At 40.4% G+C, this 280,251-nt stretch overlaps 2 protein-coding genes across 6 annotated transcripts; one reads left to right on the plus strand and one right to left on the minus strand.

Moving 5' to 3' along the window:
• Positions 1 to 49,023: 49,023 nt before the first annotated feature.
• LOC126199317 (zinc finger RNA-binding protein) lies at positions 49,024 to 89,972 on the minus strand. 3 transcript variants are annotated; one of them, XM_049936158.1, is made up of 19 exons: positions 89,842 to 89,972; positions 77,696 to 77,853; positions 72,058 to 72,219; positions 70,789 to 70,962; positions 70,194 to 70,477; positions 63,134 to 63,307; positions 62,736 to 62,955; positions 62,211 to 62,342; positions 61,592 to 61,820; positions 60,992 to 61,160; positions 60,452 to 60,662; positions 57,992 to 58,172; positions 57,529 to 57,721; positions 53,967 to 54,123; positions 53,022 to 53,131; positions 52,019 to 52,114; positions 51,671 to 51,880; positions 50,074 to 50,215; positions 49,024 to 49,773 (listed from the first exon to the last, which is right to left on the minus strand). In XM_049936158.1, exons 1-19 carry the CDS (start codon positions 89,889 to 89,891, stop codon positions 49,685 to 49,687), a joined length of 3,141 nt encoding a protein of 1,046 aa, XP_049792115.1. In that variant the 5' UTR covers positions 89,892 to 89,972; the 3' UTR covers positions 49,024 to 49,684. The 3 variants fall into 3 exon arrangements, 2 of the variants coding, with proteins under 2 accessions (XP_049792115.1, XP_049792116.1); XM_049936159.1 differs by having other exon boundaries at positions 60,992 to 61,145; positions 89,842 to 89,923; XR_007540151.1 differs by lacking the exons at positions 49,024 to 49,773; positions 50,074 to 50,215; positions 53,022 to 53,131 and having other exon boundaries at positions 51,838 to 51,880; positions 89,842 to 89,923.
• A 441-nt stretch (positions 89,973 to 90,413) lies between these two features.
• Positions 90,414 to 243,517, plus strand: LOC126198548 (AP-5 complex subunit beta-1-like). Of its 3 annotated transcripts, XM_049934969.1 has the most exons (18): positions 90,414 to 90,723; positions 90,795 to 90,917; positions 91,003 to 91,098; positions 105,010 to 105,153; positions 112,406 to 112,536; positions 112,657 to 112,756; positions 142,344 to 142,526; positions 151,858 to 152,128; positions 164,102 to 164,252; positions 175,356 to 175,599; positions 183,251 to 183,386; positions 183,494 to 183,600; positions 198,900 to 199,068; positions 211,018 to 211,134; positions 216,049 to 216,208; positions 216,290 to 216,384; positions 240,975 to 241,145; positions 243,169 to 243,517. In XM_049934969.1, the coding sequence occupies exons 1-18, from the start codon at positions 90,622 to 90,624 to the stop codon at positions 243,327 to 243,329; spliced, it is 2,661 nt and encodes an 886-aa protein (XP_049790926.1). In that variant the 5' UTR covers positions 90,414 to 90,621; the 3' UTR covers positions 243,330 to 243,517. The 3 variants fall into 3 exon arrangements, 2 of the variants coding, with proteins under 2 accessions (XP_049790926.1, XP_049790927.1); XR_007540085.1 differs by lacking the exon at positions 243,169 to 243,517 and having other exon boundaries at positions 216,295 to 216,384; positions 240,975 to 241,110; XM_049934970.1 differs by lacking the exons at positions 216,049 to 216,208; positions 216,290 to 216,384.
• Positions 243,518 to 280,251: the final 36,734 nt, after the last annotated feature.

A 280,251-nucleotide genomic window follows, 5' to 3' on the forward strand; every position in this document is an offset into this window, starting at 1 on the left:
GGCTCCCCACCTCATCGCATACGTCAACATGGGGTCCTCCCCACGGTGGGCGGAAGCCTTATCACACGACCGTTCGCCGATTTGCGGGGGAGGAATGTGGTGTCACCGCCAGACACCACACTTGCTAGGTGGTAGCTTAAATCGGCCGCGGTCCATTAGTACATGTCGGACCCGCGTGTCGCCACTGTCAGGATCGCAGATCGAGCGCCACCACACGGCAGGTCTCGAGAGACGTACTAGCACTCGCCCCAGTTGTACGACGACGTGGCTAGCGACTACACTGACGAAGCCTTTCTCTCATTTGCCGAGAGACAGTTAGAATAGCCTTCAGCTAAGTTAATGGCTACGACCTAGCAAGGCGCCATTAACCATTTGTAACGTTGCATGTACCTCAAGATAGAGTCTCACTTGTATCATCCAGAATGCTGTATACCAAAGGACAATATAAAAGTTAAGTGTTCTAGTAGCTATGTTCTTTTCTTTATCACATTCATTACGAATCCTGTTCCAGACTTAACGCCAGAGGGCGTGAGTTGACGCATGCCCTTTCGGCTACTTCACTGTTGACTGGCTGCCTTAACAGTCCACTACAATAACAGCATCTCAGTTCTCCAAAAAATATTTAATCACGTTTATAATACGGGTACATGTCCTGACAAATGGCTGACGTCACATTTCATCCCTTTGCCCAAGAAAAACAATGCAAGAAAATGCGGAGACTACAGACTAATTAGCCTGATAAGCCATACCCTAAAGATATTTCTCAAGACCATGCAATATAGAATCACGGCCAAGTGTCAAAGGGATGTGGGATGTTCACAGTTTGGGGTGTAGGTACGAGGGAAGCATTGTTCGCGATTCAGGTATTTGTTCAAAAGTGCTACGATCAGAGGAAGAACGTAATGCTGTGCTTCATAGACTATGAAAAAGTGTTTGACAGGGTGCAACACCATAAACTTGTACAAATTTTGAGAAGATTGGACATAGACGGAAGATATATTCGATGTACAGGAAATCTGTACTGGAATGAAACTGTTGAGTTGAGAACTGGCGGCCAATTGACAGAAGCACAAAAAATCTGTGCAGGAGTTAGACAAGGCTGTATACTCTCACCACTCCTCTTTAACCTGTACTCAGAACATGTATTCCAGGAGGCGCTTGAAGATTGCCAGATAGGTATAACAGTAAATGGGGTATGGATTAACAACATAAGATACGTAGATGACAGAGTCTTAATTGCACATAACATGAACGATCTGCAAGCTCTTCTGTCTACAGTAGGAGAACACAGCAGGAATATGGGTCTCAGTATCAGCATCAAAAAGACCACATTTATGATAGTCACAGCAATTCATGTGAGCATCAAAATCGAGAATTAATGCATAACAATCAACCCATTGACAGAGTGAATAGATTTAACAACTTGGGGTCGTGGCTGTGCGAAAATTGGTCATCGGACATGGAAATCAGATGTAGAATAGAAAAGGCCCGCAGTGCATTCATGAAATTTAACAAAGTGATCGCTTTCACTGACTTTGATCTGAACCTCTGGGTTAGGTTTATGAAGAGCTGTGTGTTATCCGCGCTTTTGTATAGCGTGGAAAGTTGAACATTGAAAATGAACACTGTGAGCAAGTTGGAAGCATTCGAGATCAGTTTATATCGAAGAATACTTAAAATTCCATGGGCAGCAATAAAAAGCAAATGAAGAGATCTCGAGATCAGTAAAAAGATAACGTGAACTGCTAACCACAATCAAACGTAAGAAAACAGCTTACTTAGGCCATGTGAAACGAAATGAAAGGTATCACCTTCTTAAACTGATAACCGAGGGGAAGACTGAAGGCAAAAGAGGAATTGGCGGGAGAAAAATGACATGGCTCCGCAACATCAGACAGTGGACAGGAATAAGAAAGACTGGCGACTTGATCCATGCTGGAAGAAATAGAGAAGACTGGGCAAATGTGGTCGCAAACATCCATTAGTGGATATGCAGCAGAAGAAGAAGAAGAATAAAAGTAAATTGGGTGTGGATTAACAACATAAGATACGAAGATGACACAGTGTCAAAAAGTTTGTTGCGAGAGCTGCAAGCAAAGGACTTCAAGTCTTCTATAAATTACTTACGAATGGAAGAGAGTGCATTTCAGTATTTGCTCAGTAAAGTGGCTCATAGTACAAAGCAGAATACTCAATATATTGCTATATGTGCAGAAGACAGAGTCACAATAACACCGTGATTTCTTGCTATGGGAGAGAGCTACTCTAGCTTACTTTACAGTGATTGAATACCACAATGCACATTAACCAAAATAATTCCAGAAACCTGAGAAGTGACTTATAAAGGACTGAAGATAAATAAATGTTTAGTGCTCTATATGGGTATTGAGAGCTATTTTTATTGTTGAATAACTTAATTAATGGAATTAGTGTTCCAACAACTACAAAATTAATAAAAAGTACGAAACAGATGAAGCACTTTTTAAATTGTGGCATCCAAAGTAAAACAATAGACAGACTAGAATGGAGAACTAAGAAAAAAAATTATTGTATAGTGTGTCATCCTCTATTCTGGCTTGCCAAAAAGCTGCCTGGATGTTTCCAGATGTAGAGTGGATGGCTGTAGCTGTAATTGCGAATTTGAAGTTGTCCGCATCATATCCCACGTGGCCATCATAAGCAATGTTATTATGCAATAAGCAATAAGCAATGTTATTATGAATAGTCGAAGGACCACAGCAACTAAACTTTACAACTATGTTTACAAACAAACTACAGACGTCAAATATCTGAAGGGATGCCAGCGCTCCAAGCGGTTACATTCCATATTGCAGTGAACAAGAGACGAATGGGGAGGCCCTAGATTTGATCATATTTCTTTGACGAAAGGCGAGATTTGACAGTGTTCCCTATTACACTGTCAGATTTCTTTGACATAAATATTTGCGATATCAACTTTGACAAAGAAATTTGCTAGTGTAATACTGGCCTAAGCAGGCTCAAATGGATGTAGCTTGCAGTAGTTTTACAGAGGGGATGAGGTTGTACAGGGTAGACTAGCATGGACATCTGCATCAAGCCAATCGTTGGACTGAAGACAACAACAAGAACAACAATATGCCAACAAACGCACCAAAGCATTTTCTGAATTTTCACTACTGTGTTAACGTAATGTACTATGCAAATAATGCTTATTTTCAAGTTAGAATAGGGTGACCATAAGTCACATATTTCACACGATCATTCCTTATTTAGCTTAAGTGTCCCATTGTCCTGATAAAATACCCTCAAGGAGAATGTTGTCCCACTTTTCAATAACTGTCCCATATATTTTGAAATATTTTGTTTTTCAAGTAATGTGTAGCATAACCAAATGAAGAACAAATATGGTCACACCCAAAGGATAAAGAAAATAGCCTGGTGTAGGGTAGCAATATACGTTCTGGAACATAAGATTCTGTCCCAGAACATACACTGCTACACTACTCACTGTTTGATTAAACCAAACTGATCGAGGTCTATCATTTTGAAGTTCCTTGTAGCTCACGATGTCTGCTGCAAGACGTTTGTGCTAGACGTACTTGGCACTAAAGCTCCTACACAAAGAGTGTTCTCTACCACAAATGTTTTAGGGACTGATGAAAAAATGGGTTTAGAGTGAAAACTGTTAAGGAAATCACTGGAACTGATACCCTTTTTTGTATTTATTTTTTAAATAAAGTCTTGTTTGAAAATATGAAACTTGTGAGTGACAAACATTCTTCTTCAAAATATATAACAAAGTTTTTGAGAAACTACCTACGGCGAAACTTCCAGGCAAATTAAGAGTGAAAAATAATTCACCTCTGTAAATAACTATCTTTTCTGCCCTAGTTAAAGTCCTCTTTACATTAAACTGACATAATGGGCGATCAAAAAGTTTCAGCTCGAAGGCCATACAGTCAGATCAGTGCACTAATCAAGCAAGCCACCGACGCACCAGGTTGAAGAAAGCCATTTGGTAAAACTCCGTGTCCTGCTGTGTGAAGAAGTCCGGAACTTCCTGCTGCACATCCCCATCCGACAGGAATATGATCAGGACTATTGGGCAGGTGCTCGACTGTCTGCCAATTGAGTAGGCATAACTTCTGAATTATGGCGTTTGCAATATGGGGACATGCGTAATCACGAAGCAGCAGCAGCCATTTCATGGTGGTCATTTATGGACAGGCATCCTGTGTCATACACATTCTCCATTCTCTGGTGGTTGCCTACTGGCATTTGAAGGGCTTATTGCAATAGTGGTACAAGTCCATCTGTGTTCATTCTGAGATACAGAGTCCTAAAGTTGAATGAGCGCTGAAAAATCTGCAGTTGAGATACCAGAAATATTCCAGTATATACACTTTAGGACTCTGTATCTCAGAATGAACAAAAATGGACTTGTAGGTACCACTATCGAAATAACCCTTCATTTGTCAAGGAAAGGAAAGAAAGGAAAGAATAACAGCACATTGGTCCTCTTTTGACGTATTTGGTAATAACGTCGCCAAAGTTCACGTTTCCGCATTTACGTCACTCACCTGGGAAAGACACGAATACCACACTGATACCTTGCCTACATGTCGATGCTTATATACCCGCATCGGAGTTACACTACGTTGCATATACGCTGCAGCAACGGCCTCATGCGGTAACATTTTTATGATAATGATATTATTTGCTTGTGTCAACAATAAAACAAAAAAATATATCCTCGATTAGTAAGGTAAGATGTTTTGATGTTTTTTGTGCGAGTTTTAAAAAAAGGTGCAGTAAAACTCCAGTCATTTGATCTCCAGCTATCTGGATCTCCAAGTTATCCGGATCGCTTCGAGGAAAAATAAATTTGTACAGTACTAAAATTGTTGATTTTCCTTCTTATAGTTATAACAGTATGCAGTACACTGTACGTTTCTTTACAGTTTTAAAATCAACCCTTAGCCAATGTATTAGAAGACATAGTCTTCAGTGAACAATGAGTACAGTAGGCGCATTGTTGCGTTTGTGGTGCCCGTCATGCATTCAGCCTACTTCAGTCCGTGCCATGACCTTAACGTATACATCGTCGCTATAAGTTCTGTCTTCCGGGTCTTCTGTGCGTGTGTTTTAATGTTCTGTGCCACATATGTCTTCCAAAAGGAAATGAGTTGTCTTATCGTTGGCAGACAAACAATTACACAAGGGCGTCAGTGGTAAGCAATTATGTAAGATGTTTAGCGTGGGAACATCAACAGTTTCAACCAAAAATAGGAAGTCCTTCATTTTAAAGTTGGTGTGAGAGCGTAGAGAAAAGCGATGAAAAAACAAAGAACGTGAAAAAGCCTTACTCAAGAGGTTTTGGCAGCTTCTAGCACTGAGAGACTCACTTCTGCACTTGGATTGCTTGCGAAAAAGCAAAGCTTTTAGCCAAGACAATCGACGATTTGTCTTCATTTAAAGCGAACAATGGCTGGCTACAAATGGCAAGGCGAGGCAGATGCACAAAAGTGGTAAATAATTTTATAGAAAAACACAAAATTAAAGCAGAATCTTATGAGCCTGAATTTTAATACAACTTAAATGAGACAGGTCATATTTAGGGTGACCAGATGCAATTGTTTAGAAAGGAGGACAAACAGCTTCAAAAAGGAGGACAAAGGAAGAAAAAATAGGCCACATCAAACGGGTCAACTGCAGATGAGGATACCACCCGTCAGCCTTGGACAAGTCACGTGACTGCCGGGAATTACCGGTAAAACTAGCAGTTAATTGTTACTGGTGGTCAGGTGGTGATTCCCAGAGCAATATTTTTTTTATTTTAAATTAAAAACATTGATTGTGGTGACAGTGTGGCATCAATTGTTTTTATACTGTATTTACGCGTAGTTTTAAGATTTAATAAAGAGGGCCGCCTAAACGCCACTCCTGACTGGCAACTTTCATGTGACTTGTCCAAAGCTGACGGGTGGTATCCTCATTTGCAGTATTCCTCATCAAATATACGTTCAATTTTAATAAATGAGTTTATTATTTATAGACATAACATACATACATTCCTTAACCAATATTGATACTTCTCGGAGGAACCAATTTTTTGCAGGAGTTTAGACTTACTTAACAGATATTTGTAAAATGACACACATGAAAATTCTTTTAAATTATATTGGACCATCAACAGATCTTTCACTGATTCAAGGTTTAATCTATTCTTCTCACCAGTCCACTGTGTGGTACTTAGAGAAAATATTCTTTCAGCATTAGCATTATGCCCTGAAATACGGAAAAAGTTTTCAGCAAGTTTCAGCAACTCTGAGTGGCAGTCAACTGACTTACTGTCACAAAAAAACTTTGCCCATTTTTTACTACAAGATAAAGCCCTAAATTCTGGAACATCATTATTCCTTTTTAGAAATTGCCTGAAATTGCAGAACTGATCAAAACATTTTGCATCTTCGATTTCAAAGGCTTTACATTTCTCCTGAAAATACACAAGGCTTTTCTCAAAATCACTGTAGCAAAAATCATTTTTAAGTGACATCCATCTAAAACATGAGAAGTCCTCAAACATACAGAGCCACCGTTTCAAATATTCATGGTATGATTGATAACGTAAAATTGCTTCCTCCATAAAAAGTTCGACTTCTTTCTCGAAGCCTTCCTCTGCTACAGTTTTCAGGATCTGCTTGACCTTAAGGCAAATGAATTTTGTACTTAATAGGTCTTCAAACACCTTACATACTGACTCTAAAATTTCAATGGCATCAACCACAGAGTTGTCCTCCTCTTCTAATTCTAGAATACTTGTAGGCCTACTGAACAGACACCAATGAATGCAAATACCATAAGTAAGCTTCACTCAACCTGTTCTCAAAAAATTGAAACAAAACCTTTGGTGGTTTGCTTTCAGAGAGAAAGTAAGCTTTAAGGGCAGCATACATTTCCAGTACTCTTTCAATGGCTGGAAAAAGAGACAGCGACCTAGTCTTCACATGAGACAAGACTTGTTTGTAATTAACTTCTACGAATTCACGGAAAGATCGCAACTGTTCTGTTCTAACTGCATAAATAGAAAACTAATTACGTATTTTTACAATAATACACTCTAAATTAATAGAAAGGCAATCAGCTCCATGCCGAATTGTATTGTGTAAAATGTGAGCTGGACATCCCACTCCAGTTAAATGCTCATTTTTCAGAGATATCTTTAATCTGTTGTATACATTATTGCCTTCCTTGCGGTTAATACCACCAAAGTTTGTGTTTGCATTATCACCAGTAAATGACATACACTTATTAACAATACCCAAATGCTGTAAAGTTTCTGTAATGTACTCTGCAACTGTCTCAGATGTTTCATTTGGAGTAGATTTTAGCTCGATTACTTCTGTTTTTAAACCACCCTGTTTGTAGTAAAAATATTGTATAACAGTCGGAAAAAACATTTTTATATTGCCATGGTTACTTCCATCAGTAGAGACACCAAAACAAGATATGCCTCTCAAATCTTCCATTGTTACAGTCAAGACATGCGGAGCAATCACATTATTTACAATACGTTGAGTTTTTGTTCTGGCTGAGAAAATCTTTTTAGCAACATCCGAGTCAAAATAAATTGCTTCGTTTAATTTTGGCGTACAACCCATTGATCTGTAGCCAAAATGGTGCCTAACATCATGGAATGCTAATGCTCCTTCTCCAGCAAGAACTCTGTGGCTTATAGCAGAAGTAGATTGTTGTTGCTGAAATAATGTCTCTATCCTAGACATTGAACTGGAAGCTTGAAGGTTTTTTTTATGCTTCTGAGTGGCAATGTGATTTTCATGATCTTTGCCACCTGTGCAAGAAATTTAACATTTCAGTGACAAAGCAACATGCATTTTGTTTCATAGCGTTCATGCAGCCAATAAGGTTGCGTGTTTCTGCCGTGAATTAAAACTAGTTGTTAATTTTTACTGATGTTCAGGTGGTGGTTAACTGAGCAATATAAAAAAATTAAAAACATTAATTGTGGTTACAGTGTGGCGTCAATTGTTTTGTTATGTCAACAACACGGAATTGTTTACAAAGCGGAAAACGTAAGACCATTCACCCCCCTTCATTCGAGGCACCACTACCAACATCTACAATTCAAGCAGCAGCTGACGACATGTAAACTGCACTTTAACCTTCCGAATACAAATAAATTGAATGACTAAGGAACAAAACCATGACAGTTAATCTGTCGAGTTATTTCTTACCTTTATTGGCCACTGAGACGTACGTTCCAGCTCCACATATCTTACATACCGCTTCAAATTCATTTCTCCCTTTCTTGAAAGCCGGATATTTGCAGGAAAGGACTTCAGAAAATGTACACTTTCGTTTAGGCATAGCCAAATATTTTACCTAACTCACTCGGTTAAAAATTACACTCACAAATCACACGTGCACTACAGGAAGCCAAGCCAATAAAAAGCGAAGATACGAAACGAAAATTTTAAATAATCGATATTTGCAAACGCTTATAGGTCGAACAACGATAGCATCGACGATCCTGGTGCCACTTACTAACACCGCCTTCGTGCGTGTTTATCACGAAGGCTGTGCCAATAGTTAAAGTATTTAAGAAAAGAGCAATAGAACGGGAGGAATTGTAAATTTAACTGTTTTACGCCCAACTTTGCGAAAAAGCCGGACACTGTAAAAATGCGCCCGGAACCCGGACAAACAGCTAAAGAGGAGGACACGTCGGAAGTAATCCGGACGCCTGGTCAGCCTAGTCATATTTGGAAGGCTTTGCCCGAAACAAGTTTAGCTTCGAAAAGGGAAACTAGTGCTCGTGGCTATAAGGTCAGTAAAAACCGTGTTATCCTGTTGAAATGTGCTAACTGTACAGGAAACCACAAAATATTCTTTCTGTATACAGGAAAGTCGAAAACACCTCGGGCTTTAAAAAGTATCAAAAATCAACTGCTACTTCGTTTTGTCAATGATATGGTTCAATTTTCATACCTTAAGTAAAAAAAAGTTACCAAAAGGCCATAAAACAGAAGTTGATGTTAATCCCAGACAATGTACCCACCCACCCTACAGAAAGCCTTCTTGATAGAGCAGAGGGACGGTTCAAAACACTCTTTCTGGCACAAAATGTAAAGAACTTGCTGAAGACAATGGACCAAACGGTTATTGAAACTGTGAAGTGAAGTCACAGAAGACAACTGTTGAAGAAGCTTTTGAAAGGAGATCGAAATAAAGAGGGCACTGTGGCTCACCTCCGAAAATTGAATTTAAAAGACTGCTGTTTCATGATGGAATCTGTTGAAGGCATCCACGTTAAAAAGAACTTGGAATAAATTCAAAGACATTTCAACCAAAGATGAGGCACAGAAAGGTGAAGAAGAAAAGAAGCAGTATGAAAGGGACGACGAAGAAATAAAAGTGGCAGAAGGCGAAATATCACTGGAGGACATAAGAAAGATACTTTTGAAAACTCGTTCTGTTTAGAGCGCAGAGGATGCAGGTGAGTGGCTTGCTTGTGAGTCTTCGCACCCTGGACACCAAATTCTCAATGACGATGAAATCATTCAAAGTGTGAGAGAAGAAACTGATGGCTAGGTGGTTAACATCATCGCTGAACCAGATGTAGGGCCATCAGCTGTGAGGCATTTGCGTGCCTTGACACTGTGAGAATATGGATATAGTGGCAGACTGAATGTGGTCGAAGGCAGCTGCTCATAGTCAAACGAATGCACGAAAAGGATTGAAGAAGCAAAACAACTGACTCTGATCAATATGTTCAAGAACTGACACTGTCTATAAGGACAGTACTGCACAAAATCCAAGCAACATCGTTTTGTAGTCATTAAATTACACTACTGGCCATTAAAATTGCAACATCAAGAAGAAATGCAGATGATAAACGGGTATTCATTGGACAAATATATTATACTAAAAATGACATGTGATTACATTTTCACGCAATTTGAGTGCATAGATCCTGAGAAATCAGTACCCAGAGCAAACACCTCTGGCCGTAATAACGGCCTTGATACGCCTGGGCACTCAGTTAAACACAGCTTGGATGGCGTGTACAGGTACAGACAGCTGCCCATGCAGCTTCAACACGATACAACAGTTCATCAAGAGTAGTGACTGGCGTATTGTGACGAGCCAGTTGCTCGGCTGGAGAATGTGCTGGCCACGGCAGCAGTCGAACATTTTCTGTATCCAGAAAGGTCCGTACAGGACCTGCAACATGCGATCGTGCATTATCCTGCTGAAATGTAGGGTTTCGCAGGGGTCGAATGAGGGGTAGAGCCAGGGGTCGTAACACATCTTAAATGTAACGTCCACCGTTCAAAGTGCCGACAATGCGAGCAAGAGGTGACCGAGACGTGTAACCAATGGCACCCCATACCATCACGCCGGGTGATACCCCAGTATGGCGACGACGAATACACGCTTCCATTATGCGTACACCGCGATGTCGCCAAACACGGATGCGACCATCATGATGCTGTAAACAGAACCTGGATTCATCCGAAAAAATGACGTTTTGCCATTCGTGCACTCAGGTTTCGTCGTTGAGTACACCATCGCAGGCGTTCCTGTCTGTGATGCTGCGTCAAGGTAACCGTAGCCATGGTCTCCGAGCTGATACTCCATGCTGCTGCAAACGTCGTCGAACTGTTCGTGCAGATGGTTGTTGTCTTGCAAACGTCCCCATCTGTTGACTCAGGTATCGAGACGTGGCTGCACGATCCGTTACAGCCATGCGGATAAGATGCCTGTCATCTCGACTGCTGTGATACGAGGCCGTTGGGATCCAGCACGGCGTTCCGTATTACCCTCCTGAGCCCACCGATTCCATATTCTGCTAAAAGTCATTGGATCTTGACCAACCCTAGCAGCAATGTCGCGATACGATAAAACGCAATCGCGATAGGCTACAATCTGACCTTTATCAAAGTCGGAAACGTGATGGCACGCATTTCTCCTCCTTACACGAGGCATCACAACAACGTTTCACCAGGCAATACCGGTCAACTGCTGTTTGTGTGTGAGAAATCGGTTGGAAACTTTCCTCATGTCAGCACGTTGTAGGTGTCGCCACCGGCGCCAACCTTGTGTGAATGCTCTGAAAGCTAATCATTTGCATAACACAACATTTTCTTCCTGTCGGTTAAATTTCGCGTCTGTAGCATGTCATCTTCGTGGTGTTGCAATTTTAATGGCCAGTAGTGTGATATTGCAGTAGTATTTATACACAAATATATCTTTTTTTAAAGAAATGACCTGTTTCATAATTTATCCAATTATCCAGATATTTAATTATCCTGATTGGGTCTGGTCCCAAGTCATCCGGATAATTGTACTATGATCTACCAGTGTGTGGTTGTAGTATAAAGTAAATAGTTTAACAAAAATCTGCTATACAGATTTAGTGTTAATGAAAGTTTCCACAAAATGTTGATGCATTTCAACTTCTAATTTCTGTCGCACATTCTGATTTTGGAAATCTGGTTCCCTAAGTTAAACTTAAGTTAGATTCACTCGTGATTGACTGCCTAATAATGTCCTACGTTATTAGAAGGTCGACACTTATAGCGCAATAAAGATATTCACTTACTACGCTGTCCATTTGTTCACCGACATGTTTCAGGTGTGGAACATCACCTGCCGCATATATTTCAGAGTATGGTTATTAAAACTTGATGCCTGAGCGTGTGCAATAAAGTAACCCAAATGCAAAGCGAATCAAGCACAAGAGCCTACACAAAAATAACAAAGTAAGGGAAACGCTTGAACGAGTACAGGCTGAATGTGTTGGAGCATGTTAGCTTTGTGCTAGAGCTGTGACACGTAGCGAATTTGATGCGTACAACTGGTGACTTGGTTTTCGTTATATCTGCTTCTGTCAGCAGTCACCGAATGAATTATTTAGTACCGAGGGCACTGAATCGGACCACAAAGACGATCGAAACAAACAGATACATATTCTGCTTCGAGCTATGCATAACACTCTATGGGTAAGCAGTGAATTTACACGAAAGGTCTGACAAGAAGTGAATCTGTTAGCGTATCAAGGATAACTGGCTGTCCAAATAAAGCACCTGGTCTCCGGTCTCATACTTAGCAAAGCTGTCCGAAGTGCCGCTGCTAACCGGAATGTTCCGGTTTAGGTGATCCCGCTATGTTCACTTACGTCGAGACAAACTAGTTCTTTGACAAAATTGCAGAGATACTAGTTAATGGTACTTGAGAAGTTTATGCAATAAATGTTGATCCGAGCGGCCGAAGGGAACTGTTTACAAACACGAAGCATGCTTGTAAGAAATATTTCATAGGAGCATCGTCAAGAAGAGCTCACTTATCAATAGTTTCGTTATATCTGCATCTATACCCCGAAAGCCATTTTATGGTGTATGGCAAAGTGTTCCTTGTGTACTTACACCATGTCGTATACAGCCGCGGGAAGAACTATTATATTGATAAACCTCTGCGTGAGCCCAGAACTCCCTGACCTTACCTTAACGGCCATTTCGTGATGTACGTGTGGGAGAAGGTAAATATAGATTGACTGTTCTAGGCACTTTATTGTCGCAGTTGAATTATAAGAAGTGCAGTTGCTAAAATTTCGTGGTATAGGGCTATAGAAATCACTTTCATTTATCTGTATTCAACGTTGGCCATATCGCTCACAGCGAGACTGCATCTTTTACCACCGAAAGTTTCACCATCGAAGTTACTGTCACGTGAAATAAATTTACGTTACCTTACTTGATTATTGTCCTTTCCAGTACCCCCGTTTATGTTACACACAGAAATTTGAAACTACACTTGTGTACTAACGGTACGTACGATGTCATTTTATTCTTACTCCAATGTGTATAGCATCTGCAATAAACATTCGTACTAGCGATAAAATATGGAAATCTACGGTTCGTTTGCGTTTTTCTGCCTCGAGAAGAGAAAATTAGTAATTAATTATAAAAAGCCTCATTAGTTCACGGCGTGGTTAAAATTTTTGCACTCATTCTCGCTTCCCTCATTATGATTCTCTAAAGTTTTCTTTACCCTTCATCTATGTTCGGAATGTCATTGTCTTTACATCGTTTTCTCTGCTTCTGGGAATAATCTTGAATATTTGCTTTTGTACTTGTTTCTCGTCGAATGGACGATGTAACTGTACATTAAATAAATGATCCGTCCGCTATGATGCGTACCTGGTAATTCAAACAACATATCAAGATAAATGGTTCAAATGGCTCTGAGCACTATGGGACTTAACGTTGAGGTCATCAGCCCCCTAGAACTTAGAACTACTTAAACCTAACTAACCTAAGGACATCACTCGAGGCAGGATTCGAACCTGCGTCCGTAGCGGTCGCGCGGTTACAGACAGTAGCGCCTAGCACCGCTCGGCCGCCCCGGCCGGCCATGTCAAGATAGCTTTGTCTCATACTAATTATTAAAATGATGTAGTCAACATGTTCAAACTACTATTTCGCTAATTTATTTCTACAGAAACGTACATCAAAATCTCATCTAGGTCTAACACAAAACTGGTCTAAAACTGACGTAATACAGAGGGGTCCAAAAAATAAAAAAAATGTATCCACTGTTTAAAAGTCCACAACTGGCAAACTAATTGACGAAGTTGTCTCATCCTTGGTAGTGTAATAGTTTGTAGTTCCGGCAATCGTCACACAAGCGTTGTATTGCGTCGTTTTGTTTTGTCAGATGACAGTCGCCAGATATTCAGTGTTTTGTTCTTAGTTGCACCTAGTTACTCGAGTAAACATGGCTGGCGCAAGATTTAGATTTGATGAAAGGAAGTCAGTTTTGAAGTGATATTTTAAGTACGAAAAATTCGAGCCAATTTTGACGCCGAAGGCTGTGTTAACGATGTACACAGACAACGATCTGGACGACCTGTAACACTAACAAGTTTAGCTAACTCCCGTCGTGTGTTACAGCAATTCACTCGCTCACCACAGAAGTATGTGAGACAGTGTGCCCGTGAAATTGGAGTGAGTCGCTCAAGTGTTCGGCGAATTTTGAAGACAGCAAAGGGAAGTGCTACCTCCCACGATTACTACACGCAATGAACGAGGACGACCCAGATCGTAGAATGGAGTACGGCGAGTGGTTTACTAACATGGTGCGCAACGATGAAGAGTTTGCAGAGATGATTGTGTCGTCTGATGAGCCGTGACGCCATCTTGTTGGAACCAGACATACCCGATATCAGTTTCTTCAAATTCGGGAAGAAAAAACTCCTCAACCTTCTAGAATAACGCCCAGAAGTGACGATAACTTCCCTTTCGTTCTATTCGAAGAACCACGGGCCAATAATGCCAATCTTGTATAATGCAAACCAAACAGCCACACGTTCTGTATGCAGAGGATACTCACAAAGTTCTCAGAAGTTCGTGCCACTCCAATATCGTATGTTTTGTTTACTCACGCATCGAGGCAAATGAAAATCTACCTCATCGCTGAAGAACACAAGGCCGTCATGAGGCATGTTTTCGATAAAGGCTTCATAAGCACTCTTTCGTGAAACGAAATTGCATGGATTAAGTGTGTGCACCACTGACCGTTTTTGTGGATGAGATTCACCAAGAATTCGTCTCACAGTGAGACCAGAAATCGCAAGAGCAGCTGAATGTTCGTGCGCAGATCGCTTGGGGGAATTCAAATTCGTCAGCCTTGCTTCCTCGACGTTTTCTGCTGTCCTTGTGGTTCTTCAAGGTCCTGGTTTCCTTTTCTGCAAACTACCGGTACTATATCTATAAACGTGTTCATCACAAAAAAAAAAACGATTTTCGATCAGGAACAAGACCCGCAGGCGCGATATTAAACTGTTCCCTGAATGTATGCTGACTTCGATGACCGAACAGGCACTAGAAAAGTACAGGTAAGTCTTCTCCAAGGCGAACGCACTCTCTCGTCTACTGGATGATTGCTACTAAAGTAACGTTGACAAAAGACGTCAGGTGCTGCTCTGAGTTCAACTCCACACACTATTGAGTAATGAATGGTAGCTGTGTGGCGTATGTTTCAAATAAGCAAGTTTCTGTCGCATACCCTGCATAACATGCAACAGTTACAAGATCTTTCCACGTATTGTTTAACTTGAACATAATTAAAAATTGGAATTTATGAGCATTCATAGGACTGGTTGAACATTTTAACTTCACAAATCATGACAACATTTTTGATATAATTTATATTTTGAAAAATCTTTTTTCATATTGTAATTTCTCTAGGTACACGTTGATAATAATATCTTAATAATTTTTGTTAATTACTTCATAACTACACCATGGTATTTGGTCCTATGATAAAGTTGATGTTTTTACATTGAGGTGTATCATTACTTCAACTTTTATTTTGTATATTATTCCCACAAAGGACGCTTTCGGTACGTGTTTACATTTGGTATAACAAATTTTTGGTTTATACTACAATATTTCTATAAAGTTATCAGAATTGTATACTATTGACTTTATTTCTTTGTAAGGCAATTAGCTCTCACATATACAGTAACCAAAGCACAATTTAATTGAAACTTCTGCTTGTATATAACTTCAAGTAAGCCTCACGTGATAGTATTGCTATCTCCAATATGTATAGAATCATATATTGTGTTTTATAGTGCCTTGTTCTGCTCATTACACACCCGCAAAGTATTGCACATAAGAATTATAGATGAGACTTTGGTATTACATGCATGCACCACGAAAGGAAGTTTGTTGTACAAAGTAACTGTAGCATCCGTTTATGTTTGTAAAATAAAGTAGTGAAAAATTCTAATCTTCTGTTTCCATTACATAGATATTTTATACAAAGTACAGTTTTAACACACACACACATATGTACATATACATACAGGGTGTTTCAAAAATGACCGGTAATTTGAAACGGTAATAAAAACTAAACGAGCAGCGATAGAAATACACCGTTTGTTGCAATATGCTTGGGACAACAGTACATTTTCAGGCAGACAAACTTTCGAAATTACAGTAGTTACAATTGTCAACAACAGATGGCGCTGCGGTCTGGGAAACTCTATAGTACGATATTTTCCACATATCCACCATGCGTAGCAATAATATGGCGTAGTCTCTGAATGAAATTACCCGAAACCTTTGACAACGTGTCTGGCGGAATGGCTTCACATGCAGATGAGATGTACTGCTTCAGCTGTTCAATTGTTTCTGGATTCTGGCGGTACACCTGGTCTTTCAAGTGTCCCCACAGAAAGAAGTCACAGGGGGTCATGTCTGGCGAATAGGGAGGCCAATCCACGCCGCCTCCTGTATGTTTCGGATAGCCCAAAGCAATCACACGATCATCGAAATATTCATTCAGGAAATTAAAGACGTCGGCCGTGCGATGTGGCCGGGCACCATCTTGCATAAACCACGAGGTGTTCGCAGTGTCGTCTAAGGCAGTTTGTACCGCCACAAATTCACGAAGAATGTCCAGATAGCGTGATGCAGTAATCGTTTCGCATCTGAAAAATGGGCCAATGATTCCTTTGGAAGGAATGGCGGCCCAGACCAGTACTTTTTGCGGATGCAGGGACGATGGGACTGCAACATGGGGCTTTTCGGTTCCCCATATGCGCCAGTTCTGTTTATTGACGAAGCCGTCCAGGTAAAAATAAGCTTCGTCAGTAAACCAAATGCTGCCCACATGCATATCGCCGTCATCAATCCTGTGCACTATATCGTTAGCGAATGTCTCTCGTGCAGCAATGGTAGCGGCGCTGAGGGGTTACTGCGTTTGAATTTTGTATGGATAGAGGTGTAAACTCTGGCGCATGAGACGATACGTGGACGTTGGCGTCATTTGGACCGCAGCTGCAACACGGCGAACGGAAACCCGAGGCCGCTGTTGGATCACCTGCTGCACTAGCTGCGTGTTGCCCTCTGTGGTTGCCGTACGCGGTCGCCCTACCTTTCCAGCACGTTCATCCGTCACGTTCCCAGTCTGTTGAAATTTTTCAAACAGATCCTTTATTGTATCGCTTTTCGGTCCTTTGGTTACATTAAACCTCCGTTGAAAACTTCATCTTTTTGCAACAACACTGTGTTCTAGGCGGTGGAATTCCAACATCATAAAAATCCTCTGTTCTAAGGAATAAACCATGTTGTCCACAGCACACTTGCACGTTGTGAACAGCACACGCTTACAGCAGAAAGACGATGTACAGAATGGCGCACCCACAGACTGCGTTGTCTTCTATATCTTTCACATCACTTGCAGCGCCATCTGTTGTTGAAAATTGTAACTACTGTAATTTCGAAAGTTTGTCCGCCTGAAAATGTACTGTTGTCCCAAGCATATTGCAACAAACGGTGTATTTCTATCGCTGCTCGTTTAGTTTTTATTGCCGTTTCAAATATACCGGTCATTTTTGAAACACCCTGTATATACACAGGGTGGTCCATTGATAGTGGCCGGGCAAAATATCTCACGAAATAAGCAACAAACGAAAAAAAAATCGGTATTGAGGATGCTACATCAACATCGATTGCACCAGTACCATATTTCTATGCACCAGGAATTGCATGGCGACGACTTTCAATGTCGTGTGCAGTTCTGCCACTGGGCACCAAAGAAATTACGGGACGAAGATAGATTTTCTGCACGCGTTCTATTTAGCGACGAAGCGTCATTCACCAACAGCGGTAACGCAAACCGGCATAATATGCACTATTGGGCAACAGAAAATCCACGATGGCTGCGACAAGTGGAGCATCAGCGACCTTGGCGGGTTAATGTATGGTGCGGCATTATGGGAGGAAGGATAATTGGTCCCCATTTTGTCGATGACAATCTAAATGGTGCAATGTATGCTGATTTCCTACGTAATGTTCTACCGATGTTACTACAATATGTTTCACTGCATGACAGAACGGCGGTATACTTCCAACATGGTGGATGTCCGACACATAGCTCACGTGCGGTTGAAGCGGGGTTGAATAGCATATTTCATGACAGGTGGATTGGCCGTCGAAGCACCATACCAGGGCCCGCACGTTCACCGGATCTGACGTCCCCGGATTTCTTTCTGTGGGGAAAGTTGAAGGATATTTGCTATCATGATCCACCGACAGCTCCTGACAACATGCGTCAGCGCATTGTCAATGCATGTGCGAACATTACGGAAGGCGAACTACTCAGAGGAATGTCGTTACACATATTGCCAAATGCAATGAGGTTGACGGACATCATTTTGAGCATTTATTGCATTGATGTGGTATTTAAAGTTAATCACGCTGTAACAGCATGCGTTCTCAGAAATGATAAGTTCACAAAGGTGCATGTATGACATTGGAACAACCGAAATAAAATGTTCAAACGTACCTACGTTCTGTATTTTAATTTAAAAAACCTGCCTGTTACCATCTGTTCGTCTAAAATTGTGAGCCATGTGTTTGTGACTATTACAGCGTCATCTATCACAAAGCGAAAAAAGTGGTCCAACGAAAACATTCATATTTCTTTACATACTACACGAATACGTAATAAAAAATGGGGGTTCCTATTTTAAAAAAACGTAGTTGTTATCCGTTTGACCTATGGCAACGCTATCTAGCGGGCCAACCATAGCGCCATCTGGTTTCCCCCTTCAAGCGTGACAAGTTTCGTTCTTTGTAGTTTTTTCGTTTGACGCTTATTTCGTGAGATATTTGGCCCGGTCACCATTCACTGCCCCACTTCTCCTTCATGTTTTGTGTTTCTCTGAAGTAATACACAGTTTCCATTACCGACAGTTCAGTCTGATCACAACTACAGAAAATTATGTATAACCACAAACTTAAATCATCCAAATGCATGACTAGGTTTTGCAGTTTCTAAAATTACTCAGTTAGAAGTTAAATGCATCAAGTAGTTGTATTATTAAATGGTACAAGGGTCATTCATATGGGTTTCAGTTAGTAGAACTTATTTGTATATACTGGTTCCTAGTAACTACCCTACTGGCCATTAAAATTGCTACACCACGAAGATGACATGCTACAGACGCAAAATTTAACCGACAGGAAGAAGATGCTGTGATATGCAAATGATTAGCTTTTCAGAGCATTCACACAAGGTTGGCGCCGGTGGCGACACCTACAACGTGCTGACATGAGGAAAGTTTCCAACCGATTTCTCACACACAAACAGCAGTTGACCGGCGTTGCCTGGTGAAACGTTGTTGTGATGTCTCGTGCAAGAAGGAGAAATGCGTACCATCACGTTTCCGACTTTGATAAAGGTCGGATTGTAGCCTACCGCGATTGCGGTTTATCGTATCGCGACATTGTTGCTCGCGTTGATCGAGATCCAATGACTGTTAGCAGAATATGGAATCGGTGGGCTCAGGAGGGTAATAGGAACGCCGTTCTGGATCCCAACGGCCTCGTATCACTAACAGTCGAGATGACAGGCATCTTATCCGCATGGTTGTAACGGATCGTGCAGCCACGTCTCCATCCCTGAGTCAACAGATGGGGACGTTTGCAAGACAACAACCATCTGCACGAACAGTTCGACGACGTTTGCAGCAGCATGGACTATCAGCTCGGAGACCGTGGCTGCAGTTACCCTTGACGCTGCATCACAGACAGGAACGCCTGCGATGGTGTATTCAACGACGAACCTGAGTGCACCAATGGCAATACGTCATTTTTTCGGACGAATCCAGGTTGTGTTTACAGCATCATGATGGTCGCATCCGTGTTTGGCGACATCGCGGTGAACGAACATTGGAAGCGTGTATTCGTCATCGCCATACTGGGGTATCACCCGGCGTGATGGTATGGGGTGCCATTGGTTACATGTCTCGGTCACCTCGCATTGACTGCACTTTGAACAGTGGACGTTACATTTCAGATCTGTTACGACCCGTGGCTCTACCCTTCATGCTATCCCTGGATAATCCTACATTTCAGTTGGATAATGCACTACCGGATGTAGCAGGTCCTGTACGGGCCTTTCTGGATAAAGAAAATGTTCGACTGCTGCCCTGGCCAGCGTATTCTCCAGATCTCTCACCAATTGAAAACGTCTGGTCAATGGTGGCCGAGCAACTGGCTTGTCACAATACCCCAGTCAGTACTCTTGATGAACTGTGGTATAGTGTTGAATTTGCATGCGCAGCTGTACCTGTACACGCCATCCAAGCTCTGTTTGACTCAATGCTCAGGCTTATCAAGGCCGTCATTACGGCCAGAGGTGTTTGTTCTGGGTACTGATTTCTCAGGATCTATGCACCCAAATTGCTTGAAAATGTAATCACATGTCAGTCCTTGTACAATATATGTCTCCAATGAATACCCATTTACCATCTGCTTTTCTTTTCGGTGTAGCAATTTTAATGGCCAGTAGTGTAGTATGTCTTGCTCCATTGTTGAGGATTCCTGTAGTGTATGTGGATCCAAGGTTGACAAGATGATATGCTAATCAAATGTATTACTTAGTTGAATGGACTTGCTCAACAATAGTCATTTTTCAATGAATAAAAGATGTGGGGTGCTATTGTCCTTTGTGGTATTGAATGCAATACGTTTTTACTGTTATGAACTGTTATTGTGGAAGGTCATAAATCCAATGAAACACCAGTGTGTAATTACAAATTCTTTTACATGTACAACAGCAGTGATGTATATAATTCAGTTGATAACATCACATTAGATTCACTATCTATAGATAATACTGGCTGTCACCCTTTGATAACAATTTCCTCCCATAATTTCCTGTGTAATTAGAAACTTATGATACAAACCGTCTTATGCAACAGCAAAATATGTACACATGTCTATTTCATATAAGTAGTTATATCAGTTTTGTTTCACTGAGTATTTACTTATGTAAGAATTGTTTTCACAATTGTATAACTCTATGGCAATGATGATATATCTGCTTCTTGCAGCTTTATGAATATTATGGAACTGTTGGACATTAGTAAAAGATATGTCGCTTTTCTTTATTATGAGTATATTGGAATGGAAACAGCTGGTGAGTATTAACAAGAGAACTTTGTACTTTTTTCTTACATGTATATAGTGATTGGTGATAACTAACAACATTAACACATTATCTTGGTTATACTTTGATGTATTATGTATTCATTTCAAGATGAACATTTCATTTCAAAATGGACATTTTATTTCAAGTTGGACATTTCAGTTTCCATAAAGTAAGTTTAACAATAATCATCGATACATTTTAGCAGGATTTTACAATCATTTAGTCAATGTAGTTTACAGGATAAGTGTGGTATTATTTTTTCTAACAGTACTGGTATCTCATTATTTGTATAAAGACAGGAACAGCTGGAAAGGCCAGAAATAACAATTGCAGACATCCCTTCCAAACAGATCATCCATATTTGCTATATCATCACATATAAAATAGATTCATTCCTATGCTGTAACAAAGAACTTTATCACACTATCTGTAATCTGCTCTGGCAACACAATTTCCAAATGTCACTATCTGGACTTTTTCTTCTAAATAATACTCCCTTGTAAACTTCATAATGTTTTTCCAACTTTACTTTTGCTTTCTTTCCCAAATAATTTTTCAGAAAATTTTAATTTTCATCATGGTTTTGGATTCTCCTTATCATAATAATATCCTCCTAATTTCTTTTTCATTTTTAATTTCTTTCATGTACATAATTCTGATATCCCTCTCTACTTGATTCCTACACTCTTCACCTTCACCCCAACTGGTAAGGTAGGTAATACATCTGCAACAGGATTATCCTTCTCTAATATGTGTTTTATCAAATAGTGAAATTGTTCCAAGACAAGTGTCCATCTAGTAATTCTACTGTGATACAACTTGCAAATAAAGGCTTCTGATCATAATATACAACGGTTCTATGTCCATGTAAATAATTTCTAAACTTGGTGAAAGCCCAATGTACTGCCAATAACTCTTTTTCAATAATAACAAAACTATTTTCGTGGTTCTGTAGTGCTCTGCTTGCAAATGCTTTAGAATGATGCTCTGTTCTACTATCTATTGCTTTCTCTTGAAATAACTGATTTTTCACTCAGTATTGCTACAAGGGGCACTCCAAAAGAAATGCACACAATTTTTTTTAAATCTATCTTTTATTCTACATGTTTGAAAGTTTTACAGTGTGTAGATACATCCTTTAGGAACAATATTTTCATTTCTCCACATAATTTCCATCCCTCTCAACTGGCTTATGCTATCTAGGGACAAGCGCCTGTATACCTGCACGGTAAAATTCTGGACCAACCTGTGGAGCCACTGTTTGGCAGCGTGCACGAGGGGGGTCATCATCTTCAAACCTTGTAAGGCGTGTGTTTCGGTGTTGTCCATCCAAGTTTGTGAGACACCGTCAACTTCCTGGGAACCTACCTAGCACAAACCTTTTTTAATGCCAACACTTTCAGTACTCTGCAAACACTTCCTTCCCCTATCCCAACGTAGCGTGACAATTCATTCTCTGTGATGCGTCTGTCAGCAGTCACCAGTTCGTTAACTCTCTGCACATTGTCTGGAGTGTGTGCAGTACGAGGCCAGCCGCTGCGAGGACAATCCTCAATATTGCCGTGCCCGCTTTCATCACATAACCTACTTACCCACCGACTAACTGTACCGCGATCGACAGCAGTATCTCCATACACCTTTTTCAACCTCTTGTGGATGTTTCCCACTGTCTAGTTTCCACAGCACAGGAATTCTATGACAGCACGTTGCTTCTGACGAGCGTCAAGTGTAGCAGCCATTTTGAAGACATGCTGTGACGGCGCCACTCATGGGAACAGGTTGAACTAAGTTTGAAAACAAGTGGGAAGGATGTATCTATACACTGTAAAACTTTCACTCATGCAGAATGAAAACTGTATTTTTACAAAAATAGTGTGCTGTAAGGTAAAATGGTAATGTCAAACCTAGTCTGTGCAAAACTTTGCTAACACGTAACTATCTCTTTATTTCATCAAAAGCTTGCTGATACCTATTACACCATACCCATACTACAATTATGAGCCAAAGCATTATAACCACCTGTTTAATAGCTTGTTTGTCTGTCTTTGGAACGAAATACATCACTGATTCTGCATATCAGTGATCCGACAGTTTGTTGGTAGGTTTGTGAAGGTATGAGGTATTAGCTATTTATGCGTAGGTCATGTAATTAGCGTAAATAACTAGCCCCTGATTTGCGTACACGGTGATGGCACCCGACAGCAACCCAGATGGGTTCCACAGAATTTGCATCAGGCGAATTTGGTCGCTGAGACATCGACGTGAGTTTGAAACACCTATTTCAGAACTATTTTGTGTCTGTATCGATATTTCTATGTCAATTTGTAGTGTTGCTTATGTTGAATGTTGTATCTGTATGGAAATTCTTTGACAATGTATACATATTTCAGTTAGGTGAACTTTTTGAACCATATTGTTTAAACTGTGTTTGTGAATTTAAATAACTACTAGAATAATTGTCATATAATGTACTGTAAATGACTTGGTCGATAGTTATGGTATGTAGAGTTGAATGTAAAAGATGTGGGGATGTCCCACAAGTATGGTAGTAGCCTGGCGGAGTGGATAACATGTGGTTGGTGTGTAAGTGGCATCTTGTCCTTTGTGATGGGTAAGGAGTCATGGCTGAGCAGCTCTGTGGTTCACATCTCACTAGCAGTAGCGAATCATTGTGGCTGATATTCTTGGAGTTCTGAGGCCAGAAGAGCTTAAGAGCAGTATTTATGGACCTCGGATGTTGCATTTTGTGATAGTATTATCACTGAGAGATAATAGGGACGTCGATAAGGTGACATGGCCCGAAAATAAGGAGGAGGTAAATAAAAAAACTCCTCACAACAGTCGTGTGCAGCCAATAAAAATGTCGTTATGGATAGAAGTCTGCTGGTGGACTAAATCCCCAGCATTAATGGTGAAATAACCTCTGTCAACGATTCGCAAAGAGTACTAACTGCTCCGAAAGGCGAGAATTTAAAGATAATGAAAATTTATAAATTGTGTATGTGTTCTTGATGACCATTAAGACTGTACGAAGTATGAAATACCTTTGGATGTTATTAGAGCTTATGAGGATAATAGTTCATCAGAAGAAAACTGCGAGCCTGAATTAACGTCTGACATGAAATCAGAAAACGAACTTAGCGCCCATTTTAGAAAAGCTTTCATATTAGATCCAGAAAGCGAAGTAAAATGGTCGGACTCAGATGACTACTCGGATGACGAAAATTTCGGTATACCTGAAACCAATGAAGGTGCAACTAACTTCAATGTTTTACCAACCAATGACAGCGTTTCCAAAGAAAATCCTGACGTCATTACTGAACAAAGAAGGAAAGAACCACCTGATGATATGGTACCATTTCAACGAAGAGTTCAAGTAATTACAAACCTTGAAATCCAGAAACCGAAGAAGCCACCTGATATAGGTGATTTACAGGAGAAGGACATGACCAAGATCTATTGTGGAAGGAACAAAATAATGACAATAATTTAACAACCAGGCAGACCATAATCCCGATTGACATTTATAATGTCAAAATACAGTTACTTCTGGATACTGGCTCTCAGATAGGGCAATTTTTCGATCATTTTTCGAATACATCTGTGATAAACCTGGACTGGTCTTAATGTCGGTTAGTGGTGAAAATATCATAGGCACCACAGGTAAATCTAGGAAGCCAATAAAGACCAAGTATTGGCTAACATCAGTATCAAAGGCCAGGAGTTTGAACACGATTTCTTGGCAGTAGAAGACTTAAATACTGAAATGATCCTAGGCATAGATTGGTTGGAAAAAGAAAAAAAGTAATAATCTGTTGCAGTTAGGAAATGGTTAAGATTAACCATGAATCCAAAATTGTGGAAGTGAAATTTGAAGAGAATGATAGCGTGTCAGGCAAGGGAACTGAATCTTCGATCAAGGACACGATGGTTTGACAAATGTTAACGAAATGTACCATATTAAGAAGGTGATAAATGACAATGACAGGCAGGGGTATGATTTCAAGGAAATTGTGGGAAACTTAATAGGCATAACCTCAGACCCAAAAAGGAATTGCCAGCCGGAGTGGCCGAGGGTTCTAGGCGCTACAGTCTGGAACCGCGGACCGCTACGGTCGCAGATTCGAATCCTGCCTCGGGCATGGATGTATGTGATGTCCTTAGGTTAGTTAGGTTTAAGTAGTTCTACGTTCTAGGGGACTGATGACCTCAGAAGTTAAGTCCTATAATGCTCAGAGCCATTTGAACCATTTGAACCAAAAAGGAATTGATTAATATCTTAGAAAGCAACAGTAGAGCATTTTTGGATAAACCTGGACTGGTTCGAAATTTTGAATACTATATTGAAACTTTGGATCATGATCCATTCTTTGTCAGACCGTATTCGGTACAATTATGTAAGAAACGGGATGTAGAAAATGAAAGAGATAAGATGGTAAGGAGTGACAGGACGTAGTAATAGCGAATATGACAGTCCACATTGTAAACAAGAACGGTGGGGAAGTACATGTGGTCATTGATTCATGAACTCTAAACAAAATTATAAAAAGAGAAGTACGCAGGTCTGAAAATCTGAGGTATTTAACCAACCTTGACGTGAACACTGGCTCTTGGCAAATCCCGTTAAGCCCAGATTCCTGTAAATATACAGCAGTTCTGTTTGCAGGGAAATGTTGTCAATACAGAGTACTTACATTTGGACTGAAAACCTCTGTGGCAATCTTTATTAGCGCTCTGGACTTTGTATCAGTGCAGAAGTTGAGTTTCAAGTTAACTATTTACATAGATGATTTATTAATCTCCACTGAAAACTGGCAAGAACACTGTGAACTGATGCAGAAGGTTCTTATTGCTCTCCAGGCATGAACTTAAAATTAAAGCAGTGTTATTTTGTTAAAACAGAAATTAAATTCTTGGGCCATATAATTAGTACTACCAGGATTAGTATGGACCCAGAAAAGTTAAGTGACATAGAAAAATGCCCCCCACCAGAAAATAGAAAACAGTTGAAAGCCTTTCTAGGTTTGTGTGGATTTTACAGAAAAGTTGTTTAGGGGCAAGCCTTCAATAGTGCACACTTGAACAGCCTTCTAAAAAGGAATAGTGCTTTTGTGTGGACAGATGAATGTCAGTAGGATTTTGAATCTTTAAAGAATGAAGTTTTACATAATAATGTTTTACATCACCCAATAATGTCAGACCATTTCCATCTGAATACTGACAGTAGTGCCTATGGGATTGGTATTGAAATTTTCCAAGAGGTAAACGGTACAGGAGACTTAGAATAGGATGTTGATGAAATACAAAAGGAACTGTATCATATCAGAGAAGGAGGCCTTGGCCATAATATGGGGACTAAAGAAATTTAGAAATTATTTGTGTGGTCATAAGGTCATCAAACACTGACCACATAGCTTTAACATTCCTTCAAGATTGTCGCCTTCTAAATGGCAGGCTAACCTGGTGGGCTTTTACCTCTAACAATTTAATTACGAAATCTGCCATGTAAAGTGTACAGAAAATTACATGGCAGATGCATTGTTCCAGTTACCAAATGGTACTTATGAGGTACCCAAGGAATGCAAAGAAGATAGAACTTTCCAAATTAATTACATGAAGGAAGTTTCAGGCAAAAAGAAAGTTGAACAGATTTGCAAAAACATGAGGTACCACCGAAATCTGGATGTAACTTGGAGATCTGTGAAAGCAAATTTTTCTAGTCTACAATATCCCCAGATTAAGAAGCATTATAAAATTTTTAAAAGTATCTTGTATAGGAAGAAAGTCTTGGTACTGAAGAATGGAGCGTGTGTTGACCAATCCATTTGATACAGACCTCATAGATTATTTTCATCTAGCATTGGGCCATTGTGGGCCTAAGGAGCGTCTAGATAAACTGGCTAGTGTTATAGTGATTACCAATAGTGCGAGTAGAAAGGTAACTGCAGTATTAGCTCTCGTGACATCTGCCAGAGAGCTAAGGCAACCAATAGAATTAATCAAAGCCCAATGCAGAACATGTTACCCGAAGATACCATGGATTTACTCTCTGTGGATCTGTGTGGCTCGCTTCCCCAAAACTTCTGGTAATTGCACATTTATTTTAGTGATTTTGGAAGCATTTTCTAAATTTATAAAATTGTATCCCCTGAAAAAGGTGACAGCAAAGTCAGCATTCAATAGGATGATTGAGTATTCTAGAACCATTGGAAGACCCAAAGCAGTAATGGACCCCAATTCAGTTCCAAAAATTGGAAAGATGGTATGGAGCAGAATGATGCTGAAGTTAAATCTATTTCGGCCTACCATCTGACCAGCGACCCTGTTGAACTGTATACAAGGGAAATAGGGAGGTTATGTAGGGCCTGTTGCCACCATAACCATCGAGCATGGGGCAGATTTGTATCCGAATTTGAGAGTGTAATGATTACCTTGCCTCATGAATCTACTGGGTTCACACCTGAGGAAATCCTTCTCAATAATAAGAGCAAATGTTTAATTGAGGAAAAACTAGATTTCCCACCATGTACAGATTTGTAATTAGCCCAGAAGAAAGAATTAGTAAAAGAAAAAATACAGTGGAAAGCAGAAGCGAGATCTAAGAGGCACAATAGGAACCTGAAGTCTTCCAGGCTCAAGAACAGTGACTACATTCTTTTGAAGACCCATGAAAAATAAAGTGAACTTAATGATGAAATTTCAAAATTTAATTATGTATGTAATGGGCCATTCATAATGCAACAATTCCTACTATTTAATCTATCCAAAGTCCAGGAAGCCACTTGGTGTCTGTAACATAGTGGATCTCAAACTACATGTCCCTAGAAATGAGTAAACTAAATATATTCAGAAATGATACCAGATTAAAAATGTATATTATGCTGTAAAAGAAATACACCTATCTTATGAAGCTGCTGTACTGTATTTAACTGTAATTTATGTCTTTATAAACATGTTGCTGCCAAAATAAAACTGTTGATATTTTCTTATGAGTTTCAGATACTAAAAATTGTTATAAAATATGTGAAGCCCTACACTGAAATGGCTGAAGCCAAATATTGCCAGACTGAAAAGAAATGTGGAAAGCCTTAAATACAGGGTGGGCTGCACAAAAGACTTACCAAAGTGGGGCAAGAAAATACGTCTGAAATAGACTGCCAAAATCCGAAGTGGGCAGTCAGGTGTCTAATTTATAGTGTGTTCGGTGTTGAAATGCCAGCTACTACTGCAGGCAGCAAAATTATTTGATTATTATCCTGGTTAGTGTTGTATGTGTTCTGCTTCAAATAAGTTCAGTGAGAAATGAATATTAGGTTCAATTTAAACATGCCTGTATTCTTATGTAAATATCAAAGAGTGGACTGCTATTATTAGAAGCAGCATTGAAAGTTTCTTGGTTAGTAACTTCAAAATTATGCTGTAGGATGTATTAAATGTACGGTATTAAAATTTCTTGTGATATTTTTAGGTTTATACTTGTATATATCTACATACATTTTTGAACACTCACAATATACTACTCAATATTCTTGGCCATACAGAAAAATTTTGATTACTACTCAACTTACTGCTTCTCAAAATGAGAGTTAATGAAGACAGGTGTACAGGATTGAAACTATGTTTTGGTAATGATTTGCAACAGATGTTCTTGGCGTCGGAACTATATTTTTACATGGCCAAAAACCATGTCATAATAGTAGTATCACCAAATGCAGCATCCGACACGGCATAACTCTCTTACACCCGTGATTATACCAATTCACAAACCTGGACAGGTATCCTATCCTAGTGAATTTAATTCCGAGTGTCCTAATTCATTATGGAAAAAGTTATTTGGCGGCTGTTAAAATAGTTGTGATTGCTTTCTAATGTGTGGAGTTATAGTGTTTAAAGGCTTTATAGTTTGAGATACACTCCACTTCCAGTGCATTTTTAAATCAATCTGCAGTCATTTTCTTCAATAATTTTCCCTACTTAAAAAGCTGCTTGATAACAGTACAAGAATAATAATACTGATCTGAAGTGAAAAAGATTGTTAATTGTTGCATTTATGTACTTTAATCATAATTACAATGTTTCGTCAGTGTTCATTTCATGAGAAAGTGTTTTAACTTGAATTTAATGTTGTGCTGGCATTTGCACTGCCAACTGTATTTCGAGTGGGTTAAAAGACTGCTTATCAAAGCAAATATGTTATTTATAGAGTTATAGTGTGTTGTGCTTTACTTAATTAATAATTATTGATGAGAATACTTACCATTTCTCATACATACTTGTAAAACATGAGCATGGTTCCTCAAACCATGAAAGTTTAAGGACCCTCATGTGCTAGGGTAGTTAGTTAATGAAGCAAAGCAAAGGCTCTTTCAAAGCCAGTGTAGTTAGATTTGCGTTCTGTTTAATTGCTTAGAACTGAGCTTAAGAAAGAAATATTTACTGTGTTAGCTATTCAGCTACAAACTGGTTAATGCACAGGCATAGAAACCCTGTACTAACTAATGATGTTATATAGTATAATCATTAACAGACCCCCTGATTTAAATCAGAATCATTTCATGCTCTTCCCTGTTTATTATTGCTATTTGTTTCATGTTTGTTGGTTTTATGAACTGCTGCTTCTAGTTTATTTAAGGTATGTGTCGTTGAGAGGCATATATTACTGTTTGCTATCTCATTGGCCATTTGTTTGTCTGAATTCCAAGTTAGTAGTTCATTTATCTGCAGGATTAGGTTACTGTGCGAACAGGCATAAAGAAAGAGTGTCAAGGGTGGCTAGGTTAACCGTAGCATTGCCTTCTGATTTACTATATTGCTTGACACAGGAATGCCTAATTAAGCTGGCAACCGATATTAATACATAGTATTAGAACTTAGTTTTGTGCTAGGAGAACGCCTGTTCCTGAACCACCTGTTTACTGTTGGTTATACTTTGTTGGAGCGTTTCGGAACTGAATCCCAGTCTGATTGTTCTGTTCCCATTAGGTTATCCCACAGTGACAACTTTCTCAAAAATTCTTCGCAGAGTCTTAACGTTAGCATCGATTTCCGTTTAAGGTGGTCGGTGTTATCGATACAAGTTCAGTATAATGCGTCTCAAACCACTGTAACACGGTCCAGTCTCTGAGACATGGACAGTTGCACTGCTGAAAGGTAACATCGCTGTTGTGGAAGTCATCAAGCATGAAGGGATGGAGCTGATTTGCATCAGTCAGCGTGTCTTTGATTATTACCACAGGTTCCATGCCAGCGCAGGAGAATGTCTCCCATATCCTAATACTGGTCCCACCAGCCTGTGTCCATGGCGCGCTGCACCTTTCGAGCCGCTGTTCATCTCGATGACGGCGTTTGTGGAGACGATTGGCGACCTAGTGTAGCAAATATGTGATTCACCCGAAGAGCTGACACGCTGCCATTGATTGACGGTCAAATCCCGCTGGTCCTGTGCCCACTGCAATCGTAATTGACGGTGTCATTGGGTCAACATGTGAGCACATAACTCCACGTTCAACAACGTACGATAAGCACTTGTACATGCACCAGCATTGTGATCTTTTGGCAGAGATGCCACAGACCACCATTTATCATTCTTTACCGAGCAGACAAGCCTCCGAACCGCAAGTCCTGTGAAGAGTCGTGGACGTCCAACCATTTAGCAGTTAGTGGTAGTTTCAATATCCTTCAGCCTCTTTCCACAGATTTTGCGGTTATCGAGATACACGATCGCAGACCCTCCGTAACAATAATCTTCCCTTTGTCAAAGTCACTTATCTCACCTGATTTCCCCATTTGTAGCCCCATATCTTCGCTAGAGCGATCCCCCATCCATATCTGCTCCACTTACATACACCTGTTACCACTTCATGTGCCCGCAACACCACCACACAGCATCTAACGTAGAGGTGGACAGTGGTGATAATGTTTGGCTTTTTAGTGGACACTCTTCTTTGAAAGATTATTCAGATAACGAGCATGTAATGTGTGAGTCCTTACTTATTTTCTAAAACCATTAACCAACCCAAAGAATGATTTTACTTCTGTTTTTAACTTAGGAGCAGCAAATTTTCCTATGGCTAAGATCTTATCTATGGTTCAAATGGCTCTGAGTACTATGGGACTCAACTGCTGAGGTCATTAGTCCCCTAGAACTTAGAACTAGTTAAACCTAACTAACCTAAGGACATCACAAACATCCATGCCCGAGGCAGGATTCGAACCTGCGACCGTAGCGGTCTTGCGGTTCCAGACTGCAGCGCCTTTAACCGCACGGCCACTTCGGCCGGCGATCTTATCTATGTCAAGCAAAATTCCATCATCAGTAATGTTGTGGGAAAGAAAATTCAATTGTTTCCTAGTAAATTTACACTTTTTCAACTTCAAGGATATACCCACTTCCCTTAACTCGCTCCATACTTCTCTTAATAATTTCGAATGCCCTACCCAGCTTTTACCTGTGGTTAAAATACAAACATAAATAATAAATTTTGCTAGTAATTCGTTTACTAGAAAAAAAATCAAAGTCTGGTATAAACTTTGCAACGGAAAGTCTTAACCTATGGTACAACACATCGTTGATAAGAACTGCAACCATATAGAACAGGAGCATATTTTCCAGAATTGGATTCGAGTTGATAGCTGATGGGAACCTGAGGTAACGTCAAGACTAGTTATGTAACTTACATAATCATGTAACTCAATAACTTGTCTATATTTTGTTTAAGTGTCTCAGATCCAAACAAATCTTACCCCTCCATTTTTTTACATATACCAGTGAATAGGTATCCCATGAAGCTTAATAAAAAATGGTTCATGTGGTCATAAGTCTGAACTGCTACTTCTTCACTCTCTCAAGTTTCTCACTAAACGCATCACAGTACTCCTACAAAAATTTCCTGAAACCTTTTTTTGACTCTGGGTAAGTTTGTCAGCACCTTCTACTTTGGTTTCAACTAAACTATAACAATCTTTTCCATCTTCCCTCTAATTGAAACAAATCTCACTTTTTCCGAGTATTCTGTAACAACCATACACCGTATCCCCTGACTTGATTAGCACTATTTATGCTATTTACAATAATCAGTATTGTTTGAGAAGAAATTCCACTTTTTGGTTCAGTAAAGCAAACTCAAAGCCTTACAGTAGGATGATCCCTAATTTACCTGATAGTTGTCACTATTGTCATATCTGTTGTGGTTAAATGATCTGTTATTTCCTTCCCTATAATCTATACCTATTTTTGTAAATTCTGCTCTTACTTTTATTCCTGTCATTCCACTATAGTTTCCTTCTGTCACCTGCTTCCTGCTAGTTATTCCTATAATTCCCTCCTTCTCTCCTTCCATAAATATCTGTATTATTGTGGTATTGATTCCACGCCCATGCTGATTTGCACCATGTTCATTCTGATTTTAACACCTATTATTCTTAATACCTATTATTTCTCTCTAACGCCTTGTCTAGTTTACCTACATGTTTCAAAGACTGTTCGGTAGAATCACCTGGTCCATAAACCAAATCCTAATGCGGTTTTCCTGGTAATGTCCTTTTCAATGCATCTGTTTGTGTAAGCTCATCAAATGGTTTATTTAAGTGGATTAATTGACACAGCTGCTTAAAAAAAAACCTCTGTCATACTACCATTCCCTTCTCTATAACATGGTCGATTTAAGACTTCACTTTTGGTGCTACCTTGTTCAGATAATTACCAGAATTTATTCAAACCGCTTTTTTTCAAAATCACAATAAGGCATGTCTGTATTATTACACTTGTTAGCTTAAGAGTGTGCTTCCAGATACAAAAACTTTTCTATAAACTTTTTTTATAAGCAAATGGGTCATAGCAGTGACAAAACTTATCATGACATCTACATCTACATCTACATCTACATCTACATCCATACTCCGCAAGCCACCTGACGGCGTGTGGTGGAGGGTACCTTGAGTACCTCTATCGGTTCTCCCTTCTATTCCAGTCCCGTATTGTTTGTGGAAAGAAGGGTTGTCGGTATGCTCTGTGTGGGCTCTAATCTCTCTGATTTTATCCTCATGGTCTCTTCGCGAGATATACGTAGGAGGTAGCAATATACTGCTTGACTCTTCGGTGAAGGTATGTTCTCGAAACTTTAACAGAAGACCGTACCGAGGTACTGAGCGTCTCTCCTGCAGAGTCTTCCACTGGAGTTTATCTATCATCTCCGTAACGCTTTCGCGATTACTAAATGATCTTGTAACGAAGCGCGCTGCTCTCCGTTGGATCTTCTCTATCTCTTCTCTCAACCCTATCTGGCACGGATCCCACACTGCTGAGCAGTATTCAAGCAGTGGGCGAACAAGCGTACCGTAACCTACTTCCTTTGTTTTCGGATTGCGTTTCCTTAGGATTCTTCCAATGAATCTCAGTCTGGCATCTGCTTTACCGACGATCAACTTTATATGATCATTCCATTTTAAATCACTCCTAATGCCTACTCCCAGATAATTTATGGAATTAACTGCTTCCAGTTGCTGACCTGCTATTTTGTAGCTAAATGATAAGGGATCTTTCTTTCTATGCATTCGCAGCCCATGACACTTGTCTACATTGAGACTCAATTGCCATTCCCTGCACAATGCGTCAATTCGCTGCAGATCCTCCTCCATTTCAGTACAATTTTCCATTGTTACAACCTCTCGATATACCACAGCATCATCCGCAAAAAGCCTCAGTGAACTTCCGATGTCATCTACAAGGTCATTTATGTATATTGTGAATAGCAACGGCCTACGACACTCCCATGCGGCACACCTGAAATCACTGCTACTTCAGAAGCCTCCTCTCCATTGAGAATGACATGCTGCGTTCTGTTATCTAGGAACTCTTCAATCCAGTCACACAATTGGTCCGACAGTTCATATGCTCTCACTTTGTTCATTAAACGACTGTGGGGAACTGTATCGAACGCCTGCGGAAGTCAAGAAACACGGCATCTACCTGTGAACCCGTGTCTATGGCCCTCTGAGTCTCGTGGACGAATAGCGCGAGCTGGGTTTCACACGAGCGTCTTTTTCGAAACCCATGCTGATTCCTACAGAGTAGATTTCTAGTCTCCAGAAAAGTCATTATACTCGAACATAATACGTGTTCCAGAATTCTACAAGTGATCGACGTTAGAGATATATTGTAGGTCTATAGTTCTCCACATTTGTTCGACGTCCCTTCTTGAAAACGGGTATGACCTGTGCCCTTTGGAACGCTACGCTCTTCTAGAGACCTACGGTACACCGCTGCCAGAGGGGGGGCCAGTTCATTCGCGTACTCTGTGTAAAATCGAACTGGTATCCCATCAGGTCCAGCGGCCTTTCCTCTTTTGAGCGGTTTTAATTGTTTCTCTATCCCTCTGTCGTCTATTTCGATATCTACCGTTTTGTCATCTGTGCAACAATCTAGAGAAGGAACTACAGTGCAGTCTTCCTCTGTGAAACAGCTTTGGAAAAATAGATTTATTATTTCGGCCTTTAGTCTGTCATTCTCTGTTTCAGTACCATTTTGGTCACAGAGTGTCTGGACGTTTTATTTTGGTCCACCTACCGCTTTGACATAAGACCAAAATTTCTTAGTATTTTCTGCCAAGTCAGTACATAGAACTTTACTTTCGAATTCATTGAACGCCTCTCGCATAGCCCTCCTCACACTACATTTCGCTTCGCGTAATTTTTGTTTGTCTGCAAGGCTTTGGCTATGTTTGTTTGCTGTGAAGTTCCCTTTGCTTCCGCAGCAGTTTTCTAACTCGGTTGTTGTACCACGGTAGCTCTTTTCCATCTCTTACGATCTTGCTTGGCACATACTCATCTAACGCATATTGTACGATGGGTTTGAACTTTGTCCACTATACCGAGCGAGGTGGCGCAGTGGTTAGCATACTGGACTCGCATTCGGAAGGACGACGGTTCAATCCCGCGTCCGACCATCCTGATTTAGGTTTTCCGTGATTTCCCTAAATCGCTCCAGGCAAATGCCAGGATGGTTCCTTTGAAAGGGCACGGCCGACTTCCTTCCCCATCCTTCCCTAACCCTCTGAGACCGATAACCTCGCTGTTTGGTCTCTTCCCCCAAACAACCAACCAACCAACTTTGTCCACTGATTCTCAACACTAACTGTACTTGAGACAAAACCTTTGTGTTGAGCCGTCAGGTACTCTGTAATCTGCTTTTTGTCACTTTTGCTAAACAGAAAAATCTTCCTACTTTTTTTAATATTTCTATTTACAGCTAAAATCATCGATGCAGTAACCGCTTTGCACAATGTTGCAGAAAATCAATTGGATGACGTTTCTTATTGCCCCCCCCCCCCCAGTTACTATTGAAACTTCAGAAGCAAATTTTCTACTAATTCAGCTAGTTTTCTACGAACATTACCTCCACAGATAGTTACAACTTTCAACATCTCTACAGCTTTACTGTTAATTATGTTTTACTTTCAAAATTATTGTTTTTATATTCCACGTTTTGTTAATTTTGACACATTTTGGATCTTAATGCATGACTCTCTCCTAGTATCATCGGTCGGCTAAGATCGTGACTACATAATCTGTACATTAGGTGTGTGGCATACCTATTGGATGGTATCTCTTTTTGATAGCTCTGTTTGCATATGCGATCAGTGTTTTGCTAGATTCCCATAGAACTGGTTGTAACAATCGTTTGAAGACCCAGAAAATTACAACTAGTTATGTTGTATAACCATTATCTGGATGGTAAAACGAATTCACAAGCAACGACTGAATTGTTGCATCGGCAACATCTGAGCCTTTCCTGTATTATATGACTGTGGCATAGTCAAGCACCTATTGTCTATAACTATGTTTGCGTAGGGCTCCCAAAACCGGATTTCGTAACCTGATTTCACAATGCCGTTTCTGGTTGGTCGTGTAAACATTCCAAAATCGATGCTAGGAATAAGTTTGTAGCCGCGTATTTGGCATTTCCACAACCTATTTTCGCTCCCACGTAAATGCACAACCATTTTTGAGACGTGCTTCGATTGATAAGTAACAGCTTGTTTTCAAAATATTCGGCTTATATGAACAGGATGACTTATTGTACTGTGAAGAAGAAGCAGAAATACAAGACTGAGCATGAAACTGGCTACCTCTAATACTTTAGTGAAGAGAAACAGCGATTGTGCTAGCTAAAACAGGAACTGGAACAACTATTCTCAAGACGCCATATACAGGGTGGTCCATTGATAGTGACTGGGCCAAATATCTCACGAAATAAGCATCAAACGAAAAAATTATATGGAACGAAACTCGTCTAGCTTGAAGGGGAAAACCGGATGGCGCTATGGTTGGCCCGCTAGATGGCGCTGCCACATGTCAAACGGATATCAACTGCGTTTTTTTTTTTTTTTTTAAATAGGAACCTCCATTTTTGTTACACATTCGTGTAGTACGTAAGAAATATGAATGATTTAGTTGGACCACTTTTTTCGCTTTGTGATAGATGGCGCTATCATAGTCACAAACGTATAAGTACATGGTGTCACGTTACATTCCGACAGTGCGGACGGTATTTGCTTCGTGATACATTACCCGTGTTAAAATGGACCGTTTGCCAATTGCGGAAAAGGTCGATATCGTGTTGATGTATTGTTATCAAAATGCCCAACGGGTGTGTGCTATGTATGCTGCTCAGTATCCTGGACGAGTGTCCGGATCGTTCGCCGGATAGTGACGTTATTTAAGAAAACAGGAAGTGTTCAGCCACATGAGAAACGTCACCCACGACCTGCAACAAATGATGATGCCCAAGTAGGTGTTTTAGCTGCTGTCGCGGCTAATCCGCACTTCAGAAACAGACAAACTGCGCGAGAATCGGGAATCTCAAAATCGTCGGTGTTGAGAATGCTACATCAACATCGATTGCACCTGTACCATATTTCTATGCACCAGGAATTGCATGGCGACGACTTTGAACGTCGTGTACAGTTCTGCCACTGGGCACAAGAGAAATTACGGGATGATTCAGCGACCTTGGCGAGTTAATGCATGGTGCGGCATTATGGTAGGAAGGATAATTGGCCTCCCATTTTATCAATGGCAATCTAAATGGTGCAATGTATGCTGATTTCCTACGTAATTTTCTACCGATGTTACTACAAGATGTTTCACTACATGACAGAATGGCGATGTACTTCCAACATGATGGATGTCGGGCACATAGCTCACGTGCGGTTGAAGCGATACTGAATAGCATATTTCATGACAGGTGGATTGCTCGTCGAAGCACCATACCAGGGCCCGCACGTTCACTGGATCTGACGTCTCCGGATTTCTTTCTGTGGGGAAAGTTGAAGGATATTTGCTATCGTGATCCACCGACAGCGCCTGACAACATGCGTCAGCGCATTGTCAATGCATGTGCGAACATTACGGAAGGCGAACTACTCGCTATTGAGAGGAATGTCGTTACACTTATTGCCAAATGCATTGAGGTTGACGGACATCATTTTGAGCATTTATTGCATTATGTGGTATTTACAGTTAATCACGCTGTAACAGCATGCGTTCTCAGAAATGATAAGTTCACAAAGGTACATGTATCACATTGGAACAACCAAAATAAAATGTTCAAACGTACCTACGTTCTGTATTTTAATTTAAAAAACCTACCTGCTACCAACTGTTAGTTTAAAATTGTGAGTCATATGTTTGTAACTACACTGCTGGCCACCGTAAATGCAACACCAAGAAAGACAAGAAGAGGTAGCACAACAAAATTTATTTTGTAGATAACATGTTGACCAAGTATCAAATGATTACGTTTACAGACGTCTGTCACATGTGGTTCCTGCCAGAATCAGTAGCCAGAGTACCCGCCATTGTTGGAGATCACCGCTGCCACACGTCTCGGCATTGAGTCAAAGAGACGTTGGATGTGCTCCTGGGGTACAGCAGTCCAAGCATCTTCCACACGTTGCCGAAGATCATCTGGTGTGGCAGCTGGGGATGTAATCTGGGTCACTCGTTGAGCAACCATGGACCACATGTTTTCTATCGGCGAAAGATCCGGAGAGCGAGCCGGCCAGGGAAGCAATTCAATCTGGTTATTGACGAAGAACCTTTGGACAATGCGTGCCACGTGTGGTCGAGCATTATCCTGTTGAAATATGGCTGTGGCCGAGCCCTGAAGGTAAGGAAGGACAACTGGCTCCAGCACCTCGGATATGTAGCGCCGGCTATTTAAAGTACCGGCAATGCGTACTAGAGGCGTGCGAGAGTAATATCCAATACCGCCCCATACCATAACACCCGGTGCAAGACCAGTGTGGCGGAGCATAATGCAGCTGTCCAGCATCCTCTCTGCACGGTGTCTCCACACTCCAATCCGACCATCGTGGTGCTGCAGACAGAAGCGTGCCTCGTCAGTAAAGACAACGTCATTCCATTCTGCCGTCCACATCCGTCTGTCATCACACCATTGGCGACGGAGACGTCTGTGGTTCTGCGTCAGTGGTAGACGAAGCAATGGACGTCTTGCGGACAGACCACTCTGCTGTAAACGGCATCGAATGGTACGCGCAGACACTGGATTATGCGTTACAGACGCAATTTGCTGTGCTACGGTTCGGGATGTCACTGAGCGATCCGTCACTGCCATGCGCACAATTTGCCTATCAGCACGTGCAGTGGTGCACCGAGGTGAATGCGATCGCCCACGTCGGTCCGTCGTACCCTCCTGCATCCAACGGTCACATATCCGCATTACAGTTGTTTGGTTTCATCCAACACGACTAGCGATTTCTCTGTATGATAATCCACAATCTCGGTAAGCCACTATCCTTCCTCTGTCGAACTCGGATACTTGATCAAACGATGTTCGCTGTTGTCTACGAGGCATAACTGATCGTCTTGTGAAACAACCACAAGGTAAACACACGTGCCGAACGTACACTCGTCGAAATCGCCAAGCCTTAAATGGCGCTATGAGGTGGCGCCACAGGCGCGCGTGATGTGCGTCTGCGCTGAAACTCTAATCAGTTGCATATCTCATCGCTGCAAACTCATGGTGTAAATTTCACTTGATTCGGGTGCTTCCTTCAGGGTGTTGCATTTACGGTGGCCAGCAGTGTATTACAGCGCCATCCATCACAAAGCGAAAAAAGTGGTCCAACTAAAACATTCATATTTCTTCACGTACTACACAAATGTCTAATAATAAATGTGGGTTCCTATTTTTAAAAAACGCAGTTGATATCCGTTTCACCTATGGCAGCGCCATCTAGCAGGCCAGCCATAGCGCCATCTGGTTTCCCCCTCAAGCGAGACAAGTTTCGTTCTTTGTATTTTTTCGTTTGACACTTATTTCGTGAGATATTTGGCCCGGTCACGATCAGTGGACCACCCTGTATTATTGGGTTAGTAAATCCACTTTAAACACTACAGTAAAAACTAAGATTCCGAAATTCAGTTTTCATTTTTCAGAGGATGTGATGCATGTCAATGTGTTGTATGTTTACATGGTGTTCCCATAACCGGATTTCGTAAACCGATTTCCCATTACCACTTCTGACTAGTCATGTAAACACTCCAAATAGATTCTGGAAAATCGGTTCCAGCTGCTTGTTTTTCACTTTCATAATCCACTTCACTACCATATAAATGCTCAACCATTTTTAAATGTGCTTCGGCTGTCAGGTTACGCCTTGTTATTAAAAATTTTCAACTAACAGGGACAGAGTTACTTTTTTCTCAGTGAATGGGGAGAGGAAATACCAGACTGGGCCTGTAGCTACCTACTTATAATACAGGATGTTTCAAAAACGACTCTACAATTTAGAAAATTCATATGAATTAATACATAGTACCTACAGAGGTGAGTGTAGAGTCAATTTCTAGGGAAATACAACAAGTTTTGTCTCACGTAGTTTGCTAGTGCCGAATCGCACTGTAAGGAGCGCTAGCGGCAGTTACGTTAAAGATGGCTGCCTTCACTGGACTTGAGTGTGCTAGCTGTTTGTTTCGGTTTGAAGAATCGAAGTCAGCGATAACAGTTCTGCATAATTTCTGTCCCAAGTACGCTAAAGATCGTCCTAGTAGGCTTACAATCTATGAGTGGCATAAATGTTTTGTAGTAACAGGGTGCTTAGTAAGACATGGCACTGCTTTCCAGGTCAATGGATTGGCCGTGATGAGCCAATTGCATGGCCCCTGTAACGTCATAGATGAAGGGTCGACCTGCGACAGCAATCGCACAACTTGCGTGCGGGCCACTAGACGCTAAGAGTGCATTGCGATCGCAGGCGCGCGTGTTGCGTACGCGCCGCGAGGTGCCGCCACGAGCGCAACCGTGTATAAGTGCCGACGGAGTTCGGCCAGTTCTCATTTTGTTGGCATCTCATTCTTGCCTATTCTCTTATTTGCTTAGTTGTTTAGCTTTTATTCGTTTATGGCTCATGTTATTGTGCTCTCTTTCAGCCATTCTGATTGTTTTGATTTACTCCCAATTTAGAAGTGCTCATTTTGGCATTTCACTTTTGCATATTTCTCATTTTGTTAATAATATGCTCCTTAGCTTTTTACAGTTAAATTGATTAACATAGTCTCATGTACTGTTTGTTGATTTCAGCCTGTCCATATTCTGATGTTCTTTAAATACTGTAATAATTATCGGAAGCATTTCTTCCTTTAAACTAGTGTAAGGTATTCCCGATGTAGAATTTGTTCTGTGACACAGGTGTAAGGTTTTGAATATAAATTACATACGAAACTGCGCTTTAAAAGGAATTTATTTTTTTAGTTTGTACTACATCAGACAACAATTTTGTGATATGAGGAAGAAATATGAGGGGCAAACCCATGGAAATAGTCTCAAGTGCTCCCCCTTTAAAATAAAAATTTGTATGACACTGAAAGACATGACACTGTAGGCAGCGAAAATCTATATGTCACACCCCCATGTTCCACAGAGCTGACACCACTCGTTTTTTGAGTTCATCAAGAATATCGTGTTTGTACCTCCTGTGCTGGTTTCTCTACCTGAAATTAGAGCAAGAATTTACGCTGCCACTGAACAAGTTACACCTGCAATGTTACACGAGTTTGGGAAGAAATTTACTTCTGATGGAATGTGTTCAGGACAACCACCAGAAGCCATGTACAACATCTTTAGTTTAAGGTAAAAAAAAAAACTTTATGTGTTTCCCTACAAAATAACACTACACGCAGCTCTATGTCTTCTTTCAATAAATTTATATTAATTTTTGAAGTTGTAAAGTCCTTTTTGAAACACTCTGTATTTAATTGAAGAGAAATAGTTATTGTGCTGACTAAATCAGAAACTGAAACAGCTGTCTTCCAGATGCCAAATTTGACTGTGCTAATAAATTCGTTTCAGGTCTTAACATTTGGCTTTCGTTTCTCAGAAGATATGGTCCCCAGGGGCTCAGCATTTGCTGAGTAAGGGCTTGGTGACCCCGGAGTTCCTGAGCTGGGGACTGGTAAGCGCTACCAGCCCTCCGTCACCATAAGCTCTGGCCATGCTTCAGCAACCAGTGTGGCGCGGCGGTGCAACGTTGTGTGTCTTGGCTTGACTGCCAGGATCGCGAGGATGGAATAAACCTCTATAAAAAAAAAAAAAAACCTTAATTTCTAGGTGTGCTGCGCGCTGATGAGATGCATGGCTGCTGAGGTGAAACAGTCATGAGCAGGCAACCTCTGAAGAACCTGCCGCACCTCAGTTATATAACGTCTACCTAGGCACACGGGGCTCTGTCTAGGTGGTCTAGCTGCTCGTGGGACCGAGATGGATCTTTCGAAATCTTCTTTGTCTCCTCTCAGCACCAAGGGTGGGCCGCTGGTGCGTACCAACACCCAATCCAACAAGAGGGCACGTGTAGCCAGTCCTACTGACTCAGGAGCGAGATCTCAGGGTATCATGACTAGTAACAAAACACATGCTGACGGTCAGAATTTGTTTTCAATCGTTAAAAGGAACGAGGGCACCTGTCTACATTCAAAAAGGACTCAAGGGCATTGCTGGCAGTTTGAAATTTATTAAGCGATTACGTAATGGGACGCTGTTGGTGGAAACCACTAGTTCCCAACAAGCTAAGGATCTACAGAGCACACAATCCCTTGGGGAATATGCCGTTGAAATTGAGCTGCACACCACCTTGAATTACAGCAAAGGTGTTGTGACGTGCAGGGATCTGGTGGACATTCCCAAAGAGGAATTGAAAGATGAGTGGGCTCCAGCAGGAATAGTTGATGTGCAAAATATCATGAAGAGGGTGGATGGGGTTCTTGTTAAGTCCAACTCCTTTATCCTAATGTTTAATGGCATGAAACTCCCTGAGCATATTAAGGCGTTTCCTTCAATTTAGTGTGCGGCTTTATGCACCCAACCCACTGCAATGTTTCAAATGCCAGCACTTTAGGCATATTCCTCTTGGGTGTCGTGGAGAAGCTACTTGTGGCAAGTGCGGTCAGGCAGCCCATGACAGTGTCCATTGTTAAATTGCTCTGGACCTCACCCCTTATGGAGTCGGGACTGCAGCGTGTATCTGGATACTGAAGATACAGGAGCTTAAAACTATAAAGGTCAACACCGGTGGAATGGGGCAGAAGACAGTCTGACGATGTCAACATCGACCTCTCTGACATCGCAGTCGATTTTTCTTTAGAGGCTATTGAGCTTGATGCTGGATTGGGGGAACCATCTCGCTCCAAACCTGAGCCTCCGTCCACTGTGGGCCCCCCTCACCGTCAGATAGTCAGGATGAAAGCACTACATCCCTGATAGATGGCTCCCATTATACAGTGGAACATGAATGGATTCAGTACGCACATGGAGGGATTGTTAACTCCTAGCACAGCAACGCCTCTGTGCTTGTGTTTGCAGGAAACACATTTCAAAGCATCTGATGCCCCTGCACTATGGGGCCATACCCTATATCGCAATGACTAGGGAAAGAGCCAAAGGAGGGGTTGCTGTGTTTGTCAATAATGTGCACAACTCCTCTGCTCTTCCCCTGGATACCAACCTCCAAGAAGGTGCACTTTAAATTTCTGCATGTCAGCGGCTTACAGTTTGTTCTCTTTATTTACCTCCACTGGATGCAGTAGACTCTGAGGCTCTCACATATCTTATAACGCAACTCCCCCAACCATTTCCCCTCCTGGGAGACTTCAATGCCCACCATGTCTTGTGAGGCTCAACGTCTACTTGCCATCAGGGCCTGGTTTTGGAGAGCCTCCTGATATCTCGAGAGCTGTGCCTCCTAAACGCTGGTACTCAAGCTCGTTTCTGTGGTGCTACTGGGTCATTCTCAGCCATTGACCTATCTCTCTGCTCTCCAGCCCTCACCGACTCTTTTCACTGGGAGGTCACTGACGACCTTCATTCCAGCGACCGCTTCCTGATCTGCCTTCAGCTACTTGATGGTGTGTTGCTGGAACTGAAGCCACCAACGTGGATGATTGGCAGGGCTAACTGGACGCTATTCGGCCAGTTGGCTGTGTTTGAAAACCGTGACAGTGTCCAGGAATGAGTGATCACATCACGCATGTGAACCATCACGCTGCTGATCTACCCATACCAACGTCTTCCGGCCCTCTTCAGAGACGACCTGTCCCTTAATGGACAGAAGAGTGCCATTTAGCCATCTGGGACAGGTGTGCGGCCCTTCGACGGTTTAAACGCCGCCCGACAGCGGACAATCTCTCAACCTTTCGAATCGCGAGAGCCAAGGCTCGCCGTGTCAAAAAGCGGTCATGGCACGAGTTCCTCTTCCCTCAGCTTTTATTCTGCTGTTCAATGAATCAGACCTGGCCTATCTAACGTATGTTAGAAATTTTATACACTGTCCAGCAGCATTTGTAAGAAACATTGTCATAGTACTTGTGTGAAAATTCAAGATGCGTTAATCACTTGCGGCAAAAAAATTTTATAGGTATTTTCAATTTGGGTTTTACGCAGTGTGATGTGACTGCTTTGCTTTAAAGGATGTTATATGACAACTTTTTTGTTAGTTTTATGGGGATCTCATATTATGGAGACCACCTTAACATTACAACACTGTTCTGGATTCTGTGTTTGGTTATTTAATGACAGTTAAGGAATGCTACTTTACAAATTGCAATATCCCTACCTTCAGTTCTCTACCTGTACAAAAACGCAGGTGCGAGACTTCTTTGCCTGCAATCCTGGGAGGCTTGCACTAAATGTGCAAACAGTGGGACGTCTGGTTTGAAATATCAACAATTATGAAAAGGATAGATTGCTACTCACCACTGCACAAATGCCCGTCCAAAATTTCGGTCAAAAATCAACCAAATCTTCGGCTTGGCCAAAACCAGCTTTCGTGAACTTACGTATGAAGTCGCGTCGCGTTCGGAATGGATTCAGTGGACGGTAGTGTTTGACCTCAGTTGGCAGGACGCCACTTAATAATTACGACATTTTCTTCACGCGTAAAAAGGCATAATTGTCAATCACAATATAATGTAATAGTATCTGATAGTGATGTTCTTGTATTGATTTAATAAGAATTTAACTTAATATTGTACTTAAGGAATGGAAGATAATTTTGTTGCGCTTCAAGATTTTTATTAACGAGTTTGCTTGAAAGCTGGAGGTTTTTTCTTTTTTTTTAATAGCCAACATCAGTTTAGAAAACACTGGTCATGTGGTACACAGCTCTTCTGGTTCGAAATTTACACTATCATACTGTTAGTTGGAACTGTATATAGTTTAGTTCACTAAACAGAGCGACAGTACAGAATCTGATTGCAGACTGCGAGTGGTTAAGTGCCACCACTGACATATGGCCCAACGCAAGCAGAACATGCTCATTCCTCAGCTTTACAGGCCATTTCCTCATTGAGCACCAAAATTTGGAAGTTCTGCTGGGTGCAACTGTGTTGCAAAATGTTCACACTAATCAATACGTCAAACAGAGATGGTTAATGAATGGAATGTACGCGGTGAATGAAATGTGAGCGGCAAGATTTTTCTAATATTACGTGGCAGTCCACCATATATGATCTATGCAATGTCTGTGGGTCTTATGTCACATACGCTGCAGCTGTTGCTAAAACATTCCTTGTTATCGAATGAACAAACCAAAGCCATAATAAAAAGGTGCAGAAAAATCGCGGGCAACTTCCAGCACAGTGGGCAAATTCCAGAAAACCAAGACTGTCAGAATCAGCGTGGAATGCAAAAACGTGCTTTGATACAAGATAGTGATGCGAGATGGAACAGCAGGTACTCGAGCTTGCACAGTATTTGGAACAAAAAACGACAGAAAACTTGTATAGTGTTGAACATAGTGGAATTAATCACACTTTGCCATTCTGAGTATGTTATGAAGCAGACGTCCTGAAATTGGACTTGGATGAAGGCACATTGGACTTACCTCCCAGCGAAGCATGTACACTAAGCCAAAAGAATTTATGGCCACCACCAAAGGATGCCATCTGATGCGGTTAACAGAAGCAGACAGATACAGGAGATGGATCACCCGAGAGAAGACATTGGCCACAAATGGGGAGATCCATTGAGATAACGGACTTTGACAAAGGGCAGATTATTATTACACAGAGCCCCTGAAAACGGCAGAGCTGGTCGAATGTTCACAAGCTACTGTCATGGGTATCTGCAGAGTGAGGAGCCACTAGGTGCTAAATGGTTGGACATCCGCGACTCTTCACATCACTTGAGGCTTGGAGGCTTGTCTCCTTGGCAAAATAGGGTAGATTGAGATCAGTGACATCTACGTAAAGAGCATAATGCTGGTACAAGAACAAATGTTTCAGAGCACACTGTTCATTGTACATTGCTATACATGGAGCTCTGCAGCAGACCACCACTACATGTTATGTTGATCTGACATCGTCAATTACGATTGCAGTGGGCACGTGACCACGGGGATTCGACCGCCGATCAACAGAAATGTGACTGCTCTTTGGGTGAATTGCATTTCTGCTGTACTTGGTTGATGGTAGTCTTCACAGACACTGTCATCAAGATGAACAGCGGCTCAAAATGTGCAAGCACACCATGGACGCAGTCTGGTGGGAGCACTATCAGGCTATGGGAGACATTCTCCTGCACTTGCATGGGACCCACAGTAGTAATCGAAGACACGCAGACAGATGCAAATCACCTGCATCCCCTGATTGATGTCGTATCCTACAGCGATGTCATCTTTCAGCAGTACAACTGTTTTGGAGCCATAACGGTGCTAGTGGCTTGAGGACCATTATAGTGAACTCACATTGTATCGGCGACTAAATTCGCCTTACGTAAATCCTATGGAACTTCTCTGGTACCCCATCAGACGCCATCACCGCATGCGCAAATCAGGGGCCTATTATTTAATTACATAACCTGTGCATTGACATCTAGTGCCACATACCGCCACAAAACCTACCAACAAACTGTCAGATCCCCTATACTCAGAATCAGTGACATATTTTGTTCCAATGATGAACAATCAATATATTAAGCATGTGGTCATAATGTTTAGGCTCATCAGCATATTTCTGTAATAATACCTCTGTTTTCCTTGATGAACTGCAAATAGAAATTTTGATGTGAAAATGAAGATGAGACAATGGCAAATAGGAGAAAACACTCCATGAATCTTTCAAACAAGGAATTATTCTACGTTAAACGACATTACTCGACCAAAGGTTTAAATCCAAATATCTCACCTCCGACAACGTGGATATTGCAATGCCCAAAATAATTGGATTCCTGAATGGGCATAACAGTGTACTGGTAGAGTCAAATGAGCCTTCAACTTCTGCAGAACAGTCAGTCTGTAATCAATACTAAGCTAGAATAGTCTATGGGATTCACACTACGATGTGTCTGATCAGATGCAGACACGGCATTGCAGGATCAAACTTCAGGTGTCCAGCAGACCACACAGTGCTACCTTTCACAATCACTGTCACAACACAGTGCTGACAGATACTCATCCCACTCTAAGAAAAGCAGTCCAAGTACCTTTCCTTGTGAAAAGCTGGTTGTCAAATTTAGGCAATTGTCACAATAATTTCCTTAATGAGAATGTGGAAAACTTTTCTTAGCTTACAGTATAAGACATTCTAGTTAAAATTATTACGAACATGTCAAATACAAGATCTCAGTGGCTGTTGAATTAAGGAAAGAATATAGTTATACGAGACTATCAAGTATTATAAAGCAATAACAGAACAAACATTTAAAAATCTTGAGAACACCATTTAATTGCCATAAGTAATGAGATATTTAAAAGATTTATATAAATTCCAGTTCAATCTACATTAGGTTCACAAAATAAAGTGATTACCTAACATATCGAGGACTTATTTTACCTTAATAGGATAATCTATTGCAAAGTTAGGAAAAACCGATGATTTGTGGTACAATGTACATTTAGCAAAATTTTAACTACGCATCTTTCGGTTTTGGCCAAAACTAGAAGAGCAGCTGAATATTTGGTTACTGTTTCTGCCGGAACAAAGATGCGGAATGCAAGACCAGAGAAGGCGGTGAAAAAACATTCGCCAGTGAAATGGGGGATTGGACTGCACCAGGAGTGAGGTCTGAGAAAGAATTACTGCAACTATCCATCCTCATCGACAGTTGTGGTAATTCTTTCAGATGTCACTCCTGGGGCGGCACAGTCCAATTCCGCAAACCATTGGCTGACGTTTCCTCATTGCCTTCTCTGGTCTTGCGTTCTGCCATCTTCATTCCGACACGTGTAGTTATGCCGGAGCAGAAATAGTAACCAATTATTCAGCTGCTCTTCTAGTTTATGCCAGAAGCTTTGGCCGCAAATTATGTTTTGGTTGCACATCAGACACCGTAAAGACTGTCAGACACTAACCGTTCAGTCAAAGCTTTCTGCAGAAAAAGAAAAACACATTCACACAACTAGGCACGACTGCTATCTCCAACCACTTTAACCACATTAGTCTGGCCAGAGCCTGTAGTCACATCTGCCCACTTCTAAAAGTGCCAAGTTTTTCTTTCTTTTCTGAAGAAGGCTTTGTAACCATTTTTTGTGGTGCATCTGCAACTCTTGTCTTTATGGTAAGTAGCAACCTATCACTTTACACAATTGATGTTCCACTGAATATAGTGACTACTAATCAGTCCGTCAAGTTGAGCATAGAAAACCTATGAATCGTGCACTTGTCCAGCTTTCATAGAAATAAGGGACTAGTCTGCCTTAAGAGCAAGATTTTCCAATGGACATTTCCTTGGGTCTGTAGGGCTCTTGCTGAAAAATTCTGCCCCAAAACAGATGTGGCGACAAAAAGCTGGTATTAGCCCAGAAAGTAGTTTTTTTTTCCATTGACATTCAGCATTATTCATATCAAACAGCACAGATTTTCAGAATTATACATATTCATGTGGTTACTGAACAAAAAGCTGTGAATACAGACATCCCCAAGTTGCTTATATTTTTGCACATCGAAGGAATGATTTTCTGGCACAAGTATGCAGCTAATGGAAAACAATCCAGCTAAATGACACATACCTCCTCTGTATTCAATGTTAACACTTTGTGAATGTATCAAATACACCAATCAGACCAGTAATTTCACAATTGGATTATTTTTTATTTCAGTTTTAAATATAAGCTACTACATTTTGCAAAACTGTCACATTTGTAAGAATCACTGTTAGAACGCATCTCATATTCTCAGTACCGCAAAATATTAGCATATATAGTAATTATCTCTTTTTAAAGATAAGGAACCAAAGAGTTGTCAGTGGAAGACTGAGATAACAACTTTGTCTGCAACAATTGTCAAGGGTGAAGCCCTAGATACCAACAGAAGCATGATGAGCACTGAACCACCACCAACCACAACTCAGACGGACTTTGTGCAAAAAAAAAAATTTTAAAAATGCTTGCACCATTGTCTTGCAGGGGAAGCAAATACTTTTCAAGCTTCAATTGAAAATATTTGTTTCACCAACTTTCCTTTAAATGTAGTCATAAAATAATAGAATACTTGTTGCAATTCCGTTAATAAATACCTTTTTTATTACCAAACAATTCAACAAGGGTCGCAAGACAGTGGCTTACTTACTCAGGTCTGCAAAGAGTTAGAACAACACATTTTACTGTTTCATTACTTTATTTCACTAATGTGAAACATCCAAAAATAAACACACACTTAAAGACACAAAGAAACATATGGTACAAGTATCACCAACAGACACACATCTCTGCAAGGTTATAATACAATGTTAACCCTGGGAGACACAAGCATCAAGAAAATAAAATACTGCGAGGGAAAGTTTTTCACTGCTCTTTGTGGAGTAAGAGAATATTCTACTCAGAGGGAATGGCAAACATTTAATCTAACATTTTAATACTCAACAATAACTGATCACCTATGACAGTTCACTGTGTTAACATTGATGAACACACTCCACAAACATATAAACAGAAAATTTCTGTCCCTTTTCATGTCTACTTTGTAGTGAAAAGCTGACAATTTGGACAGGCCTTCTACAATAATGCAGCTGATGGTTCTTCTTACAGCCGTTTTAAATACTTTTAGTGTACACATGCTGGAGACAAAAAACATCTTACGGTGCTGAGAATTGCAAAACATGATGGTGATCATCGCTAACAACTGTACAAAAACAAAATAAATTGCAACAAAATTGATGGGTTCACTTCTGAACCTCTGTTTTCACGACGACATCCATCTTCATGTCACCTTCCGCACCCTCTTCTTTCTTGTCCTTCTTCCCATCCCCGGCTGAAGATAGAGAACACCAAATTTTATACAGCTGAGCATCAGTATAAAAATACTTTCAGATTTAACTGAAGTTTGAGTAAACTACATATGTTAAAAGCTACCTAGAGAAAGCAAGTTTGGAAGATTGTAGTAACAAGTTCCTTAGTAGTTTATTTTGTCCACACAATTAAGTCTTGTATCAATATGCAAATTTATTTCATGTATTTGACGTCATTCCCTCCCCTGATGGACATCATGACAAATACAAATGAAGTTTTTCTTACAACTAACTGAAAGAATAGCAACAGATATCACATTCACCTTCAGAACCATTGCCTTCTCCACTGCTATCATCACGCCTTCTTTTGCGGTTGAATCTACCTCTTGTAAATTTAGGTGGAGGCAGTGGATCCATTCCCAGAACTTTGTGGATTTGCCGGAAAGCAATCAGGCGCAATGCGTGCTGAAACAAACGTCACAATTTTATCCACATTTAACAAGTAGAGCAGTTACTACTTCAACTTCTCACTAATGGCTGGCTTCAGTACTTTCAGAGTGCTATTACCCATAACTACCTCTGATATCAGGTTAATCAGAGGCAAAAATCCCTGTCCTTTACCATTACGAACACCCAAGTCGTTGAGACGAAGTCAAAAACTTGTTATACCAGCCATACAAACAAAGAAAGCAATTGGAATGGTCAGCAGAACCTGACTTACCTATTTTTGCCAAAATCCACAACTATTTTTTTCTTTATAAATGATTCTACATATAAATTTAAAAGGCTGTCACACTATATGTCAGAAGACTAACACTTAGTGCTTTGAAAACAACTGTTAAAGTGGTTATTGGTGAGCTTCTTGACAAGTTTTTTTCCCCCCAAACAGTTTTGTTTTCTTCTATTGGCTACTTACAGCAAATGATCGTTTCTGTTGAGAAGCAGCAGCATTTACCCTGCCTCTGGTTTTAAGTGTGTACAGTCTTTTCCCCCATCTAATTCAACAATTAAACAGTATACGGAATTTTATTTTGACCTTTTGTGGCCATTTGTACCCATGCGACTCATAGTTCACAACTCTACAGATAGGACCAACAAGGTACTTGGCTCAAACCAGACATAATTCACTCATTAGGGGAAGTCTCTGGGCATGGTCAAAGCATGTTTACAGATTCTGTTTTCTGGGTTGCTAGAGTGCAGAGGAATAGTGTAATCCGGTGGGCAGCTGCAAGTGTGAACTAGAATGAAGCAGCCAGCTGTGAGAAGAGTGGTGGAAGCAAGCAAACCCTGCCCCCTTCTTGCCACCTATCACAGGGAGCTGGCCTACACCAGGGTTCTGTGAAAGCAGAACTGACGTGGTCACAGGGATTGCTGATCCATTCTGGCATTGCAAGGATTATAATTGAACTCTGTCATTGCCTCTCCACTCATTTCAAAATGATAAACGGAAACCACAAGCATCACAAAGCACTCAGAACAGGTTATTGCGTCATTGCTCGCTGAGGTTGGCAGTTTCAAACAAAGTAGTTCTGGCCCAACTTCTGTCAGTATTCTGATGCAACCGTAGTTCAAAATCTGCTATCTAAAACCACCAAGTTAAAGTGTGTGAATGGGAGCAGGAAAAAACACTTTTGAGGTTAAGGTTTCTTTATCATAAAAATGACAGAACCCCCGACTGATTCCAACATTGCATCACACAAAGTGTGTCTTACCAAACGACTCTACTGCCCACAGTTTACAAGGCACCAGAGCATCAGGTGCACCAATATGTCATTACATTTGTGCAACCTTTATTTTCCTAACACATCAAACTAATAAATTCTCAATAATAAGAAATTGCCTGTACAGAACACATACAATAATTTCTGCTTATTAGGAATTACGTAAAAATTCTGCTCTCAAATTACTCAAAGTACCAACCTGCGCAGATGCTGTAATGTCTTCTCTTTGCTGTGGCAACATATTTCCTGCTGCATCAGAGGGATCTTTCTCACAAGGGTCCATCAGCCCAGGACCACCCGGAAGCAGAATACCGGATGCCAAAGCCTCCATAATACGACGTAGTGCATCTCCAGGACTTAGTGGTTGTCCTGCTGAACTTATCACCTTTTCAACTAACAATTCCATTGCCTGTCAAATGAAAGTGAGGCACTTATTCATTTCAAATGACGATTAGGAAACAAAGTTCATCATGCATGGTTATGAGTTATAAATGCCGCATAAAAATACACAAATCTCAGCTTCAAGTAACACTATAAAAATTATTACCCAGCTATGTAGGGGCGCCCACGTAGGGACCCTTTGGCACAGATCACGAAGAATGCGAATAACCATAACACAACTTTGTAAACCAGTTGCCCTAGCCTGTAAAACAAATTTGGTATTAGGTGTAGTGAATACAAAGAGGAACTATAACTAATGGTACCTAAGGTTCGTCCTAACAACATGAAATTTAAACATCAAATGTGCATGCTAGTAAACATATTAATCAAATTACTGACATTTCAATGTGTTTCAAAGATCTAGTGCAATAAAAAAATCCCTATTGAAAGTTTTACTCCCAATTGTAACTGACAAGGTATCTAACATGCACACAATAAACAAGCATGGACGAACTGTTGTTTTACTCATAAGAAATAACCCTGAACCCCTAGAGGCAATGCCCTGGGAACAAAGAGTGAAGCCGAATGATTATTGTGGTCTATCTTTTGCTAACTTTCCAGCCTCATGTATTTTTTCCCCATTGTTCGGAATTACAAAAGAACCCCAATATTAAACATACTGGCCTTTGGCACTTAAAGAAAAACATATTTTTTAAATTACGTCTAGTTTACAATATGGATGAGACTTGTGAAAGTAATATTGCTAATAAAGCAAAATTCTACAATGCAAATTACCCAAATATTAGAAACTACAAAGTATACGTCTGAAATCTGCTTCAGTGTTAATCTCCCACAGTTACATTAAAAATGAATTGCTTTTAGAGCAGAGAAAGAGTAGTAGCTGAAGTGCAGTACGCTCTTCCTACAGACCACCATAAATTTCATGAACTGCTTTGTTCCCACCCACCCAATAAGCAAAATGTGCAACACATACACATCATATCAATTTAACAAAATTTATATTTAGTAATTCAACTGGCATGCAAAAAAGACCATACTGCAATCCTGCCACTACAGAAAGCAGCAGCAAAACTACTTGACAGACACAAGGCTGAAAAGTATATTGTCCTTAAGATTTTTGACTTTAAAAAGGAAGAATTCCTTCAAACCTGGAACCACTTGGCATGCCTCAAAGCTGCCAGGGCATCCAAACATTTCTGCTTGTCGAGCACGTCTGGTGGATCCTTCATCACCTGGGCCTGACTCACAGACACCGAGTCTGGGGTTGGGGGAAGAAACAAAGTCGATCAGACAACATTACAAAGGGTGTTTGACCATTGCAGTACTGGTGCTCACACACTGCCAAAAACAGTTTCAAGTCACAGGTACAGGTCACATTTTACACACAATTTAATTACAATATATAACATCTTTAACAACTTATATTAATATACAGAATTTACAGTTAAATGTTTTCATTAAAATCAATGCAAGAAAGTTTTACACAAGATAGTATAAGAAGGAATTTTCAGACTAATTCAAGCAAAACTAACAATGTACAGGCTTAATCACGAGCTAATGTTTACAACATATCTGACTTAACAAAATGTGAAATGTCAAAGAGGAATTAAAAATGCTTTGGTGACCATAACCTAGTGGCTATGAAAATGCTTTTTGTATGCATGGTCAAAAATCCTTCCAGTATGCCTCGACTTTCTAAGATCCCCTCCTCCGTGGCTGTTAAGTCGATGGGACACCTAGAAATCTTAGTATTAACACACAGGCTCATGAAAAGAACAAATATCAGAAAAATGATAAAATCTTGATTAAAAGTTATTACTATTTAGTTTCTTGATATGAAAGATATTTAAAAAATTACAGCATGAATGTAAAACAGATTAAACATTGCTTTATCCTTTTCTTGGCCTGGCAGGTGCTAGCCTGCAATTCACCTCCCTTGAACTGGCAGTTGTTCTGTTCAGGCTAGCACAAAATTAACTTTAAATATTTCTCCAGGGGCCACAATCAACTGCCTGACATGGCTCTCTTAGTTAAGTTGTCAAAATTGGCCCCTGGTGTGAGCTGTTACTTTACACATTCCACTGAAGTCTTACCACCACTCGTTTCTGGAGGACACAGTAACTGTTCACGCATAACAGGAGAAGTTAGCGTGATAGTAACAGTGATGTGTGGTTCTGTTACACCCATCACAACTATGGCAGCTTCTTCAACTTTCCGTTGTATCTTATAAGTATCCTCTGGGGACACCACCTGTGAATCAGAAGGTTCATACAGAAAATATTTACACAGAGTTTTCCAAATTAAACAATTCTAATGGATATGTGGGAAAATAAAGTATCAACTACAGGTAATTTCACATTAAGCAACACACACATGCCACTGCTATGGTACAATGATGACCTAGCCCCTTCTGGACAGACATAAGGCAGACAATGCAAGGAAGATACCAGAAGACACCAGAAGATTGGCAAAGACAAATGACGATTTCACTAATGATGTAACTCTTTATGTCAGATATTGATACACAGGGTGGCGCACGAAATGTGTTACCAATTTTTTCTTTCACAATTTACGATACACATTAGTTATCCCGCTGGGATCTCTACAGCAGCACCAGCAGAGTTTGGAAAAACAAATGAGTTACGAAATGAAGTGTAATTCACGATACTGCCACTATGAGACTAGTAAGCAGCAATGGCTGACAATGGAAGACTGACGACACAGCAACGATCGGCAATTGTATTACTTTTTCATGAAACGAAAAGCCTTGTTGCGACTAGGAGGCGTTTTCGACAACAGTTTAACACACGATAGGTCCCTTGCCAGAAGACCATCCACAGGTTGTACGATAAATTTGTACAGGAAGGAACAGTATTGGAAGCGAAGCGACCTCGGCCTAAGCCTGTTTGTTCGCCAGAGAATATTTAAAGGGTACGAGTTGCTGTACAGAAAAGTCCCGGGAAATCGTGTAGAAAGGCAGCAGTGCGACTGGGAATATCCAGACGCTCTGTTCAACGCATTCTTAAAAGTGACCCCATATGTACCCATACAAGATCTGTGCACAGAAGCTCACTGAAGAACACAAGCAGCAGAGACTACTGTTTGCTCAGTGGGCGGAGGATAAGGAAGAAACTCTCAACAGCGTTTGGTTTTCAGATGAGGCGCATTTTCATTTAGACGGTGTGGTTAACAAACAAAATCTACACTTTTGGGCCACTGAAAACCCACAAGTGCTTCATGAACGACAACATTGTGCTCCGAGGATTACAGCATGGGCAGCAATTTCCAGTCACGGACTTATTGGACCCTTTTTCTTTGAAGGAACTGAACAGCAAGCGTTATTTGAGCATGCTTCACAATAGCTTCATTCCACAGCTTCTTGCTACTGCCTTCAACACGCAGTTGTTCATGCAAGATGGAGCAAGGCCACATACTGCAAACACTGTGTTGGAGTTTTTACACGAGTATTTCGACATGCGGGATCATTTCACTCAGGTTTCCAGGTCTCTTCAATGACGGACAAAATTGCCCCCCCCCCCCCAATAGTCCAAATGGCTCTGAGCACTATGGGACTCAACTGCTGTGGTCATAAGGCCCCTAGAACTTAGAACTACTTAAACCTAACTAACCTAAGGACATCACACACATCCATGCCCGAGGCAGGATTCGAACCTGCGACCGTAGCAGTCGCACGGTTCCAGACTGCGCGCCTAGAACCGCGAGACCACCGCGGCCGGCCCCAATAGTCCAGACTGCAATCCATGTGACTTTCTTTGGGGGTACCTAAAGGAAAAAATTTTCCAGAAACGTCCACAGATTTAATGGAGCTCAGAAGACCTATTCTTCAAGCTTGCAGTGAATTACGGAAGATATGTGCCGTAGGGTAATCACTAACTTCAGTGTTCGTTTGAAGGAAGTTAGGAAACGAAATGGTGGACACATTGAGCATGTGCTGAGTTAACAACAAATTTCCATGGACGGCTCTTCACTGTAGTATATGTTCCTTTCAGATTGTATTGACAAAGTTTATATTCACAAACAAAATGGTAACCCATTTCGTGCGCTACCCTATAGACTGTAAGAAGTTTTACAGTTTCAGCATCTGGAGCACAGTATTGTATGGGAACATTTATGAAATGTTAAGCTTATTAAAAATAATAGACTATGTAACAAATTATGACCCATACTAGAAGAAAAATGTTACTAGGAAAGAATACCACCAAGGAACAGTTAACGTGGTTACTGAAAGCAGCTAAACAGAGTCGAGTAATAAAGTGAGATAAAAATTATAATACACAACCAGGTAACAGAGGATGCTGAGATGTATTAGCTACAGCAATTAAAATAGTAACACAAGAGCTGTTAGACCAACTGAGATTGGCAATTCACAATAAAAGAAATTTGCAGCAAGAAGCACTCTTAGATCAGGACTGATACCTCAAGCTTTCACCATAAACTGGAAGTACTGTTGGGCAAAAAATTGCAGAAAGTAGCATTCTACATCTACATACATACTCCACAATCCAGCATATGGTGCATGGCAGAGGGTACCTCGTATCACAACTAGCATCATCCCTCCCTGTTCCACTCCCAAACAGAACGAGGGAAAAATGACTGCCTATATGCCTCTGTACGAGCCCAAATCTCTCTTATCTTTGTGGTCTTTATCTAGAAATTGCCACATTCAGATGGAACAACTGTGCAATCATTAACAATGCCTTTCACAAAATAATTCTTGAGTCAACTGGGAACATGCTTTAATACCACTGTTATTACTTGCTAGTAATCAGTTCTATGATCTCTTTTTCAACTACTGCAGCCCATCTAATATAATCAGCTGCACCAATCCAAATAAATATACAAAATGGTGGAAGTACTAATGCTACATCTAGCTGTAAAAATAAACATTATTTTGAAAAACTAGAAGTGCTGTTCTCTTATAAAAAATAGTCTAGACAGCATAAGAAAATATGACAGCTTTTACCACAGTTGCCAGCTTTCAAATGCTGCAGCTGAAAACAGTAGCTGTCTACAGATCTGTGAAAACACTAAAACACATAGCCATAGAGACTTTTACAAAATCTTATTATTTGTTGAGGTACGCCCACAAAATTGCCACGATCAGCCGACTGCAACTGTTTGGGATCAACTTATGCCAATTCAACTGTAGTCAGCTGACATTTCAGACATTTTAGCACTGTTAATTGTGTGAAGAATGAACAAAAAATATAACAAGCGATTTTTTTTTGAAATCAAAAGCAATTTGGCAGTTCCATGTGGACCAGGATCCAAGATTATCAGATGCCAAGACAAGGAAGAGTGGAGCTTGTGACCCCAAGGGTCTGGGCATGATAGTACACACACTGTCTACTGCTCATTTTGTTACAAGCACACCAATTTATTTGTGTCTACCTACCTATCCAAGGAGGCTAACAGAAGTAAACTTCCTACAGACCACAGAGAACATTCCCTAATGTCTAATTAACAATCCTTTAATTTGATGTAACGAAGCTCAATGTTCTAAATATATGGAATGGGTTTACCCAAAGATTCAAACATTATGTTTTTCTCTTTGACTACTGCCCACAAAATGAGAGAAAAATGTACACTGGTTGCTAACAATATGAAACAAACATTTCACATATCTCAACAAACCTTTAGTTGCTTGGGGAGACACTCAGCAACTTTGTTTAGAAGAGTGCGTGTTGGCTTTTCCCCACAAAGGACAACTAGATTTACTGCTGTATCACCATGCAACAAAAGTCCTTTTGCAAGTACACCTACTCTCATAACACCTTTCAAAACCCTTGGAACTTGGCTGTCATCTTTATCTCTGTGAAATGAGAATCTGGAATGAAAGAACAATTGTAATTATGGTAAACACCTGAACATCATCATACATAACCTTAAATACATTCATGACAAAATTTCAATCAATAGCATTTGGAATCAACTTTAAAACTCAATAGAGCACATTTCGTAGCAAAAAGAAACATTCCATTTGATTGTACATCCTTGGCAATGAGCACGCTTTGAATTCCACATGCAAAATAGCTGTAATTCTGCATTCCTTTGAAAATGCAGAAGTGCACTACTACAAATTAGCCCCAATACTCACAGATTTCCATCTCTACCATCTTCCTTCTTTGAATCCTCTTTAATATTTGGTTCGGTCTTTATCTGAATTGGTGTGGATGGTTGACTTATAGGCTTTGTACCAGTAGGGACAGATGCAGGTGAAGCTACTGGTTTGGCAGTAGCAGTCGCCTGAACAGTTTGTTTTGTAGCAGGTGTGGTTCCTGAAAATGAGTGCATTTATTAGTAAACTTAAATTTGCACTGTTTATCTGGATAGTTCTCACTTTGGGATGAAAGGGAAGAATTTTAACGATCAAAGTTTTCAGTTTTACTGGCACAGATGGGAAAGTGGGGTGTAGTTTGCATGAGGAAATACACAGTGAAAAGAGGCAAATTATTCACAAACTAAAGACAATGAAATCACTTGACAAGAGATTCAATAAAATTGAAACAGTATTTCATGGTAAACAGAAAAATTCCCACAATTAAAAAGAATGGAAACAGAACCGTCAAAAAAAGGCTACTACTTTGGATGCTGTATACTTGGAATGACAAGGAAAATATTTGCAGCCAGAATTTAGCAACGTACCATAAGTTTAAGTCATTTGCCTAATACCAAAACAGGACTACGGAGAAAGTACCTGTGACATCTTTATGCTGAAACGTAGCTTTACCACAACCATCAAAAATTACTAAATCAGATTCACCGTTTATTAACACCTCGACTACTTAGTCAGCAAAGACACCCCTTACTTCACAGAACACCATTGATAAATGGCACATTTCTTACGTCTGATAATCCTGTAACACATACAATGCATGACAATACAGAGGCTGTCTCTGGGACTTGCCATTATTGCACCACCTCCACACTATTACAATATAAAGCAAAAATGCTATATTAAAACGTGACACCAGAAATGTGCTCGACATGTGCATATCAAAATGTTTAATTACAATGTACATGGAGATGAAAATTACACAATTGAAACAGCTGGAAGCAAAGGAGTGTGAAAAGTAAATATCTGGGGGTATGTGCACTATGTTGTTGTGGAAGAACCATTATTTAATGGCTGTACAGGTTAATTACTGCTTCCAGGAGTTTATGAAAACTATCAAGAACTTTTTTTTATCTTTGGATGGACACAGGCACAAATGCACGTATATCTCTCTGGTTGGTTTTGTAAATTGTTGTAATCATGGGATTTGGCGAATTAGAATTTAACATATTAGAAGCTGTTTTTGCATTCAAAACATTAAAACAGAAGGATGGTTGGTTGGTTTAAAGGTGGGAGAAGGGACCAAACAATGAGGTCATCAGTCCCGTGTTCCTAATAAAACAATGCCACAAGTGTGAGAATAAAACAGACGAAACATATAACACAAAACGGAAAGAAAGGAAAAGCCACAAGAACAAAGGACTGCGAAGGCAACGAACACTAAAAGGAATGAAAGATGACAAGAAAACAACAGAGAGACGTTAGAAACAGAAGAGAGTAAAACGTGAAAGCAAATTACAGTGGCTGGCCAACCACGAAAATAAAAAGGGAAACACATTAAAACCTCCATCCAAAAAGCACTACGGTGGAGGACACACAGGGACACAGGACAGGCGCTAAAACCTACATAGAAGTATAAAACCCACTCTCACGGATAGAATGCAAGACTAAAGCTGCTGTGGAGGCATTGTCGTCCAACACCAAAGGTAGGGTGCTGGGAAAGTTAAAATTCTGCCGCAGAGCGGCTAAAAGTGGGCAGTCCAGCAAGAGGTTGACAACTGTTATTCGGGAGAAACAGCGACACCGAGGTGAGTCCTCGCGACGAAGTAGGTAACCATGCGTTAGCCATGTATGGCCAATGCAGAGCCGGCAGAGGACAACTGATTCCCTGCGAGAGGCCTGCATGGAAGCCTTCCACACATTCATGGTTTCCTTAATGACACACAGATTGTTGTGTGTGCTGTTATGCCCTTCAGTCTCCCAAAGCTGGAAAACCTTGCAGTGTAAGACAGAACGCACATCAGCTTCAGAGATGTGTTATCTCCAGAAGCAGTTTCCGCGTTGCCTTATTTGATCAGCCTGTCGGCAAGTTCGTTGCTGGGGATTCCGACGTGTCCCGGAGTCCACACAAACACCACAGTATGGCGGGACTGTTCCAGGGCATAGATGGACTCCTGAATGGCCGCTACCAGAGGGTGGCGAGGGTGAAGCCTACGTGACCATCAGTCATTGAGCCGTCAGTATAAACCACTTCAGAACCCCCGAACACGTCAAGAATCGAGAGGAAGTGACAGCAGAGAGCGGCGGGGTCCTGCTTGGTAAACATTTCACTAAATATTTTTGCAACCTAATTTGTAGCATTGCAATACAACAAAGAAATTTATTGTGTGTACCCAACAGTGTGTGACACTATGGTTAATGTAACTAAGGAAATAATCATAAGCATAGAAGATATGCTAAACAATTTACAATAATAAAAGTAAATGGAAACTAAGGTCATACCTGAGGCTATAACAGGATTCTTCGCTTTTGCTGCAGCTATAGCTTGATCTGCAAGTTGGTCCGATACAAATTTTAGAGCCTTTTCCGTGTGAGAGACAATCCTTTGGACAGCTTGCAGTTCATCTTCTTTAGGATAGATTTCAGCATGGCGAGCTATCACATGGCGATCGTCACTAGAGTCTGGCCGCCGCACTGGTGGCTGAGGGAAAAACTGTCGACATAAAATTAATTACTGACAACACAAGGTAATTCATTAAATTTAAGCATTTTACCACAAATCTTAAAACATTCCACTATAGTAATTTATTATTAGAAATTCTTGCAGTACCAGTCAGAATGAGTAACTTTGACGATGTATTGAACTACAATATTTATTAATGTAGCTATTCAGCTATAATATTTCCCTAAATTTTTTCGTTACTACTATAAACAGTTTTTCTCCTATATGCTGATAGATCACTTGACATTTGTATTCAATTATTTTATCCCTGTTTTCTCAACCAATAAAACAAAGTAATTCTCTATAGACTAATAAATTACCATTAGTGGTGGTACACCAGGTCCAAATGGGCGTGGTGGTGGAGGAAGAGCACGAGGATCACGACCATATCGCCTGTACCATTCAAAATATTCCACCTCCTCTTCATATCGGCGACGTTCCTCCCAATACATACGTTCTTCTTCCTCCATCATCCTGTATGGTATATTCCTATTTATTATTGCAGAAATGAAATTGCAAATATATTATAAAAAGTTACAATGCTTATGTCTTACTACAGAACAAATACTTAAAAATAAGAGATTGTTATGATGACTGATCAGTTATAAAATGGGAACAAAATGTTCTTCACCCATCTGTCAAAGCGAGCTAGGTATATCATCATTGCAGTCATATCTTTGAATTCTGTTAACTTCGAACGACATTGTATGAATAGAATCTAAGTATTTTTTACGAGGCTAATAAGGCTTAATCCTATGAATCACTACATAAGAAAAGGAAATGACCCCATGCCGACTTTATATATCATTTGCTCATACCCACACATACTATCCCCCCCCCCTCCCCCCAATAAGCACACTACCCAATATAATAATGACTACTTGCAAAACCATAAACAGATACCAATCCATATGTCTTACCTTTCCTCATCCCGTCTTCGCCAATATTCAGCACGCAACTGTTGACGACGCAGTTTCTCTTCTTGTAATTTACGCTGTCGTAGGGATGGTTTTACATCCACGACTAGTTCAGGGTTTACTTTCTTCTTATACTGAAGACGATGACGTCTACCTTTCATATGCATTTCTTTTGCGTTTGGGTCATTAAAACGGCATTCACACAACTTGCAGTTAAAACTGATAACTTTTCCTGTAAATTAAAGAAAAATAAAATTAAGACAACTTCTTCTGTAGAGGATTCTAATGCTGCATATAATGAGAATTTTATATGATACGACTGATCAGGTATTTAATGGGAACACTGAGTGTTCTTCATCCATCTGTCAAAGCGAGCTAGGTATATCATCATTCCAGCCGTATTATATTTTCATAGCATTTTGGATGGGAGAGGACTAGGTCACACAGCCTACCAGTAAAACTTTTTCCAAGTAAATCACAAGTTTAATAACAAATGGCAAATCCGTTAAATTTCAACTCTATGCTCACTACCACACAGTATAAATGAACTGCAAAGCTGATAAGAACACTGATTTTACCAAACAGGAAAACAACGTGTTCTGATGTAAATTTAAAATATTACCTTCATCATTTTTTATCTCTTCTATATAGTCCTGACCAACAGGTTGCACATCTTTATCATTCAGTGTTACATCTTCAGATACTGTAGTTTCTTCTTTAGTATCACATTTTATTTCTGTGTTAGCCGATGTCCCTGTATAAACACAATTCATATGTAAAGTAAGTGACATCAGAATATTAAAAAAATGACACTGATATTAAAAAAGTAAGTGACATTATGATATTAAAATCTGGTTCTCAAAACAAGGACTGCTCAGAAAAGAAATAGGGAACATTTCATATTCTTCATCCTTCAGTCAAAGCGAGCTAGGTATGTCATCACTGCAGCCTTATTAAAAAGTTCTAATCATAACAGAAAACTGAACAAACAAATATAAAATGTAATTAGTTCCTTGATATACACTGAAAAATTCAGTTACTCTAACAGACTTTTGTATTATCACACCAAAATTCAAAATACTTTCAATTTCACCTGCTATTTTAACCCGAGATAACACTATTTCAAAGTTAATATTTTTGTACATACCAGAAGCAAAATTGATCTTAGGTGCAGCTGTGGTTGGTTTCTTGGCAGCTGCATTTGCCACAGTTACTTTTGCAGTAGTAGTCGTACCAGGAGTAGCTTTTGTTGACGTAGTAGATGTTGTGATGGCAGAACTTGCTGTTGTTTTTGTTGTTGTACCACCTACTACTACAGGATCAGTTGATGGAATGGGTTTGCCAAGTTTCGTGTGCAATTTTACAACCTGCAACATAATTGAACAACATAACCCAAATTACTTACAGTACATGAAAATGATTACACAACTTACTGACATACTTATCAGACCAACTCAGAAGGAAGTCAGTGACAACTATTCAATAGTATGTATTGCATTTTCCTCTCTTTTTGGTAAGAAAGTGAATACACATGATAGACATTACCTTTTGATGTTTGGCACCTCGTATATGGGCAGCATATGCATCAAAACCAGTGCATGTGACATCACAAAGCTCACAACGGAGTGCATTGCCACCTCGAGCTACAGGGGCTGAACCAGCTGTAAGTGCAGATTCTTTCTTCTTGTGTTTCTGGCCATCTAAATGTTCACGGTATGTCTGAAAATTTAGTTTCCCTTCTACATTTGTAGGTCACACATTTTTTACTGAAAGACACTATAACAATTATGTTCACGCATAAACGCAAACCACAATCATTTAATTTCAAACAAAATAAAAACAGGAATAACAATATACATTGTAAATATACAGCAGCCAATTGTTATGATACAACCCAACTGGGACAGTATGGTCTCCCATTAAGTCATTCCGTGGAGAATACCAATGCATTAGAAACTGCAGATATTGAGACATTTTGTTCAATGTGAATACTTCATAAAAATATGTAAATCATAATAATAGATAACTTATGCAGGTTGCAAAACAAACTACCTTTGGTACATCACAAAATATTCCTAATCAACTTAAAACATTGAAAGGTATAATATGACATTTCCACAAATGATGAATTCAGTTTTTAGCATCTTTCCATTGTTCTGTGCTTTTTTTTCGCATTTATTCTACTGCTGGCAATAGTATACTGCAATTTAATTCATCTTTTTTTCATAATTTTACGAAATATACTTGTTTACCTCCTTTTTAGAATAATAATAATAACAACAGCTGTTCTTACAATTACGAAGGTCACTGTATTGCATTTTGCTTTGATCAGCAATCACTGCACCAAATGATATATACATTGTTGAGAATATTGCAACACTGGCAGATGCTGCATAACTTTTTAGTTGTTTTTTGACTGTTGCTGTTTTTGCTGGCAACTAGCATTTTCAAATTTTAATTATGCTTATTCTGGAGCATTTAAGTATTTTACCAGAAAGTGACTATCAGATTCAGGTGCAGGCATTGATTAAGATAGCAGAACTTAGAAAATTAGCATCAGTAAATGTCTCCCCATCTCAATTTTTCCACAACAGCCCCAGTAGTCAACTGTTGCAACAGTGAAAATCGCAGCTAGAGACGGAACAGAATGGAATGTCACTACCTCTCCATCACCTGTAAGGAGGTCTGCTTAGAACAGGCCTGGCCAAACAGCACTCCACAAGCACTCTTGCTACCCTCCGTCCTATTGCTCTGAATGCAGATGTGAGAGAGACAGGGGTGAGGAGGAGGAGGAGGAGGAGGAGGAGGAGGAGGAGGAGGAAAATACATGGTCTAGCTGGACACCACTGGAGTATTCACCTAGTTTGCTTACAAAACTGCTTGCGATAAATGAGATTTTCATTGCGTGTTAGGAATACTATGGTGTCCCACATCGTTCCATGCCAAATGGTAATTACCTATTTTTCATATAATTTGAAAGGCCATGCAAAGCACTTAAGAATATATCGCACTATTATAAGCTGGAAAAACACTCATTGGATTATTATTACAACTCAGCCAGGAAGACAGTATGATGCACTTGTCTTTTGACTAACAGTGAATGTTGGCCGAACTGAATGAGGCCATTATGGAAGAACTGGGTCACTGGTAGATAGATGGGTGACAAAATCTTGTAGCTGATGTAACCAATTATTTGAATTCACTATTAAAATGCAAGGGGAGAATCATTCAGTAACAGATATTGTAGACAAATTGACGCTATCAAACAAAAGTCCTATGGAAATAGCTTCTTGTTAATGACTTTGAATGTTTCCTGTACTTCATGAGTGAGACATTCCAAAAATTCAGGTTCCAATTTTTTTTTTGTCAGCTCATTCTCTCTTTCTGTTGCTAATTTATCTCATTACTTAAAACTTGAGGTGATAGACATACACAGCACAACAGCCTGCTTGTTCAACCCAGGAAGTTATTACAAAACTTCTATAAATACTGCCCCAAAAGCAATATCCTTGACTGCACAGACAAGCCGCTAAGTTATTTTATTTTGTACGCTGCATATGTGCAAATGCTTTCCCCCCCTTGTGTTATGAAATTTATGAAGCCACACCAACATTCATGTTTCACAGATTTTAATAGACCTAACTCCATGCATGACTATATCACGAGCCATACGACCAGATGTATTACATATTCTAATATCAAAATATTCTGTTTATTAACACGTGCTGCAGCTACCACCTCTTGGAAGTGGTTGCACTGTGTTGCAAACACGACTTCCTAATTACCCCCCCCCCCCCAATACACGCAGCACTTTGTGTATAACCACCTCACAGAGTGTGAGTGCAAATGTTGGCCAGGCCTAGCTTAGAACATCCTGAAAAACCAGATGACTTATCAGCCCCTACTTCTTTTTGGGGAATCAATGCTGTTCATCAGCAAATCACACAAAATCAAATGGTTGCGATGAACTTGGAGAATCCGCTGCCTTTATCAGATTCCTCCACTTTAATGAGAAGTCTTTTTAAACTCAGTGCATCCCTCTTGACAAGTTAGATAGTATATATGAAATACTGAACTAGTTTGTACAACACTGCCCCCCCCCCCCCCCCGTGATAATATTACAACATTTCACAGCAAATTTTATTCAGATGAACTGTTTCATTACAGGCTGACTGAAACAGCTTTATTTTCTACATACAAATACCGACAATGACCCCAATTTTCAGTTACTGATAATGCACATCATCCAGTGAGTCCCAACTTGGAAAGATAATGCCCATAAGAGCATGTTTGCAAAGTAAAACAATGCACGAACACTGACGCACTGGTGTACTCAATGCTCTGATGCCATCTTTAAAGTGTGCGCAATTGAACTGTGTGCGTAAGACACACACAGCGCATAATGCAACACAGCACTAAGACTGGAGACCTTGCATCTTTCAAAAGCTTGTATAATGTGGAAACTTAATGTGGCTGTTTTAAGTGGTGGGTGTTTTGAACTGTGGTTGCATTTAATACTGCTGGAGATTGGCCCTGAGCTAGCTCTTTAGTAACAGTCTTGCCCAAACAACTGTTTGTGTTCTGCATTTTAAAATGTCCATATCCTCTCATTTCTGGTATGAAGTATCAACTGCTTCTGTATATTGATTCTTGTTCATTACGAGGCATTTGTTGCTTATAATCAAATCCTTGTCTATATATGAGGCAAAGATTCTGGCCAAACTTTACTAGTCAACACTTTCATCTTCTCAATATGAGAAATGTCAACTGGCTGTAAACACTTAAATATTTTTCTCAAATGAATTTTGCAGAAACTGAAATTGTCATCAGCAAAGCATTGTGGTATGGAGGAAGGGGGGGGAAAAATCTGGGTCTCTTCTGTCAAGCTAAGTTCTAATCTAAGCTTTATTTACTACCACTGGCGTAAGCTTTTAGCATGATAAAAATATGAACGCTTATGACAATTAGGTCCAGTCACAAAACTTTGTAAAAGTGAGCTAATTACAAGAATAAAACTGGAGAGGAACTGAGTTTTAAATAAATCCCTTCAACAATGGTGTAAAAATACGCCGTCAGTGTCTTAATGCTGTAAAATAAATTTCAGTAATTCATTAACAAAATTTTTTGAAAGACATTTCACCCATAAGTAGGCACAGGTTTGAAACCAGCTTCTTAGGCTCAAAGAATACTCTTTCTAGATATAGCAGGCTAAAAAAACTGAATGCACAGTTGAAATAATGCCTTCAAAATAACCAAAATTTGGCACCACAATAGGGATTGGATTCTTTGGGGAAGAAGACCAGACACTGAGGTCATCAGTCACATCGGATTAGGGAACGACAGGGAAGGAAGTCGGCCGTGCCCTTTCAAAGGAACCATCCCGGCATTTGCCTGCAGCGATTTAGGGATATCACAGAAAACCTAAATCAGGATGGCCGGACGCAGGACTGAACCGTTGTGCCTCCGAATGCGAGTCGACGGTTCAATCCCGCGTCCGGCACCACAATATTTTATTCTATTTTGCAAATGTTGTGCCAAAAGTGATGGACCATGGAGCATGTCCAGAAACGTCACTGAACGACATTACAGAGCGTTGAAGTTATAGGTGCAGCACCTGTGGCCATACCACCCCTTTGGCAGCAAATGTGACTGTATGCCGACAGACCATAGGTGGAACATCTGGCAATGTTTTTTATTATCCAGTTATTCCAATTTATTGCCATGATCACCAGTAGAGACTACGGAGCCAGCTGCTGCATGGACAGGCCTTGTGTCTCCTATGAATGGGATGCTTCCTTGGCTTGGTGGATTACAATTTAAGGTACTTCTGTCCTATATATTGAAAAACTTAGGGGTTTTAGAGAGTTCCAGCAGAAAAACTGCAAAATGATATCACTGCCTGAAACCATAATCCATGAAGGCAATGGAACATCGTGTTCATTGGACAAGTCCTTTCTATGCACTAGCTAGCTTATCTTCTCCATTGGCAATCGTGGTAATCAGTTGTTCAACTGAATAACAAACAGTAAAACATTCTGCTTATCGTCTGTCAGAATGTAAGTCACATCTGATGGCATTGAATTTTGCTTGAGACATGAGGATCAGAAATTTATCTTCACTGATGATAGGTGAAGAAACAAAATTTGTGCCATGACCAGGTCTTTTAAGGCAGGTCGGCTGCTTATTATTTATTAGGCAGATGTGCTAGCCATTAGGCCACTGTAGTGATAAAGCTAGCACAACTGGATGGACAACCCTTGTCCAGTGCCGTCCTTAACACACACTTCAATTCACACTTTCAGTCCATTTTCCTCTTCTTGGGCTGAAGGTGTGAACTGAAGTTTGTGTTAAGGAGGGCACTGGACTATAGTAGTCCATGCAGCTGAGTCAGCTATAATCCTACAATGGCAAAATGTCCAGCACATCATCTAGTAAGGAGGAGGCCCAGGTTCAGGTCCCGGCCCCAGGACAAATATTAATTCATTTCTTCAGCTTCAATCATTATCCAAGAAAAACTCACATTTACTGCCAAAGGGGGTGGCCTAGTGGCAGACACTGGAGCCTGTAACTTCAATGCCCTGTAGTGTCATTGGAGGACATTTCCAGAAAAGTTCCTACCCTCAGTTTGTTCCACCATCTAAAATACCTCAAAGTTTGTCCCAACATTTCGGGGACATCCTATATATTCTGATAGAGAACGGAGGCAATTGTAAAAAAAGCAGACAACAATAGGACTGTGTGTTAGTAAACTAATTCTTGAATGAAACCACCCACAAAATTATTATTTATGGCTGATTAAAGATGGGCTCCCCATATCACACACTGCATTTTCTAACAATTTCGTAGTCAGGGCAGCTGCTGCTAGATGTATTTACAAATGTAATCGCTAATATATTCTTATCCAGAAGAAGATATTGTATTCAGAAATGATTAGGTGGGTATCACTGGGCATTTCACAACAACACTTAACGTAAAAAATTACTGAAACTGCATTGCATGTACATCAAACAGGGAAGAAACGAGTTAATTACAAGAGTTTTGCACGTTCTTTGGAGAAGCAAATCATCAATTACTGAAAAAATGTCAACAGAGGTTATATTGATACCAGGCCAAATAAAAAACTATAAATGCAGTAAATGAAATTTGTGAACTATACACAATGAAACACAAATGTGCTAACGGAAGAATGAATATGCACATTAACATGTAAGTATAATTCTGTACAGCAGTGTATGTGCTGCAATACCAAGTTTCCAACTTTTGTGAAGAGACCATTTAAGCAGTGGAAGACATTTTGTTACCCCTGCAATGGAATAGATAAAATTAAAACACCAGAAAGATCAAAATGTTTGCACAAGGCAATGTTGTTTACTATAAAAAGAAATAACAGGGGTGGACCTAGATGAATGTGTGTGGAGGCAGACTGTTTGAATAGCATGAAGAAATTATGCTGAGCTGCCAAACAACAGGAATGAGGTACTTCAACCAACATTTGGATGAGAGCAAAACATGCAGCCAAAAAAAGACAAATATAAATGCTTCTTTGTACAAATTACAGCAGGCAATTTTCTACATTCATTTTAAAACTTATTTCTGCAACTAAATGAAATAACAAAATTGCATTTCAAATGTCACTAAAATCATTGTGATGTGACCAAATAATTTTCTGAAACTTGACACAGTTACTTCACTAGGTGAAGGCAAAAAGCATATACGAGAAAGTTAATTGCTGAATGATTTCATGGTGGTTTAAAGAACACAGCAGCAGGACTTTTTCCACATATACCTTTAGCTCAATGTTTTTATTATGTTAATGATTAACAAATGCCACCACAGCTGTATTATTACACTTTGTTGTGTTATGAGTAGTTTCATTTAAGATCTTCTGGTTGCAAGTTGTGCTAAGCTAAGTCATGACAGATTGTTGTGTGGAATGTAAGAGTAAATTCAAAAATACTGATCATAAACATTCTGCTGACCACCTGGTGGAATGTTTATGATCGGTGTTTTTGCATTCTGTCTAGATCATTTCATATGACAACCAGGCCATCTGTATCATTGTTTTAGTACAAAGGTAGTTAACCTGGTCAAATCATCATTACCATGGAACCAGTGAATTGTTTGAAAAGTCTATTAACAGAGATACAAAAGTGAGCAGTAGATAAAAAGGGTTTACTACCCCTGCTTCAGCAAAACTCTGCAACCTGAAGCTTTTCAACAAAGAAACTGGCCTAAAGACAATGTATGCGTAAAATACAGCTAAGGTGGTTTTTGTTAATATCAGTGTGAACTGTGGTGCTCAACATGACCAAGATTGTTTTTAGTACATTTCAGATTTAGTCATACCATTACCTTACAAATTAAACTTTAAATTAGTTCAATGAAAATTACAAGTATATTAGTATTTCAATGAACTAATGTTATATTACATTTTTCATTTCAGCCACCAAAGCCACTGGCAAATTTTATTAAACCCCAAACTTATACAAACGTATTTAGAATAAAAAGAAAAAAATGAATAAATGTGGTAAGGCAGTGTTTACTCAAATACGTTTAGTTTTAACTGAATGTAGTGACAAAAGGAGCAACCCCTTCTGCAACTCACCTGTGGACCAGCACAGCTGATCTTACAGACATCACAATAATGCAGCTGCTGGGGCTTTGGTGGCTGCTTGAGCTTCATTGTCTTGACACCTCCAGGCACTGGCTTCTTATAACCCTGCCAGGTGCCTGCAGGTTTTGCAACACCTGTATTTGTGGCTACTGCTGCTGTGGCACCTGTTGCAGTGCCTGCAGCTGCCGAACCTGTTTGTGCTTGCTGAGCTACATACATAGTAGCAGCACTGTACAGGGCAGCATCATAACCAGAGTATGTTGTGTTGCCAGTTGCTGAAAGTTATACCAAAAATACGTTTACATATATATATCTACTTTATCATCCAAAGTGAACAACATCTGAATGTTATCAATGCTACTCAAAAACTTAATGTGTGTCATTATAGCTAATAAGGTTCTAAAGTAGTCAACTAGCAACACTTTTAATATTAAATAAAATTAAAAAATGTGGGCTCACAGTAATGAGAACTGAAGACTGAAAACATTATGCAGTCTATAAATCAAAGTCTACACCACGTAACTCTGATGCCTGGTGAATATACAAAGTATAACAGAAGTATAAGTTCCATCGAGACAGTTCTTACCCTTTGTGGTGTTTGTTGTCTGTGCAGCAGCTGCTGTGTAACCTGAAGTGTAACTAGCACCCTGGGTGCCTTGTGTGGTATAAGCAGTACTGTAGGATGCTGCCTTAGGTGTTGTCTGAGTCACCTGCCTTGTTGTTGCTGTGTAGGTGCTCGTGCTGAAAGCTGGCTTCGATGCTGCAAAAATTGGAATCAGCTCTATTTAAACACACATTATCAGAAAGGTTTAGGACCAGGTTTAAACAACTGATGAAATCAATGACTGCAATTAATCAGAATGCAACAATACATTTTTGGGACCTCACCAATACACAGTTAGGAAGGTACCTCAATTAAGGTACAGATGATCAGTTATTCATTCTCACCTGTTCTTGCACTTTTACATTTCCAAACTTATCCAAAATTTTGAAAGTTTGTAATTTTTAACATAAAGATGAACTAAACATTCAATTTAATTCAGTAAATTGTTACACCTCAAAATTTATAACAATGGCCCTAAGATATTTAACAGTTAGAGGACCAAATCCAATTTTGGAAAATACTGTTCAATCTCAATTTTATCACTGGATGGACTACATCTGATAGTAATGGATAGCTTTTCCAGCTGTATTACTGCTTTGCTTTTATCACTTGCCATAAATGGGGTGCGCGATTTATACGGTACCAAGCAATTAGAATCCAACCTCTTACAAGGAATTATGCCTATTTGTTAGTGTGGAGCAGATTACCTAGTTTTCACGTAGTAGCAGATACAGAAAAGAAAGATTATGACCCAAATGATATATGGCACTTAAAAGTGCATTGGTGGAAATGTGCTTTTACACTTTATCCACCTATATTTACATCCTCAATACATCATTTTGCATCAAATATAAGTATTACTCTAACTACTGAATTAAGTGATTCTGTCACTCCTTATTCAACACTTTTTGCTGTAATATCTAAAATGGTAAGATCAATTCAAAGTAGCTGTACAGCAACATTAATATCCAGTAAGTAGTCTTGGGAGCATAAAATAACCCCCCCCCCACACCAATTTTGTCAAATTCGCTTGGTCTTCTACGTCTCATAGCCGCCACTACAATTCTGTTTTCCACAAACTACTTCACCTTGTTCTTATTCAGTCGAAGATCGTCAACTACATCAAGAACTTTTTTCGACCCCAACAGTCTTCATTTTCCCATTAGTTTTCTGAAAAATTCTTGATGACAGAAACTTGTCAAAATAATTTTACACAACAGCTACTAATCATAAAATGTTTATTGTTCTTACCCTGATAGTGTGTATCCGTAGTAGAATAGGTGGCAGCTGCTGCTGCGGCAGCTGCAGCAGGTTGCTGATAGTAGGTCTTAGTGCTGTCATATGCTGTCTGTGCTGTGCGTCCATATCCATAATCATATGTAGTGGCAGTTGCTGGAGTACCAGCCCCAACAGCTGTAACGTGCAACAAATTTGTTAAGATTTCATTTAAAACATGAACCATTTAAAACACGAAATAAGAGAATGACAATAATAAACTCAAGAAAGAGCCCTTACCCACCACAAAGTGGTACATGCTGGACAGGGATGAGAAAATAATGTATGTACAGTTTAAGAAACTCGCATATTTTGAAACCGATGACTGCTGGCCACAATATTACTTTAATTTACCTGTATGAACAAGAATTACTCTACAAAATTGACACATATTTCAATGATTTACAGCGAGCTCCCGAGTATCTGAGAACACAGAATGGCGTCTGCAGAGATAAAATCACAGATAACTGAAAATGCACGTTTTTACTGGAAACTGCATTTAACTGCAACTGAATCAATTTTAAAAGTCCGTTAAGACACTTGACAATTCCATTTTTTGTGACAAAATGAAAATTGAAGGATAGATATGTCACTATGTGTGGAAAACTCATATATAATGACCATGTGGAGATTGTGAATATTTCCTTTGGTTTTCGAACTGCGTAACTGTGTTTCACTACTATTTGTGTTATCGGCATCATTGGTAACAAGAATTTCAGATATCACATTTTTTTTTTTTTTGCATAATGCTTTTCCAGTTGTTTTAAGCCTGTGCAAGCATATATTCTTCATAATATAGCAATGTTAGTATCAAAAAGAAAAAGAGTATTAGAAACACACATGTATATAAGTGTTGTAACATAATAAAAATGAACTATATATGTATGCAGTAATAACAAAGAATTACATCCACAAAGTTTTAATGTTTGTTGCAAGTAATCTTTCTACTTTATCTCTTATTTACTAACTAAAGATAAATGGTCTAACTGTAAATAACTTACTCCAAGCTTTTTGGTTATAATGTTGGAAATGGTGAAGATAACCACCCAATACACAATGTAATTATTTGTCCTTGTGCAGACGGATTGTACTGCCAAGCTGAACGACACGAAAGATGAAATTCATAGGATTAAAATTCTACAAAGAATGAACAAGCTCATTTAACGTATCAGCCCTGCTGCCATGCAAAAGAAGGCATAATCAAGAAAAATCCTGTAATTCTCATTAATACTACAAGAACCAGAAATAGAAAGCAACAATAAAGAAAGCATTTTGTATCTTACATGGGGTTAGTACAGATCAAGTGTTGTATCTTACATGGGGTTAGTACAGATCAAGTAATCTACTGCATTAAGGACAACTTCCTATAGATAAAAAGAGGTTTAGGGAGGCCCTTACGTGCAATTACAGGGCACACTGAAGCAATAAAAGTCAACATTTCACCTTTTCCTGTTAAAGAATCACACTAGTTCGAAAGGGTACGAACAAATCACACACATCCGTCCACATCAAACCCACCAACAAGCAAGAGTACCTCCATTTTGACAGCTGCCACCCATTCCATATCAAACGGTCACTTCCCTACAGCTTAGGTCTTCGTGGTAAACGAATCTGCTCCGTCCTGAACCATTACACAAATAACCTAAAAACAGCTTTCGCATCCCGCAATTACCCTCCCGACCTGGTACAGAAGCAATTAGCTATAGCCACTTCCTCATCCCCTCAAACCCAGAACCTCTCACAGAAGAACCCCAAAAATGCCCCACTTGTGACAGGATACTTTCCGGGACTGGATCAGTCTCTGAATGTGGCTCTCCAGCAGGGATACGACTTCCTCAAATCCTGCACTGAAATGAGATCCATCCTTCATGAAATCCTCCCCAATCCACCAAGAGTGTCTCTCCGCCATCCACCCAACCTTCGTAACCTCTTGGTTCATCCCTATGAAATCCCCAAACCACCTTCCCTACCCTCTGGCTCCTACCCTTGTAACCGTCCCCGCTGTAAGACCTGTCCCATGTACCCTCCCCAGTCCTGTAACCCGGAAGTAGTACACGATCAAAGGCAGAGCCACATGTGAAAGCACCCACGTGATTTACCAACTGACATGCCTACACTGTGAAGCGTTCTATGTGGGAACGACCAGCAACAAACTGTCCATTCGCATTAACGGACACAGGTAGACAGTGTTTGTTGGTAATGAGGGTTACCCTGTGGCTAAACATGCCTTGGTGCACGGCCAGCACATCTTGGCAAAGTGTTACACCGTCCGGGTTGTCTGAATACTTCCCACTGACACCAACCTATCAGAACTCCTGAGATGGGAACTTGCCCTTCAATATATTCTCTCCTCCCGTTACCCACCAGGCCTCAACCTCCGCTAATTTCAAGTTGCCGCCACTCGTACCTCACCTGTCATTCAACATCTTTGCCTCTGTACATCCGCCTCGACTGACATCTCTGCCCAACCTCTTTGCATTTACATATGTCTGCCTGTGTGTGTGTGTGTGTGTGTGTGTGTGTGTGTATACCTGTCCGTTTTTCCCCCTAAGGTAAGTCTTTCCACTCCCAGGATTGGAATGACTCCTTACCCTCTCCCCTAAAACCCACATCCTTTCGCCTTTCCCTCTTTCCTGATGAAGCAACCTTGGGTTGCGAAAGCTCGAAATTTGTGTATGTGTTTGTGTGTTTTTTATTGTCTCCTATCAACATACCAAGTTTTCGTTTTGTAAGTTACAGCATCTTTGTTTTTAGATATAACTGTACGTTAAATCATTTATGATATTTAATAATTTTTTCATAATGCGGGGCCAGTCAAAATACATTTCTTTGAAGTCAGTACCGCCATTAGATTTGTTTATTTACAGTGTTACATTTACACTTACACAAGCATGATTTTGGATTCAAAGTGCCGTAATCAAGTGCTTTAAGTGTTATAAATTGTCTAAGATGGCATACTGTCATATTAAAATACACTACTAGACACAATGTCTAGGAGTTGATAATTCTGGCAGGGCCTACTGCTTTTTTTCATTACTGAATACACCATCTTGACTCAAGATGAAAGGCTCTGCCAGGAATATATATAGAATATCGTCTCTTAGACAATGTGTCTAATAGTGTAATTTAATACAACAGTATGCCATCTTAGGCAATTTGTAACACTTAAAACATTTGATAATGGCACTTTGAAGCCAAAATCATCATTATGTAAGTGTAAATGTAACACTGTAAACAAACAACTGTCTAATGGTGGTACTGACTTTAAAGACATGTATGATATGTTTAAGGAGAAATATCTGGAATTTTAAGCTGTGAAGTACAATTTCTACTAAAAATAAGCAATGAAAACTTGTGTGTTCGTTCTGGTAGGCCCAAAGTTGACGTTTGTTCCACTGGTGGATACGTGTTAGGATAAAAGTTGGCTGACAACGTAAAGGAGCCAGTTTGGGCGGGTGGTGGTTGTGGGGGGGGGGGGGGGGGGAGGAGGAGGAGGATATACCTTAGGAGATCAAAAAAATTTTACAGTCAACTTCAGCACATATCAAATGTGCTAAATAGGAACGCGGATACACTAGGGATAAGCACAGATTATATGTAATACCACAAGAAGTCTTCCTTATATCTTCAGTTGAAAGATGTTAATTTACCTGACACCTTATTAGCACATGCAATTGTCCGTTACTTCGAGGAGGAACAAAAAATATAAACACACAGTCAATTATTCACTGTAGAAGCCTCAGTATTACTGAGGTCTCATGGTAGCTAGGAGAAGACAAGAAATAATTTGTTCTTCATTGTTATGTATGCTTTCATATAGTATCAACACCAACATTAAACAAAATTTATCAAGGGAACTGACCCAAAAGAAATCTTGAATCATATTCTTTTAAGTGAACTGGAAATTATCTAACTGTATCTACTAGGGAAATATCTAGGCAAAGAAACAGACATGAAATCAGCTTTAGTATTTACGCCTCTCCACAATCAATCCAAAGACACTGTAAATTCTCACTTGGGCATTCCACCAATCAAGTTATTGGAGAATTCACATATCACTGGAAATATTCTGCTTATCTAGGGTTTTACTAAGGGACCGGTGAACTTACTATGTGTCAGTTATGCTTGGGTAGAATGAATCTAAACTCTGCAATGGAGTTAGAACTGTTCCAACTGACTAATTTATTCCATGCAAAGTTTATCTATCAAACACAAATCCATCAAAAATCTCAGACAGCAGAACTTTTCCAATTTTAGTGTGTAAGGTATCCCTTCAAAAATTTATCTGCAAATATTCTTCCTACCTCTGTGCACTTTCACTATTGTTTCACAAATGCATGTGCAAATGGTTGAACTTGTTGGCCAAATTGTTCGACAAAATTTCTCTGAAAACCAGTCTTTGCTTGCCAACACAAGAAGTTGACAAATTCATTTTTAACAGGGAGCTGCAGAATCAGAAATGGCCAAGGCAAGTTATTTCAGTATGTTCTGAAAACTAATCATGCAGTTTCATAGATTCATTTCATGAACCTCTTGCAATAAAACAGCTGGCCGCGGTGGTCTCGCGGTTCTAGGCGCGCAGTCCGGAACCGTGCGACTACTACGGTCGCAGGTTCGAATCCTGCCTCGGGCATGGATGTGTGTGATGTCCTTAGGTTAGTTAGGTTTAAGTAGTTCTAAGTTCTAGGGGACTGATGACCACAGCAGTTGAGTCCCATAGTGCTCAGAGCCATTTGAACCATTTTTTTGCAATAAAACAAATGGACCCTTTTTGGAAATGTATTCAGGAAAATACATAAATTACAAAGTTGAATGATTAACTGCTGTCTTATGTAAAAAGCGTAGTAGCCCTCATGAGTGCAGATGCAAATCATATCGTTGGGTTACAATGATTTAGGAATCTAATGTCACACGAACTATGGCACATTAATCCACAGTGGAAACTAAAACTAGGTATTACAGCATGATAGCTCCACAATGTGATGACAGTTCTCAAACAATACATACGACATTTCTCTGACGTTTTATTTGAGATCCTAGCAGGAGCTAGTGATGATTTGGCAATTAAAATTTCATTTTCTGAGCAGTAGTCAAGAAGTTAACCACCACATACATAAAAACTGGTTTGCAAATATTTGGAGATTCGGAACAATAATCTTGACAAAATGAAACAATAAGCCTCAAAAAGATTTATAGCAGGGAGGGAAGGGAGGAACAAATCTCTTCAAAGTTCCTGTGAAAACTCGACAATTTGGGCAGGCACAATAGAAATAATTTGATTTCCATTTATTATTAAAATTCTTATTATAATGTGTGTAATATATAAGTATGTTGTATCTACACCCTTAATTAGTTCTGCAACATTGGCAGAGCAAATAGTGTAGAGTGAGGAAACATTTGCTTTAGCACAGGCTACCAGCCATAATGTATACTGATAATTACACAAGGCCGTTTACTGTGCTACTGGGTAAATACTTAATGTAAAGAGATAAAACAATCTGTACATGCCAACAGTAAGCAGTGCCACAACTACTCAGTCACGGACGAGATCTTTAGCTTTGCCTGAAATACATACAATATTCCAAAATGAATACACAATACAATATTTCCCCACCTGCATAGGTCCCAGCTGTCGTGTGAGTGGCAGCTGTTTGATACGCTGTCTCATAGCCTGTGCCAGCTCTCTGCGCTGTGTATGTCGCTGCTGTTGCTGCAGTTGGAGTCACAGCATATCCCGTCTGTCCAGTCTGGTAAGCTGCAGCACCTGTCGCTCTGATAATAGAAACAATGATCAAATTATGCAGAGGAGTGCACACACATTAGGAATAATTTACTGTGTTAGTGTATTTATGATGCTGCTGTTGACAGTGCAAGCTGCTTTATCTCCAAGCAACAATAAACCTACATCCCTCTGAATCTGCTTACTGCATTCATCTCTGCCTCCCTCAATGATTTCTACCCCACACACTTCCCTCCAGTACTTAATTGGTGATCCCTTGATGTCTCAGAATGCGTCCTGCCAACTGATCCCCTCTTTTTGTCAGGCCGTACCAAAAATTTCTCTTCTCCCCAATTCTGTTCAGTACCTCCCCATACACGTTCCACCCATCTAATCTTCAACATTCTTCTGTAGCACCACATTTCTAAAGCTTCTATTCTCTTCTTGTCCAAACTATTTATCGCCCATGTTTCACTTCCATACATGACTACACTGCATACAAATACTTTCAGAAAGGACTTCCTGACACTTAAATCTATACTCGAAGTTAACAAATTTCTCAGAAATGTTTTTTTCTTGCCATTGCCTGCCTGCATTTTATATCCTCCCTACTTCAACCATCACAAAACTCATTCACTACTTTAAGTGCCTCATTTCCTAATTCTAATTCCCTTAGCCCCACCTGATTTGATTCAACTATTCCATTATCCTCCTTTTGCTTTTGTTGATGATCATCTTATGACCTTCTTTCAAGATACTGTTCATTCTATTCAACTGCTCTTCCAAGTCCTTTGCTGCCTGTGCCAAAAATGCTAGGCCATCAGCAAACCTCTAAGTTTTTATATCTTCTCCCAGGATTTTAATTCATAATCCAAATTTTTCTTTTGTTTCCTTTATTGCTTGCTCAATATACAGATTGAATAACATTGGGGATAGGCTACAACCCTGCCTCACTCCCTTTTCAACCACTGCTTCCCTTTTGTGCCCCTTGACTCTTAACTGTCCTCTGGTTTCTGTGCATACAATGTGTCACAGTTCATTTAAAATTAATTAATTAATCATATTTTTGAGAACCGAAGTTTCTTCCAATGTGGGTGGTTTTTAGCTGTTGTTATATTATAGCTTATGATATAAAGACAATAAGGACAGTTAAAAATACCCATATGTGACGAAACTTTGGTTCTCACAAATACATTTATTTTTAATGAACTGCGACAGACGTTGTGGATAAAAGGCACACTTACAGTGTTCACAGCTGTACGTTGTGAGATGGGAACTGAATACAAGGAATCTTGACTCAGTTGTGAGTAGCCAACCACAGTACTCTTTCATAATTTCCTATGGTATGTTAATAAAGTTATGTGATATTTTAATCTCGGGCTACACTACACATCAATCTAGTAGAGCTATCTTATTTTCATATAGACATTTCTTTGGGTTTGACGTATCAAAAGCAAACTATGACATTCCAGCCTGATCTAGGCCTTGGGCTTCACTACAGGTCAGCTTGTCAGAACATAAAAGTTTGTTTTCAGTTACCAAGTAAAACAAAATAATCTGTTACCAACCTTAAAATTCGTAACAACCGGATCAGTAAAAATTATTCTGACACTCTCCATACTGAAAACAGATGTAAACTACTTGCATGTTCCACCAAACAAATAATTACATTTGGCAATTCTCACTGGCCCACTGTCTACAACATTCAATGAATTTCCAACATTGATGTACAACGCAATAGCTGCTGACACCATCAGAGGAGGTTCATCCGAGCACTTGTCAGCAGGCTCATGCACATGCACAGAGCTGAATTCGGGTATGAGCAGTGTGTTCTCCCACTTCTGGTTACTTGAAGCGTGGCTGTTTACTGTATGAGCCGTAGCAGCAAATAGCCAGATGCTACCCAGAAAAGATTTTTGGCGCACCCAAGCCGAGTTATAGTGGGGGGTCATCCTCCACATGAAGCGTGTACGTGTTTCGTGGTATTGCCGGTCTCTCTCCATTTACATCTCCCATGTCAAATGAAAACAAAACAGATTTCTGTGGCCAGAAGCCATCAAGTGAATTATTATGTATTCTCATAAATCATGGAAGACTAAAGTAAGTTATCAGTTTCAATTTTCTGATTTTATATTATTTCCAAGTTATTAGAGATCTACCATTAATGTCTTAATGAAGCTATTTCTGTCAGTTTTGTGAGAAATTCACTTCTGTTAATCTTTTTCACTGAGTGAGTCAGTTTATTTGAAACAAAAGAGTTTCATTCCACACTATTAGCTACTTTCAACTTCGTTCAATTTCAAGTGCAAATTTTCATTGTCTGGGATGAATGAAATTATACCATAATAAAGAACCAAACATGAGAAACCAGTACTGGTCCTCCAAGAAAACTGGTATCCTGAAAACCACATTGAAAAGCTTAATATCAGGCACTTCTGAGTGCATCTGGACACACAAATGTACAATTAAGAGCGGAATGAAGCATTTTAGTATGGTTTATGAAATTCTGTTGCTGCTTGAGTATCTCTGATGCCCTGTTACTTTTATGACACTGTAAGATCTCTAACTCCCCACATGAATTTATATTTATTCCTAGAGTAGAATATAAACTTTCAGCTGTACTTTGCCTCACAGACCACTTTGTTAATTTTTTACACATTTTGAAATAGTCATGGAATTTACTGTCCTTTATTCTGGTGTAAGCTACACAAGGAACACTTAAAACCTTGTATTCCTTCTTACTAGCTTTTTGCAGAGCTGTGTAGATGTAAACCTGATTGGAAAAGCTACATAACAATAATGCTGAGTACCAATTAACAAAAAATCTGTCAATGTCACCACATAGCAAAATGTTATGGTACTTTGTATTTGCATTCCGTATCTGGCTAGGATATGATAAAACAACTGCTCCAGGTAAAATTCCCTAGGTCCTCTCAACAACATGACGCAGGACTGCACATGGTCACGCAACACCCCACCACGCACGGAATTCCACACAGCAATGTGACGAAAAGTGTACGAGTAGAGCAAACGCCAAGCACGAGCTGCCTAGGTCATCATAGCTGAGCATGCGCAGTATGGCCTGTTGTCTGGCTCTATCTGGTAACTGCTGAAACGAACCTAGGATTCTGGCCAAATTGTGTATCAATAATTTCTTTGTCCTTTACACATCTTAAGTTGCAACATTTCTGTATCTTGGAGGAGATTGAATGGTTGTTCCTGATATGGTTTGTTATTTACACCTGTTTCATGAAAATACTGTATACACCTTTCTCTGGCTTTTCATAGGACGATTTCTAGATTAAGCATACCTTATACCTGCACCAGTGAAACAATGCACTTGACAATTTGCATGATGTAAAGTTAGGTTGGCTATATACCACAATAGCAATGTTGGAACAGCAGCCTCTATACACATCGCAAACTATTTGGTTTTCTGTTTCAACTTGTACAGGGTGTATACGCAGACAAGGAAAAAAATTCCCGGATTTTCCAGTTAAAAATACACATTCTCCCGGGTGGAATCTTAAGTTTTCCCTGTTAGCTGACAGTATATTTTATCTCTGAATTGTATAACTTATCAATCCTTTGAATGGTTATGGTTTTATACATGGGTGTAGAATTTCCCGGCGCTTAAGAAAACGAAACTCAAGGGAAAAAGAACACCTTTTGGAAAGACATTTGATGTGCAGTAACATGTACACTGCATAATTTCGTTTTACGAATTCCACCAAACACCGCATGTTACTTTCCAAAGCATTGAAATCGAGATTGCGATGCGTATTTGTAAGCCAGTCATAGCTCATGTCACGTGATCTTGCCAGCTGATGACAGCGGATATTCAGAGGTTCGGACACGTGGTGTAGTCAGCCAATAGCAACATCACTTAAGTACCACAGACACACGAACAGGAAAAGTTAATGGTTTAAATTAACACATATAATGTTGCTACAAGAAAAACAAAGCTTTCACATATAATGTTGGTCTTACATGCACGTATTACATTTTAAGTTATATCACACAAATGTGCCAGTAAATTTTTTAATAACATAAAAGTGTGATGATGTGGGCTATAAATTCTTCTACATGGCTCGGCATCAAAGAGCTGACTTTTAAATGAGTCCCCAATTCACAGGGAAGTAGGCATCGACCTGATATTAAGCTTTTCAATGTGGTATCGGGATGTAAATTTCCTTGGGTACCACTACTTTGCTATCTCCTGTCTGGTTCTTCGTTATGGCATAATGCCATATGTGCTAGATCATGAAAACGTACACTTTAAATGCACTGAACAGTTGAAACTAACCAATAGTTTGAGATTAAACCCTTTGTTTCAAATATATTGACCGGCTCAGCCAAAAAAGATTAATAAAAGAAAATTTCTTCAGCAAACCAATAAAAATAACTTCATTGTTCTGCATGGCAATGCTTGACTGTCAGAAAGGTGGAAATAAAATCAAATCTGGAACTAATAACATATTTTAGCCTTCCATAATTATGTGAATGTATTTTAATTCACACGATAGCTCCTGGCCAAAGAAATCAATTTTGTTTTCATTTGACGCGAGTGCAGTAGACAAAGAGGAAACTGCCAAAATCACTGAATGTAAACACGGGTCACGTGGAGACTACCCGCTTCCCTACTAAAAGTGTTCATTTTGTACCACAAATTTTTCTGAAGAGTCTGATACATAAAACACACGTGTCCGAGGAGTTGTAAGACATGTTATTTGATCTTAAGTGTGCCAAAGTGCAGCACCACACCTCTTCATACAGCATTCTTCTATCGCACGTCACTATTTCGGTCTGTGGTATTGAAACATGTATATTTTGTACTGGATGCCATCAAACTATATTTAGGACAGTGGAAATTAAAATGTCCTATGGGGCCTCTCCTGCTTCCAGTCGGCCGGTTTGACATCCTGGTGCCCCCCCTCCCCCTTAAAAAAAAAAACTCTTTAGAAAATTTGCACTCTTTTATCCCTATTAGCTAACAACTTGCTGCTTTGTGTGACATAAAATTCAGTATAGGACACACAAAACCAGTAAAGAGAAGAGACTAGCAAGACTGTACTCATTTCTTCAATCCTTAGCTCCTAGAATTTCTCTCTCTCTAATCTTGCTACAGCTTTACATGGTGTGCTTTCCTTTCTGCGGAAGGATCTGTTACCTCATCAAAGTTCGTCAAACGTTGTGCTACATGAAAAATCGAAATGTCGCTGTCTAATACTGAAAAAGCTGTAATTACAAATAGACCCAAGACTGGTGTGGTTTCTCGACCTGATTACCTGTATTTTGTCACTGTCTGCGAGATAAAACAAAATAGGCCTTTATAATACTGCAGCAATTGTAACACACGCCAAATAAACGAGATTGTTTTGGGAGAAATGGTCATTTTTATAGCACGGCAGACTACATTTCACAAAGTACCAATAACAAATGCCTATTAGGCCTGCCACAAGCCAAAAGCTTTTCGTTAGGAAATACTTTTACACTTCATTCATACGATCCAGTTTCACAAGCATGAGATCGATAAGTAGTAGTGCAAAAATTTTAAATAAATTTGGAATTGTCAAATTCTTCCATAAATTAAGTGATTTCACCGTTTCTTTTCCTTCCTCGTTCTAACAAACAATGTTGGCATCACTAATTCTGCATCTATTCCTGCCAGTGTCAAAGCTTATTTGCCAGATAACTTGACTAACTCTGCCAGAATCACCAGTTTAGTTACCCCGCGATTATTCTCTGGTCAGGCGTTATTACATGTTCGTACAATGCGTTTTCCGCGCTACTTCCAGAATAGACCTTAAAGCGGCTGCTAGCCGGAGACTGTACAACTGGCCCTTGCTAGTATATCGATCTGGCCAAAAATTTTCTTGGATACATAGAGAAGATAATACGTAATCGTTCTTACCTGTTATTCTTGTTAGTCATTTATTCGCACTCTGGTAGTCTGAAATGGATTTCGCTGGTAATCATAACAACGCTCATCATACGCAAACCCAATCAACCACATAATCAGACAGTGGTTGGCTTTCTTTCGTTCGGCTATACTCTGCTCAGCTCGTATAGCCCCTTTTGTCTGCAGGAAAGTTTATTTCTAGATGTGACGAGGATTCCACTGACAGAGACATCACGTACACTATGCATGCATTCACAAATCAACTTATGATTCATTCATAAATCAACTTAGAATGTGTTCAACAATGTTCAAAAACCAAAAAGGACATGTTTCAAAGTCATATGAATAACGTATAGCCCAATGTGCGCTGGATGCTAGGCACTTTATGAAACAAGGTTTTCTCCTCAGGAATATGAATTGCCCCCCCCCCCCCTAGATCCAGGGTCGCGACAGTAAAATTTTTCCCGGTAGCACCTAGCTTCTCTTTCTCTCTCTCTCTCTCTCTCTCTCTCTCTCTTTTGCGGCTGCTTACACAGCCACGTTTCTGTAGCCACAAGTGGAAGAAGATACCACTCAACTGTGCATGATCCCACTCATAACTGCTAAATAAATCTAATCTTAACAGTTGTGACATCATGCTCATCGGAGGCAATTTGTTGTTATGAAGCATTGCATGGTCTTCCTAAAGCCTTTGACACATTTTGCTGTTGGCAGACGCTTGTATGAGCACTGTTTTGTTGCTGTATATGGCGCATTTCCTGTGAATTTAAGTTTTATTTCAGTTTTTTCTCTCGTTCGCTGCAGTATTATTCTGCAGTAGCAGGATACAGTAATATCCTTTGTTAGAGTATTGGTTCTTACCAGTTAAAATTACAAAAATTTAACTGAGAAGGAATTCAAATTAATTCCGGGGTTTTTCCCGGATCTCCCAGGTCGTAGACACCCTGTTGTAAATGTAAGCCATCAAGCACTAACACTATATATAAGAATTCGCTTTTGACTTGCTACCACAATGACAGCAAATAAACAACAACTGAGATTGTAGCTCCTCACCCTGTTTTATAATGTCAATGATACAAGAAATAAACCATATTCGTTGCCTTTCACTCTCTATTTTATGGCAACAATGGCACAATTCCATCCAGCTCACTGTAGTCAGAATCAGCATCAGAACAGTCTTCATGGTTATCACCACAAACACAGATGCCCTTGACCACAACTTTGTGCAGGAATACGCTTCGAGCCATAACAATATGCACCTTTTCTCACAGGACTCTGCATTTGTCTAGCACTTTGTAACAGGTCTGTACTTCTCAGCACGCTTTTTAGTGACTTTTCCCATCCCTGATAAGTTCACTTTTGTCACTAAAAATACACTATCTGATCGACATGGGTCATAATAATTACGGCTCACACCATCTATAAACTTTTGAACTAACACTGTCTTGCTTACTATCATTCCAGCACCAATTCCAAAGGTTTTTGATGTGTGTTACACTATGTTATTGGTAGTAACTGATGGTCGTCCATGAATACTTGTATATTCTTTCTCCTGTTCGTAAAACTCATAAGTTCTCTGTAGTAACTTCAAAGCCTCGCTGGCTAGCGGCACACCTTGAACAAAGGAATGTCACTAGGCAAATTCAGTTTTTCACAGTCCAAAACAAGTACACTGTATAAACGATACACAATTCTCATTGTTTACTTCCACACCAAACAAAGCTGGCAACATCGGAGCTTTGACATCACAATGGGCAGCGATTACCACACGAATTGGTTCACACCTGCCACTTAGAACCTCATGCCTGTCTTCATTCGATGTCACACAGCCAATTGGAAACAAACATCAAGTGCAAAGTATCAGCGGCCTAGGATTAGTCTCGTTTTTTATACAACCAATGGTGGCTCTAGCAAGAAAGCCTAAGTACTTTGAACAACATTGCTTACGTGATACCATTTATCTACTAGATGGAAACAAGAGGTTCGTTTGAGCAGTTGCCAGTGGGCTCATGTGCATGCACAGGGCTGAATTTGTGTGTGAGTAGTGCCTTCACCCGTTTCTGGCTACTTGAAGTGTGTGTTTGCCGTATAAGCAGTAGCAGCGAGTAGCCAGATGCTACGCAGAAAATTTTTTCTGGCGCACCCAAGCTGCCAGATTCTCGCATGCGCAAAGCAAGCAGAGCTATAGTGGGGGGAGTTGTCCTCCACGTGACCCGTGTACACGTTTCATGATGATGTTTGTCTCTGTTTACAGCTCCCACGTCAAATGAAAACAAAATATTTCTGTGGCCAGGAACCATCAATTGAATTAATATACATTCTCATAATCATGAAAGACCAAAATAAGTTAGTAGTTTCAATTTTCCAATTTTATATTATTTACACATTATCAACCAACCATTAAAGTCTTAATGAAGCTATTTCTGTCAGTTTTATACAGAAATTTTCTTCTATTAATTTTTTCCACTGAGGCAGTTTATTTGAAACGAAGTGTTTCATTCCACACTATTGTCTACTTTCAATTTCATTCAATTTCAAGTGCAAATTTTCATTTTCTGGGACAAATGACAATACCATAATAAAGAACCAAACATGAGAATACAGCACTGGACCTCCAAGAAAATCGATATCACGAAAACCACATAGAAAAGCTGAATATCAGGTACTTCAGAGTACATCTGGACATGATGATGATGAAGTTCCATACTCCTTGACAGAGTGCAGGGGAACGATGCGGGAGATCCGCACCATCTTACTAGGCAAGGTCCTAGTGGAGGTGGTTTGCAGTTTCCTTCCTCCATCCGTAAAGGGGATGAATGATGATGACACAACACCCGGTCATCTCGAGGCAGGTGAAAATCCCTGACCCCGCCGGGAATCGAACCCGGGACCCCGTGCTCAGGTAGCGAGAACACAACCCCGAGACCACAAGCTGCGAATGTAGAAATGTGCAGTTACAGCGGAATGAAGCATTTTAGTATGGTTCACGAAATTCCGACACTGCTGGAGTAGTCGCTGATGCCCTGTTCCTTTTATGACACGGCAGGATGTCTTAATGCTATATACGTACAAACATATGTAAACATTGACTTGAAGTGGCTAAGCAGGTTTTGGTCAGTGGTTTTGACCTAAAAATTTTGTTTCAAATATATTGACAGCTGTAGCAGAATTTTACAAATCTGCCTTCTGTGAAACAGTTTAAAAAAAAAAAAAAATCACAAGGCACCTGTCTAGTACTTTCTCTAGTCCTGAAGTTATTTCTTGATTTCTGTTTACATATTAAATTTCTAGAATGCCATTCTATGCCAAATTTTAGACAGGCAGCATACCGTGTTTTATCATTTTAACTCCCAACATGGCTTTATTTTTATTCCTAGAGTAGAATAGAAACAGTCAGTTGTACAGTCTCTTTGCCTCACAGACAACCTTGTTAATTTTTCACACATTTTGAAATAGTTTCACTACATAGCAAAATGTTATGGTACTTTGAGCTGTGGAGTCTAGCTTTGAAATGAATAATACGCAAAAAACTGCTTCGTTATTTGCATTCCTTATCTGCATAGAATTGATGCTGCAGTACTGTGCATTGTCATGTGATGCCCCACCACGCACAAAATTCCACACAGAAATGCAACAAAAGGCATTATGAGCAGAGCAAGCACCAAGCACAGGCTGTCTATGTCATCACAGTTGAGCATGAGCAGTACAGCCTCTTGTCTGGCGCTGTCTGGCAACTGCTCAAACGAACTTAAGAGCTCTCAAACACCTGAATAGTTTTTGCAAACACAATGGTGACAAACCATGCCTTGCCATTCCTTGATCTCTCTAGTGAAAACCTGAGTACCTCCTCAGACTGTAACAAAACACATACACCAACTTATCTGCAAGCTCTCTGCTACTGGTAGCTGACACAGATAGCATAATGTCCTGAAGACACTGCTGCACTGAGCAAAAGCACTAAAGGTATCAAAAATCTTGTCACAAGACTGCAGTCACCTACAAAGTCTTCCAAAAGACTACAATCACTGCGCGATTCGCAGGTTATTCCAGACACTACACAAAAAGAACACAAGAATCTTACACTTTTGCCTTTCTGTGAGCTAATGACAAAATGACAGCGTGCACTGTAGAGCAACACTGGCAAGAACACATGAAGTTTATCACATCTTGTGCCCAATAAACTAGGCATTTCAGAATATGTTATAGAACAGGCACTGTACAATATTCACACCACCTGCATTCACGAGTTAATCGTTTCTGTGATAATACAATAACAGAAGTGACAAATTAAATTCGCAAATCGCCTCTTGGTACAAAGTGGAGTCCGGCCATCATGAAACAAGTATGAAATACACGTAATGCTTCATTTATTACCGATTTGAGCACAAGCATTGTCACAGTTGGCGGAAGAGAGGCTATGAATAATATGACAACTGTTTAATAGAGGGCAATCTGAGTTGCTTTGAGCCGATACTAGATGCTATGAACCATTGTACAGCTAGTTTCCTTGACATAACTAAGACAGCAAATTGGCACAAACGTTACATGTATGTACGGCCTGACCATGATAAGTTGGCGATTCACGAGATGAGTTTCTTGCCCCCACATTAAGCCCGCTAAGGGTTGACGAGTGGTGCCAGGAAGAAATTATCAGCTGCTTTGTACAGTGCAGGCACCACCAGCCTTAACAAAACATACATTAATATTTTGCATCTAGAGACTGCTTAATGTTGGCAGTACTCCAAGACAAATGGTGCTCCACTTCTGACAGTGCCTGTAAAATCACCATGTTACTGAGAACACGGTGTATGTCTATACCCTGAGTAGTGGCGATTGGGAAAGCTTGTCACTGCAGTACAGTGGCTAATTTCTGGGTTGAAGTAAACAGAGCTCAAACTTTTAATCAGCTTATTATATCATAGTTGATTGTAAAATGGGTGTTGCAATATATGTAACGCTTCTAGTAAAAGTAATTATAAATTGTAACGAATTCAGATAAACAGTGTGGAAACAGCGAAAAAACTGATTTTAAACCAAGACATAAATTAACTACCATTTAAATTTTATTATTCACTATGCTTTAATAAAATATCCGATATGTTATTACTCTACAATGGCATCTTTCACATTAATACAATACGCGAGAATGGATACAAACAATGTATTTCCATTACTACCAGGATTAATGCACTGACAAATACATACTAATTTCAGATTACCAATTACATGGATTTAATTGTTACCACACTTTGGTAATTTTTGGATATGATCCAAATACAAACAGTACAGCGGATCTTTGTCAGTCAACGACTTCCACCTTTTGGTTGGCGTGACAATTTATACTGAAATCTACTGATATTTAAGAGGTTCCACGCGAGTTGGAACTATCTGTACACCTAAACTGCTCTGCTCTACCACTTAATTCAACCAGTAGCATTAAAGCACTCTCCCCGGGCACCTATCGTCAATCGATACGCGTAAAGGAAACATTCTAGGACGCGACATCAAGTACAACGGTATATCGTTCGAGGAGCACTTAAGAACACACAACGTGCAAACCACTTCCCATAAATAGGCTAATTATTCAACAAACTCTTCCTGATTAAGTTGGAACTCAAACTTGAAACGTGATGTTTCCTTTTTTCCTTCTTCCGTAGACAATGGCCGTACACGAATTCAACGCAATCACTTCAAAGGATATGCGGGAATACGAGTATATTAACATTTTCGCAGATAAGCATAGCTTCGCGCCGATTCGCCCAAATGACAATGTTAAGAACCCAAATTTGTTACCTAAAATTCAACTAAACAAATTCAAAGGCCAAGATGGCGTCGCTTCACGACCGCCAATTCACGAGCGAACGTAAACTTCCTAAAACAGGATAAGAAATAATGTAATTAACTCACAAGATCGTACTACTTTTTCTTTACATTACAACTGAACATTTAACACTAGCTTCCATCACATATTTATCCCATCATGCTTGAAACCGACACCCCTCGCCGCCATTCACGATAATCGGATAAGCCGGTGAACAGGATTCACCAAAAATAACCCTGCCTGATAACAATCGCTAAAGTTAATAACAATAATAAGAGAAAAATATCTCATGCAAAACGTAAACAAATATATACACACCCATACTGCGTCCCGCCGTGCGTAAAACCAAAATAATTGTTCGTAGCCATCCTCCTCCTACAACGCAAGAGAAAGAACAAGATCGCTGCTATTACAGACCCGTTGTATAGCAAGAGCTATTCCGATTGGTCGAAAGGCAGGGACGTGGCTTAAAACTCCACAGATAACATATTTGTTCTGTAAATTCCTGGCACGTGAAGTTTAGAAATTTCACAATACATTGTTATTATTACTGTGAACTGAACCAATCTTTTATTGGCTTGTAACCTGATTAAACTAGAACGTTATTATTTAATTAGGAAGTCCTTACACATAAATTAGGCTACGTAGAAAAACATTTAGGATAATCACATAGTATTTTTAGTGTCCATATTATATTCAGATCTAATTTTTAAATAGTAAAATTTATTAATTAAAACCTCTATGATACAATTAAACAAATTTTTGATCTGGAAGGAAACTATGCCATCTTAATTTTCAACAATCCATGTTTTCCATTCTCAACTGAGAATCTACCGTCGAAGGAACCCAACAATCTACATAAATATCTTTGCAGTTTTCCTGTGTTTTGTAATCTGACAGGCAGTGTAAAAAGTAGTAAACAAACACTGGTGTGAAGGTTTGATGCGTATTGTGATGTCAAAGTAAAGCACAATCTGCGTATTATAAAGAAATGTTAATCGAAAGAAGTCACTTGGATAACATGTTATGCGTTAAATGATGAAAGTGATGAAAAGCAAAATCACTTACGAATAGCTAAGTTCATGTTCCGTTTTGATAATGTTGGCCACCAAAGATAAGCACCAATTGAAACTGCTTGGCTTGAAGGATGTATTTTCGAATTCTCTTGAACTCCACGACATTTTTGACTGTGCACTGAAGGTAAAAGTTTTTTTCCAGCGTACGTAAAAGATGAAAATCACTTTCACCTATTGTAATAGTCAAATTTTCAGGTGCTCTTAGAGGAAAAATATGTTGTGATGACTACTAAACTAAATATATGCACGTTTATAGAAGAACAGACGTCTCTGTTGAACTCTGTGACTGACGCAGAATTAATTTTTGCAACACTGAAGGCAAGTAACAGGAGGACCAGTACTCTAACCTAATAGCAGTTAGCTGCATTGCTGCAACAAAAGGAATAATTTCAATCTATTTCAGAATTTGTTTGAGTCTTGTGTGGAAGATGATGATATTCTGCTACAAGGAAAATGCTTGTCAACAATGACAACTGTGCTGGTGCAAACAATAACAGTCGTAAGTCAAATTTTCGTAACCCATACTCTGTTTAAATGGTATGTTATGATAACAAAAACTAACAATGATTCGGAAAAAACTTTTTACCCCACGAAAACACTCTTGTAATTTGATACTCTGAAGTCACTGGAATATGCATTGAATAACAGCTGGAAGTAAAACTTCTATTTTTAAAACACGTAGATTATTTAAAATGAAATACTAATGAAATCTATTTGTTTATCCAGTCGTGCAGGAATGTTTTCACTGTGATAATGATTTTGTTATCACCATCTTCTCCCATAGGCTAGGCCTTGCTGATGCTGCAATATTAGTCTCTCCTCACCCGACTGTTTTAAGTCGCTGTACTGTTTGAATTTAAGCCTATTCATCATAGAATCCAGATGATTCTTCTGAAGTTTTCCGCTTCTGTTCATCCCCCAAATATTGTGGACAAGTATTTTTTGTGACTAGTAGTGTGGCCAATGAACATTTTGCTTTCATTTTTTCTATGGTAGTCATCAATTCTCTTGTTTCATCTATTTCCTTGAGGACCCCCTTGTTAGAAATTTTCTCTTTCGATCTTATTTTCAGCGTCCTTCCCCACATCTACATTTTTATTTATTACACAAACTTTTCAGACACATGTTTTGATGAATTATTACCTACTTTTAATACTTGTGAGCCATCTTATAAGAAACTTTTTCTTGTTACTGAATTCGTGTTTAAGGTGGGCAAGTCTCCTTCTGATTGCCATGGTACACCTATTGTCTTAAGTGACAATGCTTCTTAATTTAGTAGTATGAGGTTGGATTGATTGTGTTCACACTGTGTGCAGGCAGAAGATGAGCTGGCCACATTTTGCAAGCAGCTGAAGATGCTTTTTTTCCATGTTGAGCTGTCTTTAGACTGCTTACTCAGAGAGTAATAGTGGCAGAGAATCTGGTGGACCATGCTGCAGAGGCACCTTGCAGTGTGCCCAGTGCAGAGGATCTGTCCTCATGACAGGGTGAGTGGCAAGTCATAACCCTTTTACGTCACTCAGGGCCAAAGAGTCAGTGTGGAGGCTGGCCTTGCTTATTCTCCCAGTGAGTGGACAGGTGGCCAGTCCTTCAGCAGGGAACAAGGAGTCACACAGGGGAGAGGGATTTGCTAGTTATTGGGAGCTCAGATTTAGGTGCATTATTAAACTGATTATGGAAATAGCATCCAGGGCAGATTGAAATCCAATGTGCATTCAGTAACTCACTATGTCTGTCAACAGAGGGAAGTCGGGTGGGGGGGGGGGGCTCAGCAGGGATATGGAGGTAAATCTGCCCGCAGCTGTCGGGCGTGTAGGGTGCAGTCTGCAAGTGGTGGCTCATGTCAGCACCAGTGATGTCTGTTGCTTGGGTTCTGAGGCCATCCTCAGTCTGTAGGGGCAGCTGGTGGAAGTTGTGAAGAATGCTGGTTTCACACATCGGGTGCAAGCAGAGCTCACTATTTGCAGCTTCATTCCCAGAATCAATTTGGGGGGGGGGGGGGACTTAAGTTTGGAACCAAGTAGAGGGTCTCAACCAAAGGGCTCTTTGGTTCTGTCACAGTTTTGGCTGCAGATTTCTGGACCTGAATTGTGGGGTGGAAAACTGTAGGGCTCACCTGTCAATATGTAGAGAGCAAAATCAGACCAAGTACAAAGTAAAGACACTGTGACTGTCAAAATTTTATTAGTAAATTGTTGAAATATTTGTAATAAAAGTTCATGAATTGCCTTCCAGGAAAGTTGTTGTTGCAAATTATTTTCAGAACTGAGAACTGGTTGAAACCGAAAGTAGAAAGCTCTTGAAATGAGGCCTGCATGGTATATTGAAAAGACAGATGAGGCACCGTAAGTGGAGGAGTGTTCATTGGATTATCTAATGAGTCTGACCATGAAGGTATTGGGACACGTCTAACATGTCTAGGTGAACTCAAGTCAATTATAGGGTGTAATTCTTCAGGCTTTCCAAGCATTCTGTTGACATTTTGCGGTGTCAGGTGTTCTACTGGATAACAGTGTCATCCATGCATAATGTTTTGATAACATGATGCTTTGTCTTCATCAGGTGCTACTAAAACTGCTAATCAAGTGAACTGGTGTCCAGAGTTTATATCTACTGCTTTCCCTTTCCGTAGTTGGTACTAGGTGTCTCGTCTGTGGTTCATTCCCCCTAGAATTGTCCTGACATCCGTTTTCGGTCCAGTGGACATGGCCATTAGCTAGCACTCCTATTTTGTCCAGATTTGCTTGATTGTGGTCTGGCATTCTGTTCTCAGTACAGTGCTTCTGGGGTTCGTTCCCCTTTCCACATTCCATGATCTTTTTCTTGAGTTCTGTTGCAGTGCTGTTTTAGCAACTCCAGTGCAGGGTCTTAGTGTCCTGATTCATTAGGTTTTTCGCCACCTTTGTCTCTCTCAACTCTTTATAACATTTCCCAGTCTGTGCCAGAACCATCATTTTTTTAATAGTTTGTATCATGATTAAGATACAGATAGTGCTCGGCAATGGCTGACATAGTTGCCTATCTCAACTGGGTGTGCATCTCATGTTCTTTGCATCTGAAGACTATTGTCCTGGTTGTAGCATTGTATGACATGTCACTTTGGTATGGAATATAAAACCCTGGTTTGTGAAAATCAAGGTCATCTTGCAGATTTCCAAGTAGCCCTCTTATTTTGGCATGGTATATAGAAAAAACATTTGATGTTATGCTTCTTGAAAATCCTGCTGTTCTTGGCAGAAATAGGTCCCACATGTGGTAGGTAAGCCACAGTCTTTACTTCATCTTGCTCTACTTCTCTACCATGCAGCAAAGTAGCTGGTTGAAAAGCCTTCTGAAAATGGTTGACTGTGTAACCATTTTTGGAGAAGATTGGGCATAGGTGCTGTATTTCTGATGTGAAATTATGTTGGTGTTATAAGGTTAAAAGTGACAGTTTTAGTATCATTCAAAGAAAGTCTACAATCAGTACCACAAAAATACACAAATTGTGTACCATTAGTTTGCAGGCAGTAAGGACAACCAATCTTGTGAAGTACATTTAAACACATTTTCCAAAAATTGTCTTGGGCAACAAGTTCGACAGCTGCACACAATGGAGATGTTTCAGACCTTGTAGCTTTAGCACACATCAACAGCTAGAACACAAGTAAGTTGTGTTTTAATTGTTGATGTGTGCTAAAATTGTGCTTGTGTAAGCTGGTGCAAAAACTGGTTATTTTTCATATAGGTCTTTCACGTATTTTATCATTGAAAAATTCAGCCACTGTCTAGAATGGAGGACATATTATATTGCCAAAACTTGTAGCCAATAAAATAAATTCGGGATGATGGCATTTTTATATTTCTTACTGGTCTAGCTCTTTTCATCAGCACAAATACAACTTTTGAAATATGGGCTTGCAGTGAACCCTAGCAGAGCTATGTGTAAATTTCATAATCTGCTATTAATCTTGTCCCAGAAAACTATTCCGTGAGCTGCAAGGGACTGTAAGTAACTTAACTAAACCATTCCAGCAGCATCTGAAGCATCCAGGGCAAAACATGCAGAACTGAGTCACTGGGAGAGTTTAGTTGCATAGTCTTTCCAGTTTGTATTAGTCAACACGTATTCCTAAAAGTTTTGTGCATCATACCCTTTCTAACTCATTTCCACCCAGTACCAAATGAAGATTTTGGTTTCGATTCATCTTTCCAAATTCTATACAATCTATTTTCGTCACATTAACAGTCAACCTGTTTTCATTCAACCACAAACATAAGGACTTGATCAGTTGTTGTGGAGAGAGATACCTTAAGATCGCTTACTATTGCATTAGTATCATCTACAGAGAACATGCTCTTGCCTGGAGTTTCTGAGATTCGTATGTCATTTGTATAAATATGGAATAGATGAGTGCCTAACACACTCCTCTGGGAACACTTGTATAGGCTTCCCTTGCATCTATTAGTATGAGCTGATGTGAGCTGCACAACCTGTGATAATATTTTACAAGTATGATTGAAACCACTTGTTTTCTATTCCTTTTTACCCTATTGCTTCCATCTTATCTAAACGAATTCATGACTAACTGTATTGAAAGCTATAGAAAGATCTAATTTAACACCCACAATACTTTTATTGTTACCTAAGTTTCTATTTCATTGATATAATCTGTAATTGGGGTAGTAAATGAAGCTTTGCCTGTTTGTTCAGAGTTTATTTAAATATATAATAGCACATAACTCAATGGTAGATGATAGTGACACCCACAGAGGCTTAAAAATGGAAATTAACATAAACCAAAAAAGCTGTGTTGCCACCTTAAAACAATGTAACATAATACTGCTAAACACTCCCTCAGTGTTAATTATCAGTGTTACAAAAACAAAATTACAAGATTTAAATACATCATAGCAAGACTCTAAACTTTTCAGATTTTGTTTTATGTAGTTGCTTTGTTAGAAAATCAGCCGGTTGCTCATTTGTGCTAATGTGCTTTAACACAACTTCCTTAGCAGATACTTCCTCCCTATCAAATAAAATTTTAACATCTGTATGCTTAAGTTTATGATGGAACTGTCAGTTTTTGCAAATGCTTATTGCTGGCATATTATCTTCATACAGTTCAACAGCTATAGAAAGAATAAAATACAAACTACTGAGCCAACAGGCTTCACTAGTTGCCCGACTTGAGGCTACAAATTCTGAAGCTGTTGATGACTGAAGACACTGTGGGTTGTTTCTTGGTTGCCCATGAAAGTCGAAAACCCCAAACTTTAAAAAGATAACCATCTGTGGACTTTCTCTCTATACTCCGACAGCAGCCTAATCAGAGTCAACATAACCGATTATAGTTTTGGCACACTTCTCATCCCTAGCATGTAACAGACTCAGTTTTAAGAGTTCCAATAATATAATGCATACATGTTTTAAAGCGTTCCATAAATCCAGGCTTTCACCTGATTTCTTAGAAAACTTATTGCTACAAAAATATCTGGTCTGGAACCTAATATGGCATGCATCAGTGACCATTTTAATTTTTTGTCTCTTTTCTCGATGTCTTCATTTTCAGATTTTTCTCTTTTTAACCTAATGTGACCAAAACATCCCCCCATGGGAATTGCAACAGAATTACATTTAAACATTTCAAAAACCTTTAATACTTTCTCAAGATACACACTTTGTCAAGTAGTAACAGTTCCCCCTTTTAAATTCTGAACAGTTGATTCATTCTCAAATAGTTCCTAAGCAGACCTTAAGCCTGCAGTTTAAAGTTATCACTTAATAAAATCTTTAAATTGTCCTTTTCACCCAGAGAAACTGAAGTTATCACCAGATTATCAATATAAACAGGTAAGTTTGATTTGTTCCTGTTTTGTGTCTTTGTATACAAGCAGTACTCAAAATCACCTGTTACAAATGCTAACCTAGTTATTATTGTGTGGAATTTAACATTTCAATTTTTGAGTGAGTCCTTTCTAAATTTACGAACTTTATCATTCATTATAATGCAATATCCAATAGGTAATTTAGCATAAAAATCTCCAGTTATCTTCCCATAAAGAAAAGCAATGCAAACATCCAGCTGATAGATGTGAAAGTTATTCCCATTACAGAAAACCAGAAAAAGTCTCGCTGAAGTAAGATTTGGTACTGGACTGTACATTTATGAATATGTCAGTCTTTATTTACGATAATAATAGGTGCTGAAGAATTGATTTAAAATTTGTGTCATGACTGGGACTTGAATCCGGGTGTCCTGCTTACTAGGTAGATGTGCTAGCCTTTACACCATTGTATCAATATAGGCAACACAGCTGTACGAATTACCATAGTCCAATGCCCTCCCTAACATAAACTTCAGTTCATGCCTTCGGCCTATTGTTCTTTGCTGGAAACTTTAAATTACAAAACAAGCTTTATAAAAAATAACTTTCTCATCTCTTTTTCACCTAAAAACCTACTGTGTGTCAATAAAATTACATTTGTTTGCCTTACACATATATTCACTGTTGTCAACACTCCAAACTCATAATTCTCCAAGTAATTTGGGCACTGAATATTCCTCATGGGTCTCAGTTTGTATGACCTCTCATTCTCATCATCTACTTTTTCCTCTGCATCCTCAAAAGAATCTCCTCTGTTTTCTCTTTCTTTACTGATTTCTTGTTCTTCTCTAAGCTGACTTCTCTTTTTTTCCACAACCTCAATACCTGTTTCTACTTCTTTCTGCACCCCCCCCCCCCCCCCCCAATTCTGAAATTTTATCTATGACATCTTCATCACGACAGATAGTATCAGAGTCTGTTACAGAGACACCAATTTCCTTCTTCCTTTCAGAGCTCGTTGACAACAAGAAAACTACATCTCAGTGCACCTCAGTTTCTTTGTTGAAGATTAAATATTTTTTACGCTTTCACATCATCATCATCATAATCATCATAAATCATAAATAAACCTGTTTTGTTTTTGTGGTCTAGTTTCAATCTCTTTTCTTTGGGTACAAGGTTAGAGACATGAACAACAAATATTTTTGAATCTTGTAATGGTAATCCTCTTACATGAAAGACTTCAAAAGGAGTTTTACCTCTCACAAGATTTGGACCAGTTTTATTTATTACATAAGCTGCTACGTTATCTGCTTCAGCCCATTAATTTTTGGGTATTACTGAAATTATTGAACAAGAAGCTTCAGCCATAGTGCACCTTTCTCTTTCAGCTCTTTTCTTTTGCTGTGATGTGTTCAGTTCTTCTTTGATGAGTTATGTCATTTTCACTCAAAAATGGACCTAAATCAGTATACATAAATTATTGTCAACTATTACTCCTTATAACTTTAATTTTTAGGCCAGTTTCTCTCTAAGCTTTTGCAATAAAGTTCTTGATCAAATCTTTAACCTGATCATTTTGTTTTATAAAGAATACTTTGTGATAACCTGAATAGTCATCCTAAAAACAAAAAACTAATCGCGCTCCTCCAAGAAGTAAATATATTTCCACAGGGTTGCAGACGTTGGCATGAACCAATTCAAGAGAGGCTTTAGCTCTTGAGCTGATGGGGAAGGACAAGTGATTTGTTTACCTGCCAAACACGCTTTGCAAGTGACAAAGTCATTAACGAAGTCCGCCCCTTTATGCAACAATAACTCGCTCATAAGCGTAATGCTGAACACTCAAGTTCTCAACATTTTTAGACAAATTTACCGTACCAGAGTTCAGTAATTCACACACACTATCAATATGAAATCTATGAAAAGTCACTATTGTCATACTGTCAACTGTGCAGTGCATTTTATCTCCACACTTCAAAGTAACTATTGATATTGCTCTGATTGTGTACTGTTTAAGGAAAACAATATACAATGCATGTTATTTACATGTTGGAATAATGCACGAACTTCACTTTTACTGTTCAAGAATTCACATTGTTCCCTGTTTGACACTACGCACATACCTTTGTACAATACAATTCCTAGTGAAAACAGGCATTAAAAGCACTCCACTGACTATTGTTCTGATAAACTTAATGCTGTTCCAGGTGTACAGTTCCACAGTACCATGCCCAATCGCATCAACGAGTTTATCAACATCCACAGTTACTTTCATTGAGCTTCACATATTGTCCATTTTCTTAAACAAACACACTTATTGCAAATATGCTGACTACTCCCTGTATCCATGAACCAGTAATCTTCTAGGTCAGCTCCTTGACTCATACACATAAAGGCATTTACATCCTGAGACTTTTTGCCTGCCATGGACTTCAGCAGTCTGACTTCAAATGACCTCTTTTCTTACAGTAATTGTAGCTTCTCGGTTCCCCCTTCATTTTATTTTTACAGTCCTTTGAAAAATGACCCTCTTTACCACAAGTGTAACAGGTAATTTTTTGCTGCCTGCTTACACTGGCAAAAGCTACCTTCCATTAATCGAGCTGATAGGTTCTCTCTTCCTGAATGAGCAGTCTTGAAGTTAACTCATTAAGTGTTTGCTTCTCAAAGCGGATGGACTCCCATGTTGAATGGAAATGTTTATATCTCTCTGACAAGGACATTAACACCTTGGTTATTATCATTTTCTCTGAAATTGGTTCACCCACTTGCTTCAAATTAATGTTGATATCCTCTATTTTTGACATAACTGTAACTATCGAGTCATCACCAAATTGAAGTGAGAAAACTTTTGCTGAAGTAGATGAATGCTCACTGTGGACTCTTTCTCATACATTGTCCTCAGTTTAGCCCACATGCCAGCCGAGATCATATACGACAGTAGGTGATCTACATCAGCAATAAGTTAATGTGCTTTTGCATCCTTTCCCACTCATGTTTTTTTCTGCAGCTTCTTTCTTCTTCAGAGGCTTAAGGATACAGGGTACTTTTCCGGCTCAGTATTATGTAAAAATCAACACATATTTCTTTCAGGCACTTTTTATAATGTATATGTTTTACAGATTTTTTGTTGATATCAGGTAATGCAGCACACTTTCTAAACAAATTAGAGGTATTTTGAATATTTTTGAACCTGCTTAGGCTTATTAAAAAAATTACAAAGAAATTGATGCATATTTTTTTTCCAAAGTGCTTCCTCAAATTGAGGTACCATTTAATCTAATGTTATACGTTTTTACCTGATATGCATGACATTATGGCTGAGGTACTAGACCTATTTAATTCCACCTATTATCTATATTACAAGGATAAAAAACATCACATCTTACTTTTTAATTTTTATAATTTTTTTCCTAGTAAAAATGTTATTTTTTCTATAAATTAGTTGATTATGCAGTAAAGCTTAGGTCTACTACATGAGTATGGACTATTGCAAGTTACACAAAAAAAATAGAGCAATACATTATAAACTTTAGGAAATATTTGTACCCGAATTCTGAAAAATACAACTTGCAGGAAATTGCAAATGAAGATGCGAGTCCAATTAAACTGCGCCTCAAACATTCCTGCAGCATAGTCTTCATCCTGCAGCATTTCTTCATCTTCAAGCTTCCTCTTGGCATTCCTTTTAGCACTTATTGCTTCACTGGTAACTTGAAGAGTCAATCTTTCAGCTTCATGCACCTGTTGTCTGTCACATGCAAGCAATTGATCTTCCGTATTAGAGCCACATTTTATGCCTAAATTTCTCAGGACTTCCAACCTTCCTATCACTCCATCATTGAAACGTATCACTACATCTAGTACACCAACTTTTAATGTATTTAGTCCTACAAAAACATTCTTGTGTAATCTTTCTCATATTCAGTGGTTGAAACTTTCATTTGTATTCGGAGTGCCCCCATGAAGACATTTACTAAGTGGGATCAGGATCACTCAGGTCTCTAAAAATTGGTTTTATTTCATCATAGCATCCTCAACAACAGAATGCTTATGATATATTTGACCACTTTCTTTTGCTTTTTGGTAACCACACCAAGAATCTTCTTCTTTAGAGAAAAGTCCGTGAACGGTGTGGTCATCTGTGGACAACTTATGAAAGTAAGTGGCCCATACAGCTTTTCTCATTGCTGTAACATTATTCTGAGGTGCAGTTCATCTAATGGCCAGTCCATAATAACTCTGAAGGAGGTTTATTTCAGTTTCTGTCAATCTGCCTCGGCCAGACAGAGATTTTCCATCAGATAGCAACTTTACTTTCATTTCTCTTCGTAGCTTCCTCAATCTAGCAGCCATCCTCTTTTGCACATGTCCATAACACTCCAGTTTTGTTACCAAGGCATCACCATAAACATTGAACTCATTAATTTTATTGAAAGCTTTAGAGTCCCCATCGCCTAGGTACTGCGTATATCTAGCATTATAAATGGACCCCAACCTTTGAAATATTTTTAGATCCCCATCACACTCCATACCTCCACTGTAACCATCACAATTTTTAGAACACTGATGTTCAATATGTCCTTCCAGTGTTGCCATGGCAGGTGTGGCAGTACTTAGATAAGAACTCAACATCAACAACTGTTCCATTCTCCAGAGAAGTAACACTTACAACACCATTCAAGGAACAATGTCCTCGACATCGCCATGTCCCATCAACTGCAACAGCAATGTCCCTGGTTCCACTAATATTTACAGTTTCTTCTACTGCATGTTTCATAGATGCTTTAGACACAACTTTGAAGGCACCTAAAAGTATTTTTATGTTCTTACTGAACCTACTGGGAGGAGGAGGAAGGTCCATCAAACCACAAAACGTTTGAGCAGTCTGTTTTTCCTTTTCCTATTGCACGCATTGCATACACTAACTTCAAATTCACATCATATGAATTATGCGCAATGTTCGAAGTCATCTTCGAAGCAGATTTATTGCAGGATCTACACAGAACAACCAATTTTGACGCTAAACCCTTCCTGCTACTTTGTTGTTCAGTTATTTCCAGACAGCCTACACCATCACATTGTTTACATTTCACCACTTCCTTCATCAAAGAAGATAAAATGCCCACATCAACAACAACAAATCCACTACAAATAGCATTGTTGTTAACACAAAAATTTGAATCACCGGGAGGCGTGCCATGTGGGAGTTTCTTCCCTGAAGAACTGATACATAGATTACCTTCAACTGTGTGACTTGCTTTGTTTGTGAACTGGTTACCATGGAATTTCCTTTTATTGAATTTCTTGATGCGTGGTATAGTTCATATTTATTGCACACTACAGGATATGTACTTCCACAAATATACGTAGCACTTGGGCAACAAACATTGAGTAACACATGAACAAACTACTTTAGCGAAACAAAATAAATACTAGCAAAGATAATCATTTACAGACACTAGAAACGTGCACTGTTACCAACATATACAATGTATCATATGTATAATCACTAGAAACAGTTCACAGTTCTTTTCAAAATAATTCTGGTTTCTGTAACAAAAATAAATGGGGTGTGGCAGTGTACATGACCGTAACTTTAAAATTTGGTGTATATAGGTCATTTTTCATTTGAAACCATATAATGTATATATATCAATATAATCAGGAAAGACTATAGAATTTAATAAAGTCATAAAAAAAATTCGAATCTTCCACCATTCATAAGTACCTTGTATCCTCAATAGCTTTGCCATTGGCAGTGTCTAAAAAGCCTTTTCCACTGAATGTCACTTCCTTTTGGAATTTCCATAATGCTCAGACAACTTCAAGCACTGATGTGTAGCAGTTCGATCACACTGTGCCAGCACTACACTAATAACAGCAAATTTGTTGTTGCTCATGATAACAGCAAGAAATTCTGCCACTACCTGAAAAACAGACTTATTCTTCTGGGCCTTTAACCTATAATCAGGAGCAGGAAAAGGAGCTCGATAATAAGCCAGTTTGTACTGATTTTATGTAAATATATAATTTCTAGCACCTCAGTGGCAGATAACAATGTCGCACAAGAGGCTTTAACTTCTACCTGTTCGAAAACCATGAGGATTATTATTCAGTAGACTGTGGTCATTTAATTAAGTACTTGGGAATTCATTCTTCATTAATCTCTTGATTACTTTACAGAATGCTGAGAGGAGTGGCAGGGATTGTTAATTTTCAACTTTATGCCTGTTATCACTCTTGAGTAAAGGAAGCACTTTTCCATTTATTGTCTATGACCAACTCACTGTCCATCCTGATTTGTGCGCATGGAGTTTTATTTTCATTCTTCAGTGGTTGATGAAATCTGCTCCCAGTGCTGGCTTAATAACATTTGCTAGCACAAACCTTTGACTGTTACTTCACATTCACCATATGTTGTCTGCAGTGAAGTGGAGAGATGCACCCACTGATGCAGTTTCATTCCATCTGTACGATAGCATGCTTACGTCGGAACCTGTGTCAATAAGCTAGCACAGTTTACTTTTTATCCTTCACATACAAGTGGTGTGATAATGTCAATAAACATGCTTGATTTACAGCGTGTGTGCCCATCGACAAATTGTCACTGATGTAATTGGGCCAATTTTAAATACTGTGACTTGGTTAGTTTTGGTTATGTCATCAGCTGTGCTTCCAGGACTAACAGTGGCTCCTCCATTTATGATTCGATGCTTTTGTGGGATAATGTTGTCTGCTGTGCCCACTGCAGACTGCTGATGACATATGGGAGTAGGCGTGGAGACGTGCACCTTGTGGCCTGACTGCGAAAATGCCTGTGGTGCCAGCAAACAGAGTAAGGTTGTTTTCCTTCTGTTATTTGGCCATCTGTTTGGTTGTACCAGTGGAATGAGTGATTGTCTTCTTTATTTTGTCTGGTGCAGGATCGCTTGTTTGTCGCTGCTTCTGAAGTGCGTCCGTATGACATCTGACTCCAGAGCTATTCATGTTAGTTTGCTGCTCATGTCATATAGCAGCGGTGTAACTGACATCATTAATTGCTTGCATCACTACCTCTAAGTGTTTGCCTGTTCCATCATAGTGTGAATTTTGTCTGCTACTGATAATAAGGGATTAAATCACTTTTATCGCACATCACCATGGCAGTTTTTACTGATAAGGCTAGCTGTGTCAGCCAAACATGTCGTAATATTACATCCGATTTTGCTTCTTCTTTAGTGATGTTTCTTAGGTGTCACCAGAATTGAGAGTATGCTCTATCACCGATATGTTCTCACTGGGATACCTGCAGCATACATTGGTCTACTGATTAACACATTTGGCTGACTAAGGTGTCCCTCAAATGGAGATATTGATATTGCAAGGGGGACTTTAATATAATGTCTGAAACCACTGTGACTGCTCAGGCATCTAAGCTGTGTTAACTGTCACTGCAAATTTTATGTGATATCTAGTAACAATGTTTTGCATGGTGCCATGTCTAACATTGCAAACCACATTTCTGGCTTCTCTGATAAGTATTGTTTGTCATATATACAGTCTGTCTCATTGCTTGCAGAAATAAATTAATGCTGCTGTGTGTTGCACTTTGTGTTTGTAATTCACTAATCCACTTTTGCAGATCTCTTAGTTGTAAAACCAGCTTTGCCATTACAACCCAATAGAAGCCATAATGTGAAGTCACTATTTGATTTTATACATTAACTGGGGTTTCTGTATTCCTTTGTATTCTAGGGTTCACCAAGTTACAGGATTCTTCCATAATACGAGCAATAATAATTCAGTCATACACACAGAACCAAATAAACTAATATTATTCTTGTGATGATGAAAACATGCCATGACAGCGAAAAGTAAATGAGGAACTAAACACAAAACTAAAAACAAAAAAGTTATTATACTAATAATATCTTATGGAACTGAGTAAAGTTAGGTTGGTAGACCAAAGAACAATGTATATGCTTTTAATCATTATTCAAAGTCAATGCTTCCCATAGGTGGGTGGCGGGTTTATCCAGTTTCCTTTATTTTTTTATCATAAGAAAGTGTATAAATTAACATATGTATGTATGCCACCAAACAGACAAAAACCCATCTTCTGCATATACAGATTATTACGCAAAGACAAAACTTCACAGGACATTTGTGGAACAAATCCATACCCTACATATTTTTCTTAAAATTTTAATAATTTGATACACCAGCATAATTATCAAGTCTTTCCCATTCAAAGAAAAACATTTTCTGTTTGTTACTTACAATGATGATTTGAGAACAGCATCTGTAAGACTGAAATTAGCACTACAAAAAGATTCATTACATCAGCAAAACACATGAAACTCAGATGAACTACATATGATTATTTTGCAAGTGATTTTAATTGTCCTGATTTTTTTCAAAAGAAATAATTATATTAATAATGTCTTGTGGTATTTAGATGAATTGTATCACCCTGGTTTTGAGTCACTCTTTCAGAAATTATGGTCTATACGCCAGGGAATTGCTCAAGCTCACATGTCATGATGGTCAACAATTAATGTTTTGACATAACAATAACTTCCTTGTTTTAATTTAAAATGCAATTTTTCTGCTAAAGTTTCAGGGCTCTGAAGTATTTGGACTATTCTCAGAAGTCCTCAATTTTTTAATGGTACTTGTGAAACAAGTGAATAATGTGAAAAACTCACATGTGAGATCAGTTGCTGCCAATTGCCTTTTGGAACTAGAGTTGTGTTTTCCAGTAAGTAAACTGCCTTACATCTTTTATTAGACTGTGTGTTTACTGTTGCCATACATGTTTTTTTTTAGATGTGTTAGTCTTATTAATTTGTTTTCTCTATGCAATAAGTTATACAACAGTACACAGTTCATTTGTTAATTATTTTTGTTACCCTTCATAAAATGCTGATTATTATGTGGTGCTCACCCACAATCATCTTGGACACATCTGTGTTTGGCAAATCTGATTACTGTAATTCAAAAGGAGCAATGATGTATATAATTGCAATACCAGAAAGAAAAATGATGTTAATTACTCTGCATTAAGGTTATCTTTAGCACAGAAAGGGGTGCACAGTGGTGCTACGAGAATTTTTGTTCGTTCACTCAACGATATAAAGTGTCTGACAGACAACAAAGTAAAATCTGAAAACAAACTGAAGAAGTTTTTCCTTGAAACTTCCTGGCAGATTAAAACTGTGTGTCGACCGAGACTCGAACTCGGGACCTTTGCATTTCGTTGGCAAGTGCTCTACCATCTGAGCTATCGAAGCACGACTCACGGCCGGTGTGGCTAAGCCATGTCTCCGCAGTATCCTTTCTTTCAGGAGTGCTAGTTCTGCAAGGTTCGCAGCAGAGCTTCTGTAAAGTTTGGAAGGTAGGAGACGAGATACTGGCAGAAGTAAGGCTGTGAGGACCGGCCGTGAGTCGTGCTTCAGTAGCTCAGATGGTATAGCACTTGCCCACGAAAGGCAAAGGTCCCGAGTTCGAGTCCCGGTCGACACACAGTTTTAATCTGCCAGGAAGTTTCATATCAGCGCACACTCCGCTGCAGAGTGAAAATCTCATTCTGGAAGTTTTTCCTTGACAACTGCTCCTATTCTACAGAATAATTTCTGTTATTGTAATGTGTAAAAGGTGGTCTGTGTGAATTACCAATTCACCTCTGTATTTTTGAGATGCAAGTGTAAAATGACCCCTTCCACATAATTTCAATTTATTGTACAAATTGATCCATGGAACATGAAATTAAATAACTAGCTTCAGCATAGACGGGTATGCCCAAGTAGGGTCAGTACATACCCTCCCTCTGTCCCCACATCCACCCTTCCTACTCTTTACTCCTCCATTTCTAAGTCCCAAAATTGCAGCCCAAGGTGTGATACTTGAGAATGGATCTTAAGCATTTACTGATATTCCCGAATATAAGGTGTGAACTGTTTTGAGTTTGTGCCTTAAAAACACTCAGGTGAATTGCTGAAGTACATCCTCATTTGTCATGAGTGAATGTGATATTAATCCGTTGTATATTGTTCAGTCAGTTCTCTTGATAGCTATTTATCCTGTTTAAGTATGATAAGAATGCATCTCTGTGTGAAACTGTCAATTTTTGTACAAAGAAGAAGGTACTTTTCAGTTTTTATTTTGAGAGAAAACAAGTTGTTCCAACGACAAAATAATTTGTAAGTGCTGCTTTTCCATATGGGAACTGGATTTAACATCGTTTGCAGCTTGTAACACAACATATAGTGTGAACCAACGTCTTACCTGTGCTCTCACGGGGGAGCATAATGTCCTTGGATAGCATGATCAGAGAGTGGTTCAGGGATATCTTCTCATTATTTTTTAGCCCTTCCTGTTGCATGATTGTTTCGTGTATATATAAAGTAAGTGAAATTCTGTCAGAAGTTTAAGATAGGGTATGGTGTTCTTCAGGTTAACATCCTAAGTTTATAACATTTCCGGTAGTTATTAACAGCATAATGTCCCATGATTAATAAGCCATTTGAGGCCAATCTCTCCTTTTTATTTGCACCTACAAAATAAATAAATAAATAAATAGATAAACAAAATGGGCATTGCCTTTTAGTCTGCATTCAACTGGACCACTATTATTTAAACATTGTTATCTAAATTGTGCTCAAACACCCATACCAGTGTCTGAGTGGGTGTGTGTATTAACAAGAACTTCCCTTTTTTCTTTTTTTCCCTCATCCACCATAATATAAATTAAAGTTTAAGTTGGCCACAATAAATAGTTTGTTTGGCCTGCCAGATTGGATTTGGTTAACTTTTCCATCAAGTCATCTACGCCATTCCCTCTTTTGTTTTATACTGCATTTGTCTGACATTGGCTTCCTAGCCAGAATTGTATAGTCGTGACTGTCTCATTGTGGTCTAGATCTATCATTAAATATTGTTGGTTCATAATACCCCAGTAAAAATACTTCCTGGAGTTTATCGCTAAAGCTTTACAACATATACTATTGTCCACCTCCATAGCTGAGTAGTCAGCATGGCTGACTGCCATGCGAAGGATCAGGATTGACTCCCAGTACTGCAGTGATTTTTCCGTGGCAGGAGGGCTGGAATGGGGTGCACTTAACCTTGTGATGCCAGTTGATGAGCTGCTTGATTGAGAAGTAGCAGTTTCAGCTCACAAAAACTGACAGTGGCCGGGAGAGCAGTGCACTGACTCCACACTCCTCCGTACAACATCCAGTGACACTACTGGCTGATGATGACACAGCAGTTGGTCACTACCAGTGGGCCAACAGGGCTTGTGGACGTTTCTTTCATTTCCTAGTGATTAATTTCCCATTGTCATCAGGTATCTCGTCCAACTTGGACATACAATCTCCTTGTATGGTACTGCCATCAGTTATTTGTTCCTGTGTTACTATAAGCTCCAAGCATTCCCAAACCTTAGTGGTGGATAGTTTTCTGTATCTTCATTTTTGGAGTTTACATTTGAAGTTGCACTTACTACTACTTTCATCGGAAGTGAAATTATTGTATCTATACTCTCTTTGTGCATCTGAGGTCTGGGGTTGCTATGGCAGCCAGTGTGTAAATTCGGTGGACAGGTATAGGCCTCAGACGTCTGGTGACAACCCCGAGAGTCTCACGTAAAGTGATGTCTATGTGTTTGGAGTGGCAAGACACCTTCCATACTGATGCCACATGTTCTGCAGCTATATTGCTGATGATTAAAGTACATAAGGCTGCACTTCCTGTTTTGAGTCAGGCAGTTTACATATAATACTGTTTCTTATTTATATTTTTCCTTTGAGCTCAGAGTAGTGTTTTTTTCTTAAATGACAGTGCGCGATCTAGCTTGACTCTAAGTATTTTGTGTTGGTGCAGTGCCCCTCCATTTATTTCCAGTTGTCTTGTGGCTTCCAGTTTTTCCTAGATTAGGTCATAGACGATTTTCCTCATAATAGTTTCCCAAGGTTTCCAAAGCCTCTGTCAATTTTCTTTCAACCTCTCCAAAAGTTCTTCCTTAAGCAGTAATGATGGTATCGTCTGCTTTTTATTTCCATCTGACGTGGCTGGTCATTTGTGTACATATACATTTTTAAAAAAAGGGGGGGGGGGCAGCAGCAGTTATTAAATTCCTTTCAAAACTGTTTTCAGTGTGTGTTGTCAGGTTTAGTATTTGACTAAAACACAGTTTCTCTGATCTAAAACTAGCTTCTTCAGTAATAAGTTTTGTGTCAATTTTGGCTGCTATTCTAGACAGAATCATTATTGCAAATAGTTTATATAAGTGGCAGGTTAAGGAAATGGGATGGAAAACGTTTGGCTCGGACGGCTCTTTGTCAAGCTTTAGTAATCCAACTATTTGTGCTTTTCTCCGAAGTTTGCAAATCAGAAATGTTTCCAAATATCTGTTCATCGTCCTCACAAGTCATTTGTTAGTTTTTGTGCCGTGTACCCACTGTTCACCTACAGGAAATGGCAAACCCTCAGACACTGAATCATCAAGGGTTTGCACATGTACAAGGCATTGCCTCGCCAGACTGTGTGGATCACGAAAAGGACGGCAGATGGCAGGACAAGCACCACCAGAGGTCCTCTGTGCCAGGGACCTATTTCATCCGTCGTGTGTGGAACTCGATCGGCACGAACTGCTTCACTACCCAGCTAACATGTCAGCAGTTTGCTCCATCGCAGCTCTGGGCCAATTTGTGCTTCGGATCTTAACAGCCCGTCAGTCAGAGCTTGGTTGGAAGCCACCACGGTGGGACCTAAGACTTTTCAGTGATATCTCTTGGCCAACTACACCGAACACTTAACCCCTGTCATTAGGGATTATCAGTGGCACAGTCTTTATGTCTCACTATGTTTATTTACTGCGTGTTCCAGGTGTAAGCTGTTAATGTCTGAAAAATTGTATTATTTTTTTATTGATGAAGGTCTTACTTTGTTATTAAATCTCTATACTTTGTTTATAATAAACCCTTGCCCTTATTTACCTGTGTCATGTTAATTCTTATCAAGTATCTTCTCGTGGGAGGCACAGCATTTTGGACTAAACCGTTTTATTTTTTTCAGTTCGTATGTTATCAAGGCCTGCAGATTTAGTTGTAGCACTGCTGTTCCCAGTTCGTTAGGTGAGAATGGGGTTTCTCGAGTTTCATTATGAAAATTATTTGGGTTTTGGAAGATAAAATCAATTTTGGGTGGTTTGTAAATTGACATAGTAGTACATGACAGTAGCTCAATTGTTAAAATTTCAATGTTGTTTTTGTCCATGGTGCTTGTTGCCTCAATCTCTGTATCTGGTCTTAAAAAAGATAGCGCTACCATAGTGCTTATTATGGCATTCTAATTCCGCATTCATCCCAGCAATTTTTGTTCTTTGTTCATTTATCCACCTGTCTCTCTTCTTATGCTAAAATGACCATAAATGTTGTTTCCACTTGTGTGATAGTAGTAGTTCTTTTCTGTCTTGACAATCCAGTATTGAATGAAGTCATGATAATTTCAGTCTTGAAAAGAACCAATTGTATGTGTTTGCCAACTTTCTCTGATACTTAACTGATGTTTCATAGGAGTGGAAGGTTTAGCCACTGATTCTGGTTCAACATTTCCAGGATATGTCAGATTGTGTTCCGTAAACAACAGTCACTTGTGAAGGCTTCTTTGATGTACTATATTCATGAGGAATATTGAGTATGTGGTCCCCTTAATATTTAACAGATGGGAAATAAAAGCTCTTGTTAAGCAGCTTATGTTGCCCCAATCTTCTTTTTAGTGGAGACTAATTTCTGCTGGCATTCTTCAGGACTGTATTCTGGGTCCACTCACGTTTATGATATATGTAAATGACCTTCTATCTAACACTGATAGAGCAGAAATAGTGCTCTTCGCTGATGGTGCAAGGGTCATTATAAGCCCAACAGAAGTGCAATAACCAAAAACCAATGAATGAAATATTCACAGGTATTCTTGAATAATTCTCGGCAATTGGTCTACCACATAACTTAGAAAAAACAGAGTCCATTGTTTTCTGTATTGGACAGGATAGATCATGAATCATAACAGTGTAGCAATGGGGAATGAAAATGTGTAGAATTAGTTGTTTGAAATTCCTGGGTGCCCCTACTGACCAGAACTTGAATTGTAAATTATATATTATAGATATCAAACACCTGATTCCAGCAACATTTGTAAATGCGGGTCTCTATGATAGAAGCATTACAAAATTAAGAGAATTTGCATACTGGTGTTTGTATATGTCATATGGAATAATTTTCTGGAGCAGTTCCACTCATACTCATAAATACAAAGTATTCATTGCACAGAAACATCCTGTAAATATCTGTTGCCAATCCTCAAACTTCATAAAGGCAACTCTTAGTCATACTAACAACCACCACATAGTACATATAACCTCCTACAAACTTTACTGTGAGGAATCAGGTACAATTTGAAAACAGGCAGAATAATAACACTAAGAATAAAAATAACCCCCGCTGTCCACAACTTAAGGTTACTCTTGCACAGAAAGTAGCAAATTAAGTAGCCATAAAAATGTTTAAGTGTGTGTCTCATGAATTGAAGGAGCTGTTAGATAATGAAAGTTTTAAAACAAATTGAAATCATTTCTGCTTGACAACTCCTTGTGTCCCATACATTAATTTTGGAGTAGGTAGTATGTATGTGGTTGAGTTAGATTTATCAAATTTTTGGGGGGGCTTAAGCTTATAAGAAAAAATCCAGTTATATGAATGGCTAGCATGCAGTACTGTTTTCACAGAGAAAATATGTATCTTTTTCTAAATTTACTGACACATTCCACATCATGATTCACAAATATAGTGCTCAAAAACTAAACTAAGCTCACCAAACCAAACATCAGCAGTTAGTGCCCAACCTTGGCTAATATGTCGTGTGGCTACAACAACTGCGTAAAATCTAAATAGTACCACCTTAATAAATACATCTCTTGATAGATGATGCTTTAGTAACTGCCTACAGTTCTGTTGTATTTATTTGTAGAATGTTCTGTACATGAAGGAGTTCATGTCTGCATAAATGAAGATCTTGACAGTTATAAAGCACTTGTTCACCAGTTTGCTGATTACTTAACTACCACTAGCTATTGACACCCCCAGGTCACTGTCCAAAAGCCTTTTCTACATATGTACCAAACACTTATTATTATTATTATTATTATTGTTGTTGTTAACCATTTGTGTTATTCTGATCATAATATATTGAAGAAAGTTAAGACTTTTTTATCCCATACTGTGAATCGTTAATAGTAAGTTATTAGTCTCATGGAATTCATTTCTACATCATTTTTTCAGGTAAAGGGAGCACTTAGCATGCATGTATGATGAAAATTTCAACACTTATAAAGTACACAAAATGAAATACTAATTATATTAGTGTAATGTTAATAAAGCTTTGTCATAAAGAATTTTTTATGTAATAAGTCTAATACCCAACACAAATTATCAATTGACCCTGCATAATTCTTCTATCAAACTTAAGCTTTTTGCTGGAGAATGTCCTGTTGCATTAATTTTGTTTGACTTAACTTCATTCAAGTAGAAAGTTGCCATATATTCCATGCAAACCTTCATAGATGGTTCCAAGAATCAGTCGTCATGCGGTAAAATCTAAAAATATTCTTACGTTTGCCATATGTTGCTCCCGTAGCGACCCCGGTAAAATTTGACTCTTAACATTTCACAAAGAAGTCTCTAGGTAACCATTCTTTACACACTGCATCCTTATATATAACAAGAAACATTAATATTAGGTAAGTCAAAAGTTTTTTTATTCCAGTCTTTGATCATAATATTAAGTCGTTCGATGATATACAGTACCTGGATCACAGTTTGCATTAGCGACTATACTGCAGCTTGTGAAAATATAAGGTAAGTCAAAGGTGCAAACATTTTGTAGTAATTTGTGTGATATGTATGTAAGTATTCCTGCTTCATTTTTCTAATTCATAATGTTTTATTCTGTAGGCACTTCTGAAGCCGTATGTGGACACTCTGTACACAGCCACTGTTACAGAAACAACAACAGCACATCAGCAATATCTTTGTCTGTTAGCTTTAACCATTAAGAATTTTCTCTGTTATGAATCATCTGCTAGGTAAATGTATTATCATTCTAAACTCGTACCGTATATGTATCATTAATCAAATTTTGTTATCTGATATTTGTATGTAATCACAATTTTTGTAAAATATACATTTACTCTGTATATGAATAGGCTGGACATTTTGCCACCTACTATTAGAGAACAATTGCCGAGTGCAATGGCTTGGCCTGAAACTGCAGTTCCTGATGTTTCTTTTTCCAACATAAATCAAGTAAGTTTTCAGACAGCTTAATTCCTTTTAAAACAAAGTGTACAGATATTGCCAGATAGTGAAATACTTTTGTAATTATTTAGTTTGGCCATACAAAATTAGTTTTCCCTAATTCGAATTGTGTAAAAGGACATGGTCAGTTTTCATCCCCAATCTGAGCTTATGCTTCCCCCCTGATGACCTAATCAATGTGATGTTAAACCTTACTCTCACTATTAAAGTATTATGTCATGGTCAGATGAATTTCTTGTTTAAACCCAATGTTTCATATCCTTCTGTGTATAACTCTTCAAGAAGGATTATAGCTTTTTCAAAGATCCGATGCATTCCCTGGCTCACTACAAACAGAGGTGTGGTGTTACGTATTTTGAAAACTCAAATGCAATTGGCCTTTGTCTGGTGGTATTGTCTGCTACTGCTACCATCCCATGGCAGGAGACTTGTACACATTTTCTACAGCATTGGAATCGAGATACTGTGTTTCACATACCCCTCCTACAGATGGCAGTTATTGCTGAAACAGCTGTTTTTTTTTTTTTAATGCAAGTTGAACTGGACTATTAAAACCAATCAAAATAACCACTTTTTGGTTTTTTTATTCCTATAATTTCCTATATTAAACATAGAAATGGAACAAAGATTGAAAAATTTTGACTTCCTCAGTTTTAAGATACATAGGATCAAAATATTAAATTAAATAGGCAGATGAAAGAAAAAATAGTTCATCCACCATTTTCTGCTTTTCTTGAAAAGTGATAAGTGCTTGACTACTACAAAAAATTACCAGTATTCTCCTATTGATTCTAATTTTTTGAAACTCTGGTCAAAAATAATGTTGTAATTGGGGGTCATACCACTATTTGGACTTTATGAACAGTCAGTGCTGAAGAATGGAAACTGAGGTTGAAGAACTGTATCTTTCGTTTAATTTGTCCATTCTTAAAGGCTCCATGAAGGTAAAGACATGTTGTGTAGACACAGCAGCTGATGAGTTGCTTTATATTTTTATTGCGAACTATTAATGGACTGTTAAGTTTAAGTTTTGTTCTTGTAGTGTGAAAAATTCATTGTGGCTTCTCCCGTTTTTTAACCTCTTAAAGCAAATGGAGCATTGTAATTCATTGATACTGCACTTCATAAAAACTTCCAGACAAAGGATGGAGCCATCCTGTAATACAATTGATGTCCGAAGACGACAGTGAGAAATTGCCATATAGACCAGATGAGACATGTGTTGCACACTGCATGTATACACGTACCATCTAATGGGCCACACAACATGGTAACAGGTACATTATTGTCTCAGCAGTTATTATGCCATGAATTTGTTGCTCGTTTCTGTTGGCATTTTTATTAAAATAGCACTGATCACTATTCCCATTTTCTATAATAACTCAGTATTCCAAAGCAATGCAAATTTTACAAATAAAAATTACTCATTCTTTAAAAAAGGTTTATTTAGAAATAAAAAACTTTGACACTGCTGCAATGACTAATTGATATTTCTTTCTTCTTTTCCTGTTTATTAATAAAAATAAAAACATCAGTTATAATGATAGCAGACAAATACCAAAAAATATCCATTATTCAGAACTAAAAAACTAGTATTGGTTTTAACTAATCAGTTTTTCCCATTGCTACCTCATCCTTCCAATTACAATTATTGGGGTGTTTAATAATCTCTATGGCCTCTCTGTGTACTCTTTCATAGTGTCTGCTTGTGGCTACCAGTACTTGAGATGAGTCAAACTGAATCCAATAGTCCTGTGATTGTAAAGCATATCTGCAACAGCTGATTTATCAGTTTCTCCCTTTCTACAGTTGCTCTCGCGTTTTCTTGTGTCTTTATATTCATTTTTTTTACTATTTTATAGTTGTACCCACATGAGCATTTACACAGTATCCTTAATGCCTCCATTCTCCAGGGGTTTGAGAGTATCCTTGGCAGATTTAGTGTTACTGTCTCTCCCAGGTGGGTTTGTAGATTACCTGATATTTCATTTCATCAAGATCTTTTCTATTCCTTCAGTAAAATCCTTTATGAATCACAGGAAAACATAGTATTTTGCAGATGCCAGTACATCGCTATTTTCTTTTTGTGACTCTCTTCATGCTTCTTTAAACTCAACAGGCAAATATCCCTTCTTTAGCAATGTATTGGTGAGATATTTCAGTTCAAATATGTTTCTCATTTTATTCGCTAATATTTTTATAACAGTTCATTTTTGTTGTGTATAGTGATTTGAATTCCAGCACAAATAATGGTCTGTGTGCTTGGGTTTTCAGTATACTATGTGGCCAAAACTACAACCTTCTTTCTTGGAGATTGGCACATCAAGTAATTTGCTGTTTACCACCTCTTCTGTAGTGAACTGGATCTTTCAGTAGATATCAGTGAGATGTTCATGAAAATGATTCAGTTCCTCTCAGCCCTGTGCCCACAACACAAACGTATCATCTGTGTAATGAAACTATATATTTGATTTATTATTGACAGTTCCTCATGCGTGTTCTTTGAATTTATCCTTAAAGAAATTTTCTATCACCAGGCTTAAGGGGCTCACCATAGCCACGCCATCCATTTGTTGATAAAGCTCATTCTTGCCTTTGAAGTAAATGTCAATGGACAATATTTAAAGAGTTCTGCAGTATTGGCAGGAAAAATCCGATATAGCTGTTCCAACAAGTCATTAAGTGGAACCATGGTAAACAGCGATACATTAAAACTGAATAATATCTCTTTCAGCTGCACCACTATGCTATGTAATTTACTCTGTTCAAAATCACCTAAGAACTTCGTTGGTGGATTCCTTACTCAGCTTCCTGTATGTGTACTGGTTTAACAAGTCTGTAACCTTACTGCGGTAGAGGGTGACAGTCACAAATACTTTGCATTACGCTTGTCGTTGGAGAGAATGATAGTACTGTTATCCTGATTCAGGCATTTTATTGTGTTCCTCTCACCCACAATTTCATTATTTTTAGAAGGCTTCTGGCATACCAATATTCGTACGACTTCTATACACATTTCTTCTGCTGCTATTACATTACAAGTGCCTGCTTACAATTTTCGCGGTGGGCGTAACTTGCGGACTAACAGCAAAATTTCTGTCTTTGGAAAGCGCAGATCAATTATCGAATAATGAACTTTTGGTTGTAAATTCTCAAATTTCTTCTGCTGCCTTCTGGACATTGTCACCATGGGCTTCCCCATAGTATTATGCAACAATCTTTGTTTCATCCCAGTCACCACAATGCAATTTCTCACTGATACTCATATGAAGAGTTACTAATTTACAGTTTGAACTTGCCAGATCCTGGCGGGTCTGTTGAATGTGCTCATGTCATAAAGCCGCATCTGTTGGTTTGAAAATCCGCTGTGCATTGACTGAGCTGAATATATGATTTCTGTTCAGAAACTTTGGAATATCAATGATTGCCCTGGAACAAGACATAAATGTGAGGGAGCACAAAAGCTGTGCTCTCATCTTTCAGAGTCTTTCCAGGCGTCACTCATCTCTTGACACATCCTCCTTATAGAATTGTCTAATTGTAAAATGTAATCTTTCTCAGCTGGAAATATTGCACCTATTAAAATATGTGAGGATATTATGCTGTCAAATGAATCCCTTGCTGAAGCCCCACATTTCGTCCCTCTTGTGGAGGGCATCTTCAAGGAGTATCATAGCTTTTTCAGAGATCCAGTGCACACAATAGCTGACTACTAACTGAAGTAAAATTACATTTCTGTGTGCTCCTGTGCAGAGGCATGACACCACATCTTTTAAAAACCCAATTGCATTTGGTCATTGTCCAGTGCAAATAGTCTTCAGCACCAGAATCCAGATACCGTTTACTTTCACACCCTCCTCCTTTTGATTAATGAGGTGTTGAAACAGCTGAATCAGGATTTTTCCTGACACTGTTGAAGAACTCTGTAAATATTGTCTCTTGACCATATACTTCAAATGGAATGATGAATTTTACATACAAGTGGATGGCATGGCTCTGGGGAGCCCCTTAGGCCTGGTGATAGCAAACATCTCTATGGAAAAACAGGCATTAAGTAACATTTTCATGAACATCTCAGTGAGTTTAATCTGAAGATTCAGTTCACTGTGGAGGAGGAAGTAGATGGCAAATTACATTTCCTTGATGTGCTAGTCTTCAAGAAAAAAAGATTATAGCTCCAGCCACACAGTGTATTGAAAACCCATGCACATGGACGATTACCTACACCGAAATTCTAGTCGTCATTCATGACAAGAACAAGATGTTACAAAATGTTAGCAGATAGAGCAGGGAACATCTATGAACCAGAGCAGCTCGAAACAGAATTCAGAATCTCATCCATTGCTTAAGAAAGATATTCATATGCCTAGATAAAGAGTATTAAGAAAGCAACAAAAATAAAACAGCAATGTACAGGCATCTGTGAAATTCTACGATTTAACGCCATTCATAAAAGACAATGCTGACCACATGGGAAAGATCTTTATGAAATGGAATATTATTGGGAGGATTCTACTAAAAGAATGGTTGAAATAAGCTATTGCAGAACCTCCTTTACAGCTAGGAGACTGCCACATTTGATTTGACAAGACTCACATACTGAAAGCCATGAGCAGATATTTTGGAAGGCTATACTTAGAGGCCACAGAGATTACTAAACACCCCAATAATTTTAGTTGGTGGTAGGAGGGTATGAAACTACATGGTATCAGGGTACTGATGTTGAAGTAGTTGTGTATCGCTCTTCCACCATAGGGTGATAGCAACGGTAGATGGGAGCAACTGACAATAGCCAATTACATTTGAGTTTTCAAAATATGTGATGTCAAACCTCTGCATGGGAGCGTGTGGACACAGAATTTTACTTCAGTTATTAGCAAGCCGAGGTGTGCACCCGATCTTCAAAAAAGCTGTAACCCTCCTTGAATACGTTCGATAAGAAATTCCTCTATGGCATAATAGCCTGGAATATTTTAATAAGTGTGACATTTCCAGCTGTTTACATTTTTTGTCTACTCTGCCTGAGACAATCAAAAATTGAAATGGTTTTCCATTCTTCTTAAACATCCTAGTTTTAAGGTTAGTGTTTATTTATCTGGAAATTTAAAACATTCTTATGGTGAGTAATTACTATTAGTTACTTTGTTTCATATTTCATGTAGTGGTTTTCAGCCCAGATAATGGTTTGATGTTAGGTCTCTACAGTACTCTTATCCTTTACAAGCTTCTTCACTGCTGCCTAACTACTATAATCTATATTCATTTGGACCTGCTTACTGCAGTCTAACCTCTGTCTCCCTCTACAAGTTTTACTCATCCCCCTCCATCCCTTGCCTGGTCACCCCCTCCCTCCCTACACACACACACACACACACACACACACACACACACACACACACACACACACACACACACACACACACACAGGTACACGTATAAACATACATGTATATTCTCTCTCTCTCTCTCTCTCTCTCTGTAACACACACAAATGCACACACTAGTCATCATAAGTTATTTTACTTCCCAAGTTTGAAGATCTATCTTTTAGTGATTCATTTTTTATGTTGTTGTTGTTGTGGTCTTCAGTCCTGAGACTGGTTTGATGCAGCTCTCCATGCTACTCTATCCTGTGCAAGCTTCTTCATCTCCCAGTACCTACTGCAACCTACATCCTTCTGAATCTGCTTAGTGTATTGATCTCTTGGTCTCCCTCTACGATTTTTACCCTCCACACTGCCCTCCAATGCTAAATTTGTGATCCCTTGATGCCTCAAAACATGTCCTACCAACCGATCCCTTCTTCTAGTCAAGTTGTGCCACAAACTTCTCTTCCCCCCAATCCTATTCAATACCTCCTCATTAGTTACGTGATCATCCCACCTTATCTTCAGCATTCTTCTGTAGCACCACATTTCGAAAGCTTCTATTCTCTTCTTGTCCAAACTGGTTATCGTCCATGTTTCACTTCCATACATGGCTACACTCCATACAAATACTTTCAGAAATGACTTCCTGACACTTAATCTATACTCGATGTTAACAATTTTCTCTTCTTCAGAAATGATTTCCTTGCCATTGCCAGTCTACATTTTATATCCTCTCTACTTCGACCATCATCAGTTATTTTACTCCATAAATAGCAAAACTCTACTACTTTAAGTGTCTCATTTCCTAATCTAATCCCCTCAGCATCACCCGATTTAATTTGACTACATTCCATTATCCTCGTTTTGCTTTTGTTGATGTTCATCTTATATCCTCCTTTCAAGACACTGTCCATTCCGTTCAACTGCTCTTCCAAGTCCTTTGCTGTCTCTGACAGAATTACAATTTCATCGGCGAACCTCAAAGTTTTTACTTCTTCTCCATGAATTTTAATACCTACTCCGAATTTTTCTTTTGTTTCCTTTACTGATTGCTCAATATACAGATTGAATAACATCGGGGAGAGGCTACAACCCTGTCTCACTCCTTTCCCAACCACTGCTTCCCTTTCATGCCCCTCGACTCTTATAACTGCCATCTGGTTTCTGTACAAATTGTAAATAGCCTTTCGCTCCCTGTATTTTACCCCTGCCACCTTCAGAATTTGAAAGAGAGTATTCCAGTTAACGTTGTCAAAAGCTTTCTCTAAGTCTACAAATGCTAGAAACGTAGGTTTGCCTTTTCTTAATCTTTCTTCTAAGATAAGTTGTAAGGTTAGTATTGCCTCACGTGTTCCAACATTTTTACGGAATCCAAACTGATCTTCCCCGAGGTCCGCTTCTACCAGTTTTTCCATTCGTCTGTAAAGAATTCGCGTTAGTATTTTGCAGCTGTGACTTATTAAACTGATAGTTCGGTAATTTTCACATCTGTCAACACCTGCTTTCTTTGGTATTGGAATTATTATATACTTCTTGAAGTCTGTGGGTATTTCGCCTGTCTTGTACATCTTGCACACCAGATGGTAGAGTTCTGTCATGACTGGCTCTCCCAAGGCCATCAGTAGTTCTAATGGAATGTTGTCTACTCCCGGGGTCTTGTTTCGATTCAGGTCTTTCAGTGCTCTGTCAAACTCTTCACGCAGTATCTTATCTCGCATTTCATCTTCATCTACATCCTCTTCCATTTCCATAATACTGTCCTCAAGTACATCGCCCTTGTATAAACTCTCTATATACTCCTTCCACCTTTCTGCCTTCCCTTCTTTGCTTAGAACTGGGTTGCCATCTGGGCTCTTGATATTCATACAAGTGGTTCTCTTCTCTCCAAAGCTCTCTTTAATTTTCCTGTAGGCAGTATCTATCTTACCACTAGTGAGACAAGCCTCTACATCCTTACATTTGTCCTCTAGCCATCCCTGCTTAGCCATTTTGCACTTTCTGTCGATCTCATTTTTGAGACGTTTGTATTCCCTTTTGCCTGCTTCATTTACTGCATTTTTATATTTTCTCCTGTCATCAATTAGATTCAATATTTCTTCTGTTACCCAAGGATTTCTATTAGCCCTCGTCTTTTTACCTACTTGATCCTCTGCTGCCTTCACTACTTCTTCCCTCAAAGCTACCCATTCTTCTTCTACTGTATTTCTTTCCCCCATTCCTGTCAATTGTTCCCTTATGCTCTCCCTGAAACTCTGTACAACCTCTAGTTCTTTCAGTTTATCCAGGTCCCATCTCCTTAAATTACCACCTTTTTGCAGTTTCTTCAGTTTTAATCTGCAGTTCATAACCAATAGATTGTGGTCAGAATCCACATCTGCCCCTGGAAATGTCTTACAATTTAAAACCTGGTTCCTAAATCTCTGTCTTACCATTATATAATCTATCTGATACCTATTAGTATCTCCAGGATTCTTCCAGGTATATAACCTTGTTTTATGATTCTTGAACCAAGTGTTAGCTATGATTAAGTTATGCTCTGTGCAAAATTCTACAAGGTGGCTTCCTCTTTCATTTCTTCCCCCCAATCCATATTCATCTACTATGTTTCCTTCTCTCCCTTTTCCTACTGACGAATTCCAGTCACCCATGACTATTAAATTTTCGTCTCCCTTCTCTACCTGAATAATTTCTTTTATCTCGTCATACATTTCATCAATTTCTTCATCATCTGCAGAGCTAGTTGGCATATAAACTTGTACTACTGTAGTAGGCATGGGCTTTGTGTCTATCTTGGCCACAATAATGCGTTCACTATGCTGTTTGTAGTAGCTAACCCGCACTCCTATTTTTTTATTCATTATTAAACCTACTCCTGCATTACCCCTATTTGATTTTGTATTTATAACCCTGTATTCACCTGACCAAAAGTCTTGTTCCTCCTGCCACCGAACTTCACTAATTCCCACTATATCTAAGTTCAACCTATCCATTTCCCTTTTTAAATTTTCTAACCTACCTGCCCGATTAAGGGATCTGACATTCCACGCTCCGATCCGTAGAATGCCAGTCTTCTTTCTCCTGATAACGACATCCTCTTGAGCAGTCCCCGCCCGGAGATCCGAATGGGGGACTATTTTACCTCCGGAATATTTTACCCAAGAGGAAGCCATCATCATTTAATCATACAGTAAAGCTGCATGTCCTCGGGTAAAATTACGGCTGTAGTTTCCCCTTGCTTTCAGCCGTTCGCAGTACCAGCACAGCAAGGCCGTTTTGGTTAATGTTACAAGGCCAGATCAGTCAATCATCCAGACTGTTGCCCCTGCAACTACTGAAAAGGCTGCTGCCCCTCTTCAGGAACCACATGTTTGTCTGGCCTCTCAACAGATACCCCTCCGTTGTGGTTGCACCTACGGTACGGCCATCTGTATCGCTGAGGCACGCACGCCTCCCCACCAACGGCAAGGTCCATGGTTCATGGGGGAAGATTTTTTATGTAACACTCCCTTATCCTTGTTTTATTTTTGGTTGATGATCATTTTATGATCACTTTTAGGAACGCTGTCCAATGTATTCAGTTGAACTTCCATTTTCTTTTATCATCTCTGACAAAATTACATTGTCATTACTAGGCTTTAAATCTTTTTTTTTTTTTTCTCCCGAACTTTATATCCTTTTCAGATTTCTCCTTGGTTTCCTTAACTCCTTGGCCTATGTAAAGATTTAGTTATAAGGTTACTAGGCTACAAACTTCTCTCAGTTTTTTGTCAACTACAGCCTCCCTTTCATTCCTTCAGCTGCTATTAACTTCTGCCTATAAAGATGTAGATAACCTTTCTCTCCCTGAATTTTATCCCTAATAACTTCAGAATTTCAGATAATGTATTCCAATTAAAATTATCGAATGCTTTTTCTGTGTGTGCAAATGCTATAAATGTAGGTTTTTCTTCAATCTGTCTTCTAAAGTAACTCATTGTTTGTAATTTTCACCTGAACCCAAACAGATCTTTATCACATTCTGGTTTTATCAGTTGTTCTATTCTTCAATACATAATTTATGTTAGTAATTTGCAACTATATCTTATTAAACATGATGGTTCCATAATACACTTGTCAGCACATCACTTCTTTGATATTGGTGTTGTTACATTTTTCTGGAAGACTGTCTTGTATATCATACATGCCATATGGAACAGTTTCATTATGGTATGTTCTCCCAAGGATTTTAATAATTCTGAGAGAATCTACTCCTATTGCCTCCTACTCCTATTAACCATTCACTATTCTGTCAAATGCTTTTCAAAATATTGCACCCTCATACCATATCCATTTACTTCCACTTCCCTTTCCATAGCATTATCACATTATCTTCACGATTCTTTCCTTTATATAAGGTAAAGCTTAAGTTGCACAGTCTGGCTCTAGATGGGCTATTAGACCTAACCGACCAGTGTGTCTTCCTCTGCCAGTGGCGTCATTGGATGCAATATGTGGTTACCACACAGCTCTCCTGGTCATTGTTAAGTTTGTTTACCTTGAAACCACTACTAATCGCTTGTGTAACTCTTCAGTTGGCCTCATGAGGCTGAGTACCATGCACCAGTCCTCCCACTAAGGAAAAGTCCTTGGGAGTACAGGGAATCAAACCTGGGTCCCCTACCTGGCAGTCACATGCAGCAACCACTCAGCAACAAAGGTGGACTTCACTTATATACACTTTTATATTCCTTCCACCTTTCAATCTTCCATTCTTTGCTCAGTCCTGACATGCCATTTGAGTTCTTGATGTTCATGCAGCTGCTTCCCTTTTCTCCATAGATGTCTTTAATTTTGATGTATGCTGCCTCTCTTTCCTGCAGTCATGCATGCTTCTACAGATTTCATTTCTCCACTAGCCATTTCTGTTGGCCTTTTTGTACTTTCTGTCTATCACATTTTTAGGCATTGTCTGTATTCCCTTTTTCTTGCATCATTTTTATGTTTTATCTTTAGATCAATTACATTTAGTATCTTATGTATTATCGTAGTATTCCTGCTGAGCTTTTTCTTTTTGGCTAGTTGTATATTTGCTGCATTTATTATTTTATCACTCCATTTATCTTCTTACATATTTTATTCACCTATTACTGTCAGTCATTGCCTAATACCTCCTTTGAAACTCTTAACAAGCTCTGGTTATTTCAACTTACACAGATTTCATCTGCTTATGGAAATGCCATGGAATGTAAAATCATCTTTATAAATCTCTGTTGTAAAGTTATTTAATCTATCTTATGTCTCCAGATTCCTTCCAGGTATACAACCTTCTTTCAGGATTCTTTAACAAAGTATCAACAATGTTTTCCTTACCTTCATTTTTGTATTATGTTGATTCCACCTCCTCATCACAGTTCAGAGGTGAAATCAATTTAAGGTTTTAGAAGAGGAGCAGCAGCCAGTTCTGTAGTTTCAGTTGGTCTTTAGTTGCTCTCTACATAAGTCTATCCTGTGCAAGCCCCTTCATCCCTGAACAACAGTTGCAATTTACATCTGTTCTGAAACTATTTACTGTCTTGCTTTGGTTTCCCTGTGCGATTCTTCCCTCTATTACCAAATTAACAATTCCGTGATTCCTCGTGTCCTATCAACTAATTCCTTCTTCAAGCCAAGAAGTGCCATAATTGTTTTTTTCCCTCAATTTGACCGAGTACCTCCTCTTTAGTTACTCGGTCTACTCTAATCTTAAACATTCTTGTGTTGCACCACATTTCAGAAGCTTCTATTCTCTTCTTGTCTGAACTGTTTATCGCCCACATTTCATTCCCATGCAAGGATACTCTCCAGACAAATACCTTTAGAAAAGGCTTCCTAACACTTAAACTTAACTTAGATGTTAACAAATTGCTCTTTTTCAGAAATACTTTTCTTCTATAGCCACTCTACATTTTACATCCTCTCTACTTCCGCCATAAACATTTAATTTGCTGCCCAAACAGCGAAACTCTTCTAATACTTTTAGTGTCTCACTTCCTAATCTAATTCCCGCAGTGTTGCCTAATTTAACTTGAATGTTGTCTTTAGAATGGGCGAGAAAACAAAAAAGGTGTGTTATGCTGTGTCATGTTAGGTCCATTTATAATGCAGGTAGGTTAGAAACCTGAAAAGATCAATGGATAGGTTGACATAATGGGGATTGGTGAAGTGGTGGGAAGTCAGGGATTTCTGGTTAGGTGAGTAGAGAGTTACTGGTTAAAAAATGAAGTGAATGTAATACAATAGCAGCAGAATCATAAACAAGGTGACAGGTATGCAAGTAATCTGATGTCAACAACATAATGAAAATATCACAACCAAGATAGACAAAAAGACACAACCCAACACAGTAGTATATGTGTGTAGTATAGTAGTAGTATAGAAATTTAACAATGAAAAATCCAGGATGGATTGTAAGAACATTGTGAAAAGGAAAGTTGCTGCTCATCATATAGCGTAGATGCTGAGTTGCAGATAGGCATGACAAAAAGACTGTCACAAATATAGCTTTCGGCCAGGAAAGCCTTTGTCAAAAAATTATAGACCACACACACACACACACACACACACACGTTCACACAAACACAACTCACACACACATGACTGCAGTCTCAGCCAACTGAGGCCACACTGCAAGCAACAGCACCAGTGTATGATGGGAGTGGCAACTGGGTGGGGGGTAAGGAGGAGGCTGGGGCAGGGAAGGGGAGGGATAGTAGGATAGGGGTGGCGTACAGTGACATGCTGTAGGGGAGCACGCATTGACAAGGTGGAAAGAGGGTAGGGCAGCTATGTGCAGTCGGGAGGTTAGACGGAGGGTTGGCGAGGGAGAGGGGGGGGGGGGTAGCAGAAAAGGAGAGAAGTTAAAAGTCTGGGTGTGATAGAGGAATGAAGTCTGTGTAGTGCTAGAATGTGAACAGAGAAAGGGGGGGCCGGATGGGAAACGACAATGAATAACGATGGTTGAGGCCAGGAGGGTTACAGGGAAAGTTCCCACCTGCGCAATTCAGAAAAGCTGGTGTTGGTGGGAAGGATCCATATGGCACAGGCTCCATATGGATGCCATATGGATCCTTCCCACCAACACCAGCTTTATGGAATTGTGCAGGTGGGAACTTCTGCTGCAGTATATCCTGTTCCCAAAACCCTCCTGGTCTCAACCTTCGTTAGTAACTGTCCTGTCCCCTCCAGCCCCTTCTCTGTTCACATTCCAGCACTATATGGACCTTATTCTTCCATCGCACCCAGTCCTTTTACTTCTCTCGTTTTCCGCTATCCCCCCCCCCCCCTCCTCTCTACTGCCCTCTAACCCCCCGACTGCACATAGCTGCCCTACCCTCTTTCCACCTTGTCCCTGTGTGCTCCGCTACAGCATGTCACTGTCCGCCACCCCTACCCTACTATCCCTCCCCACCCAGTTGCCATTCCCATCATGCACTGGTGCTGCTGCTTGCAGTGTGGCCTCAGTTGCCTGAGACTGCAGTCAGGTGTGCCTGAGTTGCATTTGCGTGAGTGTATGTGTGTGTTTTCACATTATAGAAATTTATTCATTCAATGTTCATTTTACAGTGATACAGGTTTTGTCAGCCTGACACAAGTAATATGTAGAAACATAGTAATATATACCCAAGTGTTTGATGAGGAAAGGACCAGTGACTGGACTCGTTAAAGGAACCATCCCGGCATTTAGGTTCAGTGAGTTAGATGATCACATAAAACATATAACAGGATGGCTGAAAACAACATGAGCCTCAGTCCTCCCAAGACCAATGTCTTAGTAAATTTTCTACCTCATTCAGGATGCATCTAGTGTTCTGTGCTCTTGGGACACACATTTGAAACAGTTTAGTTCGATAGGATTGGGAAATATTGTACATTGCCAATTATGTCTCTCAAAATAAATCACTGGATACACCACACACACATGCAGATGACTTTATGATGGTGGTTATGCTGCTACACCTCTGTTACATCTCCACCTGTGTCAGTATCCCCTCACGATAAATGAGATGTATTATGCTCTACAGGCTTTGGGTGAATGATTTTCCTGTAACAAGCATTTTATTGTGAATGTTTATTATAACGTGACAGAGGTTTCTTAGTTGTCAGTTTCTTTTTATTAACCTTTACTCTCAGCTCTCCAAGTAATATTTGTTTTAGAGATACGTTTTTGACTGCCTTTTTAAATAAATGCATTTTAGTTAGCTTTTTAATCTACTTGGGCATATTTCAAGTGGTTAATAAATTAACTTCATATGAAGTGTGGCTTACCTATATACTTTGAACTGTATGTTCCAGGTATTACTGAAGCCATGCATTAGCTATTCCTTTTACACCTATTACTTCTAATTTTATTAACAATATTTTGTGAGTCAACAGTGTCAAAAACCTTGGACAGGTTTGAAAATATGGTCATAAAACAGTCATCCCAGTCAAGAGCTTTAAATATCACTTTTAAGAACTCACTAAAGGCCACTACTGTACTTGTGCTACCTTTCATTAAGAAGTTTGTATTGGTAACTCATTAGTCTGTCTTTCATGATTGAGTGTATTATTTTCCTTTCATAATTAATTTGATTATTTTTGAGAATGATGAGAGTAGTTTAACTGACCCGTAGTTTTCAGTATTGTCTGCATTGTCTTTGTTTCGTAGGGGGCCCAACTTGATCATGCTTTAGTATTCCAGAAAAATACCTTACCTTTGTTAATGAAGTTTCTGTGCTGTCTGTGCATGAATTCAGAACAGAGATTGACAATTTGTATAGCCCTGCTGACTCCTCATTTTTTTTTTTTAAATTTTTGCATTGTCTTCACAACTCCATAATTTGTTGTAAGATACAATGTTGTTGTGCTGGCTGCATAGTCCATTATGGGTGCTACAGCTGTTTTAGGGAATATTTTTGGCAGCTTCTCTGCAATACCTAAAAAACTTTTTCATAATTTCTCTGTTAATGTAGATTTTCTATTAATCTAGTGCCACTATCTTTGATTTGTATGGTACTTTACAGGTCTTCCTTTTCCAGTTTCTTATTTTATGGCACCTGATTGTACTATCTTTTATTTTCTATATTATATATATTTTGTCTTTAAATGGATTTTTTGCAGCAAAAAGTACCATTATGTATGTCATTCTGTAACTGTGATGATTTATCCATTATGAATTAGTGCAGTGTTTTTTAAAGTCAAACAATGGAAAGTTTAGGTCGGAATATCGACAATATTATGAAAAGGATAGAGGATTGATACTTATCTTAAAGATGACACATTGAGCTCCAGAGAGGCACACAGAAAAGACTGTTACACATTTAGCTTTCAGTCATAACATTCTTCAGAGAAGAAAACGCGGATGCATTCACACAAGCTGGCATACCCCACACACAGATGCCCACCATCTATGGCAGCATGTGTGCATAAGGTGCACTTGCTTGTATGTGTGTGTGTGTGTGTGTGTGTGTGTGTGTGTGTGTGTGTGTGTGTGTCTGTTGCTGTGTGTGTTTCCTTTTCTGAAGAAGGCTATGGCCAAAAGCTAAACATATACCAGTGTGTTCTTCATGCCTGTCTGCAGCTCAACATGTTAACTTTACAGTGAGTAGCAATCTATACTTTTCAAAATATTATTGAGATCATTAATTGCCTCAGTTGACTGATTAGTATCCAGTTGCTGAAATGTCCAATTTTTGGAACTGTACCCTCAAACATTAGTTCGAAAAGTGTACAGAATTGAGAGAGTTTTGCATCTACATTGTTTTCTGTATATGCTTCATCCAAGGTTTAGTTTGCCAAAATCCTTGAAGTAGTATGTCATTCGTTGTTTAGAGATGTTTATGTTGTAGACGTGCAGTGGGGTTTTCCAAGACTGCCTTTAGCTTTATTATTTAGCAGTAGCGAATGCTGAGGCCTAACTCTTTTACCTATACCCTGCAAGTTTCTGTGCTGGTATCTGTAAGAACATAGTTTAAGGCTGATGAATAGTGTTTTTTGCCCTTGTAGCACTGCTTACCATTTGTACCACACCAAAAAATATTCAGAACGGTTTAAGTGGATAGATAAAAAATCTACTCACCAAGTGGTGGCAGAATACACACATAAAAGATTATTGTGACTGGCAAGCTTTTGGAGCCACTGGCTCCTTCTTCAGGCAGAAGGATTGAAGGGGAAGGAAGGTGGGTGAAGGAAAAGGACTGGAAAGGTCTAGAAAAGGGGTAGATTTTGGGAAAGTCACACAGAACTGCTGGTGAGGCGAGACGTACCATACGGGGTGAGATAGTAGGAAACGTATGGTATTTTATGCTTAATACTTCTGTTTATGTTCGCACCTCCACATAATATTGTTTTTATTTTATCCATGTCGTGTCTTGTAAACACCGCGGCCATTAATGATAGTTGGTGAATGACACAACCAGCCACAAATACACGGATGTTTTTATCAACAGTATGTCGTCTGCTCCACAATACATTGCAGTAGATGCAATTTGTTTTGTTGTGACCCCTATGGTTTTCTAGCTCTAGGTATATGTTCTTGATTTCCACACAGTACATATATATTGCAAATAAATTACTGTGTCACTCTCCATTCAAGAACATATACATTCAGCTAGAAAACCATATGGGCCACAACAAAACAAATCACCATCTCTTGGTCTGTATTGTGGAGCAGACAATGTGCTGTTGATCGAAGCATCTGTGCAATGAAAAATTTTAGCCATCTGAAGATGGGCATGTTAGCCTGAAACCGGTTATGAGATGTCAAGCTTTGTTAATTCAAATAATTTCAAAAGTTTTCCTATACTTTAGTAGAGAGCAAGTAAGAAGGCAGGTGCATGATGCATTTTGCACAATTCAATGGAGCATTTTGGAGCCATTTCTCTCTCTGTATCTGTTACTAGCCGCATGCTCAAGCCATTGCCTAAACTGGTAACTGCTAATGCTGAGGTCTGTGCCACATAAGGCACTACTGTTTGTGCTTCTGATGCTCCTTGGTTGTTGTTGTTGTTGTTGTTGTTGTGCTCTTCAGTCCTGAGACTGGTTTGATGCAGCTCTCCAGGCTACTCTATCCTGTGCAAGCTTCTTCATCTCAAAGTGCTTACTGCAACCGACATCCTTCTGAATCTGCTTAGTGTATTCATCTCTTGGTCTCCCTCTATGATTTTTACCCTCCACACTGCCATCCAGTACTAAATTGTTGATCCCTTGATGCCTCAGAACATGTCCTACCAACCGATCCTTTCTTCTAGTCAAGTTGTGCCACAAATTCCTGTTCTCCCCAGTTCTGTTCAGTACTACTCCATTAGTTACGTGATCTACCCATCTAATCTAAAGCATTTTTCTGTAGCACCACACTTCGAAAGCTTCTATTCTCTTCTTGCCTAAACTATTTATCATCCATATTTCATTTCCATACGTGGCTACACTCCATGCAAATACTTTCAAAACAGGCTTCCTGACACTTAAATCTATACTCGATGTTAACAAACTTCGCTTGTTCGGAAACACTTTCCTTGCCATTGCCAGTCTACATTTTATATCCTCTTTACTTTGACCATCGTCAGTTATTTTGATGCCCAAACAGCAAAACTCATCTACTACTTTAGGTGTCTCATTTCCTAACCTAATTCCCACAGCATCACCTGATTTAATTCGACTACATTCCATAATCCTCGTTTTGCTTTTGTTGATGTTCATTTTATATCCTCCTTTCAAGACACTGTCCATTTCTTTTAACTGCCCTTCCAAGTCCTTTGCTGTCTCTGACAGAATTACAATGTCATCGGCGAACCTCAAAGTTTTAATTTCTTCTCCATGGATTCTAATTCCTACTCCAAATTTTTCTTTTGTTTCTTTTACTGCTTGCTCAATATATAGATTGAATAACATCTGGGATAGGCTAGAACCCTGTCTCATTCACTTCCCAACCACTGCTTCCCTTTCATGTCCCTCAACTCGGCCACCTTCAGAGTTTGAAAGAGAGCATTCCAGTCAACAGTATCAAAAGCTTTCTCTAAGTCTACAAAAGCCAGAAATGTAGGTTTGCCTTTGCTTAATCTATCTTCTAAGATAAGTCGCATGGTCAGTATTGCCTCACGTGTTCCAACATTTCTACAGAACCCAAACTGATCTTCCCCAAGGTCGGCTTCTACCAATTTTCGATTCGTCTGTAAAGAATTCGTGTTAGTATTTTGCAGCCATGACTTATTAAACTCATAGTTTGGTAATTTTCACACCTGTAAACACCTGCTTTCTTTGGGATTGGAATTATTATATTGTCGCAGAAGAAGCCGAGTAGCACAGTTGCCATAGTGTAGTGATTATGATACTCAATTGTTGCATGGATGGTTGTGAGTTCAAAACTCACCTGAACTGAAACATTTTAAATTCTATATTTGGTTTGAGTACATTCTAGAAGTATCCACAAATGGCAAGAATCATTGTACTGGAATGTTCTGTAGCTGTATATATACCATATGTGTTCTGGCTGGTGGCAGTTTGCTCCGCGCTCTTGTATTGTAAGTGCTGAATGAACTTTCGTTAAGTGAAGTTGGTGTTCGTCATTCATCTAATTACACCTTCTTCTATGTGAGATTATTCTGGTGGATGCGCTGGGTATAGGAACTTGCGATACTGCACATTATCGATGACACAGTGGCTCCCATCAGGCCACGACAGAGCCGCCGTTTACATGGCGAAAAACCCGAGTTCAAGCCATATTCAACAGATCACAATCTACCGGATACAGAAGAAGAAGAAGAAGAAGAAGAGGAGGACACCTCGATGACAGCAACTGTATGCCACCACATGAGACAATCTACCGGGTTCTCTGGTGACGATGGCCAAGATCCAAACAGGTGGCTGAAGGTATATGAGCATATAGCCAAATTTAACAAATGGTATGACACAGTGTGTTTGGCTAACATATTTTTCTACGTGGAGGGCACTGCCAAGCAAGTGTATGAGAACAACGAGGAGAAGTTCACAAGCTGGGAAGTATTCCAGGTGGAACTGCGCAAGTATTTCGGCGACACACGACAGAAGTGCAAGACCGTAGATAAATTAAAGTGCAGGGCACGGCGTCCAGGAGAAACGACAGCATCCTACATTCAAGACGTCTTGGAGCTGTGTAAATAGTGGATCCTTGATTGAAGGAGGAAGATAAGGTTGCACATGTCATGAAGGGTGTTGCTGAGAACATGTATCAAGCCCTACTCCTGAAGGAGGTTTCGAGAGCAGACGACTCATAAAATGGTGCCAGTATATCGAGACAATGCATCTAAAAAGAATTACAGGCAAGAAGTTTGAACGGCTTCCAAATTTCGTATTGATGTCTGTGATGGAGGAAGAAACTAATTTCCCAAGTGTTCTTTGTCAGATAATGAGAGAGGAAGTTCAGAAGGCACTTGGATTGTACGGTGAGCAAAAAACCAAGACACTTCAAAAGGTTGTAAGGGAGGAAGTAAGACAGACATTGAACCCAGTCTCTTGTCCTTCATTTCCCTTCAAAACGGTAAAAAAAAGTGGAGACCCAGGCGAAGTTACGTTCCTACAATGCCGCATGAGGAACCTGCTTGGGCACCATGGAAGACTGACGTCTGGAGGACCCAGGATAACCAACCAGTATGTTTCCACTGCGGACGACCGGGACATGTGGTGCACTATTGTTGAGAAAGGCGGTGGATATTTGATGACGCCCGTGCCAGAAGACAGCAGCCCGATCTTAGCTGACGCCAACTCCGGGACAACTAAGATGAACAAGATGATGTGGGTGCAGGACGTCGTAGGTCACCATCCCCGCAACCTAGCCACTGGAGAGGACGCTCCCTGACATGCCGATCAAGGTCTCCATCGCCATTTAGAAGCTCCAGCCAATCACTTATACGCCGCAACCTGGAAAACTAAAGGGTACGACCTTCCTTGGAGATGAGGCCGCCGAAGAGAAAAATCCTCTGCCATCTATCACTACAAAAATGATAGGAAACTACGTCAGTATCCTCATGGATGGCTGACCTGCCCAAGCTCTTGTGGACTCTGGAGGATCATATTCAGTTATTTCGGAGAAGTACAATCGCCAGTTGCAGAAAACCGTATTTGTTGACAACAATACATCTCTGCTGAAGGTGGCTTATGGGAAATATGTAAACCCTAAAGGAAGATGTACCATTTATGTGGATATAAATTTCCATACACAACCCTTAGAATTCCTCGTCTTACAAGAGTGTAGTCATGACGTCATTCTCGGATGGGACTTTTTGAAAGCTTCTCAGGCAATTATAGATTGTGGTCGCTCGAAGATTATGCTAGACGAGATGAGATACTGTGGACAGGAAGATGCGCATCCGAGAGTGTGGAGACTGTGTGTGCTGGATGAAGTGATCATTCCTGCAGTAAGAGCTAGAAAGGTAGCTGTCATGTGTCATGCCATGCATCAACCCATGGGTCTTGTAGTGGAATGCAAGAGAAGCATACCACTGAAGAATAACTTGCTCATCCCAGCCTCTGCCATCTCATTTAAGAATGGATTCGGCGAATTGTGGATAGTTAACTGTCGCCGAGAACCGCAAATTCTTCCAATACGCATGTGCATAGCAAATGCTGAGCCGTTAATTGCAGAACATCTGAGTGTCATAGAAACCTCCCATGCTGAGTCTGTGGGCGAAATTAGTGCTACCACTATGAGACAAGATCTTCTAGCTTGACTATCGCCAGACCTCACTAAAAAAAACAACAGAAGCAGCTACTTGCCATTCTTCAAGAGTTCTTTGAATGCTTCAATCCACAGGCGAAGAGCAAATTAGACAACTTGTCGGTGAAGCACCGGGTTAGCACTGGAGACCATCAACCAATAAGCCAGAGAGCATACCGTGTGTCAGCAGCGGAACGTCGAATAATTCACGACGAGGTATAGAAAATGATGAAGAATGACATCATTCAGCCTTCACAAAGCCCATGGTCATCACCTGTGCTTCTCGTCAGGAAGAAGGATGGCAGTTGGCACTTTTTTGTTGATTACAGGAAGCTTAATAAGATAACTTAACAGGACGTTTACCCTCTTCCATGAATTGACGATACACAATGTTGACTGAAGGGGGCTAAGTTTTTCTCAACCATGAACATGTACTCAGTATACTGGCAAATCGAAGTAGGTAAGGCTGATCTTGAGAAAACTACATTCATTACCCCTGAGGGCCTGTATGAGTTTAAGGTAATGCCATTTGGTTTGTGTAATGCACCAGCAATTTTTGAATGAATGATGGATAATCCTGTAAGGCACCTGAAGTGGACGATGTGTCTTTGGTGTTTAGATGACATTATAGTCTTCTCAGACATTTGATAAACACGTAAAAAGACTGAGGGCCATTCTTAAGTGTCTCCAACAAGCCGGACTGAAACTTAATCGAAGAAAGTGTCTCTTTGGAGCAAAAGAAATCAAAATATCTGGGCACTGTTTGTCAAATGAAGGTGTGCGGCCAGACCCAGAAAAGGTGAGAGCTATAACGGAATTTCCTCCTGAAAGTATTAGAGATGTGAGAAGCTTCCTCGGCTTATGTTCTTATTACCATTATTTTATCAAAGACTTTTGTATCAAAGCCAGGCCACTCCAATAGTTGTTAAAAGCTGATGCTAAATTTATCTGGTGTGATGCTCAACAAGATTCTTTCAGTGTGCTGCGAAAAGCTGTGATGACTAATCCTGTACTTGGCCTGTATGATGAGAGAGCACCTACAGAACTACACACAGATGCCAGTGTATATGGGATCGGTGCTGTTCTGGTGCAGATTTTGGATGGAAAAGAGAGGGTTTATAGCCTATGGCTTGTAGGACACTTACAAAAGCTAAACTACTCAACTACAGAAAGACAATGTCTTGCTGTGATCTGGGCCATGTGCAAATTTTGACAGTATCTCTATGGAATGCCGTTCACAGTTGTTACAGACCATCATTCACTTTGTTTGTTGACAGGTCTTAAGGATTCAACAGGCCGACTCACCAGGTAGGCACTACGCCTTCAAGACTATGAGATTACCATAGTGTACAAAAGTTGAAGAAAACACCAAGATGCCGACTGTCTCTCAAGAAACCCTGTGCAAGACCATCAAGACTTTGATGAAGATAGTGACTGTCTCGCTGCACTCTAGGCTCTCTGCTGAGCAGAAGGAGGACGCCAAATTATCTCAAATTATGCTTGCCTTAAATCGGCCAGAGGATGTGAAAGGACAATTTAAGGTAGTTAATGGATTACTTTGCAAGAAAAACTATGATCTTTTTGGAAAGAGGTGATTCCTAAACACATGTGTTTAGATGTTCTACAGAAATTCCATGACACACCTGACGCCGGACATTTAGGATTTATTAAGACATACGATAGGATCCGCAAGAGATTTTTCTGGCCTAGTTTATTTAGGAGTGTCCGTCACTATGTGTTGCACTATCAAGAGTGCCAGAGGAGAAAGGTAGGTCCTCAGAAACCACCTGGCCGACTCATACCAATACCACCAGCCGAAACACCTTTCCAGCGTGTTGGGATTGATCTTGTTGGATGATTTCCAATGTCTGCTAGTGGCAATAGATGGATTATTGTTTGCACTGATTATCTGACATGCTATGCCATTACAAAAGCTGTGAAACCAGCTGGAGCATTCGAGGTAGCCAAATTCAATGTAGAAGACATTGTATTAAAACACGGTGCCCCAAGGATCAAGGGAAAGTTTTTCAATCGAATCTTGTGACAGAGATAAAGCATCGGTGCAACATTACTCATCACATGATGACTGCCTACCATCTGCAAACTAACGGGCTTACGGAACGCCTTAATAAGACCTTGGCCAACATTGCAATAGTGTTGAGCGGAGCAACTGGGATGACGTGCTACCTTTTGAGACGTTTGCCTACAACATGGCCAAGCAAGACAACACAGAATTTACGCCACATCCTTTGAATGAAGCCCTATAAGGATCCTGCAACCCAGGGTAAATTTGAAGCTCCAGCAACAGGGAACAAGTGAAAGGTACCGAAGGACGTAGCGGCAAGAAGTTCTAAGCAGATCACTGCCAGGGCAAACATCAGTCATCGGGAGTCGGAGTATGCATTACCGATGACTTGTTCCCAGACTAGGACGACGTAATACCGAGACGCTGTCCTCTTGAGGAGGGAGCAATGTCGCAGAAGAAGCCGAGTAGTGCAGTCACCGTAATGTAGTGGTTATGATACTCAATTGTTGCATGTATGGTCGTGAGTTTAAAACTCACCTGAACTGAAACATTTTAAATTCTATATTTGGTTTGAGTACATTCTAGAAGTATCCACAAATGGCAAGAATCATTGTACTGGAATGTTCTGTAGCTGTATATATACCGTATGTGTTCTGGCCGGAAGCAGATCGCTCCACACTCTTGTATGTGCAGGTGCTGAATAAATCTTCGTTAAGTGAAGTTGGTGTTCGTCATTCATCTAATTACACCTTCCTCTACGTGGCAATATTCTTCTTGAAGTCTGAGGGTATTTCGCCTGTCTTGTACATCTTGCTCACCAGATGGTAGAGTTTTGTCATGGTTGGCTCTCCCAAGGCTATCAGTAGTTCTGATGGAATATTGTCCACTCCCGGGGCCTTGTTTCAACTTAGGTCTTTCAGTGCTCTGTCAAACTCTTCACGCAGTATCGTATCTTCCATTTCATCTTCATCTACGTCCTCATCCATCTCCACAATATTGCCCGCAATTACATCACTCTTGTATAGTCCCTCTATATACTCCTTCCATCTTTCTCTTTTTCCTTCTTTGCTTAAGTACTGGTTTTCCATCTGAGCTCTTGATATTCATACAAGTGGTTGTCTTTTCTCCAAAGGTCTCTTTAATTTTCCTGTATGCAGTATCTATGTTAGCTGTAGTGATATATGCCTCTACATCCTTACATTTATTCTATAGCCATCCCTGCTTAGCCATTTTGCACTTTCTGTTGATCTCATTTTTGAGACGTTTGTATTCCTTTTTGCCTGCTTCATTTACTGCATTTTTATATTTTCTCCTTTCATCAATGAAATTCAATATTTCTTCTGTTACCCAAGGATTTCTACCAGCCCTCGTCTTTTTGCCTACTTGATCCTCTGCTGCCTTCACTACTTCATCCCTCAAAGTTGCCCATTCTTCTTCTACTGTATTTCTTTCCCCCATTCTTGTCAATCATTCCCTAATGCTCTCCCTTAAGCTCTCTACAACCTCTGGTTCTTTAAGTTTATCCGGGCCCATCTCCTTAAATTCCCACCTTTTTGCAGTTTCTTCAGTTTTAATCTACAGTTCATAACCAATAGATTGTGGTCAGAGTCCACATCTGCCCCTGGAAATGTCTTACAATTTAAAACCTGGTTCCTAAATCTCTGTCTTACCATTATATAATCTATCTGAAACCTTCCAGTGTCTCCAGGCCTCTTCCACGTATACAACCTTCTATCATGATTCTTAAACCAAGTGTTAGCTATGATTAAGTTATGCTCTATGCAGAATTCTACCAGGTGGCTTCCTCTTTCATTCCTTACCCCCATTCCATATTTACTTACTACTGTTTCTTCTCTTCCTTTTCCTACTATCAAATTTTCATCTCCCTTCACTATCTGAATAATTTCTTTTTTCTCCTCATACATTTCTTCGATCTTTTCGTCACCTGCGGAGCTAGTTGGCATATATACTTGTACTACTGTAGCAGGCGTGGGCTTCGTATCTATCTTAGCTACAATGATGTGTTCACTATGCTGTTCGTAGTAGCTTACTCTTGCTCCTATTTTTTTTATTAATTATTAAACCTACTCCTGCATTACCCCTATTTGATTTTGTATTTATAACCCTGTATTCACCTGACCAGAAGTCTTGTTCCTCCAGTCACCAAGCTTCACTAATTCCCACTACATCTAACTTCAGCCTATCCATTTCGCTTTTAAAATTTTCTGACCTACCTGCTCGATTAAGGGATCTGACATTCCATGCTGCGATATGCACAATGCCAGTTTTGTTTCTCCTCATAACAATGTCCTCTTGAGCAGTCCCCGCTCAGAGATCCGAATGGGGGACTATTTTACCTCCAGAATATTTTACCCAAGAGGACACCGTCATCATTTAACCATACAGTAAAGCTGCATGTCCTCGGGGAAAAATTACGGCTGTAGTTTCCCCTTGCTTTCAACCGTTCGCAGTACCAGCCCAGCAAGGCTGCTTTGGTTAGTGTTACAAGGCAAGATAAGTCAGTCACCCAGACTGTTGCCCTTGCAACTACTGAAAAGGTTGCTGCCCCTCTTCAGGAACCACACATTTGTCTGGTCTCTTAACAGATACCCCTCCATTGTGGTTGCATCTATGGTACGGCTATCTGTATCGCTGAAGCATGCAAGCCTCCTCACCAATGTCCATGGTTCATGGGTGGGGTGGTGGAGGATGCTCCTGAGAAAAATTTATATTCTCAAAAAACTGATGCTGATTCTTTTTAAGGCAATACTTAGAATGTTTGCTTTATACCATCATGAAGTAATCCTTGAATGCTTAAATATGTTCACCATATCTAAACTAATGTGAAAATCGATACTAAATGTTATGTGTGCAACTCAAAGTGTATGCTAAAAAGACACAACTGAATGGCACTATTAGTTACAGTGTCACGTGATAAACTGTTCCTTGCCACAGTGCAGCACACTTATCACCTGCATCCACAACACTATAAATTTGATCAGATTTTGACTATCTTTCAAATGTGTCCCATTTCAGGTATAAATGCACAAACCCATGCTATTTATGGTAGTTCTACAGTAACAGCTTGCCCTTTCATATGTTGATAGAACCAGTGTCTCTACACCAGTGCTCTGTAATGTGTACCACTGTGTTTTTCAAAATTAATTTGCAACAGACTATATTTGAAGAAAGATGATAATTCTGTATGTGTTTCTGTAGTGTATGGCCTTTTACCTTTTATTTCCTATTACTGGTGATTGTGTCCTGCAGTGTGATACAAGCTATCTTCATTGTAACTGTCACAGAAATCTCTAAACTGGTGGAGACATTTTTCAGGTAGGGGAACCTGTTGCTGTAATCTACTCTAAAAATAGGATTTGACTACGCATAGTCCTGCCCCCACCTATACTCGTACTAATCTGCTCCATCAACCTTCCTTTCCAGTCCTGATGAGATCTTTACCATAACTAATGCAACTCCATCTTCCAATGCTCTGAAATGGACAGGCACCAGTGAAGTGTGCAGCTGATACGCAGTCATTGGTGCCATTTGCAACTCCAAGTTAACTTACCATACAACACTGCCATAGTGAGGGCAGTATGTGCCACCCATCAATCAGCTGCTTGTAAGAGACTGATTTTTCTCATTTTTATTTGTAGTCATCATAGTTCCTGTTTTGTTAACCATAAAGATGCTGTTGAGAATAAAATCAAGCAGTGAGCATCTATTGATTCTTTTGAAGTTGACACCTAACATGTTACAGACAACATAGTGCTGAGAGAGAGAGAGAGAGAGAGAGAGAGAGAGAGAGAGAGAGAGAGAAGCACACTCGATTGGCTATGTGCTACAGCATTACATTGAAGTTTCGTTCTGTGTTAATATGGTGCACTGAAACTTCAGTGACAATGTGTATACAAGGGGTTTCAAAATGCTATTTTAAAAATTTGGGATGAGTTTCCTTACAGCAAAACAAGAAAAAAGTCCAGTAAACATGTGTTCTAAAATGCGTACCTTAAGAGCTATGAGCACTTGTGCAGTGGAAGAGATGTGTTTCGCTGAAATGAAGATGAAAAGTGCTTGTAACTCTTAAGGTATGCATTTTAGGCCTCATGTTTACTGGACTTTTTTTGTTTTGGTCCATACTACCTCCTCCCAAAATATGGAAATCAAAGAGCTTGCAGTAAAAGAACTGTGGTACAGTATTGAAGATGAACAAGTGATCATAGCTCTTAAGGTTTGCATTTTAGGCCCATGTTTACTGGACATTTCTTTCTTGGTTTGGTGTAAGGAGTCTGACCCCAAATTTTCATTCTGAAACACCATGCATATGGAAACAAGCAAAAACATGTTTATATAAGCGGAGGTGACCCAGGTGATTTCTGTAATAACAGGTGTAATAAACTGTGCACTCTTGCGAGTTTGCAAAGACTCATGTCAGTAACTTGCTATGACATTGGCTGTTACAACCCACTGTTAACACATACATTATCCAAGTGTTACTTGCCTTAAATCATCACAAAGGAACTTCTGTAGAGCTTGTAAGCCATGGAGAGAAAACAGACAAGCGGAAACTTTGATTTGCCCTGTGATGCACTCAGGTGGGTGAATAAGAAATGCATTTCCCACAAAAAGAAACCATCTGTGCTTAAACATTGATATCACAACATGACATATGACAACAACAAAGAAGTTAGAGGCCTTTGGAATGTGGATTTATCGCAGAATGCTTAAAATAGTGCTGACTGCAAGAATAACCAGCACTGAAGTACTAGAACAAATGAACAAGAAGTGAGAAATGTTGACAGTGCTTGAAATAAGAAAAACTGCATGTCTAGGACATGTAGTATGGAACACCAAATATATGCTTCTGCAGTTAATAATGGAAGGGAAGATTGAACAAAAAAGAAGACAAGGGCGGAGAAGAACATTTTGGTTGAACAGTATAAAGCAGTGGACAGGACTACGAAGTGTGGACCAGCTATTACATACTGCGGTTCACATAAGAAAGATGCAACATGTGGTCATCAACATTCATTAATGGATAAGCAGCAGAAGAAGATTGATATCAAGCATCCAGCCTCAACTTGTAATTAATAATACACATGGTGCATACTCTGTTGGGTCTAAACTAATTTCGTGTTGTGCGCCCTAACACACTAATCATCATCTAAACTAATTTCGTCTTTTTACCAAAATCTGTTTACGTAAAATTATTATTTGATCAGACTGCATTTAATGAATGCCATTGTTTGGCTGCAATGTAAGAGCTGTCTTATTTGTCCTGTCAATGTAACTGTATCAAGTTATACATAATTGCAGAAAAGACAGTTAAGAGCATCCATTTCATTATTCAGCCAACCAGTAATTTTTGTCCTGCATTGTATATTGGCCAGCCACTACCTGGGTACCAAAGAGAATTGCCACAGGCAAACTGTCTTCACAGGCGACACCCAGTATCTTTTTGCTAAGCATGCTGTGGAATGTGACATTAGAGACCTTAGCACTTGGATTGAATGGATCCCTCCATTCAGCACCAATGTTACCAGAGTCCAGATATTAGAATTGACTCTACTTTGTGTAGTTTGCTTATGCTATCTCCCAGATCATAATCTTTGCTAACCTCACTTTCCTTTTTCCTTGCTCTCTCCGTTTCTTCCACAGTGTTGTTTCACCCACTTACAATTTATAATTCTGTATTGTCTTTTCCTCTCCTGTAGAGTGCGCCATCTTCCTAAAAGTACTTTTTATTATTGTATTTCGTCTAATTTATATTTTCTTTTTTGCATTTGACCATCAGCCTTATTTCTACCTTGCTGTATCTCTCACTTCTGTTTGTGCCCTTCCTCCAATTTATGATTTCTTTACTACCAGCAGTTCTTTATTGGTGACTTTCTGGAATTTCAGACTGTGCTATTACTCCGTTGCTACTTCCAAACTATTTCTGCTATATAGTTTCTTCTAAATCAATATTTCAAACAAGATTTTCTTTCTTCAGCAGCTGTAGATACTTACACTGAGATGACAAGTCATGGGATAGCAATATGCATTTATAGAGATGGCAGTATTATCATGTACACAAGGTGTAAAAGGACAGTGCATTGGAGGAGCTGTCATTTATACTCAGGTGATTTACGTGAAAAAGTTTCGGATGTGATCATGCAGAATGGTATTTCCGGCTAGAGGCATGGGAGATTCCATTTTGGAAATTGTTAGAGAATTCAATATCCGAGATTCACAGTGTCAAGAGCGTGCTCCGAGAATATCAAATTTTAGGCATTACCTCTCACCATGGACAACATAGTGGTAAACGACCCTTACTTAACGACCAAGAGCAGCAGCATTTGCATAGAGTTGTCAGTGCTAGTAGACGAGCAACACTGCTTGTAATAACTGTAGAAATCAAAGTGGGATGTACGATGAATGTATCCATTAGGATAGTGCAGCGAAATTTGGCATTAATGGGCTATGACAGCAAACGAACAACACAAGTGCCTTTGCTAACAGCACAACATCACCTGCAGCGCCTCTCCTCAGCTCATAACAATTTGACTTGGACCCTAGGAGACTGGAAAACTGTGGCCTGGCCACATGAGTTCCAATTTCAATTGGTAAGAGCTGATGGTACAGTTAGAGTGTGGCACAGACCACATGAAGCCATGTACCCAAGTTGGAAACAAGGCACTGTGGGAGCTGTTGCTGGCTCCATAATGGTGTGGGCTGTGTTTATGTGGAATGGACTGGGTCCTCTGTTCCAACTGAACCAATCATTGACTGGAAATGGGTGTGTTCGGCTACTTGCAGACCATTTGCAACCATTCATGGACTTCATTTTTGTAGGTGAGAATGTGCCATGTCACTGGACCACAGTTGTTCGTGATTGGTTTTAACAACATTCTGGTCAATTTGAGCAAATGATTTGGCCGATCAGATCACATGACATCAGTCCCATTGAATATTTATGGGACACAATTGACAGGTCAGTTCACGCACCAGCAACACTTCGGTATTATGGACGGCTGTAGGAGCAGCTTGGCTTAGTATTTCTGCAGGGAATTTCCAACGACTTGTTGCGTCAATGCCATGTTGAATTGCTGCACAACACTGTTCAAAAGGATTTCCAACATGATATAAGAAGGTATTCCATGACTTTTGTCACTACAGTGTATTGCTGCATCCATTTCTTGTTTGCATATATTTTTTCTTTCTCCCTACGAAAGCATTTTGAAAATATCATAAAAGCCGGAGTATCAATCATATTTCAGAGTTTGTGTGTTTTTCGATCTTGTTTGTGTTCATCCTGCTGCAGTGGGGAGTAAGGGGGCATTTGTTCTCTGTCACAAGCACTGTAAATATTAAGTTCCTACTTTCATTTTGAATATTTTTTAAAAAGTCTGTCGATAGTTTTTAAGGCGAAAATTGAAGCTCTTATATAAAGTACTGTTGAAGAGTTTCATAAAGTAGTCATAACAATAATCTTTGTATATTTATTTATAGGTTCTGTCATTTATGGTCGACCAGGTGCCTCTTTGTACAAGTGAGGCAATAACATGGGTAGTGGAACAACTAGCACCACTGTTGAAGTCTGTTCCAAGCTGTCTACCTCTCTTACAGCCTCTAATTCTGACTGCCACTCGTACACACTACCTTCCACTAGTTCATATTGTGCATTTGCTTCAGGTATGTGCTCTATATTGCTTGAATCATGAGGATGTCTATTCAATTTATTTATTTATTTTTTTATTTATTTATTTTTTCTTATCGGCGATATTTTGGAGGTCCGTACTTGTTAAAGTTGTGGGTTTTCTATAATTACATTTTATGCTTGTGTAGGAGAAGATGTACATTTAACAGTATAATGTTACAAGGACAACATATTTGACCCCGACTGATGTCCCTAGCAGTCTGGTCCCTTCAATCCCACAAACCAAACTATATTTGACCCATGTCCCTTAACTGTCTTGTATTCATCTACATTTCTTGTATAATTGTAACAACCCTACTCTAATTATATTGTCATTACAAAAAAATGCTAATAATGTTCAAAATTTCAAGTTTTTTAATTGCAACGGCTCCTAGTAGTTAATAAACCTTATTTTCAATATAAATGTTGTAGAACAGGTAGTGCTATATTTGTTGTTGGTGGTATACTGACACCTAAATTTTATAGTTTAGAATTACTAACTTCTTCTCATAATAAGCATTCAGGCTCCATATTTTGGTTACTTCTCTAATTTATTCACAGAATAACTTCTGGATGTATTATTTTTACTAGAGAATAATGCTTTTACTTTCACAGCATTCTCCAAACTTTTACAACTCCACATGACTGACTGCTTGCACAGCATACTAGTTTGGCGAGCAACATGTACTGCACTGTTTGGCAGACACAACCACCAAACAGTGAGCATGAGTACAAGGGCTATTCAGAAAGTAGGGCACGTGTTGGCATTAAAAAAAAAACTAAGTACAAGAAATACATCTGAAAGAGCGACTGACATACTACTATTCCACATAGTCACCAAACACATTGAGGCAGTTATCATACCAGTGGACAAGCTTTGAAAGACCTTCATCATAAAATTCCGCCACCTGAGACTTCAGCCAGTGAGTCACGTCAGTCTGGAGTTCATCATCAAAGTGCTGTGTTGCAAACCAGTTCTTCATCTTGGGAAACAAGTGGAAGTCACTTGGTGCAAGATTGGGGCTGTAGGGCGGATGAGGGAAAATTTCCCATTTGAATGAATTAAGGAGCTCTTTAGTGCAGTTTATCATGTGAAATCGAGCATTGTCGTGCAAAAACAAAATTTTGGACATCAGTTTTCCTCAGTGTTTGTTTCGAGCTGCTCTTCTAAGGCTGTGCAAACTTTGACAGTACCGGGCAGAATTTATGGTTGCTCCACGTTCGAGAAAATCAATAAGCAGCACACCTTACCTATTCCAAAACACTGTCACCATCAACTTCCTCGCTGACAACATTTTCTTGGTTTTTGTAGGGACTTTGTGTGCCCCCACTCCATGGACTGTAATTTTGTCTCGCAGTTGACATGTTTCACCGAAGTCTCATCACCAGTTACGATTCAGTTCAGTAATGAATCACCATGTTTGTGGTAGGCCTCTATAAATGTCAACATTGCCCCCATTCGTTGTTCTTTATGGTGCTCTGTAAGCAATTTGGGCACCCATTGTGCACAAAATTTGTGGTAGACTAGCTTTTGAGTGACAATTTCAAACTACAAAGTCAGTGAAACTTGTGGAAAAGAAAGCAAAAGCTCCATTATTGTGTAGCGACGGTTCTCACGAATCATTTCATCAACTTCAGCAACAAGATCGTCAGTCACAGTGCTCGGGCACCCATTCTTCTCTTCATCATGATCGTTGGTTCGGCCTTTTTTAAACTGAATGCACCATTTCAGGATAGAACATTCACTCATTACATTGTTTCCATACACTTTGCATAGTTCACGATAAATTTCTAAAGGTTTTAGGTTTTTTGGCAACAAAAACCATATCTCAGACCGCACCTCACAACTGGCGCGATTTTCAATTGCAGCGCACGTTTCAAATTCGATTAATTAAAAAAAAAAAAAAAAAAAAAAAAAAAAAAAACAGACGCACAGAGATGTTCCCACTGTCGCGGATGGATTCCGACTGAGCTGCCGAGCATGCACTTATCAAAATATATGTGATCGGCGTGTGTCTAGCTGCGTCAGACGGAAATGTTCCCTAATTTCTGAATGGTTCTCGTATATGCATTATTGACAATAACATTTTCATTTAGTTATGTTTACAAATAGTCATTACCATGTTATCTTATCAGACCATGACGTGTGACAAAATATTGTTGTAAAATTTAATAAATTTGCATTCCTTTAAATCAAAAGTTATTTTAAACAGTGAGTGTTACAAAATGTTAGTTTTAAATGTGACTAAATTATAATTTCAGTTCCCTCCTGTTGTAGTGTTTCTTATGACAATTCATATTATTTATAGAAAAAACTTCATTTCAGTTTGTATCGTAGATGATAAATGTGACATACGGTTACATTACAAATATTTTACACTTCATTTTATAGAGATTCATTGTAGATACCATTAAAATAATGTATTATATAGTTCTTAACATCATTAAGAATAATAAATGCAGAATAACCACATAATTATATACAAAATTGAATTGAGTGGGATTAGATGATTTACTAAACAAATGTATTGCATACTACAATAGCTCAACCTCACTCTATTACATTACTCTTGTTAATGCAGGAAGACAAACACAGTGGTCTTAGTTTGTTGTTGTCTGCACCAAAACTGAGATTATTGTGCAGATTGCATCACATAGGACACAATAAAAACTGCATAATACGATAATCACTGTGTTGTTACATAAGTTTTATATGTTCAGAAAGTTGTTATACAATTCATCACAAATATCTGGTGTAAGGAGAATCATCTCTCGCCCTCCCATCTTTTGAAACCAGATTTGCAGGTTTCTGATAATAAAGGTTCTTCATGTAGCTCCACAAGAAAATATTTAAGGAAGCCAAATATTGGGATCTTGGTGACCAAGCTTGTGGTCCATCTTTACATAGCCATCTTTCCACAAACATTGCCTCGAGATTACCATAGCTGGAGGACTGCAGAAAGTGCACACATTTCTTTATGCATATTCAGTGTTGTATCTTCCAAGAACTCTACTAGTATTTGTTGTGACTCGCCGATCATTCAAAGTGCCGCCACACAATTACGCGAGTCCTCTACATGCCTGTCTGCCAGCCATGCAGCAGCCATGCCACCTAAGCGGCCAGCCAGCCAGCGGCCACTAGACTTGGACTCAGTACTCATTCGAATGTTACCGTGTTCACATGTCTTGCTTTATCAACTTGCTCAGTGACTTATATGTGTTGTGTCATTTTGAAATATATGTGTTTGACTTGATGTTATAACAGTATTTTTTGAAGAAAAATGATGTATCTCTGATCTGTAAGATGGGGAGGAAGGATGCAGCGCTGTCTCCCAGGCCACTTGGATTAATTATAAGTTTCAATGCATTACCCTGCAACAAGAATGAATAGGCTTTGAATGTAGACCACATTCAATTCATATATTGCTCATTGAATGTCCCCACAGGGATAAATCACAGACAGAATAACGGAGCTGCCACAGGCCAACCGTGAGGAAGGACAAGCATGGAGATAAATGCCCGCCTCTCACCTGTAAGCAGTTGGTCATTGGCAAATCTGATGATGCTCACTTTCAAAAATACTGCAGTTGTTGCGCAGATAAGTCCAGCTTTTTGGATGACAGAAAAATTATCATTAGCTCCAGGAAAAAACTAAAGCATCACATGTTCACTTTCCTTTCTCCATGACGATTAACATCCTGTCTAGGTTTTTGCCAAAAACCATCATCTGAAGGCAACAAATAGATGCTGCTTTGAAATATCACAAAACATTAGCAAAGCCTTCCACATAATACCTGAGAGCCTCATCAATGTTTATTACATTAGGCAGTAAATTTAAGTGCTTTCTGTGGTGTAACCAAAATTATTTTTCTGTTTCTAATTATTAAAAGAAGTTCATATCATGAAGGGAGGATTGCTCCAATTAAGGTCCAGATCTTTGATTGGTATATTTTGAGCTGCTTCTTTATTAAAATACAATTTATCAGTCATAATATACAAAATTATACATCTGGCTTGTTATTTTTGTATACTTTTTGAGTAAATAGTATATTTTCCTTCAATTTTTCTGTCTTCATTGAACTTTTATTTGGTGTTTAAGTGGAATTTAATGGTGCTTCCCCACATTTCTTAATAAATTTCAAAGACTGATATCTTCAGTGACACAAGCTAATAAGAGAAAGTAGCATACATTTTAAAGAGCATGTAAATTAAAGAAATGTGTGGCAAAGACTGTCTTAACTTTGTGCAGCAAGTACTACCCTAATTGACAGTCTCCTCATTTGGTTTTGTTCTTTCTGAAGATATGAAAAGAATTCCAGATTATTGTTCTTTAATTGATGCCAGTGTGTTTGACAGAGAAGAAGACATTTTATCTATGAATCCAGTAACAATTCATATAGGTTAAAAGACAGTCTAGATTGCAATAATATTTTATTAGTGGCCAGTTTTGACTTCATGTAGAAGTTAGCTTCAGAAAATGAAGACTATCTGGCGGCTTCTTGGATGCTCACATGGCAACATGATCGTAAACTGGGCAGTTTATGATCGTATTGCCACATGAGCATCCGAGAGCTGCCAGCAGCAGCCTAATAGTACTCACTTTCTCATGATGGCTTCTGTATGAAGTTGAAATCAGTAATTAGTAAAATATAATTGTGAACTAGACCATTGTTTTAACATAGTTGTGTTGGGTGGTTGACAGGCACATAAACAAGCCAAAATGATAAGCTTTTGGATGACATTCTTATTCAGAATTAAAACAAAAACACACACACACACACACACACACACACACACACACACACACACACACACACGTGCCTACCATTGTCCCAACTGACTATATTGTACTGGTGTTATGACTTGACTGAGATGAAGGGTTGCATTGGGTGGAGTTGGTGTGAGTAGAGAAGAGGAGGGGGGGGGGGGTGAATGGTGGCTGATGGCAGAGAGGGAGAGACAGCAAGGGTATGGAGTTGGAATGTGTTACCAGTGAGCTCACCCTGCTACAAGCAGGGAAAGTTTTTTTGAGTCACACAATGAAGTGGAGGAGTGGATTTGGAGGTTCTAAGAAGGATCAGAAGAGAGGTAGAGAGAGATTGTGAAGAGGAGAGTATGAGTGTAGAATGAGTGAAAACAGGGATGTAGAGGTTGGGGTTTTTTGGCCAAAAGAGAGTTAATGAACATATTCAGGCAGTTTACACTGAGGTGATAAATGTCATGTCATAGCGATATTCACATATAAGGTAGCAGTAGTATCCCATATGCTAGGTACAAAAGAGCAGTGCCTTGGAGGAGCTTTAGTTTGTACTCAGGTTATTCATTTGAAAAGGTTTCCAATGTGAGTATGGCCATACGACGGGAATTAAGACCTTGAATGCAGAATGGTAGTTGGAGCTAAATGCATGGGAGATTCCATTTCATAAATCATTAAAGAATACAATATTCTGAGAACTACAGTGTCAAGAATGCAATTTCAGGCTTTATCTCTCACCGTGGACAACACAGTGGTCAATGGCCTTCACTTAATGATTGAGAGCAGCGACGTTTGTTTAGAGTTGTCAGTGCTAACAGACAAGCAACATTGCGTGAAATAATTGCAGAAATCAGTGTGAGACATATGCTGAATGCTGAATGACGAATGTATCTATTGGGATAGTGTGGTGAAATTTGGTGTTAATAGGCTATGGCAGCAGACAACCAACACGAGCGCCTTTGCCAACAGAAAGACATTGCCTGCAGTGTCTCTCCTGGACTCGTGACAGTATTGCTTGAAACCTAGGTGACTGGAAAACTGTGGCCTGGTCAGATGAGTTCAGATTTCAGTTAGTAAGAGCTGATGGTAGAATTCAAGCGTGGCACAGACCCCATAAAGCCATGGACCCACATTGTCAACAGGGCACTGTGCAAGCTTATGGTGACTCCCTAATGGTGTGGGCTGTGTGTACATGGAATGGAGTGGGTCCTCTGGTCCAGCTGAACCAATCGCTGATTGGATATGGTTATGTTCGGCTACTTGGAAACCATTTGCAACCATTCATGGACTTCACCTACTCTAACAACATTGGGTTTTTATGGATGACACAGTTGTTTGCACTTGGGTTGAAGAACATTCAAGGCAATTAGAGTGAACAATTTGGCAACCAAGATTGCTTGATATGAATCCCATTGAAAATTTATGGGCTGCAGAAGAATGACCCACTTTTTCAGCAGGGGCTTCCAGTGATGTGTTGAGTCCATTTCACATTGAGTTACTGCACTATGCTTGACAAAAGGTGGTCAGACACAATATTAGGAGGTATCCCATGACTTTTGCCACCTCAGTGTATTTTTTCTTCAGTTATATACTTACCCAGATATGTTGCTTATGTATTTGTTGTCACACGTGACACCTGTCTGTGGTCAGTTTCGGACAACTAAGCAGTTGTGCTCCTTATGACATAAGTGTGTCTACTACAATGTAATCTTTGAGTTTCTGAAACCAAGTACTGCTTTGATAATAAGTTTTCACAAAAATAAGATGTTTGCTGAGCAAGGAAAACACAAAAATAGATCACACATGCTTATCACTTTTCTAAATAATGTCAACTGTTTGTTTATCAGAGTTGGCTAGAAACACTCATACTGATTATCTACAAAATATCAAATTTGAACCGAGCATATGATATCTGGTGGGCACTGTACTAGCCACAGTCTAACTATCCCGGCAAATATTTATCTTTTCCTAAACACCACTGATCAGCAGTTGTTTTATGAATGTGTTTAAATGAGACTGCCCTGCACTTGTCATTGGGATAAGCAGAACTAGACTACACAGTTCCTGCAATCAGTAGTTCATTAATGTGCAGTTTTATGAAGGAAGAAGAGTTTAATGCCCACTAAACATCAGGGTCTTGTTTGGAGCACATGATCGAGCTGGGAAAATGTGGGAAGGAAATTTACTGTTTCCTTATCAAAGAAACCAACCCATTATGTGCATTAAGTGGCACATGTTATGTAGTAAGCGGTAATTAATATATTTTTAAAACCAGTGAGAAAGTAACCATAAGACGCAATAATAGTGAGGGAGAAATGTAGAAAATAGATACAACAAAAAATTGTGGCTGGCACAAGGTTACAGAATGAAAAGAAACTACATGACAACATTTGTATGACACTAGAAACTACAGTATGAAATATAAACAATAGTATAAGTAAAGATCACCACTCATCATGTGACTACTGTGTTGAACAATAAATTGTCACATAAACAAGAATTGTAACATGGTAGTTCAGCTTACAAACTTATGTTATTTTTTGGAGCATTCAGCAACAAATACACACACACAATGAACTATTCTGGTGTGTGTATTATTATTTTTGCTACTCCTACAGTCTAACAGGGCAAAGATAGAGTCATTGTTTTCATTGCTTCGTCAATGTGGATATGCAAGGAAAATCATTTGGACCCAAGAGGTTGTGGTACAAGAGCAAGATGAAATTTTTTAGCTTGGCATAGGTACAGTATTGGCATCAATCAAATTTGGTTCATATTATGTTGATAAATGTTGCAAAAGAATATAAGTGTCAACTAGATCAGCAGAATAGTTTTGTTTGTTTGAGTTTTGTTGTGAGTGTTTTGTCCAGATGGACAGAATTCTTTGTTTTGTGTAATTCATTGCCAGCAGAAGTTTATTCAGATTTGGTGAAAAAGTGTGAAGAGACCCGCTACATCATTTTCACCCTTTAAGAAATAGTATGAGTCAACATCCTCACAGTTTGGTAGCTGTAAGAGATCTACTCATCAATGAATGGCTTCAGCTGGATATGGCATACCTGAGGAAATTTGTAGACTCTTCTGCCTCACTGAAGGGAGACCATTATCAAGTTTAGAAGCAGAGTTAGATAGTTCTAGTGTAATGTCTCCTGAGGGTGAGTAATTTATTATCTAGTGTGTATATTTCAGTGCCCTAAAGGAGACTGTGTGAGAATAAAGTATGTTCTTTCCTGAAAAACACTATTCCTCCCCAACGGAGTTGCCGACAGTAAAACAATTTAGTGAGTGATATTATTTCAGTAGCAATCCAGGGCTTTACAATCTTATCTTTATAATCTGTCATAAATAGGTGATAGTCTCAGTAGTTGAGACTATTTTCATCATATTTTCTTGAGAGACATATGCTATTTTTGTAACCCAGGGCAGGACTTATTTCCCCCTTTATAACCAGTTTCCTGTGACTCATATTCTCCTCAAAAACTGTCATTACATGCTACTTACAGCATTGGGATTATGTACATTGAAGTCTGACATGTGGTAGGTCTAATGGCAGAGTACGATACTGCTCCAGGTCAAAGTGTTTTGGAGCACATCATTCAGCACACATTGTTATACATGGGGTTCCACAGCAGAAGACCTGTGTGAGTTGTCATGTTGACCCAATGACATAGTCAGTCAGGATTTCAGTGGGGAATCGACCATCAAGATTGAATTTTGTATCAGTGGAAACGTGATGTCTGCTTGGAGGAATCACATTTCTTGTTACATCATGTCAATGATGTTGACTGTGTCATGGGCACAGGCCGGTGAGTGCAGTTTTATGCTATGAGGGACATTAACAGGGGCTTCCAAGGGGCCTGTGGCAGTAATTACAGACATCATGTCAGCCACAGACTGCACGAACATTATTGCAGATCACTTACCCTCCTTCTTGCTTGATGTATTCCCTGACAATGAAGGCATCTACCTAAAGGATAACTGTGTTTGTTACAAGGCCAGAAATTTGCTACAGTGGTTTGAGGAGTGTGATATTACTCACATGGAGGTCTTGGCCACCATATTTGCCTAATTTGAACACAATGGCACATGACTGTGATGCTGTCAGTTGCCAGCTCCACATCCATAAACCATTAACCCATGATTTACAGGAACTGCATGAGCTGTGCATCGGAATCTGCAGCCATGCACCTCCAAAAACATAAAAAAGGCTTGTGGAATCTGTGCCACATGGTATCACTGCTATATTGTATTCCTAAGGTGCACCAACACACTGTTAAACAAGTGTTCATAATGTTCTGGCTCACCAGTGTATTGATTTATCTTAACCCTGCCCTGGTATGCCCACCTGAATCCAGGATCCAGTGAGGATATTTTGTTTACTGTCTGAATGACTTGTCCCTTCTAAACATTTTCTTTCTTTGTTGGAGAAGGTAGCTACCAGGTTTGAAGCGTAGGATTAGTTCCATTTTTATTTATGTATGATGCTATATGTTAAGTGTATTATTTTTGCCCATATTTGATTAAAATTTGTAATCGTAAATAATGTTTTAATGCCTGTTCTAAATTTGTAGCGGGACATTGGTGAGACACTGACAAGTAACCAAGATCAGTCACACAGTTTGTCACTACTCTCATTGAATGCGTCTGCAACATGCCTTCCTGTCGCTCATCGTCTTATTGCACTCGACATACTGGCTGACTGCCTTGCTGCAATACCTTCTGCAGTGAATCCTGTGGGTCAGGCAGCAGCTGTTACTGTCCTGCTCCCAGCATCATTTGATGGACCTGAGACACAGCTCAAGAAGATAATTGCATTAGCTAGTGTGCTGCACACTCGTCATGGTATGTGACTGATAATATAGCAACTGATGCCTCATAGGAGGAAGTGTGTGCTTATTACACAAAATGTCAGTGATGAGAACAATAAGGTGTATATTTCAGATAGTATAAATACTATTCATGAATGTGTGAAATAAAGATAACCATAGTCAAGTAGACATAAGGAGGATTGAAATCCATACTCGTCAATTGGAATTGTTCTTAATGTGCTAGATACTGTTAGGTTGGTTGGAAATGTCACAAATGTGACCCCGAAATTCTAACATAGATTTCTTCCAGAAAAAGACTAAACAAGCAGAATGGAGAGTGAACTGCACTACTTGCAGATAGCAATAAAGTGAACGTCACTTCTACAAGAAAGAGTTCCACCTGTAATTCACATCTTCAGACACTTTGTAACACAAATATATTGCATTACATTGTAATGACAGATCTATGTTAATAAAGAGAAAAGGAATGTGGAAAATATTGTAGGAAGCTAAAGTCTAAAAATCTTCAGCAATGTTGTGGAAGAGAATAGCTATCACTTCAATGACTTGACAGTGCAGTCAGTGTCAGAACTGAAGGAATAGTGTGGCCAGATGTAAGGCTATACCATCTTGTGACCAACATGGAAGACTTCACTTAAAACTTCAAGGCTAACTTTTCATCTCTGGCTGCAGGAAACATCCTCAAAGGTGGAGTGTGCAATCAGGCATTGAGGGAGGCACTTCTAAAGGTACTCATGGAGCAACTATTGAGGCGGTATCTGACAGCTTCCATAGCAGTTCACTGATATAATTTGGATGGAAACAGCTAGAATCCTATGAAAGTGTAAGCCGGCTAACAATAATTTTTCACATACACGAGGGAAGGCACTGAGGGATATTAACATAGTTAGTAACATTATTGTTCTTACCACAGACGGGTGGCCGCGGTGGTCTCGCGGTTCTAGGCGCGCAGTCCGGAACCGTGCGACTGCTGCGGTCGCAGGTTCGAATCCTGCCTCGGGCATGGATGTGTGTGATGTCCTTAGGTTAGTTAGGTTTAAGTAGTTCTAAGTTCTAGGGGACTGATGACCACAGCAGTTGAGTCCCATAGTGCTCAGAGCCATTTGAACCACAGACGGGTAATGCCATCGCTGTGATGAAGAGTGAGGACTATCAGGGAATGTTCATTGATGTTTTGAGTCTCACCAATTATAAAAAATCTTCAGCAGGATCTTACCATGAAGATTTTAAGAATCACCAATCAATTGGTGAAAACGTCTTCCTTCACCTCTGATGACAGAAGCTACTTTTTGAAATGGAAGTGTGCCCACCTATGCTCTATCAACCACCCAAAGTGCACAAGCCATAGATTCTGTTGCAAACCTATAGTGTGAGTGCTCAAAATCAAACAGCGCACTATAAAAGAGCTCCCACAGCCTGCCTAGAGAGATCACCTTGCAATCTGCACAGACAGCGTAGCAAGCACTGTGCCATGTGCACAACAGCTCAATATACAAGGTGTGTTCAAAAAGTAAGGTGTCTTTATATTTTTGTGAAAAAATATTTATTTATTCATTAATATTCATGTTGTCCCCTTCAAAGTAATCCCCCTAAGATACAATACACTTATGCTAACGCTTCTTCCAATCCTTGAAGCACTTCTCATAAGCACTTTTTGGTACAGTATTGAGTACTTCCAGCGGTGCAGTTTTGATTCCCTCAGTCATTGTAAATGTTCGTACTTTCATAGGTCTCTTCAGTTTTGGGAACAGGATAAAGGTGCAGGGACCAAAAACCGGTGAATATGGTGGCTGAGACATGATTGTTGTGTTATTTGTGGCCAAAGAGCCTCTCACAAGCAACACTGAATGAGCAGGTGCATTGTTGTTGTACTAAAGCCATGAATTGTTTTTCCACAATTCCGGACATGTTTTTTGAATTACTTCTCGCAATCGGCGCATAACATCAAACTAATGTTCCTTACTGACCATATGACCTTGAGGCAAAAATTCATGATGCACTATGCCATGGTAATTGGAAAAAAAACAGTAAGCAAAACTTTGACATTAGATCGAAATTGGCGTGCTTTTCGTGGTCTTGGCTCTCCGGGGTACTTCCATTGGGACGATTGGGCTTTGGTTTCCACGTCATAACCATAAACCCATGTTTCCTCACCAGTTATGATCCTTTTGAGCAAATCAGGATCATCATTGACGTCATTCAAGAGTTCCTGAGTGATGCTCATGCGATGGTTCTTCTGATTAAAATTGTGTAATTTTGGAACCCCCCCATGAACCACAGACCTTGCCGTTGGTGGGGAGGCTTGCGTGCCTCAGTGATACAGATGGCCGTACCGTAGGTGCAACCACAACGGAGGGGTATCTGTTGAGAGGCCAGACAAACATGTGGTTCCTGAAGAGGGGCAGCAGCCTTTTCAGTAGTTGCAGGGGCAACAGTCTGGATGATTGACTGATCTGGCCTTGTAACATTAACCAAAACGGCCTTGCTGTGCTGGTACTGTGAACGGCTGAAAGCAAGGGGAAACTACAGCCGTAATTTTTCCCGAGGAAATGCAGCTTTACTGTATGATTAAATGATGATGGCGTCTTCTTGGGTAAAATATTCCGGAGGTAAAATAATCCCCCATTCGGATCTCCGGGCAGGGACTACTCAAGAGGACGTCGTTATCAGGAGAAAGAAAACTGGCGTTCTACGGATCGGAGTAGGTTTAATAATGAATAAAAAAATAGGAGTGCGGGTTAGCTACTACAAACAGCATAGTGAACGCATTATTGTGGCCAAGATAGACACAAAGCCCATGCCTACTACAGTAGTACAAGTTTATATGCCAACTAGCTCTGCAGATGACGAAGAAATTGAAGAAATGTATGATGAAATAAAAGAAATTATTCAGATAGTGAAGGGAGACGAAAATTTAACAGTCATGGGTGACTGGAATTCGGTGGTAGGAAAAAGGGGAGAAGGAAACGTAGTAGGTGAATATGGATTGGGGCTAAGAAACGAAAGAGGAAGCCGTCTGGTAGAATTTTGCACAGAGCACAACTTAATCATAGTTAACACTTGGTTCAAGAATCATAAAAGAAGGTTGTATACATGGAAGAACCCTGGAGATACTAAAAGGTTTCAGATAGATTATATAATGGTAAGACAGAGATTTAGGAACCAGGTTTTAAATTGTAAGACATTTCAGGTGCAGATGTGGACTCTGACCACAATCTATTGGTTATGAACTGCAGATTAAAACTGAAGAAACTGCAAAAAGGTGGTAATTTAAGGAGATGGGACCTGGATAAACTGACTAAACCAGAGGTTGTATAGAGTTTCAGGGAGAGCATAAGGGAACAATTGACAGGAATGGGGGAAAGAAATACAGTAGAAGAAGAATGGGTAGCTTTGAGGGATGAAGTAGTGAAGGCAGCAGAGGATCAAGTAGGTAAAAAGACGAGGGCTAGTAGAAATCCTTGTGTAACAGAAGAAATATTGAATTTAATTGATGAAAGGAGAAAATATAAAAATGCAGTAAATGAAGTAGGCAAAAAGGAATACAAACGTCTCAAAAATGAGATCGACAGGAAGTGCAAAATGGCTAAGCAGCGATGGCTAGAGGACAAATGTAAGGATGTAGAGGCTTATCTCACTAGGGGTAAGATAGATACTGCCTACAGGAAAATTAAAGAGACCTTTGGAGAAAAGAGAACCACTTGTATGAATATCATGAGCTCAGATGGAAACCCAATTCTAAGCAAAGAAGGGAAAGCAGAAAGGTGGAAGGAGTATATAGAGGGTCTATACAAGGGCGATGTATTTGCGGACAATATTATGGAAATGGAAGAGAATGTAGATGAAGATGAAGTGGGAGATATGATACTGCGTGAAGAGTTTGATAGAGCACTGAAAGACCTGAGTAGAAACAAGGTCCCGGGAGTAGATAACATTCCATTAGAACTACTGACAGCCTTGGGAGAGCCAGTCCTGACAAAACTCTACCATCTGGTGAGCAAGATGTATGAGACAGGCGAAATACCCTCAGACTTCAAGAAGAATATAATAATTCCGATCCCAAAGAAAGCGGGTGTTGACAGATGTGAAAATTACCGAACTATCAGTTTAATAAGTCACGGCTGCAAAATACTAACGCGAATTCTTTACAGACGAATGGAAAAACTAGTAGAAGCTGACCTCGGGGAAGATCAGTTTGGATTCCGTAGAAATATTGGAACACGTGAGGCAATACTGACCCTTCGACTTATCTTGGAAAATAGATTAAGGAAAGGCAAACCTACGTTTCTAGCATTTGTAGACTTAGAGAAAGCTTTTGACAATGTTGACTAGAATACTCTCTTTCAGATTCTGAAGGTGGCAGGGGTAAAATACAGGGAGCGAAAGGCTATTTACAATTTGTACAGAAACCAGATGGCAGTTATAAGAGTTGAGGGCCATGAAAGGGAAGCAGTGGTTGGGAAGGGAGTGAGACAGGGTTGTACCCTCTCCCCGATGTTATTCAATCTGTATATTGAGCAAGCAGTGAAGGAAACAAAAGAAAAATTCGGAGTAGGTATTAAAATCCATGGAGAAGAAATAAAAACCTTGAGGTTCGAGTTGAACGGAATGGATAGCGTCTTGAAAGGAGGTTATAAGATGAACATCAACAAAAGCAAAACGAGGATAATTGAATGTAGTCGAATTAAGTCGGGTGATGCTGAGGGAATTGGATTAGGAAATGAGACACTTAAAGTAGTAAAGGAGTTTTGCTATTTAGGGAGTAAAATAACTGATGATGGTCGAAGTAGAGAGGATGTAAAATGTAGACTGGCAATGGCAAGGAGGGCGTTTCTGAAGAAGAGAAATTTGTTAACATCGAATATTGATTTGAGTGTCAGGAAGTCGTTTCTGAGAGTGTTTGTATGGAGTGTAGCCATGTGTGGAAGTGAAACATGGACGATAACTAGTTTGGACAAGAAGAGAATAGAAGCTTTCGAAATGTGGTGCTACAGAAGAATGCTGAAGATTAGATGGGTAGATCACCTAACTAATGAAGAGGTGTTGAATAGGATTGGGGAGAAGAGAAGTTTGTGGCACAACGTGACTAGAAGAAGGGATCGGTTGGTAGGACATGTTTTGAGGCATCAAGGGATCACAAATTTAGCATTGGAGGGCAGCGTGGAGGGTAAAAATCGTAGAGGGAGACCAAGAGATCAATACACTAAGCAGATTCAGAAGGATGTAGGTTGCAGTAGGTACTGGGAGATGAAGAAGCTTGCACAGGATAGAGTAGCATGGAGAGCTGCATCAAACCAGTCTTGGGACTGAGGACCACAACAACAACAACAACAATTTTGGAACAAACTTCGCTGACACATGTCTCATGCCCAAAACACCCAAAAAAAATTGCACGACACCAGCTGCCTTATATGCCAACATCCTCAGCATTTTCTCTTATAGTAATTCAATGATTTTCCAAAACAATTTTCTTCACAGCTTCGAAGTTATCATCTGTTGTTGATGTGCTGGGGCGTCCAGAGCGAGGTTCGTCGTTGGCATTTTCTTGGCTGTCTTGGAAGAATTTGTACCAATTGTAAACATTTTTTTTTTACTTACAGCAGACTAGCTGTATGCCACTGTCAACATTTCAAGTTTTGATTCCATTTTTCACACAAAATTTGATGCAAATTCTTTTCTTAATTTCTCATAATAATCAAAACTTGCTGCGCACACTCAAACACGTCTAACCTTTATATCTGTCGAAAACAAACAAAGTATGCTGTACATGTGAAACTGTGAACATATGTTCAGGACATGTGTGCCAACATAACAAAAAAAATAGACAATCAAATGTACATTTGAAAAGTCACCTTACTTTTTGAACAGCCCTCACAAACCGGTCCACCGGGCCCTCACCCTCGCTTATGTTTAGTTGCTTATTGTGTGCTCATCTAAGAGACTGTGTATGGATGTGTTCTATAGTTATGAGACTTTTTACTGTTCTATACAGTATTCATTGTGGATCTCTTCACATGTGAAAGCAGTGTAAAACTTGCTTGGTGTTGCTTCTGATAACGTGACGATACAATGTTACAACAAATTCCTGTGAGGTCTATTGTGAATGCTACAGTGCCTTTTCAAACATATTCCTAGTGATGTTGGTGCTTATAATGTTTAGCACAGTGAGACAAAGATAAAGTGAAGAAAAACTAAAGAATATGGTAGACAAGGTAATACACACATACATAAGTTATTTAAAAAATTTAGCTCATCTCATTGCAAAATGAAAAAAGATAAATGTGGGCACAAGTGATAATCTTGGCAGTTTTGATGTTGTGTTGTTGTTTATCCCAATTCCAGTGAATAAAGCTATTCGTGAATAGCAGATATTTTTCAACTCGATATGGTGTCGTTATTCAGACTTTGTTCCATCACAACTTACTTCCAATACAACAATAATTGTTGTGAACAGATTGATGTGGTGGCTAAGGGCAGTTCTGTGAGTCCATCTGTGGACAATTTTGTTATGGATACTTTTGAATAATGGGCACTCCAGACTGCCAGTAAAAGACCAGATGAGTGGTATTGCTGTGTTGATCATACCTCTGTAGTATGGACACATGCAGAAGAGTTGGATGCTTTCTAGATACATTTGAATAGTATCAACCAAAAAATCTGATTTATTATGGAGACTGAGAATAATGGGCAATTTAATCTTCTGGGATGTGACAGTAATCAAATGTATGGGCAGGTCATTGGTCTGTAAGGTGTATAGAAAAGCCATGCATACTGATCATTACCTTTTTATAAAGAATCTAACCAGCACACTAGCCCGCTCCACCTCTGAGGATGTGTCCCACAGCCAGACACAAAAGGTTAGAGGAAAGCTTTACGTATCAACCACAGCCTGTCTCTCCGGAAGTTTTAAGTGAAGTTAATACCGGGCTTGAAAGCCTACATTATATGATCGGCATGGAAGAATTCAGAAACCTGTCTTCAGACAACTTCCCAGTGATATTGGTGCTTATAAAATTTAGCTTAATGAAACAAAGACAAGTGTAGAAAAGCTGAAGAATATAGTAGACAAGGTAACAAACAGAAATGTTATAGTACTGTAATTACAGTTCCAAACAGTTATCATTTCAATGAATCATCTTATGTAAATATGGAAATTTCCAACGCTATCACCATATATGATTGAGTCTTCATATATATTAAAAATGTAAAATGGTGGACACGCATGAAAGTACCAATTATAGTCATGGAACTGATAAATCGTATATATTAATGGAAACTGTCATAAAACACACAGTTAGCATCTAAATAGGCAGGGAAGGAAAAAATACTGCTGTTTGGGAAAGATAAATTAGATTACTACAATAAAACACTGTATAATCTCCATTTTATTCAAAGCAGAAAATCTCCAAATGCTGACTAAGTCCTGTTGGACTCTGTCAAAATAATTGGGACTTTTATGTCCTTCTTAATAGCCATAGGATTTGAACAGTAGTATAGTTTACATTGATTCCCTAAAGGAAAAACAGCAGCCACCACATTGTGTGAAACAGAGAAAGTAAATATTATTTAGGGCCATACATCTTAACATGTAATATGTTATAAATAACCCTATTACAAGTATGTATTAATGATCATTTCACTTTTGTTTGTAACAAGGGATAAAGTGGATTTAAGTCAGATGAAATTGATTACTTTAAATTAAGTGATCCACACAAACCATGAACCATGCCGTGGTGGAGTAACTTGAGTGCCTCAACAATACAAGTAGCCACACTGTAAGTGCAGCCACATTGGAGGGTATCTGTGAAGAGGCCAGATTAATAAATTGTTCCTTAAGAGAGTCAGCATCCTGGTCAGTAGTTCCAGGTGTAACAGTCTGGAGAATGAAATGATCTGTAGGATAACTCAGTAAGACCATGCTATGTCAGTGCTGTGAATGCCTAAAAGTAAGGGGAAACTACAATGCTTACGTTTCTTAATGACATGTTGCCCTAAGATACAGGAGATAGGCAGAACAATGTGAACACCTGTACTTGCTTGGGAATGATTTATTAATAAGGGGTTGCACCCCCATTTGGCCGTAATACAGCTGCAATTGTTCTTGGAATACTGGCATATAATGATTGTATAGTCTCCAGTGGAATGTTATGCCACTCTTCTGTCAGAACCTCTTCTGACTCCTGCTCCGGAGTCTGCACCTCAATACACCCACAAGTGTAATTCCGGGGTCTGTACTGGCAGGAAAGACGCTGCAGTTCAGTTGCATTCTCCTCCTAATATGACAGTACTGTCCTGACTGTGTGAATGGGTACATTATCATCCTGAAATATGACACCTTGTTGGGAACAACATTTGAATTATGGGTGCACCTGATCACCTAAAATGTTCACATAATCATTGGCTGTAATGCATGCGTTGAGAATAATGATGGGACCACCATAATACCATACCATACCCATACCATCACACTTCCACCTCCATGCGTAACCATTGAAATCAAGCATTCAGGATTGTAGGCTTCTTTTGGCATTCTCCATACATAAATCCGGCCCGATGGTGGAAATAACGAAAACGTTGACTCGTCGGATTCTTATGACGTGTTTTCACTGATCAGTGGCCAGGATTTATGCTCCTGACACCATGTTTTATGCTTCTTTGCGTTGGTAGTTGTCACTAATGGTTTCGCTATAGCAGCTTGTCCATGAATATTTGCTTTATTGAATTCTTGGTGGACAGTGTCGATAGATACCCGGTTTCAGAGATGGTTATTGAGCTCTGCAGTCACTTTAGCTACCATAGTTTTGTGTTGTTTTGACACAATTCGTGTTGGCATCCAACGATCTCTGTCATTTAGTTTTGATTTGCGCCCACTATTACATTTTCACAATGATGTCTTTCCACGTTTTGTGTAGGCTGTTACGACTGTGAAACAGTTGCTCTTGAAACATTCAGTAAGTTGGCTGTCTTGGTTACTGACGCTCCAGCTAATCGGCCCCCCCTAATCCGCTCTATTTGGAACTCCATTGGGTTTTTCATTGCACATCGACCGCGATCTCTGAATGCAAATATGAAGTGTGCACTACTTGGAAACAACCTGCACTGATGCCTAGTCTGTGCTAAACATGCACAGTCCAGCGTGACATGTGCCTTTCCTGCATTGTTGACAGTCAAACCTAACCATCCCATTACCACTGTTCACATTATTTTGCCTATCCCCTGTATATGGTTTATTGATGATAGCGTCCTTTTGGATAAAACATTTTGGGGGCTGAAAGGTCATTCAGATCTGCAGGCTGGTACTGCCTTGGAAGTTGTCATCAGAAAAACAAATCTGATGTTCTATGTATTACACCATGAAACTATGTAGTTAACTTATAAAGTTGCATAGGGAAATGGATAAATTTAACTTAGGTATAATGCAAATTAATGAAGTGGAGTGGCAAAAAGAATAGGATTTCTGGTCACCTGAGTACAGTGATATCATGAAAATCAAGTAGGGATAATATGGGAATAGGTATTGTAATGAACAAGAAAAGAATGTGAGTGGACTACTATGAGCAGAATATTGTATGGATTATCACAGACAAATTACATACATAGTTACATAACTTTTGACTTCATTATGGAACAACAGTGATCATAATATTTTAAAGGAAATCAGTCCATATCAGAATAAATATTTATTCATATGTAAAATGAGAAAAGGAAGAAAGGCAACAACTCGCTTACATGGCTTGATATGTGGAGCACAGTAACATGTAACAGAAAACAGAATTCACACTACCTATTGAGCACTAGCTCTTTTTCCAGCAATACTACACACACTCACACACACACACACACACACACACACACACACACACGCGCAAGCACATAGATATCCAAACACACAGTCCCATGGCTGTAGCAAGACTGGAAAGTTTTCTTACAACACTTCTATCAGGATATTATGCAGAAACTAAGTGCTACATTCAGAATAATTTCCAGATATTTTCCTGTGCTTGTTTTCACTCAATTATGTCATGTTGTATCATGTTATTATGTAATTCTGTGCCTATAAAAGGAACATTTTCAGCTCAGAAAAGTGTGATCACTACTTTTTGTGATGTCAGCATGTAAATTTCAAAAAGGAATATGGACATACATCATATAATTCTGCCATTCCTGTGAATGTATGATCTTGTGCCATTAGTGGTTAAGAAGCAAACCCCAATTCTTTAAAGAATCCAACTCCTATGTAAAAGTAGCTTCAAACATCTGATTACATTACAATTCAGTAAATGTCGTAAATATTTTCCTTGAAGCATGTGATTAAGAAAAAATTTAGGAAAGGTTTGAAATAATGCTTTAAGTTTGTTGGGATTTACTAAGTGCTCCCATTATGAAACACTCGATGAATGTAAACTGGGTAATTTGTGTTCCATTTTAAGCAAAGGACATCATATCTCCTGAAGTATGCACTGTATAATGGTATAATTTTTTAGGTACATTCAATGGTATACATGGATACTGTCTGCAAACTGTGACATGAATAGAGCCAGTAGTAAAGATGTAATGAATTAAAACATCATTCCTGATGTTGGCATTTTACTGCAGGAACAGCAGAGATGTAGTAACCAATAAATGCTCTTTTCACCATTTTGTTAGGGCTGTTGGTGAGAAAAAGTATCAAAAAGGTTTGGAATTGTGTGTAGTGCTCTCATTCTCAAATAACGGATGATTGAAACCCAGCCATTTGTGTCCTCTCAGTTACATTGTCTCAAGAAAAAGACACACTGTTTCTAAGTGTAATTCTGTCCTTATTGTTTTAAACTTTTATCATAAGATCGTACCTCCTAATGAGTAGATTATGACAGCATTTTAAAATTTTGATTTTTGTCAATAATTATGCAAAATAGTGAAAACCAAATTTTTGTTGCCCCTGGAAGCCACTCAGTAGGCAGCCTTCAATTGGGTCTGGGTACCAAGCCCAGGGAAAGAAGCTGCAGTTCACTCATGGACCATTAGCCAGAAATATAATTGGGACTCTGATAACTCTTTCTCAGCCATTTTACAGAAGGTTATGCATTAGTTCACACATTACATTTTAAGTAGATTTCATTGGGAATAAAAAAAATCAGTTGTTTATTTGGAGTTGAAAAGTTTCCTTGTGCTACATACTATTTATTCTGAAGAAAAGTTTTTCACAGTAATTTACTGGTTTTTGGTGTATTGTGGTAGTCATATTTATGTAGGGACTCATTCCACAACTGAATAGCTTTGGCTCGGATCAAATGCCACACTTGAGAGAGAAATGGGGAAGTGGATAGGGAAATTAACACCCCGAAGTAAAATATACTTGTGACTCAAAAGATTAAAATAAAACATACATCTGAGTTGAGAATTGTGAATTTCCTGTTCACAAATCTTTGCTGTGTAACACATTTTGGTCCAGTAGGGGTTAGTTTGTCACTTGAGTATTTCTACAAAGAAGAAAGTTTCATAAAATAAAGACTGCTACATTTCCTCTGGGTACAGACAGTTCTTGAATGCCATTATTTGCATTACATTTCTTACCTCCATGTTACTGAATAAAATACTTGTTCAGGAAATTTTCTCAGTCTTAATACAGAAATGTGCATTCACTTCCTATTATCTAGATTTTGTAATTATAAGGTCATTAGTATGCTAAAGAGGTGTCTTCTTCTGGAACTCGCATTGTGACCAGGTACTTATATATGAAAACATGGTGCACTGTACAGTGGAGAAGTTCACAATCTGTTGGATTTGATTTTTGGTGCTCACTCACAACTCTTGCAAATTTTGACTAAATGCTACTGTTGTCATTTGGAGTGCTGAATTGATATTCATAATTTATATTGTGTATTTCAGTATTGTTTGTTTGCAACTGCATTGTTAAGGCTTCAGTTTTTAGTACTAGATATGATTTCATATTTTTATACCCCTCCTGTGATACAACAGAACTAATATAAACTTTTTCATATAGGCGCCGCAGCTGTCATAGTACCTGTGATAGAAAGTGTAAGGCAAGAAATTTTGTGTAGAAGTTCCACAAAATTAAAATCCATATTAGTCAAGGCTATTTTCCTGTGCTGGAGTGATCTGCATCTTTGTGATTTAAACAGCAAAATACCAAAGTAAGTGTGTTAATCATCAATGTGTGTATCTATTTGTTATGTGGAAACAAGGAGGAAGAAAACATGTCTGATAATGTGATGTATTGCTCACACTGTCAACTAAATGTATGAGGCGAAGTGGCACAGTTCTTTATCTGCTAACTTAACTCTATTATTGGTTTGATACCATACACATATTGTGGGAATGTTATTCTTCTCCAAAATGCATGTCATTTAAAAACAGAAGGCATACATAGTTACCAAATTATCTAATAATTGTTGTGAATTTTAATACAGAAGGAGTTGATTCTTTTATAATTGTGTAAAGGCTCCTACCAGGTTTATCAGTAATGAATGTGCTTAGTTGTCACATATCTCTGTCTAGTTAGAATCTGTTTTACAGATGACAAAATAATCTTTATTTGTTAAGAGTACTATCATTTGTAGTAAAAATCTATTAGAGTTTGTTTTAATACTTCAATCTATAGAATATACTGGTGTGTGAATGAATTTAGTTGTAGTGATCTGTCCAAAGACTTTTTGGTGCAACTCTCCACAAAAATCTATCCTGTACAGACCTCTTCGCATCTGCGTAACTACTGCTTCCTGTCTTCAATCCTTGCTCTTTTTCTTCGGTTTTACCCCCCCCCCCCCCCATTCCCCCCACATACGCACACACTTCTGTCTGTTTCCAAATTGACAGTTCCTTCATACCTCAGGATATATTCTATTAATCAACCGCTTTCTTTTTACTTCAGGGTGATCAAAATTACTTTAGGACTGACAGTTTGGTAGGAGCACAGGGAGACACTGAGCCGAGTTGATATGTTCCACATGGAATACATGCATTACATTACATTTCATTTGACTCACTCAAATTGCACAACTATATGCTGTACAAAGATGGAGCTGGCATCATTGTGCTCATTTTAGTTTTAGTTATGGTAGAAAATTATTAAAATGAAATAAAGATAGTTTATGAAAATGAATTTGCTGACAACTTTACTGAATTTCTGATATGCAGGAAGCATTCTTTGTTGCTGATGTTAGACGAGTACATTATGCGAACAAACTTGCAAGAAAGCATAACGTTTTCATCTACTCCAAACTGGAACTCTGTTGGAGTTTTCTAACATAGATAATTTCAGTTAAATATATTGCACAATGGTCTGCTTGCATGTTCTCGTTCCTTATGGTTCAGTCATGAGAAACAAATTACTAGGCTTATGAGTAACCTGTTACTAAGTTTTCTTATCCAGCTGTTTATTTCTAACAAAAAAGTAAGATTATGCTTGTTTATTCTGGTAAGACAAATTACTTTAAATTAGGTAACTGGTAGTAGAGGAGAGAACAGAAGAGATGCAGAAGCAACGTCTTACTATTGCAGCAGTTACATTGTGAATGGTGATATTTATTTTGTGTGATGTACACTGTACTCCTGAGATGAGTTTTTATGTAGCTATTTTCCATACTCCAAAAAATTAAGTCATATCCACCAGTGTTGTATTCCTATTATGATAATAGGAAAAACTCCACTAACATCACTCTTGTTGCTATGAAAGTTGGCTGAAGTGTTTCTGTCAACTTCATTGTGAGTGTCACTGTTGTTATTTAATGAAACTATCATTTCCTCCACTTAATTTTGTAAAACAGCTTCATTCTGCTTGGAGCTTTATATGATGCTCCGCATTTGGTTGATGACCTCCTTCCAGTCTTCAGAGGCAATGTTCCTAATAACTTATTTTGTAAGTGTTTTAGTTTATTATTATTCCTGGCAATATAACCTTTTATTTGGGCATATACTAACCTCTATTAGCTTGAAATGATAGTGGTAAGGTGGTAACCTAAGACTGTACACTCAGTTTATTTATTTATTTTCCAGCTCTTCAATTTCATCATTGGGGAACTGTGGGTTGTAGAGAGAGATTAGCGCAATTATCTCCACCTTTGTAAGGTTATTACGTTCATCAGCATTTACTCCTTTCCTTAGCCATGCTAGTTGCTTTCTCACAACAGCTAAATATTGAGGAGCATTGTGATTCTTCGAGCTTTCGTGGTGGGTATGTTGTGAATAGTATTCAAGGATTTGCTGCCAGATGACGCTGTGCAAATTCCACGCTATTCCCTCAGAACAATTGTCCAACATCTTCAAGTGATTGAACCCTTGCTGGTGGCTAGGCACAACTGACGGTATCAGCATGTCAACGCCCCTGTATATAGAACACGTGTGTGAAGAATGCCCAGGAGCAGAAATCACGCATGCGCAGTGATTTGCAGGTAGATGGCACCTGACTCAAATGCCCTCCGCCGAAAACCATCTATCTGCAAATCATTGCACATGTGTGATTTCCACACCTGCGCATTCTTGACATGCAGATACCATCAGTCGTACCTAGCCACCAGCAAGTTTCAACCAGCTGAAGATGTTGAACAGTTGCTCCATGGAAATATTGTGGAATTTGCACAATGTCATCTGGCAGCAACCCCGTGAAGACTCTTTACAATGTTAAGGAGCATTATCTAGAACAATTCTTACCTGTTTTCCCAGATTTGGAATTAGTGATTCTGTGAACCACTTGATAAACATAACATGATTTATTCCTTTGTGAAAATCTCTTTTCTTCTTTAATTTAAAAGGCAGGAAATGGTTTGAGAAAAAACTGTGTGAGGTTCCTCCACCTTCCCATCTTGCCGGAAGGCATTGCTTTTTCTTTCTTTAATTGTGTTGTCTGCCCAGCCCTGTTCAACAATGTGACCATAATTCACCAACATTTCATTAAACCACACCATTTTATCTACATTCATGCCATGAATCTGCCTTCAAAATCTGCATTGCTATGCAGTTATATCCTCCCTCTCCATCAAAAGTGTACACCCACAGAATGGTCTGTAGTGAAATCATGGGTTGTGTAAAACTGTGGATAGTAATGTGTGACTACTTGAAAAAGGCATCATCCCTTAACAACGACCAATAACTTGCTGAGCATCAGATATTCCTTTCTATGATAATAATCATTAATATTAAGATGAATCACATCCTCAATAAATTAATTTATATGCGCAATGTGCTTATCCACACATTGGCTTTTTCCCCATAGTTTCAAGCTTCATTGTTTTCCCAGCATTCTTTTCTTTCTCGAAAATTTCCATGCCAGTCTTCACAACAGTGTTTTTCTTTATATTCAGAGCTGTATCGATTACCTTATTAATGGAGAGCAGTGGGCCACTATTAACATTTCCAGTCTCGGAGTAGGCAATAAGACACAAACTATTTCTCTCAACTGACCTCGTATGACCCTCTCCTGGTCAAGAGATCGATGTCTAAACTTTTCCACTCTTAGCATTGTGTGAACTTGCTTCTGGTAGTGTTCTGTACTACTTAACAAATAACAATAACAACAAATAAAATAATAACTTCTTCAGCTGTAAAAATGAAAACAAAATCGTAGGACACAATGCTCACAAAGGACAGCTGCTGGCTAAAACTGAAGCATAGTGCAAGTGGAAGAGTTCTGACAGTGTGGGTGAAGGTTTGGCAGCTACAGGAGCTTGCTGCTTTTACGGGTCTTATGGGATTGGCAGTATGCATGCTGAACTTTCTAAGTGGGCCTCTCCTGTACTACTTCTGTTATAGCTATCAATTCTAAATTAATTTAGAACAGACTGTTGGGATCAGCAAAAGTGCTAACTGGGAGTTCTCTTGCCGCTCATCTTCCCTCCATTTCTAATGACCATTGAGAAGTGTTTGGCTAGTTGGGCTTGGTCTTTAGACTCTAAGTACATGTTGTTGCTATAGTGTCAGTTCTGTCACAGGTTCTTTCTAGATAGAACCGTAAGAAGCAACAGCTACTAAACAAACATCTACCATTAATAGGATTAACAGGATTTACGTGGCAACACTGCCCATCATTCATGCTGCGTCGGGCATGGTTTTACAACTTTGTTGTTGCCTTGTTTTTGCTTTTGTATTTGCCATAAGGAGGTTTATATTAGTGAAGAGATTAGTAATTTTCATTGCATAGATTTCTGTTTTTGCTTCCAAGCCGTAGTATATACACACACAGAGCAAAATAAAGAGAGTCACTTAGAAGACTTGCAAATTTCTTTGTGATCGTAAAGACAATACCAGAAGAGAGAAAATCTTATCAGCACCTCAGACTCCAACAGAAAAGTTGTATAGTGTTTCATTATGAACAGTACAGAGAATATGCGCAAGAACATGGAGAATGGAAACTTGTGGTCATGAAATGATGTTTTAACCTCTGAGGAAAGATACTAGTGGAAGAAAAATTGACACTAATTTGGATGTTATCCAGAAAAACAATCATCTTATTATGAGAAGTGTTCTACAAGGCCAAAGGTAGCAGATGTTTTACATGACAAGACTGCGTTAACATAGGGTAGCCACTTGAGTGGATAAATTCTAAAATCTTTGCAACAGTGGAAGATGTATTCTGAGGGAGAGATCTGATGTTGAAGCACCTGGGGTAATTTTTCAGAGAAAAATACACCAAATCGTAAAAAAATCATTGTTGCTATGTTATTTATCTTGATGAGACATGGCTCAACCAAAATCATGTCAGACAGTGTATCTATCATGCAGGATCATTTGAATATCAAAAGTGTACAGCAAATCAGTGATGATCATGACATATTTAAACACTGGTTTTCAGGTTTATTACATGATTTAGAAGAGGGTTGTGTGCTCGTCATGGATAACAGTTATCATTCAAGGGGGGGGGGGGGGGGGGGGGGAAGAGAGAGAGAGAAATTCGTAATTCAAATTCAAAGAAGGAAGAAACTGCACAGTGACTGGAAGAGAAAACTATTCCAATTTTTGGCTGCTACACGAAAGTGGATATGTTGGGAGAATGTCAGGCAGAATCCAAATTCCTCACTTTCAGTTCTGCACCACAGTTTAACCATGTTAAACTTGTCAAAGAGCTACTCTCCTTCTCCCATTCCCTGCAATGGAAACACTTCTTTGCCACCAGTCCTTCCAACCAAATCCAACCTAATTCTATTATTGAACCCTGGCTCTTCCAGTTCACACCATCATCCAAATGTGATCCTTCACCCCTCCCCCACAGCCACCCTGTGATCACCTTATAGGACCTTCACCCCTCCCCCACAGCCACCCTGTGATCACCTTATAGGAGTTACTTACCTCCAACTTGGCCACACTGTTCCTCCCCAGGTCTCTTCCGAAGAACACCACCGTTTCAGCAGAAGAAAGGACAACCGTACACAACCTCAAAGCGAATCCTGACCTTATTGTATATGCAGACGGGACTTCCACCGCTGTTGTTACAAATCACAGTGACGACCTGGTGGAAGGACTCTGCCAGCTTTCTAACACTTCCACCTATAAACTCTGTAAGAGTGATCACATCCCAGAAGTCCAACATAATCTCCAATCCTAGCTTGAAGCCTTGTGACATTCCCAGAACCTCTCCCCTGAATCCATTTCCCTTCTCACTCCTATGACATTCTGCACACCTAACTTCTACATGCTTCCCAAAATCAACAGATGCAACAATTCTATATACCCCATTTTAGCAGGTTATTATGCTCACACTGAAATAATTTTGGCCCTCACTGACCAACACCTCTGACCTGTTGCCCAAATTCTAGCCTCCCACATCAAAGATACCAATGACTTCCTTCACCGACTCTCCATCGTCCCCACCCTTTTACCCCCCTACTCATCACTGTTGACACCACTTTCATATACACCAATATTCCTCATGTCCTTGGTTTTACCACTGTTGAACACTACCTCTCCCAACATCCTTCAGACTCCAAACCCACTACCTCAGTTCACATACATTGCGCTAACTATATCCTAACACACAATTACTTCACCTTTGAAGGGAAGGTATAAAAACAAATCCGCAGCACAGCCATGGGTCCCTGCATAGCACCCACCTATGCCAACCTGTTTATGGGCCGTCTAGAAGAAACCTTTTAGCCTCCCAAAACTACAAACCCCTGGTCTGGTTCTGGTTCTGGTTCATTGATAGTATCTTCATGATCTGGTCCTATCCTCATTCCATCACAACCTGAATGCCGTCTCTCCTGTCCACTTCTACACTTGGTCCTCCCCAACCCAGTGTGGCACCTACATAGATGTTGGCCACCTCCTCGCTGATGGCTCTAGCCAATCCTGTGGCCATATCAAACCCACCAACAATACTTGCATTTTGACAGCTGTCATCCCTTCCACACTAAACTGAATGGGGTAGCACAGTGGTTAGCACACGTGATTTGCATTCAAGAGGACGACTTCAAACCTGTATCCAGCTATCCTGGTGTAGATTTTACTTGGTTTCCCTAAATCGTTTAAGACAAATGCAGGGATGGTTCCTTCGAAAGGGTGCAGCTGCTTTCCTTCTCCACGTTTGCTCCCATTCATCCTGACCCCCTGTGGGCAGCATATCTGCAGTGACAGAGGCTCCCTTTCCCAGTACACTGAAGGTCTTACAAAGACTTTTGCAGGCACACACTATCCTGTATACCTAGTCTGCAAACAGGTCTCCTGTGCCGTACACCACGCACCTCCAATCCTTCCACCAGCCCAAGAACCAGCCACAAAGGAGCACCCCCTGTCACCCAATAGAAACCCGACTAGAACAACTGAACCATATCCTTAGTCAGGGTTCTGATCATCTACCATCAAGCCCTGAAATGAGGGACATCATACCCTAGATCCTTCCCACCCCTTCTAAACAGGCGTTGCATCAAACTCCCAAATTCCACAACATCCTAGTCCATCCTTATGCTCTCCCAGTTCCATCCCCTTACCACAGGGATCATATCCCTGTGGAAGACCAAGGTGCAAGACCTGCCAGCATTTCCTATTCCAGTCCTGTCACAGACTTATCCTACCTCATCAGAAGCCAGACCAACTGTGAAAGCAGCCATATTATATACCAGCTCTGCTGCAATCTTGGTTCAGCTCATTATATTAGTATGACTGCCAAACAGCTGTCCACGAGGATGAAATGCCACCAACAAACTGTGGCCGAGAGCAAAGTGGACCACCTTGTGGCCCAACATGCAGCTGTGCATAACATACTGGATATCAGTGGTTGTTTCACAACCCAGGTCATCTGGATCCTCCCCTCCACCATCAGCTTTTCTGAACTCCATAGATGGGAGTTATCCTTACAACACATTCTCCACTCCCAAAATCATCCCAGCCTCAATCTGTGGTAACCTACTGTCCCTGATTCGTCCACCCAGATGTTCATCCCCCGCCCTCCCCCTCTGCCCTGTCACCTCCTCTCACCCTCATTGTACACTGCTCTTTGTGGCACACCTTCCTCCCCCACAGACTTCTGACACTGTACATATTAGCCCTGTCCTGCCACCTCCAATCCCTGCATTCTGTGCCGGGCAGTGTTGATTCCTCTCCCCCCTCATTGATACCCTACTATCCATCCCTCTTCCCAGCCCCTCTGCGAATTGTTGCTCCCATTGAACGCATTTCTGTTGCAGTCTGGCCGGAGAGGTGTGCTTACTTGTGTGTGTGTGTGTGTGTGTGTGTGTGTGTGTGTGTGTGTGTGGTGTTGGGGGGAGGCGGTCATGTGCGTTTCTCATTTCTGAAGATGGCTTTGGGCAAAAGCTTGTATGTAACAGTCTTTTCATTGTGCCTGTCTGCAACTCACCATATCTTCTTTTCAGTGAGTAGCAATGTATCTTTTTCATAATATTGTTGATATTATTCCAACCTGAAATTTCCATGATTCAAAATTATATTAAATGTTAACAAAGTCCTCTTTTTCAGAAGTGCTTTTCGTGTTCTTGTCAGTCGGCATTGACATCTGGCCTATGTTGCCCATAGGCAGTTGTTTTGCTAGCTCGGGTAGCACAAGTAATTTACTACTTTTAGTATTTCATTTATTAATCCAATTCCATAAGCGCCACCTAATTTTCTTTGACTACACTCCAAAATTGTTGTTTTACTTATGTTGAAATTTATCTTATAACCACTTTTCAAGACACTATCCATACTATTCAACTGTTCTTCCAAATCCTTTGCTTTGTTTGATAGAATTACAATGCCATTGGAAAGACTCATCATTTTTATTTCTTCTTTCTCAGCTTTAATTCTATTTTCTGATTTGGTCTAAGTTTCCTTTACTACTTACTCTGTGAACAAATTGAAAAACATTAGGATAGTCCACAACCCTATCCCACTCTCTTCTCAACTACTACTTCCCTGTCATTTCCTTTTACTCATAACTTTTGTCTCTCTTTCTGTAACAGTTGTAATTAACCTTCTGCTCCCTGTATTCAGTCCCTGGTGCCTTTAGAATTCCAGGCCGTGTATCCTAGTCAACAGTGTCAAAAGCTTTCTCTAAACCTACAAATGCTATGAATGCACTATCTTTTAAGAAAGTGTCAGCATTGCCCTACATGTTCTTGCATTTCTTCGGAACCAAAACTTACACCTGAGTCCGACCTTTGTTAGTTTTTCACTCTTCTGTAAATAATCTGTGTTAGTATTTTGTAACTACGACTTATTAAACTGATACTTTGATAATAATCTCATCTATCAGCACTGGGTTCATTGAAGTATTTGGTACTGCTTTGTCAACTCACTACATAAACTATCAGCCATAAACCTAACCTATACTTCTGGGTACACTATAGATCAATTTTAGTCCTGAATTTGACATAACATTAATTATCTAGAGGGTGGGGATTTCTTCTCACTCACTTTGTTTTTGATGTGTGAGGTGTGCTTTCAACGTCTGCGCACATATGACTACTCTGCAAATCACTTAAGTTTTTGCAGATGGTTGATAGAACCACTTTCAGGCTATTTGTTGACATTCCTCTCTGAAATAGCATTTGAAAAAAATGGACACTAAATATTTTTGGAGGATCTCTGACTTATCTTATTCTTTTATGGTGATCATTTTTCATTATATACTTGGGATTAAAAGTTATTGACTGAAATTTCGCAGAAAGATCTTACTGCAACAAAAAACGCCCTTATTGTAATGACTGATAATGAAAAATAAATAGATGTTACTTTTATTTTAAAAAGAAATTCTTTATTTGTAAATGACATTTACACGTGATAATAAATATAGAATATAAATAAACATAAAAAATAGTGTTGCTGCTAGCTAGAATGTAACCAGGGCTTTGCAATGACAGGACTTTCATTTTTTTGTAGACAGTGCTATACAAATTCAATATATTTAAGGAAACTGATTATAAAACAACCTAAAACTGCTGTAATCTATGATCAAGCAATATGTGGAACAGTGTAGTGGACTGTTGATTTGGCCAATAGAAAAATCTACAAACTCAGGCATGGCTCGTGGTTTCCATACTGTGGAAAGCTCTGACAGTTATCGATCGGAACACTACAAATCAGTCTGTCATGACAACCAAGATTTCAGGAGGGGGGGGGGGGTTATCGCACTCTAGCCAAATGTTTACATACTGTATCTTCTTTCTGTTTCATAATCAACTACTAAATAATATCAAAAGCTAACTCCAAGATAAAATCTATAGGTATTTTATTTATCCACCAACATAATGCTGGCCGAGAGTTTACCTCAACACATCATACTTTAAGATGTATTTTGAAGAGATCTTTAACATGGTGTGTGTTAGCTTCACTTCATGCTTAATGTTTTCAGTATTTCATTTTGAAACATGAAGTATTATTGTTTTGTGACAGTGACCGGCATTAATTAAATGCATGTGGGAAATCTGCAGAATGTGTTCTGATAATTTAAATTCTCTAGTACATTATTGAGACTTTCTTTTAATATATTATTTTGGGGTAGCTTCATCTTAGAGCCTTTAAATACGAGCTGCATCTGCCATAACTTGAGTATGGCAGCACCTCTTCTGGGTTCATGAGTATATTGAATGGACCCTATATGACTGGAAAACTATGGCCTGGTCAAGTGAGTCTCGATTTGGTAAGAGCTGGTGGACAGTTCGAGTGTGATGCAGACCCGTTGAAGCCACTGACCCAATTTGTCAACAAGACAATGGGCAAACTGCTGGTGGCTGCATGATGATGTGGGCTGTGTACCTGGAATATGCTGGGTTCTGTAGTCCAACTGAACTGATCATTAAATGGAAATGGTTATGTTCAGCTACTTGGAGACAATTTGCAGTTATTCATAGACATCATGTTCCCCAACAAAGATGGAATTTTTATGGATGACAATGCGTCACATCACTGGGCCACAATTATTTGCGTTTGGTTTGAAGATAATTCTGCACAATTTGAGCAAATGATTTGACCACCCAGAGTGCCTGATGTGAATCCCATCAGACATTTATGGGACATAATCAAGAGGTCAGTTTGTGCACAAACTTCTGCACCAACGACACTTTCGCAATTATCTATGGCTATAGAGGCAGCATGGCTCAATATTTCTACAGGGGACTTGCAATGACATGTTGAGTCCATGACGTGTGGAGTTGCTGCATTACACCAGGAAAAAGGAGGTCCCACAGGATATGAGGAAGTATCCCGTGACTTTTGTCACAGTGCACTGTAAGTGTGAAGAAAACTGAAGAGGGTCAGTAAGTAAGATTCACTTGTTAGATGTTCTTACTGCATGCACAGGACCATATAGACCTGCAATAACAAGCTAATTAGTTTTCATTGTTACAGCAGTATCATTTGTCTTTGTTATCAAAGTGTGTCCATTTGTAATGGCAGCCTCCACTCCTGTAAAGGATTTTTGTGCTGTTGTGCTGGATGTAATTGAACTTGATTCCATTTGATGTGGCAATTGTGAAAACATCTATTGGTGTGGAAACTTTGTGTTTTAGCCATTGTGTATATGACATAAGGTACTTCATGATTGCCTAAAACTAATCTTGTTACATGTTTTACTGGCACCTTCAGCAACATAACCCTCTCCATCTCTCTGTCAAAACCAAGCTATTGATAATGAGCTCACATTCAGCAAGGTCTTTAAGCCACACAAAAAAATGTGAAGAGTACTAAATTGTCTCTAATGATGTCCAAGTTAGCATTCCTGTTTTGCCAGTTTTTGCGTAACACTAATTGAAATAGTAATCTCTATAAACTCTTCTTGGTTTATTTTTACTGATTACAATTTTTTTCTTTCTCAGTTTGGTGGCTTCTGTGGTGGAGGATGATGTGACATTCATCCCATTTGCACTCAGCCTTGAGGAGAAAATGCGTGATCGGCAACCTGAAAGTGCTGTTCCCAGAGAGCTGCTCTCACTGCTGGTGCAGGTTACTACACAACCTGCTCCAGGAGCTGGGCACATGGAAGATACAACATTAGGTCATTTGGTGTCGGTATTCTGGGCTGCTCTTCGTCAATCGGAGAAGGGGATGGAGTGGGTGAAGGTGATGCTTCTGTCTTTTCATGTGATTGTCATTACTGTATTTGAGATGCATGTCCTACTCAGTGGTTCTGCTGTTTCTGTTGTTGCTGCTGAAGATTTGAGCATGCTCTGTTGCATAGTTCCCAAAATAATGGCACTAAAGGGGGAACCTTTTTTACTTACGAGAAAACCTAAGTTTAAAGTTTGTATGTGTTTCTCATTTGTAATTATTACTCATCACAGATCGAGATAATATCTTCGTAATCCGTGTTCAGTATCTTTTCAATTTATTATATCATCTTTAATTTTATTCTATAGTCTTCCTTTTAGTTACGTTTTGAATGCTTCCAGGTGTTCTGCCGAGTTGTTGTTTCCATTTTTTGTGCAATATTTTGATGACTGGGCAAGTCGTCATCTTTAGGTGGTTGGAGTCCAGGCAGTGAGTACACCTAACAGCAAAACTAGTAGCACATGAAAAAGATGGCTCAGTCAGATGTTGAAATATTGTGCATAAATGGAAACAGAAACTCAGTAGATTACCTGGAAGCACACTGTTAAACAGATTAAATTTATTGCTACTCTCCAGTCACTATATAAACCAGAGCATTTTCCTATGTGGACTACATTATGTGCTGTTTGCACTGCCACTGGGGTGACCAGTAAAAAAATGATAAAGATATGGTGTAAATTCAAGGATGTCCTTCAGAGGCATATTTGAGGGACTGGGGCTACTAACTTCTTCTTCTTCTTCTTCTTCTTCTTCTTCTTCTTCTTCTTCATTTTGTCTAGTATGGAGTCTGCTGCACTCAAGATCTGACAAATTTATGTAATTCCACAGTTGCAAATAACCTAAGGGAGAGAAGTCGTGTGTACCAAATGTCTGTGAATTACGTAAACTTTCCTCTGTATGTGATTGTATTTTAACTGTTTGTGGAAATTGGGACCAGCACAGCATTTGCCTAAATGAGTGTAGGGGAAACCACCTAAAAACCACACTCAGACTGGTCAGTGCATTGCCCCCAGGGGCTCAGCATTCATTTGCTGAGTACGGGCTTGGCGACCCTGGGGTCCTGAACTGGGGACTGGTCAGCGCCGCCAGTCTCCTGTCACCATAACCCCCGGACTTGCTTCAGCGACCACCGTATGGTGCGGTGGTGGAATGTTGTGTGCTGCGGGGAATGGTAATCTTAGCTTGACCGCCTGGATTGCGAGGAAGGTAAACCTCTATAAAAACCCCTCAATCTTACGGTGTGCTGCGCGCCTATAAGATGCATGGCTGTTGGGGTGGAACCCCAGTTGTATAAGGCTTACCTAGGCATGCGGGGCTCTGTCTAGGTGGACTTCTAGTTCCCTAGCTGCTCGTGGGACCGAGATGGATCCTTCGAAATCCTCTTTTCCTCCTCCCAGCGGAAAGGGTGGGCCGCTGGAAGGTTCTAACACCCAGTCTCTGAAGAGGGCTCATGCAGTCAGTCCCCCTGACTGCAGCACATCTTTGACCAGTCAAGTCTTTAGTAACAGAATGCATTCTGGTAATCAGAATGTGTTTCTCATTGTAAAACGGAAGGAGGGTAGTTTTGAGAAGGTTTCGCCCTTCTATATACAAAAGGGTTTGGAGGGCATCTGTGGCTCCTTAAAATCAGTGAAGCATTTGCGTAATGGGACCTTGCTCATGGAAACTTCCACTTCCCAGCAAGCAACTAACCTCCGAGCTGCTAAATGCCTTGGGAAGTATGCCATAGACACTGAACTGCACAGCACCTTGAATTATAGTAAAGGTGTTGTGACATGCCGGGATCTAGTCGACATTCCCAAAGACGAACTGCAACTTGAGTGGGCTCCGGAAGGTATCTTTGATGTCCAATATATCATGAAGAGGGTTGATGGCAATCTTGTGAAATCCGACTCCTTTATTCTGACCTTCAGTAGCACGAAACTTCCAGAACATATTAAAGCTGGCTTCCTTCGCCTTAGTGTGCGGCCTTATTTCCTGTCCCCAATGCGCTGTTTTAAATGCCAGCGTTTTGAACATACCACCTTAGGGTGTAAAGGCGAAGCGACTTGTGGCAACTGTGGTAAGGCTGCTCATGAAGGAGTTGGTTGCTCGTCTCCAGCCAGATGTATCAATTGCTCTGGAAACCACCCTGTTTGGAGTAGGGACTGCCAAATATTTTTAGAGGAATGCAAAGTCCAGGAAATAAAAACAACCCAGCATATCCCATATGGTGAGGCCAAGAAGATCTATAAGTCGATGCAACCTCCCACATTCGCTATATCTTTTGCATCCCTGGTTCAAAAGCCTTCTCCAAAAGCCGATGCCTCAATGCAGACAGAGGTTGTGAGTATTGGTACTAATACCTGCAGCTGTCAGTGCACTTCAATGCAGCCAGTGTTTCAGAGCCGGTAGCCCCTACTCGAATGGCAGACAAGGGTAGAGTGGCGAACTTGGGCCAGCCCCTGGCCCCTTGGGCCCACTCCACCAAGAGTGTCTTTCCGCCGTCCACCTAACCTTCGTAACCTCTTAGTTCATCCCTATGAAATCCCCAAACCACCTTCTCTACCCTCTGGCTCCTACCCTTGTAACCGCCCCCGGTGTAAAACCTGTCCCATGCATCCTCCCACCACCACCTACTCCAGTCCTGTAACCCGGAAGGTGTACACGATCAAAGGCAGAGCCACGTGTGAAAGCACCCACGTGATTTACCAACTGACCTGCGTACACTGTGAAGCTTTCTATGTGGGAATGACCAGTAACAAACTGTCCATTGGCATGAATGGACACAGGCAGACAGTGTTTGTTGGTAATGAGGATCACCCTGTGGCTAAACATGCCTTGGTGCACGGCCAGCACATCTTGGCACAGTGTTACAACGTCCGGGTTATCTGGATACTTCCCACTAACACCAACCTGTCAGAACTCCGGAGATGGGAACTTGCCCTTCAGTATATCCTCTCTTCTCATTATCCGCCAGGCCTCAGCCTCCGCTAATTTCAAGTTGCCGCCGCTCATACCTCACCTGTTTTTCAACATCTTTGCCTCTGTACTTCTGCCTCGACTGACATCTCTGTCGAATCTCTTTGCCTTTACAAATGTCTGCTTGTGTCTGTGTATGTGTGGTTGGATATGGGTGTGTGTGCGAGTGTATACCTGTCCTTTTTTCCCCCTAAGATAAGTCTTTCCGCTCCCGGGATTGGAATGACTCCTTACCCTCTCCCTTAAAACCCACATCCTTTCGTCTTTCCTTCTCCTTCCCTCTTTCCTGAAGAAGCAACCGTTGGTTGTGAAAGCTAGAATTTTGTGTGTATGTTTGTGTTTGTTTGTGTGTCTATCGACCTGCCAGCACTTTCGTTCGGTAAGTCACATCATCTTTGTTTTAAGATTTATTAATAAATAACTTATGTGAGAAGGAAAGTCGCTACTCATCCTGTAGTGGATATACTGAGTCGCAGATAGGCACAACAAAGACTCACAATTAAAGCTTTTGGCCATTGGTCTCGGTCAACAATAGACACACACACGTGCACACACACTCACACAAACGCAACTCACACACGTGGCTGCAGTCTGAGGCAACTGAAACCACACTGCAAGCAGCAGCACCAGTGCATGATAGGAGTGGCGACTGGGTGGGAATATGGGGGAGGGTCCCCCCCCCTCCCCCACCCAAAGTGTGTGTGTGTGTGTGTGTGTGTGTGTGTGTGTGTGTGTGTGTGTGTGTGTGTGTGTGTGGGTGGGTGGGTGGGTGTGGGTGTGTGTGGGTGCACGTGCATATATGTGTGGCTATTGTTGATGAAGGTCAATGGCTGAAAGCTTTAATTATGAGAGTCTTTTTGTGGTGCCTATCTGTGACTCAGCGTCTCCGCTTATGGTGATGGTCAATGGATGAAAGCTTTAATTATGAGAGTCTTTTTATTGTGCCAATCTGTGACTCAGCATCTCCGCTTATGGTGAGTAGCGACTTTACTTCTCATAATATTGTTACATTACATCCTGGATTTTCCATTGCTTGATTCAAATAAAATATGTCTTATTTAAAATCTGACTTCTCATTTCTTCAGGGCAGTAATATGATCATTGTAAGTAAATGTTGTAAACTGCTTTCTGTTTGATCATACATGGCTACAACAACCTAATAATTACGTTACAATGGAGACTCCATGTAGAAATATCGACAATGTACGGAAAGATAGATTGCTACCATAAAGAAGACACTTTAAGCTGCCGACAGGCACAATTAAAAACACTTAACATGAAGGGAAACAGAGAAATATACATCATTCGTGCACAGAAGCAAGCACACTTCATGCACACATGACCACAAACTCAGGAAGTTCAGGCCAGAATGGCATTGTGGCCTGAACCGCAGCAGTTGGCGGTTATGTGTGCATGAGATGTGCTTGCTTGTGTGTTTGAATGCTGTATGTTTCTCTGTTTCCCTTTGCTGATGAAGGCTGTGTGTGAAAGATCTGTGTAAGTGTCTTTTAATTGCACCTGTCTGCAACTTAATGTGTCTTCTTTACAGTGAGTAGCAATCTCTCTTCCTACATTGTTAAGAATTACCATATGAACTTCAGTGTATATACATGTACATACTTGAAACCAGTTTGATATTAACTTGTAAATGAAAAGGTGTTTCAGATTTTTTAATATTATGAAAAGGATAGATTGCTACTCATATAGAGATGTTTGAGACAGGCACAACAAAAACTGCTGTGTACTCTAACATTGCACAAGTAATAATAGAATTACCACCAACCAACTATTAATTTGTCTCCATATAAAGAAAAATACTAAGTCTCTGGATGACATTGTAGTCAGTATAACACATGAAATCAGGGAATACATGAAGGCACAGTCTACAGTGAAGTATTCAGTAGTCACTTAAACATTAGAGTGGTCGAGGATCTGGCACACTGGCTTACATATATGGTTGTTTTGCACATGGTGCAGCATTTGGTGTGCCATCTGTGCCGGTGTGAGGTGTCCTCTTTAGGCCAGACGTGGAAGCACGCGCTATTTAATTATGTGCACTCACTGTACAAAACCATACATTTGAGCTTTTGGCCAAAGGGCCTTCTTCTGAAGTAGAAAACACACACACAAGCACAACTCTCACACACGTGCCCAATGTGTGTGGGCACTGAGGTTAGGCTGCTTATAGCAACTGCGCCTGATGGGAAAGCAATATGTGGGTGGTTGGTGTAAGGAGGAGGCTGGGACAGGGAGGGAGGGGAAAGTAGGATAGGGGTGAGAGAAAGTGTAGTGCTGCTTGTGGGAGCATGCAGGGGTGTGGTGGGGGCAGGGTATGGCTGCTAGGTGCAGTGGGAGGGGGTGGGGTTGGGGGGAGGGGGGGAGAAGAGAAGTAGTGGAGAGAAAAGTCCAGTGGATGTGGTGGTGGAATAGAAAGCTTTGTGGTTGTGGACCCGTGGCAGGGAAGGGGATAGGTGGGTGGAGGACAGGGATCAGAGAAGGTTGAGGCCAGGGGGTTTATGGGAATGTAGGATGTACTGCAGGGAGAGTTTCCACATGTGCAGTTCAGAAAAGCTGGTGTTGGTAGGAAGAAACCAGATGACACAGGCTGTGAAGCAGTCATTGAAGAGAAGTTCATTCTTCTGGGCAGTATGTTCAGTAACTGCGTGGTCCAGCTGCCTCTTGACCATAGTTTGTGGGTAGCCATTCCTGCGGACAGGCAGCATCTTGATTGTCATGCCCATGTAGAAAGCAGCACAGTTGTTATATCTTGATTTGTAGATCACATGATTGCTTTCATACTTTCACAGGTAGCTCTACCATTGATGGGATAGGTGACACCTGTGACTGGACTGGTGTAGGTGGTGGTGGTGGTGGTGGTGGTGGCAGACATCAAAGTCTATTGCAGGAATATGATCCCTAAGGCAGAGGCTTGGGAGCAGGGGTGGACTGGGAATAGACAAGGATATTGCATGGGTTTGGTGGGTGGCAGAATACACTGTGGTGTATCTGTTCGGCGTTAGATGGAGTCCCAGTCATTACATGTCAAAAACAGAGAGGGAGCCGTACTGTAAAATGCTGTTTGTTCAATCTCAGCTGTGTTCCTGGTTACCACCAAAGTTACCTATTACTGTTGATGGGTCATCAGTTATGTCAGATGTTGGCACGTGTAACGCACTTTCTCTGGCAAGTCATTGGCTGGAGGCTTATCTATTGAGGTAACACTGGCCAGAAACTTGGCAGCTGTAAATGTCATGCCACTTGGGAGAAGACAAAGTCTTATACATTCCACTGGCCAGTCTGGTTCTGAATCACAGTTAACCCAGAACGCCATGCCTATGTTGTGTTTGTTGCTGCTTTGACTCTTACATACTTGCACAATAATTTAATACTTTCATTCTTGGCCTTCAAATAAAAAATACTTTTCTGAAGCAAAATTTATGTAAACAATTTAATAGTGCATATCTTTTTTTGTATATTTATGCTGCAATAATTTTATAATTAATAGTTTAACATTGCAAGGAATAAAATAAAAAGAAAGATGATAGCACCAGGAATTGTATACAAGCCAATGAATTGCCCATTGGAGCACTTGACCACTGTATGTACCTTTAGAGAGTGACTTACCGTTTTCTGCAAATCACTCGGGCAAAATATTCTAGGAGTTCAAAGGAGCTTCTACCTTCTTCTACTCGCTTTCTCCTTCTAAGATACACCGGAAAAGGGCCTCTTTATCAGATCATCTACTGAATTTACCATGTTGCTTGCACAATACTTTACGTGCACTTCCAAAGAAAAATATTGACTTGGTGCTGTGAGCAACGTAGCACCTACAGTGCTGGAAGGTATGATGCCACATACGAACAGGCACAGCCGAAAACAGAGAGCTTTGTCCCTTCTTAGAGTTGATTGTAGTGCGGCTCACCATCATTTCAGCATTCAACACTGGTTTATAATTATCTTGGACAGAATGCTACAAAATATTTTTTCATCCGTTTTATTTGTATACCAGCATGCATTTGAAGAGAAAAGGTGTATTTGTAATGTGATTTCCAGCTCGCGTTTGAAGAGAAATGGCATAATTTAAGTGTGACAATTACAGTGTGCTGTAACACATTAGCACCTAATCACAAGCCGCCACTGTCTATGCCATACATTTTCTTAATTTCCATTAGGTATAGTAAATGGTTTCAAGAAATTTTAAAAGCTTACAGTAGGTAAATGTCGTATTCATAAGACATTATGTGCTATACTTCCCATTGTACATATTTGTGTGACAGCATCGTTTTAACAAATGCAACCTGACAATCTCTTGAAGATGATTATGTGTGAATATAAAATGAGACTTGGAGTGATGATTTGTTGCACTGTCACAATATGACTTCTCTGAAGTCACAATCTGTTGTACAGACATGAATCTCAGTAACAAAATCTGGACAGCAAGTATTGAGAAGAAATCAAACATTAAATGTTGTTTTTATAGAGTGTGGTACCCTTCTATTTAATTTATAACATAATAATCACTTCAGGACATATTTTTGTATTCATATTGCTACACTGTGTATACATTTAATCTAAAAAACATTGCAGGTAACATTTATTTAAAGTATAGTTATTAATATTGATAATGTACCATACTTTTGTTGGAAAAATCTCATCTAATTTATCTGTTCTACTCTAAACATTTTTTAAAATTTTTTTACAGACAATTCTTCTATATCTTATGAAACACATAGTAAACCAAGAAAATTGCAGTGCTCTATCTTGGTCCTCAGGTCATGAGATATTGTCATTGTGTTACTTTTTAATGATGGAATATGACCCTGCAGAAGTTTACTTTGGTGAGTATTTGTAGCCCATAAGCTGTTAATTTGTCAAGAAGTACATCGATTTTTTGGTACATTTATTTAATTAATAGTTGTAACATTACTCTTCACTTCAATTTCAGAACTTTGTGAAGTATTGAGATCAATAATTGCCTGGAGCACTGATATCGATTTGCAAGACAGAGCACAGATCTATTATGCTATAATGGCAAGTCATTCAACTAAAAAGGTAAATTACTATTCTAGTTGTATGGAAATTCATTTTGATTCTTGTCACTTCTTCATTCTGATCATCTTCATCATTACACACGTTCTTTGGGCCTAATTACATATGTCCTCTCAACATTCTCCATAGTTCATTTTGTGAGCTCTTTTTGTTTCTCCCTCTGAAAGCATGGAATGATATACATACTTTTCTGCTAACATCTATTCCATTCACTGTGCTGCTGTCTGCACCTCTCCCCCCCCCCCCCCTCGCTCTCTCTCTCTCTCTCTCTCTCCTCCCCCTCTCTCCTCCTCCCCCTCTCTCCTCCTCCCCCTTCCCTCCATCCCCCCTCCCCCTTCCCCCCTCCACTTTTCATGTTCTTCAGTGATAGGGGATAGGAGCCTTGAGCTGTGTGTGTGTGTGTGTGGGGGGGGGGGGGGGGGGCAGAAAACTAACATGAGTGATACATGCAGTATTGTCTGCTCCAGTTTTTGCCTTTGTCCTACCCATCATTTTGTATGTTTTTGTATGTTTTTACATAATATATATCCACTCTTCTCAAAGTGTTATGTCATATTCCAGGCATGAAGTAGAGTTTTTGTTGTGTTATTTTCACTATATTGTATTCAATGTCACTCAACACTACCTTTAAGTGGATGCAAAGTTGCTTACCAAGAGAAAAGTCTGATGTCCACATGCACGTATGAGCTTGGTTTTTGTCAGGCATACAGGGGAGGAATGTTGCTGAAAATATCAGTGAAATATTTAACAGAATCAGTTTTAGGAAACCATGGTGTACCTTCTGTCATATACACAATGAATAAAGCAAAAAACATCCAGTGCAATAGATAATACACAAAAGCAGTGTACAGAAAGAGGAAAAATTCTTAGTTGCATTTATGTTCATTAGTAAAAATGAATATGTGGTGCACCATGATGTCTAGGTGATACTGAATTTGTCATGATACATACATCATTTCCTCATAGCATGCTAGACTGGAGAGCTGAAATCCCACTAATGTCTGGTGCTGAGCTGCAGTATCAGAGTGGTATGTTTCATACTTACCAGTTCTGTGTGCTAGAGGAAATGATGCCCTAATAGGTATATATTATGACAAGTACAGCACTACCTGGATGTCAGTGTACAGCTCATAAAATATTCATTTTTACTAACGGACATAATTTCCTTGTTTTTTTGTAGCCCCTTCATGTGTAATTATGAGCTCCACTGCCTACAGATGTCTGGATCTTGTGTATGAACAGAGCAACCTGGATTTTGTGCTATCTGTATTAATTACTTCACAGATGGCAAACTGCATGAACAGAATGAGAGGTTTTGTGTTGAATTCTAAGTGTTGTAACTGGCACTTAAAGCCAACAAACATTTATTGAACACAAATTAGCATTCTGTAACAACAGATTAAACTGTTCATTAGTCCACAAAACCAAACCAAACAGTAATAGTGGCTAATTAAAAGAAATGATGTCCAAACACAATAGCTTTGTTGTGCATGCTTACTACAGTTATAATATTGAACATAGTTGCAGCTATGTCTCACAGTGCTCATCAAATAAAAGCTTTCTACATAAATGTTATATCACTCCATGGTATGCAGATAACAGGCCCTTCACTTTAGTCTTGCAGTAAATTTGAAAGCACAGCAGTCACTGTCCACTCACAGATCCCGGTAAGCATCAGTGGCAGCCGTAGTTCACTTCGTAGAGGAAGAGGCAGATAATTGCAGCTAGCAAAGAAAATACTGAGGGCAAGCCAGCCATCAGGTTGCCTTTTATTGGCGTGCTATGTAATTTCATGTGACCAGTCTTTGATATTGGTATTGGCGTCTGTTACACATTTTGACACATCCGTTTCCTTCGATTTGCACATCTATTGGGGTAACTAAGAATAACTTTATGAAAAGCAAAAAAAGAAAACCAAATGGAATAAATTTAAAATGAAAGTTATTTCCCTTTTGTAAGTAAAGAAAACTCTGAACTTTGGTCAAAAATATATAACAAAATAAATTTTTATTATTTTTTGCATTCATTATTGGTCAGTGGTGCTGTGCTTACATTTACAGGTATTGTTGTGACTCACTCTGTTGAGAGAATACCTTTTGCTTGGCTGTCTGCAATAATGAAGAATTTCTTTTATAAAGCACAGTTACGCATAATCATTGTTGTTATTATTATTATTATTATTATTATTATTTCTTTCCTTTCTCAGACATTATTATTATTATTATTATTATTATTATTATTATTATTATTATTAGAGGCAATAACTCAGTATTATTATTACTAAGGAACAATACATTTATCTCACAGACTACTTGGGATAGGACAATTGGTAGTGCACAGCATCTGAAACACAGAATCAACTCTAATTCCTTTTCCAACATACAGTTTTAATGATGTGATGGAGTTACATTTTCATGGAGGCATATCCCTTATTGAATATAGTTTAATTTGTTACACATAATCAACATTAATTCAAGAGTTATTTGAAGTTTGGATAGTTGTCTGGAAACCCAGGACAAGATGAAGGTGTACAACTCAGTCCACAAGGTATTCATAGATTGATTAAATGTTCATATTCACTTGCAAAAGTAACCATTTCAGCGCTAGTTTAAACATAAAGTATTCAAAATATAAAGGACACTCAGTCATTCGGCTAGCTCGTGCATTTAATATATTTCTATTGATGTGCTTCACATATATATATATCTAAAAACAAAGATGATGTGACTTACCGCACAAAAGCACTGGCACGTCGATAGACACACAAACAAACACAAACACACACATAAAATTCAAGCTTTCGCAACAAACTGTTGCCTCATCAGGAAAGAGGGGAAGGAGACGGAAAGACAAAAGGATGTGGGTTTTAAGGGAGAGGGTAAGGAGTCATTCCAATCCCGGGAGCGGAAAGACTTACCTTAGGGGGAAAAAAGAACAGGTATACACTCGCGCACACACACACATATCCATCCACACATATACAGACACAAGCAGACATATTTAAAGACAAAGAGTTTGGGCAGAGATGTCAGTCGAGGCGGAAGTGAAGAGGCAAAGATGATTTTGAATGACAGGTGAGGTATGAGTGGCGGCAACTTGAAATTAGCGGAGATTGAGGCCTGGTGGATAACGGGAAGAGAGGGTATATTGAAGAGCAAGTTCCCATCTCCGGAGTTCGGATAGGTTGGTGTTAGTGGGAAGTATCCAGATAACCCGGACGGTGTAACACTGTGCCAAGATGTGCTGGCCGTGCACCAAGGCATGTTTAGCCACAGGGTGATCCTCATTACCAACAAACACTGTCTGCTTGTGTCCATTCATGCGAATGGACAGTTTGTTGCTGGTCATTCCCACATAGAAAGCGTCACAGTGTAGGCAGGTCAGTTGGTAAATCACGTGGGTGCTTTCACATGTGGCTCTGCCTTTGATCGTGTACACCTTCCGGGTTACAGGACTGGAGTAGGTGGTGGTGGGAGGGTGCATGGGACAGGTTTTACACCGGGGGCGGTTACAAGGATAGGAGCCAGAGGGTAGGGAAGGTGGTTTGGGGATTTCATAGAGATGAACTAAGAGGTCACGCAGGTTAGGTGTACGGTGGAAAGACACTCTTGGTGGAGTGGGGAGGATTTCATGAAGGATGGATCTCATTTCAGGGCAGGATTTGAGGAAGTCGTATCCCTGCCTGGAGAGCCACATTCAGAGTCTGATCCAGTCCCGGAAAGTATCCTGTCACAAGTGGGGCACTTTTGTGGTTCTTCTGTGGGAGGTTCTGGGTTTGAGAGGATGAGGAAGTGGCTCTGGTTATTTGCTTCTGTACCAGGTCGGGAGGGTAGTTGCGAGATGCGAAAGCTGTTGTCAGGTTGTTGGTGTAATGCTTCAGGGATTCCGGACTGGAGCAGATTCGTTTGCCACGAAGACCTAGGCTGTAGGGAAGGGACCGTTTGATGTGGAATGGGTGGCAGCTGTCGTAATGGACGTACTGTTGCTTGTTGGTGGGTTTGATGGGGACGGACGTGTGAAGCTGGCCATTGGACAGGTGGAGGTCAACATCAAGGATAGTGGCATGGGATTTGGAGTAGGACCAGGTGAATCTGATGGAACCAAAGGAGTTGAGGTTGGAGAGGAAATTCTGGAGTTCTTCTTCACTGTGAGTACAGATCGTGAAGATGTCATCAATAAATCTGTACCAAACTTTGGGTTGGCAGGCCTGGGTAACCAAGAAGGCTTCCTCTAAGCGACCCATGAATAGGTTGGCGTACGAAGGGGCCATCCTGGTACCCATGGCTGTTCCCTTTAATTGTTGGTATGTCTGGTCTTCAAAAGTGAAGAAGTTGTGGATCAGGATGAAGCTGGCTAAGGTAATGAGGAAAGAGGTGTTAGGTAGGGTGGCAGGTGTTCGGCGTGAAAGGAAGTGCTCCATCGCAGCGAGGCCCTGGACGTGCGGGATATTTGTGTATAAGGAAGTGGCAATAATGGTTACAAGGATGGTTTCCGGGGGTAACGGATTGGGTAAGGATTCCAGGCGTTCGAGGAAGTGGTTGGTGTCTTTGATGAAGGATGGGAGACTGCATGTAATGGGTTGAAGGTGTTGATCTACGTAGGCGGAGATACATTCTGTGGGGGCTTGGTAACCAGCTACAATGGGGCGGCCGGGATGATTGGGTTTGTGAATTTTAGGAAGAAGGTAGAAGGTAGGGGTGCAGGGTGTCGGTGGGGTCAGGAGGTTGATGGAGTCAGGTGAAATGTTTTGTAGGGGGCCTAAGGTTCTGAGGATTCCTTGAAGCTTCGCCTGGACATCAGGAATGGGATTACCTTGGCAAACTTTGTATGTGGTGTTGTCTGAAAGCTGACGCAGTCCCTCAGCCACATACTCCCGACGATCAAGTACCACGGTCATGGAACCCTTGTCCGGCGGAAGAATGACGATGGACCGGTCAGCCTTCAGATCACGGATAGCCTGGGCTTCAGCAGTGGTAATGTTGGGAGTAGGATTAAGGTTTTTTAAGAAGGCTTGAGAGGCAAGGCTGGAAGTCAGAAATTCCTGGAAGGTTTGGAGAGGGTGATTTTGAGGAAGAGGAGGTGGGTCACGCTGTGACGGAAGACGGAACTGTTCCAGGCAGGGTTCAATTTGGATAGTGTCTTGGGGAGTTGGATCATTAGGGGTAGGATTAGGATAATTTTTTTTCGTGGCAAAGTGATACTTCCAGCAGAGAGTACAAGTGTAGGACAGTAAATCTTTGAAGAGGGCTGTTTGGTTGAATCAGGGAGTGGGGCTGAAGGTGAGGCCTTTGGATAGGACAGAGGTTTCGGATTGGGAGAGAGGTTTGGAGGAAAGGTTAACTACTAAATTAGGGTGTTGTGGTACCAGATTGTGGTGATTGGAATTTTGAGGTTTTGGAGGGAGTGGAGCTGGAAGTGGGAGATTGAGTAGATGGGAGAGACTGGGTTTGTGTGCAATGAGAGGTGGTTGAGGTTTGCTAGAAAGGTTGTGAAGGGTGAGTGAGTTGCTTTCCGGAGGTGGGAAACCAGGAGATTGGATAGTTTTTTGAGGTGAAGGGTGGCATGCTGTTCTAATTTGCGGTTGGCCTGTAGGAGGATGCTCTGAACAGCCGGTGTGGATGTGGGAGAGGAAAGATTGAGGACTTTTATTAAGGATAGGAGTTGACGGGTGTGTTCATTGGCTGAGTTGATGTGTAGGTGAAGGATTAGGTGGGTGAGGGCAATGGATTGTTCAGTTTGGAACTGGTATAGGGAGTGATGGAAAGAAGGGTTGCAGCCAGAGATGGGAACTTTAAGTGTGAGGCCTTTGGGGGTAATGCCAAATGTCAGACAAGCCTGAGAAAATAGAATATGGGAGCGTAATCTGGCTAGGGTGAAGGCATGTTTGCGGAGGGAATGTAAATAAAACTGAATGGGGTCGTTATGGGGGTGTTGTGAGGGTGACATGGTATTAGAAAGTGGAAAGTGTAACATGAGGTTGAAATGAAAATGAAAATAACTGGAGAAAGTAACTGGAGATCTGTTGTGAAAAAAGGCGAAAAAGTGTTGGTTAAAGCTGGGCTATGTTGATCCTGTGGTGAACTTGGGTTGGTAGACAACAATGTGCACAAAGATTAGGTGGTTGTGTTGCCGCCAAAACACGTTAGGGATGGAGAAATTCGGGAAAATTTCGAAAAAAACTGCGTGTAAGTGTATTAAAAGGAGTGGTTTTGTGGTGGCAGATTATGAAAATGAGGCTAACAATTTTCTGGCGAAGAAATAATGACGTTAAAACCCGTGGGAATCGGCTAAAAATTATCAGTGATGTGCGAAAAATGGAAATGGAAATAAAGCGAAAGTTATCAGAACTAGACGAAATGGTTGTTTAATAGGTGAAAGGAACTGTTTGTGGACTAGAAACGGTGGATTTTATAGCAGCGGTAGTGTTGAAAGCGGAAAAAAAAATTTTTTTTTGTTATGGTATGGAAGTGGGTGACATATTGTTGAGTATATATAGGTGGGATAAAATTGTATAGTAGATTACGGTAAAAAGGAGAAGGTGAATACAAAGTGAAACTACTGCAAAAACAGAAAGAGAAAATAAGACGACAGAAAAGATTTCGAAATGCAACAGTGACAATAACAAACGTAATTGTTGGGTTCAAATTAATGATATGAATATAATAGAAGGAAACATTCCATGTGGGAAAAAATATATCTAAAAACAAAGATGATGTGACTTAGCAAACGAAAGCGCTGGCACATCGATAGACACACAAACAAACACATACACACAATATTCAAGCTTTCGCAACAAACTGTTGCCTCATCAGGAAAGAGGGAAGGAGAGGGAAAGACGAAAGGATGTGGGTTTTAAGGGAGAGGGTAAGGAGTCATTCCAATCCCGGGAGCGGAAAGACTTACCTTAGGGGGAAAAAAGGACGGGTATACACTCGCGCGCACACACACACATATCCATCCACACATATACAGACACAAGCAAACTTATTTGAAGACAAAGAGTTTGGGCAGAGATGTCAGTCGAGGTGGAAGTGCAGAGGCAAAGATGTTGTTGAATGACAGGTGAGGTATGAGTGGCGGCGACTTGAAATTAGCGGAGATTGAGGCCTGGTGGATAACGGGAAGAGAGGATATATTGAAGAGCAAGTTCCCATCTCCGGAGTTCGGATAGGTTGGTGTTAGTGGGAAGTATCCAGATAACCCGGACGGTGTAACACTGTGCCAAGATCTGCTGGCCGTGCACCAAAGCATGTTTAGCCACAGGGTGATCCTCATTACCAACAAACACTGTCTGCTTGTGTCCATTCATGCGAATGGACAGTTTGTTGCTGGTCATTCCCACATAGAAAGCGTCACAGTGTAGGCAGGTCAGTTGGTAAATCACGTGGGTGCTTTCACATGTGGCTCTGCCTTTGATCGTGTACACCTTCCGGGTTACAGGACTGGAGTAGGTGGTGGTGGGAGGGTGCATGGGACAGGTTTTACACCGGGGGTGGTTACAAGGATAGGAGCCAGAGGGTAGGGAAGGTGGTTTGGGGACTTCATAGGGATGAACTAACAGGTTACGTGGGTTAGGTGGACGGCGGAAAGACACTCGTGGTGGAGTGGGGAGGATTTCATGAAGGATGGATCTCATTTCAGGGCAAGATTTGAGGAAGTCGTATCCCTGCTGGAGAGCCACATTCAGAGTCTGGTCCCGTCCCGGAAAGTATCCTGTCACAAGTGGGGCACTTTTGTGGTTCTTCTGTGGGGGATTCTGGGTTCGAGGGGATGAGGAAGTGGCTCTGTTTATTTGCTTCTGTACCAGGTCGGGAGGGTAGTTGCGAGATGCGAAAGCTGTTGTCAGGTTGTTGGTGTAATGCTTCAGGGATTCCGGACTGGAGCAGATTCGTTTGACACGAAGACCTCGGCTGTAGGGAAGGGACCGTTTGATGTGGAATGGGTGGCAACTGTCATAATGGAGGTACTGTTGCTTGTTGGTGGGTTTGATGTGGACGGACGTGTGAAGCTGGCCATTGGACAGGTGGGGGTCAACGTCAAGGAAAGTGGCATGCCAGCGCTGGCACGTCGATAGACACACAAACAGACACAAAATTCTAGCTTTCGCAACCAACTGTTGCCTCATCAGGAAAGAGGGAAGGAGACGGAAAGACAAAAGGATGTGGGTTTTAAGGGAGAGGGTAAGGAGTCATTCCAATCCCGGGAGCGGAAAGACTTACCTTAGGGGGAAAAAAGGACGGGTATACACTCGCGCGCACACACACACATATCCATCCACACATATACAGACACAAGCAAACTTATTTGAAGACAAAGAGTTTGGGCAGAGATGTCAGTCGAGGTGGAAGTGCAGAGGCAAAGATGTTGTTGAATGACAGGTGAGGTATGAGTGGCGGCGACTTGAAATTAGCGGAGATTGAGGCCTGGTGGATAACGGGAAGAGAGGATATATTGAAGAGCAAGTTCCCATCTCCGGAGTTCGGATAGGTTGGTGTTAGTGGGAAGTATCCAGATAACCCGGACGGTGTAACACTGTGCCAAGATCTGCTGGCCGTGCACCAAAGCATGTTTAGCCACAGGGTGATCCTCATTACCAACAAACACTGTCTGCTTGTGTCCATTCATGCGAATGGACAGTTTGTTGCTGGTCATTCCCACATAGAAAGCGTCACAGTGTAGGCAGGTCAGTTGGTAAATCACGTGGGTGCTTTCACATGTGGCTCTGCCTTTGATCGTGTACACCTTCCGGGTTACAGGACTGGAGTAGGTGGTGGTGGGAGGGTGCATGGGACAGGTTTTACACCGGGGGTGGTTACAAGGATAGGAGCCAGAGGGTAGGGAAGGTGGTTTGGGGACTTCATAGGGATGAACTAACAGGTTACGTGGGTTAGGTGGACGGCGGAAAGACACTCGTGGTGGAGTGGGGAGGATTTCATGAAGGATGGATCTCATTTCAGGGCAAGATTTGAGGAAGTCGTATCCCTGCTGGAGAGCCACATTCAGAGTCTGGTCCCGTCCCGGAAAGTATCCTGTCACAAGTGGGGCACTTTTGTGGTTCTTCTGTGGGGGATTCTGGGTTTGAGAGGATGAGGAAGTGGCTCTGTTTATTTGCTTCTGTACCAGGTCGGGAGGGTAGTTGCGAGATGCGAAAGCTATTGTCAGGTTGTTGGTGTAATGCTTCAGGGATTCCGGACTGGAGCAGATTCGTTTGACACGAAGACCTAGGCTGTAGGGAAGGGACCGTTTGATGTGGAATGGGTGGCAACTGTCATAATGGAGGTACTGTTGCTTGTTGGTGGGTTTGATGTGGACGGACGTGTGAAGCTGGCCATTGGACAGGTGGGGGTCAACGTCAAGGAAAGTGGCATACCAGCGCTGGCACGTCGATAGACACACAAACAGACACAAAATTCTAGCTTTCGCAACCAACTGTTGCCTCATCAGGAAAGAGGGAAGGAGACGGAAAGACAAAAGGATGTGGGTTTTAAGGGAGAGGGTAAGGAGTCATTCCAATCCCGGGAGCGGAAAGACTTACCTTAGGGGGAAAAAAGGACGGGTATACACTCGCGCGCACACACACACATATCCATCCACACATATACAGACACAAGCAAACTTATTTGAAGACAAAGAGTTTCGGCAGAGACGTCAGTCGAGGTGGAAGTGCAGAGGCAAAGATGTTGTTGAATGACAGGTGAGGTATGAGTGGCGGCGACTTGAAATTAGCGGAGATTGAGGCCTGGTGGATAACGGGAAGAGAGGGTATATTGAAGAGCAAGTTCCCATCTCCGGAGTTCGGATAGGTTGGTGTTAGTGGGAAGTATCCAGATAACCCGGACGGTGTAACACTGTGCCAAGATGTGCTGGCCGTGCACCAAGGCATGTTTAGCGACAGGGTGATCCTCATTACCAACAAACATTGTCTGCCTGTGTCCATTCATGCGAATGGACAGTTTGTTGCTGGACATTCCCACACAGAATGCGTCACAGTGTAGGCAGGTCAGTTGGTAGACCACGTGGGTGCTTTCACATGTGGCTCTGCCTTTGATCGTGTACACTTTCCGGGTTACAGGACTGGAGTAGGTGGTGGTGGGAGGGTGCATGGGACAGGTTTTACACCGGGGGCGGTTACAAGGATAGGAGCCAGAGGGTAGGGAAGGTGGTTTGGGGATTTCATAGAGATGAACTAAGAGGTCACGCAGGTTAGGTGTACGTTGGAAAGACACTCTTGGTGGAGTGGGGAGGATTTCATGAAGGATGGATCTCATTTCAGGGCAGGATTTGAGGAAGTCGTATCCCTGCCTGGAGAGCCACATTCAGAGTCTGATCCAGTCCCGGAAAGTATCCTGTCACAAGTGGGGCACTTTTGTGGTTCTTCTGTGGGAGGTTCTGGGTTTGAGAGGATGAGGAAGTGGCTCTGGTTATTTGCTTCTGTACCAGGTCGGGAGGGTAGTTGCGAGATGCGAAAGCTGTTGTCAGGTTGTTGGTGTAATGCTTCAGGGATTCCGGACTGGAGCAGATTCGTTTGCCACGAAGACCTAGGCTGTAGGGAAGGGACCGTTTGATGTGGAATGGGTGGCAGCTGTCGTAATGGACGTACTGTTGCTTGTTGGTGGGTTTGATGGGGACGGACGTGTGAAGCTGGCCATTGGACAGGTGGAGGTCAACATCAAGGATAGTGGCATGGGATTTGGAGTAGGACCAGGTGAATCTGATGGAACCAAAGGAGTTGAGGTTGGAGAGGAAATTCTGGAGTTCTTCTTCACTGTGAGTACAGATCGTGAAGATGTCATCAATAAATCTGTACCAAACTTTGGGTTGGCAGGCCTGGGTAACCAAGAAGGCTTCCTCTAAGCGACCCATGAATAGGTTGGCGTACGAAGGGGCCATCCTGGTACCCATGGCTGTTCCCTTTAATTGTTGGTATGTCTGGTCTTCAAAAGTGAAGAAGTTGTGGATCAGGATGAAGCTGGCTAAGGTAATGAGGAAAGAGGTGTTAGGTAGGGTGGCAGGTGTTCGGCGTGAAAGGAAGTGCTCCATCGCAGCGAGGCCCTGGACGTGCGGGATATTTGTGTATAAGGAAGTGGCAATAATGGTTACAAGGATGGTTTCCGGGGGTAACGGATTGGGTAAGGATTCCAGGCGTTCGAGGAAGTGGTTGGTGTCTTTGATGAAGGATGGGAGACTGCATGTAATGGGTTGAAGGTGTTGATCTACGTAGGCGGAGATACATTCTGTGGGGGCTTGGTAACCAGCTACAATGGGGCGGCCGGGATGATTGGGTTTGTGAATTTTAGGAAGAAGGTAGAAGGTAGGGGTGCAGGGTGTCGGTGGGGTCAGGAGGTTGATGGAGTCAGGTGAAATGTTTTGTAGGGGGCCTAAGGTTCTGAGGATTCCTTGAAGCTACGCCTGGACTTCAGTAATGGGATTACCTTGGCAAACTTTGTATGTGGTGTTGTCTGAAAGCTGACGCAGTCCCTCAGCCACATACTCCCGACGATCAAGTACCACGGTCATGGAACCCTTGTCCGGCGGAAGAATGACGATGGACCGGTCAGCCTTCAGATCACGGATAGCCTGGGCTTCAGCAGTGGTAATGTTGGGAGTAGGATTAAGGTTTTTTAAGAAGGCTTGAGAGGCAAGGCTGGAAGTCAGAAATTCCTGGAAGGTTTGGAGAGGGTGATTTTGAGGAAGAGGAGGTGGGTCACGCTGTGACGGAAGACGGAACTGTTCCAGGCAGGGTTCAATTTGGATAGTGTCTTGGGGAGTTGGATCATTAGGGGTAGGATTAGGATAATTTTTTTTCGTGGCAAAGTGATACTTCCAGCAGAGAGTACAAGTGTAGGACAGTAAATCTTTGAAGAGGGCTGTTTGGTTGAATCAGGGAGTGGGGCTGAAGGTGAGGCCTTTGGATAGGACAGAGGTTTCGGATTGGGAGAGAGGTTTGGAGGAAAGGTTAACTACTAAATTAGGGTGTTGTGGTACCAGATTGTGGTGATTGGAATTTTGAGGTTTTGGAGGGAGTGGAGCTGGAAGTGGGAGATTGAGTAGATGGGAGAGACTGGGTTTGTGTGCAATGAGAGGTGGTTGAGGTTTGCTAGAAAGGTTGTGAAGGGTGAGTGAGTTGCTTTCCGGAGGTGGGAAACCAGGAGATTGGATAGTTTTTTGAGGTGAAGGGTGGCATGCTGTTCTAATTTGCGGTTGGCCTGTAGGAGGATGCTCTGAACAGCCGGTGTGGATGTGGGAGAGGAAAGATTGAGGACTTTTATTAAGGATAGGAGTTGACGGGTGTGTTCATTGGCTGAGTTGATGTGTAGGTGAAGGATTAGGTGGGTGAGGGCAATGGATTGTTCAGTTTGGAACTGGTATAGGGAGTGATGGAAAGAAGGGTTGCAGCCAGAGATGGGAACTTTAAGTGTGAGGCCTTTGGGGGTAATGCCAAATGTCAGACAAGCCTGAGAAAATAGAATATGGGAGCGTAATCTGGCTAGGGTGAAGGCATGTTTGCGGAGGGAATGTAAATAAAACTGAATGGGGTCGTTATGGGGGTGTTGTGAGGGTGACATGGTATTAGAAAGTGGAAAGTGTAACATGAGGTTGAAATGAAAATGAAAATAACTGGAGAAAGTAACTGGAGATCTGTTGTGAAAAAAGGCGAAAAAGTGTTGGTTAAAGCTGGGCTATGTTGATCCTGTGGTGAACTTGGGTTGGTAGACAACAATGTGCACAAAGATTAGGTGGTTGTGTTGCCGCCAAAACACGTTAGGGATGGAGAAATTCGGGAAAATTTCGAAAAAAACTGCGTGTAAGTGTATTAAAAGGAGTGGTTTTGTGGTGGCAGATTATGAAAATGAGGCTAACAATTTTCTGGCGAAGAAATAATGACGTTAAAACCCGTGGGAATCGGCTAAAAATTATCAGTGATGTGCGAAAAATGGAAATGGAAATAAAGCGAAAGTTATCAGAACTAGACGAAATGGTTGTTTAATAGGTGAAAGGAACTGTTTGTGGACTAGAAACGGTGGATTTTATAGCAGCGGTAGTGTTGAAAGCGGAAAAAAAAATTTTTTTTTGTTATGGTATGGAAGTGGGTGACATATTGTTGAGTATATATAGGTGGGATAAAATTGTATAGTAGATTACGGTAAAAAGGAGAAGGTGAATACAAAGTGAAACTACTGCAAAAACAGAAAGAGAAAATAAGACGACAGAAAAGATTTCAAAATGCAACAGTGACAATAACAAACGTAATTGTTGGGTTCAAATTAATGATATGAATATAATAGAAGGAAACATTCCATGTGGGAAAAAATATATCTAAAAACAAAGATGATGTGACTTAGCAAACGAAAGCGCTGGCACATCGATAGACACACAAACAAACACATACACACAATATTCAAGCTTTCGCAACAAACTGTTGCCTCATCAGGAAAGAGGGAAGGAGAGGGAAAGACGAAAGGATGTGGGTTTTAAGGGAGAGGGTAAGGAGTCATTCCAATCCCGGGAGCGGAAAGACTTACCTTAGGGGGAAAAAAGGACGGGTATACACTCGCGCACACACACACATATCCATCCACACATATACAGACACAAGCAGACATATTTGAAGACAAAGAGTTTGGGCAGAGATGTCAGTCGAGGCGGAAGTGCAGAAGCAAAGATGTTGTTGAATGACAGGTGAGGTATGAGTCGCGGCAACTTGAAATTAGTGGAGATTGAGGCCTGGTGGATAACGGGAAGAGAGGATATATTGAAGGGCAAGTTCCTATCTCCAGAGCTCGGATAGGTTGGTGTTAGTGGGAAGTATCCAGATAACCCGGACGGTGTAACACTGTGCCAAGATGTGCTGGCCGTGCACCAAAGCATGTTTAGCCACAGGGTGATCCTCATTACCAACAAACACTGTCTTCAAGTGTCCATTCATGCGAATGGACAGTTTGTTGCTGGTCATTCCCACATAGAAAGCGTCACAGTGTAGGCAGGTCAGTTGGTAAATCACGTGGGTGCTTTCACATGTGGCTCTGCCTTTGATCGTGTACACCTTCCGGGTTACAGGACTGGAGTAGGTGGTGGTGGGAGGGTGCATGGGGCAGGTTTTACACCGGGGGCGGTTACAAGGGTAGGAGCCAGAGGGTAGGGAAGGTGGTTTGGGGATTTCATAGGGATGAACCAAGAGGTTACGAAGGTTAGGTGGACAGTGGAAAGACACTCTTGGTGGAGTGGGGAGGATTTCATGAAGAATGGATCTCATTTCAGGGCAGGATTTGAGGAAGTCGTATCCCTACTGGAGAGCAACATTCAGAGTCTGATCCAGTCCCGGGAAGTATCCTGTCACAAGTGGGGCACTTTTGGGGTTCTTCTGTGAGAGTTTCTGGGTTCGAGGGGATGAGGAAGTGGCTCTGGTTATGTGTATGTGCGGATGGATATGGGTGTGTGTGCAAGTGTATTCCTGTCCTTTTCCCCCCTAAGGTAAGTCTTTCCGATCCCGGGATTGGAACGACTCCTTACCCTCACCCTTAAAACCCACATCCTTTGGTCTTCCCCTCTCCTTCCCTCTTTCCTGACGAAGCAACCGTTGGTTGCGAAAGCTTGAATTTTGTGTGTATGTTTGTGTTTGTTTGTGTGTCTATCGACCTGCCAGCACTTTCGTTTGGTAAGTCACATCATCTTTGTTTTAGATATATTTTCCCATGTGGAATGTTTCGCTCCCACCCCGCGCGCATGTACACACACACACACACACACACACACACACACACACACACACACACACAGAGCCACGAAGATGATACACTAAGTTGCAGACAGCCACAATTAAGACACTTACACATGAGCTTTCAGCCACAGCCTTCATTGGAAAAACAGGAAAGCGCACCGTTCATTCACACAAGCAAACACACCTTGCACTCAAATGACCGCTAACCCAGTCAGGTTGGGCGAAAATGCAGCTATAAAGTGCGATGGAGGGATATCAGTTTACACTGCTATCTCTTCTCCTTCCTCTTCCCTGCCCACTCCAGATTGCTGCTACCATCCCTCTTGATAGTTGCACTCTGATCTGAGCTGCTGAAGTTGGCTTTCATGTGTGGATGTTGTGTGCTTGCTTACATGAATGAATGGTGCGTTTCTCTCTTTTTCAGACAAAGGCTGCACCCGAAAGCTTATGTGTAAGTGTCTTTTAATTGTGCCCATCTGCAACTTAGTGTGTTATCTTCATGGTAAATAGCAATCTATATTTTTCTATATTGTTATTCCTACCTGGAGTTTTACCATAGTGTGAATTGTTTTCTTTTTTTCAGCTCAATGTGCCAAAACAAATTTCACTGGGAGCAGATGAATGTGAAGAGAGTTTCAAACCAACTTCTGTTTTCAAGAAACTGGAAAAACCAATCCTGAGGCTTTCAAAATGTGGAACTAAAATTCAGTCAAATTTATTCTCCATAGAAATCAAAGATATGTCAGAGAAAGGTATATACATGTATTTTTTGAACCTCATTGTTCCGTAGTGTATACACTAGGTAGAGTGGTGAAAGGCAATGTTTTGGTGGCTGTGCTGTAAGAAATGAAGGTATTTGCATGTAAAGATGCATGTAAAGAAGAAATGCACCCCATCAAATGTTTCATGACATTCACAGTAGAATGATTGGATGTGACACATTGGCTATTAAAGTATAAAACAGGGTGTATAGGACTCGGGACAACCGGGAGATCCGGGAAAAACCCGGGAATTTTTTCATCCGGGAGAAAACCAGGAAAAACCCGGGAATTGTTTAGAATTCTGGGAATTTTTCATTGTTTTGGTTTTCAGTTAAATTTTTGTGATTTTTTGACTGGTAAGAACCAATACTCTAACTAAGGATATTAATGTATCCTGCTACTGCAGAATAATACTGAAGCAAAAAAACATGAATGAGAGGGGGGGGGGAACCGAAAATAAAACTTTAGTTGCAAAGGAAATGCACCATATACAACAACAAAACACATTGCTCATACAAGTGTCAGCCAACAGCACAGTGTGTAGAAGGCTTAGGAAGACTATGCAGTGCTTCATAACAACAAATGCCTCTGATGAGAGTGATGTGACAACTGTTTAAATTAGACTCGTTTGAGCAGTTGCGGGCGGGCTCTTGCACATGCGCAGTTCAGTGGCATATGCGTAATACCTTCTCCGCCTTCTGGTTACCGAAGTGTGGCTGGGCGCCACTACCTAATATTGCCCTGGTTCGGGAATATAGTAAATCTGGGGCTGATGTACACAGCAGTCAGATTTGTGGTGGGGAGGTGGGTCGTCTCCACGTGACCCTTCTTTACATTCAGTGATTTTGTTGTTTCGTCTTTGTTTATTGCTCTCATGTTAAATGATGATGAAACGGATTTTTGTCGCTGGGAGCTATCAAATGAAATAAAATATGTTCGCTTAGTAACGGAAGGCAAAAATATGCTTTTACTTTCAGATTTTATTTCCACTTTTTTGACAGTCAAGCATTAATCGCCTTGCAAAACAATGAAGTTATTTTTGTCAGTTTGTTGTTGTTGTTGTTGTTGTTGTTGTGGTCTTCAGTCATGAGACTGGTTTGATGCGGCTCTCCCTGCTACTCTATCCTGTGCAAGCTTCTTCATCTCACAGTACCTACTGCAACCTACATCCTTCTGAATCTGCTTGGTGTATTCATCTCTTGGTCGCCCTCTATGATTTTTACCCTCCACGCTGCCCTCCAATGCTAAATTGGTGATCCCTTGATGCCTCAGAACATATCCTACCAATCGATCCCTTCTTCTAGTCAAGTTGTGCCACAAACTTCTCTTCTCCTCAATCCTATTCAGTACATCCTCATTAGTTATGTGATCTACCCATCTAATCTTCAACATTCTTTTGTAGCACCACATTTCGAAAGCTTCTATTCTCTTCTTGTCCAAACTATTTATCATCCATGTTTCAGTTCCATACATCGCTACACTCCATACAAATACTTTCAGAAATGACTTCCTGACACTTAAATCTATACTCGATGTTAACAAATTTCTCTTCTTCAGAAACGCTTTCCTTGCCATTGCCAGTCTACATTTTATATCCTCTCTACTTCGACCATCATCAGTTATTTTGCTCCCCAAATAGCAAAACTCCTTTACTACTTTAAGTGTGTCATTTCCTAATCTAATTCCCTCAGCATCACGCAACTTAATTCGACTACATTCCATTATCCTCGTTTTGCTTTTGTTGATGTTCATCTTATAACCTCCTTTCAAGACGCTATCCATTCCGTTCAACTCGAACCTCAAGGTTTTTATTTCTTCTCCATGGATTTTAATACCTACTCCGAATTTTTCTTTTGTTTCCTTCACTGCTTGCTCAATATACAGATTGAATAACATCGGGGAGAGGGTACAACCCTGTCTCACTCCCTTCCCAACCACTGCTTCCCTTTCATGCCCCTCAACTCTTATAACTGCCATCTGGTTTCTGTACAAATTGTAAATAGCCTTTCGCTCCCTGTATTTTACCCCTGCCACCTTCAGAATCTGAAAGAGAGTATTCTAGTCAACATTGTCAAAAGTTTTCTCTAAGTCTACAAATGCTAGAAGCGTAGGTTTGCCTTTCCTTAATCTATTTTCCAAGATAAGTCGAAGGGTCAGTATTGCCTCACGTGTTCCAATATTTCTACGGAATCCAAACTGATCTTCCCCGAGGTCAGCTTCTACTAGTTTTTCCATTCGTCTGTAAAGAATTCGCGTTAGTATTTTGCAGCCGTGACTTATTAAACTGATAGTTCGGTAATTTTCACATCTGTCAACACCTGCTTTGTTTGCGATCGGAATTATTATATTCTTCTTGAAGTCTGAGGGTATTTCGCCTGTCTCATACATCTTGCTCACCAGATGGTAGAGTTTTGTCAGGACTGGCTCTCGCAAGACTGTCAGTAGTTCTAATGGAATGTTATCTACTCCCGGGACCTTGTTTCTACTCAGGTCTTTCAGTGCTCTATCAAACTCTTCACGCAGTATCATATCTCCCACTTCATCTTCATCTACATTCTCTTCCATTTCCATAATATTGTCCTCAAATACATCGCCCTTGTATAGACCCTCTATATACTCCTTCCACCTTTCTGCTTTCCCTTCTTTGCTTAGAACTGGGTTTTCATCTGAGCTCCTGATATTCATACAAGTGGTTCTCTTTTCTCCAAAGGTCTCTTTAATTTTCCTGTAGGCAGTATCTATCTTACCCCTAGTGAGATAAGCCTCTACATCCTTACATTTGTCCTCTAGCCATCCCTGCTTAGCCATTTTGCACTTCCTGTCGATCTCATTTTTAAGACGTTTGTATTCCTTTTTGCCTGCTTCATTTACTGCATTTTTATATTTTCTTCTTTCGTCAATTAAATTCAATATTTCTTATGTTACCCAAGGATTTCTACTAGCCCTCGTCTTTTTACCTAATTGATCCTCTGCTGCCTTCACTGCTTCATCCCTCAAAGCTACCCATTCTTCTTCTACTGTATTTCTTTCCCCCATTCCTGTCAATTGTTCCCTTATGCTCTCCCTGAAACTCTGCACAACCTCTGGTTTAGTCAGTTTATCCAGGTCCCATCTCCTTAAATTCCCACCTTTTTGCAGTTTCTTCAGTTTTAATCTGCAGTTCATAACCAATAGATTGTGGTCAGAGTCCACATCTGCACCTGAAATGTCTTACAATTTAAAACCTGGTTCCTAAATCTCTGTCTTACCATTATATAATCTATCTGAAACCTTTTAGTATCTCCAGGGTTCTTCAATGTATACAACCTTCTTTTATGATTCTTGAACCAAGTGTTAACTATGATTAAGTTGTGCTCTGTGCAAAATTCTACCAGATGGCTTCCTCTTTCATTTCTTACCCCCAATCCATATTCACCTACTATGTTTCCTTCTCCCCCTTTTCCTACTACCGAATTCCAGTCACCCATAACTGTTAAATTTTCGTCTCCCTTCACTATCTGAATAATTTCTTTTATTTAATCATACATTTCTTCAATTTCTTCGTCATCTGCAGAGCTAGTTGGCATATAAACTCGTACTGCTGTAATAGGCGTGGGCTTTGTGTCTATCTTGGCCGCAATAATGTGTTCACTATGCTGTTTGTAGTAGCTTAGCCACATTCCTATTTTTTTATTCATTATTAAACCTACTCCTGCATTACCCCTATTTGACTTTGTATTTATAACCCTGTATTCGCCTGACCAAAAATCTTGTTCCTCCTTCCACCGTACTTCACTAATTCCCACTATATCTAACTTTAACCTATCCATTTCCCTTTTTAAATTTTCTAACCTACCTGCCCGGTAGGTTTGTTGGTTTGCTAAGGAGATTTGACTTCTATTAATCTTTTCTGCTTGGGCAGTCAATTTATTTGAAATGAAGGGTTTAATTCCACACTCTTGGCTGGTTTCAACTGTTTGCTGCATTTCAAGTGCATGTATGGCATTATACCATAATAAAGAACCAAACACGAGATAATACAGCACTGGTACTCCAAGAAAATTTACATCCGAATATGGACATACAAATGTGCACTTTAAGCCAAATTATGCATTTTAGTGGGGTTCACGAAATTCCGATGCTCTTGAAGTAACCTCTGATGTCTTGTTTCGTTTATGACATAATATAAGATCTTTTAATGTTTTACACGTACGAACATATGGGATTCCTGGGTAATCGTAGCAGCGCAAGCGCGGTGACGCCTGTTATGTGGCGCTCTCTTGCAACTGCTGAAGTGAACCTATTTCTAACAGGCCGCGGTAAAATATTGTGAATGGTGGTTTGAAAAGCTTTACATTCAAAGCAAATTTCCTTTTGCACAAGATGAACTGTGTGCGAGAATGTACGATGAAGTTCTTAAATCACAAAGCGTTTGACTCTCATTTAAAAATCAACCCATTGAGGATGATCATTTAGAAGAATTTCGAGCCCAGATCAGACATTTAAATCGTTATTAAAAATTTTGCTGGCACATTTGTGTGATGTATCTTAATTTAAACCATGAACTTTTCTTATTTGTGTGTTCGCGCTACTTAATGGTGATCTTGCTATTGGCTGTCTACATCATGTGTCCTATGCTGTCAGCAGGCGAGATCAAGTGATACGAGCTATGACTGGCATACAAAAGTGCATTACAATCTCGATTTCGATGCTTCGGAAAGTGACATGTGGTGTTTGGTGGAATTAAAATTTATACTTTCATAATACGAAAATAATATCCCCTCCCGGGAGTTTCGTTTTCTGAAGTGCCGGGAAATTCTACGTCGGTATATAAAACCATAAACATTCAAAGGTTTTACAGTGCCGAGGAATAGTATACTGTCACTTAACACAGAAAAAGTGTATTTTCACGTGGGAGAACGTGTATTTTTTACCGGGAAATCCGGGATTTTTTTTTCTTTGTCCACGTATGCACCCTGTAAAACTATATACTATTAATATAACTAAGCTGTTATTTCTTGCTGTGGTTATTTTATTACTCAGATTCATTCAATATATCATGATAATTTTATATTAAAATCTGCTTTGTTATTGTGTTTCCTTTGATTGTAAAATATGGGGTTCATCCAGAAAATAAAGACTTCTTAGCTATACAAAGTAAAAATATTGATTGGAAAAAACAATTGTGTTACATACACAAAGCTTCTTTCACTTCTCCACATAATCACCTTCTATATTTAAACAGGTGTATCTGGTCACAAGCTTCAGAATTTCCATGTTATACTCTTCATTAGCTCAGGTGCCCACTGCATTCTCCAACTCCTCATCACTTCCAAAACATTTACTGCCCAGAAAGTCTTTCATATTATAGAAAGTGTGGAAATCGTTAGTAGAAGCAAGGTCGGTTTTATCAGGTAGGTGAACAAAAATTTCTTATTCAAATTGATCCTCCAGCAATTCTTGATTTGCAGCAGCAGTGTGAGAATGTGCAGTGTTCTAAAGAAGTACAATTCCTCCAGAAAGCATTCCTCGCCTCTCATATTGGGTAACTTGCCAGAGTTTTCTTAGTGTTTCACAGTAATGATTTGCACTGATCATAGTGCCTTTTGGTGTGAAATCCACCAAAAGAACACATTTACAATCTCAAAAGATGGTTGCCATGACTTTTGTATGAGAGAGTCTGTTTGAATTTCTTCAGTTTTTTGAGGGATGAGGATGATTAGTCCATTAAATTTCGAGTATTCAGCCATGCAAATAAAATTTCTTCCAGTGATATTTCGGCCATGTATCATCTGGCCATCCTCAGAATGAGTTGCAAGTCTGATGACAAGATAGGCCGTATTCTCGAGAAACACTGTGTTAAGATGATCTTCCGACCGGCCTCCCACGAAGATAGCAGCTTTACTCAGTTCTGTAAAGGACGTTTTATTGCTTCGTAAGGTGGGTGTGTATCAGATTCCGTGTGGAAATTGTGGGAAGTCATACATAGATCAAACAACACCCACTGTTCATGAGAGATGGGTGGAACATAAAGATACATATGTATATCACAGCCAGACGTGTCAGCTGTGGCCGAGCATTGTATTGATACGGGACATTCCATGAACTATAGTGATGTGAAGATTGTAACGTCCACCTCTTCCTTTTGGAATTCTGTCTTCAAGGAAGCTACAGAGATTAGATTAGCTAATAATTTAATAAATAGAGATAACCATCTTAATTTGGACAAAGCATGGAATCCAGCTCGTGGGATTATTAAACTGCAGAGAAGTCGTCATGGTGTTGTTGCCACTGAACATACATTGATAAGAGAATAGAATGTCTGTCTGCCTTCAGCACAGGCAGCGTGTTTGTAAGCATATCCCTTTGCTGCTGACAAGCGTCTGTGACTTGCAGCGTACCACTGTGGTGGAGCATGTAAGGCCACGCTTGGCACCTTGGCATCAGTCTTGTGACTCACTCTGAGGATTCCTGGTTGATACACGGCCGAAATATCAGTGGAAGAAATTTTATTTGTGCAGCTGTATGCCTGAAATTTAATGGTCTATTCGTTATGCCATAAAAAGTTTAAATGCACATGAGGAATGATACTTGTTCTCTGGACTGAAGTGAGACACCAAGGTCTCATCACCAGTTACTGTCCTCTCAAGAAAGGCATATCCATCGGGTCAAGAGTGTCAGTGCTTAGCACATTGTGTGTGTTTTGTGCTGGTCACTCAGTTGTCGTGGAACCCATTGTTCACCAATTTTGCTGTAGCCGCTATGTTGTGACCGTTTTCACCAACCAAAGAACAAGAAATGTCTGGAAACACAATGTGCAATTCATTGAGAGTTACAGGCCTGTCTTTCGAGATTCTGTTGTTCACTACAGTCCTAAGGTCGTCTGCGAAGAGTAACGGGTGTACAGGTTGTGTTTCATTGTGCAAATTTGTTCATCCATTGTTGAACATTTCACACCATTTTCTTGCATTTATGTCATTCCTTGCATTATCACCATATCCTGCTTTCAGTTGCTACTAAATTTTGAATGTCCAGAAATCGAATAACTCTCCTTACCTCACGGTGAGATTTTCAATTTCGCATTTCATTTTGACTGCATACCAGGTGCACAAGGGCATCTTCCTGCAATCTCCACAGTTGTTATGGAAGCCAGTTGATCCTGAAAAGAGGGATGAGTGAGCTCTGCAACAGAAATGTGTGAGCAGTATTTTGTTTGAATGTTGTGACTATATGGCTTAAGGAACTGGCACTAGAAGAGTAGAACATGGAAATTCTGTAGCTCGTGACCAGATAGACAAATGTTTGAATATAGACAGTGACTACATAGAGAAATGAAGGGAGCTGAGCTCCAGGTATGTAACGGAATTGTTTTTTCCAATAAATTTGTTTTTCTTTTTGTGTAGCTAAATGATCTTTTTGTCTGAATGACTCATATCTTGCATTTTGAATCTGTCATTTCACATATCTGAAGTTGTGAAATCTTCTATAGTACAACACTGAGTGGTTAGTTCCTCTTTGTTAATTGATTTATGTTATCAGTTACAGGAAATAATTCCTGTTTCTTTTTTAAATGTCATGTAGTGCTCTGACAGTAACATTAACAATGTTCAGAAACAATTTCTTGCTGCTATAGTGTTAACAAGGAAAATTTCCCACAGTCCATAGCTATTGGCTGCTGCTGATAGGCAAGAACAGCTTGAACTAATCCAGTCTACTTCTCCACCAATGCAGCAAATCATGTTTCATGCTAACTGAATATAAACACAATTTTATCATTTTGCTTTCCTAGTTTTTTTAATTTCATTAATTGAGTTCTTTTGACACAAATTTTAACAAACACGAAAATGCTCCCTGTCAGCAAGCAGGAGATGCAACTAGAGGAAAAGAGGGATGTGAACAAGAGATGGATGGATGTGAATGTGGAGGGCGAGGGGGGAATGTTCCAAGTCATGTGACTTCTCCAGTAGCTAAAACTTATGAGTAGTTAGCATTCTGTTTAAGGACAATGAAATTGTTTATGTTCTAGTGGCCACTTATGAATGTGATAGTTTTGGCTCTCTTCTTGTATATTTTGGTTGATAGTAGTCTGAATTCCCAAATGGTTGTTGTTTTACTTTACAAAAATAACATAGAGTTAATCCATCCATCTGTTGATATGTAAATGGACTTGTTTTCCATCCCTTAAGGCTCTTCTTCACTATGGGATTTATGGAAAACAATATGAGTCAGTGAATGAATCAGTGAATGAACAGTGATTCTTTGACAGAGCCAGCCATTTGTCTTGGCAAAATATAAGAAAAACAGTTAAGTAGCCATCAGCCAGAGTGCCTGCAAAGAACACCAACAGGCAATTGCCAACTGTTGGGTTCTCTCTCTCTCTCTCTCTCTCTCTCTCATTAAGTACACAACAATTTACTGTCAATCCGTCGCCTGGACTCAGTGCTCTTTTATTTAGTCTTTTAGTTAAAGTTTTGGACAAGTTGATGTGATCCTTTCTTTATTAAATAGCCAAAGTCATTCTGAATCTTGAAAGTTTCTTGTATCTAATTCTTCTGGTGTTATCAAAAATTACAAGACAACGTGTACAGAGGCTGAGTCATCACAGAGAAATAAAATGTAGTAGGCATACCATCTATGAACTGATGTACATGAGTCACATGAAAAGGTATTGGTCTGGGTGTGAAAGGTTATTTTCAAGTGGAAAGAACATTTAATTTTTTAAGTTTTTTGCTTTTCAAGCTGTACTATGTCCACTGGTTTTTTAGTGAGTAAGTTCAATCTCCCAAGTGTAACAAGGTTTATCTTCCAAGGATTTATACTTGAAATTGCTCAGTTTTCAGTTTCCAAAGCAGATTTGTGGGCACCTGTATTATCCTGAGAAAACTTTTTTTTTCTCTTTTCTTTTGCAAGGTGATTAATAAGAATAATATCTGTTGCATGTTTGAAAATGAAATCACTTTGTCTTTTCCATTTTCACACACACTGCATTCCACCCATTGTTTTGACAAATTATTCTTTTGTAGAGGAAAATAGTGATCTACTCTCTCATCCAAGTAACACATTGGCTCACGAAATCAGTTGAATTTTGTTTAAAATGGGTGAAACACCTAATATATTTTTGAATTTTCTATTGGTCAGTATTCAGAATAATTGGCCGACATTCTTGTAAAACGCTAGGAAGCTTTGTCATAGTCAGTTTTTATTGTAAAGTGACCATACTCCTTCTGAAATATCTATGGAATCAACTATTACACGCACCTTGCTGATTGTTCAGTGTTGTGTGGACTTCCAACATTTTTCAATCTTAGTTCAGATTAGGGTATGCTTTACACACATAGATCATCTCCTGGAGAAATACAACAAAGTTTGAATCCAACTGTCTGTTCCACAACATTGAAAATGATGGAGCAGATGGTTATTTAATCTTCAACCAACTTTGTATTAGTTTCCATTGGCAGTAAACCACCCAATACAATGTATTTTATGACCAGAAATATTCCATTTGAGTGCAGTTATAAAATGTACGCACTTCAAACTAAATACTATAATTAGAGTGCAGATAAAGTTAATACTTCACTTATATTATTGCACAATGTCAAAAGCATCTCAGTGGCACCAAGATCATCTGTGTGCCAGCTGGAAAAACGTTTCAACTTGCTCTGCTATGGAACAAATGTTTTAATAAACACTTTTGTAGTCAGACATGGTAATGTATCTTCAATACTAACAATAATGGAAATGCCTGGATTGAAACATATGTAAAATAAGGGGAAGGCAACCACTTATCTGTAGAGGATTGGTGTGTGACACACAGAAACACATGATAGAGGACAGTTAACACTATCGTTTGAGCTTCTTCCTCTTTTTCTAGTAGGAGCGCACGTGCCCACACACACACACACACACACACACACACACACACACACACACACACAAAATACCCTAATATTAGATAGATTTCTCATCTGTTCAGAACCTCTGAACACCCTTTACTCTCTCCAACGTTTGTACCCAGAAGATAAAGTAACCCAGACTATCCAGGACGCCCTCCTCCAACTACACCGACTGGGGAAGGTGTCTTTCTGTTGGATACCAGGGCACGTGGGAATTCTGAAGAATAAAAGGACGGATCGAGCAGCCAAGGAGGCATGTTGTGACCGTCAGGTCTTTCATTGTGCTATCCCCTTGTATGCTCTCACCTCACTGTTGAGGTATAAAGTCCTGTGTCGATGGGAAACAATTGGTTAGAAGTGACTGACAACAAGCTCCATGTCATCAAGCCCACAATTCAGCCATGGTGTACTTCGTTCCAGCCACGTCGACGGGACGAGGTCCTTCTTACTCGTTTTCACATTGGGTACAGCCCTATGATGCATGGATTTTTACTCCGGCAAGAGGACCCTCCGATGTGTGGTGCTTGTGGTGTGCAGATCACAGTGCGCCACATTCTACTGGACTGAATTTTATTTGCCGACCGACAGACTGCAGCGGATTTGCCGTGGTATCTGCAGTCTATTTTATGTAATGATCAAATGATTGTGGTTCACGTTTTCAAGTTTTGTGAATTGTCCCACATATGTAACAAGATTTTGGGGAGATATTTTTCATGTGTTAACAGGGTGGCTGGTCACCCAAGTTTTTTGTAAGTAGTCAGCCAGTCACATTTCCCTGTGTTGTTCTTTTAGCTCTTCTGTGTTTTGTTTTCCCTCTGTTTTAATTTCTTGATTAGTTGTCTTCCCTTATCATTGGTTTTAGTGGATTTCAGAGTACCTGTGCGATAGAGTGATTGTGTGGTCATTTCGAGTGCATACGTGTACAAGAGTTTTAGTTCTTATCCACATTCGTTTGTTGTAATAAATGTCAGGGTAGTGATAACCTCGTCGTTGGGCACCCAAATGGGTCATTCCCTTTGGTTGACACAGGTGCAAGACCTGTCCCATATATCAAAGCACCACCTCCTACCACAGTCCAGTCACGTTATCTACTACCCAGTAAAAGGTCGTAGTTACTGTACAGAATTCTGTGTGGGCTTGATAACTAACCAACTGTCTATTTGCATGAACGGCCACTGCCAAACTGTCGCAAATCGCAAACTTGACCCCCCAGTTGCCAAACGTGCTGCACCCCGCAATACTGATGACTTCAGCAACTAATTCACTACACAGGCCACTTGGATACTCCCTTACAGCACAAGCTTCTCTGTACTACATAGGTGGGAATCATCTCTCCAGCATATCCCGCACTCTCGCAATTCCCCTGTACTAAACCTCCACTAACTTGTTTCCCACTGCCTCAGCTTACCTTTTATCTTCTCTCCTCTGTCCACTCCACTTCTTCCCCATCCAGATCATATACTACCTTTTCCCACCATTCCCCCTTCCCATGTGGGTTCCTCACCACCACCACCTTCCAACTTCCCCCCCACCCCCTCCCTCACTCTATCCCCTATATGCTCTACCCTCTGAAATCCTTTTGTCTTGTTGTGGAGCCACTGAGCCATCTGGTGTAAGACCTGCCCTCTCGCCTTGTGGGTCCTTAGCTATCCCCTCTGTTTCCATCTACCCAAGCAACTACTTTCCATAATCAGTCTCATTGCTATCGTGACTGCGGACATTTGGGTGTTTATGGAAATGTGTGCACTTCTACTAGGAAAAAAAAAAAAAAAGCTCGGAAGTTAGTGTTAACTGTTTACACTTACGTATTTCTGTGCACCATGCACCAATCATATACAGGTAAGTGATTGCCTGTCCATTATTTTACATAACTCTTCAATACTGTGTATGTAGTTTTAAGAGATAGGATTAGGTGAATAGAATAGAGTTTAATATTCGAAATGAAGTTTTTTCAGCAAAAAATGTATTGCTTTAGATATTTTTTGTTAATGACAAAAAGATAAACTCATTATAATGTTTAAATGATGTGGCACAGCTTTTTTATGTTTTCTTTTAATTAATTTTTCAGAAATTGCACAGGAATATTACAGCAGTATAAAGAATTTGAGGTCCCAGGCCTGTATTGTTTTAAATTGTTCACTTGCATTCACCCAAGAGTGTGGTCGAAACATACAATCTCTTGATGGTAAGTTGAGTACACTGGCTTCATTAATAATTTTTGCCAGTCTCTCCTTGTTATTGTTTCTGTGTGAGAAATTGGCATTTATCTTCCCCATTCTGTAAATAAAGAAAATGTAAGTTCAAATTGTGCACTTTCAGTTTTTGGGTGCTTTACCAAGAGATTGGATAAATAACCATTCATAAAAGTCACAGCTTCTGGTAAGAATGATTCTTTTGCAACATTTAATATATTGCACAGATCTTTGTTATAGATCCTTTTCTTGTAAACATTAAGAACAAGCCAAATTTATATATTACTCATTCATTGGATATCACTGTTGACATTATCATATTATCAAATTCGGAAAGGCAGAATAAGATACTGTGTGAGTGGACATTTGAGTGTGTTTGTGCATCCATCATGGATGCATACACATGCCTGCAGCAGCCCCACCTCCACAAAACACACACACAAACACACACACACACACACACACACACGCGCGCAAATACAGACATACACAACTGACAATTAAATCACATCATCTGTCATTAGAGTTCTGCACTTACCAGTAAAGAAGCTTTGTAAATGAAAAGATTTAAGTGTTGTAAGTAGAAATTGTTCAGACATCTAGCATATGCGCCAAAATTACATCTACATCTAAATATAAAAAATTGGAAAAATGCTTTAGGTGAAGTTTAAAAGGCAACTTCATGTTGCCTTTAAGTGAAAGAATGTGATGTAGAATCAGGAGTATAGTTAGGGCTTTCAACAATAGCTTCACACGTCACAGTGAAAACATGTTTATTGAGCATACATGAAAGAAGACAGAGCGCAACTCCAGTTTCAATAGAGGATGTGCTTATTTATACCTATACTGTGCTCTAGCAAATAACAATATTCAATAAATAATTAAGTTTCAGACTGTACTATAGCTACTTGGATTTGGATCTAGTCAGTGGTGCTCCATATGGTGGCAGTGGTGGATCTCAGTTACTGGTAATGTTGTCGCATCCTCATGGTCACCATGGCACTGAAGTGGAGTTACTTGTATTCAGGCATCCTGACTGGTGCACACATCTTCATGTTCATTGTAAAGAAAGCTCTTGCTATCAGTATGCACCTCAAGCTCATGAAAGTGCTTAATGGAAAGGACTTGGAAGGCATGTCTGCAATTTTGTCTCTTCAGTGTAAGATCATCATCTTTGATTTTGTAATTGACATCTTGCAAGCCAAATTACTTCTGACACCAATCATGACTGAAACACTTTTTTTCACTATCAGAGATTGTCACTTAAAAAAAACTAGGGATTTCTGAAGCATTGGCAGTAGGTACATTCTTGGTGATAGTTTAACGGATGATGTAGTCAGTGCACACTACCATCCATTTATTCCCATTTGTCGACTAGGGAAGCATCCCCAAGAGATCAGTTCTAATCTGATGAAATGAAGCGACTGCAGGAGGAATTGGTACCAGATGCATGTTTCCATCATTAGCATTTCCTGCAGCGGCTTACTTACATAATGTCTGTCAGATCAACAGAGACCTGGCCAGGACTCAGTCAAGGAGCTTTGCAATTCCCAGATGATCTGATGTCAGTGCATCATTAAAATACTTCAGTAAGGTTAAAATCAAACAATGGAAAATCCAGGATGGAATGTAAAAATGTTATGAGAAGGAAAGTAGCCACTCACAATATAGCGAAGATGCTGAGTCACAGATAGGCATTACACGAAGACTCTCACAATTTTTACACGAAGACTCTCACAATTAAAGTTTTCGGTCATTAAGGCCTTCATCAACAATATACACACACACACACACACAAACACAAACACAACTCATACACACGACTGCAGTCTCAGGTTAGAGGGCAGGGGAGAGGTGTGAAGGGGGGGGGGGGGAGTAAGGGAAAAGGAGAGAAATAAAGAGACTGGATGTGTTGGTGGGATGACAGCTTTGTAATGCTGGAATGGGAACAAGGAAGGGACTGGATAGGTGAGGACAGTGACTAACAAAGATTGAGGCCTGGAGGGTTGTGGGAGCGTGGAAGTTCCCACCTGCACAATTCAGAAAAGCTGGTGTTGGTGGGAAGCATCCATATGGCACAGGCTGTGAAGCAGGCATTGAAATGAAGGATATCATGTTTGGCAGCGTGTTCAGCAACATGGTGGTCCACTTGTTTCTTGGCCACAGTCTGTCAGTGGTCATTCTTGCAGACAGACAGCTTGTTGGTTGTCATGCCTACATAGAATGAAAGATAGTGGTTGCAGCTTAGCTTGTAGATCACATGACTGGTTTCACAGGTAGCCCCGCCTTTGATGGGATAGGTGATGTTAGTGACTGGACTGGAGTGGGTAGTGGGTAGTGGTGGGAGGATGTATGGGACAGGTCTTGCATCTAGATCTATTACAGGGGTATGAGCTATGCGGTAAGGAATTTGGAGCAGGGGTCGTGTAAGGATGGATGAGTGTATTGTGTAGGTTCAGTGGACAGTGGAATACCACTGTGGGAGGGGTGGGAAGGATAGTGGACAGGACATTTTTCATTTCAGGACCGAGAGGTAATCGAAACCTTGGCGGAGAATGTAATTCAGTTGCTCCAGTCCTGGATGGTACTGAGTTACGAGGGGAATGCTCCTCTGTGGCTGGACAGTGAGACTTTGGGAGGTAGTGGGAGACTGGAAAGATAAGACACGGGAGATTTGTTTTTGTACAACGTTGGGAATATAATTACGGGCTGTGAAGGCTTCAGTGAGATCCTCAGTATATTTCTAGGCATACCTTGCCACAGTGACCCCATTCCAGTAACCAGCAGGCTCTCCAGTCACTACTCAAATCCTTAGGCCCTTCCAAGAACCTCTCCCCGGAGTCCATCTCTCTACTCACCCCTACCACTCCCTGCACTCTTACCTTCTACATGCTAAAATCCATAAACCTAACCACCCAGGACACACCATTGTGGCTGGTTACTGTGCCCCCACTGAGAGAATCTCAGCTCTCGTAGACCAACACCTTCAACCTATTAACCGGAACCTACCCTCCTATATAAAAGATACCAACCATTTCCTCCACCAACTCTCCACAGTTCCTGTCCCTTTATCATAAGGTGCCCTGTTTGTCACTGTTGATGCCACCTCCCTGTACACTAACATTCCTAATGCCCATGGCTTTACTGTTATTGAACACTACCTTTCCCAACACCTGACGGTTCTTAACATACAACGTCCTTCCTAATCACCACGACCAACTATATCCTCACCCTCAATCACTTCTCCTTTGAAGGCATTACCTACAAACAAATCTGGGGTACAGCTACCAGGTGTACTGGTATGAAATGAGCGTTAAGATACAAATGTGTTGATAGGGAACATTTGTTGTGAAGGAGCCTTAATATTTTGTTTGGTTGGTGTGACATCTGTCAAAGATATTTAGTATACATCAAGTCATGAAACAAACATCATCATATGTTTTCATTGTGTTAACAATGTTAAATTTTGTACTAGAAAGTGATGATTTGCGGAAAGCATTAATTTTTTGTTTTCATTTGAAAAAAAGTGCTGCAGAGTAGCATCGAATGCTTGTCAAGGCATGTGGTGATCATGCTCTATCAGAAGCAACATGCAAAAGATGGTTTCAAAGATTCAGAAATAATGATTTTGATGTAAGAAATGAAGAACGTAGAAGACCACCAATAGAGTTTGAAGACGCTGAATTGCAAGCAATATTGGATGAAGATGATACTTTGAGTCGGAAGCAACTGACAGCAATGCTAAACGTTGCACAGCAAACAATTTCTGACCGTTTGAAAGCTATGGGAAAGCTGACGGTAATTATCCTCCCAACCTTGTACAAAATCAAATCTCCCGTGCCCTATCTTTCCAGTCTCCTACTAACTCCCGAAGTCCCACTGTCCAGCCACAGTTCTCCTCCAACCACCACCTATTCCAGTCCAGTCACTAACATCACCTATCCCATCAAAGGCAGGGTTACGTGAGAAACCAGTCATGTGGTCTACAAGCTAAGCTGCAACCGCTGTGCTGCATTCTATATAGACATGACAAACAACAAACTGTCTGTCCACATGAATGGCCACTGACAAACTGTGGCCAAAAAACAGGTGGACCACCCTCTTGCTGAAAACACTGCCAAACATGATATCCTTCATTTCTAAGACTGCTTGACAGCCTGTGCCATATGGATCCTTCCCACCAACACCAGCTTTTCTGAATTTCGCTGTTCCCATTCCAGCCCTACAGAGCCGTCACTCCACCATCACACCCAGTTTCTTTATTTCTCTGCTACTTTCCCCATTCCCCCTCACCACATCTCCCCTGCCCTCTGTCTAATCTGCAGCACTTCACTGTCCGCCACCCCCCGTGTACTATCCCTTCCCCTCCCTGCCCCAACCTCTTCCTTACCCCACTCAGTTGCCACTCCCATCATGCTCTGGCGCTGCTGCTCGCAGTGTGGTTTCAGTTTCCTGAAACTGACAGTTTCAGTTGTGCGCGCGCGCGCGCGCGTGTGTGTGTGTGTGTGTGTGTGTGTGTGTGTGTGTGTGTGTGTGTGTGTGTGTGTGTTTTCTGGGACCCTATTGAAAAATTCTGAGCATGTGCTCTGTCTGTAATGACTGTAGTGTCAAGTGAGCATAGACCCTAATCTTCCTTTCTTATTCTTCCAATCATACAACTGCGATTGACAAATGACTTTACACAGTGTGAGAGCTGTTCCTGCATCGCTCATGAGCTGGACTAAACATCAGACAACTGAGTAATTCATGACCAACTTGAGATCACTTGCCTGCATTTCTCATTTCTATTAATAAGTAAAATGCTTTTTACGACCTGCTAGCAAAGTTTATCATGTTCATGCTCATTGTCTCATCATTCACTTGGATATAATAAAACATTATTTTATTTATTATCATTCTGCATCTAGGTTTAGCACTCAGGTTTTCAGTCCCTGAGACTTGGGGCCACATAGAAACAACTATGGTTGGTCATATCAACAAGAAGAACTTCCGAGAATTCAGAGATATCTATCAGATTGAAGTAGTTTGCTTTCCACGTAAGCCATATCCAGTAACAGGAGAAGTGAGGTGAGATACAAAATAACCATTGAATAGCTCTCTTTCCTGTTTCATTATATTATGTTGGTAAATATGGCCCTTATGTTTCAGAGCAGAATTTGCTGTTGGTGAAGTATGTCATGTCTGTTCCTTGGATTCATTTCCAATTGAATTTGTAGACTTCTTTGAATGTTTACCTGTGCAAGGTTAGTACATCAGGGCTGTATATTTAATCAAAAATCAAAATAATCTCTCTTTTTTTTTCAGGTTATATTCCCTCTCTCTCTCTCTCTCTCTCTCTCTCTCTCTCTCTCTCTCTCTCTGTGTGTGTGTGTGTGTGTGTGTGTGTGTGTGTGTGCCTGTGCCTGCGTGCGTGCGTGCGTGCGTGCGTGTGTGTGAGGGAGGGGCAGCATGCGCGTCTGTCTGTCCTTATTTTTAACTCCATTATGAAATTTCCAGTAACATGATAGTGAAAACTGTGGTGTACAAAGATACGGAGGTTTAAAGATGGGGAAAGGTCATTATTATACTGATAGGTGGAACCCTAATAGAGTAAGTAAATTTTCTGGCTCTCGGCAAAGTTCCGTGTTGTTCTAATGTTGGGTCCAAAATTAAAATTTGAGGTTACTATTGGGTAGAAAACTTGTCTGGAAAATAGGGAATTCTCATTAATATTGAATTTACTTGGAAAGTCCCCTCTGAGCGATTTGGTAGGCAGTTGAAGCATTTGTTTACAACAGCTATATGGTTGTTTAAGGAGACATGAAGTGTATTGATGGTAGTACAGTGCACTTGCTGATCTCAAGTATCTTGATTGTTGTTAATAGGTTGTCAGGTTCCAGGTCTGTTTCACCTAACACAATTGTGAATGCGACAGTGTGTAACATATACATGATAATTTTTCATGTAGCTGTGAATTAGTCATTTGCACAAAAGCATAGGTTGGTTTTTTATTTAAAAAATGTAAATATGGATAAATACTTGAGCATAAATTGTTTGTAGAGATCAGAGTTTCATTCCTGTGAAGATTTGTCATATACTTGGGGATGTCACACATTGACATAGACCTATATCTCTGACGTCGATTTGTTGTAGAATTTTAGAACATGTTTTTTGCTCGAGTATCATGTCGTTTTTGGAAACCCAGAATCTACTATGTAGGAATCAACATGGATTCCGGAAACAGCGATCGTGTGAGACCCAACTCACTTTATTTGTTCATGAGACCCAGAAAATATTAGATACAGGCTCCCAGGTAGATGCTATTTTTCTTGACTTCCGGAAGGCGTTCGATACAGTTCCACACTGTCGCCTGATAAACAAAGTAAGAGCCTATGGAATATCAGACCAGCTGTGTGGCTGGATTGAAGAGTTTTTAGCAAACAGAACACAGCATGTTGTTATCAATGGAGAGACGTCTACAGACGTTAAAGTAACCTCTGGCGTGCCACAGGGGAGTGTTATGGGACCATTGCTTTTCACAATATATATAAATGACCTAGTAGATAGTGTCGGAAGTTCCATGCGGCTTTTCGCGGATGATGCTGTAGTATACAGAGAAGTTGCAGCATTAGAAAATTGTAGCGAAATGCAGGAAGATCTGCAGCGGATAGGCACTTGGTGCAGGGAGTGGCAACTGTCCCTTAACATAAACAAATGTAATGTATTGCGAATACATAGAAAGAAGGATCCTTTATTGTATGATTATGTGATAGCGGAACAAACACTGGTAGCAGTTACTTCTGTAAAATATCTGGGAGTATGCGTGCGGAACAATTTGAAGTGGAATGATCATATAAAATTAATTGTTGGTAAGGCGGGTACCAGGTTGCGATTCATTGGGAGAGTGCTTAGAAAATGTAGTCCATCAACAAAGGAGGTGGCTTACAAAACACTTGTTCGACCTATACTTGAGTATTGCTCATCAGTGTGGGATCTGTACCAGATCGGGTTGACGGAGGAAGTAGAGAAGATCCAAAGAAGAGCAGCGCGTTTCGTCACTGGGTTATTTGGTAACCATGATAGCGTTACAGAGATGTTTAATAAACTCAAGTGGCAGACTCTGCAAGAGAGGCGCTCTGCATCGCGTTGTAGCTTGCTCGCCAGGTTTCGAGAGGGTGCGTTTCTGGATGAGGTATCGAATATATTGCTTCCCCCTACTTATACCTCCCGAGGAGATCGCGAATGTAAAATTAGAGAGATTAGAGCACGCACGGAGGCTTTCAAACAGTCGTTCTTCCCGCGAACCATACGCGACTGGAACAGGAAAGGGAGGTAATAACAGTGGCACGTAAAGTGCCCTCCGCCACACACCGTTGGATGGCTTGCGGAGTATAAATGTAGATCTAGATGTAGATTGACATGGCATGGCATGGAATGGTAGCTGATGATGCTAACAGTGGAACAGGGGCAGCATGAATTTATAACATACAGAATCATTGATAAAACTGTAAATAAACTCCTGTTTCATTTTCAGTAATTGGTATCCCTTCACAGTGAGATTTTTTGGAGAGTTGGTTGGTTGATTTGAGGAAAGGGACCAGACAGCAAGGTCATCAGTTCCATTGAATTGGGGAAGGATGGGGTAGGAAGTTGACCCTATCCTTGCAAAGGAACTATCCCAGCATTTGCCTGAAGCAATTTAGGGAAATCACAGGAAACCTAAATCAGGATGACTGGACATGGGTTTGCACCGTCATCGTCCTGAATGCTAGTCCAGCTTACTAACCACTGTGCCACTTTGCTCGGCTTTTGCAGACTAAAAGAAGAGTGCAAGGTACCTGTAAAGTTGCCTACAGAATTGGCTACATTATCATCCAGGCTTAACAGAGAAACATATGGGGATGGAGAATGGGTCAAAGAATGTAAAATATTATTACTCATATGAAAACTTTCATTCTTTCATTGAAATTGACTTGGCCAAAATTGAGAAGGTGTCAGTAAATGATGTTAATTATCTCCTACAGAAAGCAGCCATGAGAAAGATCCATCAGTTACTATTGGGGGGATAAGCAATGTAATGAAGTAAAGAAATTGTTTCTTGTAGGAGAGAGGCAGTGAAACCTATTCAAGACGCTTCAAGTTACGTTGCAGCTGTTTATGCAGGTCAACATGAACTGAAATAAAGTATGACCATGAGGACTGAACCTTTAAAAGGAACACAGTCTAATGATCTTTTTACTTGCACTACAGCTAAAAGATATGCTAAAGTAACTAAAGAAAGACGGGCTAAAAATTGAAAACATATTAATAAAGAACAGTGTTGTTGTAATTGAGACTAGGTTTCCACAAAATAGAGAAACATCATTGAGAAAGCTGACAGAAGTAATGTAATGGCATGTGCACTGTCAAAAAAGAAAGAGAAAGGCTTTCTTGCCATAGGTGTGTGTGGTGATCTGGTAGAAATGCAATATGAAGAAGTCACTGAGTTGCTGTCTGGGAGGGGAGGGGGGGGGGGGGGGGCAGTGCCAATTATATGAGAAATCATAATTATCTGAGTGTAATTAAACAGTTTCAAGCTAGTTCCAAATGTAAAACTTACATGTGTCATCCATTTTAAGTTAGTACTTGAGCAAAAGGTCTTCTTTTGGATACAAAAGAAATGTGCGTGTACTACTGTTGTGTCTATACAGGGTATTTCAGGAGGGATACTAAATGTTGCTGCCAGCTGTGTGCACACAGTGTGGAGTAGTAGTTAGTGTCACTGGCTAGCATGCTGCGGGTCGTCATTTCAGATCCAGTTACCAGGAAATATTGGTTATTTAGTATTTATCATTTCTAGAAGGTTCACAGAATTTCTTATGTTTGTAGTGTTTGCATATTCTGTGTAAATAGCAGCACACTCCCTCCAGGAGGCAAGTCTGTTCTGTCTGTGCATTGGTGTCGGTAATTAATGTGCTTTCAGTACTAAGAGTTGTACTTAATTGACCACCCAGCTTTTGGTTTCAGACTTGATTGTGATTATGACATGACATGGGTTGGTGAAGATGCCGAATACTTCTAAACAACTGAATCACTATGGTTCCAATTAGGCATTGTAAAAGTCATTGCCTTCATGGACAGAAACTGGAATACAAGTAGTACATCGTTCACTAGGTTTTGAATATCCAGGATAACAGTGGAATCCAAAACAGCAGTAAGTCAGCTGCACATCAAGCATCCGTCAGTGATTTCAGAGATGATGATCATTATCCAGTGAAATGGCTCAAAGGACTTGACCGAATCAGTAAATATAATAGGTGGGATTTCAGCCTCCTAAAATATTTACTATTCTTCCTGAAACACCCTGTTTACGGCTTGTGACATAGTATTAAGATGAAATAATTGTTGCGATCTAGGGCAAATCACAAAATTTCTCAGAGAAGATCAAGCAATGCGTACACATTATGGAGAGCCTGGGCATCAGAAATGGTAGTGTACTAAGAGTCAGCAACCAGATGAGTGTATTCCTTATTCTCTCAAGGAAATTATGCAACAAAACTGGCAAGGAATTCTTCCAAACAACATCTCTAAGAGTTTGATGAATAAGAATCTTTATCAACAAGAATCTTAGGGAAGAGTGCACCTTATTCTTAAAGTACATTTTCCAGTAGCAATGGAAAAAAAGTGTAAGTGTCCATCAAAAATATGTGGAAATTGGAAATAAGCATTATAGTTGCATACAAAGTTAATTCTTAAGTCATTTCCACAGTGTCCATGAAGGACAGTGTTCTCTGTTCCCCAAAAAACCTGTTGCATGTGATGTAAGAGTTCTGAGATACTGAAGGTAGAATACGTATTCCTCTGCAAGATCCAACTGTTCTTGTATCCAGTTCCTGAAGTGATAAATAGGATTCTAGTACATATTAATCATCTCCTTATGGTCATGAACATAGACAGTCATTGTATCTTGAAAACTATTCTTTTGGTGTGTGACTGCATAAAACAATGTGGGATTGTGGATTCACCTTGATGCAAAACACTTTTGTTTAATCTCTTCCCCAACCTAGTTTCAACGAAATATCACCAACATCATTGGGTTTCTTCATTCTAAAATAAGCAAAATTAGCATCACTAGAGAACATTACAAAAAACATTATTACTTGCAAACACACTTTTTGGATTTACTGCTAGATCATATTGTGTAAATTGCACACTGGTTGATGTAACTGTTCGACATCTTCAGGTGGTGGTAGGTGCTGTTGTCATTGCTACAAGACACGACTGATTATAATCACCCAATGGCATAGAAATTTATAAAGTTGCAAGTTGGGAGCAGGCAATATGCATGCCCATGAAGATTCTTGCAGGTGGAGGAAAGAAGTGCTCATAGTGCCCCCTGCTGGAAGCTGCAAAAAAGCCTTTCACGTGTGCGCTGTGGGCAAAGACCGTGGTGCCGGGTGCTCCTATGGTTAAAAGCTGAATTAAATCTCAGAAGTGCACTGCGTCATTTCATGAATTGGAAGCTCTTGTTTCTTCTGTTTAAATTTAATGGCAACCAGTTCTGGATTCCAGGCAGTGCTTAATTGAAACTCTGCATCTCTGTTGATAAGATTGTCTGCCATATGGGTTTGTAAAGTCTCTTTAAGTACACTATCCTAGAAAGATGACACTGAGGATAAAACTTCAGTCTTTTCATAAACATGCACTGCACCAAGTCCAGGCCGTGCTGTGCTACTGCTGATTTATCAGGTTGCCCCAGATGTGTATGACAATGGTGTTCAACACAACATTCTTGCATGGTTGGGCTTGTCTGCCCAGTATAACATTTCCCACAATGGCATGGGATCTTATACATGCCACATTTCCTAAGGCTAAGATCATCATTGACCGAACACGACAAATTCCTCAGTTCTGCTGGTGGCCAAACAACACACTTGGTGTCATGTCTCTTGAGGATTCTTTCTATTCTTGAAGATGTACCACCAAAATACAGCAAAAATGCCATTGCAAGGGTCACCTCTGCGTCTTCATTTACCTCCCTGCTCTTAACTTGCTAGGAGTGGAACGAATGGCGAATCTGTCTATCAGAATAGCCGTTCTGTTGGAACACCACTCTTAGGTGTTGCAGCTCATCGGGCAGACTGTCGGTACTTGAAACCACATGTGCTCTTTGTACTAAAGAGTGTAAGACACTATCACATCTGCAAGATGATGCCACCTTGTGGCCTGAAAATATAACTCTGTGTGAGTTGGTTTGCAGTAGACACTGTTTCCCAATGTGCCGTTGCCTTTTCTTATAACAATGATGTCTAAGAGTGGTAAGATACCACCCTTCTCTATGTTCATGGTGAACTGTGTATTTGGATGGTGCGCCGGCCGAAGTGGCCGTGCGGTTAAAGGCGCTGCAGTCTGGAACCGCAAGACCGCTACGGTCGCAGGTTCGAATCCTGCCTCGGGCATGGATGTTTGTGATGTCCTTAGGTTAGTTAGGTTTAACTAGTTCTAAGTTCTAGGGGACTAATGACCTCAGCAGTTGAGTCCCATAGTGCTCAGAGCCATTTGGATGGTGCGAGTTCAGATGTTGGAGAAACACAGGTAATGTCTCTGTCCTGTGGGGCCACACCAAAAATGTATCTTCTACATACTGCTAGAAGCAGAAAGGTTGGAAATTCGCCAACTGCAGTTCTTTTTCCTTAGTTGGCCACCATGGGAGACAGAGGACTTCCCATGATGACACTGTCCACTTGTTCAAAATATTGGTTGTTGTATAAGAAAATAAGTTGAGGTAAGTATATGTTTAAACAAATGCCACAATGTCTTTCTCAGACTTGATGCTGACAAGCTCTAACAAGGCCTGATAAATAAATATACAATGTTAAAACTAACCAAAATATCCAATGGTTGTAGCTTAAATGTCTTCAGGCATCCTATGAAATCCTCTGAATTCTGGATGTGACGGTTACATTTGCCTACGAGCGATCCCAACAGTGAAGTAATATATTTAGCCAGAAAACAGGTAGGAGCGAGCTCCAGTGTTGCTCACTATTGGGCAAAGAGGGGACCCATCGTTACATATCTTCAGTAGGCTGTACAGCTTTGGGGGAACTGCAGCTTGTTGGCACAGGCCCTTAATGACTTCAGTCGGAATAGAACTCTTCTTGAGTCAGTCTGATATTTTCTCTGGATCTTGCATCTCGGATCCTCTCGTAGCTTGCAATATCATGGCCATTGAGTAATACCTCTCATCATTTAATTCTAGCAGAGGCTGCAGAGTCAATATGATACCCTGTGGTGCATGGTGTCCACTGTAGTGGACGGCTGTAATTGGCCACTTTCACCTACACTGTGACCGTGTTTTTAAGTCGTCAGTGCATGCAGTCCACTCCAGTGGACACTCTCCACCTGGTGCTGCCATCAGTAGGGCGGTAGCAGAACTATTAGAGCATCTCATTGCGTCCAGACATCACAAGTGATCAAGATGGCGTCTAGGAAACGTGGTTGTGGACCAGCATGTAGTATTTCAGTGAAAGACTTCTATGGGCGTTCGAGATATAGGGTAAGAAAATTTGTAATGAATCTAGATAGATACTGCTCCATTTGTAAATAATCAAAGATCTCCGAAACATATCTTTTCGATTGCTATGAAGCAAAAAGTATGTGTCCACTGCAGGGGACATCATGCAATAATGGCATTGGTCATGAGCTGTCTTACAATGTGACATAGTAACTCAGCACTCTGAAACATTTAGTTTGTTTCTTATTTTACAGTTTTTAGTATAGTTTCTTAGTTAAGCATAGATCTTATAATTTATGACACAAGAAGTCATAAATTAGTCCCAAAATTCTGAATTTCAGGAAGTAATTGAAGATTTGCCATCTGATTCAGATTGCACACTGGGAGACAAAACTGACAATGAATTCGGGAAACCACAGTCATCGAGAAACTTAATTGTGGAAACAAGTTCCAGCTCTCATGACAATGGTTCTGATTCTGATGATAGTTAGAGTGAAACTCCATGTGATGCTACAAGTTCCCAGCCAGTGAAAAGAACGCAGTTGTCAAACTACAAGTGGCAGCAGATAGACAGTAATTCTGTACCAGTACCAAAATTTACTGGTGTGGAAAAAATAAATATAACTGGAGACAGTCCTATTGATTTCTTCACAGAAATAATTTCCAGTGAAATGTTGGAACACATTGTGTTTCAAACTAATCTGTATGATCTTCAGAATGGCAAATTGAATCTTGGACTGACAGTTCCTGAACTGAAAACGTTACTAGGTGTGAACATAGTGATGATGTATATCAAGTACCCTCGTACCCAATCATACTGGTCATCAGAGGAAGGTCTAAGGATGGATTTAGTAGCTAACTCTTTACCAGTCAGTCGGTATGATAACATACTGCATTTTCTTCATTTTGTGGATAATAGTGCAGTCGATCAAAGCAACACAGATCATCTGTACAAAATCCGTCCATTTGTGGAGTGTCTGCAAAAAAAACTTTCTTCTTGCCGCAGAAGCTGAGGAGCATCTGTGTATTGATGAGAAGATCATACCTTTCAAGGATAGGAGCAATATCAAACAGTGTGTTGCTAACAAGCCGAAGAAATGGAGACTGAAAGTCTGGGTGAGAGCTGGTTCTTCTGGTTATGTGTACCGTTTTGAAATATACCAAGATGGGTCTGGTGGGAGGCAGCCAGTTAGTGAGTTTGGAGCTTGTGCTGGTGTGGTTCTACGACTTTGTGATGATACCAAGTACAAGAACCACAAAGTATTTTTTGACAACTTATTTTTACAAATGTCCCACTACTCCAGGAGCTAAAAAAAAAAAAAATGGCATTTGAGGCACTGGGACATGCCGAACAAACAGGCTTTGAGGTGCTCAGTTGGTGCTTCCTTCAGACAGACATGAGAAAGGGTGCACGAGGGGACTGTGCATCTGTTGTGTGTAAAGAGGGCATAACTTTTACAAAATGGTTTGACAATAGGTGTTTGCATATTGCTATTGCTTCTACTTGTGCTGGTGCACAGCCCATATCACAAGTTCAGCACTGGAGCAAAAAGGAGACGAAGACCATCAGTGTACCTCAACCATTCAGCTTCACTTGTTACAATCATCATGTGGGAGGTGTAGACATCATGGACCAGTGTCTAGCATTATATCCACATCGTCAGCGAAACAGGTGGTGGTACCTGCGTGTCTTTTTTCATTTTATTGATATGGCCATTGTGAACTCTTGGTTGCTATATAGGCAGGCAAGTAACGCCATCCGTCTCCTTGATTTCAAGGCATCAGTGGCACTATCAGTCATAAACCTGGGAAAATATGAACAGTCAGCAGTAAGGAGAGGAAGACCTGTTTGTACTCCAAGAGGCCAGAAAAAGAGACCAAACGTAAAGCAGCAGATGAGGTGAGATTTCATCGAGGGGGTCATTGGCCGAAACTTTTGGACGTAAAAAATGCAATCAGATGTCATAGTCAATTGTGCAAAAGGAAAACTAAGTACGTTTGCACTAAATGTAAGGAACCTCCATATCCAAATTGTTTTGAGAGTTTCCATACAAAAAGAAATAATTAACAGCCACAGACCCAGGAGTTCTTAAGTGCATAGTGTCCACTCCAGTGGACATCTGTATTTTTCTTTTTGTAAATAGAAAATTTGAATAAAACTTTGTATTTTGTGATAATAGGCATTGTTCTTCACTATATAAACCCCATTTCAAAAAATTTTTCTCACCTGTTAATAATTCATGCATCATAGGGTTAAACTAGGCAAATATTGGGACAGTTCTGCTTGTCACAGCATATCACTAAAAAGGCCAAAGTGCACAGCAGTTTACCTCTCTCATGTAATTTATCAAACTCGTGTACATCATTGGCCACCACCTCCCCATTGAGGTCCCAGATGTGACCTTTCAGGCTTTCCCAACAGATGTGTTGCAAATACACTTCTCAGGTTTGTCGCTGGATCATATTCTGCAAATCCCACAAAATTTCATTGATATAACTGACATCTTCAGGTGGTGATTGATGTCACTGCTACAAGATGAAACTGATGATAATCAATATTTTGAACAAGTGGAAGGTGTCACCGTAGGAAGTCCTCTGTCTTCCATGGTGGCCAACTATTTTATGGAAGACTCTGAGAAAAAGCACTGCAGTTGGCAAGTTTCCAACCTTCCTGCTTCTGGCGGTATGTAGACAATACATTTGTGGTGTGGCCCCACAGAATAGAAATTACCTATGTTTTTCGAACATCTGAATTCGTACCATCTAAATATACAGTTCACCATGGAAGTGGTGAAAGATGGTTAGAAGAAAAGCCAACGTTACACTGGGACACAGTGTCCACAAACCAACTTGTGCAGAATTATATTTGCAGGCTACAAGCTGTCATCATCCTACACATTGTAGTGACTTACACTCTTAATACATAAACCACATGTGGTTTCAGATACCACCGACAGTCTGCCTGATGAGCTGCAACACCTAAGAACATCGTTCAAACAGAACGGCTATTCTGATTGACAGAATAGCCAAGCATTCTGTTCTAAGCAAATTCAGAGCAGGGATGTTAATAAAGATGTGGAGGCAACCATTGCAATGGTGTTTGCGCCGTATTTTGGCAGCGTGTCTTCAAGAATAGAAAAATCCTCAAGGGAAACGACATCAAGTGTGTGTTTTGGCCACCAGAAAATTTGAGGAATTTGTTGTGTACAGTCAAAGGCAATCTGAACCTTAGGAAACGTGATGTAAATAAGATCTCATGCCATTGTGGGAAATCTTATGTTGGGCAAATGTATCAAACTTTTTTCAGAATGAGATTTTCACTCTGCAGTGGAGTGTGCGCTGATATGAAACTTCCTGGCAGATTAAAACTGTGTGCTGGACTGAGACTCGAATTTGTCAAAGGCAAAGGTCCCGAGTTCGAGCCTTGGTCTGGCAAACAGTTTTAATCTGCCAGGAAGTTTCGTGTCAAACTTTGCTGCAAGAATGTTATGTTGAACACCATCGTCAAACACGCCCGGGGAAACCTGATAAATCAGTGGTGGCGGAGCATTGCCTGGACATGGGGCATTGCATGTTGTATGAGAATACTGAAGTTTTATCCTCAGCATCATCTTTCTAGGATTATGTTCTTAAGGAGGCCATACTTATCCATATGGCAGATCTTACCAACAGTGGTTCAAGTTCTCAATTAAGCGCTGCCTGGAGTCCAGCACTGGCTACGATTAAATTAAAACAGAAGAAACAATAACTTGCAAATCATGAAAAGACACAGTGCGCTGCTGAGATTTAATTCAGCTTTTAACCACAGGAGCATCCAACGGCACAGTCTTTGCCCACTGCACACTCGCGGAAGGCCTTTCTGCGCCTCCTGGCAGCAGGCCCAATGAGACACAAGGGGGAGTGTAAAATCCCCAGGATCTTAGCCTCATGGGGGGCTCAACTGTCTCAAGGGATCGGATTCCCAAGGGTGCTCAGTTGACAAATATCAGACTACTATTGTAAGATAAATTCTGTATATTATAAAAAATAAAAGAACATTACCCCAACAGCAGCCTAGCAATCTAGCTCTTGCTCTCCACTTCAGCTATTGACATTTGTGATTCTTATAGGCCAATTACATGCAGTTCTGTTTCATGTTGAATCTTAAGTGCATGATATATACTGTAGACATCATCTGCTTAAACCACCTTGCAATGAAATCGAAAATGCACTTCTATAAAATATTTTTGGAATCCTACCAAAACGTTTCCCCAACAAATGTACATGGCAACAGCTGGGAAACATTGTTAAAATTTGATAGGATTGCCAACAACATTCAAAAATAATGCCTTACTGATTCCATTTATGGGGTGATTTTACTTGAAATAGACTGAAAATATTTTGCATTCAAGAGTAAACAAAAATAAAAGATTGTGTATTTGTATATAACTGCTCTGGAAGTACAGTAAAAGCAAGGAAATTAAATGACATAAAAGTGATACATTGGCCATGCTACTTACATGGGAGCTTTCATATTACTTGATGAGATGTTATTTCGTGGTTAAAGAGGCTTGCCTTCAGAAATTCATCTCACAAAAGTGGAGGTCCAATAATGGAAATTTTCTCAAAACATTAGAGCTCTTTGGTCATTACGATGCAATTCTTGCAAAACGCATTAACAGTCAAGATGCACAAGAAGTTGGAAAGTGTTTGCAAGTGCATTATCTGTCGAATGATCCGGGGAATGAATTTATTTCTAGTTGTACCCATCATGTCACAAATGCCATCTTGGAACAAGAGAGGAAGGAGAAATATTATTCAACTATTGTTGATACAACTTCTGATTCAAATCATACTGGGCAGAAAACATTCATCGTGCATTATATTTACTTCAGTAAGGAAATTTGCTAGTATGAAATAAATTGTGTGCTTTTGGCATTCCTAGATTGTAATCAGAAAAGATGAATTGTTGCTCCGCATTTAATTCGATGAATACTTCTGAAACACTCAGTTCCTATCAGTAAATTGTGCAGACAAGGTTATGGTAATGGAAGTAAGATGAGAGGGTCATATAAAGGAGCTCGTGCACATTTTCTTCATAGAATCCTCTTGCAAAATTTTTTCTGTATGCTTGCCAGAGCTTTGGAGCAGAGAGTTGTAATAAAGCATTTACATTTTTTTGGAGTGATTCAACTTCTTACAACCTGTTCAGTTGCAGTCCACAATGATGGGCAAACGCTGAAACAGTGTGTTGGAAGTTCCTTATATTTCATGTCTGATATCCATTGGAGTGTTCGGATTGACGCCTTACAGTAAGTGGTATAGGTTTTTTTGAATTATGTGAGCTCTTTCAAGCGTTTAACTGTGACAACTACCTAGCTAAAGTTGTTGGTATTAATTGACTAGAGAAACAAATTAGTAAAAGCTCGAAATACTACCATAGCTTTTGAGGTAAAACACGTTGAGACCGCATTAAATAGCTTAAACTATCATCGTGAGAATTGGGACACTCTTGTCCCTGAAACTTAAGCTCTTGCCAGTGTAATTAATATAGGTCCTGCATTTCCTGAGGTGCACATTGTGAAGAAGAAATAGTTTCTTTATGAAACCAGGGAGTAAGTGACAAATGTGAATTCAGAAGATTTGTTAAAGATAAATGTTTTTATGTCATTATTGACATTCTAATGTCCAGCTTGATGACCCTTTAGGAAGATTTTAGATGAAACATATGGATTTTTATGGAAATAATCGAAATTGACTGACAGTCAGGTTGCTGAGGCATGTAAGTTAGTTATTAGTGAGTATCAAATTGGTGTTACAAAAGATTTGGAAGAAGAAATTAAATATCAGAAAATAATTCATACTTAAAACTTTGACTACATTACTTTGGAACTATCAGACCTCTTGAGTAAGTTGCTCTAGTTTAAAATTTCTGAATTTATGTGTTGCTATGCTTATCTCCTACACTCTTCCAGCAGCAAATGTAGCTGAAGCTGTAGCATTCAGCACCTTGACTTGTGATGAAAATTGTCGCAGATAACTGTGCATCAACAATGTCTCATAGATTTAGGGACCTTGCCACTGAATGTAATTTGGCAAGACAACTATATTTTGATGCTATAATTCTAACAGTCACTAAAGGAAAGGCTTGCAAAGCGCCATTGACAGTGTTATGGGCAAGCAGGTTATAATATGCTACATGTTGCACAATTCATTGCAGTTTACATGCAAGCTTACTGATGTCTGTTTACTGAAATGTGTAGGAATGCCAGTGGACTATCTGGAACTGAACACTCCATATCGCAATATTACTGGCGACTTAGAAATCAGTATATATTTAGCTTTTTGTTTCAGAGTGAAGTTAAATTAAACCAATTCATGAAATAAAGTTAAATGGCACATACATAAGTTTACAATAATTCATTATTGAATAACATCTGAAGTCAAACTTGTAAGAAGTAAGTTTATCAGTCATATCAGTTTTCTGTGTTGCAGTGTTGGTCTCAGTCGAGCTGTCATCCAGTCCTGGGTTTCTAATCACTGTCTTTGTCATTACTTTTCAAACCAATATTTAGTACTATACTTTCAGTCTCCTATTCCGTGAAAGCGCCATGCTGCTGCTGTTCTTTCTCGATATGAGGTCATCCAATAAGGCTGGCGAGTTTGACTGGTATGTGTTGTCAGTGTTTACACCTGCTTACAGTGCTTACCACAATATCTTACAAATAACTTTCTGGGGACAGCAACCACAGTTCCATATTATGAAGAACAATAACAATGCTCAATAACAATCCAATTATCATAAAAATTATAACAATTAAAAATTCAAGAATGATTAGGTGTTACCGAAAGTCGCATAGCTGTATGAAGGTGTTTTATTCACAACTACCGGTTTCACATCAATATAGATGCATCTTCAGGTTTATAATGGTTATATTTTCATAAAGTAGATGGACAGTTAAGTAGCTCCAGTTTTCAGGAAGTTATTTACGTAAAAAGTCAAACCACAATGGTGGGTTGTCATAATAAAATTGAGTACACCCAAAAGATGCTTCTCAGTATATACATGACTGTTGAATGATCCCAGGCCAGATAATACTGCATAGGTTACATTATGAGGCCTGTTAAGACAGCAATTGTATAAACCGACGTTTTAAGTTTTACTTCTGCCATATTGCAAATACGCCAAAGTGGTGTAAGCAGCCCATGGAGGCTAGCAGTATACAGCTGCTTACTACACATCAGCTTGTTAGCAATATGGCGAGACTACACACATTTTAAGTTTTACTTCATTGGTTTATACAGTTACTGTTTAACAGATCTTGTATTATATCCTACGTGGTGTTATCCGACCTGGCTTATGCAACAGTCTTGCTTTGTACATTTTGAGACGCCTCTTTCGGATGCACTCAATTTTATTATGACAACCCACCATTGTGCTTTGATTATTGACAAGGATAACTTCCTGAGAACTTGGGCTGCTTAACTGCTCATCTACATTATGGTAATATAACCATTATAAACTTGAAGAAGCATCTATACTGACTTAAAACCGGTAGTTGCGAATAAAGCATCTTCATACAGCTATGTGGCTTTTGGAAACACCTCATCATTATTGACTTTTTAATTGTTGTAATTTTTATGACAATTTGATTGGTTATTGAGTGTTGACTGTTGTTATTGTTATTCATCCACAGTATCTTGCCAGTATGTTGCCACCTAGCAAAGAGTTATCACTACAAAGTGTGTCCGCTTGTGAACTGCGCTCTGTCATTTACTTTTTAACAGGAAAACAACTATCCACTGTTGATATCCATCTATAGGGAAGGTTGTATGGGCATTTAAATCATTCGATGTTGGCGTGTGCAGTATGTGGGAGGGCGCGAAGAATGTATATGACGAACAGCACACAGAGAGGCCCACAATAGTGATATGAGCATAGGACCCGACCTATACAGCATTAGTTCATTAGTTTGGAAAAACTTGTCACATTACCAAAAATGCATGGAAAAAACATGGTGACTATATAGAAAAGTGACAGAAGCACTGCACACTGTCAATAAAATTAATTCAACATGATAAACTGTTTTTTAATATAAAGCAGGGAAACTTACTTATTGGGCACCCCTTGTGTTTAACCTTTGCACTCTTTCATGATGCATCCAATTGGTGTTCTAGTTCATCCAAAACCATAGTGCGAAATTGGAGATATGATTTATGACAATTTTTTGTTTTACTGCATTCCAAATGATGTTGATTGTGATAGAACATGATACAAGGTGTATCACTTCTGAAATAACAGATGGCTTGAAATTAAACATTGTCATTAATAAAGCAATGACCAGTAATGTGTTTTTGAACTTGTACTGGAATGAAGGAAAGTGTATATTGTTATAAAAGTTCTGGAAGGACTTCACTGCAAAATGAATGTGAAATTTAGAGCACAACCTTAGCAATGGAAAAATTATGCAAGTCTGCTACAAACTGTTTTCTTTCTATGAAATTATTTTAATTAAATATAATGAAAATTGCAAATATATATTGTAAATTTGTAACTACTGCAATCTATTCTCATTCTGGTTGAAAATGTGTTTGGAAATGAGAAATGTGAATGCAGAAGGTGTGCTTCGAAAAAAATTATGCACTGAAGGAAGGAAATTTAACTTTCTGTGTCAGTTCTGTAAGAAGTCTGTCATTCCTCACATCTGTAGAAAAACAATGTTACACGTTTTAACACCAGATACTAAGTAAACAAATTTCAAGAAGATATTCTGTGACTTATAATAACGAACAAACTTTAGTAATTCATTGTTTCTGTGGTAAAAATCACAGCTAAAATGGAAGTATCTAAAATCTGAGTGATGATCACTGGCTTCTGTATAGAAAAAGAAGCATTTGCAGATGCTGTATTATTGATGGGTATGTTTATGGTCACATCTTGTGCGACATCAGAAAAATTAGGAACAGTTACTCTTTATAAACCTGCACGTACACCTTCTGCTCTGCATAGGAAAACTTCAAGTGATTTCTTTGGAGGTATCTGCTTTCTAAGCGCAATGCAGTAACACATCACAGACTTTATAACTTCCATGAATGTTCACAGGCTGTGAAATATAGGATAACGCTGCATCCAATATGCAGCTGAACTTAGTGCTGTTTGTAGTTGCTCAGTGCTACATGATTCAGTATTTTGTGCCATGAACAGCTGTTAGCTTGCTTTAATTCTGCCGACAATATCTTGTGCAAAATATTGTATGATAGTATAAATTATATTTGTAAACATATGTTGAGTGCTTAGTAAGAAATTATGATTATCCTATTTTTCATCCTAATGAGTATCTTTTGTTTATCTCCTTCCTGAATTGTGTTGTTTAAATCAAACCTTTTCTAAAATAAAGTAAAATTGAATTGCTGTATTTGGACATGGAGGCCAATCACACACCCTTCCTCAAGCCCAGTCCAGGCTCTCAGCAACCCTGCCCATCAGGGGGCACTATAAGTGCTGCTTTCCTTCAGCTGCCTGCTCCTGACCTGATGAATTTCAACACCATCACGCAATTATCGTCAGTTGCAACTTGTAGCACTGACAACAGCATCTACCACAACCTGAAGATTTTGAACAGTTGTATCGAAGTATTGTGGGAGCTGTACAGTAGGTCTGGTGGCAAACCCAAGAAGTGTATTTGCAACAGATATGTTGGGAAAGCCAGAAAAGCCACAACATTATTACATGGATTACTGTTTGGTTCAAGATACTGTATGATGTAACTTTTTTACTTTTGAATCACTGCATAGTTTTCTGTGTTGTTGCCATTATTTTGGCATACAGCTTGTCGTCTGCAACTGTATGAATGGCTGTTATTAACATGTATCAGAATGTGAACTGCATATGTCAGTGTTCTAGTATTAGGAATTGTGGTTTTGATGTGAACACAGTCGTGGTAGGCACTAGGGTATATTGTAACGTGTCGTATACTCATGTTAGTTGATCATCTTGTGGATGGTCTAAAAACACACAAAAACATAACTTATCACCTTGGCAGTAATTCAAAACACTATGCAGTCTTGCTATTTGCATGTGTCGCTAGTTTTCAGTGTAGCCTTTTGTCTGCAGTAATTCTCGTCTAATGCTAGCTTCTGTTATAACCTGTTGTGTACATCAGTTTCAATATTCGTGGGATGGTGGTTTGTATTTATGAAGTGTTCTATGAGAGTGGAATGTGTTCTGTCACACTTCAGAGCTATCATGTGCTCTGTGTACCTTATCCCAAAGTTTCTGCTTGTTTGTCCTATGTATTGGTATTGACAGGAGTTGTGCATAAGTTAGTACTTTCCTACATTGCTGAATTTGTGTGGAGTTCTTTCGTCTTTGTTGTACTCTGTCATTTGTTCTGAATGCTATTGGGATCCCTTGCTTCTTCAATATATTTGCAATGCTATGTAGTATTTTATTTTTGTATGTTAGACTGTACCATTTAGTTCTTTATTCTGACAGGGTGTCATGTGCTGTGTTGTCTGTGTGTTCTGTCTCTCTGTTTTCAGACTGGTCAGTTGTGCACTTAAGTTGGTCTCCAATATCAGTATCTTTCTTTTATATTGTTGTTGAGCTTGTTTATGGTATCTTTTTTGCATTCATTTTCAACAGCAATTTGATTATATTTAGTTTGTGTGTGTGATTTTTAGTTTTGAGAGGTATTTTGTTTATTCCATGGAGCATGTGTTTGAAACTGGCTTATTTGAGCTCTCATGTGGTTGGATGAGCTATGGGTAACAGTGGTTGTGGATGTAGGTTTTCTGTAGACAGAAAATTAATGTTGGTTGTTGTCTCTTGTAATTGTAAGTTCCAGGCAATTTAGTTTCTTGTTTCTTTCGGTTTCCATTGTGAAGTGTATTTATGGGTTTACTGTGTTGATGTTACTTTGTCGCTCTTATGTTTTAGTTTGTGTTTCATCTATGAGAAAGATTATGTCATCCATATATCAGTACCATTGTATTATATTGTACCCTTCATGTTTCAACAACCTTCCAGGAATTCCTTACCTTCAACTTGGCCTCACCATCCTTCCCCAGCTACCTCCCTAAGAACACTAACCTTTCAGCAGAAGAAAGCACAGCCAAACACAACCTTAAACCAGATCCTGACCTAATCATCCTCCCTGCAGAAAAATGTTACACCACTGTCATGAGGAGTCACAGTAACTGCCTGGCAGAAGACTTTCACCAACTGGCTGACACCTCTACCTACAAGATCTACAAGAGTGATCCCATCCCAGAAGTCCAACAGAACCTCCAATCTCTACTAAAACCCATAGGCACTTACCTCTCCAAAGAGCCCATCTTCATCCTTATCCCAACACCCTGCACTGCCACCATCTACATGCTCCCACAAATCCACAGACCCAACAATCGTGGACACTACATTGTAGCTGGCTATTGTATTCCCACTGAAAGAATTCATGCTCTTGATGAGTACCACCTCCAACCAAAGGTGTGAAACCAATGTCCCACATAAAAGATACTAACCATTTTATTCACTGACTCTCCACCCTCCCCAGACCTGGATCCCTCCTCATCACAGTTGATGCCCTGTCCCTATACACAAACATCCCTCGTGCCCATGGCTTTGCTGCTGTCAAACAGTACCTCTTCCAATGTGCTTCAGATCCCAAACCCACACTCCCATTTCTTATACACCTTACCAACTATATCTGGGCATACAAACAAGTATGCAGCACAGTCATGGGCATCCACATGGACACTCCTATGCCAAGCTGTTTATGGCCCACCTAGAGGAAACCTTCCCAAAACTCCCAACCCCTGGTCTGGTTCAGGTTCATGATGACATTTTCATGATCTGGACTCAGGGCCAAATACCATGATAATATTTTCATGATCTGGACTCAGGGCCAAAACACCCTACCCTCATTCCTTCACAATCTCAGCATTTTCTCTCCAAGCCACTTCACTTGGCCCTACTGGATGTTGATATCCACATCTCTGATGGATCTGTCCATAACTCTATCTACATTAAAACAGTACCTGCATTTTGGCAGCTGCCATCCCTTCCACAAAAAAAAAAAAAAAATCTGTCACATACAACTTGGCCACACATGGACAAAGTATCTGCAGTGACAAAAACTCTCTTGCCCAGTATGCTGAAGTTTTCACGAAGGCCTTCACAGGCAAGCACAATCTCCCATAGTCCACAAACAGCTTTCCCTTGCCTTATCCTTCCACAACTCCCAAGAATCAACTACAAAGTAGCAGTCCTCTGTCATCCAGATTGGAACAGCTGAAACAGACCCCCCCCCCCCCCCCCCCACCAGGGCTATTATTATCTCTCATCATGGGCTGAAATGAGGTATATCCTATCCAAGATCCTTCCCACCCCTCCTGAAGTGATGTTCTCTCACCCACCCGATCTAAACAACACTGCTTTGTCGCTATGCCCCTCCTACTCCCAAAAGTTTGCCCCTTAGATCATATCCCTGTGGAACACAAAGGTGCAAGACCTGCCTGAAGCACCCAACCAGCATCTGCATCTACATCTACATGGATACTCTGCAAATCACATTCAAGTGCCTGGCAGAGGGTTCATCAAACTACCTTCACGATTCTCTATTATTCCAATCTCGTATAGCGCGCGGAAAGAATGAACACCTGTATCTTTCTGTACGAGCTCTGATTTCACTTATTTTATCATGGTGATCATTCCTCCCTATGTAGGTCGGTGTCAACAAAATATTTTCGCATTCAGAGGAGAAAGTTGGTGATTGGAATTTCGTGAGAAGATTCTGTCGCAACGAAAAACGCCTTTCTTTTAATGATTTCCAGCCCAAATCCTGTATCATTTCTGTGACACTCTCTCCCATATTTTGCGATAATACAAAACATGCTGCCCTTCTTTGAACTTTCTCAATGTACTCCATCAGTCCTATCTGGTAAGGATCCCACACCACGCAGCAATATTCTAAAAGAGGACGGACAAGCCTAGTGTAGGCAGTCTTCTTAGTAGGTCTGTTACATTTTCTAAGTGTCCTGCCAATAAAACGCAGTCTTTGTTTAGCCTTCCCCACAACATTTTCTACATGTTCCTTCCAATTTAAGTTGGTCGTAATTGTAATACCTAGATATTTAGTTGAATTTATTGCTTTTAGATTAGACTGATTTATCGTGTAACTGAAGTTTAATGAGTTCCTTTTAGCACTCGTTTGGATGACCTCACACTTTCTGTTATTTAGGGTCAACTGCCACTTTTTGCACCATTCAGATATCTTTTCTAAATTGTTTTGCAGTTTGTTTTGGTCTTCTGATGACGTTATTAGTCGATAAACGACAGCGTCATCTGCAAACAACCGAAGACAGCTGCTCAGATTGTCTCCAAACTCGCGTATCTAGATGAGGAACAGCAAAGGGCCTATAACACTACCTTGGGAAACGCCAGAAATCACTTCTATTTTACTCGATGACTTTCCATCAATTACTACGAACTGTGACCTCTCTGACAGGAAATCAAAAATCTCAGTCACATAACTGAGATTATATTCCATAAGCATGCAATTTCACTACGAGCCGCTTGTGTGGTGCAGTGTCAAAAGCCTTCTGGAAATCCAGAAATACGGAATAAATCTGAAATCCCTTGTCAATAGCACTCAACACTTCATGTGAATAAAGAGCTAGTTGTGTTTCACAGGAACGATGTTTTCTAAACCCATGTTGACTATGTGTCAATAGACCATTTTCTTCGAGGTAATTCATAATATTCGAATGCAATATATGTTCCAAAATCCTGCTGCATATCAACATTAATGATATGGGCCTGTAATTTAGTGGATTACTCCTATTACCTTTCTTGAATGTTGGTGTGACCTGTGCAACTTTCCAGCCTTTGGGTATATGATTGTCAAGTATGGAGCTAATACATCATCATACTCTGAAAGGAACCTAATTGGTATACAGTCTGGACCAGAAGACTTGCTTTTTTTAAGTGATTTAAGTTGCTTCACTATTCCGAGGATATTTACTTCTACGTTACTCATGTCAACAGCTGTTCTCCATTCGAATTCTGGAATATTTCCTTCGTCTTCTTTTGTGAAGGCATTTTGGAAGGCTGTGTTTAATAACTCTGCTTTGGCAGCACTGTCTTCGATAGTATCTCCATTGATATCATGCAGAGAAGGCATTGATTGTTTCTTGCCGCTAACATACTTCACATACGACCAGAATCTCTTTGGATTTTCTGCCAGGTTTCGAGACAAAGTTTCATTGTGGAAACTGTTATAGGCATCTCGGATTGAAGTCCGTGCTAAATTTCTAGCTTCTGTAAAAGATTGCCAATCTTGGGAATTTTGCATGTTTAAATTTGGCATGTTTGTTTCGTTGTGTCTGCAACATTTTCCTAACCCGTTTTGTGTACCAAGGAGGATCAGCTCCATTGTTTGTTAATTTATTTGGTATAAATCTCTCAGTTGCTGCCGATACTATTTCTTTCAATTTAAGCCACATCTGGTCTACACTTATATTGTTAATTTGGAATGAGTGGAGTTAGTCTCTTAGGAAGGCGTCAAGTGAATTTTTATCTGCTTTTTTGAATAGGTATATTTTTCGCTTATTTTTCAAAGATGTGGGGATTATAATATTCAACCTCGCTACGACAACTCTGAGTTTACTAATCCCTGAATCAGTTTTGATGTTCGTTATTAACTCAGGACTATTTGTTGCTAAGAGGTCAAGTGTGTTTTCACAACCGTTTACTATTCGGGTGGGCTCATGAACTAACTGCTCAAAATAATTTTTTAGAGAATGCGTTAAGAGCGATTTCGGATGATATTTTATGCGTACTTCCAGAATTAAACATGTATTTTCGCCAACATATCGAGGGTAAATTAAAGTAACCACCAACTATTATCGTATGAGTCGGGTACGTGTTTGAAATCAAACTCAAGTTTTCTTTGAACCTTTTAGCAACTGTATCATCTGAATTGGGAGGTCGGTGAAGGGATCCAATTATTATTTTATTCTCATTGCCAACAATAACCTTTGCCCATACTAACTCACAGGAAGAATCTACTTCAATTTCGCGACAAGATAAACTACTTCTGACAGCAACAAACATGCCACTGCCAACCGTGTTTAGCCTATCCTTTTGGAACACCATTAGGTTCTTCGCAAAAATTTTGGCTGAGCTTATATCCGGCTTTAGCCAGCTTTTAGTGCCTATAACAATTTGAGCACCAGTGCTTTCTATTAGCACTTGGAGCTCTGGTACTTTCCCAACGCAGCTACGACAATTTACAACTGTTATACCAATGGTTCCTGTATCTATGTTCTTCCTGTGTTCAGCCTGCGCCCTTTGTGACTGAAGCCCTTCTTGTGTTTTCCCAAGACCCTCTAGCCTAAGAAAACTTCCCAGTCCACGCCACACAGCACCTGCTCCCGGGTAGCTGCCTCCTGCATGTAGTGGACACCTGGCCTATTCAGCAGAACCCGAAACCCAACCTCCCTTTGGTGCAAGCTGAGAAATGTGCAGCCTTCACGGTCATAGAACTGTCTAAGCTTCTGATTCAGACCCTCCACTCAGCTCTGTACCAGAGGTCTGCAATTGGTCCTGTCGACTATGCTGCAAATGATCAGCTCTGCTTTCATCTTGCAAGCAAGATTGGCAGCCTTTACCACTTCTGTTAGCCACTCGAAACCAGAGAGAATCTCTTCTGATCCAAAGTGACACACATCATTGGTACCGACGTGAGCAACCACCTGCAGTTGGCTGCACCCTGTGCTCTTTGTGGCATCTGGGAGGACCCTTTCCACATCTGGAATGACTCCACCCAGTAAGCACACGGAGTGCACATTGGCTTTCTTACCCTTCTTGTCAGAAGGGGCCCCATAATGCGCCTAACTTGGAGCTCCCAACTACCAATAATCCCACCCCCTGCGATTGCCCGGATTTTGCAGGCTGAGTGGTTTCCTCTGAAACAGGACAGGCGACTGCATCTAGCTCAGTGACAGTGTCAGCCACAGACAGCACCTGGAACCTGTTTGTCAGACAAACCGGGGAGGCCTTACGTGCAGCCGCCTGGGAAGTATTTCGCCGCCTGCTTCGCCCCAGGGTGACCTCCCACTCGACTACAGGTGAAGGGTCAGCCTCAGTGCGAGCAGTAACTGGGTTGGCCACCGGTGAGGACTGATCGGAGGACTCCGATGTGCTGGACATCCGTTGGATCCCCACGGCTGGCCCGTAACAGTGGTGCCCATCCACTGCAGCCTCAAGGTGTGTATCCAAAGCCATCACAGCCTGAAGCTGTGAGCGAAATGTCACCAATTCGGCTCGCATCCGCACACAACAATCGCAGTCCCTGTCCATACTAAAGACCGTGGAAAACTACCCCTATGCTGTCACAGGCTTATCCTACCCCATCAGATACCAGGACACCTATGAGAGCAGCCATGCCATATACCAACTCTGCTGCAAACACTGCACAGCCTTTATATGCCGATCTGACTACCAGCCAGCTGTCCACCAGGATGAGTGACCACCATCAAGCTGTTGCCAAGGACAAAGTTTGCAGCACATCCTTCACTTCTGTAATCATCCTGGTTCCAATCTCGAGCAGCTCTCTGGCCCCACACCGTCCACCCAATAGTTCTCCTCCCTCTGCTCTGTTGCCCCCTCCAAATTCACATCCCCACATCACCTTCAGCCTGTGTCATTCCTCGCTGACTCCAACAACTGTGCATCACGCACCTAGCTTGCAAATTTGCCACCCTCCCGCCCTCCCACTTTCCTAGCCACAAATCAACCTCACTTCAAGCCTCTAGCAACCCACCCTAACCCTTCTCCCTGCCTCCCTCTTATCTCTCCCTGTATCCACTCCTCATGACAGAAGGACAAGCAATGTTTCAATGGAATACCATGTTTCACACACCCTTGTGTTGAACAGGTAGATAAGATGATATTGTTAACTTTGTGTTATTTGAGGCTGTAAAATGTTATACTGATTTTCAGAATGTAAGATTCCTACTTAAGCAGTTGAATGTACAGACAAAGAGACAAATACTTGTGGATAAACAACAGGAATTACCAAATACATTGCAAATCCTTTATTAATGAAAATCAGGCAGCCCATGCCCTTTCTTTCTTTCTGTCCTTTCCATTCCTCTGCAGTCTCTGTCGTCTTTCTTTTCAGCCTTAGATCTGAAAGGGGAAATTGATGTCTCTGAAGCAATATCTTTCAGCTGCCTTTTTCAGAAATATTTTGTGTGTTCTTAATTTATTTCCATTAAGAATTAGTTTTAGAAAAACTTTAGTAACAAATATATTACAATGCATGTTATGTGGCACTGTAATGTAATAAACGCACATTATGGAATTTTTATTTCTAGATTCAGATCCTGCTGTAAAAAGCACCTTTCAAGAGAGATTATACAGTGCATTGTGGAGCGAACTAAAAGCATCATGTTGTGAGTCTGTCACAATTCTGTATGCTCCAAAAGAGAAAATTCTCAAAGAATTGGAAGAAAGACTGGGACCTTTTATAATACACAGCAAATCAGGTAAGAGCTGATCCATAAATTTCAGTGGAGTGACCTCATTATCCTCTCCCACATCCACACCCCACCCTTCAACTTTCAGGATTAATTTCTTTTCTGTAGCTTCCAACTAATCACACATTCTTCTGATAACAGTGTAAATTGTGTGCATTTGGCATTGTGCTCTCTATTTAGAGTAGTTTCAATTGACATAAATGATAGCTGTGGTGCACATGGGAATGTTGCAGTCTTGGAGACCATCTGTGTTATTATTTCATCACTGAGGTTTCAGTCAATATTCAGATACTGTGTTCAACAGTGAATGATACAGCAGTGAGAAGAAATGTCAGGGCGCAAAAAACTTCATTTCATCTACTAAAGTTAGTGATACTGACAGATAGGACCTTGATGCCTACAAAATGTGAAGAGTAACCAGTAAGCTTCATTAAAAATTATGGTCACATACCTCCCATTGGCTTCTAGACATTAACATCAGTAAAAAGAGTGACACAACGAGAAAGGGAGAGAGAAAGGAGGAGGAGGAAGGACGTTTGTGTTTAGATTCACAAAGGAGCTGTAGTATTTAGAGAAAAGATCATGTAACTGATCCCTTAGATTCAGCTTATATTAGTGCAAACATTTTGCATATGTTCCATAAAAACACGGGAGAACTGCCGGATATTAGTAACTTCCTGCCACGATATTAAATAGCGGAGCTCAGCGTGTACTCGCCAGTACTACTACAGTGGCATTCACCTGAAGATGGCCAGAAGACCCTGCGCCGAAATATCGTGGCAGGAAGTTACTGATATCCGGCAGTTCTCCCGTGTTTTTATGGAACAATCAGTACGCTGGGAAAGCTTTAAACATCACATTTTGCAGATGGACTCCCAGAGCAATGGAAGTGCCACATGTAGAATCCATAGGATGTGTATAAAAGTGGTGGATGCCAGACAACCGGTTCTCAAGTAAATATATTGTTTCTACTAAAAAAAAAAGGCAGTGATGATCTTGTGATTGGTGTTTATCAGATACTGGGCTACCAATTATAGGACCTTGAACCACAGCTTATCTTTCAGTACCCACACTGTGGCAACCATAGAAAACTGATCTTTTTTCATTTTTGACCAGTCATTGGTCCTTTTTGTGTTAGAATAATGGGAGCCCACACTGCTGCAAACCTGTTACGGAATTATTTGTCAGCTGTAGGAAGTTTCAACCACAATATCTCAGTGAAATGGCAAGTCATCCTTAACAAGCTTGCAAAACATCTTATAGGAACTGCGGTAAGGAAAGTTATGGCAGAGTGAAAATGCACCAGCTCTGGTGCCTGTGTTTTACATTCACATCCCATGCAACAGCTGCCTGTCCTTTCCCTACCTTCCCTCCACTCCCTACCCCTTTCCTCCCCTTACCTACCACAGCTGGCGCATTGTAGCTGTTCAGAAATGTGTGATTTTGTGTGCCTCTCTGTGACCCCACATTTTCATTTTCATTATTTTATAAGTATGATAATATCTTTGTCCTGTTCATTTTGTATTCTTTACATATGAAAATGTTAGTGATAATGAAAAAGATGCTTGTGGGGGATCTGAACTATGTTTAGCAGCACAGTCACATTTCAGACTTTTGACAAATCCAGTGAGCTACTGTTGCCAATACTGAGGGATTTCCTATAATTGTTCTATTTTGGATTCCACATCACTACAGTAATTGCCTTTTCCAGCACTGTAATTATAGCAGTTAGCAGCACATATTTTCTTGTGTGTGTGTGTGTTTTTTTTTTGTGTTTAATTTCAATGCATAAACGTAATGGTGTGTGACCTTCCAGAGAAGTGTTTCTGTTTACTGCCTTAATTTATAAAAGGTGAACTAGTATCTTGATAAGTGTAACTTTGAAGATTGTTGTCGGAAATTTGTAGTTAATAATAGTTTATATTGCACATTATTTTCACGAGAAAAAAGATGTCATAATAAAATTAATACATTAATATTGTTAATTTCCAGGTGTACTTAATCTTCCATGTGGTATTTAAATGTTTTTCAGATGGCAGTCATTACCATGTTGGAATTTATCTACCACCTCAGTATCATTTATTGGCAGAATTTCACATATGTGATGAAAAATCAGCTGTCACATTTCTAACAGAAGAAGCTTATATTATGGCACTAGCAGGGAATTTCTTTGAACAGTGGGGCCTGTGTTAAATACAGACTGTAACCTATGCATTGATGCAGTTTTGAGGAAGTATTGGAGGGAGAGAGAGAGAGACTAATTGTGATGCAGTTGAATGATCTGTTGTTGACCTTTTTTACTATTTTATTTATGAACTGTTTTACTTTAAATTTTATATGAACTGTTTTTATTGTTATGAGTATTAAAAGCATATGAGTTATATGTTGATATCAGTTGTAATTACAGTGCCTGATAATATTAAATATGTGGAAATTATTATGTTATGTCACGAAGTGAAAACCTCGCCTGTCTGTATGTCTGACAATGTATGGTCTGTCAAAAGAACAAAATCACACAACATGTCAAGGCGCTGCTAGGTACATTTATACTGCTTAGTCAGTGATTTGACTATGTCCACATGGATATTGTTGGCTCACTATCAACGACTGAAGGCTGCAGTTATAACCTTACAGTCATTCTAAATGACCAGGAGCATTACCTGTGGCATACATTACTGTGGAGACTGTGGCAAAAATATTTTTCAGGGGAGGGCATTGAGAATAACGACAGATCAAGGACGTCAATTTGAGGCATACGTCTTCAAAGCCCTTGCCACATTGTTAGGTGTCAAGCGAATGAGGAGCCCCACTTATTATCATGCAGCAAACAGTGTGGCGGAATGCCTGCACTGACAATTGAAATCAGCCCTTCGATGTCACGTGACAGACAAGTGGACAGAAATACTACTGATTGTTTTACTAGGATTACGAACAGCCTTCAAGCCTGGTCTCCAAGCCACAGTAACAGAGCTGGTGTATGGCCACTCATTACATCTGCCGTAATCTGTGCTTAGAAGAACTGGCTCACTAATCATGTGAACCAAAGCAAAGAGCTATTTTGCCAAACAGGCAGTTGTTTGGTCGTAACCCTGTTGATATCTCCATTACTTGAGGCTGTCTCTTTAGGTACTGGCGAGGAATTCATTTTCATGCTGAAAGAAAAACCGACATGGCTGGCACGGGAGTAATAGTCGTAGTTTTGACATGGTGCAGAACGTCGAAGCTGGCGCAGATGTACTGTTATGCATAATCACATTGGGTGTACCAGTTATATGCGGTTAAATCATGAAAAGATTTATTTCCACATATAAAGTAATTACACAGAAGTATGCAGTCTGCATAACATTCAATGTCCAAATGAGACAAAACGAGGAATAACCATAATGCAGCACTGAACCATAGAACTCTCATACAGTCTACACCATTGTACTGCGGAACATATATATTGGGTTTCTGTATGTCCATCCATGTGATTGGAGGTCTGGGGGACTTCGGCTATTCACTTATCTAAGAAAATGAAACATCTACAGCCATCCTTATAAGATGTCATTTGTTGTATTGCTACCAGTTTTGGTGCCTCAGTGCACCATCTTCAGACTTTTGCTTATGCTGAAGTAATTACACACCATCTGTATACACAGTGCATCAGTGGCCAACATCAACTAGTTTACGTAGGCTACTTGTAATTGCAGTGTTGTCGCTCCAACCATTAACAACCAATTGACTCAGTGAGTGAGTCAGTTGAAAGTTGGAGAGACATCATCAAGGTTACAAGTAGTCTGCGTAAAGCAGTTATAGGTGTAGGCCACTGATGCGTCGTGTATATGGATGGTGTTAATTAACCCCTTCAGCATCAGCTAAGACCTAAAGATGGTGACCTGAAGCACCTAAACTGGTAGCCATACAATAAATGACATCATAAGGATGGCTACAGATGTTTCATTTTCTTATGTATATAGTGGGAGTCACTGCAAATATATTCATTATATACTTCATGTTGGTGCTGCTGATGGTAATACTTCTTTTCCAGATTGTTGTCTGCAAAACCTAATTAGAATCAGTAATTGAAGACTTAAGAAGTTATAAATTTATGCCTTTATTTTATAACAGGAACATGTATTTGACAAAATATGTATGAGTACAGCACTGTCTTTGGACATTTTCACTTGCATCAATTTCGTACACACCTACTAGGATTATATATATATATATATATATATATATATATATATACGATCAAAGGCAGAGCCACATGTGAAAGCACCCACGTGATTTACCAACTGACCTGCCTACACTGTGATGCATTCTATGTGGGAATGACCAGCAACAAACTGTCCATTCGCATGAATGGACACAGGCAGACAGTGTTTGTAGGTAATGAGGATCACCCTGTGGCTAAACATGCCTTGGTGCACGGCCAGCACATCTTGGCACAGTGTTACACCGTCCGGGTTATCTGGATACTTCCCACCAACACCAACCATCCGAACTCCGGAGATGGGAACTTGCTCTTCAATATATCCTCTCTTCCCCTTACCCACCAGGCCTCAATCTCCGCTAATTTCAAGTTGCCGCCACTCATACCTCACCTGTCATTCAACATCATCTTTGCCTCTTCACTTCCGCCTCGACTGACATCTCTGCCCAAACTTTAAATATGTCTGCTTGTGTCTGTATATGTGTGGATGGAAATGTGTGTGTGTGTGCGCGAGTGTATACCTCCCCTTTTTTCCCCCTAAGGTAAGTCTTTCCGCTCCAGGGATTGGAATGACTCCTTACCCTCTCCCTTAAAACCCACATCCTTTCGTCTTTCCCTCTCCTTCCCCTCTTTCCTGATGAGGCAACAGTTTGTTGCGAAAGCTTGAATTTTGTGTGTGTGTTTGTGTTTGTTTGTGTGTCTATCGACCTGCCAGCGCTTTTGTTCGGTAAGTCACATCATCTTTGTCTGCTTGTGTCTGTATATGTGTGGATGGATATGTGTGTGTGTGCGCGAGTGTATACCCGTCCTTTTTTCCCCCTAAGGTAAGTCTTTCCGCTCCCGGGATTGGAATCACTCCTTACCCTCTCCCTTACAACCCACATCCTTTCGTCTTTCCCTCTCCTTCCCTCTTTCCTGATGAGGCAACAGTTTGTTGCGAAAGCTTGAATTTTGTGTGTATGTTTGTATTTGTTTGTGTGTCTGTCGACCTGCCAGCACTTTCATTTGGTAAGTCACATCATCTTTGTTATATATATATATATATATATATATATATATATATATATATATATATATATATATATATATAGGGAAACATTCCACGTGGGAATTACCCCTAAGGTAAGGAATTACCCCTAAGGTAAGTCTTTCCGCTCCCGGGATTGGAATGACTCCTTACCCTCTCCCTTAAAACCCACATCCTTTCGTCTTTCCCTCTCCTTCCCTCTTTCCTGATGAGGCTCTTTGCTGATGAGGCAACAGTTTGTTGCGAAAGATTGAATTTTGTGTGTATGTTTGTGTTTGTTTGTGTGTCTATCGACGTGCCAGCGCTTTCGTTTGGTAATATATATATTTAAAAAAAAATCTGCTGAAAGTATCTGTGGGGATAGCAACTTCAGCTTGTTACCATAAATTCCTAAACACCAGTACATCTTAATCAGGAAAACTTTCCAAACATGTAGGTAATAAATGTAGAGCAGACTCAATATGAACAATGGTAATAGCTAACCATGCTTGTTAAAGCAAAATTAAATCTACTACAAGGAAATACACTTTGCCCATACAGGTCAGCAATAACTTTAGACTTGTCGACATTCATACTGTAATCTGTCTCTGCATCCAATATTGTCTTGTATATGATAGGATGCCATCTGTACACATGCTGTACACAACATAAATGAATGATTGATTTTTTTAACTTGGTGTGCTTATATAACAATGTGGTAACTCTATTATGTTGATGTAGCAGACAGTACGCCACAATGGTGTTTGCAGCAGTGGCTAAGTAAATATAGAACCACTTATCACTATGGTATTTTTTTACTGGCTCAAGGACAGTGCAACAGCTTACAAAATCTATTGAGGACTCATAGGGAGCCCCAGGAAACATGATACTGCACTGAGGGCCCAGAATGGCTGCAAAAGAAAAGGAGAAATTGCTTCTCAACTTTTTGGCAAGCTTAATATATGGTTCTATTTATTGAATATACAAAACACAATATGTTACAGTCATATTTCAACTGACTTAAACTTCATTAAAATACCATGAGATCTTGCAAAAACAATTGTTAATAACAAACCAATCTGCATAGTCAATCACAAGACGGTCATTCCACCCACATTTTAATCCGAACAAAAAAATTAAACTGGGAGTCCTTAGTATTAATTGATGGAAAGCAATCACTCTTAGTAATGCACTGCAATCAAGTGTTTGGTGACTTATGTCTTGAGTATCTACCTGAACTTCAAGACCAGAATTCCACCACATAGCCTCATTAATTTCATTTAATTCAATATCATTAACATAACACACAAGGCAATGACAATGCATACCTGAATGGGAATGGTATTCCTCTAAATAGATGCCACACTCAGCAACTTCAGAAAACGTCTAGTACCTTCAGTTATGCAGATGCACTTGGTACTTGACTTACATATGTTCGGTGTGCTCATAAGCCTGATCTACAGGATCACGGCTACTGCCAGCACATGGAGATAGTCATGAAGTGGGTTTCGGTAGCAGTGACGTAGTAAATCCAAAAGCCACTACCTCCATCATGCAACCTAGTTAACAAATACCAATGTCGGATTGCATCATGGAAAGCTGCTGCTTGGCTGAAGTATCTGTATGACAAATGATAGCAATAGTCTGGCAGTTTTGACCAGAACCTGAATGCTAGTTATAGAAAATGAAATTGACCACCACAAAATACACTTTGCCCATGCAGAATATGAATAAATTTAGTCATGTCATCATTCGTATTGTAATCCATCTTCTTATCCAATACTGTCTTTTGAATAGTAGGACACGATGAACACAGATTGCAGGCATCTCAGTGAGTGAGTGATTATTTACCTTGATATGTTTATATAGGAATGCAACAACTCGTCAACTTAATGTAGCTGATGATGTGTGAATAGTGGTTTCCACAGTAGTGGCTAATTTCCTGCTTTAAGTTAATTAGCTTTAAGTTTGGAAAGTTGTATTCCTTCAGATGTATTGGCATTTAAGATTATACTTTAATATATTAATGGTACATACATAATCTCTTTAATGTAAGCAAGACTCCAAAATGTCAGTACATATAGAGTCTCTTGCTTGCCTCCCTTATTATGTGAAGCAATACACATAATATGCATATGTGATGAAATACACATATGCCTTCAAGATGAAAGACTCATATAATCTGTGCCACAACATATTATGGGGCCCAAGGGGCCTTCCTTTCTGCTACACATTGATCTTACCAAAAGCTGAGGAGTGTGTGCATGTCAGTAGGCATATCTTTGATAGATATTATCTTTGGAACTAGGTCACCTTGCCCAAGATATTACTTAGCCACTGCCGCATTCAAGTAGTTACATACATGCGGGTGTAGGACATATTCATATCTACTGCCTCACATACTCTGGACTGAAAATAATTGTAGTTTTTTACAAAAAAAAACACACACACACACACACACACACACACACACACACACACACACACACACACACAGAAAGAAAGAGAGAGAGAGAGAGAGAGAGAGTCTGAGTCTGTGCTGGCTCGGGAAGGTTGCCTCCATTTACCTGGGGGAGGGGGTTTGTGAATGTATTGTCTCTTATTAAATTTAGGAGGAACCTAGGAGTAGTGTATATATTTTTATTTTTGAAAAAAATTTATGTTGAACTTGGCAGTGGATTGACAAATATCACATAACAAGTATAAGATTTTGAAAACTTATTGGCTTACTGAATCATATTATTGGAGTGATTTTATATTTATGTTTAGCTATTTACTTGTTTTTCAGGTTGAATAGACAAATATGCTAGTGGTGATAAGTTTTTGGTTATGTGTAAAGAGCTCTGGGATGAAATAAAAGCAAAAGAATCTAATAGGCAGGAAATAATTTTACAATTCAGGGGAATAATTTGAAATGTATTTACCTATCAAAGGAAAGTATTTAAAATATTGGAATACATTTTTGAACAAAAGTTTATGTAGCAGAGGAAAACTTACAGAACATAGTTAAACTCAACAATGCTAACAAACATGTGACTCAATTAAAAGCCAGGCATGACATGTTGGTTTTATCATAGACCTCCCAAATCACTCTTAGCTGCAACTACATTTGTCACACCCCCATTAGTTGTAGAATATACAGTGAAACAATAAGCAGTCATGTTCTGGAACATGCTGGAGTGATTCACACAGCAGCAAGAGACATTTCTGAGTCTTTAAGTACATGACAGTTTAATCCTCTCTCAGCTTATTCTGAGTCAACTCACATTGCTGCAAGTTGTAGAAGAAATAGTTATCCTGAAGTATACACTGAGGTGACAAAAGTCAAGAAATACCTCCCAATATTGTGTCGGTCCTCCTTTTGCCTAGCGTATGCAGTAGCTTGATATGACATGGACTCCACAAGTCATTGGAAGTCCCCTGCTGCCTCTATAGCCTTTCAGGATTTTGCACACAAACTGATCTCCCGATTATGTCCCATAAATGTTTGATGGAATTCACATTGGGTGATTTGAGTGGCCAAATCATTTGCTTGAATTTTTCAGAGTGATCTTCATACCAGTTACAAACAATTGTCACAGGGGGACATGGTGAATTGTCTTCTATTAAAATTTCTTCATTGTTTGGAACATGAAGTCCATTAATGGCTGCAAATTGTCTCCAAGCAATCAACCATAACCAATTCCAGGATTGGTTTAGTTGGACCAGAGGACCCATTCCATTCTGTGTAAACACAGCCCACACCATTATGGAGCAACCACCAGGTTGCACAGTGCCTTGTTGACAACCTGGGTCCATGGATTTATTGGGTCTGTGCTACACTCCAATCCTACCATCAGTTCTTACCACCTGAAATCAGGACTCATCTGACCAGGCCATGATTTTCCCCTCATCTAGGGTCCAATCAGTATGGTCACAAGCCTAGGAGAGGCTCTGCGAGTGATGTCGTGCTGTTAGCAAAGACACTTGAGTCTGGTCATCTGCTGCCATAGCCCATTAACACCAAATTTTGCTGCACTATCCTAATTAATACATTTGTCATATGTCCCACATTGATATCTGCGGTTATTTCAAGCAATGTTGCTTGTCTGTTAACACTGACAACTCTATACAGACACTGCTGCTGCCATTTGTTAAGTGAAGGCCGTCAGTCGCTGTGTTGTCCATGATGAGAGATAATGCCCGAAATTTGACATTCTCGACCTACTCTTGGCACTATGGACCTTGCAATGTTGAATTTCTAAATAACTTCCGAAATGGAATGTCCCATGTGTCTAGTTCCAACTATTATTCTAAGTTCAAAGTCTGTTAAATCCCACTGTGTGGCCATAATCGTGTCGGGCACTTTCTCACATGAATCACCTGAAGTACAAATGACAGCTGTGCCAATGCACTGCTCTTTTGTACCTTGTGTATGCGATACTACCATCTTCTGCACATGTGCCTATTGCTATCCCATGATTTTTGTCACCTCAGTGTATTCTGCTCAAGATGTTTTTTGATGTGTGCATAATCAACCACAGTAAATAAAACTGCCCAACATCTACAATTATGTAATGTAGGATGGTCATAAGTATTCCATCACATCATCATTGTGTGTGTTATTTAGCTATTTTTTATATTAGATACAACAATTTCTGACAGAAGCACCACCAGAATTGTCATCTCGTGCACCACTTTGTAGTATTGTCAGAGTCCAGTGTACCAGTTTTCGTACTGATATTTAGTGATGAAAATGAAAGTGCGACTAAAAATCTATGTGCAAAAGTGAAGAAGTCAGGTATCTGTGTCATCTTTCAAAGATTTTTAGCTCCATCTCAAAAAGATCATTGCATGTATTTGGAAATGATATGAGCTTGTCGTAACCACATTTGTATGAATACTACTTCTGATTTTGTTCATTGGGCTTCCAGCCTTGTTCTTTGAAGTGGTAGAAGATGGATTAGATTACATAAGATTTACTTTCATTCCAATTGATCCGCAGTAAGGAGGTCCTCCAGGATGTAGAACATGTCAGAAAAACAACAATACAAGACAAATATTTACAACTCAAACAAATAAGCTAATGTACCATTCCACAGGTCCCAAGTGGAATGATCGACATTTTTTAATGAACACAATATGAAAGAATCATTTTACAAATACTAATGCACTGAATTTAAAATAAAATTTTTTTTTTAAATTTATTTATAAGGTAATAAACGTGTAATACAACTACTATAATACTTATTTACAATGAACACATTACTGCACTGCACTGAAATGGTGCAGAAGTTATATTGCACACACGCACGCACGCACACACACACACTGTGCAGAAGTTATATATATATAAGGAAACATTCCGCGTAGGAAAAAATATATCTAAAAACAAAGATGATGTGACTTACCAAACGAAAGCGCTGGCACGTCAATAGACACACAAACATACACACAAAATTCTAGCTTTCGCAACCAACGGGAGGGAAGGAGAGGGAAAGACGAAAGGATTTGGGTTTTAAGGGAGAGGGTAGGAGTCATTCCAATCCCGGGAGCGGAAAGACTTACCTTAGGGGGAAAAAGGCCGGGTATACACTCGCGCACACACACACACATATCCATCCACACATATACAGACACAAGCAGACATATACAGAGGCAAAGAGTTTGGGCAGAGATGTCAGTCAAGGCGGAAGTGCAGAGGCAAAGATGTTGTTGAATGACAGGTGAGGTATGAGTGGTGGCAACTTGAAATTAGCGGAGATTGAGGCCTGGTGGATAACGGGAAGAGAGGATATATTGAACAGCAAGTTCCCATCTCCGGAGTTCGGATAGGTTGGTGTTAGTGGGAAGTATCCAGATAGCCCGGACGGTGTAACACTGTGCCAAGATGTGCTGGCCGTTTACCAAGGCATGTTTAGCCACAGGGTGATCCTCATTACCAACAAACACTGTCTGCCTGTGTCCATTCAAGCGAATGGACAGTTTGTTGCTGGTCATTCCCACATAGAATGCGTCACAGTGTAGGCAGGTCAGTTGGTAGATCACGTGGGTGCTTTCACACGTGGCTCTGCCTTTGATCGTGTACACCTTCCGGGTTACAGGACTGGAGTAGGTGGTGGTGGGAGGGTGCATGGGACAGGTTTTACACCGGGGGCGGTTACAAGGGTAGGAGCCAGAGGGTAGGGAAGGTGGTTTGGGGATTTCATAGGGATGAACTAAGAGGTTACGAAGGTTAGGTGGACGGCGGAAAGACACTCTTGGTGGAGTGGGGAGGATTTCATGAAGGATGGATCTCATTTCAGGGCAGGATTTGAGGAAGTCTTATCCCTGCTGGAGCCACATTCAGTCTGATCCAGTCCCGGAAAGTATCCTGTCACAAGTGGGGCACTTTTGTGGTTCTTCTGTGGGAGGTTCTGGGTTTGAGAGGATGAGGAAGTGGCTCTGGTTATTTGCTTCTGTGCCAGGTCGAGAGGGTAGTTGCAGGATGCGAAAGCTGTTGTCAGGTTGTTGGTGTAATGGTTCAGGGATTCCGGACTGGAGCAGATTTGTTTGCCACGAAGACCTAGGCTGTAGGGAAGGGACCGTTTGATGTGGAATGGGTGGCAGCTGTCATAATGGAGGTACTGTTGCTTGTTGGTGGGTTTGATGTGGACGGACGTGTGAAGCTGGCCATTGGACAGGTGGAGGTCAACATCAAGGAAAGTGGCATGGGATTTGGAGTAGGACCAGGTGAATCTGATGGAACCAAAGGAGTTGAGGTTGGAGAGGAAATTCTGGAGTTCTTCTTCACTGTGAGTCCAGATCATGAAGATGTCATCAATAAATCTGTACCAAACTTTGGGTTGGCAGGCCTGGGTAACCAAGAAGGCTTCCTCTAAGCGACCCATGAATAGGTTGGCGTACGAAGGGGCCATCCTGGTACCCATGGCTGTTCCCTTTAATTGTTGGTATGTCTGGTCTTCAAAAGTGAAGAAGTTGTGGGTCAGGATGAAGCTGGCTAAGGTAATGAGGAAAGAGGTTATAGGTAGGGTGACAGGTGATCGGCGTGAAAGGAAGTGCTCCATCGCAGCGAGGCCCTAGACGTGCGGGATATTTGTGTATAAGGAAGTGGCATCAATGGTTACAAGGATGGTTTCCGGGGGTATATATATGTCTGCTTGTGTCTGTATATGTGTGGATGGATATGTGTGTGTGTGCGAGTGTATACCCGTCCTTTTTTCCCCCTAAGGTAAGTCAAGGTAAGGTAAGGTAAGTCTTTCCGCTCCCGGGATTGGAATGACTCCTTACCCTCTCCCTTAAAACCCACATCCTTTCGTCTTTCCCTCTCCTTCCCTCTTTCCTGATGAGGCAACAGTTTGTTGCGAAAGCTTGAATTTTGTGTGTATGTTTGTGTTTGTTTGTGTGTCTGTCGACCTGCCAGCACTTTCATTTGGTAAGTCACATCATCTTTGTATATATATATACACAAATCAGTTGGTTAGTTGGTTCTACTGAGAAATTCATCAATGGAGTAGAAGGAGTTGGCCACCAATAAATCCTTTAAGCTTCTGTTAAAGTGAATTTCATTTGTTGTTAAGCTTTTTATGGCTGCTGGGCAAGTTACTGAAAATGTGTGTTCCTGAATAATGCACACCTTTTTGTACAAGACTTAAGTGACTTTAAATCTTTGTGAAGGTTATTCTTATTTCTAGTATTGATTCCATGAATTGAGCTGTTGGTTTGAAAAAGTGATGTATTTTTAATGACAAATTTCATTAAAGAATAAATATATTGGGAAGCAGTAGTTAGTATCCCTAGTTCCCTAAACAGGCTTCTGCACGGGATATTCTTGAGTTCACACCACATATAACTCTTACTGCTCGTTTTGTGCCCGGAAAACTTTAGCTTGGCTTGATGAATTACCCCAAAAAATAATCCCGTATGACAGTATGGAATGAAAGTAAGCATAGTATGCCAGCTTTTTCATTTTTGTATCACCTATGTGTGACACAATTCACATTGCAAATAGAGATTTGTTAAGACGCTTCAGCAGTTCTGTGGTGTGCTTTTCCCAGATATGTCTGCCTGCGGATGGATGTGTGTGTGTGTGTGTGTGTGTGTGTGTGTGTGTGTGTGTGTGTGTGTGTGTGTTAAGCTAGATAAAAGTCAGTTGTGTCATTTCTCAATAAGGAACTAGAAACTTTCAGCACAGGTCAGGAGCATGTAGAAGAAATATGGCTCAAATTTAAAAGAATGCATGGGATAGATATGTACCAGTAGAATAGTTCATAATGGGAAAGACCATCTATGGTATACAGTTACTGTAAAGAAACTTCTGAAGAAAAAGAGACTTACTGCATAACAGGTGTAAAACAAAGCTTAGGACTGTAGATACAGAGATGCTGAATGAAACGTGTTTGTCTGTCAAGGGGGCAATGCGTGAAGCCTTCAGTGACTACTGTAGCAGAATATTGTCAAATGATCTTTCACAAAACTTAAAAGAAATTCTGGTCCTCTGTAAAGGCTGTAAGTGGCACCAAAGTTAGTGTTCAGTTCCCAGCGAACAAGACAGGAACTGAAATTGAGGGTTGAAAAGCAAGAGCCAAAATGCTGAACTCTGTTTTCAAATTTCCTTTACAAAGGAAAACCCAGAAGAATTGCCCCAATTTAATCCTGATACCACTAAAAGATGAGTGAAATCAGTGTTAGTGTCAGTGGTGTTGAGAAACAGCTGAAATCATTAAAAGTGAACAAAGCTCCAGTGCCTGATGGAATCCCTATCAGATTCTATACTGAATTTGCAGCTGAGTTAGCCGATTCCTTGAACAGAAAACCATGCTCAGTAGTTGGAAGAAAGCATAGGTAACACCTGTCTACAAGAAGGGTAGTAGAAGTGATCCACAAAACTTTTAGAATATTCTCTGAGCTCAAACATAATGATGTATCTTGAACAGAACTCCAACCAGCACGATTTCAAAAACATCACACTTTCCTCACATGACATACGAAAAGCATTTGACTCCGTACCACACACCTGCACTTATTGTCTGAAGTTCAGTCATATGGGCTATCAAGTTTAGTTTATGACTGGATTGACGATTTTTTGGTAGGGAGGACACAGCGTGTTACCTTGGATGGTGAGTCATTGTCAGATGTAGAAGTAACTTCAGGTGTGCATCAGGAAAATGTGTTGGGACCCTTGCTGTTCATGTTGTATATTAATGACTTTGCAGACAATATTAATAGTAATGTCAGACTTTTTGCAGATGATGCAGTTATCTATAATAAAGTAGTGTCTGAATAAAGGTGCGTAAATATTCAATAAGATCCTGATAAGATTTCAGATGGGTGCAAAAATTAAAAATATAGTATCTTATGACCATAATAATGCGTCACTGTTGGTATTGGCCACCTCATACAAATACGTGAGTGTAGCACTTTTTGGGGATATGAAATGGAATGATAACATAGTCTCAGTCTTGGATAAAGTGAGTGGTAGACTTTGGTTGATTGGTAAAGTATTGGGGAAGTGCATTGAGACCACAAAAAAGATTGCTGACAAATCACTTGTGCAACTGATTCTAGGTACTGCTCATGCATGTGGGACTTTAACCAAATAGGACTAACAGGGGTACTGAAAGTATACAGAGAACAGCAGCACAAATGGCCACAGGTTTGTTTGACATGTGGGAGAGTGTCTCTGAGATGCTGAAAGAACTAAATTGGCAGACTCTTGAAGACAGCTGTAAACAGGAAGTCTACGAACAAAGTTTCAGGTATCTGCTGTAAACGATGACTCTAGGAATATACTACAAACCGCTATGTACCACTGGCATAGGAATAATTAGGATAAGATTAGAATAATTACAGCAGCCCCCCCCCCCCCCCCACACACACACACAGATGTGTTCAAACAAGCATTCTTCCTGTACATGAATATGTACATGTATATGTAAGAAAAAACAAAATCATTTGAGACCCTTAGAAGCCAAGGGATTTAAGGAACAAAATGTTAGTTTTGAGTAAATGACATTCAAAGTTGACACATTCCAGAAAATTTTATGAGTAACTTAAGGAAAAGTAATTATTTCAACACTTTTGAAGCTTTATTGCCTCCTTATTCAGAACAATCGATGTTGAATTTTGTACAGTTGTAATTTTTCATTATTAATTAAAAATAATGGATCACGGTGACATTAATAAGAACACTTTCATGCAGGTAGTAACTAGTTATATGAACTGAACATGACCATGAGTCTACTCAGAGTCCGTTGTCACGTTCATTTTCTGAATAACAATCAGCTTCATCATGATTCTGATTAACTGGCTTCATTGTTCTTGCGGCTTCATGAGGTAAAGGTTTCTCGTAAAATTCATCATGTACTGGTGGCACAAAGGGAAATGGAGTCGTCTCTGTACTTCAGACCTTTTTACTGAAGCTTTTCATTGTTTATTTCTAGAGCAGGGAATACACTGATATTTCTGCCACAAAGATGTGCTTTCTTGTAATTAACATTTTGAAAATCTTCCAGCTCTTCATAGAGAGATTCTTTGTAAAATAAGATAATGGGTGATTTTTTATGATAATGCAACCACTTCATTTTTCTCAAGCTTTTCACTGAGTCCTTGAGATAATCATTGAATCACACTTAGTGTGATGAAATCATCTGGACTACCTCAAACTTCCTGCTGGCCTTGGAAACAAACAATGTTCACTCATCAGGTACAAAAATCCAAGGATTTTTTCCTGGCAACATTTCAATAATTCCAATATCTTGGTCATATTCCATATATGAATGGTCAGAAATCATGAAATTCTGAAAGTGCGTATTCTGGGTAATGTAATGCCAGAACGTTGCAGTATACTTACTTTTATTTTGACCCCCAGTGTTGTGACTAAAAGTTGTGATGTGTTTCACTGATGTGGGTAATCTACTTCCGTAGTGTAAAAGACAGGAGGCAATTCCTTGGCATCCACAAACTTGACTCCCATGCCTAATGTACACTGTTGCAACTCCAGAGGATAAATTATGTATACAAAAACTGTAGGTCCACAGCTGTCTTGCATAATACACTCCACTGCAAGAAAAAACATGTTTAGGGAGTGTCTCCTGCAGATCAATTGTGAGCTGTCATATTTGGAACATTCTTTTGCCCTGTCTTGTGCTTCTCTAGCTGCCTGTGCCTTATGCAAATGTAATTCCTTTTCAAGAGTCAGAGTCTGAACATTTTTGGGTCTCCATGAACTAACAAATTCTGCAACCTGTCACATGTTACACAAGAATTGGTACAAGGTATATGGCAGATCAGATTGAAGGCTGTATTGAACACAAATCCATAGTAACTGTCTTTAACAGGTGATAAATTATTTTCTGCACAAAACTCTCTGTAGTGTTCAGACATTTTCCAAAGATGTGCACTTACTTTTTATAGTTTAAAAACATATATAACATTAATGAAGTGTGTAGGAAATAAAATAATAAGAATAAATCACAAATAACCAATGTAATAATTTTAAATTAGATAGCTTCTGTTAAAGACTCAGTCAGGAAAACAAAGAACTGTTTGCATTCACTTGTAGCAAGAGGTAAAAGTGTATTTATACCCTTTCACTTCCAAGGAAAATATGAGACTGTTTTAGCAGTTTTCTTTCTAGCCACTAGATGTCAGCACCAGACTGTTACTTGTATCTATTGGCCACACAGATTTGTGTCTGCTTTAACTACTGAAATGTCAATCAATCAATGGAAACTCAAGTTTGGAATATCCACAATATAAGAAAATTATGGATTGCTATTCACTGTAAAGATGACACTTTGAGTTGCAGACAGGCACAACAAAAAGACCCTTATACATTGGCATTCAGCTAAAGCCTTCTTCAGAAACACACACATTCATTCACACAAGCGAGCACACTTCATGCACCCAACTCTGGCAGCTCGAACTGGTGTGTGTGTGTGTGTGTGTGTGTTTTTCCTTTCTGAAGCAGGCGTTGTCCAAAAGCTAATGGGTAAGTGTCTTTTCAGTGTTCCTGTCTGCAACTCAGTATGTCATTTTGTTCTCAATTATGTTTTTTATCTTGTTTTGCAGACATACTAGTAAAGTAATGCAACCCAACAAGAAACATTTTGTAAAATCCAGCAGCCACAAAAACATTAGCTACTAATAAGGCTCAGTTTAAGAAAAGCTTAAGGGATGTATTGTGGTGGCCAACTCCTACTCCACTGACAAATATCTTAGCAGAACTAACTGATGTAATATTACTAATAGTATCAAACAGTATGAATGTTGAAACTTCTAGCTGATTAAAACTGTGTGTCAGACCAGGACTCGAACAGGAAATCTTTGTGTTTCCCATGAGAAATGCTCTACTGGTGACCTGTCCTCACAGCTTTACTTCTGCCAGACTCTCTCTTATCCTTTGCAAACTTCACAAGTGTTTTCCTGTATACCTTGAGGGACTAGTGCTCCGAGAAGAGAGGATATTTCATAGAAACAGGTTAGTTGCAGCCTACGGAGTCTGTTTCCAGAATGGATTTTCACTCTGCAATGATGTGTGTACTGAAAAAGTTATTGGCTGATTAATACTAATCCTGATTGCTAGGTTAAATAATGGCCTCTCATGGGAAAAAGGAAAAGTTACTGGTTGAACATCATCATACCATAAGCCAGAATGTACTGAAAGCACATAACAGTAATTTTTTTGTATTCTGGCCAGCACATGTATCTGAAATTAAAATTAAATGTCTTTCCAAATGTCGTTTGTTCCTTAAGTTGTGAAAGATTGTATTAAAAAAATTACTTCATTCTGTCCTCTATTTGCTACTTTTCGGACTCTCTCTCACTCTCACTCTCAGAAGCAACAGTAATTCAGTACAAAAGCTGAAATCAAGGATAGGTTACTATTCACCAAGAAGGCAATGATGAATTGTGCACAGGCACAACAAAAAGACTGTTACACATTAAGCTTTTGGTCAAAGCCTCCACCAGAAAAGAAAAACCATGCATTCATACGAGTAAGCACACCTCACACACAAACGATTAGTACCTCTGGCTGCTCAGGCCACATCGCCAGTATTGCTCGGAAGTTAGAACAATGGCTCGTTTGAAAGGCGGTGAAAAAACACATTTAGAATAGACATGGAGGAGAGAAATGCGAAAGAGAACAGTACAAAGGGGGAAAAAACTTACAGGTCACTGGCGGGCACACGACTTGCACATTCAGCTTTAACACCTGATATTTTACATTGAGTGTGAAAAATGGGAGTTTGTCTACCTTATGTAGTGCATCGAACACCCGATATTTTACGTATGAGCATGAAAAACGAGTGTGTCTACCTTGCTGGTTTTCTGTGCGTGCAGAGTGGATGTGTGTCAAGAGAATGCCACAAGGTGAACGGTTGGTCGGCACGGGCAAGTGGTTGCCTCACGTGACTAGCACTAGGAACAAGCGCATCTTAATCTGTGACGATGCTATGTCAGTCATTATTAGGAACAATTGAATTGTGAAACAGAAAAGAAAAGACAGACACTCTCTAGAGTTGTGGATGGTGGACTGGTGGGAGCCTTGAGAGATTTTTGGAACTGTATTTATTGTAAAAGTAATCAATAGTTTCTGATGGACCGGAAGTCATTGGATTTACTAAATATGATTCATTGATGTGTTACTGTTGTGTAGTGTTCTGTTTTGTGGAAGTGAAATATAGGAGGGTTGATTTAAAAGTATCCTGAGTGTACGCAATCATTTTAAGAGTAGAGAAAATTCCACCAAACAGCATCATTTCTTCGGAGAAGAAGTTGGGCAAACTGTCGCAGCTGGCGATCCTGAGAAGAAGATCGGCAAAGCACCTCCAAGTAAGTCCAGTGATGAAGGGGTTGTGTGAGTCTTGCACACCAGTACCACATTGCTTCCTCTAGTCGCCGGAAACCGCCAGATTGTGTGTGTTTCTTTTCTGACGAAGGCTTTGGCTGAATGTTTAATGTGTAACAGTCTTTTCGTTGTGCCTTTCTGCAACTCAATGTGTCATCTTTACAGTTAGTAGCAATCTAACCGTTCTGTAATTGTTGATATTCCAACCTGGATTTTCCATTGTTTGAAATCTTGCTTTTGCTATAATTGATTAAGGATACTCTGTGTTTTATCAATGGCTACCTGAATGCACCAAAATTGTGAAGGCCAAAAACAGTGATGAGGTTATTTTTGAAACGAACTCATCAACAGTTAAATGATACTTTTTAGGGATTCCACCTCTGATAACTTGAACAATCTTGGCTGGGTAGGAGTTTTATTAACCAAAGATTTTGAGTTGGTCACTAGTGAGTGCTGCCAATCCTCTACAGCTGTAAGCTGTGAGCATACTCTCTGGGGAGCACAATGGCGAAACATTGTGTTTCATTGTCAGCAAAGATTATGGTTTACCCACTACGAAAGTTAAAATGCAAAAAACTTAATTAATTCTTTAAGTGGCACTGGTAAATAGATACACACACTACTGGAATTAACAATTATAATTGTCTTTCTCCTGATTCATAAGTACAAATATTTAACATCCCATATCTGATGGTATACTTACAAATACATAATAAATTGTGCAGTTATTCCTTGTTATTCCCTAAGACAACTACATGTATTGCATTGTTCTGCTGGGGGAGGGGGAGGCACTTTGTCACTTAGAGGGTTAAGAAAAAACCTTGAACGTCAAGGTGAGTCCATGCTGGATGGCTGTTGAGGTAAAACAGGCAATCTCTGGGATGTCTACCACATTTCATTTGTGTTGGTCTCATCTAGGTAACCCAGAGCTTTCTGTAGATCATTTGTTTTTCCCTTCTTGTTTGTGGGATAAGATGCCATCCACCAATTCCCAAAACAATACTTCCACAGTCTGGGTGGTGCATTGGACAGTAACAACACCTAATCAAAACCAAGACCCCAAGAGGGCAGTCCTTTGCAGAACAGTGTTGAAACAAAGCCCCCCCCCCCCAATTTTTTTTTTCTGCCACTTTGCCGTACCTGCTACTACTGGTGGGTACAGACACGCAGTGCGGGAACTATTCAGTTTTTCCCAGCAGTTTATTGAGCTGACTCTCAAGGAACATGGTCATCCATAAAATATATGTTTGTTTCAATTGCTGCTTGTGCAAAATCATTAGTCATCTGATCGGTAACACATTTTCTCAAACACTAATGTACAAGATTTTATCTAGTTCATTGACTATAGTATGCATGGCATTGTCAATTGTGCACAAAAGCTTTTATTTTTCTAAAAAAAGTGTGTCATTTTACACTTGTAAATTGTTTATTACAAATTTGTAGATTTTGCCACTGTTCTGAGAAGAACTATAAGAAGTTTCTTTATGCTTTATTTATACAGAACAGTAAGAGCTAGGACGGGCCTTGGGGTAAGTCTCAATGTGTCCCCTCTGACTTTACAATACAAAAACATATTTTCATTAAACTTTTAAGCGGACTGGAAAAACCAATTTCAGCAAAAGAAGATCTGTTTTATTACAAATTATGCCTGTAAGTATAATAATAGTATAAGCGCACTCTACGAAGACTGTCTTACATGACTGATAGGAGTAGGTACGTCAATTGCAATCAAATGCCAGTAACAAGTACTGACTTTTTCTGCTTATTACCAACTTTTCCGATCAGAGAGGTCGCAGTTCATGGTAACTGATGGAAAGTCATCGAGTAAAACAGAAGTAATTTCTGGCATTCCCCAGGATAGTGTTGTAGGCCCTTTTGTGTTCCTTGTCTATATAAGTGATGTAGGAGACAATCTGAGCAGCCATCTTAGGTTGTTTGCAAATGATGCTGTGGTTTATTGTCTAGTAAAGTCATAAGAGAATCAAAACAAATTGCAAAATTAATTAGACAAGATATCTGTAGGGTGCAAAAATTGGCAATTGACCCTAAATAATGGAAGTGGGAGATCATCCACATGAGTGCTAAAAGGAATCTATTAAAATGTCATAAATCAATTAAATCTAAAGGCCGCGAATTCAAATAAATACCTAGGAATAACAATAATGAACAACTCAAATTGGAAAGAACACACAGAAAATGTTGTCAGGAAGGTGAACCAAAGAATGCGATTTATTGGCAGAACACTTAGAAGATGCAACAGATCTACTAAAGCAACTGCCTATACTACGCTTGTCAGTCTTCTTTTGGGGTACTGCTGTGCAATGTCGGATCTGTACCAGATAGGATTAATGGAGTACATTGAGGAAGTTCAAAGAAGTCCAGCACGCCTTTTATTATTGAGAAATATGGGAAACTGTCTCACGACATGATACAAGATTGGGGTGTACATAATTAAAACAAAGGCATTTCTCGTTGCGGCAGTATCTTCTGATGAAATTTCAGTCACCAACTTTCTCCTCTGAATGTGAAAATATTTTATTGATGCTGAACTACATAGCGAGAAATGATCATAATAAAGTAAGGGAAATCAGAGCTCACATGGAAAACTATAGGCATTCTTTTTTTCCATGTGTTTGAGAGTGGAAAAATAGAGAATTATTGTGAAGGTGATTTGATGAACCCTCTGCCAGGAACTTAAAGAGTGATTTTTAAAGTATCCTTGTAGATTTATTTGTGTTTCACAGGTCTCATCAAGAAGGAAGACCATCAAGAATGTGGTACGAATCAACATATAGTATAAAAAAGAGAAATGGAAATCATAGAAACTTATAACTTAATATTTAAACTGCATTAGCAGTCTTTAATGATATTTTTTACACTTAAGCTATCTCAATTTAATTGAGTAAATTTGTAAAATGTTGCTGCCTGTTCCATTTTATTACTATATAGCTGTTGTTTATCCACTATCAGTACTTAATATTTATTTGACTGAAATGGTATGATATATTTCAAACAAAAAAAATTTTTCTACATATTATGTAGACACTGAGTACTATTTATAGTAATTACTACCATTGCTTTGTGCTGGATGGGAGCTTGTTGAATAACTTTCCACCGGAGTACATAACTTAATTCTGAATGCAGGATAAGGACACAAAGTTTGAGTGAAAATTATTTTGTTGTATCATATTGTGACTGTAATTCATATTTCAGCTGAAGCTGATTTTTACTATCAGCATAAAAATGGTTAAAGAGTAAATGTATTGGTAAGTGAGTGCAAGAATTTTCTATTACATTTGTCTGTGTGCCATGCCGTGTGGTTGTCTTTACCTTATTTTACGTATTTGAGCATATCTTTAAATAGTTTAGGGGTAAAGACCTGAACAGTTACTCTGAGCCAGCTGAAAACATTGTGCTGGGACTACGTAAATAAACAAGTAGGGTAGCATTCTGTGCTTGTTTGGTTCCAAAATTCCTTTGTAAAAACCCACAAAGCTCAGCAGATGTGCTTCAGTAGGACTTCTTTTTTTGCCATAACATGGAAGGAGGATGTGTACTGAACAGAATCATAACTGGTTACGGAACATAGGTATTCCATGCTAATGCAGAGACAAAAAGCACAATGGTGTGGGGTCATACTGCTTCACCAAACAAAACTAAACTGTCACTAATGTAATCTTGTTTGTGGATTTTAAGGAATGTAGTACAATCAGTTTTGAAGCCTAGTGAGACATTAAGAAAACTGATCTGTTCAAAACAAGTAGGCAACCTCTTGACTATCAGTATTGTGTTTTTGCTTGTCAGTGCTAAGCCAAATTTCACCTAGCAAACAGTGTTCTTGCATCACTTAAAATGGGATGTTTTCAAAAATCCACTCAACATTTTAGATTTGCGTCTTGTTTCCACTTCAACACATGAAAATGTGGTTTGGCTACCAACACTACCTCTGTTATACAACTTCAATGTTCTGCCACAGGCTGGCTGCAGAATTTTATGCAGATTTTGTCAACCCATTATGAGACAAAATAAGCTTAAACCTAAATCACGGTTATGTAGAGGAGTAATACAGTTGTATCTTCATGTTTGGATTGTTCCAGTATTTTATCTATAGCTTAATGGGGGTTATTTTTTTTTGATAGCCCTCATGAAAACAGTTCATTGAGATGTGATCTGTGTATAGACAAATGAGCAATTCACAGCTATGTGTAAGCAATTAAACTGTCGACAGATTTTTGTGAACACTTTTGTAATACTAAGTGTTATACAACTCAAGTACTGCCATTATCCCAGAAATGGTCTTTGTCAAGTGACTGAAGTGTGGTCAGTACATGGACTACATCAAATGTGAATACCTGTTGCAGAAAGACCAGTTTTCTGTGATTGCCCTATATTACTGTGCAAATTTTTTGATTTTAGTGCACAGTGAATGTATTGAGCATGTTTGAAGCTCATTAAAACTCAATATGTTCCATGCAATATTACAGAGAAAAGATAATGGTGCATAAAAAACCTTACAGTTAAATAATCTCTACATGCTTCAACTGCGATCAATCCCACTTCTTAGTAAGGACACCTGAGATTGCATTCCATCAAGATAGGGCACCCTTCATTATGATTATGAATTAGGTATTGCATTTTACAAGATGCCACCCCCCCCCCCTCTCTCTCTCTCTCTGGAGCTATTACAAATTAGTGTTGCATTCAATCTCCTGTCAAAAGTATATCTAACCATGTGAAGTTACTTCATTCTCTTTACAACCCCAGGCCTTCTGACCACCCTTCCATGCTCTGGCCATTGTTTAAACAAATCTAGATGACATATACACAAATAACAGACAGGCTTTGAAATATTCTGCTCAGTGCTTTCAATCTTATTTTCTAAATTAAACGAAGAAGGTAAGATAGATCTGTACATTCCTCCAATGTGAGAAGGATCAATTTATGAAAAAATAGATTTCTACTCACCTATAGAGGAGTTCCTGAGCGGCAGACATGCAGAACAAAAAGACTACTAAACAAGTAAGTTTTTGGCCAAAATGCCTTCTTCTGGAGTAGATCACACACACACACACACACACACACACACACACACACACAAAAGCTTACTTGTCTTTAAGTCTTTTTGTTGTGCCTGTCTGGGACTCAGTATCTCCAATATATGGTGAGTGCAATATATCTTTTTCATAATATTAAACAATGGAAAGTCCAGGTAGAAAAATCAACAATGCAGGAAAAGGCAGATTACTATGTACCGTAAAGATGACATAATAAGTCACAGAAAGGCAAAATTAAAGACACTTACCCCAAGCTTTCAGCCACAGACTTCATCAGAAAATAAGACAGACACTATTCATACACACAATCGCCCACACATGACCATCAAAACTCTGGCAGCTAGGGCAAGAACGCAACTATCATGTGGGATGGAAGCAGCAATCTGGAAGGGAAGGGGAGGGGAAGAGGAAGGAATAGTAGAGTATTGGTAGGGTGAGAGAGGAACACTGTCTGGCGGAATGTGTAGGTTCTAGAATGCCAGCAGGTGCTGCATTTGGAGGCTGTGGGGCAGAGAGGTGGGGAAAAAGGAGAGGAGTGGGGAAAGATGGGCAGTTGCATTGGCAGAGGGCAGCAAACAAAGAGGGTGGGAGACAAGAATAGGGAGGAGGTGATATGAAAGAGAGGGTGGGAAGACAGTATGTTACCACAGTTCAAGGCTGTGATAGTTACAGGAGCGGAGAATCTGTTGCAAGGATAACGCCCACCTGCGCAGTTCAGAAAAGGTGAAAGGGAGGATCCAGATGGTTCGCGTCATGAAGCAGCCATTTAAATCAAGCATATTATTTTAAGCTGCATGCCACAGGTTGGTTTACTTGGCCACAGTTTGGCAGTGACTGTTCACTCTGGTAGACAGCTGGTTGGTAGCCATACCAATATAAAAAGCTGTGCAGTGATTGCAGCAGAGCTGGTCAATGACATGGCTGCTTTCACAAGTGGCCCGACCCCTGATGGGGTAGCATAAACCTGTGAAAGGACTGGAATAGGAAGTGCTGGGTGGGTGGATTGGACAGGTTCTGAACATGGGTCTTCCACAGGGATATGATCCTTGTGGCAATGAACTGAGTTTGGAAGTAGCACAGGGATGGACTAGGATGTTGTGGAGGTTGGGTGGGTGGTGGAACACTACTTTAGGAGGGGTGGGATGTATCTCGTGTAGGATGTCCCTCATTTCAGGGCATTTTGATAGGTAATCAAAGCCCTGGTGAAGAATGTGGTTCAGTTGTTCCAGTCTGGGGTGGTACTGGGTGATGAAGGGGACACTTGTGGCTGGTTCTTTGGGGTGGTGTGAGGATTGGGGGTAAGAGGGTAAATGGCATGGGATATTTGTTTCCGGACTGTGGGGATAGTGCCTGTCTGTGAAGGCCTGGGTGAGACACTCAGCATACTGGGGAAGGGAGTTCTTGGCACTGCATGTATGCAGTTCTCAGATATCCAGGCTGTATACGTCGGTTGGTTGATTGATTGATTAACTGAGGGGGAGGGGGGGTTGGGGGGGTTATGTGACTAAACAGCAAGGTCATCAGTCCCACAATTCCAAAATTACATGCAGATGAGGGAGGGTTCTCTAAAAGTGGACAGATCCAGTCAGAGGGGTCAAATTATAAAATTATGAAGTTAAAACACACGCAGTCAAAGGCACAAAAGGATATACCAAATCTAAAAACTGGAAAAACAGAGAGATAAATAGTGGTCTTTGCATGGCAGAGTGGTCATGGTTCCCAGACATGAAGAGAGGCCCCAACCGAAACCACCCTGCCCCTACTCCAGGAGTAAAGCAAAACCTTATATCCACACTACATGATCCCGGCAATAAATGGTGTTATAAGTCAGTAAGAGACGTGAAGGCATATCCCGCCTTATCTATCGTCTTAGAGGGTAGAAGACAGTAGCACCCTGGAACTCAGCAATGATGGAATGTACAAGATGCCGGAAGATCATACAGGCTCTTGACGGGGGGAAGTGGGATGTATGACAACTGACAATCCCACCTGTGGATGGGGTATCAGTAGGGAGACATCCCTTGTTTGCAAAAAGGACAGGGTACATGGGACGGTCAGAGAATCAGTGAATGGCAATTGCGTACGAAACCAGGAGTTGGCTCCATCGTATTTGTGGAGTGTGTGTGTGTGTGTGTGTGTGTGTGTGTGTGTGTGGGTGGGTGGGTGGGTGGGTGGGGGGGGGGGGGGAGGGGAGATCACTGCTTCTATGAAGAGACTGTCAGTGCGACTAGTGTGAAAGGCACCAACAGCCAGACGCACCTCACAATGGTAAACAGGGTGAAGTATTTTCAGAGTGGAAGGAGCTGCTGAGCCAGAAACCTGACTAACATATCTAGTCTGGACAAGACCAGAGCACAGTAAAGGTGGAGAAGAGTAGCACCGTCTGCAACTCAAAAATATGTGGGCCAGGAGGTGGAGAGCACTAAGCTTCTGCATGCACGTTGTCTTCAGGTGGCTAATAAGGGGCAGCCACATCAGCTTTATATAAAAAATAAGTCCCAAGAAACAAGACTGTGCTACAACATCTAGGCACTGGTAGCCTAATAAAGTTTTGGATCGGGATGTCCACAGCAAAAATGCATAACCTGTGTTTCGGAGGGAGAAAACTGGAAGCCGTGGGAGAGGGCCCACGCAGAGGCCCGTCGGATGGTGCCTTGTAGCCAGGGTTCACAAATGCTATCGAGTGAGAGCTACACCAGATGCAAAAATCATCGATGAACAATGCCATGGTAACCAGAGGCCCTACAGAGGTTACAAGCCCATTGATGGCTATGAGGAAGAGTGTGACACGTAGCACAGAACCGTGTGGTGCTGAGTGAAGTGCTAACTCGAATCTGGAAGAGCCAGTGGGATAAAAACTCGCAGGTAAAAATCTTAAGTTGGCCGCGAAAGCCCCAGTCACGGAGGATACTTATATCTGATAGTACCAAGCTTGTCTTATGCCTTATGTAGGTCAAAGAAGACTGCGACAAGGTGTCGGCAGTGAATAAAAGCTGTTTTCAGAGTGGAAGGAGCTGCTGAGCCAGAAACCTGACTAACATATCTAGTCTGGACAAGACCAGAGCACAGTAAAGGTGGAGAAGAGTAGCACTGTCTGCAACTCAAAAATATGTGGGCCAGGAGGTGTTTGCTGTTTCCAATCTGAACACGTGGTCAGTTGCAGATAGTCCTTCCCAGAAGCCATACTGATTTGGGGACAAAAGGCACTGAGGTTCAAGCATCCAACATAATTGTAAACTAACCATTCTCTCGAGCAATTTACAAAGTGCGTTTGTCAGGCTAATCAGCCGGTAGCTGTCGAGAATGTTGGGTTCTTTCCAGGCTTCAGGATGGGGATAACTATACTGTTTCACCATTGTGAGGGAAAGGCATCCGTGAGCCAAATGCAGTTGAAGACCTTGATTAGGTGTTGCCTTTGGATAACTCCATGTGTCAGATCATCTGGTTGTGGATGGAATCCGGGCCTGGGGCTGTGTCATGTGAAAAGATAAGAGCCTGCAAGAATTCCTATTCAGTGAAGGGTTCATTATAGGGTTCTGGTTGGTGGGGGTTGAAACAGAGAGGCATCTGTTCAACTCTGCGTTTCTGCCGGACAAAGGTAGCAGGATAGGAAGAGGAGGGCGATGCTGTCGCAAAGTGTCTCATGAAATTTTCTGCAAGGACCGATGGATCAGTGCACAGAGCACCCTGGAGGATAAGACCTTGGACAGTTGATTGTTGCTGATGGCCCAGAAGGCAACAAAACTTGGACCAAGCCTGCAATGAACAGGCAAACATCCCCAGGAAAGAAATGTAGTGCTCCCAGTATTCCTTTTTACTCTGCTTAATAAAGTAGCAAGCCTTAGCATGGAGATGCTTAAAAGACATATGATTGGGCGGTAAAGGATGTCGTTTAAATTGCTGCAGCACCCGTCGACAGTCCTGGACAGCGACTGCTACAATCTCGGTCCACTACAATACAGATTGACGATTAAGGGGACTTGTGAATAGGGGGACAGCAGTGCCAGCAGCATGAAACATAGTGACAGAGGTGCCTTGCATGACTACATAAAAGGAATTCGAGAGGGGGGTGTTGAAGTGCACAGCAGACATATATACAGGCCAATTGGCCGTGTGGAATGCCCAACGTGGGGGCCTGTCTGCCTGGCAGCAGCAGGGGAACAATAAAATCACTGGAAAGTGGTCATCATGCAGTGACCAATGTAGGGAAGCCATGAGAGCAGGTGAGGAGATCATGAGATCGATAGCACTGAAGATGCCACGAGCAGCACTAAAGTGGGTAGAGGAACCATCATTGAGGAGACACAAATCAAAGTCTGTAATAAGCTGGTCAATTAGAAGACCCATAGCCACTGAAATGGCACTCCCCCACATGGCGTGATGTGCACTGAAATCCTTGGGGAGATACGTGGGTGGGAATTGCTGTATTAAGGTAGACAGTTCAATGTATGGAAGTGGCCAGCCTGGTTGGAGGTAGACATTGCAAACAGTGATTGCTGGGGTTCTTTGCACTCTAACCACTATTGCTTCCAGGTTGGTACGAAGGGAATCCAGTCACTAATGACATCATTGTGAACCAAAGTGCAGATGACTTCAGATGCTATCCCAGGGCTGGTTCCAGCAGAATGCCCGATAACCATGAAATGTTGGAAAATGGTCATCATGAAAGTACATTTCTTGAAGAGTGGGAAGGAAGAGGAAGCAAGGTGTTGTATTTCCCATAGATGACGATAATGTCTGCTACAGTCAAACTGGATTATCTTGTGGTGAGAGTCCGGGTTAGACATAAAGAAACCAGGGGAGGTCATGTCATATTGTCAGTGGACATCACTGACAAGGATGGGGTGACATCCATAGATAAAGACATCAGATTCAGGTCGTGAGGGGAGTGATGACAGCCCTAGGGGCTCCAGGGAGGCTTTCTCCTGAGACTTGTGTTTCTTGTTCTTCTCTTTTGGAGGTGGGGGGGGGGGGGGCAGGGCACAGAGGGAGAACAGGTTCTGCAAGATCCAGAACCGAAAGAGAGCAGGTGACCTTGGGGCACACAGGCAGTGCATCTCGTGGCAGAGTTGTCGTACTAGGCTTCTCGCCTGAGAGACTTTGGGAGGCGGGATCATAATGGAGGGAGACCTATCACTGGCAGTGAGGGAGCGGCACCCAGAGGGGAGGGCATGGGAACTGCAAGGGAGAGGGAGGGGATTGGGGGACGGGGTTGTGGTCAGGAAGAGGTAGGAGGGGAAAAGATGTAACAGAAGCGAAAGTTGAAGAAAGTGAGTCTGGCTGAGTCAGTCAAATTTTCAGTGAGCCTCAGCATAAGACAGGCAATGCAGGACTTGTGATCTCGGATCTTCTTTTCTCTCTTGTAAGCTGGACAATCTGGTGAGTGAGGACAGTGGCAGTCACGACAATTGACACACACAGGTGGAACACAGGGCTTCCCTTATGTAGTCGGTGTCCCGCAGTCACTACACAGAGGGTCTCCACACAGCAGAAAGACATATGCCCAAAACACAAGCACCAAAAGCATCTCATGAGCGGTGGGATGTATGGCTTCATATCACATCTGTAGCACATTACCTTGATATTCTAGGGGATGGTATCTCCCTTGAAAGCCAGATTGAAGGTGTCTTTATGACCCTTCTGCATACACCAAACAAAATAAACACTGCATCGCTCCCGATCAGCCCGGAGCTACTGATCAGTTTGCAGGATGAGGTCCCTGTAAAAAATAACTCCCTGGACCATATTCAGAGACTGGTGAGGGGTAAGAGACACTGGGATATTGCCAACATGATCACAAGCACAAAGAGCTGCAGATTGGGCAGTAGAAGCAGCTTTGATCAACAGGCAGCCTGAGCACATCTTACTGACATACTCCACTTCACCAAACTTATCCTCGACATTCTCCACAAAAAACAATGGCTTTGTGGTGATGAATGTGTCCCCATCTGTCCTAGTGGAGACAAGGTGGTGGGGAAGTGTTTCATCCCAAGACAGTGAGCCTGGCCCTCCTCCCAAGGTGTAGCCAGGGAAGGGAAGGCTGCTGTCATACGAAGCAGCATTCAATGACCCTTTACCATTTGAAGAGACAGCCATTTGAGAGTGGTCAGATTTTTGCAGCTTGATATGCTTCAGGCGCCAAGCATCTGCCCTGATACAACCCACTCTGATCAGGCAGTCTCCCCATGGCTGCCACCCAGCTACAGCAACAGCCAATTGGCATGGCGGCCGTTGCCGCTGGGAGTTGCAGTGCTCCATGATGACAAGCACCCCCTGCTTGGCATACATGGAGAGGCAACAGCTCAAGTATCAGTAGTGTGATCCCTGTGCTGTCAGGGGGCTCAGCTCGATGGGTAGGTAACAATCCCACCACATGGACTGCTGATGACCTGTCGATCTGACCGCTCTCAAATGTTTGTCTCTTTGAACGGTAAAGGGTCATTGAATGCTGCTTCGTATGACCCAGCAGCCTTCCCTTCCCTGGCTATGCCCTGGGAGGAGGACCAGGTTCACTGTCTTGGGATGAAACACAGCTACAGCGGGACAGGAAGAGGGGAAGGAAGGGGGGGAGGGGGAGATGACTCCATTCTGCAGACACTAGGGACGGAGTTCTTCCCGACATGGCTCACACTAAAGACAGGAAATTTCGAAGTGGACGTCAAACCCGAAGGGGGGACCAAAATGCCAAAAATGAGGAGAGAGAGCAGGCAAGAGGAACCAAATCGCATGGAATGTAGGGAACTAGGTGGATAGCCAGCTTGACATAAATAACAACACCAAGAGAGGGGAAAGAACGAGGATGGAGAGGGAGAGGCATGGTGAAGGAAAAGCAGCCTCAACACCTTCTCTCCCATGCACTTCTCCTGGTCTTCCTCAATCCAGCCAGGAAGACCAGGAGAAGTGCATGGGAGAGAAGGTGTTGAGGCTGTGAAGGAATGAGGATAGGATGTCTTGGCCCCGAGTTAAAATCATGGGGTTATCGTCAATGAACTTGAACCAGACTAGGTGTTTGGTGTTCTGGGAAGCTAGGAAAGTCTCCTCTAGATGGCTCATAAACAGGTTGGCATAGGAGGGTACCATGTGGATGCCCATGCCTGTACCGCAGATTTGTTTGTATACCTTCCCTTGAAAGGAGAAGTAGTTGTGGTTTACGATAAATTCAGTAAGACGTAGTGGAAAGCTAGATTACGGGCAATTTGTTGGAGGTGTCGGTCAATCAGGGCTGAAATTCTTTCAATGGGGGCACAACAGCCAGCCACAATGGCTGGGTTTGTGGATTTTCGGGAGCGTGTAGAATGTGGATGTGCAGGGTATCAAAGGGGTGAGGAGGGTAATAAATGCAGGGGAAAGGTTCTGGGAAGGGCCTAAGGCTTTAAGCAGAAACTGGAGGCTGTGTTGGGCTTCTATGGTGGGATCACTCTTCCAGAGTTTACAGGTAGAGGAGTCAGATAATTAATTGGTGGAGGCCTTCTACCAGGTAGTTATTGTAGTTCATAACAACAGCGGTGGAACCTTTGTGAGCAGGTAGGGTAATTAGGGCAAAATTTGTTTTGACTTGTGTACAGCTATTATTTTTTCTGCTGAATGGTTGGTGTTCTGAGGAAGGAAAGTGAGACTAACTTCTTAGACCAGCAGGTGGTTAGTTGGGAGGGGGGGGGGGGGGGGAAGCATCACGGTTGGATGCTGGTATGAACCGGGAGAGGCAGTGTTCAGCGCTGGAATGAGGTTAGTTCTGGTTAAAGGGACTGACAGCACAGATGGGCTTCCATTGAAGAGGTTGGGAGGTGGACAGGAGAACTTTGACAAGTCCAGCATGGTTAAAATTGAGTGTAGGGCTGAAGATGAGGCCTCTGGATATGACTGAAACCTTGGTGGAACTGAGGGTTTTGGTGGAGATGTTAAAAACCAGGGTTGCCACATGTTTTCCCAAGTGAAATTCTCTGATTTCCAGACAAGTTTTAGCATTTTTCCCTGACAAATTTTGAGATCTCAAAGGCACGTAAAGACATAAGTTGACAAAAAAATGTATGGACATTCGTATTTTTAAACATGCGAGCAAAAATCTTAAGTACTAACATCAACATCTTGTGTGATGAACTGCTAGATGGAGAAAGCAAGCCAAATGATATATATGTTTCATTAGGACCACTGGTGATATTTTATTTCAATGAAGTGAAAACCATTTGGTGGCAAAGGTACGCATTTTGTTGGAGTTGCAAGACTGATTTAAAATACCTTCACTGCTTTCAGAAATAACCTCAGAAAAAAGTAGATCTCTTGAAAGAAATGTATAAGGTGGGGAAGAGTTGTGTAAACCAACGCTGTAGGTGATCGCGAATAAAATGTTGGTTCTACTATGTTCGTTATAGTCGGTTATTACTCACTGTGTTATGTCTATTATTCTGCAGGCATTGTGTGATTTTTCTTTCAAGAAATATATGAGTACATAGTGTACAAACTGCCAGCGACTGCCACAATTTTCTTTTTCTTATCGTTCTTGCTTTCTATTATATAAACTACTTTCAAAGTGCCAAAATGTACTAGAATAAATAGAATATCTATAAAACGCCGCACTGTACTTGCAGTGAGACAGTCACAGTTCCTGAAATCCATCGCCTATGGCTTCTGGCCTGCCAAGGTGCACCACGGTCCTGCTGGGTCCACAGATAAACAATGAAAATCCTCCACATTACACCACACCCTGTGGGCAGATCGGTGATACTAGATCTGACAGGCACACAATAGTGGGAAACTATGGGCTTCAGATCGGCAGGCCTGATCCATTAGAGATACCCACAGAAATGGCCTGTGGCTGTGGCCCGTCGTGGAAGTCCACTCGTGTAGCAAGCTATTCACACGTCACAGACACCATGTTGACGAAATGAGAGCTCAGTGATCACCCACGCAACAGATAACTTGCGCAAATACTCTGAGAATCAATACTGATAAGGATGTAGCAACTCACAGTAAAGATGATTGCTAGGCCACAGACAGACACATAGAAAAGACAATCACTCTCTCACAGTTAAAATTTGGTCATAGCCTTTGTCAGAAAAAGAGAGCGCGTACACACACACACACACACAAAATCACTCAGACACAACGTATCCACACATGACCGTTGCCTCTGGCCACTGCGTCAGCAAGCTCTGAGAGCCACTGTTATAACGTCAAGTTGAACACACATATTTCAAAACGACACAATACATGTAAGTTACTGAGCAAGTTGACAAAGCACGACATGTGAACACGGTGACATTCAAATGAGCACTGAGTCCAAGTCTAGCGGCCGCTGGCTGGCTGGCTGGCTGGCCGCTTAGGTGGCGCGGCTGCTGCATGGCTGGCAGACAGCGCTGCATGTAGAGGATGCGCGTAATTGCGCGGCGGCACTTTGAATGATCGGCGAGTCACAACACTTTTCCCCCCTATGAAATTTTTGCACTGGCCTTGAGGAGGTGGCCTGTAGATTGCTAACGTCCATAGGCGTTGTTTGACTGGCCGTAAAGTCTCGAGGAGGAGGCTTCCCGTACGGATGGAAGTGTCCCCGATGATAACGGGTCGAGATGACAGGAGACGTAGGGGTCGAATCTGCTGGGGCCCCGTGCACCAATCTGCCAGTTGTGGCAAGTCCGGTTGATATAACAGGAGACATGGGCGATGCGTCGGCATCTGTAGGAGAAGGAGGCGAGTAGAGTTGCTCCGACAGATGATGGTCATCCGGTTCCTGCATGGGCACGTCTCCTGGTGGTGTCCGTTCTTGTACTGGGACCGAGATCACGGTAAGAGGGCTGCGTTGTGAGTAATAAGAGATGCCAAGATCCCGAGCGTCAGGTAGAGCCAAAGGTGGTGTAGCGGCATTTGGAACAGGTGTTGCCGGCACACGAGGCTGAAGCTGATCCGAATGATGCACTGCAACACCTGGATGTCATACAGGCATAGGCCACGGTGTCTTAAGATGTGGCCCGGACTCCATTTTGGCCGCCTGCCATATCCCCGTACCCATACAAGGTCGTCGTCGGTGAACTGGCCAAGCGAAGGCACCCGTGGCTGTGAGGTGGAAGGCCGCAGAAGATGAAGTAGCGTGCGGGGCTGTCGGCCATGTAAGAGCTCAGCCGGGCTGTGGTCGCCCATGGGGGTGAAACGGTACGAAGCCAGAAATTGGAAAAGTGCATCATCAGCAGCAGAAGAAGTCAGGAGTTTCCTATTCTGAGCCAGTCGTTTAGCCTCACTGTTTGATTGTGGATGGAACGGAGGGGCCGTGACATGCATGATGCCGTGACGAGCACAAAAATCCGCAAATTCGGAAGAGGCAAATTGCAGACCATTATCAGTAACAAGATTAGAGAGAAGGCCTTCCAAAGAAAAAATGCGGGCGGGAGTATTTGTGGTTGCCGCAGTGGTAGGCGATGTGGAACGGACAATGAAAGGAAAGTTAGAGTAGGAGTCAATTATGAGTAGCCAATAAGTACCTAAAAAAAGGTCCCGCGAAGTCAGCATGAATACGCTCCCAGGGCTTCTCAGGCGAAGGCTACGCTGACAAAGATGACTTCGGGGTGGTGGCCTGTGACGCACAAGGGCCGCAGGCAGCGACCATGTGTGCTATTTCAGAGGTGATGCCAGGCCAGTACACATGATGGCGCGCCAGAGATTTTGTGCGAGAGACACCCCAGTGCCCTTGGTGAAGGAGGCGCAAGACCGAAGCACGCAAAGACGCATGTACCACAACTCGTGGCAAAGCATTGTTGGTGGAAAGGAGGATAACACCATCCCTAGCCGTAAGGCGGTAGCGCAAAGCATAGTAGTTCCGCAATGGATCAGAAGTCTTAGCGGACAGACGATCTGGCCAACCCTTCTGAATACAGCGTAAAACCGGGGAGGGGGTAGGGTCAGAACCCTTAGCAGCCGCCAGCCGGTCCCCGGTGATGGGGAATCCATCCACAACCCGCTGCTCGGCAACATCTAGGTGGAAACACAAAAGTTCGTCCCTATCGAATGCCAGATCAGGACCGGCGAGACAGAGCATCAGCATTCGCTTGTTGAGCCGTCGGCCGGAAATGAATCTCACAATTGAAATGAAACAAGTAAAGAGCCCAACGCTGGAGGCAGTGTGCAGCCTTGTCGGGAAGTGACGTTGATCGATGAAACAAGGAAACGAGTGGTTTGTGATCCGTAACAAGATGACATTTGGATCCATAGAGAAAAACACCAAACTTATGAAGAGCATAAATAATGGCCAAAGCTTCTTTTTCAATTTGAGAATACTTTTGTTGGGCATCTGTAAGCGTTTTGGAGGCATAAGCAATGGGTTGTTCAGAACCGTCAGAGCAACGGTGCGCAAGGACTGCACCAACCCCGTATTGAGAGGCGTCCGTGGCAAGAACGAGATGGTGGCCAGGTCGATAAGTAGCCAGGCACGGGGCGTGTTTCAGCATTGTCTTCAATTTTTGGAAACCCGCATCGCATGACGCGGACCAGTGAAAAGACACATCTTTATGCAACAGGCGATGCAACGGCTGAGCTACCGAAGCCGTAGACGGTAAAAACCTGTGATAGTATGCTATTTTCCCCAAGAAAGCCTGCAGTTCCTCAACGGATGTAGGGCGAGGAAGAGCATCAATCGCAGCGACAGTTTGTTGAAGTGGCCGAATACCGTCCCTGGAGAGTTGAAACCCCAAGTACGTGATAGATGCCTGAAAAAACTGCGATTTCTGAAGATTATACTTAAGACCGGTGGTCTGTAAGACATGAAAAAGTGTGCGGAGATTCTGAAGATGTTCATCAGTGGTGGAGCCAGTGACAACAATGTCGTCCATGTAATTGATACACCCAGGCACAGGGAGCAGTAATTGATCCAAAAATCATTGACAGAGAGCAGGGGCGCTGGCAACCCCGAATGGCAAGCGTTGGTATTGATAGAGGCCGAAAGGCGTGTTAAGGACCAGAAACTGCAGGGAAGCAGTGTCGAGAGGAAGTTGATGATAAGCTTCTAAAAGGTCAATTTTAGAAAAATACTGGCCTCCAGCAAGTTTAGTAAACAATTCTTCAGGTTGGGGCATAGGGTAAGTGTCAATGAGGCATTGAGCATTTACAGTGGCTTTAAAACCACCACAGAGACGAATATCACCATTGGGCTTAGCAACGACAATGACAGGAGAGGACCACTCACTGGAGATGACAGGAAGCAAGACCCCTGAAGTAGTGAGACGATCCAGCTCCCATTTTACCCGATCACGAAGGGCCACAGGAATGGGCCGAGCCCGAAAAAACTTAGGCCGAGCAGTGGGTTTGAGCGTGATATGAGCTTCAAAGTCATTTGCGTGGCCTAACCCAGGAGAAAAAAGGGACGAAAATGTCGTCAACAAGGAATCCAATTGAGCATAAGGAATAGCATCGGAGATGATATTGACAGAGTCATCTATGGAGAACCCAAAAACGCGAAAGACATCAAAACCAAAAAGATTCTCTGTATTACTCTGGTCGACCACAAATATGGGAACAGTGCTTAAATTGTCTCAAGAGAGAAATCTTCTGTTTATTGTACGTCCGTAATTCCCGAGTGACAGGTGAGAGGACTGGAGAACCCAACTGAAGATATGTCTGAGAATTAATTACAGTGACAACAGAACCACTATCCACCTGCATGCGAACATCCCTACCAAGGATGTGGAAAGTGAGGAATAACTTCCCTGAAAGGGAAGAAGTGCAATTGACAGACAACACAGAAGCAGAATCAGTCATGGATGCGATCGGATTTGCAAACGGAAGACACATGACTCTTCTTTTTGCAATTGTGACACACGGCCCAACGTTGGGGACAATCCTCCTGTGAATGTTTCGTAAAACACCGCAGACGTGAAGGAAGTTGCCGGGGGTTTTGCTGCAGTTTCTTAGAGGGTTGTTTACGGTTAGGCCGAGGCTGTGCACAGAGGTTGTATCTCCCAGACGTCACCCCACGCGTCTATTTGCACCCCAGCGGCGCAAGAAATTTCAAAAGACTGCGCGATGGAGAGGCCCTCATCTGGAGTTGGATTTGCCAACTGAAGGGCACGATGCCTAATTTCTTTGTCAGGCGCCGACCGGACAATAGCATCCCGTACCATGGAATCGGCATAGGACTCTTTGTGAATGTCAGTAATAAATCGACACTTTCGACTGAGGCCGTGAAGTTCAGCAGCCCAAGCGCGATAGGATTGATGCGGTTGTTTTTGACAACGATAAAAGGCAACACGAGAGGCTACCACATGCATTTGCTTTTGAATATAGACGGACAGAAGTGAGCACATTTCAGCAAAGGACAAAGACATAGGATCTTTCAAAGGAGCCAATTGCGACAACAACCGATACATTTCAGGTGAAATCCATGAAAGGAACAGAGACTTACATGTTTGTTTGTCCGTGATATGAAATGCCAAGAAGTGCTGTCGAAGACGTTTTTCGTAATCAGACCAATCTTCCACCGTCTCGTCGTAAGGAGGAAAAGGAGGTATAGACAACGACGAGAAATGGCCCACATTTGATGCCGCGACGAAATCGCGAATCGCTGATGTTAGAAGCATTTGCTGTTCAATGAGACCTTGCAATAGTTGCTCTACAGTAGCCATGGAAACCAGCGGGTCATCGATGAAAAGGAAAAACCCACTACCTCGTCGCCAATTGTTATAACGTCAAGTTGAACACATATATTTCAGAATGACACAATACATGTAAGTCACTGAGCAAGTTGACGAAGCACGACATGTGAACACGGTGACATTCAAATGAGCACTGAGTCCAAGTCTTGCGGCCGCTGGCTGGCCGGCCGCTTAGTTTGCACGGCTGCTGCATGGCTGGCAGACAGCGCCGCATGTAGAGGAAGTGCGTAATTGCGTGGCGGCACTTTGAATGATTGGCAAGTCACAACAACCACATCCAACCAAACCACTCCTCATGCCACCCTGCCTCTCATTGGCAGCTGCTAGGCTAGCAGCAAATAGTGGTGGCAGCATTGACTGGGAGGGGTGGGGTGGGTAGAAGCAGTAAGAATGAGAGAGTCAGGAAGTGGCACACATACTCAGCTGCGCCTGGTCAGCGATGAAGCATGTCATCTCAGTAAACAAAAAATTTCATGCTAAGAGATTTTTCCAGTGTTTTTTTCCAAACCGGATTTCCAGAACTTGTGGCAACCCTGAAAATAGTGTTATGGGAAAGTTTTGGCTCTGGATTTGGTGGAGTGTTGATAGGGATTTTTGGAGAATGTGGAAAGTTGAAAAGGTCAGCGAGAAAATGTTTATGTGCTTTGAGAGGTGGACGAGCAGGAACACCTTGGGTACGATATGGGTTGGATATTTATGGAGGTGGAGAGCAAGGGATTCAATTTCAGAGAAGTGATGGATGAAGCAAGGATTGCATAGTAGTAGTAGTGGTAGTAGTAGTAGTAGTAGTAGTAGTAGTATCCTAAGGAGGGAGCAGAGATGGTTCTGGGATGTCTGTCTCATGGAGATGTGGTTTTCCAGAATCAGGTTTGTGAGGGCCAGGGACTGGCAGAATGTGAAATGGTGAATGCCACTGTGAAAGGTGGGGTGCCATCCAGAGAAAGGAATTTTTATGGTTAGGCCATTTGAGGGGATGGTTTAGACAACATTTGAGAAATAGGATGTGGGATGGGTTTTAGCCAGGGAAAGGGATACTTTTCTGAACTGTTGCAGAAAGATAGAGCAGGGGTCCATTGTGGCAGGATTAGTGCAAAGAACATGGGAATAACAGGGAAATGGGCAAAATAGGCGTTGATAGCTGTGACAGGAGATGGATAAGAGAAGAGATGTGTAAGAAATACACCAAGACAAGGAAAAACATGCACTGATACATACAAATAGTACACAAAAATACATGAAACCACATAAAAGAAGGCATAAATACATTAAAAACATACAGAAACGTGAAAGGAACGAATGAGTGGTGTGTGTGTGTGTGTGTGTGTGTGTGTGTGTGTGTGTTGCGATATGTAATAAGGGAAGAGGGGGGGGAGGGGTGATGGGTTGTGTTGAGGA

Source organism: Schistocerca nitens, chromosome 8 (assembly GCF_023898315.1).
Source record: "Schistocerca nitens isolate TAMUIC-IGC-003100 chromosome 8, iqSchNite1.1, whole genome shotgun sequence".
NCBI lineage: Eukaryota > Metazoa > Arthropoda > Insecta > Orthoptera > Acrididae > Schistocerca > Schistocerca nitens.

Bases quoted from the DNA above. Each gene is read 5' to 3' on its own strand.
- LOC126198548 (XM_049934969.1), top strand. From the start codon at position 90,622: ATGTTGGCCACCAAAGATAAGCACCAATTGAAACTGCTTGGCTTGAAG. The intron at 175,600-183,250 runs GTGATGCTTCTG...ATTTTTTTACAG, and splicing joins AGGGGATGGAGTGGGTGAAG to ACAATTCTTCTATATCTTAT. The intron at 216,209-216,289 runs GTGAGATACAAA...CTTATGTTTCAG, and splicing joins CCAGTAACAGGAGAAGTGAG to AGCAGAATTTGCTGTTGGTG.
- LOC126199317 (XM_049936158.1), bottom strand. From the start codon at position 89,891: ATGGCTACGAACAATTATTTTGGTTTTACGCACGGCGGGACGCAGTAT. The intron at 70,478-70,788 runs GTAAGAACTGTC...TATAACTTTCAG, and splicing joins GACAACAAACACCACAAAGG to CAACTGGCAACACAACATAC. The intron at 61,161-61,591 runs GTAAGACATATG...AATAATAAATAG, and splicing joins CGAAGACGGGATGAGGAAAG to GAATATACCATACAGGATGA.